Below are 288358 nucleotides of genomic sequence, written 5' to 3'. Positions count from 1 at the left end.
ACCCCACCCATCACCTTCACCTCGCCATTTACCAATGCAACGCAACCCTATGGGCATTCTCTCCTCACTCCCACTCAACAAAGCCTAACACTACAGAAAACAAATCGAGTGAGAGAGAAAGCAAGGGATCAATTTAATTTGTTTTCCCACGTGCTGTAGGAATTTAGTTCCACACCAACTGCCCCCCCCCCCCATCCCTTCACCAACCTTCACCCTCTTTCCTCCCACCCACCTCACTGGATAATCACCATAGATTACATGCCTATTTGCCAGAAGTGAATTTTCAGTGCTCCACCCAAAGCAGACCACAGCTGCATCTGCTAGGGGTTTAGATTCTGCTATGATGGATTGATTTAATTATTGCCAATGTCACATTTCATGGAATTTGGAAGGTCTTTTAAGTGCACCAATAGCCAAGCGTTGGCTGGGTCGTGATGACCATGATACCATGCGGATTATGTTAAGAAGTGGACAACCAATTCTAGTATTGTCTTTGGAAGTTCGGTATGTATCCATACTTAGCTCGAAGCATGAGTATCCTAAATATCTGAATGTTTGCTTCTGCCATTTGAATTCCGTCTAGACCTCCTGGAAGTGCGTTCAGACAAGGATAATGGGGGGAAGTGGGGTGGGAGGGTTCAATTTTAGTAATTCATTAGAATTAATGTGAGTTTTCATGATGAGGTTTATCATCAGCTTGGCTCCATGGAGTAGGTATGACATAACGTACGTTTGGAACATGCAAACCCCCAATTGCACAATAAGACTGGTGGGTGTAATTAGGTTTACCAAGTCTTCAACTTATACAAGAAACATTGACGCCAAGATATACATTTTAAATAAATTCCTCTGACAATAAAAAAAATCTACATTGCAGATATATATATATATTTTTAAATCAACCTTTCCTCCAACTTCAAATGTAAGTTTTAAAAACAATGCAAAAATCATTGGACAATTTTCAGAAAGGGTGCCAAAAAACAAGCGCAAAAAAATTCCATAAAAGTCAAAATTGCCAATTTTGCTTCAAATTAATTCCAAGGGAAAAATAAACGCAAACAAAACATCCTACTCATCATATAGTACAACAAGGGGGTGAAAACATCATGTTCCAAAAAATAAATTAATAGCACACTTCCTCATTGAAATAACATCGTGCATTCCTCCACTACAAAGGCAGTAATCAATAACACATTTTCCTAGCCTTTACGATAGTGAAACGAAATTTCCAATAAAAAAAATGTTGAGTGCTTATTTGCGTGAAGAAATGGCGTTTGTGTTACGTGGCAAAGTCGATTCGAAGAATCATGTTTAAGGAAGCACCCACAACTAAGTGACCAAAGATATTTTTTGCTGGCTTGTTTTGTAAAATACACAAAATGAATCCACCAACTATTGAATTCACTGTAACATTTTGTCCATCATCCACCCACACTCCCGAAACAAACATCTGCATTGAAACAGATATTAGCAAAACAACATGCCATTTAAGGGCTTTTTCAAAAGGTTTCCAAAGGATGCTATTCATCAGGGTTGAAGGTTTATTAAAATGCTTTAATTTACGGCTTGTTATCTGATATATTGTCAACAATGTAATAAATGAAGTGTTACAATTCAACGATTTATTTTATCAGCAGACATGTGATGATTCACAACCGTGAAATCCAATGAACTGCCATCATTTGGAGACATTCATACATATTTATCTCATTCTGTGTGGTTTTAATTATCCGTCTCCTCTGATCTGTAAATATTGCTCTGTTTTCATTAGATTCGACCAAAAGCAACATCACTTGCATGGACTGTAAATAACTGAGTCACAAATTGTGGATTTATTCTATGTAGTTTTACAATAATGAAACAATGCGTGCCGCTCCTTTGTCAGTCCAGTGAGGGCCTCCCCACACTGTGGTAATCATGGGGGATGCCGAACCACACTGAGCCACGCTGGTGAGTGTGCGGGTTCGTGAAGAGGGTGCCCAGGATTTGTTCAGATGACACGCACCGCTGATGTCGGCAGGTCGCTGGGCTCATCGAAGAAGCGTTTGCAAACTACGGCGCCACTCACCTCTCATTTCTTCAAACACTGCTTTTTGTCTTTGAGTTTCGGTGCCTTTCATGGTTGGCTTGCGTACGGTGTGAAATGAGTTCAATGTACAGACATATATATTTAGACATACCTTCCTCTGGGAGCATAATTTAACATTTTATCGTTTGTTACATGCCCCTTCTTTTACATTTACCAATTATGTTTTATACCTATCACTGGCATATAACCAGGTCAGATATGACTTGCCACTCATGTTTGCCATTTGCCCGGAAATTAAAACAGGCAAACGGGTTCAAAGTGTAGTAGATTAACCACTCTATCAATGTGCCCCCTTGTTACATATGCCAACATTAGTAGCAAATTATATCTTAACCTGTCCTGGTACCACCCCACCCTGCCCCTTTTCTTCACACAAACCAGCGTGGTGATGTATGGTCAAGTAACCTCCAAGACTAACATGGCGTGAGAATGGTTTCTTTCAGCAGTGGATTTACAAAGGGTTGCCCGTAACATATATTTTATTTTGTGCCTGTTTTTCCATGTTAAAGAGCTTAAACAGTGTTTTGTATGGCAATACTAATAATAATAGCTGTATTTAGATACATCTCAGAAGTAGTTCTGTGAGATCACCTTCTGGAGGCCTTTCTGTCACATGAGGCGATGCACTGCTGATGAGAATTCTCAACGTGAACGTCATCTCAATGATTCCCATAGCACAATTAGCATGGAAATATAAAAAAATGGGCAACAAATGTATAAATGTCAGCGCTATAATAAATATTAAACTTCATTTTCTTTGGGTCTTCACTTGTTTCACCACATCCTTGATAATTATTATTCATCTTTAAGAACTTTTTTATGGAGGCGGAAATGGTTTAAAGTTTGCGAACGTGATTGCAAAAATAAATCAAAATTTCTTTTCATATTTTTAAGTGTAATTGTATATATGCACCTTTTACATAACCCTTGGACCGCTGGTTAAAATAAGTATCTGCACACATCACACACAGGCCTTGTGACTATCGAGCACACTGCAGATATATTTCCTTCATTAACCGCTTGCCGGGGGATATTTTGAAAGCTGCCGTGCTTCCTCGTGGCAGACCTTACTTTTGTTGGGGAGCACATAGCAGCAGGGACTCTAACCACACCCATATAAAAAAGTTATTGGGAAACAGGACAATGCAAGATTATAATGACAATGTTATGCCAACAAACGTAATAAAGTTCCAAAGAACATTTGCACAATGGAACGTTGATAAAAATATGAGCATTCACGTTTTATGAATGATAATTAATTAAATAGCGCCTGGATTATAAAACGCAAAGACGTGGAAAAATAAAATGGAATATAAGCTGAAAAGCGTGCAAAGCAGCACGGACAGGTATCTTGTTTGAATTACGGCTGATAGACAAGAAAGAGGAATATCTGGATTGGAGAAAAAACGCACGTCAGAGACATATTGTCTCAAACCTATGAAAAGGACACTGCCGCTGGTCGGACAGAAAGCCAGTGGTCGAGACTAACATTGGAGTGGCAGTCAAAGGAGAGAGAGAAAAAAACGCCGAGAGGATGTTGCCACAGAAATGGAGCGATGAACGTGGCCGGTGTGCAGGTGCTGGATTGAACGATGCACGTCGGCACCACGAGAAATGGCGGTAATTTTGAGAAGGCCTTCATCAAGCAATAGGTGTAACATGACTATTGCTGCTGTTGATATTAAATGACCTTTCTAAAATCTCGAAAAACATAAGGCTATTTTCCATAAACGTCATTTGCCTTCAAATGTCGTGTTTATGTTCGACAATTTGCAACTCACGAAATTATCATCACATTGTTTTAACTTTTGAAAACTACTATGATGTACGTATGAAGTGTTGTTTCAGCTGCTTCAAAAGAACGTTCCAGTTTAATTGAGGACAAGTGAGTGGTCATCTTGAAGTTTTGGAGTAAAATGAAAAACGTTTCCAACATTCGTTGATTGTTTCTAAGAATATGGGGCGAAAATTCAAGAGATACAAAAAAATTAGTATCGGAAATAGTACCGTAGAGAAAAAAATAGCTACATTAGTCGCGTCAATAACACCTAATACAACACAGATCGAGTTTGAAACCTATAATTTACCAAAGCTGGTGAGGTTTAGTTTTCTGACAATTTTTTGAGGTCACATGTGCATATTAATTTTAAAACCATTGTGCAAAACAGTCCTTAAATTTTACATCCACTGAGAATAGTTTGTTTTAACATGTGAATACAAACATTTACAGCAACGTCTGTTTCAGCAGAAAACTTGCGGCCTTGCAATGAAGAAACTGTTCTTCATGGAAAGTCCCGTGGGCCACTATAGGCCCCTGGTGGCCTTGAGTGCGGCCCCCTGACGTGCGGCCTCCGACAATAAAGAAGTGTGAACACAACCCCTTGCCGCGGGCGGTGTGGCGTGCCTCACACTGACGATGTCTAATCGGCAAGAGTGGGTCCCCCTCTGAAAATGAGTGAGGAACACTGCAACTGGCACATCTGAGCCAAGCCAGTGCGGGGGCCCTCACGGCACAGGTGGTGCCGAGCCAGAATCAAACCGTGGTACATTGGCCTCACAAGACATCTGAAAAAGGCTCTGGAGCCAGCCAAGGCCAGGGACAGGGCTAATGATACATCATTCGTTGCGTGTGATGGTGGTCAATGCGTACACCGTGATGACATTGGTAGCAATGAATCACATATACAAATATTGACTCGTTCATTGCAATTGAAATTGATGTCAGTGGCGCACGCCTCTGCTTATGCAGTTGAAAAAAAGCAACTTTTCAACTTTATATTTGTCAGCTGGCTTGCTTCGCACGGCCCAGGAATTGTGTGGTTGTACAGCGGAAGAGAGGTACATGTCTCACCAGCAGAGTGTGGCCTTATATATACACACAACTAAATCAATAATAGATATCCAATGCAATTTATATGAATACATGAGTACATTAACCACCCCCTCTGGTCCTCACAGCTGATTGGCTCGCAAGTAACATCACACTTATCCCTCAATTTAAGACCGAAACAGGAGATTTCACCACAACTCTGGCTGTCGCTTGATGAGGCTGGTTGTAATTACCAGCGAAACGTAGTACTCGAATTCTAAATGTTGTGGGTTTACTCTTCAACACAAAGGTGTGCTGAACTAGTCACAAAATTGGCACATTTTGTTTACGTGACAAACCTTACTAATTGGCTGTGTCTGGTGGTGGAGGGTTTAACGACACATTTATATTTACGCGATCTAACCCAAATTAACCTCTAGTATAGTAATTATTGTTTTCGAAAGCCTACGTGTTAAACACACATGCTGCTGGATTGCATTAAATTATAGGCAAGGGCTTTCCACACACATGGCGAGGCCCATTCATTAGGCTACCCTAATTTATACAAAATGTAATATCGGCTGTCATAGTGGATGGTATTTGCCAGGGTAAACAAATGCTGCTGTAAAACATTAGCCCAGATTTCCCAAAGATTGATGGCTGAAAATGTAATTTCATTTTCTAATGGCAAAACAACTTCGTCGGTTTGCTTTTTATTTTAACCATAATCCACGTTGTCAGTACATAATAGATGGAGAACAAATGTTTCCGACTGCACTGAATAGACTCCATGAAGGCCAAGGTGGGCTTTTTCATGCTTTCTAAGGTGAAAAACGCATACGCATGAACTCCGTCTGTTCGTCAGGGCATGATGAATCCTGAAAGAAAAAAACATCCAATATGAACCAAAGTTTAGTATTAAGTTGTGTTGCCGTTAGAGGCTTTCCGTAATTGAAAACCGGATCGTTGATCAAATTCTAGATTTGAATCTTTCGTGACTGCAAGGATTCATACTCTTAGTTCTTTCGGTAAAGTCACGTAGGTAAAAAATACAATTAAAGTAATTTTTATTATTTTATTTTTTATTAATTTTCATTTCATTTTTTACCTACGTGACTTTACGAAAGAACTAAGAGTACGTTGATCAAATGGTTGCCTAAAACTTGGAGCCCTGAACCAGCGCCAGAAGGATCCACCTTGGCACCCCCAGACCTCCCCCCCCCCCGGCCAAGGTGTCCTCTCCTGCGTGGAGCCACAATGTGAGCCTCAATGTCTCATCACGACCGACGGAAATACTTCTCCCTTCTTACCTGATGTGATAATTACCATTGATATTGCCCATCAAATGCCGATTGCTTCCAATGCATGTTGGAAAAGCATTACATGTTCCATTACATGTATGTGATTTTTGTTCACTTGTTCCTTTATCAGACCACACAGCAGCATTTGTATAATACGCCACACTCTGCTGATGAGACTCAAAAAGTAGAAATCGGTCAAGCGTTAGATTGCTTGATCATATTCTTCTGCAAAACATAGGTGCGGAACGTGCCGATAGATTTCGATTTAAAGCTTTCGTGACTGCAGGGATTCATCTTCTTGGTTCTTTCGGTAAAGTCACGTAGAAGGGAAGTAATTAAGTAATTTATGAGAATTATTTTATCGTTTTATTTTTATTATTTTATTACTTCCCTTCTAAGTGCCGATAGATCTTTACATGTTAAAAGAGATATCATTACCCACAATTCACTATTACAACACAATACATTTTGTACCATCCCATTAATACTTCATAGTCTGTTTCATGCTCAAAGTCAAGTGTTCCATTGTCTGTGGTATTGCAGATCGTTTTATATCTTTTTTGATATTACTATGAGTGCAAATAAATAAACTTCAGCTTTAATTTCCTTTTATGCACAGATTAGGTGCCTAACTTTCTCTTTATCTATACCTTCACCACATTGCAAGCTTGCCATATGTAAAACAAATTTCTGTGCATCCCTACATTGATTAATCTTATACCCTTTAAACAAATGTTGAATTTTTGAAACCAATTTTACTCTCCACTGTGCCACACCTGACCGGCATACACAAATGGCCCATTCTGTACGCAGTGCAGAAATTACTCAGACTAATTCACGATTGCAAAGTGCAGGTGCAATTTGTAATCATTATATTTAACTTACATATAATGGGCCCTCTATTTAGAGGCACATGAAGAAAAAAATGCTGATTATTATGAATGCACGTGCATATACCACAATGCCCTCGTGTAATGTAAAGCTGAGAGGGGGTGCACAGCAATGGATATCACATCCGAAAAAGTACCGAAGAAAACGTTTTTATCGAGTAAGGCACGTCTCTTTTAAAGCAAAGCGCGATACATGCCAGGACGTTTAGAACCAATTCAAAAGCAACTGTGATTGAGTACAAATGTTTATCTCGAAACAATGCGGGTTACGCTAATTATCCAAGAGATGTATCTTCACACGTCTGTGGCACACCTACACGGAATTTGGACCACACGCAGGAGAAAAAAACCGCACATCTTTCCAACTATTTTTGTTGTCGTTGCAGCTATAGACATTTTAAGAACCCTGCCACAACACCTCTACAGGTAGTAATGAGGACTTAACCACTTACCGACCTCTGCGTCCAAAATAAACTGTTTAATGTTTGCACATGCTATTAATTTAACCCCTCCACTGTGCTTATTATGAGCCAACAATGTGCAGGTGTGCTCGCCCTGAAAACACTGCGATCGGGAGTGAAATTTGCTGACGTTTTAAATGAATGCATATGGCACCACAGGTATCAACACAAAGGCAGCATTCTATATATAATGTTAGCAGGTGCACATTTAGCACCGGTCAGTAAAAAAATACACTAAACAGAACATGGTATATAAAATGTAAAAGGATCGAAGAAAATGCAACATATATAATAATAATAAAAAACATCAGAACGCGACGGGACTGGTTACTTGACAAAACGAGTGGTGAAATTTATGTAATAATGCTGATGATGCATGAGAGGCAAACCCAGACAAAGAGTGATGCAATTGAAACTTTACATTTTATTGGGATGGGGGGAGGTAACTAAGATAACCTACCCAACTAATAATGTGTGTGTAAACTATAGAACATAATTCTTTATTGGCCAAAGAAAGTTAAAACACCAGGCCCAGGCGACTACAGCATTGTGTACAACATACTCCCAAATTCCACAAAAAACTCAAAAAAATTGTCAAAACATTTTTTTTAAAGAAAAAGAAGTAGATCGTGGTAATGGCCCTTTTTCACAGCAGATAGAGGCTGTAGAGGTTGAGTAACCCTAACTATCCCGAGAGGTAGAGTGAGATACAGAGACCAACCCTACATCTCTGGCCTCTGTTTTGAAGGCAGTGTGATTGATGAACGTGTTGAGTTATTTTTTTATTATTATTTGTGCTGGTGCACCGCTGCCAATATCACCAAATAATGTATCTCCTCTACACCACGTAGTGTGCCCCGGAAAAATGCAGCGCTGCTATGTGTCTACTCAGTTCATTTTTGTGTGACATTTGTTGCAAATGGTTGACATGCATGTGGGCTTGCATTTATTTGCTTTCTGTAGTTATTTCTAAACAAAATCCCAACTCAGGCCATTATAGCATGGCATAACAAGCACGTTTTAAATTATTAAATACTGTGGAGATAGTTAAATGATGCATTCCAAACACGTTCCAACGCTTGGCTAATAATATTTTTTGTAAATATGGCAGTAACAGTGACCTCTTACAACAGCAATGTGAAATATTAGCATTTTTTTAATATACCTGGTGCAAATAAAATAAACTTTTTTTTTAATGCATGAAATTTGGCGATACAGCCTTTGAAGTGGTGCACAAAGCACAAGTAATAAGCCTTGCTCGTCAATAGCACTGCCTCAATAGGTGACGTTTTGGGTCAGTGGCCCGTTATGAAGGAGGGCCTTTGCCCGATACGTCACCTATTATAAATGTTTCTCTTAAGTCGGTGTTATTGATGAACGTGTTCAGTATTTTATGCATGGATCCTATTATCTTCCAATGCTCAAGAGAATGACATCAAAAGGAATAATGAATGCAGTGGGGTTTTTTTTAAAGGGTTACGTCAAGCGAAGTCACATACTGGTGCGCAGCAGAGCCCGCCAGATGCCATGAGATTACGGGTCAAGTTTTTAGATAAATTCCAGACCAGTAAAAGGGGGGACTAAAACCAATTAACACTGGGCACTTACACACTTTAATTCCTGCAATTCCAATCACACTTAGGTCAGGTCTGACCCACGAAAATTAAATTCCAATGATAATACAGTTTTTTTTTAAAGCTGAATGATGAAATCTGATTTGTGAGGCTTTCCATGTTCTTCGATAAATCTTTGGGTTTGCTTGTGAATAAATAACATGTCATCCGTGCACATTTTTTTCTTCATGCGCCTCTAATGTCTTTAATCAGACCGTTCCTTTCGCCAAAATAATGTTCTGTAATTTCCCTCGCGGAACTTTGTACCGCAATTGTACAGACACTGCAGGAATTTCTTCCAAAAAGCGGCTTCCAATTTGGAATCTTTGCTCGGACAAAATAAACATGTTAAAAACCCGTAACAGTTAATAAAAAAAAGCAAACATTTTATAGCCAACATCAACGCTGCATTCAGCCTTAATTGCGGCACGGCCGTGGCATCCCAAGAGCGAAACTTTCGCTCCTTTTTCGCCTCTGCTGCAGCGTCTAGACCCCCACAACCACGTGCAGAAAGCCTCACAGAGATCGCATCACATTCCGCAGTCAATCCGCGGACCCACCCCCAGGGGTGGGAAATTCCAAACAGACCAACTCACTTCGTTTCCGTAGCTACAGCGGTGGGCTTAACGTTGTACACAGGGACAAGAACTGCATTAGCAACATAAATACCCGACCGTGAAGTGAAGCAGAGAGATATAATTTTCCACCGCTTGTTTTTAATTTTGTTTCTCGTGTGCTGCACAAGTATGCAACGAGGGAAAAATCTTAACCAAACACTTCATGCGATGATTATGCCTCCGAGGTAAAATATGCGCTTGTTTTACATACACTGTTTGCACAGCAGAAAGTGTGAGGCATGTCCGTCAAGGCAATTGACTGCCAATATGAAGGGACTTATTAAAGTCATATTATACATTAAGACAGCTTACATCTGACCCGTAGTCAGCCACTCGAAAAATCATTTCAGGCCTCGTACGAGAGCAGCACTGATTGTTAACATGACTAATGTGGTAGTTTATAGCCGATCGCAGAATAACACGGTTCCCTTCCCAGAGATGACATTTATTTGACTGTATGTAAACATTTTATCATCAACGATTGGCCGAAAGAAAAACTAGCATGTATAATCTGCAAACACGTAACTTTATAACTCAATGACTTTATTTTGAATTGAATTTTCATCGCAGCAATTTTCCAGAGCACATTGTTGCTACTCATCGCTATGGACTGCTGCCATCTGGTGGCTCTGCGGAATGCACGTTGCACACACTGAGATAAGCGATTACACTTTGTACGAGAGGACAAACATTTAAATGCGTGAAAATTAAATGTGCTGAAAACGTCGGTCAAACGAAGGGAAGAACACAAACATGAGCGTGCGTCAAAACGATTTTATGTTGTTGAAAGACAAAAGAACAAATCACTGTTATGATTTCGGGTGAGACACTCTGTTGTGTATTCATTTACAGTCGTGCATAATGAGACAAGTAAAGCCACAAAATACGTCTGAAGCACATGCCATCTTCTGCTCGAGAAAACTAAGTGCGTACCATTTAACGTCAGACACAGAACTTAAACCAAACCATATGGAATTTTTTAAGCGCAACGCTTGAAAAAAAGTTTGTAATCAACCCTTACAAGGTCGGACGCAGTGGCATGACATCATTTAGAAAACATCCAAAATTAAGAGGTCAACCTAACTTGACCTGTGCTTCGTTTCCACCCCCAAAAGCGCCCCCGCCCCTCCCCTCCCCCCACCACAACCCAGCATCCCCAGAAGTCCTTCGTGCAAAACACAATCGTCCTTGTGGTCAAAATACCAGAAAACATTGAATGACTGGCGAGGGCCTAAGGCCCTATTCACTTTATTTCAAATTCCAAATGTCTGAGGTCCCAGAGTAAACCCATATTGTGTCTCGTATTATTTCACAACAGAAACAACTGCTCGTTGCTAAACAAGTTGTGCAGATGGGTTTATACTTACCGAATTCATGTTTACGAGCAAAAAAAAAAATCAATGCAAGTATTGTTTCCTATGCAATTCGTCTCCAGTGTCCTCACACTGGCCAAAGTAACAAAAAGCGTTTTGTATGTATTTTGGCACCATCATCAATATGGTCTTAAAATTAATACCCACATGGCAGCCAAATAAAAAAAAATACGCAAGCCATTTTGAACAGCTATACAATTTGTAAAATTAATTAACGTAATATAATACATTTTGGGCTCCTGAGACATTTTAGTTGAGTTCATGCCAGTGATATATGAAATTCATCATTTTAAAAAAGCTTTAAAAACATTGCGATGTATTATTATAGAAATAGAAGTAGCACCTATGGCATTGAATATTTCATAATCATTTTAAACAAGAGATGAAAAACAACTACGTGTGTTCGTTTTGCTAACAAAAGCTTAATTACATGTACTAGGTGTGTACAACATATTCGATGCAAAATAACATCTTACTAATATACAAGAAGACATGGTACATATGACATAAACCAAAAACTATGCAAAAAATATGTTCGAAAAAATGTAACTTTACGTCATTTTACGTTTTAGTTTCCTTGCTTTAAATGTAGCCGAGACAATAATTCCCACAACCGTGGTGACAAGAAACCATTACGATGATTAGCACGCGTTTTTTTGCGTGTACCTGAGATGCTGCTGCAAAGCTATTAGGTTACCCCGAATGTCATGGCAATTACAGTACAATTCACCCAATTGCCAACAAAAAGGAGTATCAATTTTCCACAACGACAAAAAAATCAACGCAAATTAAGGCGCACGAATGCAAACCCCGTACAATTATTACCCGAGCGCGAAAAATGCACGGAATTTCTGCCTCTTCACAAATTGCACACGCAGACACTATGGTCAACAGTTGCATTCTCTGGTTATTCAACTGTGAAACTTTCAGTGAAGGAAAATGGAACCAAAAATATCATTCCCACGGTATCCATTCGGCCGATGTTATATCTGCATCAGTCAGCATTGGTGCTAAACAAAAGCCATTGCTTTTCACGTCTAAGTGTGGTCTCGTTTCAGAAATGATTCCACACACCTAGGGGAACAAAACGTTTAATCTGAAGAAATGACCACGATTTAATTTCATTATAGTTACACTTGCAATGAGCATTTAAATGCCCTGAAAATTAATCACGCATTTCCCATCTGACCAGCATGTCAACAGCAACGCATGTATACGCTAGTTATCCAATTAGAAGCTTTAAAGGCATGCGTACACACTTTTTTTGCTTGAAGAAGGCCAGCCAAAGTCAACATTTCCAAGTGAAACTAAATAATAATCGCCAATTTTACTTTGAGACTGATAGTGCAAAAATCAATAAGCTGAAAAACGACATCGCTGTATATATAAGAAGGATGGTAATTTTACATATTACTCTTTGGTTTTTTTTCAGTAAAGCCACGTAGGTGAAAACAAAATAAAATAAAACAACTAAATTAAATCACGACGTTTCGGAAGCAACACAAGCATCCGTTATCAGGTGTGACCGCTCCAGCAGTCACGAAAACTTCAAATCTAGAATTTTATATATTATTGATAGTATTTGTGAAAATGCCTCCACAAGCGATGGCTTGTATTGGCATTCATCCAGCAGTGGATTGATCATGACTGATGATGATATTGCACAAACAAATGTATACAAGATGTACAAATTTTGAGAGTTATGTAGAAAAGGCATTCAAAATGTATGCTCTATTTCATACTGTTTCAATGTAGCATTTTTTATGAAAATTATCATTCAGATATAGAATATGAAAATGCTTTGTATATTTTTCTAAAAACTTTATGACAACCCTTCATATATGAATAATCTTAAGCAACTGGGTCCACAACCAAGCAATCAACGGCAAAAACTCGGTTGCATGCAACTGAATCGCTTATATGTGGACGTCTCTGCAATCAGTCGCTCACGGCTGCTCACAGTGGACACGGGCATTTTCCCAGTGATCTGCTCAGCGATATGTCGCAATGCAGTTGATCGCGTGCTGCACATTTGCGCACTTCGATTTGCTCGTTACAATGTTGAATACCACCGTTTAAAATCCTTTGTCATGCAACTACCATTCAGTGACTGGCTTACCTTGGTCTCTATCTTGGCAATCCCATCCTTTAATTGTCATTGTTTGCTGAAAAGAGATTCGTAGCTCATCGGATTCCTCCTCTTGCAGTCTAAATTAAAGATGCCGATTCTGACTACTCACTCTGATGCAGACAAAGCGGTTTTGCAGGTGACCTAAAGAGCATTTGGTTGTAGAAATGATTGTTCATGTGTGGAAGCGGATTGATAGGTTTTGGAGGCAAATGCTAGTACTGAGCAACACTTGGTCTAAGCCAGGGGTCGGCAACCTACGGCTCCGGAGCTGCATGCGGCTCTTTACGGGCTGCTTCTTGACGATGAGTACGTATGTACTCAGATGCATTGCGGCTCTTGAAATACTGAATTTTGTACCGAATTGGAAAGAAATGGCTCTTCTTGTTATTTTGGTTGCCGACCCCTGGTCTAAGCACATAATGGGTTATGGAGTTTGTCCACCTTCCTCCTCATTCATCGTATTCACATGAATTAAATAACGGAGCAGAGGCCCATGGCAGATACATTGATACCTCACTCCACTGATGTCATGCATGGATAGGAGTCCAACCCAGGTCGCCAAAAAATGTCCGTGCAGTGCCCTAATTACTCGGCTACCACTACCACAGTAAGCCGTGTTAAATAATCTATGCTTGGCAGTTGGGAATGACATGTACGTATGTGTGTTGAACTTCTTTCGCACCATATGGAACCAACCGTGCCAATCGGAGATGTAGGTGTGATGTGCTAGTGTAGCCCACTTGGCCAAACCCACTGGAGATTGGAGGGGTTGGAACTAAACTTCCACTTAGGGGTTTGCACCAGGTACCTCTTGTCAAGGTTTTCTGTCAAAACGTCGTGCAAGTGCAACCAAGGTTGGAAGAGCTTACACAGGAAAAAAGTGAGTTCGCAACGCGAGAACATTACCTTACGTAAGCTGACCAAGTTCGCCGTGTATGCACACACACACACAAACTTCCCCATCGTCAATGCCGCATTCTTTAAAATCGTCATTCAAAGTGTTATTAATTTACTCTGAAAGCCGACGGCTCCAAGGGATATATCCACGTTGGCCACCCATCAACACGGCGTTGTGTCCTTATTTGGCTCCAAGTCGGCGAGCACATGCAATGGTGGCAAAGTGCGCTGGGAGCTTTTCTCTGTAGGAGGCAATAAAAGAAAACAAATATTAAAAGTGCATGCAATGTTTCTTGTGTGAAAAATGCCCCATCTTGCAATTAGGTCGGTTTAAAATTGCTCAAACATTCCAGTTTGCACGACTCACTATATTTTTTGCTTTCAATTTACAAAACACAACAAATGTGATTTAATTAAACTCAGCTAGCCAAATGCTCTCACACAGATTACACACATTATTAATAATATCAAGTGAATCATCAGCTCAGAGTGTAAATTACCCTTGACGAAGAACAGCTGCGTTGCTTGGCATGCAGTCGTTTGCCCAGAATTTATAAATATCTGAAGACGTCGACTTTCGTCATCTTGGCATCCCGTCGGTATCTTTGCCCCACCAGGAGAAAGTCTTGGGCTGCACACATAGTCCATGAATGGTTATTCCATAACGACACTTCAAGCAGCAAACTGCTAAGGGAGTTTTGATAATCCGAAATAAGTGTTCACAGTTGTGCTGAATGGCTCCCCGGTATATATCTTTCCTGTTATGTTGCTTGCTGTCCGGAACAACGTCCGACATTTCGCTCCCCTTGCTGGGAGCTTTTTCAGCAACTCGTTTCGACTGCTGAAGCAGCTCCCAGCATTTTGAGCAAAACGTTGGACATCATGACGAACAACGTGAGGAACAGCCCTCAATACACTGGAAAGCTACAAAGGAGTTTTAATCCATAGATGTTTTTTTTTGGGTTAGGTCGCGTAAATATTAATGTGTCGTTAAACCCGCCGCCACCCGACGCATCGAATTAGCGACGTTTGTGACGTAAACAAAACATTCCAATTGGTTACTGGTTCAGCACACCGGTGTGTTGGAGTTTTAACGCTTGGGTTTTCCGAACCTCACAAGGTGCTGCTGGCAGGGGGCCTTCTGGAGGCTTCTTTTGTGAAAGTGAGGATCGGCAATGGTGCTTGAGGTGCAGCGACTGCTGGCCAACGATGACAATGATGACCCATGACCTCTCTTGCAGGCATTGCCCAGCTTCAGGGAGGAAGAATGTAAACCCTGTGAAGGCCAAGAGCCCTGGACATGGAGGCTGCTTTCACCATGTCCCTGTAAACAATAGATCATCAAATGCAAGAAAAATATCTCCCGACCATTTGGCAGTGATAGGCTATTCATGTTCATGCTCAAAGCTCATGTCGGGTAGTGCTCTTAGCAACTCTTGACCCATCGGTGGAAGTTTTATATTCCTTAGGCAGGGGCGGGGGTAGGGAGAGGGGGTCGATACTGATCATTGACACAATGATGCCAAATTATTTTCACATTTTATTGGGCCATTTTCTCCACATTTTATCCCAATTGTACTATGGGCGTCGAGCCGTGAAGCTAAGTATATATTCAGAACGCCATCACAGCAGTGCAACAATTCATATGAGAGAACGGCCCACAGAAGCGGGTATCAAAGCGCTACCTCCGAGATCCATTGAAGCAACCTCTGGTCCACACAAGGGAGGGCAGCACTGTCCCACAGTGTATGGGTGTAATGGTCGTCACACGATACTCAAACTGACACTTCATTCTTTGAGACGGAATTTTGCCAAATTAAGTGCAGAACCACTTCAGTGCGGATGTGCTACAGAAAATACATTTTGCTGGATCTTTCATACGACCCAATACACAATGACATCACTAGCTATACTCTTTGGTTTTTTAGGTAAAGTCACGTAGGTAAAAAAATAAATAAAATAAATGAAAACAACTGTGAAAGTGAGGATCGGCAATGGTGCTTGAGGTGCAGCGACTAAATTAGTTGTTTTCATTTATTTTATTTAGCTTCCAACATTGAAATAAAATATATACACACACACAATCAGAATAGTTGCATTTCAACAAAAAGCAAAACAAAAACACAGCATAGCATTGAAGGAGCAAAAGATGATGGTATTTTTGTCATTACCTGCAAGGAGACTGGATTCGACTTTGCAGGTGAGGGAGGTGGATTCGAGAATACAATCGAAGCGTTCGACCGTCTCTCCGCGAGAGGCTGATGCGTCACCTTTTTGCATTTTGAATTTCTGGACTTGACACTGACCGACAAAACAAAACACAATAATATTCCATTGAATATTATATTAAAATTAGTGGCGTAATAATAATAATGTGGGTTATGACGCACTTTTTTCCCTCCTGTACAGTATTTTAAAGCAAAAGTTGGCTTACGGGTGCCTCTTATAATCTGCTAGGTGTGTACATGAACATATTATGACCCACCCCGAACATACGTTCGGGGTGGGTCATAATTTCCAGAGGGTCTTGCAATCCGGAGAATACCATATGTATTACTTATTACTTTATTAAGAAATACTGTTTCTATGACAACCGATGCACACGATGGAACCTTTGCAACTACTCTTACCTGCTTGCCCAGGAGAGGTACGGCCTAATAAGAAACAGTCCACTCTCCTCCTCGATGTCACACAGTGTGCGAGTCAGCTGCTCCACCGCACGCATTCTTGACGTGCTCAGCTCGGCCATCTGCTTGGACCAGTGCCCGTGTCGCTGGAAATGCAGGACATCCAACCGACAACCTCTCCCGAAATAATTCTCAGCAAAAAAAGTACAAAAAACAGGAAAGCATCTTTCACACCTGTTTTTAAAAGTAGCTGAATGAAGAAGAAACAAATACGCTCCCGACACGCATCATGCTTGTTTTCTTTATTATTGTGAATGGCCAGAGTACAGTACCTTGCTTTGCAGAGTTTCCATCCTTCCCAACAGGGCGCACACCGGCGGCGAGTCGCTGTAATTCCTCGAGACGTTGTCCCGGATCCTCTTCATGTTGACGTGCTCGACGTAGCGTTCTGCCATCATCACCAGCCTCTTCCTTTGCGCTGCCACAATCTTCTCCATCGCACTCATCGCATCCTAGTGTCGGCAATCCGCGCGAGAACAGAACGCTGCGGACTCCCTGTTTTTTTAATATTCATGGCCCCCCAGCACACACACACCTACCGGTGAAAATCGTCAGCAAGAATTATTGTCTTCTTGGTTATTTCGGTAAAGTCACGTAGAAGGGAAATAATAAAATAATAAAAATAAAACATTATAAAATAATTCTCACGTTTCGGCCACAACGCAAGCAGCAAGCAGCGTTGTGGCCGAAACGTCGTGAGAATTATTTTATTATGTTTTATTATTATTATTGTATTATTTCCCTTCTACGTGACTTTACCGAAAGAACCAAGAAGATGAATCCCTGCAGTCACGAAAGCTTTAAATCGAAATTCAAGAATTATTGGTCATGCGTTTACCTCACAATGGCCTCTTTGGACCTTCTCGTTGTAAAATCCTCGCCGTAGCTTTCGAACATTGTGCTCCATGTCGGTCCGGGTGAAGAAGACAATGGACTCGAAGATTTGAGCTGAGGTTGGGTCCTCAGGCGAGCAAGCGTTGTCTCCGAGTGCACTCTGCTCACAGTCAAACGCACACACACCACCATTAAGCACTTTCTATCCCAAAAACAAGACAATTTGGATTGATGTAGCATTGATATGGATCATTGTAGACAGTTTTACATCTAATATATATATGTGTGTGTATATTCTTAAGAGGTAGTTGGTCGAAGAGCAGAAGTAAAGAGGAAGGACTTGTGTTAGTTATGGAGACTGTCCAATATACATTTTTGACAATGACAAGCATTATTGGAATTTAAAGCAAAAATACCAAATAGCTTTGGTAATAATTGAAATATTTGTAAGGCATGGAACCAACGGTTCTCATGCATGCAATGTCTTGCTATCTGCAACAAGATGCTCTTTGGCAGCCTGCCTCCATTGGACAGCCAACCCAAATCAACCCATGCTGGCCCCAGCTAACCTGATGTCTCCAAGAACGCAAGACAGATAACTACAGTTGGCAAAAAAAAAATTACGTTTCCATGATTTGCCGAGTTATCACACCAGTTGTGTAGGCCTTTCCCAGAATGAGTTCCGAGTAAGACTTTCCAAGAAATGCGTGTGCATAAAATCACAAGGCGACGGAGCAATGAATTCAGCTCGTGTGCAGATGCTCGATGGATTATTTCGTCGCAGTGTCATGAGAGATGGAGACAGCTTGGGGAAGCATTTATCCGGTAGTGGATTGACCATGGCTGATGATGATGGCAAAACAATGTCAAGGCCGCATGCTGACTAAAAAAATACATGTTAATTTTTAAAGTTACATTTAATGTCCTGGCCGCCCATCACATTTTTTCGTGTCAAATATTTGGTGATGTATTTTCCATTTGGCCAGAATTCTGGGGTAGGGAATTTCGGCCCAGAGAATTTGGTTTGCAGTTCTAATTCACAGTGAACTTGAGTAAAAAAAGAAACGATGGATACGTGCTTCTGGGATGGACACTCGAGTTATGTAGCTCAGAGAAAGGCGGTTTAGGTGATCGGGGGAAGATGCAGGTAAGTACGTCACCCACTCCCCCCACAAGCCATCACACACCTCAAACAAATAACAGTAGGCCACATTGGTGAAATACATGTCCGATTATATACTCCTCAAACATTAAAAAAATCAACAAACTGTGATTTTCATAGAAACAATTAGAAAACAATATTTGATTGAAAATTGTATTAAATAAATGCTGAACAGAATTATCAAATCAAACACTGATTAAAGAGGAAAGGGTGAATTGGATGACAAAAGTCACCTTCTAATTTAAAGGCACTGCAGCTTCACAACAGCTAGTGTACATTCATATTCAAATACGACTGCTAATACTGTAGCACACATTGTGTTTTTCAGTTGGTTGGTTGAAGTGCTCACGTTAAAGGAATTATGATCGCAGGAAAGATTTCCGGTCCACATTAAACAATTAAGAAGACTTTGGCAGTCACAATTTACACATATTAAACCCGGATACTCTACTATTTATATAATTTCATTTTAGTTTATATAGAAAACAGCTGCAAAGATTGTTTTGTGGCTAAGTCTTTCTGACAGGCAACTTACCCTTTGCAGGGCACGTATCTGCTTCCGGAGCTCTGCGACAAGTTTCAAATTCCTCTCCCTCTCCTCGTCCAATTCCAGCTGTTTGCCCTCGAGTTTTTGTTCTCTGTGATAGGGGAAAAAAAGGTAAAAACATTTCATTTGGGCCCCAAACTTTCACAATCAAACTTAGGCTCCTGTTCCATATGTACGATTTTTTTTCTCCTTGCGATACAACTGAATCAGATCGCGCCACCTGCTATGACAAACGGCTCAGAAACACAGTCATTAACATATAAAATGAAACGAAAGTTGAAAGGTGTGCAAATAAGCAAGTGAGAGATTCATCCTTGGAATTACACTGAGAGACAGGAAGAGGAACATGTGGATTAGAGAATAAGTTTACGCAGATAAATGGCATCATTCAAAATGTTAAGAAAGGCTTGGGCAAAAAAGGATGGAGATGGCCAATGGTCAAGAATGATGATGGAGAGGCAGCCGAGCAATAGAATGTGTCCATGAGGATGTCAACCCGAGGAGAAGGAGTGATGAAATCCGCTCGTGTGTAGGCGCTTGGTGAATTACTACATTACAGGATTATGAAAATTGGTGACGGCTTGGGGAAACCTTAATCCATGGATTGATCGTGGCTGATGATCATGACGATGATCAACTCCATCGCAGTCACATCTCACAGACTTTGCACGCAACTCACAGGAAATGCACCCGCTCCTGCAAAAATCCCTCGGATGATTGTGCCTCCTCGATTCCCAGTGCAGGGTAAACCACCTTCACATTCGAGACCGGGAACTGCTTAACGGAGTTCTCATCTGAGCTATCACCAAACACCGAGGTAGATCTGAAAACTCGCTGCGTCGAGCCGAAGCTGGATATCATCTCCAGAGAGCTTGTCATTTTTAGGCCATCTTCCGTTACGTTCACAGAACCCTGCACAGACCCAGCATTTGGGAGCTCACAGTCACGATGAAAGCATGGATCTTCACAACCAAGCGTAAGGTCATGGGTGTCGTCTTCAAGCATCTTCCCTCTTTGTTGGGGTAGCGATTCCATTGCAATTGTGGCTTCATTCAGCAGACTGATAATGACTGAAATGGAGAGAAAGGTAAAGGTGAAAAATTATACGAAATAGCCTTCCGTAGTGTTTACGAGTTGTTCCTCATGATGTTTGGCACGATGGCCGACGTTTCACTCCGTATATTGGGGAGCTCTTTCAGGAACTGAATTCCTGAAGAAGCTGTCAGCACGTGTGCCAAATAATAATTACAATTTATGAAGCGCCCTTCAACAATCGTTCTCAGGGTGCTAAGCATGGAAAGGCAAAACATTTTAATATCAACCAAACACCGCAGAGGCAAAACCCCCGGTGACACGTCGAAGGGCGACACACGCGGCTGTGAAAAAAAGACCTCTTGCAGTGGTGTTCTACTCAACATTTGTTCTGTACCAACATGTTAGTGATGAGGGGGTAATTACCGCCGGTGGTTTCGTTGAGAATGGTCTGGATGGAACTGCTCATGGACTGAGCCTGAACAAACAGATCTTCAGCAGCTCCAACTGCCAAGTGCTGCACCACTTGAAGGCCAGATGCTGCCGAAGCCATTCCTGGACAAGCAGATAGCAATTTTAACACGCAAAGTTGTACGTTTATTATCAGCACTTGCGCCCCCAAAAGTCTTTCATAGGCCAAAAAAGGCGATTTTTTTTGTGTGTGTGTGTCTACGTGAATGTATATATATGTGGTTGTTTGTGTATATACATGTGTATGTATGTGGATGGGTGTGTTTGCTTTTTGTTTTCAAAAATTATTGACTGCAGCATTGCACTCGATAGCATTTCACACAATACATAATAGAGATGTTTTGGATTAGATCGCGTTAATATAAATGTGTCGTTAAACCTGCCACTACCCAACGCAGCCAATTAAGAAGGGCTTTTCAAAGTAAACAAAACATGCCATTTCGTTTCTAGTTCAGCACACCTGCATGTTGCAGAGTAAACCCACAAGCTTTACAATTCGAGTACAACGTTTCGCCCAGTAATTACAACGAGCATGATCAGGTGGACAGCCAGAGTTGTGGCGAAATCCTCCTGTTTTGGTCTTAAATAGAGGTGTTCCAGCACTCCCATTAATCACATCATGTATCTAGGCCTTAATGATCATCGTCAAACTGAAATAAGAGAAATTACCTTTTTCTGGACCAGAATAGACAATCGTCAATAACACTCCCCTCAAAGATAAAACAAAAGAGGATATAGAATCAGTGACGTCTTGATCAATGGCCCTTCTTCATAGCACAGGAACAAAATTTGTAAAATCTGTACATTTGCATGTTGGCTTAGGTGACGTTCACTGACCCCTGTTGACGAGCAACTCCACCACATTGTCCTTGAGGTTCATGGTACAGCTGTAGACGTTGAGGAACTCTTGATACACAGGCTCCACAGCAGGCACGAGTGCCTCAGTCTTTCCATGCATGCCTGCTGAGCACAGTTTGTGAAAAATGAAATAATCTCATGTGTGTGTTACTGAAAAATGAACACTGAAGACCAATGTAAGCTTAGGATATTGTTTTTTTAACCAAGTGTAACACGTATCCACTTACAGGAAGGACAGTCTTGGGCAAAGGGTGCAGTTGTTTCACCAGTCAGGGTAGAAGATGATTGCTCGTATTTAGTTCCTGCAGAGGAGCTTTTTTCTCTCATGAGGGCATCACTCTTCATGTGTGTCCATGCATTCCAGGAACACACTGCTGTCTAAAGAGGGGGGGGGGGGGTAAATTGAAGTAAAAGATCAACTGTCCAGAACTTACGCAACGTTCGCCGTGAGTAGCCCAGATAAACTTTTGAAGAAATCGCTGTTATTCTGCATATCCGCGAGCCAGATAACTTAAGCACGTGCTCGCATTGTGCGTGCTTGCAAGCCAGACAACGCGATTGCGTACTCGCATCGTCTGGCTCGCGAGCACATATAATGCGAGTACGTGCGAGCACGTGCTCACATTTTATGTTCTCGCGTTGCACGTGCTCACGTTGTAGGAGCACGTGCCCGCGTTGTGCATGCTCACGAGCCAGAAAACGGCAGTACTTGCTCGCGTTGTCTGCCTCGCGAGCCAAGCAACGCAAGCACCCCCACAGCCTCTCCGTGTGTTTGTGTCAATTCCAGTTGGCCGCCATTTTAGACAGGGGGCCCATTTCACATCACGGGCCAGTCCGAATTCCTTGCATTAGAATTCAGGCCGAGGGTAAATTTAAGCAAAATATGTCATGAGCACAATCAAAAATGTGAACGAGCAAAAGGAACATTTCATTTTACATATACATTAACGTAAAAAAAATACATTTGGCAGTATTGCAATCTTTTAGAGCTTTAACTCACATGCCCAACTGGCATGGAGACTTGAGTCACCAGGAACTTTTTTTTTAACCAACGTGATTTGTCCTTTGACTCGTGTTCTGGCCAACTCGAGTGCACTAAAGTTGACTTAGAGTTGACTGTCCGTGAAAACTAGGCATGGGTGAGCACCTGTTAAGGTATCCTATATTGCACTGTACAGGGTATCATGATAGCCATATTAGCTGAGTGAAATGTGTAAACCAGCAACACTGTATTCTCATTTGCCAGATGTGAAAAATTCAGTTTTGGCTTTTAATGGCTCAGAATTCTCTTTTCCGTATATCTTCTGTCGATGCATAAAATGCCACCTGATGAATAAAGGTAAAGTCCTGTTTATAACCTTTTTAAAATTAAAGTAAGAAAACATTAACCATCATGTCTTCTATTCCTCCTCTGAAACTGGTAGGTGGCTTATGGTATATAAAAGCATACTATTTTATATATTTTTACAAATAAACTTTTACATTGGTCCCCAACTGCAAAGCTGGCCACGGCATGGATCCCATTACCAAAAACATTTAGATGGCCTCACTGCCAAAGGACAACTCAATAGATTTTTGGTGCAAGAAAATTAGCAGACCCAAGAAACAGTGCAATATTCAACACTCAAAGAATGTTGGCAAATACTGCGACGGCGATTTTAGTTTGAGCAGCCTGGGCCTGTCCAGAATATAGCAGAGACGCATGTGCTTCGGTCGACAATTTAGCCATTGCCAAAATGGTAATGAAACATAATGACTAAAATTAAAATTGTGCTCATTCACCATATATTAAATTTAAATCACAAAAAAATACTCCGACGTGATATCCGTATAAATTCAAACCATGCACGTTCCACTTAAAAAGCAAACGTAACTACATTACTTCAATATTTTATATGAAACCATTTTTAAACATGCTTCCTGACAGCAGTTATTATAAACTTAAATGAAAAAAATTTGGCCCCTCAAGCTGAACATATTTAAACAGCCTTTACTCTTCATATGCTGGCCTAATGCAGCCACAAATATACGTTGCAGGACTGCACATCCGAGTGGAGGTGTCAATGAGCAAATGGAGCTGTCGTGGTGAAATTGGGTAGCATGCTGGACTTGTAATCCAAAGATCATCAGATTTATATGAAATGATAGGACGAGTTTCTTAAATCCTCCACGTCCGCCCACCCAGAAGTGTAGTGGATACACCATGGTTGGTTGCAGTGGGGTAATGCGTGGATACGCCCACCTCTTCCAACATATCTGATCGACGTGGAAGGGTGGCCCAAATACCCTCTAACGTTCACTCAAGCGGGGGGCCCTCCTGCCAGCAGTGGCATGAACAAGGGAATTAAAGTCAAACTTTTTTTTATTTTACCAGGTAAGGCCCAATCAGCCATATATGTCTTTTCCAGAAGCGACCTGGCCACAAATGATAGCTCAACGAAGTGGCTTATCGTGTGGAAATGTATAGCAGCAAAATACTCTAAACGCATCTTTTTAAATGTGGAGGGAAAAACCGGAGGACCCAGAGAAAAATCCACGTGACCACGAGGAAAACATGTAAACTCTGAATAAACAGGTGTCGGGATCGAACCCACAACCTCCTGTATACCAGGTGAGGTAGTTAACATCTCGCCACTGTGGCGCCCCAAGCAATTGCAGGGGCTCACACTTTTTTTTCTTTACATTTTTTCTTTATTATCAATAAGCAGCACTGTTCAGTTGGCCGTGACACGTGGTTAGGGGACCAAGGGCATATACAAATGGCAGAGTTCAGCATCTGGGCAACAAAGGAAATACCTCGCATAGTACAAACACGATTTAAAGATCTGAAACAAATTTCACAGCAAAAAAAAGGGGGGCAAAGAGGGTGGTTATTTGTGCGAGGGGAACGTTTGGATACAGTGTGCGTTTTTAACAAACTTTGGCTTCTCATAAAACACCTTATTGATCAACCAGAAAATTGTTCAGCTGAAATCTCACTTTTGGCCAAGCTCACGCCAAGGCAAGGAAAGGCATTCATATAGTTTGGCTCCAAAGTCTGCATGATTGATTTTTCTTCATACATGACAGCATTGATGAAAAAAATATTCAGAAATGAACACCAATGTTTGGAAACGATTAAAAGGCTTAGCTGCAGGGGCCAGTGCCAACAGAAGTCTCAAAGCCCCCGCCGAGAGAGACAGAGTCTCAAAGTATTTCATTACCACACTCTGCAGCTATCTGCTGTAGCAAATTCCGAAAGCGTACATGTCATCGTTCCACATTTATACATGCATAACTTAAATCGGTGTTATTGGTGCACCTGTCAAAGTATTGCATACTCGCCGCATTTGTCGACCCCCCACTGCATTAAGGCCTACCCGTGCTCTGTTGGTAATGGGGGGGGGTTGTTCAGCCAGACTTTGCGACGTTTGGTCAGTGCGGGATGGTGAAGGGTGCCGGAGGGCTCAGGACCGGTTCAGATATCACTCGCCACCGATGTTAGCCATGGCAATGAATCAAACTCAGTTCACCGGTTTCATAACGTGGTGAGTTGACCACTGCACCACCGCCCCTGGCACCAAATGCAAACTGGCACCAATTTGCTCGCGCGCTTTGAGTACATTTGGCCAATGCAGTACGTGCTTCGTTCAGTTGGAAAGCACTGCCTTGTCATCACCGTGTTTCCATGATCAGACATGTGATGGAAGGGAACAAGTTGGACTCCTGTTTACGCAGAATGTGAAAGAAATAAAAGATGGCTGACACGTGGCTGCGCGCAATGCTGCTGCTGCTTGTACCTGGCTGTTTTCTGCTGACCGTTGAAAATCCTTCTGAGCAAACTTTTGAAGCTGCACCATCTGGTTCACTTTTTCCTTGAGACTGTGCCTCTCCTGGCAAGCAGACACCTCACATCAGCACAATTAAGGCTTCCAACACAAGCCACCGCCACTTTACCAAGGCACAGCGGTACATCTTAATGGGCAGAAGCCAAAAACAGGTCATTCAATTGTTGGCAGTGTGTCTAATCATACACGGCATTTCTTTTTGACTTCATAAAATTACTGCAAGTGAAACGGTCTTCTATTTTTATATTGTAGGCATGTATTTGCGTCTGCTAAAACAAAAATTTTGCAATTTCAGGTATTTTAAAAACTGCATTTACACTTGAAATCACAACCACATGGCCAGTGAGAGTTGTATTGCTCGATTAATGTGCTATAAAAACAGAACATTTTTATTTTTCATAAAAAAATATCGCAATTTAGAAAGCATTCAAAACGTGCCTTTTCCCAGCTTGCGTTTGAGCATCGGAGTTCTTCTTTTAAAGCCTTAACTTCTCTTTGTTTGCTCTCCATCAGACCCGTAATTTCATTTTCTAATTCATGAACGCGTGCCACAGCCTTTTAAAAAAAGAGAGAGAAAATAATATTAAGCATCGCACGTGCGCCACTTATTCCTTCCTTCGTTAAAATGCCAATTTTCCATAAATTGGTTAAACTCGTCAAATGTAAAAAAAAATGTAACTCCCATCATCATGTACGTGGTATTTAAGTGTAACAGGAATGTCATCAATACATGCGAGAAAATGTCCGACTGAAAGGACCTGATGTTCACTGACAACTATTAATGGCCGTTCCCCAACGCTGAAGTGCACGATCTTGTGACCTTTGGGAAAGTGTGTAATTGAGCTCTAGTGGGAGTGCTTGGTACACTAATTGGCACATTTTACAATTGCTTTCGTTGCTTCTCGCAAGCCGTCCCAGCCTGTGCAATTTAATCACAGCACTGTAGCGGTAATGAACATCTGCAGTTGACGCGTCGGCTAACCCAAGCACCGTGGCGCTCTCGGAAAAGTACAGTAACTGGGATTCAGAATGTTCAATTAAATTCCCTCAATGGGGAACAAACCGAAAGGGCGCTACTCGTGAGTACCCAATCCTTCGGGTCGTCCGCCAACCGAGTTGCCTCCTCTGGCAGACGTTCCTCCGCAACTGGACTGGGGTTGCTCCGTTCCGATTGGCTGCCCTCTTCACTCCTTGCACCCACGGCCCCGTGGCTTGTTGGGCTGCCCGATGGCTCGCTGACGCACCTCGGGGACACCGCCGCCTCTCCCGGTCGGCCGTGGGTGCCCCCACGACGCGGAGCCACGCTGGTGGTGCTCGCCGGGCTTCCCAGAGGCGGTGATATGTCGCAAAGAGGACTCTTCGGCGATTCTGCGGGAAGCCGAGAGTCGCCGCGAGGGCTGCTCTTCTCAGATGACTTTCCGTCCGGCGTTTCCTCTTCAGGCTTTTAGCACAACACGGTTAAATAGCAAAAAAGGATTTGATTTAGATTTTTTGGGGGGGGGGGGGGGGTGGAATTTCAGTTGATGTTGGCAGCAATTTCTGGAAATACGTTGTTGAAAATGATGACCCGTGGGATTTCTTTACAATTTGTGATTTTCTCTGGTATTTTTAATGATCAAAAAAAACAATGCTCTTCTTTTTTCTTCTGTCGCCCCAGACCAGAATAGCATTAGAGCAGATATTAAGGATTTCCTTATAACACATGTATGCTGTATGCCAGATATTTCACTTTAGTGGAAAGCTCACCTAATCCATTGATTGCATTCTTTAATTGCATTGTTCATATTTTCTTAATTTAATCACACGAATAGCCGAATTTACAAAAAACATTATAGCACAGTACTGTCTTAGACATAGCTTGATAAATGGGTGTTCAGAATTTAAATATTGTTTCGTCCATATTATTATTTGTGATGAAAATGTACTGCAATTCAACACAACCACATTAAACTACCTACAAATGTAAAATATTAATCTCTAAATACGTCATTATTTTGTCCTCCCCACCCCCTTCCATCCCCCCAAGTTTATTCCAATTATTCTTTCAGCACCATGTCATGATACAAAGTATCCATTCGCATGGCAATGCATACCCCTCGCGTTACAGAATAGACCGAGGAAGTAGATACCACAGAACACAATCGTTAAGCACGCTTCCCCACACCCCTTGTAATGGAAAAATATTCACCACATGGCAGTCAAACCAATACCGGAGTTGGAACTTATCCAAATAAAGTGAAAAACCCATTTTTACGTGATTTTTTTTTGTGTGTGTGTGTGTGGTTATTGGAAACCGAGCTGAGCCCATCAACTGGAGGCTACACTTGAGAACCCGATTTAATTATAGAATAGATACGCAGACAATAACTTTTATTCATCTATCCCACTCTTCACGGACAAAAATTAAAGTATCCTTTGCAGTGACCAGTCATGGCATTATGGGAGTGAACGTCAGCAAGCGTTGAGGACAAGCAACGCTGGACCGGTTTCGACATGTACGTACTTCTTTCGCACCGTACGAAGCGTCTCATCAGCCGAGTTCAGGCTTGCTTGAAACAATGCACGATTTAATATCTTACCGGCTGTCTTAAAAGCCCTCAAAAGTTCCGTTGGCCTCGTGAAGTAAATCGGCGCACAAACGTCCCTTCCCCGGCCTCCACAAGCGCGTATTGGTTAACAATTCAGCCAACTTCAACGCAAATATTACACGGACCGGTGCACAATGCGTACGCTCTCCTGATTGTACTGCTGAACAAAAATCTAGCACTGTTCATGGCGGACTGGTGGCACCAGATAGCGCACACAATACAACACTGTACGTGTGTGAAACTAACACAAGTGTCGTGCACACGTACCACCCCGTTTTGGCAATGCATCTCTGTGCGAAGGTCTAACCCCCCCACGCTGTTTCGGGGTCATGGTGGATTATTTGACCGTACTGCAACCACGCCAGTTAGTCAAATCTGTAAATTATGTGTGTGTGTGTGTGGGGGGGGACCCCCGTAAATCATTGCAGGATAATAGCACGGGCTGGAAAATACACGTTGGAAACAAGGTACATGGCTCTCGTGCATAGTGGTGGGAGGGGGGAAATAACCCGACCAGCAGTTCCTGAAGGGCAGTTTGGTCCTATTATTTCAGATCACCATCGAGATAACGTGACCGACTTCACAGCCGCAATGATGCAGTAATGGACAACTGTGGAGCAGGTTGCAATGCAATGTTCCAGGAATTGCTGAAGGATTTTGTTGTTGTTGGATATATGCACAATGTCTCTGGGCTTTTGTTTGTGTCCTGTTTGAAACGTATACTAGTCAGTGCAGGCTACAGGTGGGTAGGGGAGCAGTGGGTTACTCTGCAGATGTACGAAGCAATAATGAATGTTGCTCCGCTGTCCAAACTGTCGGCCCCGCAGCCTATAACGCATGTTACATGCATGGTGGTCGATAAAGGGGGGACATTCTGAGCAAGGCCGTAGCCATGGAGTCAACATTGGGGGGGACCAAATCTTCCAGGGGGTCTGGGGGTCCCCCCCCCCCCAGACAAAAATATAAATTTGAAAACTAATTTTCTGCCTAAAATATAAAAAAAATTCACTAATACATAGGATGGCCTTTATGTTTATTTTTTACAATAATGGCTAATAGTGTATTGTATTACATTGCTCTGTTTTTTTATGTTTTACCTTTTCTTGTTTCATTGTATGTAATGGCAGAGATTAAGGATTAATAAAGTACAACCATAACCACAATCATATAAACAGAAATCTATTTAATAGCAATATATTGGGGGGGGACATTTTGAGCATATTTGAATATTGGGGGGGGGGGGGGATGTGGGGATGTGTTCCCCCAATATATATGATCGTTACGGCCTCGATTCTGAGTAGCTTTGTGGCAGCGTGGCTCAGTGTGGTACTGTCGTGCACATGTTATGAAATCCACGTGCACTGCACCATCGTGTGGTCAACAGCGGTACTGCTAACGTTTTGTTTGTGTGTGTAGAAAATTAATAGAAAATACGTAAAATAATTAAGTAAACTTAAATTACAATCAACAGTATTTCCGATTGTAGGTACAATGAGACATGTTGCTGTTTAATTGAACAATTTACGTATATTGATCGTATATACATACACACTTATTTTTTATTTCATCTCTCCACGGTTAAGAATACAGTAAGATACAAGTACAAGATTTCAAGAGAATGATGCAATTTTGTAAACCTCCCAAATTTTCTCCAAATCAATGCCTGCCATACCCCCTCTACTTGACGCTATTCACTAATTCCACTTCGAACTTACACAATGCACGAGCTATATAGCTTCACGTTGCAATACCATCCAGGTCAACCCAACAAACTGTCTGAATGTAAGCAATTGCAACAGCTGATGCATGCATGCCTCTCGTCTGGCCAGCAAGATCCCCCAGTGGGTGCAGTATGCCGGCACTGACCTAACTAATGCCACATGTTCCCAAACTTCCCTCTCATTACTGCTTCGCAGGAGAAGGCGCCAAGAGAACAGACAAGCAGGCCCTGTGAATTATGTGCCCGGTTATGTGCCCTTTACAATGGACGCATTATCATCGTGTTTTTTTTTGTTCTTCCACGGCATTGCGTTTAACGCAACAACAGAAAAAAAAATTTGCTGGCACTAAGGGGGCCCCGTACAAACTGGGGGTCAGGCAAATTGTTGCACGTACCGATGGCAGTGGAATGGGCTGCTCGCACTCCGCTCGTAAAGCCAAAGGGGACTCTTTCCCGGCATCATCTCGGCTTTCATAGACTTGTGGTTCTGCCAGGGGCAAGGACACGTATGAAATAAGACTCCTTGGTGAGTCCTTGTACCTTCAACGGCATTCTCCATCGTGCCCCTGTGCGTTTTTTATTAAACGCAACCAGCACCAGCACCGCCGATCACAAAACAGAGCCGGCAGAGATGGGTCTTTGCAGTCGTACAACTGTTCCTTTGTTATTGGTTTAACCCAGCACATTTAAGTATTGTTTGCTTTTTTTAAATTCACGGCTGCACACAAAACTGCAACGGAGTATATTCGCTTGCCGCTTGCAGAGAAAGGCAACAGTCTGCTGGACGAACTGTAATGGTCGAAAGAGAGAAGGACTGAAGTCACCAATTCACGTGGGATTTGAAGTTCAGAAGTCAACGTTTAGACGCATTACGGCCAAGTCAAAAGATTGCTCAAAATTCCACACTATATGCGATCCATATAATGGGCAATTTTTTTGAATACAGTACTTTCAAATGTCACCAACAATTTGACTGCACTGGAAACAAGAAACAAGATCTTTATTTGTTCTTCCCACAAGCCTTCGTTTTTTTAAACCAGACAACTGAAGTAAAAACTCCTCCCCCCCTCTTTCCCCCACACACGAAATGTGACAAAGTGCGACTTTCAAACGAGGCACGCTGCACTCATTCGCAGCTCGTTAGGGCCCCATGGTCCTGTACAACCTCAGTTAGAGGCTCTGCACAAACAGCCTCGGCAATAATGGAACGTAAACAACTGCCAGCGTGACTAATCCATTTTATTTTGCGACTGTACGGTCTGAGGGGTCGTAATTGCATTTAGTTAGACAAACACCCTCCACTCCAGCGAGCAGGGGGACACTGTTCATGCACTCCTCAATCCCTCCTTTAAAATCCACAGGCGGTTCGCATCCCCTCAACCCTGGGGTATGTGGCAATAATTTTCATCAGCTAATTCGCACAAATATTTTAAACTGCTCCTTCCTTAAAGCTGCAATAATTGCCAGTAATTGGACCTCTTGAGTACGGGGCTGATGACGCAAGGACGAGGGGTTAGTTTCGCCTCTCGTTGCTCAGACAGGCCTGCCACAAAGTACTTCTCAAAGTACACCAGATGCATGCACATGACTTTAGAGAGACGGAAGGACAACACATTTTCACATGCAGAAAAAAAAGGTCGACCACGAACAACAAAGATTCGATACTATGGGGATAAAAAAAACCACTGAGGAATGTCGTGAAGTTTACATGAAGACACGCGATCACGTTTGTATTTTTCAACATTAAGCGTACAGTAGTGCAAGCAAGACGATCCATTACAAGAAGCATTTGACAATTTACAAAAGAGATCTCGAGTTACTAACCATAACCAATACGGTACAGGTGAGCATGTGGAATCAGTAAAATTAATTACCTACATTTTTTTTTTACAGTTGATTAGCACTGCCAAAATATCTTCCCCTAACTTCCCTAAAGAGTGCGACTATGCCGTAGTAAAAATGTAGAAGTAAATTGCACTTGAACTGCATGGCTATTCATCACTTTCATCCCTATTACCAAACAGTGTGGAAGGGGGGGGGGGGTGGAGTGGTGGCGCGGTAGTTAGCGCACTCCACTACGAACCGAGCAGGCTGAATTTGATTCCCATTTGTAGCCAGCATCCGTGGAGAGTGATACCTGAACTGATCATGTTTGCCCACTCATCACCACCCCACAATAATCAGTGTGGAGAAGTATGGTCAATCAACCGACATGACCGATAGAGCATAATTTGGCCGTCATCCGGCAGTGGATGGCCAAAGTACTTGTCCATTACTCAAATGTTATAACAGTACTATTATTACATTGTGCTACACCTACTGGACATTTTCCCTCTATATCCCAGGTGAAAAATGTGTGCATTAAGCTCTCCGATGTGGCTCTGGGTTCTAACATCATGTTGGTCAGCAGGAGGTGCTCTCAGGATGGGGAGCGAAACGTCGGACATCCTGTTGAACAACGTGCGAAACAACCCCGAGAACACATCGGACAGCTGTGCAGCACAACCGCGAAAAATATACGACGCAGGACATGCGTGATCCATTTAAATGATTAAAACTAAAACACTTTAAAATGATAAGCTCAACGAAGTGGCTTGTGGTGTGGAAACGTATCGCAGCCAAATACTCTAAACGCGTGTTTCTAAATGAAGAGAGAACAACCGGAGGGTCCGGAGAAAAATCCACGTGACCACTGGGAGCTCATGCACATTCCAAATATACAGGCGTCAGGGTCGCCATCGAACCCACAACCTCCTTTATACCAGGTGAGGTCGTTAACACCTCTCCTGTAATTTCTAAATCCCCGTGCATACTTGAGGAGTTACACCTCAACAGTGCAGCTGTAGTTGTCAATCCCCCATTTCAACAGAGCACGTATTTTACCTTCAGGATGCCATTTTGCAGTTAACACTTGACCTGTGTGCGGAAATGCCCCGACTGCCTGCTGAGACAGAAACAACTGTCAGAAAATGCAAAAACCTCTGCTGTCCGTACTTAGTGCGAGCAGTTTGAACAAAACACAATCGGAGGTTTGAATTACCTGTTGGCATGGTCCAACCTTCAAAGAGGAGTGTGGCTCTTGCAAAAATGTTAACATCATACTTCTGACTTATTGATCTTACTGGTGGCTGAAGCAGTATTCACCTTGATAACAGCTTATGCAGAATGACAGGGTGCCCAGAAAGTGTTTAAACCGAGTGAAAAATACTATACTGTTATTATAGCTTATTTTGTTAAATGCTAACAAATGCAACATATTATCAACTGACGTAGGATGAATTCACTGAAGGATTTTGTATATGTTACAATAAACGTTTTTGTTTTAAATACTGTGGACTATTACAAAACACGTCTGTGTGTAGTGGCTTGCAATCCATTCACTGTCTATTGACAATTAGATCACAAACTTGCAGTTATTTTAGAACATTAGGGGGAAATATTGATTTGGTAAAAGTCCACAAGTGTGAAATGTATGAAATACATGTAGCCGTGTTGTATCTCTGAAATGGTCCGCGTTCAGGTAATAGCTCGCCACCTGGTGGATAGTACTTGAAATAACGCCTCGTTTTAAATTTGACAACGTTTAATAAATAAGATGGACACACATTTGTGAACAATAGAGGAGGAAGCATGTATAGTCTGTCAACGCGGTAATTCAATTCCAACATTACTCGTGAGATTTGGAGATCGTGCACGGAATGTACAAGATAGCACGAATATCGGTGTTCATGGCCACCTTGAATCACAAATGTCTGATGCGTAATCACATTTAATAGTAGGCTGGCCTGATTACAGTTTACACAAGAGAATATGTCATTACCGTTTAATGATGCTCTTCTGCTTGCCAATTTTTGCAAGCAAAACTCTTAAACATCATCTCACAGATGAATGCATTGTCCCTAATGACTCATCTGAAATAATTTTCTGGAAGTTCTAAAAGTGAATCGCTTCATATCCCGACAATGGGTACACTATATTAAGTCAATAGTATCAGATTTTTTTTTTTGCACCAGTAGTATTTTATTACCGTGCTTTATGCAGTATTTACGCTAAATGAGCGAATGTGAGTTTCGGCAAAATATAAGTTTTCCACATTTTGGGTAACAAAGCACCATGGTTCGAATTACATTTTCTCTATTTTCCTTAAAGCTGCTTCTGGAAAAAGACGACCCTATGTCGATCTGTGAATTGCGGTAAAGAGTTCCACACTTCTCAACGGAACATATCTAAATTTAAAATAAAATTTCTAAATAAAAATTCAAAATAAAAATGCTGTCGTATCTCCCCAAATTTGTGCTATCGGCATCATGGCACGAGGCGACGCATTCATTCCGATCTCTTGCGCAGCAGTGCGGAAGCGGATACCCCAGGAGCTAGCTGTGATATGGAAGCGGATATCCCAGGAGCTACCTCTGTGGTCTCTTCAAGTGACATCTAGTCCACTCTGTAATGAGACAGCACTTTCCCACCCACTCTGCCATAAGGGAGTATGGATTGTCACGTGAGAGTCAGACCAATGTTAACATTTTCTGAGCTGGAATTTAGCCATGTTTTATTTTATGAGGTTACTGGTGACTGGGCTGAGACAACTAACTCACTATGCTCGAGAACTCAGTTTAATTACTGGCGATAAATAAACCTGCATTCGAACCCAGGATATCAGCGGTGCACAGTGCAGAACGCTGACCTCCGAGTAACCCCGGTTACGTTGTCGAAAAGCTCATTAACTCAAGACTTCAAACGCATTTACCACCACCTAACTCAAATCCATGGATGAGAATAGGTTTTCCCCTTTTTCTGGCAACAAAACAGGTGTTAAGATGTTAAAACACCAACCTGAAACCTTTTACAAGGAATCATGTCTGCATTAACCACAATACTTGTGGTCAGAATGCAAACAAAAAACTTACTCTGATAATATATGCATTGTCTTTGAAACTGATTGGTCCACACCAGAGACAGCTTTCTTTTGAGCCTCGTCTCAAACGGTGTTAGACCAGAGGATGCCAAAAGGCCAGAAAAAAGTGGAAGACCTATTCTCATATTTTGGTACTGGCAAAGGAGGTCCCATGATGTCAAATCCATGGCTTGGTAGCATCACGCATGAAATGTGGTGGTCACAAGACGCCCATATGCAATGCACGATGGGAGCCATATCGTCCTGCTGTTTGTGAGCACACCTTTGCGTGTTGCTCTTTGCATTACCTCCAGCTGCTTGGCCTGCTCCTCTACTAACCGCATGAGGCTCTCCACTTGGGCTGTAGCCTGGCAATGGGCCTCCTCGGTCTCCTGGGCCCGTGCCGCGGCTGTGGCCACCTGTCGCTGCAGAAGAGTTCTCTGCACCTCCCAGTCCTGCTGACACGTCTCCAGCATTCTCTTCACGATCGGCACAAGAAACAAACAAAACAAAGTCCCCGAAACATCGTAAGACGAGTAGCGAACAGAAGCATCTGCTTCCAACATTTGGCATCTGAACTGGGCTGCCCTGTCGATTTTAATCCGGTTTTGCACAATGTTAATGTTACTGTTCCAAAATCACTTTTGTGGTGGAAATTAGTCACAGTCTTAACTTCTGGTATAATATTTACGATTCCTGTTCTTGGTACTGCAATTATTGCAATTCACAAAATATTTTAAAAAACACGCATTTTTTTATCGACACCATAAGCAGCTTGGTATAAAATATGTTTTATTCTTGACAATATTTGAAATATATTTCATGCTCCTCGATTTTAAAAACAGCTGAATTATTTAAGTGCAACTTATTCCGTTCGGTATTAAAAACACGACAGTACGGCACAGTACAGTGCTGTGTTGAATCATTACCTTTGTGGCAGCAGCATGGGTTCTGAAATGTTGGCTCTCCAGCGTTTTGATTTCATTCTGTTTCAAAAGTGCCTTCAAGTTCTCATCGTTCTGCTCCATACCTTTTGAAAAACACATTGTAAACGTTAATGGGGTGGCTCATATAAAAATAAATAACGCAATGCATTCCAGTTGCCTTAACATTGATTGTATTTGGCTCCATTTAATTTCACTTTTTAAAAAAGTACCAAGAAACAACGCACCCTTGTAAGCTGCCAGAAGCTTTTCAGTCAGCTGGTTAACATCACCCTTGGCCTGATTCAAGGCTTTTTCTATCCTCTTGCGCCCTCTGGTGGCATCATGGACAATAAACGTGCACTTCGGTACCGCTTTGTACAATCCACAACGTGCAATCTCTCAAAGGAAAGATATGTCACGCTTTTTTGACATTTTATATACGCTGTAAAACATTCAGTTAATATGAGGCATGCAACAACGCGTTAAATTCTACATGCATCGAATTGTGCAAGAATCGATTATATGTAGTGTAGGCAGATCATATTTTAAACTTTGTCTAGGCTATATTTTAATGTTTAAGCAAACAAAATTGTATTAAAAACAAGAAACAATACAAACTAGACCATTACAACGATCCAAAAGCATGGATGCTTCAGTAAAATTGTCACCCAGAATCAAACATGTTAATTAATTGCCAGAGCAGTGAATTGTTACAGGTCTGGTTAATACAGGGTGACCCAAAAAAAACGGGCCCCAACTCTAATAACTCTAATAGGCACGGGGCCCGTTTTTTTTGGGTCACCCTGTATGACCATACACAACTAATTGCATTTCAAACTCCTTAAAAGAACACACATTTTACAGAAGATAAGAGTTTGAGCATTGTCGAACGTTACAATTCATTAACCACTGCCATTAACCAAGCAATGCCATGCATTTTACAACTTTAACGGTCACAGCATATAGGTTAAGAAAGTGCCATCGCCCGTGTTCCAACTAAATAAACAAAGCACACCACCAAATCCCAGTAAACATGGAGCGTTTGGCCAGCGTTGGGCCCAATGGCTCAAATCACATACCAACGTCGCATGTTTCCTGGGATGCACTATCGTCCAAGCAACGTCAAAGTTCTCTGAACCGAATATACTAGGAAGAAAGCTCGACACCACACACAGCACACACGTCTCACGACATTATTTTAACGACCAGAGTTGCAAATGTGCTCACCGGAAGCTTACTAAAAAGGATCAAGCCATGCTTTCGATTTAAAGCTTTCGTGACTGCAGGGATTCATCTTCTTGGTTCTTTCGGTAAAGTCACGTAGAAGGGAAGTAATAAAATAATAAAAATAAAACATAATAAAATAATTCTCACGACGTTTCGGCCACAACGCAAGCAGCCGTCCTCAGGTGAAGACCAGGTCTTAGAGTCGCGGCATCTCTTCAGAAAGGTGAGGGACTCGATTAGCTGAGCCTTCTCATCACGGAGCTTGTTGAAGGCTCTTAAAGTTTTATGGAATCCCACCCCGTAGTGGCGGTTAGATTTCGATGTAAAGCTTTCGTGACTGCAGGGATTCATCTTCTTGGTTCTTTCGGTAAAGTCACGTAGAAGGGAAGTAATAAAATAATAAAAATAAAACATAATAACAACACAAGCAGCCGTCCTCAGGTGAAGACCAGGTGTGTCGAGGCGACAGCGTCGCTTGTGTTGTGGCCGAAACGTCGTGATAATTATTTTATTATGTTTAATTTTTATTATTTTATTACTTCCCTTCTACGTGACTTTACCGAAAGAACCAAGAAGATCATGCCATGCTTTAGAGTTCATGAAGTAATTGCAAGCAGCAGTCCATTCCGCTACATAAAACATCTACGTATATAAGTTAATTATTGTTGGGTCAAATACCAAACATTACTGCAGCACACATTCCCAACACACAGACAAGTGGTAATAGCTTGATGCTTAAGAAGGACTTGCAAGGAGGCATCCTTATTTGCCTGTACAGGAAAAATGCACACATCTGGGTCATGCAGAAAGCTATTACATCCATCAACTACGACCTCATGAATGTTTGTCATTGTCTACATCAGTAAATGCTGAAACGTTTCCACCAACAGCAAAAGTTGCTTAAAATGTAGACACACTCAGACACCATTTCTATATAGGATCGATTAGAGTGAAACATCCCGATTCTGCTGATATTAGGGTACACTATGGGGAGATCCTATTCCCTCCTGTTGTATCGTGCATGTTATGCTAATCCACACAGCGTAGCATGGGTGAATTCAGATCATAGATAATGCCAACGGATCACTTCCTTCCTGGTCAATTCAAGTCTGCTTCAATCCACAAGGAATACCATTCATGAATGTGCCACCCCTTCCAGGTGACTCTTATCGTCTATGCTTTAAGCGGCGCAGATAATAAGATGAATAATATACTCGTGGGAGATTACATCTGGATAACATTTGGTTGGGTCAAATTCCCAGGTATAAACTAGTAATATATATAACTTGCTACAATTTCTGGGTTGTGTGTTTTATCACCGATTTCTAAAATGTATTTAATACAATTAAATAAATGTGCGGATAATGGGGAGATCCGTGAATCAAAGTGCGGGGGTGGATAATCAGAAGAGTGGGTAATAGGACAGCAGTTAATAGGCGTTGTACTAAATTAATGCATGGGTGTGAAATATATTTGTAAAAGTAGGTTTACTTTTTTGTTCCTTTTGAATCAAGGATGCTCAGATAGGACATCATCTCCTTACTAAGCTCAAGCATCCTCTGGGTCGCATTCTCAGCAGAGAGCAGTGCTTCCTGAACCTGATGTAAGATCACATTGATGACAAATGTTACTTGATGGATAAAAAAATGACAGTTGTGAAAAGCCCTTCACATATACAATAAAACATTTAAAAATCCATTACATTTCGATTTAAAGCTTTCGTGACTGCAGGGATTCATCTTCTTGGTTCTTTCAGGTAAAGTAACGTAGAAGGAAAATAATAAAAATTAAACAATATAAAATAATTCTCACGACGTTTCGGCCACAACGCAAGCAGCCGTCTTCAGGTGGAGAACAGGTCTGTCGAGAAGGCAGAGTCTGAATGGCTCTGCCTTCTCGACAGACCTTCTCGACAGACCTGTTCTCCACCTGAAGACGGCTGCTTGTGTTGTGGCCGAAACATTGTGAAAATTATTTTATTATGTTTTATTTTTATTATTTTATTATTTCTCTTCTACGTGACTTTACCGAAAGAACCAAGAAGATAAATCCATTACAGTTCGCACAATGTATTGTTAATAAGCAGACAAATTATCAAGTACATTTCAAACAAGAAAATCGCGTGTACAATTATTTTCCATTTTTTAAATATTTCTAAGCATGTAGAATGATTACAAAAATGCAGGTGCAATTACATTCTCTGCAGGGACTGAAATCCCATACCTTTTCAGTGGAGTCGTCAAAGTCGAGAACATCTCTGTCAACGGTCTCTTCATAATCCGAAGGAAAACGTGAATTCTTACTGAAGAACTGTGTTTCAGTGCAGAGTAAAACACACGGCCGATGAATGACGCAACAATTCATAAACCATTTGAAAAGCGAAAATCAAACACTGACCATACTCATAATCAACGATTTTTGGGTTTAGATCGCGTTTATTTATAAATGTGTCGTAACCCTCCACCACCCGACACGGCCAATCAGTAAAAATGTGTCACGTTGACAAAGACAAATAGTTCACTGCTTTAGCCCACCGGTGTGTTGAAGCAACAACATTTACAATTTGAGTACGACGTTTCGCTGGTAATTGCAATCAGCATCATCGGGCAATTCGCCAGATTGGCCGTGTCGGGTGGTGGAGGGTTACGACACATCTATAAATAAACGCGATCTAAACCCAAAAATCGTTGATTATGAATAAGATTGGTCGCGAAAGCCTACGTGTTAAACTGACTGACCATACTGCATAGCAGTCCTGCAGCGTGACCTTCACATTTTAAACACCGGACATAACAAGTAACGATGTGATGACCTGTTTTCGTCGATCATGCAGTTTGCTCTTGGGGCCGTCCATAAATGACGTCATACAATTTTAGACGATTTTTGACCCCCCCCCCCCCCTTCGTCACACGGCGTCACAAAAAGTCAGACCCCCCACTCAAATATGACGTCACAAAGCTCTGCCCCCCCCCCCCCCAAAAAATAAAACATGCTTCAAATCGCTTTAAACTATTGTCATGTGTTGCTTAGTTAATGTGCGCTGCACTCTGATGTTGTAGGAGAAAACATTTATAAAAGTCTATTTAACTAAGTAGAACGTGTTGTCTATATTTATGCAAAGTTGCGCATTTTGATGTGACGTCACATTTCTCAAACCCTACCCCTCTCGTCACATCGTCACAAATGTCTGACCCCCCAGGTGCGTGACGTCGATTTATGGACGGCCCCCTAGTTCTCATTCCCTATGTTTAAGGAAAGGCCACAATGCCCATCGCTTAACTGATAAGAAAGAGGGGCTGGGGTGGGGGGGCTCATTAGCCTTCAGCCCCCCCCGCCACTCCTCCCACTTCCCCTCCTCCGATGCTGCATGTCTGCAGTACCGTATCATTTCATACCGCAATGATTATATATCGCAATGGAACGCAGCAAGCTAGTCATTATACTCCGACCATTGGCATCTTCGTTCTTTCGTAAAGCAGAGAAATAATAAATAATAAAATAAAACTTATTAATTTCGACGTTTCTACACAACATCAAATTTCAGTGTCGAAAGAACAGTCTGAATACCTGCTGTTGCTACAGTACTTTCCCGTCCTCGCGTATCACAAAAGAAGATTCACCTCCTGCAGCTGGGTCAGGACCTGCTCTTGTTGATCACAGGTCTCCTGAAAGCCCACGATGAATACGGTCACCTGCTGCTCGTACCTCTTCCTGTCCAGCACGTTCGACAGGAGGCCCTCCAACTGATCCTTGCAACACACACGACGCGCGCGCACGGTTGCAACCACAGTCATACTCTTTGGTTCTTTCGGTAAAGTCACGTAGGTAGACAATAAAATAAATCACGACGTTTCAGGCGCAACACAAGCGTACCGTCATCAGGTGACCATCAGGTGACGGACGCTTGTGTTGTGCCCGAAACGTCGTGATTTATTTTATTGTCTACCTACGTGACTTTACCGAAAAAACCAAAGAGTATAGATTCCTGCAGTCACGAAAGCTTCAAATCAAGATTGATATTGGTTGATTGTTAAAATCGTATTGCTTGTTGGATTGTGCAAATGTAGTGTCTCTTAATCAATCCACTGCTGGGAGAAGTCCTCCCCATGCCGTGCGGGGTTGTGTGATCGTACATCCGTCACCGCACCTCTGATTAGCACGGCTGGGAAGTACGGTGCGAAAGAAGTTCAACATACACACATACTGGCCAATGTATACATGTCAATATTTAATTAAGGAAAAGTTAAGGACATGTCGTAAGAGTGCATATGGATTGAGAGCCTTACAGATGCCAGTTATTTCGATGTTTGGTTGATCAATATTACATGCATCTTATGTGTTTTAAGTGTTGCAAATACCAGGTCCTCCAAAACTTCATGCTCGTCCTGCTTTTATACGAATCGAAAACTTGCCGGCTACTCTCTTCGTACGCCTCCACAGTCTTTAAAGGGGCATGCCACAAAATACCACAAGCAGAATTGTTAAGTCATGGGTTTCATCCACGTTCAACAAATAGTCTTGATTTAGATAGATTAATGCAATAAATACAATATGGGAAATAATCTGTATTTTTTACGTAATGTATAGATGGAATGACATGAACATGATGTATAAAACAGTGGGACATGGACATTTATCACACGTCCCCGAAAATACAACATTCGATGAATACCCTTACATTCATGAGATCTAAAAATACGCTGGCGAGGATTTGCACATCGTATACAGTCACAGACACACACACGCATATCTCATAAAATCACGGTACTGTATCTATTTTCATTGGCAACGTACCGCATCAACTCTGCACTTGATGCGTTCCAGCTCTTCCTTTGTTTCATTCCAGCTGCCTGTTCTTCTGACCATGAGTCACGCGATGGAGGACATTCTTCACCTGCGTGTCGCTCACTCTCTGCTCCTCCGTCTCCTGCCACTCTCTCGCCTGCCTCCGAAGGGGACCTCTCGAGCTGGGAGCTTCACCAAAGTAGGTCGTCTGACGCAGACGTTGCAGGCCCGTTCCTTCTCTCGTCTGCATGTTCTGAGTGTTCAGCCTCATGGGTCTGAGCTTTGCACGAGCTTGTCCACTCAGCACAGCCCCACTCTGACGGCTGTCCATCCTGAGCGTTCACGAATTTATATTTGGCGAACCTTAACGAATTGGCTGTCGGACGGTGGTGGGTTAACGACGTATTTATATGTACGCGATCCACCCCCCAAAAAAACGTTATTATGGAGAAGATTGGTCGCAAAAGCCTACGTGTTAAACGCATGTATTATTTATTATTACATCATAGCAAACTATGAAGTAAAACACTTCAACAAATTTGTTTCAATAATCAAAATAATTAATGTGAAGTAATATTTCAACTTTATACCACTGATGTGTAATTGTTCAGATAAAGGAAACAGCAAATCGGTCGCACGATTTCAACTATACAAAAACAACAACAAAAATTGCTGTCCAACTGGCTTTAGATGTCGCACAAGTACCACAGCAGGGGCACGCGTGTTGGTATGGTCAAGTGTGTATTGTTCCGAACGTGGTTTGTTGATGCAAATGTGCACTCACCCATGCGCTAAAGTTAGTGTCGCGTGTTGATGTTGCCAAGAGACGACGCCACGCGTCACTGTGTCTACTCGATCGGAAACTTTGAAACTTTGTTCAGCCATTGAGCAATTATTTATACACGGATAACCGTGACGCCTTTGAACACACACACCAAAAAAATACTTCGGACTGAACAATGTCCCTCCACGCTTCAGGGGTGTTAAAACGTATTTGAATATTTTGTGTTTCCCAAAATTATTATCCAAAATGCTGTATATAATGTTCTATTAATATATACACACAGATACATTTAGTGTAGAAGCCAAATAACCAGACAATTCATACTAGTATTTGAATAAATGTCGGTAAAATGTACAAATTAACGGCGATGTTTAACACTTTGATGATGTGGGGGCAAACAAACGTGATGTCCATTGTGAAAAATTCTGTTGCAGCATTTTAACATTATCAACACCAGATGGCGATACAGGCCGTCGATTATTTGGTCAAAAACTGTTTGTGCAGTGGAGATTTCCTTCCCTCGTTGAGTCCATCTCGACACGAACGATGTTTTCATTCTTAGTCAGCTCATTCATCATAGCCACGTCATTCATCATAGCCAGTTTCATTCATTATAGCCAGTTTCATTCATTATAGCCAGATCCATCTTCTTGGTTCTTTCGGTAAAGACGTGACTTTACCGAAAGAACCAAGAAGATGAATCCCTGCAGTCACGAAAGCTTTAAATCGAAATATAGCCAGATCATTCATTATAGCCAGTTTCATTCATTATAGCCAGTTTCATTCATTATAGCCAGTTTCATTATAGCCAGATCATTCATTATAGCCAGTTTCATTCATTATAGCCAAATCATTCATTATAGCCAGATCAATCATTATAGCCAGTTTCATTCATTATAGCCAGTTTCATTCATTATAGCCAGTTTCATTCATTATAGCCAGGTCATTCATTATAGCCCGGTCATTCATTATAGCCAGTTTCATTCATTATAGCCAGTTTCATTCATTATAGCCAGTTTCATTCATTATAGTCAGATCATTCATTATAGCCAAATCCGTTACAGAGACAATGCATATATTATCAGAGCATGTGTTTTTGTTAACATGTTCATCACAAGTACGTGTTGTTAATGCAGACAGCATTCATTGAAAAATGATTCTGTTTGGTATTTTAACATCTTAACACCTGTTTTATTGACAGAAAGGGTAAAACCTATTGTTATATGAAATAAATTCATTGAAACAAATACTGTGCAACAGACCACAGAATATGAGATACAAATTAGTTTACAAATTGACCGTGAAAAGCCATAGCTTTTAATCCATTATGGATATATATTTTTTTCTCTTCAGCAAAATAATCATTTTCATGTAACTAATGGATATTAATACCATGAACTATGTGTATGTATTCAACTAAAGGAACTGTTTAACCTCCTATGCTACAGGACTGCTGCAACTCTTATTGTGTGTTTTTCACAGATGCATCCTATTGTCCACTGTTTCATGGATAATTATATTATTTTGTGCACGTTTGTCATCCATTTGCTATACATTTAGCAGATTGTCCACTTAGGGGCCGTCCCTAAATGACGTCACGCGATTTTGGATGATTTTTGACCCCCCCCCCCCTCGTCACACGGCGTCACAAAAAGTCAGACCCCCCCTCAAATATGACGTCACAAAGCTCTGCCCCCCCTACCAAAACCATATTTCCATTTTGAAAATAAAACATGCTTCAAATCACTTTAAACTATTGTCATTGTAGTGCGTATTTAATGTGGCGCTGCACTCTGATGTTGTAGGGGAAAACATTTGTTAAAAAGTATATTTAATTAAGTAGAACGTGTTGTCTATATTTATTTAAAGTTGCGCATTTTGATGTGACGTCACATTTCTCACCCCCCCCCCCTCGTCACACATCGTCACAAATGTCTGACCCCCCCCCCCCCAGGTGCGTGACGTCATTTATGGACGGCCCCTTATTAAATCATAGATGAGAAGTCACGTGGCAAATGTATCCTATTATCTATGCAGCTAGAAGTTGTTTTCACTATTTTCAGCATATGCAGAGGAATAGAATAATTATCATTAAACGTGTGTTTTGAGGTCCCTTTAGACTCACAACGGGACAAGCCTTGCCAGCAACGTATAGACATTCCAAATGAACAACATCCCTGAGTGTGAGCATGAGTGTAGTGTGATAATAAACGTGAACATTACAACAGATTTATACACGTACAATATTTAACAACAACAAAATCAACGGCCCTGCCACCCGGAGATACTGATGCACACCGACCACCAGATAGGCAGCTTATAGCCTCACTTCTCAACTGCCTAAGCACACTTTATCTCATTTAGACACGGATATTATCGAGAATTTGAAAAACGTGCCTGATGCCCAGACACAACTTTCCAGTGATTCGCGTAAATCCCCCGTGGCCAATTGGCAAAAAGGCATGACAAGATGAAATCACGGTTGTTGAGTTTAAAACGGCGAAGGGTGCAAGCCCTGCAATGTATTCCTCACGTCACTGCCGGCGGACTGGCCTCCACGAGTGGAGCTTCCTCGAGCTGAGAGTCACGGGAACACCCACACTTTACCCCACCGCACACAAGCTGCTGATCGCTAGCGGTATACCCATTTGTACAACTGGTTGATAGAGATGGGGAAGGCGGGTGGGGGTTATTAACAAGTATAACCCGTAAAAACAAAGTTTTTCACTATAAATCCTTTATATGCGTGGCGGCTAGAGTCCTCTCGTCCTCTGGCTTGAGATGGCTGCTACATATGGGTCAGATGATTGCATTGCACCGTTAAGCAATTGGTAATTAAATATACTATTTTTGTCCTAAAAAGTGTAACATTTTGGAATTTCTTTTTTCACGAACATTAATTGTCACGCACAACGAGTCTGTGTGGAAAATGTCAGCTCGATTGGATCACGGGAAGTGGGTTAAAAAACGATCGAAATATTTGATAGGTCGTAAGCAAGCAAGTTAACTTAATATAAAGGATTTACAAATAGCCCATCGGTTCAGTTTCAGTTTTCAGTTTCATTTATTTGGTATAGCCCTGTGAGCCATTCGGCTCTTGAATCGGGTGCAACCGCAACAAACAAAAAAACAAAAACATGAACCAGAAAACATCTTAAAGTGACTATGCGCAAACAGAAAAATCCAGGAAAAAACTGCAAAGTCTTCCAGAAAAAAAGCACCGTTACACCAACGCTGTGCAAAAATCCCAGTGGGATGCAAGTCAAACAACAACAACAACTGCCTCTCCCGGAGAACGTAACGGAGACCACGTGCCGCTACTCGTTACACCGCAGAAGCATCCCTCATACAAATTTAACCGCAGTGGGCCTATTTAAATATATCAGATTGCTTCCTCAATCACGCTGCTCTAATTCCTTTCCAAGTATGACCTAACCCAACGAGACTGCATGTTCGCATGTTCCCATCACCTACGCACGGACCAGGGTTTGTAAACCAGATCAAAAGGAAGCCCTCTCCGTTCGCAGCAAACGCTGTTCAGTTAGTTCACGAGCAATGCGAGGAAGAAAAAAACAATACACCTCTTGACGGAGTGAAGGGACAGCTCTGGCAGTCAGCCGTAGACGAAATGAGAGCCGATTGCTTTTGCAGCAATAAGCAAACCATCTCATGCAGTTCCGTACATTCCAGAGGATAATGCACAAAACAGAGATGGGAGACGCATCTGGTTCCAGTTAAGAGTAGCCTTGGGAAATGGTTGGGTCCCTGATTCAGAGCCAAATATATACACAGAGCTATACTACGTATTTAATGTTGTTCAATAATCACAATGACCGCTCTACTCCTCTGCTTGTTCCGCAACACAACGCTGCAATGTTTACAATGAAAGTCGTTAATGCTAAATAGTTTTGACTGCTTTAAATGTCAGCTGTTATAAATGTCACGTTAAAAAACTTCGCGTTCAAGAAAGATATTGTGAGGTCATTTTTTGGCGAACGTCATGTTTTAATTACTAAAATATATTTTCCAGTAGCACTTACGTACGTTTATCTTTAATACATCACATCTGTATTCATTTAGACAATTAATTTAATTCGGTAAATCATTAACATCTTATTCTTCGTTTGATTTCTCACATTTAGAGGCCTTTATCAATCCACTGCTGGATGAAGGTCCCCCCCCCCCCAATCCGTGTCGGTCATATGGGTTGATTTACCATACTTCACCACGCTGGTCATTTCGGGTTGAATGAGTGCACAGGATCGGTTGCTAATATCACTCGATCTCCACTGATTTTAGCCGTGGCCGGGAATTGAAGTCAGGCGACTGTGTTTGCACCGCAGTCCACTGCGAGCCAATGCGTCACCGCTCCGCCCGTAATTCGGTGCAATTACCTTATACAACGTCTCTGCGGGAAGCCCGCTGTTCTTTCCCTGGCAGTTCGTCCTCCTCCACCTTCCAAAGGGCACCCCTGGTGCTGCTGAATATAAATCATCAGGGATGGAGAAGGCACGCGAGTTCGTGGTGTACAAAATATGCGGGGGCCGGGCCTTGTGCACGCGCATGCCACGACTAAGATGAGTGGAGAACAGTGATACCACCGTAACCGATTATGTGCACGAATCAGCCCCCAAATGTAGTCTCCCATCATGATCTCGTTATACTGTCCTTGAACACATTGTGACTTAAGGCATCACAGAAGGTGGGAAGTGACTTGATGGTTGATAAAGCACACCACACAAACAACAGACTCAAATTCCAGTTTCGAGCACGGAATGTATGCGAAAAATGTTTTTCAATTGATTCCAAAAAAAAACCTCATCCGAGTCTCAACACTCATTTTAAGGAGGTTCCTGGCCTGGGGTAGTTGGGAATTCTTTTTTACGCGTGGGAAGAGACTAGTGTCTAGAGAAAGTCGCTGCATTAGGAATAAGATCACTCGATCTCTACACAACATCGACAACCTATTTTCTGTACTGCGTCGTAAAGGTATCTAAGTGTCTTGCGTGTCGTTGTCACACATATGCTCCTTCCTCCGATAGATCCACCAACGCCGCCTTCAAAGTCCAATGGGTAATACAAACATGCACCACCACGCCAGTTGATATGCAATACAAAATACTATACACTTTGTCAACCCACTGTTGGATGAATAATTTTGTAACCATACTTCACCACTCTGGTTCACTGCCGATGAATATAACAACAATGTGCATCTGATCTGTCAACTGCTGGGTCAATGGACTCCTCACGGTACCGGCGGTTGTTAGACAATACTTCCCCATGCTGGTCAGTGCAGGCGAGTAATCCAGCAACGCAATGTAAGTCACTTCCATTTGGCACGTAGCGTAGGATAAAAAAAACTTGGGCAGGTTATTTAGTTATTATTATCATTGACCATTGCTATATTATTCCCTTTCACAAGCGAGACGAAGTAGTTCAAAGTTGTATTCTCATGACGAAATAAATCATGCAGACAATGTGTCTCGTTCGCGTATCCAATCTCCCCAAATAAAAAGAAAATGCGATTGGATCGCCCTATTTGCTGTTCTGCGTTCAAGGATACTTCCATCAACCCCCTTTCTCGCCAGCCTCGGGTCATGCACCACACGAGCAGAATCGAAGCCTCCTATTTCTGACTTAAAACTTTCATTACTGCAGGAGTTTATGTTCTTGTTTTTTTTGGTAAAGTCACGCAGATAGAAAATAAAAATAATACGAGACAATATGGGAACCTCATTTGCCAGTAAAAATATGATAATTGTTTTTTACCCTTCTATCTGGCAACAAAATTGACACCTTTTTACAAGGAGTCATGTTTGCATAGACCGCAATACCTGCAGTCATTTTGGCGTCATCTGGTCCAACCCATGTGAGACTAGGCTCTAAGGAAAGCTGTCTCGGGTGTGGACCAATCGACTTCAAGGACAGTGCACATTATCAGAGTTATGTTTTTTGTTTGTATTATGACTGCAGGTATTGCGGTCTATGCAAACATGACTCCTTGTAAAAGGTGTTAGTTTTGTTTCCAGATAGAAGGGTAAAAAACCAATTATCATATTTTTACTGGCAAATGAGGTTCCCATAGTGTAGATGCTTGCCCCGAGCTGTCATACTCTGATGGTGCATTGTCTTTGAGTTGTGCGCCTTTTGGCGTCATCTGGTCCAACCCATGTGAGACTAGGCTCTAAGGAAAGCTGTCTCGGGTGTGGACCAATCAACTTCAAGGACAGTGCACATTATCAGAGTTATGTTTTTTGTTTGTATTATGACTGCAGGTATTGCGGTCTATGCAAACATGACTCCTTGTAAAAAGGTGTCAGTTTTGTTGCCAGATAGAAGGGTAAAAAAACAATTATAATACGAGACAATTAAGGTGTCAGTTTTGTTGCCAGATAGAAGGGTAAAAAACAATTATAATACGAGACAATTTTAAAATAAATAAATACAATTTAAAATTATACAATCAAAAAACCCCCCATCACCACCACTACCAGTTCGTTATCTCATCGTAAACGTCGTCGCCATCTCCTTCCAGACTCGTGCGCATAACGGGGAAGGAGTGCGAAGACTTGCACGTTCAAATAAAACAACAATAACAAACAAAAAACTACTCTCGAGTTTCTGCTGATGGCCGGATTTGTGTTCCTCGTTGCTGTCGCGGAGTTGTTTTTGATTGCAACGGTTTCTGCTTGGCCTGGAATTCGCTTGCTCCGTCGTGGCTTTCATTTCCGCTTGTTACTCGTTTAAAAATGACATGAAATTAGAGTGTAGGCTCATGTAGCAAAAAAAAAAAACTCAAAACGTTTGTCAATAACACTGCCTTAAAATAAAATTAAAACATATATAAATCGGCGACATTTGAAGGAGGGCCATTGACCGAAACGTCGTCGATTGTGTATATTTTTTCTATTCAGGCAATGCTCTTTCCTTCTGATGACGATCGCTTATGTTGTGATGGAAACGTCGAAGTTTTTTGTTATTTTCTTTGAACCATCTAGGTGACTTTACCGAAAGACCAAAAGAATACACTGGTCAACACACTTTTTCTGGCATAAGGTATTCCAACGGTTTTAATGTAATTTTGAGGTTTTTGAGATATCAAATATTGAATTTTCAATAAAAACTGCAGAAGAAAAATATTATAAACACACTATCCTAAAAATACAGCACCATATTTTAACACTAAAGCAGTCACTGACTCGCAACAATTTGCAATCATAAGTGACAGAGTTAATTTCGGGTAAAATCAATGAAAATGGGGTATGCCGATAGCATAAAAATGAGATGTGATAGAGCATATCTGAGATCAGATTTGGAATCAGCACCCTGAAATTAGTCTAGAACAGCTGCAAAAGTCCAGGCCAGAATTTTTATTTTTTATTGTTGACCAGTGATATGAATTCCCGCAGTCACGAAATCTTTAAGTCAAGATTCAAGGCAATGCTATTGCCGACGACTGTCACAGTGATACGACTCCGCTGCTCCTGACGCGGTTAACCTGGGCTTGACCATCTCAATGTGAACATCGTAGTCGTTGCCCTGCATCCACATCAGCCGCACGAAAGAAGAAGAAGGAAATTGAAGATTCTGTTGAGGTTTTTGCGTTGTCGATTGTGCTTGTGCACCACAGCCAACGCAGCATCCCATAAATAATATGCGAAACACGTCAACTGTATATGCGCACGGACTGTAGTCTATCACGCAAGATTGTTTTACGAAGGCAATCTAGCACGCTGCGAGCCCTGTTATGTTTAGCTGTTGAGGACGTTTATTATTGCGCATATATTATTTATAGCGGAGTACTCACATATGACTTAATTTGCAATGCGTGTCCCAGTACTCAAATAAAGTAAGAACAACAAGTAAGGTGCTCAAGTCAATTCCTGAAGGAGCTCCCAGCACATGGAGCGAAACGTCGGACATCGTGCCAGCAACATACGGTACAACCCAGAAACAGATTCGAAAGCTGGAGAGCACAACTGTGCACACCTGGGCACTAGTGTGTCCACAGCCTTCACACGATTATTACAATAAAAAAAACACTGTAGAGTGTATATATTCCTCCTCTGAACAATGCTACGCCATGCCTTCGGTAAGATTAGATATCTTCTTCTTGGTTCTTTCGGTAAAGTCACGTAGAAGGGAAATAATAAAATAATAAAAATAAAACATAATAAAATTATTCTCACGACGTTTCAAGAAGATGAATCCCTGCAGTCACGCAAGCTTTAAATCGAAAATTAGATATCTTGTCAATGTATCACAATTGAATGACGATAATCTACAAAGACTTGCTACATCTAACAAGCTGCGCAGTAGACACGCACGCCACTATCGTGTGATCCGTATGAAAGCCAAATAATTTCACGAACGCGGGTGTGTTGGCTTTTACTGCTCGTGAATTCATTTAGAATGAACGTGCGTTTCGAGTAGTTGGCTGCTCTAAATTTCCACATTGTAAGCCACTTCGTTGAGCTTTCACTTGTGGCCAGGTTGCTTCAGAAAAAGAGCTCAAAAGCTCAGGGGGCCTTAATGGTAAAAAAAATGTAATAATTGTTTTTTACTTAAAATTGTGGTAATTAGATTGATGCCAACAAATTAAACCACTTATGTTTATTAATGGCAACGTTGGGGTGCTGATATTATTTTTTTTGGCAACTGAAAGGCCCCAATGGAATATTAAGGGAGCCCTATAACATGCATCCCTGATTGGGCTTTGATCGTGGGCTTGCAAGTTTGACAATTAATCCAATGCCAGGAATTCGAGAGCGTAATGGGATGAAGATGTCTGAATGCTCCGCAATGCACTCGCATTGCACTGTAACGACTGACCCTGAGCACGTGTCTCCCGTCAGCATCTCTTGACACTCTGGGCTCCGATGCACTCACCCCTGCCTCTGTGCATGACAATAGATTCAGCAGTAGATTGACCATGGCTGCCGCAGACGATTATCGATTCATAGATACCACACTGATAAATGTGGAGGAATTGTAGAAGAAACAACCTATTGTTTAAAAGCCTCGACACAAAGGGTAAAGTGATGAAACAGCGACGGGGACAAGAATTTAATTAGACAAATTAATAGTTTATAATAATTCTAAGCTCAAATGCATCAACTACACACCATGCGATTTCAAATGGCACTCGCATGCATTGAAATCGATGGAGCCTTCTGCTGGGATGAGTTCTCTGGCCAACATTGGGTGGATTCAGATTGGCCATTGAATAAACTCGAATTTCGGCGGCCTGTGCGCCTCGCCCGTCGGCCCCACGAATGTCCTTTTACCCCCCTCCCTCCCCCAAATGTGTGCAGCTACTCCTGACTCTCTTGTACATAGGATGTGTAGGCATATATAGTCACGAGATAGTAGATACTACTGACTCTATCGTATGTAGGGTGTGTAGGCATATATAGTCAGTAGATAGTAGATACTACTGACTTCTAATAATTATATTGTATATAGGATGTGTAGGCATATTTGCCTATAAAATAAATTTATTTTGGGGGGGGGGTCGATCATTTTTGTGAACCTGTTGGATCAACTTTTTACCCCACATCTGGGGGGTGGGGGAGATTACTTTCTATAACTTTTTGATTCAGGTCTTCTGAAAGGTTCTCATATAATTTAGCTGACGGACAAATGGAACGCCGGGCTTTTATAATAGACAGATGGAGTTTTTGGCATGACCTTGTTCAACACAATGGGCCTAATCTAAACTTTTGTTTCGTATACATTTACAGTCAACAAACATTAAGTGTGTTGAAGTGGTAGCACTGGCAGAGCGCGTCGACTAACATTAGCGGCAAGTGACATCAAAACCAATCCTGGCACTCACCCACCCTTCACCAAACCTGCACTGAGCAGCGTTGTGATGTATGATAAATTAATAAATAACCCCCCCCCCCCCCCCATTACTGACATGCCCTGGAGAAGAAGCCTTCGTTCACTCGTGAATTGACAGTGGCTAGGATCAAACAAAACATGTTTATCCTGTACATTCATGGATACGAAAGCGACTTTATACGTCAAAAGACGAACGGTCTGGATTTGTGTTCAAATTCAGAAATGAAATTGATGCAGTCTGGAATTGTGTTAAAATGAGAAATGGAATTGATGCAGTCTGAATGTGTGCAAATGGAAGAGATTATAACACTCAAGAGGGCTTAGCTGTGAACGTAGAGTAGACTAGAGATGGCAACCGCTAGCCTAACACGTGAGCCCTCGAACATGTGGCAATTATTATCGACGCAGCAATCGCTGTGTGCCAGGGAAGGACATATACGTCCACTGGCAGTAATTATATATTTTTTCATCGCCGGAGACGCACAAGCTTAGTTCTCGGCTCACGTCGGCTTGCAAGTAGACGTACACGTTCCAACATGTACAGCCCATTGTCAATCTACTGCTGAATGAGGGCCTCCACACACCATTATGCTGATAGTGGGTGTTATTTGAGTACTTCACATTGCTTAGTGAGGGTTGGTGAAGATAGTCAGCATGTATGTGGAAGTATGAACGTTGGAATTCTTTCGCACCGTACGTAGCAAACCGTGCTAATCGGAGGTGCGGTGGGAGGGCCAGCATACTAAACACAAAAAAACTGTTCTGAAGAAATTATTTCTCAATCTAGGTTTAAAGGTGCATAGCTCCAGTAGGGTTCTTAATAAGGGAAGCATTAAATGACAAAACTGCAATTCCCCCTCGCCCCCCCAGCCTGTAAGGGCTGTCATCTACTGTGTTCAACAATTTATTTACGATTCAAGCTCAACCCTGCTCATCTTCTGAGATCTGATGAGTCAGGGAGCATCCCACGTGATTTGGTCTCGGTCACAAGTTTAAGAACTCTGGTTTTTCCTGTATAGTCAAAACTGCAAATTCATTGAAACAATTGTCATAAATGAACTTTAAAAAAACTAAATAAATTGTTGACTTGTAAATACGGGCATAGATTCTGCCCGTTTAGTTGTATATTTTTTAAATACACAACTTTCACATGCCTGATATCACTAGTTGTTCATTGTTATACATTACCGACGGTTAGGGACAAGCTACTCATGTCTGAATAAGAATTAATCTTCTTAATGTGTACTAGGATTAACCAACACTACATCAGTGACATCATAACCTGCTCGGCACTCTATAACACAACAGCGTTCTTATACTCATAGCTTACGCTCTTTTATGTGCCATTAGTTTAATCTGTGCTGTGTGACATCACAGCGTGCTCTGTAACTACACTGCATGCTATTCTTTGTGACATCACAGCTTGCTCGGTGCTCTATGCCATGACGGCTTTCTCTGTGCTCTCTAACATGACAGCATTGTGCACTGATATCACACCTTGAACTCTTGCTCTGTGACATCACGGCATACCCTGAGAGTGACATGTCCTGCCTAAGCCCACTTACTTGTTCGAACAGTGAAACTTATGTCTAACCCGTGTGTTCCTCCTCCTGCTCTTCAGTGCAATGCCAAGCATGCTACTCTCCGTCGCTCTTCGCGCACATTTCACCCTGTTACATTTTCTTTAGCCAATGTCCACATTGATGATTAATACATTTATACCGCATTATCATGAAGCGTGCGCTCACCATTTTCCATCATATTTTCGATACCGCAATACGCGTCACGATGACATTTAACATTTGCCATGCATGTTGTACGTACGTTGAACTTCTTTCATGCCGTACGTAGCCGACCGCGCTACTAATCGTAGCCGCACAAAGTGGTAAACGATGGTGACGTGGCCCAGGGGTTTCGCGTTTGTCGCTTGTTGCAAAAGTTCGCGATCCTGGTGCATGAATCACAAATACTCGCCGTCTACTTCTCAGCGGCGTTATTTTAAAACGAGTATGCCGTGTGTGCCAGTGTCATGGTGCGCAGTTGATACATTACTCGCAAATTAACTTAATTTGGAAAGCAACGTAACAACAGAAGCCCCCGACTGACACTTGCATGCGAGCGCTGTATTCGCCATGCGCCACACAGGGACAGCTGCCAGCAGGGGCTCTCACGTCGCAGGGAGCCTGGAGATGTACTGCATGGGTTATTAAGTGGCGGTGATGGTTATGATGAAGGGTACGTATTGTTACATGGCTTTTTTTAAACTATGAACCTCACAGTCCTATACAAATATAAAGGCATGTTTTCTAACGTCGCCCATTCAACAGTTACTTGTATTACCTTTACCTCGAGTACAATTCATTGCAACAGTACAATTCATTGCAGGTCAATAAAATATTATAAAGGGACAGACAAAGTCTACGTGTTAAACGGACAGATTTCAATATACAGCATTACTTTATTAATGATCAAAAAGGTAGAGGCTATACATCGTAAAAGTTGCATTATTTATACAAAAAAATACAACCGTTGATACTGGTAAACTTTTTCAGCTTTAAAGCCAAGTTATGGCACTCTTTAACATACACAGTAAATATATATGGAACAAATATCAAAGTCTGAGATGTTAGTGAAAAGATTGTCGATACTACATTATATATGAAGATAAATAAACAATTACGTGATGGACAAACATTTAAAACGCACAATGGAAAATCTCGTGATAGTCATATGCTATGTACTATATACCAAAACAAATCATGCTACAATAAATTAATAAAACATGCCAAATAGTGTCCAGCAGTAGGTCATTTTCATTATGGTTTCAGTTTTAAATTACAAATCTTGATGGCAAATTCCGTCTCGTGAAGAGACAGGGGAACGCATTTTACTAACTCTGGTTAAACAATTGATTTGGCGATGTCAGCAACATTGTGTGTGTATTTTTTTAGGTTAACAATGTGCATATGCCACAATCACATAACGTAATACATGAGGTTGCTATTACTTCAATTTTTTTTAAAATAAGCTCATGCCTCGCTTGGTTACGTCAAGCAGTCTAGGTCATTTATTCTGAGAATGTTGGTTTTAAAGGTAAGGCATGTAACGAGTACACGTTCGTATATTTCAGGCAAAGTTCAAGATACATTAAACAATTTTTTTTTATTTCACCAGGTAAGGCCCACTGAGCTATACAGCTCTTGTTTCAGAAGCGAACTGGCCACAAATTGCAGCCAAACACTCTAAAACGCATGTTGATTCTCAAATGTGGAGGGGAAAATCAGAGCACCACGGAGAAAAAAATCCACACCACCATGGGGAGAACATACAAACTCCAAATATATAGCAGGCGTCAGGGTCGAGGATCGAACTCCACGTCCTCCTGTATACCAGGCGAGGGAGTTAACGTCTCACCACCGTGGCGCCCCCTATATAATAACTATGCCTCACATATCTATGATTAACTGCAGTCAGTTTACAACAACCCCGAGTTCTTATCGACATTTTCAAACTCAAAATGTAATTATTAGCACCACACTAGTCTTTAAGTAATTCATAGTTGTTGAGCACCTTTATTGAAGTCTTATTTTAGACAATGAAGTCATCTGTTGAATACTGCAACAATATCCACATCTGTGGGTATTGGACGTGTGTGCACATGTGTAATTAGCAAAAATTCAAAGCTTTTGGTGATGCCAGCTGAACCAGCTATTAAATGATCATTGTTGATTCGTGATCAAAACATTGACTTGAAAAATATCCAATGCTATTGTGATATTAAACATATCACTGTATTTACAACAATCTCTGCTATTGTTCCACTGCATGCGTGTTAGGCATGTTGGTAATGTCATAATAGATCGAGTTTGAAATTATTGTTCAAATTATTATGAGCAAAGGTCATACGGAAAAAATTATATTATGAGTAAAGGTCATATACATGATAAAGTGATGTTTGGCAAAAGCAACCAATTACATTTTCAAGTGCAAGAACTGCAATGAAATTGAATGGCAGTTGAACGGAATTTTTCCAGTTTTCATCAGCCACCGAAAACAATTAACTGCATTACATCATTTCACCGTGCACAACACATCTTCACGTGGACAAAAATACCACATATTTATCACAAAACAGAGACGATGCTGCTACTTCACGTGACGCAAGCACACGTCCCACTCCTTTTTTTTTGTCCACGTAAATATTTTGTCGGTGGTTGGCCGCTCGGTTGATGTCCGCGCTCTCATTGGCTCGCCCTCGCCGCGCCACCGCTCTGCATTTCGCGGACTCTGGCGAAGGCCCTGCCTCCGCGAACCGTCGCTCCCCTCCGCCGCAGCCCTCCGTTGCGGGTCCTCCCTCCGGACGCCACGCCGACCCGGGACGACTGCGTGCGCGTGACCACGGACGGGGAATTGCGCACCCTCTCGAAGAGGCTCTCGCGCCCAACCGCCCGCTCGCGGCAGGCGAACATGAGGCCGATGCCCACGTCGCTCTTCATGACACGCGACGCCCCGTCGGACGTCCCGTCGTAGCAGCGGCCGAGCGCGATTTCCTTGGCCGTGCGAGGGTCCTGGTCCGTCACCGTGTAAATGCCGTAGTTGTGGCCCAGTGGGTCGAGCGGGGCGAACATGGTGAAAGCTTGGCTCGCATTGTTGGTGGCAAGGGGAGGGTGGTTGGCCAGGTATTCCTGCAGGATGGCGTTCACGCTCTGACGCTGGCAGTCTCCCTGCGGAACGACGGTCACTAGGGTGCGGTCGATGCGGCTCTCGTCGTAGAGCATGCCCCCGCACTTGAACTCAACGCAGGCAGCCGACACGTTGGGATAGGTCATGTCCTTGACGCTGCGCACGTCACGCACGCCGTATAGCTGGCCCGTGGTGGCTGGGTGCGTGCCGCCAACGTTACTCGAGCGAATCATCACCTCCTTGGGCCCATTGATCTTCACCTTGACGTAGCAGGCACGGAACTCCTGTGGCTTGGGCCACCAAGACAAATAGTTGGCCGTCCAGGACATGAGGTCATTTTCATTAAAGGGTATCTTGTTGAACTCGTACCTGTCACCCTCCACTCTGTAGAAGCGGAAATGGCTGGCCGAGTACGGTGCCTGCTCACACTCCTTGAGATTAACAAAAGCATAAATGGGGCCATTAGTCTCGTCTGGGAGGTTGGGATCAGGCTTGGCGAGGTTGATTTTAAAAGCTGTCTTCTTTACGGCCGAATCTTCGTGGTCCGTCCGCTGGTACTGCAGCTTATCGAGGAAGGGGCGCGTCACGCCCACCAGGTTGGGGTTGAGTTTGGGCGATGATGGAGCGGCCTCTAGCTCCTCGGCACCCAGACTCGCTGTCACGTAGGCTGTGTAGGCATCTGGCTGGAGGCTGTCGCAAAAGGCAGGTAGGCAGGCTCCGTTGGGTCCAGTCACCACGCTGTCAAAGCGGCCCCATGCCCGCGGATTGCTGGCAAAGCCGGCCTTGGGCTCCATGTTTATGAGCGAAACCACAACTCCTTGAACTTGTTCGCTCTGCATGAAGCTTTCACTTCGATACGTGCGCACTTTGACGTAGCAGCGCCGCTCCTCGGGAACGTCTAGGTTAAACATTCGCCGTTCACGGATCTCAACATTTCCAATCAAGAATGTACGCTCTTCCCTCTTACTACGGCGACTCTCCGAGTACTTGAAATCAGCCTCTTCCTCCCAAAGCCCCGTCTCAGTGTTTAATGACCAAAGCTTCATTTTGTTGTGATGCTCCGGCATTTTTATTTGGTTGGAGTCGATGTAAATCTTCACTTTGCCCGAGTTGAGCGTTTCCTGCAGTTGCTCGTCTTTGAAGTCCACGGAAAACATTCCGTACGTCCTAAGGGGGAAAATGTCACCTTCCGTGTCAATGTAGTTCAGGTCGCTCGGTGCAGCAGCTGACGTTGCTATCACGCGTGGATCTAAAAATGTAACACTGGCTTTGACGAAGCCGCTGTACACCTCTCCGTTAGCCAGGTAGAAGGAGTTCGGCGGGATTTCCATCTCCGCGATGGGATCTTGGCCCTCTGCCTCCCCAAGAGGGACTATGTTAGTGACGGCTGGGTTCAGCGTGACGTGCGGCTTTTTCCGCAGCATCTTGACCTCAATGAAAACGGTGCCTCCCTTTTTGTTGAAGGGCAACACTTTAGTCGAGTCCACCAGCTTCTGCGAAGGGTCGACGAACGTCACGACCAGCCTCTCGGTCTCCTCGGGCACCGAGAAGCTGAAGGTGCCTTTGTACCCCGTGAACCCGACGCGGTTCTTGCCGATGTAGATCTGCCCGAAGCGCAGGGGCTCGTTGTTGTCGGCCGCCACCGCTCGCCCGCGCACCAACACCTTGGGCTTGACGCACTTCCCGCAGCCGCACTCGGTCACCGCCATGGTGGTGAGCTTGTAGCCCTGGCAGGCTATGTCGCGCTCCTCCATGCGCGCCACGCCGCAGCAGTGCTTGGTGGGGTCGCCGCACTCGCCAAAATCGGCGGCTCCGGCGCAAGGCTTGCTGGGGCAGGCGCCCACGTCCATGTAGAGGGAGTTTGAGTCGTTCTGGAAGCAGTCGTGTGGCAGACGGATGAGATTCGCCGTCGGCGTGGGGTTACAGGCCGGGTCCTTCGCAGCTACATCAGGAGCGGCACGTCCACACAAACGCACGGCAAAGATGTCACACGGGGCATTGAACGCAAGTGCGGTATTTTAACGAGCTGGAAATGAGCCCCTGTAGTCACATTACATTACCAGTCACGTATTGGCCATTATAATACACATTATATAGATAAAGAAATCATGCAAAACGGCACTTCTTAATTTTTTTTATCGGATCTTGCTAGGTAATATTTATTCTGTAATATTTATTCTGTAATAGAATATAATTCAACAATGATGCATCGTGCTTTTTTAATCCACCGCTGGGGGACGGTCGCCTCCCCACGCTCTGTGGGTCACATGGGGGTTATTTGATCATACTTCACCGTGCCAGTCCGTGTGGGTTGGTGGAGGCAGGGAACATTGCCATGGGGGTATAGAAGGATGGTACAACAATATATATTGGTCTGCACTGTCCTCTGCTGCTCATAATGTAGCCCCCCACAGAAGCCTATACCACCTGTTGTGCTCTGTACATATACTGTATGCCTCTGTATATGTATGTATGGATATATACTTTATTAAACATTTATTCATGCTATGCACATTGTGTTGTTCTGAATTGTTTTTTTTTGCCCCTATTTTACTGTGTATTTTGTACCTACCCCAGGGCTTTCTTGTATAAGAGACGTATTCTTTCAGTGGCAGTACAACTGGTTAAATTAAATCAAGGCAGCTACTATGGCCGGTATATGTGTACATCTGCTTCATATAGGGTGCTTCAGAAAAATATTAACACTTCCGAGAATTTGCAACAATACCACAATAAATGTGTCTCCGGGCTCTGGAGACCACCTGGAGAAGATTCCAGGCACGTGTTGACAACGATGGCGAACAAGTGGAGACTTTGACTTTTTGAAGCTATTAACATTATATTTGTTATCATGTTACAGCGTATTATTACCCGTTCTTTTTCCATCAAAAACGATAGTTCCATGTAAGTGTTAACATTTTTTTAAGCATCATATATTTACATCAATCTTACAATACACAGCCCTGTCATTACTGTCATCGGCGAAGGTGCAGCCCTGCAAATGCTTGCACAGACCACTGCTGGCAGAAGGGCCTCCGTCAGAGCGAGCTCTAGGGAGCTCCTTTATAGAGTACTTGGCCTACTCTTCCACGCTGGACAGACATCTTGGAAGAGGTGGGACTACCCACACTTTACCCTATCACATGCGGCCCGCCGCTCGTCTAATGGAGGTGTTCCCGTTCACACAGAGGCATGGGCAGAGGCACGTGCGTGGCACGGATATTGAGCGCCACAGTGGCGGAATGTTAACTCCCTCGCTTAGTACGCAGGAGGTCGTGGATTTGATCCTGACACGGACTCCTCTATATTTGGAGTTTGCATGTCGCTCTCCCTGTGGTTGCGTGGATTTTCCTCCGGAGCCTCCGGGTTTTCCCTCCACATTTAGAAATATGTGTTGAGAATATTTGGCTGCTACAAATATCCACGTGATAAGCCACTTCGTTGAGATATCACTTGTGGCCAGGTCGCTTCAGAAAAATAGCTCTATAGCTCAGTGGGCCTTCCCTGGTAAAAAAAAAAATTAGTTTAGTAAAAGAAACCTGCACTATTGTTTTAAATGCCACACCAAAAGATCAAACCGTCGACCTGTAGATTGAAAGTCCAGTGAGCTAATCATTACATCACGGCATCATTCACTCGTTAAAGTACACCTTGTTATTCATGGCAATATACACACTCTTTTTGTACTATTGCAATGCAACAAATGACCTGCTAATGTGTTTTGTGTTCTACATCGAGTAGCACAGCGTGGTAATGTAATTGCCCTCAAGAGTATATTTTCTGGGAACTCAATATTGTTTTCTACAGCCGAGAACAATTAATACGATCTCTTGGGGTGGAGGAAAACAGATTGTGGCCTCTTAAAAAAACAAAACAAACGAAAAATAACTGCTGTCAAAAGCCACAGCAGCACATTGGCAGCAAACACGGGGGCTCTTTTGTGGGGGCTTGAAAGCTTAGATTAATTAGCCGGGATGATTAAAGGGAACGAATGTTGCATGGTTGGGTGTGCATGCGCTGGCATCAGAATGAATATTCTTAATTCTAGATTTGAAGCTTTCGTGACTGCAAGGGTTCATATTCTTGGGTTTTGTTGGTAAAGTCACGTAGGTAAAAATTTAAAATTTAAATTAATAAAAGTTAAATAAAAAAAATAAAAAAAACGACGTTTTGGAGGCAACACAAGCTTCCGTCTTTATTTTATTTAACTTTTATTAATTTAAATTTTTTACCTACGTGACTTTACCAAAAAAACCCTAGAATATGAATATTCTTAATCGTGGTTCGGCTCTGGCTTGGCCTCTAACACTCAGTGCTCAGCTCAAGGCATGAGCCGCTCACTTTCTTCCAAAGACGCCATGACAGGCTCAGCCGTGGCTTGGCTCAGGTTCGGCTCGTGAAAATCCTGAGCCTGGGTGGTACGCGTGCTCAGAGCCGGCTCAAGTTAAGCGTGACTTTGAGCTGGCTCGCTCGAAGCAAGCCAAACCTGAACCGAGCCACGACTAAGAATAAGAAGGCCTAAGGTGCAAGGAGGACACTCCGTGCGTTCTCCGTGAAAAACTTACGCAGCAACGAGAGCTTGGCTGGGAAGGATTTCACAGCGCCAACCTCGCTCACAGCCTTACAGTGGTAATCGCCGGCTTGGTGGAGCCGAAGATTAGAAAGCACGAGGCTGCTATCTTGTTTGTGTCCTCCCTGCAGCATGGAGCCATTGTGGTACCTGCGGACATTAGAACACCAGCCAGCACACGCATAGTTGTACACATGCATCGCAGCATGATGCAAGCCGTTATTCTGTTTAGAGAGAGTTGTAAACGACAGCAGGAGCTTAGTCATCTTCACAAAGGTCATTTGAGATACTCTAACGGGGTTTACCGTGATGCTACAAACGACGCCGTGGGTTTTTAGATGCAGGCGATACGTGTAGGTTGTTAATTAACTATGTAATATGCAGCCCATGTATTATGACATAATAATAATGATGATAACATGTTTACCAAAAGCATGTTTTAGGCAAGAAAATTCTGGTCTGGTTTAAACTTTCTAAGTCTTACCGGAAGAGTGGCCTATTAAACAAATCATGCCGGGTTGTCTGACGTTTGAGGCAAAAGCCTTCTGTGAACACTATAGGACCCAGTCAGCATATTACAGCAAAACAGTAAAAATGTATTCTGCACTTTCACGGTGTTCTAAACAGGTATACCCACTGCAAGCAATTTGCTACATCATAAAAATTGTGGAGATATATTCAGTTTAACACGTAGGCTTTTGCGACCAATATCATCCATAATAGAGATTTTTTAGGTTAGATCGCCTAAATGCATGCCTACAAAGGACAGCGTACTTCAATAGAGATTACCGTTGGTCGGGCTATTATAATTAAAAAAACAATTGACAGGAACGACAAGTTCAAAGGGCTTGCATAATGCACATGCATAATGTACGTTGCCTCAGTAATCCCCCCCCCCCACATTGTGCAAGAGCGCAGAAGGGTGGTCAACACATCTACGCCTCGATATAAGGAACGAAACAGTAAGACTTCTCCACAAATCTGGCTGTCGCCTGATGAAGCTAGTTGTAATTACTGGCGAAATGTCGTACTCAGTTTGTAAATGTTGTGGCTTGGCTCTCCAACACACCGGTGTGCTGTACTAGTGACGAATTGGCATGTTCTGTTCACGTGACAACCCTTACTAGTTGGCTGTGTCAGGTGGTGGCGAGTTTTAACGACACATTTGTATATTTACGCGATCTAACCCAAAAAACCTCTATGATGGAGATATATTCAGTAATGAAGATAAAGTGTAAAACTACAAGGTGTTCTGTGGTTCTTTCGGTAAATTCACGTATAAAGATAAAATAATAAATTAAATTAAATACTAGCATAAAGAGTGTGCCTATGTATCTTTGTGATATCTGTCTGCTTATATGTCTGTCTATATGTTTCTGGTTCTGTGTTTTATCTCTCTCTCAAATTTAGCATTCTCAGGAAGAACGTAATCAACCAGATAGGGTGTTGACTGTTATGTTATCCGACTCTCTGTTGTATTACACTACATTTCTAAGTAAACTAGATTTGTGTTTCTATTTAATTTATACCTGATGATGATTGCTTGTGTTGCAATCGAAACGTCGTATGCTAGTATTTAATTTAATTTATTATTTTATCTTTATACGTGACTTTACCGAAAGAACCAAAGAATAATTCCTGCAGTCACGAAAGCTCCAAATTAAGTTTTTTACTACAAGGTGTCTTTAATGATATCATCCATTTTGTTATCCGAAGGCTTTCACGGCCAATGTTATGATATTATGAATCACTAATGAATAATTAAAACGTTGTGATTAGACAGCAGTTTGAAGTGCACAGCTAAAATATCTTACTATGCACTTAAGCTTTGTAAACCAAAAAGCTTGAGTGATCTTGACAGCATGTAATTCATAAAAAATCACAGTCAGGATGTTGTAGAATACCCAGGGACCCTCTAAAATTTCAATCGGACAGACATCACCGCCGCTATGTCTGACATGCGGAGGTTTAAAGGGTTTGAAAAACCCGCACGAAAATAAAAGCTACGCGTTACCGAGTGCGTGTGTTTGCAGTTGCATTACCCAAACATACGCTGAAGATGATATACACCGTTTGATAAAGGGTCCCTTTGTGAAGAGACCGCATCATAGTACCCACCAGATGTATTTGGTGGGCAGGGGGTGTCCTGCGGCTTTGCAGCAAAAGGTGACACTCTGGCCCTCAAACCGAGCTCGGCTCTCCGGGTGCTTGACAATTTGTGGCTTTTCTGCGCACGCATAAAATAGACGCGGTCAGTGTACGTTTATACAACTTTGGCCATCGAAGGTGCAAAAGAAAATCATTTATGAATCGCATAAACCAGCTTACATTGGGAGGATGTTACCTCCTGAACCATTCTAAGGTAGTGGCGTTTTTTTTCCCGTCCCAAGCCACATGTTCATCTTTATTAGTGCCCTATTTATGTTTATGATAAATAAATTATGCAGAATGTCCGCATTATAATTCAAACATCGAAAAGTAATTATTAGCTTTAATTGAATATAATGTTGCAATAATAATAATGTACAGCTCCTTATCAATCCACACCTGGATGACGACCTCCCCACATCAAGTTGGTGATAGGGGTTGTTTGACCATACGTCACCATGTTGGTCAGCGCTTGTTGATCAAGGTGGGGACTGGAACCTATTCAGATATTACTCCCCACTGACGTGGCCAGGAATCAAAATCAGGTCCCCAGGTATTAGCGCAGCTCATGAACCACTGGACAAATGTCATCCCTGCATTAATAGAACTGCTGTCAAATGTACAATAACACGGGGATGTAACATTTTACAAGCGACCAGACAGATGTTATGCTAAATGTGGGAAAACGTGAAATTGGGGAACCACTGTAATTGCGTCAATGTGAATTTTTTTGGTGACTTAAATTGTTTTAATATTGGATGTGGGAGAACTCACAAAGGTGGTTCGTAACAACGGGGTGCCACTGCATCGCATAACAATGCCATCTCTTTAGTTCCAGTGCCATAAAAGCCAATCAACGTTTGAAATTGTACGTAAAAAATTGTTACTGACCAAAAAACAGCCAACTCTGAATTGCACCCCAACAATAAGCTCTGTGAATAAGGCCCCACTACGGCCCGTAACGCGAGGCAGGTTTGTCTATTGTTGGGAGTGTACCGTGTGTCGGAAACGTGAACAAAGGTGGTTAAAAAACACGGCAGTGGCCTAGAATTACGCGTCTCTCTCTCATTCGTGTGAACTCACCGGCCAGCTGCAGGGTGGCACGCAGGATGCCTTTGCCACGAACTTTGGGCTGCACTCGAAAGACCGCCGGAGCGAAGCGGTCTCGGTGCACGCTCAGCTCCGTGTGGTTGTTGGCGCACACGCCGTGCATCTCGAACACGCCGTTGTGGTCGGTGCGAGCGAGCGCGCGCTCGGGGACGAGCTGCTGCACCGCGGAGGGTGGCGTGAGACGCATGGTAGCGCCGGCGAGCGGTGTCCCGCCGTCTGCTGCCACCCGCCCGTAGATGGTGTGGCCCTCGCAGAGGCACACGCGGCAAGACGTGTCCGGCCGCCCCTCCGGACACTGCAGCGCGCAGGCTGAATGAGAGGTCGCACATACATACGGAGACAAAGATCCCCCGTGTAGCCTTGACGGACTGTTGGGTCAAATGCTGTTGGCGAGTAGAACGATGAAGGCTGGCGTGGCACACGAGGATGTGGGTGGTCAGCACCATGCCCGGCCACCTTTGTCTCCCCAGCGATCATGTTTACACATCGCACCAGGTACCCATTTGAGGCTGAGTCGACCTAGGAAAGGCTCAGGAACAGGTTCAGATAATCGTCACCTGGTGTTGGCGGTGCGCGGGAATCAAACTGGGCTCGCTGGGTTCATAACGCATCACGCTAACCGCTACACTACCGCAAACACACACGCATTTTAATATAGCACTGCGAAGATCTTCTGATGTGTTTTTGGGTTGTACTGCGCTGTAGTCTTCAATCCATGACTTAGTCTAATAAGGTTGTTTCACTCGATTTCTTAATAATTTTGCAGACCCTCCAATGTGCTTGTAGGTAAACGCAAGGAGCTGTTTAATATATAGAAATATATACACACACACACCTTTAACGGGAGGTCCTTTGCCACGTTTGACAGCTGGCCGGGTTCGCAATAGGATACAGGTTCGAGGAGGTGGGAAGCAGCTTCGTTCCTCGACGTTCGCGCCTGGGCACGACGCGTCTGGCGCACTCGGCATGCACTCCCGCTGGCGGGTCTGCACCCCGTCCGGCCCACAGCTGACAGAGCAGCTGCTCCAGCCCGACCACTTGGTCCATCTGCTCGCCGACTCTGCCAATGACCATCCGATAATTAATTGTATTTCATGAAACTGAAGCTGGCCCTTTTCACATCAACGACCACGAGGCAAAACTACGTGACACAAAAGATGAATACGTTTGCAGCGGAGTCTGAACAAAGGGGTCGCATTTCCTTTTGGATGTTATTTGTGAAATACAATGTCTAAATATATATATAAAACGCACAGATGTAAATATGCATTTATAAATACATATACATCGGTGTGAACGCACACAAATACCCCTTTGCAAAAATAAACGTGGGCCCCATTCATGCAGAGTTTGTTTTCACACTTTTTCATAATCCTGACATCTGGAATCTCCAACAATATTTTTGTACCGCGTGTTGTTCGGTATAATAATAATACTGTCACAATAATGACTTACTTACCCAAGTAAGCTACACCTGAATCCAAGGACTCTTATTCACGAGCCACGCATTGGGTTAAAAATTAATGTCCTTTCAGCTATTTAGTGAGTGCTTATGCGTGCTATTATCTCTGGGGTTGAGCTCCACACGCGAAAAGCTCCTTCACCTGCTCACTCGCTAACAACCCGATAATACACCGCAGAGCTGTACGGCAGCACGACCACAAAAACCAACGCGGGATTATAAAGCCCTCCCGCAATGCAGCATCTAAGCGTCAGCCACGGGGACTCGGTTTACTTCGAACCCCAACAGGACATACTCTTGTACACTGACCGACTGGACAGAGGAAGCGCACGTGGTAGTTGGAACACTCGCTGCCCGGCGTCTGCTCCTTGTTGATGCACCAGAAGCCCTGCTCGGGGCTGAAGTGCACCACCTCGCCCGTGTGATCGGCGGGCACCCAGGTGGTGGTGCGCGCCTCCACGTCCAGCGGGCGTGCGCACACGCGGCCCCGGTAGTAGTAGCGGATGGCCTCCAGGCGCTCGTAGTCACCGTTCCCGCCGGGGTGGTCAACGTTGAACCACGCCGTCCATTCAGTCAGCTCTGACAAAATTTGCGGGGGGGGGTTATGAAGACAGATACACTTTCAATCGTGAGAGCGGAACGATGGATGGGCCAAAACAATATTTGTGGCCATTCCCGCGATAGATTATGCGCTGTGTTTTTTCGATGTAATATTTCTGCTTCGTCGTGCTTTTTTGTCACGTATTTTTGTGAGAGTTGCAATGTCCATTGCACTGCACCAACATATTTTGTACCATCCTTTGCAGGTGCTTTCAACGGTGTGCACTTTGCAAAAGGAAAGTTGAGAGTTCAAATCCCGATTTGAGGTTCACCCAACCCTTGATCCCTCCAGGATGGATAACATTTTAATTATTTTGTGGGGAAGTCAACAGTGGTTGTCCTCGGGAAATAATTACCCTGGCATAGGAATGTGGAATTTGTACCACTGGCTCAGGGATATAAATAGAAGAGTACCACCCCATGCTTAATTAAGTAGGAAACCACTTTTTTACCGTGCATCACAGGCAAAATAGAGCAATGACGGAGCCAGGATTTTCAAGTGGGGGGGGGGGGGCAACCCCTCCAGCAATGAAAAAGGATAGGAGCTGTTAGCAAGTAAGGACTTGTCCCTTGATTTTTATTCGACGCATGTGCGGCGATGGCGCAGCCATAGATCGAGGGTCGAATTCGAACCATGTGTGATCGACATCGCGCTCGCTGAAGGTGTTTGCCTTCAGGATAGTCGTGGACTGGATACGCAACTACGCACAATTCTGTGAGTCACTTATAACTGCTTTGCCGTTACTTATTGCCAATTATGGACTCAGACTATTGTCCTATCATCTCAGAGTCCCTGGCGCTTAATAATATGCTACAGAGTGGCAGTGGGGGTCGCAAAATGCCGATTTATTACTAATAAACTCCAATGATCCGATCGAAATTAGGGATTTCGATCGGATCATTGGGGGGACACATGCCCCCCCCCCCCCCATGGCTCTGCCAGTGAAAGAGACAATTATCTCAATGGGCACTCATCATCATCAGGCTAGAATCTATCCACGGCTAAATGAAGCCCCTCCAAAATCTTTCACCATCCTTTGCAGTCATGCGATAAGTACAGGTAGGTAACACCCATGACTCAATTACATGTTTAACTGGCGTCTCTGATTTGTAGGACTGACTATTTTTGCAGAATGTTAAAATGGGTTTCAATGAAAGCATTACTTGGTATGTGTCAGTCACCACTTTCCGTACAGAACAATAAAATGTGATCAATTGTCAATGGTGTGTGTGTGTTTAAGACAACTTTAAGGCGTGCTGTTAATGCGCTTGTGGCCATGATCCGTGGCGACATCAGTGCTGGATTAAGCTCGTGCGGGGCCTGTAGCATATGTTACAAAGGGGCCCTAAATAAAAAAAAAAACATACTTTTTCATTTTCTATACAGCCAAATAATACGAAAAATCGCTAACCTTAAACATCCAGTCATTCGTAAAAGTTGAAGTTAGTATAGTACTATAGTAATAGAGTAAGTGTAGAATCACTGAACCGGAATTGATAGCTTGAAATAATTTAGCGTGGAACCCTTAAAAGTGCGGGGCCCGTAGCAAATTCTACTCTTGCTACTAGGATAATCAGGCACTGGGCGACATGCGCTAAAATATTGCACCCAAGGACTGTGCATGAAACTCAGGTCCCTAAAAAAATATTATGAAAATAGTTTGAGCCCTTTTGTCACTCCACTGCTGGATGAAGGCAATCTCAGACAGTGTCAGTCAGTGGGTTGTTAAACCTCGTCCACCACGCTGGTGAGTGCGGATTGGTGAACTGTCGGGGAGTGTCCATGTAATTCAGGGTTAAGGTGCAGCCCCGCATTTTCTAGTTCATGCCACTGCTGGCAGAAGGGGCTCTAGAGCGCCCCTCTGGAGGATAATTTGGCCCGCTTTTCCACACCGGCCAGACGTCTGGTCAGCGTGTCCAGGACCAATTCAGATGTCCCACGCCGCTGATGTCAGCATTGGCCAGGTATGGAACTTACGTCACCGAGTTCACAGTGCGGTGCGGCTCCCAGCCCCCCAGGTGCATAAATCACCCTATAAATACCGACCTTGCGCGAAGCAGCACGTGAGGGACACAGCCAGCACTAGAGCAAGCAGGCGCCCACTGCCCATGTCGCCAGGAGGCCGCAGGCACGAGGACACGAGGACAACAGCAGCAGCAGCAGGGATCCTGACCCCGGCTAAATCCGGCAGGCGACAGGCGACGGAGATGCGCACCTTTAAATCAAGGCGCTGTCAAAACATGCATCGAGGCACAATGTCAGCAAGCATGTGCATGACGACGACGGCGATAAGCTGCGTATGTCATAGAAGGCATTGATGTGTAAATACATTTCTATTCTGTACCATCACGTAAGATAAATGTTTTGGTCTGTCGAAGCAGTACATCTGTAGACCATGGCTGTCAACGGCTGGGATGCCAAGGTGGCCACTGTTAGCACTGGTTTGTGTCCACTATTGAGCAACATTTTTGCTAAATTTGGCCGGTTTTCAATCAAATCCCTGGCAGACTTTTGGCTGATATAGTATCTTTGCGAGCTTTAGCATCCACAGGCTGCAGCTCTGCCCGTTGTTTATACACGTTTGTTTACCACCTTGGTATTAATGATTCATTTTCATATATTGTGCATATAATTTACATCATCAAGCATATATACATGATTTGAAACATTATTTCGCGAATGTAATACTTTATATTGATCATCGAATAAACACATTGTTACCATGTTCTTCATATCACAAGACACGCTTTTTTACACCGTAATTTTAAACAAAACTTGGGGGTAAGTATTATAATCTGGTGGTTGTGTGTATGTGACCAGATTTGTTAGCACAGTAGGGAGCACAGGTGGTGCATCGGCCAGTCATCTCAGTCAGTCAACCCATGGCACCTGGGTCTGTCCCGTGACCTCCTGCCAGCGGGCGTCCGACACTTCACGTGGCCTTAAAGTGCACTTAGCCTGGCACAAGCGCCGTGGTAACGTCACCGCCACCTAGTGGCGAATGGCGGTTGTTGTGGTTGACCAGATTTGTAAAACATTGACACAAATTGAAAGTGCGGCTTAATATTCCGATCATCTTATCATCTGGAGAATACGGGGTATGCCTAATAAGTATTACACAGAACAGAAAAACATGTCTTTTTTTCCCCCCACAAAGTTCGCCCAGGAAGCAGACACTACATAATCAGGCGTGTAGACTCGTTGCAAGTTAATTTGCCCGCTCGTTCAGCAATGCGTTAAATCGCTGAACATTAATGTTATTTCGTACGCGGAGTTCAACAGCTGCATATCCTTATGTAACGATGTGAAAACAGCTAGAAGGAGACAATTATATCTCGTCTCCCCAACTGACCCTGCCATGGACGTAGCTGAAGCGACCGGGCATAATCCGAGTGATCTTTAATTGCGAGTCGAGAGCGGTGTTGTGATAGTGATGGAATTTCATTAAATCAATATCTCGCAACCGGAGATGAGGTTAATTTGGGTTTTTTTTCGCTCCGCAAGAGCGAAACGGCGGTGTGAGCGACCCGCGGCCGATTCTGAAGCCGAGCTTCGCTTTGCCGAACGGTGACCTCAGCCGCTTGCTATGCGGACAGAAATGGCTCGCGGTCACAGGGACACCAGCACCACACTCTCTGCTCTGACGCTTGCGCTCATTTTGGGAATGTCCCACAATAACGGTCCGTACCGCTATATATATCTGACTCTCTTGGACGCAGCCACCAGTAACGAAAGATTGAAATGCTCGTTCTGCAGCCGTTCCCGAGTGCTCAACCCCCCCCCACCACAACATCTCGATCCCCAAACGTGCCCTGCATTTCCGAGTCAGCGATACCTGAATTGTTCTGATATCATGCATTGCTCTGTGCCGCGTGCTATGGGTGGTTAGCATACGTTCCGTTTGCGTCGGTAGAAATAGAATTAACGCAGCTTGGGTCGTTTGTGTCGATAGAAATAGAATGATCCAGGGCACATCAAATTCAGTGCGTCATGGGTACTGACCTCAGGTCTTCTCCTGGTTTAAATGAAGGATGTAACTATCTTTACATGAGATAATTAATGTAGGTATTTATAATCAAGAACAAGTTGTGAGATAAATAGCCACCCGAGTCACCCGAGTATGTTTTTTTTCATCAAGTACAAAAAAGGAAAACCATGTACAATGTAAGCGATATTAATGATGGTTCTGGAGAATAAATACTCGAGTACACACATTGTAATCAGGCAAACATATTAAGTCATAGTCGTTGGGTCTTTCGGTAAAGCCACGTAGATGGTGCAAAGAAAATAACAAAAAACTACGACGTTTCGATCACAACACAAGCGATCGTCATCAGAAGAAAATAGCAACCATCTACGTGACTTTACAAAAAAAAACCCAAAGAATGTGAATTCCTGCAGTCACGAAAGCTTTAAGTCATATTATTAAGTCCCCTATTCCAAAGAAGTTACTGCTTCAGTGAACTTGTACATAAAATAATGTTCATTGAAGATAACAGGTCTTAAAATTTATCGGTAAACCTCAGAATTTCCCAAAGAAGGGCAATCAGCTGAAAAACCAAGATCTTCTTTTCCCCCTTTTTTTTTTATGAAGCTGCGATTGTATTCAATGTTTATATTATGAGAACAGGGTTATTAACAGTGCATATTGCATCTGTATGCAGATAATGTTTTGAGATATATGGTATGCAAGTTCTTATGTTAGTCATCTGCAGCAGCCTTGACTCAACCTCAGGGTAGCATAAAGAATATATACAACATTGTATTTTAAGCACAGCTTCTGGAACGGACATTTATAGTATAATTTCTATACGAACCAACTTCCAACTCTTTAATAAGAAATCATACTGAAACAGCAGCAATTATGAAAAGTATACAATAGCAACAAAAAAAGGAAGCAATTTAAAAATGAGAACCTTGGCAGATTGTTCACATTTCTTTACGACATGAAACGGGTCCATTTGCTTGCAATTGAAAATTCGTCGACGTGTTACTCGACGACTTCAAAACAAATCCCACCATGCTCGCGTCGGTGTCAAGGCGCACTTACGCGGACGACTCGGGACGGAGGGCGGCCCCGCAACGACGACTCGCGGTCGCAGAGACTACGTAAATCGGCGAGGTCCTCGTCCTTTTAAACACGCGCCTAGCGAATCCCCGGGGGGGTGGGGGGGGGGGCTGTGTGGAATGGGGTGGAACGGAGGGGAGCGGGGCTCTCTTGTCTGTCCGTGGGGTGGGTGGGTGAGCGAGTGAGTTTGTTGTTGAGGATAGAAGCTGGGCAAGCAATTGGGAGGCCACAGTGGGAGGGGTGGGTCAGGACTTTGGGGGTTCGGGGGAGGGTGGAGAAGGGTGTCTGGGTTTGAAGGAAATTGTACGCTCAAAACAGCGTGCGGACGCGTGCTGAGAGTTTTCGTGCGAGGACGAGTCAGTGCCAGCGTGCGCGTCACGCGTCACTTTGCGCGCTTACGCATTTTCCTTAATTACGGTGCTGAAGGTTTTCTCAGAAATCACGGCAGGTTTTCTTTTTTTTTTTAAAGGAATTATTAGATGACGTTGTAACATCATTTCACGTATTTAGATTGGTCCAAATTAAATTGCTTACAGGATACACCGAGTGGTGAAACATATATATAAAAGTGGTGTTCTTTTCAAAACAGTGCATTTTGTGGAAATACACAAGTGTTATTCGGTTATAAGGGCTTAAAGCAACTGAAATCCTGCAGGATGAAAACATGGCTTGTCATCAGGGGAAACCACCCACGGTGCCATGGCAAGGGGCCCCTTTTGCACCACACACCTGCCGTTGGCTGTTGCACCCAAGCCAGGACTTCTAAATCCATCCACTTTTTAAAGCTGTTCAGCAGATGCGCAGGATACGGGCGAGACTCTTTATCGCCATCCACAAGTATGCACCGCTGCAGATACAAGCAGCAGATTAGGCTGGAGGCTTGCGCTTAAGTTACATTCCGTAACAAGCCGCTAAGGTTAAAGCACGACACGTTTGGCGACACGTGGCAAAATTAAAATTAACCCGTGGTGTTCGTTGTTGAAATTGTGTGCATTCCCGTATTGGTGACTTAAACTTCAGAAAAAAAAAACATGACAATATGCTTGATAAACCAAATATTAAATATGCTAGTAGAAAAAAACAATAGCATTGTCAATGCTTGCCAACATAAAAAAATGGCAAACATTTCCTAAGATATTATTCAAATAGGTGACATAAGTGTTAATTGCTCTATCTAAAAAAGCTCATACGTTAATTGAATATTACAATCAAACCTAATACTGTGTAATGAAAACTACTGAAATGAATTCATGAAAGTTCTATAGAATAGGGATAGCTTTAATACATGAGCATTGCGTTGACTGGATTGTCACTGTTTCATCTGTAACCAAAAAATAAACTAACATTCCACTTATATTAATGAAGAGGATTAAGAAAGTAACTCAATTAAGATTTTAAAATAAAAAAAATGAACACGACTGCATAGTGTTATGAAATGAATGCCTCAAAAAGGTCAACACTGATGTCTTACACATTTATTTTGCAATTTAGAATACCACAATTAAAGACCATTCATTCCATGACAGATTAATCTTCACAATTCAAAACATGTAACTACCAAAAAGCAGTTGCAAAATAAAATACTCCATAGCAATGAAACATCTCGAAGGAAGAGCAGTGCTGCATTTACAGTCTGTAGACCCTTGGAAACCCTAGCAGATTTAGCCATACTGCTGTCGAAATATCAAAAATAATTACTCGGATTTAAAGCACATTGCAAAATGCTGATAACACAAACGTACGGAGCCTGACACACATCTTGCATTAACAATGTCAATAATAATTGGTTGGCTAGTACTGTAAAAAAGAAGTTCAACACGTATACAAATAAATCCTAGCCTCGGTGGCTTGATAATCTTTCATGTTACGATGCATTTAATAAGAATCCTTATTTCGTGACCTTGAAATAAACCTGAAAGTTGTTTTGTTTGTTATATACTGCTACCAGCAATGACTAAAGAAGAGAGAGGACACAGCTAGTGCCAGGGTATTCAGGGAGAGTGAGGTTGTACTTCCTAGCCAAATCGGGCGGGACAAAGCGGCCGCCCAAGAAGTGGTATTTCCCACGGAAATGCAATGCGGCTCGCTTGGGTGCCGTCAGCGAGATGAGCATCTGCGGTTGAATTCCGTCCGGATTACCAGCCTCCACGTCCCAGCCTTCAGCATGAAAGATAAAACAAAGCAGACAGATTACATTGCAGAAGGACTGGGGCAAGTTTTCATTTGGCAGCCTGAATGTTTATGGAATATGTCGAATACGGATTCTATTTAAGTAAAATACAAAACTCTTGTTATTTAAAGGGTGGCCACATCGAAGGAAAACGCCACATCCATGTCCACAACTAAAGAATAAGATTTAGCACGAGGGCAGATTCAATCGGCTTTTGGCTGGACATCGAACAAAGACGGTTACCGCATCGCGCACTTTCAGATGCGCTTCTGTGGCCGTCTGGAATGTTCTTCCTTCAAATATTAGGAAGCCACTGGAGCTATAAATGTTTTAATTTAGATTAAAAACTAATGTCTTTAGAACTGATTTTTGTGTTTAGTTTGTCGTCCTTTCCCGCACCTCTGATTAGCACAGTTAGCAATGTATGGTGCGAAAGACGTTTAACATACATACAGTCACGGGCGTTTTTAAGATACTCAAACACGTGTTTATATTAGATTAGAGAGACAACTTTGAAAAGCAATGGTACCTGAAGGCACGTCAATGCTGATAATGGGCATGTTGACCTGCTTGAGCGTGGTCAGAATGGATCCAAATGGTTCGCGTACCTCCCCAGAGAAACTGAACCCAAAAATAGCATCCACCACCAAGCTGTAGGCATCATTCAGCAGCTGCACCTGCAAAATAATAAGTTCGATCACAGCCTCCACAAGCGTGTTTTTTTATGTGTAGCACGATGTCATTTGTCACGTGCGGACCAAGTCATTCAAACTAATCCTTGGGGATCGAGTCTCTATGCATGTTAAATGTGTCACACTTGTCCATGATCATGTGGAAGACCTAACTAGGCTCACAAAGCACTTACAAGTGTGCTTATTAGTGTGATGACATATTTCAGCTGGCATGTCTATTGGTGTAAACATTCATTAAAATGACAACAGCGATGACTGAAGTGTGCAAGAGTAAAGCCATGCTTGTGTTCTTTAGCCCAGCGAAATGTGGGGAGGCTTTCTGGTGTATCCATGTGAAACACCCCACCTGTGTTGGCAGGTATGAGAGAAATGGGATGTCCATCCGCTCGCATTGTGTTGTTAAAGCTTGGAAGAGAGGCTTGTTGGGACGTTTAGGATAGAAAATTGTTGGTTCATATCCCTGACACAGAGTAACACATATGCATTCTTTGAAAAACAGGGCTTATGATATGAAACAATTCTCATATGCTGTCATTTAAACAAACAAAACCTTGCTTGTTTTTTTTTTTTATAAAATGTACGATTAACAGCAATATTTTTCCGCATTTTATTATTTGCCTTGAAATAAAGTCAAGTGTGGCTTTACTCCCAGGATAATTGTTGCACCAGTGCAGTTCAAGGCCATGTTTTTTTTTATTTATAAGAGGACTAACAAAGAGATCTGATATGCTCGATAAGTGCCAGCAACGTCTGGTTTCGAAGCGGGCCTCTATAAATGACTTCTAGACTTTGGCAACGCAGCCACACATACGCCAATTACTCTGCAGCATGTGCAGTGTTCTAGGGTATCCTGCAGTGCACCCATTGATAACTCCTCATCGATGGATGTTAAAACAAAAAAAAATATGATCCCAATGCAAGGTTCTTGTGTTTTTCCTTTAAAAAATCTTAGATCATAGTTTTTAGAAGACAAGTCACTTAGGTGCCGAAAGAAACATCGAAACAACATGCTGCAGATTGCGTGAAGGATCACCAAAATAAACAGCAGCTGCTTGGCGTTGTCTTTCCTGCTACTACTCTGTATGGCTTCCATCCATTTGTCCAAGCCATCTAAACTAAGGGAAGAGTATACAGACATTTTTCACATTTCTTGGTGATGTCAAAACGCTGAATGGAAAACTAAAGTTATACTTGATATGTTTAATTTTCTAAACTTTTTGACTACCCCCTTGTGCACTCCATATCCCAATTTCCAAAAATACAATAGATGTATTTTTCTAACATCTTGAGCATGCAGCATATGGGAATACGCAACATGTATTCGCCATTATGATATTAATACACTTAATATTTTGAACGTTAAGCCACATTTTTGCATGGTAAAGTAGGTTTCTGATGAGTCCGTCTCTTATGAGTGTTGTAAATTACAATTGTTGCTCATACTGGAGATAATTCAATGATAAATAACTGTATACACGAGGAATGTCTTTCATGTTTAACTCTGGTATTTTATCCCAGTACTTTGCAAAATATATGCAATTTAATCAAATGATTCATACTTGACGTTTTTCTAAAGTAAACTGTCACATTAAATTTACATTAATCCATAATAATTGGTGCATGAAATGCATGTATACGAGGCATTTTAATTTGCTTGCCTATACCAGGTAATGGAGAATCTTATCGACACAAAGTTGGCCCAATCATTACGCGGCCTAACCCAAAAACCGACTGCTGCAAACACCTGCATTTTGTTTTAACTTCCACCAAAAGTAGCTCTTTGGGGAACAAATGTTCAGCCTATACAAATACTGCAATTGGATGATTAATATAATTGTATGCAAAGCACATTACATGTTACATCTCATGTGGACTGTCCTGAAATTCCTAGAATGGATCATTGTGCTAAACTTTGTTCAGCTGATACCAGCTTAAGAACCATTGCTACAGTCTACATTATAGACTGCCAGTACACTCACCAAACTTAATAACCAGGCTAGTCTATATTATAGACTGCCAATACACTCACTCCGATTAAGAACCAGGCTACAGCATTATTTTAATTTTTTTATTAACTTTATTTTAATTATTTTTCTATCTACGTGACTTTACTGAAAGAACCAAAGAATATGATATCAAATATTGCATTTCGCATAAAATAAAAAAAATACTTACAAAGAGCTTGAGATGTCGGGCACATACCAGCCCATCTCCACCATTATTTCCTGGACCACAGATGATGAGCAGTGTATGTTTCTTGGCTGGCAAGGTTTCCAGAGGGTATGCCTGTATGCAGCAACCATTATAGGACAACAATGTTAAACAATAAAAAAAAATACTTTAAGAAATTGGAAACAAAATCATGCAGGTGTATGTTCCAAAATTACATTAATATTGAAAATATATTTTTATTGCAGTCTTTAAACTCATTTTGGGGGGTTTGATATTCGATAACTGACAAAAATGTACATTGGTTAAAATAAAAGATCATAATATAAGGTTTAATTTCTGACGTACGTACTATACCATTCACATTAAATGCGTATGCAATGGCAAACAGCTATGAACTTGAGTGTAGACTACAGGAATCAATGTAATCATACTACAGGTGACCCCTGAATTACAACGGCTATACTTGCGACCCTCCGCTTGTACGACCTTTCTTATAATAAGACCCCCACAGTAACAACAAAAACTCTTATCTACAACAGCCTAACGACTGCTACCGAAGACGAGTCGCCTGATGGCGCTGCTTTGCTCTTCCGCCGTATGCATATGTAGAGTATATCCCGATAGTCTGCAGCTGCGCCTAGAGCAAACGCATCTCTTTCGCAACGCTCTTTACTTTTTTGTAAACTTTCTTCAACTTTTAAAAAAATGTCGCCTTTTGCGATGTCTGAGAAGAGGTAATGTGATGCACATGCAGAAAATTACTTAAGCATTTTCAAATGTGTTTGTTTTTACTTAACAAATGTTTGTAAAAGTTACGTTAAGTTGCAATAAAATATTTGTTAGGATTATCTTCATTTATTTTTGTGGTCAATTTTGGTATTTTGTTGTTGTATATTTTGGGTTTCCAGGAACGGAACCCCAATTTATAACCTTGCACCTATGGGAAACGAGGGTTCGACTTACAACGGCTCCACTCGTGACCGTCGTTCAGGACCAATGAGGTCGCAGGTGCGGGGGTCGCCTGTACATTAGAAAAAAAATTAACCCGTAAAAACTACGTTTTTCACTATAAATCCTTTACATGCGTGGCATCGGTTTTATTTTATTATTCATTTCTGTTTTTCTTGAGTAAGAGTTTCATTTTTATCACATTGGTATTTTAAATTAAATATGAATTTTTTTTCTTCCTAAAAAGTGGAAAATTTTGGGGAAAAAAATTCACGAAAATAAATTGTCACGCACAACGAGTCTGTGTGCAAAATGTCAGCTCGATTGGATAACGGGAAGTGGGTTAAAAGACGACTGAAAGATTTGCACGGTCGTAAGCGCGCAAACAAGCAAGTGAACTTAATATAAAGGATTTAAACAAAAAACTCTGGCTTGCTGGATGCCTGCCTGGTGCTGGGTGCTGACGTCACCACTAACATCTGCATAATGACGTCACTGTGCCGGGAACATAATATGACAACGTATCACAGTGTCATGTATCTGACGCATGTAAAACTAGTTCGTAGCTGATAATTGGTTTTGTACCCTTCTATCTGGCAACAAAACTGACACCTTTTTTTACAAGGAGTCATGTTTGCATAGACCACAATACCTGCAGCCATAATGCAAACAAAAAACATAACTCTGATAATGTGCACTGTCCTTGAAGTTGATTGGTCCACATCCGAGACAGCTTTCCTTAGAGCCTAGTCTCACATGGGTTGGACCAGATGACGCCAATTATCATATTTTTTACTGGCAAATGAGGTTCCAATAGTTCGTAGCTGTTACCAAGAGAAATACAGCAGTATGGAGTTGAGATAAACACGTTGTTTCTTTGTGCTTTCAACAGCAGTCTTACACACTGGCTGCATGAACCCTATTGATAAAAAGTGCACAATTATTAAATAGGAAGGAACATATGGGCCAAGCGATTCATAATTTTTGAAAGTCTGAAGAAAAACTGAAGCACATGAAGAACAATAACCGCTAAAGAGGTTAAAAAATTATTTTAATTAAAAGCAGAAATACTGTTGATAGTTAATAATGATCAATTAATTAAGACTCAACACTGGCCCAAAATTATAGTAATTTGTAGTGCACTGGAGATTTCCGGCTCGATAATGCACGTGACCAATCTGAATCAAATGAAGGTTCAGGTCCAAAAATATCTACAATCCACCCATAATCAAATATACCAATTATTACCAAACTTGTATATGTTTCCTGCATACCATGAATTTTTTTATAAAATGTATTTCAAATGCAGCTAAAATTCGAAAGTTGTAGTGTTCTGATATATCTTATACATATTCTAAAGCCACGTAGATAGAACAAATAATAAAAATAATAACAATATCACGACGTTTTGATCGCAACACAAGCAATTGTCATCAGGTGAAAAATATATCGGGAGAGCTGCTGAGTATAAATGGTGGGAGCACTGCTAAGGCAGGGAGTTATAAAGGTTTGAGATGGGTGTAGTCCAAGGGTCAGTGGGCGGGGCTAGAGATGAAATTTGCATGTAAATGTACGATCAGAGAAATCTTGACAAACGAAGCTGTGGGGGTGGCCATTGTATTGTGAGAGATTAGCATGTCAATGTAAGAAATTTGCTTGTAAATGTAAGCTACAGAGAGATCGGAAAGGAACATCGCCACATCTGCCTTATGTTCACGAACCCGGTCCGAGATATGTCGCTTAGTTTCCCCAATGTAACTGCTGCCGCACAGCTTAGCTTGTAGACACTGGGGTATTGCATGTCGAGGATCACATCCTTCACAGATGGGATCAAATCACGAATTCTATGTACTGTTTTGACTCGTACCTGGATCTTGTGTTTGCTCATGATTTTGGAAATCTTTTTGGTGACTCCCGCTATGTATGGCAAGGTGATGGTTTTGATTGGGTCCTCAGATGGTTCTTTCCCAACGGTTGGGGTGATAGCTTTACGGATTGTGTAGGCTGAATATCCATTCTTCTTGAGGGCTTGGTGTACGTGCTCCAGTTCACTGGCTAGGTGATGATGGTCAGAAATACATCGAGCTCTATGGTGTGGAGTTTTGATGAGGGAATTCTTCTGGGGTGGATGGTGGTGGGAGTCAGGTTTTAGGTAGGCATCCGTATGGGTGGCTTTCCTGTAGACAATGTCCCATTTAGCCATCAGGTCTCTTTTCGATTAAAACATCCAAGAATGGTAACTTGCCATCCTTTTCCACCTCCATGGTGAATTTGGTGGCTGCGTGTATGGAATTGATGTGGTTGAAGAATTGGTCCAGAGCTGGTAGGCCATGTGGCCAGATTACAAAGTTATTATCTACGTACCTCTCCGTGCCTCTCTCATCTCCTTCCATGTCCCCTCTCATCCTCTTCGTTCCCAATATTCACTGTCTCTTCCTCCGTCCCTCATATTCCCTGTGCCAAATCCTGTTTCAGTCCTTCTCCTTCCTTACGCCACTCCACACTGGAATACACTTCCCTTGTAGCAGTCCCCCTCCTTCCATTCCTCTCTTAAAGCGTCACCTTTTCTCTATTGCCCATTCTCTTCCTCTTCTCTCCCCTCACCACTCCACTCCTTCCCATCCCTCCCTTACCCTTTCGTGATCCCCAAGTACCCTCTATCGCTGTCACTCATGCCTCAATCAATGTACGCCCCTGTCAACTACATCATTCCAATCTGTCATTATTTTGCAAGCTATGAATGAAGGTCCCCTATAAATTAGATTAGATGTATTTACTTTTTATTTTCCCCTGTAAATTATTCCAATTGTTCATTGACATCATGTCATGAGACGAAGAGTCCGTTCATAATTTTTGCAAAGCAGCACACCCAGTACTTGAGAAAATGGTTGCGGAAGCAAACTTTTCAAGGATATCGCCCAAAACATCCTTCAAGTGGCTTTAAATTTATTTTATTTATATGCTAAGGGGAACACTTTCGCACACGTTATGAGAGGAGATTATCATATTACAGCCAAATGCTTAATCTCAGTTGGAATTTTTCCAAATTAAGTAAAAAACTATTTAGGTGTTTTGTGCTGTCATTTTTTTCACTGGAATTAGACCATCAACTGAATACACTTGAGAACCCGGTTTAATGACGGGTGGCTTCCCAGAAGATTCAAACCCAGGATCTCAGCAGTGCTGGATAGCACTCTGACCTCCGAACGATCTATTTGGCAGCCTCATGAATGTAAGTTTAAAGTGTTTTTTCATATATTTTTTAAATAAATGTGTGGCATTGACAGTCTTACGGACCCATTGGGGATATACCATCCTTAGACAATGAGTGGATACATATTTTTCCATTGAAGACTTTCTTTCCATAATAGTTGACTTTTCCCACCTTGTGACAACCTTCATACGAGCATGTATTGCAATATCACATGTAGAGTACAAAGGACATAGTTTTCCCCAATTACTTAGTTTCTGTTTCCAAAACAAATAACACTAAACCTTTCACCACCATGAAAGTTTTTTTAAACACAATTATACCTGCAACTAAATTAGAATATACATTTTCTATATAAAGACTATATGAATTAAATGTAAACGAGCGAAGGGTGTTTTTGTTTAAAATCATACGCAGCACAAACAAGTTTCACAAACTAGAGGGAACAAAAACAAAATGAAAGACGTGCATGTTCTGTTTTTTTCACGATGCGTCGACAAAACTTAGACAGATGTGTAGTCATGTGCATGAAGGATGGAGACATACAGCGCTTAGGGAAAACACATGCTTGTGCCATCATTCGGTGAAGTCCAAAAAAAACACACGTTCTACGGAAACATGGGTTTATCCTGAGAAATTAATCTGAAAATACCATGAAATATTACTGTGGACAATTAGCATATTTATAAATATATACATTCACATAATTTAATGATCAGACATATTGACAAATGATGTCAAAGAGTCATATGTAAAAAACATAACCATCACTTTCAAAAGGAAACTCAATGTCATTGTAACGGATTCCAGAAAGGAAACACGTCCACAGTTATTCATTCCCGCAGCACTCTGTTCTGTACTCAATGAATAAAAGAGTAACATTTTGTCACAGGTTGCACACTTGAAGAATGTTTTTAGCCAAAGAGAAAAGGAGCCGTGACAAAGCACATGAAGATACCACACTTCCCCATGTGTGCCCCCCCCCACTCCAACCTTAACCTCAAGTTCACCGTCATCACATAAAAAAACCCTCTGTTCTTGTTTTTATTGGCAAAAGTGCAGCTGCCTGAATGTCACTCACAGAGAACAACCAGATAAGCCATTAAAAAGGCCTGCAGAACCTTTAACTAGAACCCTACATGCCATAATGTTTAGAAACTTTCTGCAGTCACTGATATGTATGTGTTATGTATAACAAAAACAAAGATCCCCTGTATAGTATAGCCTTTAACAGCTAGTGCTGTGAGCGGCACGATTGGGCCGATGGCTAACACCATGCCCGGCCGCCTTTGTCTCCCCAGTGCTGATGTGTAAGCACCACACCAGGTACCCATTAAAGGGTGAGTCGACCTAGGGGAGGCCCAGGACTGTTTCAAATATTCTCCAGTTATTAGTCGTCATCGAACTTGAGTCACCGAGTTCTTCCAGTAGTGCACTAAGCACGATGCTTCCGGTCTCCGTAGATGAATGTTTACACATACACAAGAGGAGCTGCCAAAAAGGTTTGAGGACGTTTAAATAGATCGAACTGACTATGACCGGTAAATGTGTAATGATCCAGCAATTCAGCGGATAACATTTATTTATGTTTACAATATACATATTCAATTGTGTGCGTGAAAACCGCTGTGTTCAAATTCATATATGATGCATGTAATGACAGAAATATGTGACCCTTACAACCATTAGTGATAAAATGCACCACAATGTTGAAAAAACATCTAGATTTTTTTAAAACAAATTACTACCCAAAATTGTAACCATTTGTTGAATTACGAGGTATGAAAATCGTTACGAAACGATTGTTAAGCTTTTTTCAAGAGACATGTCTTAGTTTAAATAAAGAGGGGGAGTGAAGGGAGGGAAATTACTTGATGGCTCCTTACATGAAGTGGGAAATGTGAATGATTAATGTTAAGCTCCATGGTGTCAGTCGTCATCACCGAGTATGTGATGCATGGTGAGTGGAAAGTGGTGAGTACCTGGTGAATGCCAGTGTCTGGTGAGTGTCAATTAAGTGGTGTCTGCCAAGTGTTAGGTGGTTGTCAGGTGAGTATATATATACACAATGATGAGTGATAGGTGAGTGTCATGTGAGTGGTATGTGTCAGATAAAGGTGAGTGTCTGGCAAGTGGTGTCTGGTGAGTGGTGTCGGGTAGTAGTACATGTAAAACAGAGACAAGTAAAGAAACGTGCATTGATGTTAGTGATTGTTATAACACACAGTATTCAATCAATAGGTGTGAGTACGTTTCTGATATTCTGAATAGATTCTCACAACAGTTAAACCATCCCTCAAGATATATTGAGGATGACAACAACACATTATACACTTAAACATAAAGCTAGAAACGAGAAAAACATTCAACACACAAATACATTACCGGCCTTTCCTGGTTTGTTTTAGATGTAGGCTATTAGACAATTGTGAATTTAATATAATTATTTTAAATAAGCAAATAAACACTACAATTAGTCTATCTTACACATACAATGTAATGCAGGCATTTGTTTCAGCTTTTAGTAAATACGAGGAGCAGCTTTAGATGTGTGTGCAATCATAGGCTGCAGAGCTTTACCTGAATACTCGCTATATATGTGAACAAAACTGGAAGTGATTTTCTATTGAGCTATAGTTTCATAATGTGCATGAACACAATTCATAAACCCTGACCATATACACAAATAATATATATATATTTTAAACCTATTAGAATACTGAAAGACTCTCAGTAAACAATGATGTTTCTGATTTTCAAATAAACCCTAATATGGTGTTGGTTTCATCACAAAAATATTTCCTTGTAATGCAGCACATAAGAGACGGTCAACATCCAATAATTTCCCTCTTTCTCTAATTTACAATTGCGTCAGACTGGTTATTAGAGTATAGCCAAGTGAGAACATCTGCAAATGCGCTATTGCCTTCTTACGCAGCCATCACATTTTTTTTTCACATCTGTTTGTAGCCTGCAGATACTATTGTCTGCAAAGTATTTGGCAAAAGTTTAACTACGTCACATTTGCCACAAACACCTAACCACTAATCTGTTAATGGACTACTAGACTATCAGCTAGAACCATAGCCCGATTGGACTGACGTACTAAATATGGCACATGCCTCCCATTACATCCGCAAACACGCACAGATTTACGCACACGTATTCACGCACACACCAAAGACAAAGCACATTTAGCTACATCTATTTCAATCAAGCATGGCATTGTTGAATATCATTTTACAATAAAACCAGTGGGGTGGAGTGTTGGAGCAGTGGTCTTGCGCACTGCCATACGAACCCGGAAACCTAAGTTCGATTCCTGGCCATGGCTCGCACCAATTGCAAGGGATATGTGATCCGGTCCCAGAACCCCCTGCACCAACCTGCACTAACCAGCCTGGTAAAGTATGGTCAAACAACCAGTCTGGTAAAGTATGGTCTAATTTGGCTAACAAAGTCTAAAATGAAAAACTATAAACACTTAATTCAAACAAATGTAATGTATTAATCATTGAAAAATGGAAAGTCAGACAGACAATTACCTCCTGAATACTCAAGGTCAGTACAGAATTGGATGGCTGCCTCTCGGTTTACAAGTCCCTTATTGCTTATTTGAAAGTCAACCACTGGAGAAAAGCCATTAAAAGCATTGCAAACAGAATTAGCAGCATGGCCACTTGATACGATGTCCGGGTGGTCATGGACAAAGGAAATATTAAGTATGATTGACCTTGGCGATGGCAGTGGCACAGCTGAGACCGGCAAGCTCCATGAGCTGGTCGACGCTGAAGCGATACTCGTTGAAGAGCTCTTGATCAATGGCTTGGGCCTCCTCTTGGCTAATCATGGGGATAAAAAGGAACATGCAGAAACAAATTCTTAAATCAGTAAAACATGCACAACAAGTGAAACATTTGAAGTGTACCCTTTGTAATGGCACTTTAAACGAAGTATAACATTGTTTATTTTACGTAAAGCAATTTGTCAATCTACTGCTGGATAAAGCCCTCCCGATGCCATGGTCATCGGGGTTATTTAACCATACTTCACCATTATGGTCAATGCGAGTTGGTGAAGGGAGGAGGCAGGATTGGTTCATATATCAGTCACCACTGATGTCAGGTGCGGTTGGGAATTAAACTCTGGTTGGTGAGTAATAGCGCAGTGTGCCCAGCAATGAGCCACTGTTCCACCCCAAAACTGTGCAACTTTTAAAAAGTTATTCTCAAAAGATGTTATATATATTCAAACATTACATTTTATGCTTAAAAATTACGTAACTACATCTATTGAAATAATTTAAATGGAAAATTTATATTCGAGATTTAAGTACAAATGGAATATCTAAATGTTTTTCATAATAAAAGTGTAAGCACACTTTAAAGAGACTTAGGAGTGTCTTGTAATAATGCTGGGCTACATATTTAGAGAATGACTCATTGGAGCGGGAAGACGACTTACACAGACTGAACAAGCATAAAACGACAGCTGGCAATACCATTCGCTGAACACAAACTACGGTATGTATATCGTTAATACATTCCTACTACAGGGCAAATAATCTTTTCCGATTTGGAGATGATGCTATTTTCGGTGTTTTTTTCCGCACAAATCACTCATTTTTATCCGAGCGAGTAATCGAAGTTAAACATGAATAGGATGAAATTGCCACCATTTCTGGGTCACTCTACTTGCCTCACGAACAAAAGGCTGAATTTAGCACTTCTAAGAGACCACTTGTGGGTGACCTTAATCCATGCAGAGGCTTGAAATGTAATGTCATGGTTCTTATCCGAGAATAGGCTCGAATAGGAATAACTGTCATGTGAATAATACGATTTTGCATGGATCGATTTGGAGGCATGGATATGATTAGAGGGTAATAGGTATACAGATGTGTCACTGTACTTGAATGTTAAGGCCTTTCTATACTGTATAGGTTGTGAGGCTTATTTGACCATACCTCACCGCACTGGGTCAGTGCAGGTTGGTAAAGGCAGGCCGCATAGATGGTGGAGCATAGAAGTCTAGTATAAAAAAATTAATCTGCCCCCTGTTGCCTCCTACCTAACCCTGCAAGCCTTATGACAACCTGCTTGTGTATTGTGGCTATTCTTCCAGGTAATAACCTGCTTAGCTTCTGAAAACTGACAAAATTGGACACATTATGGATGCTTTGGAAATTGGGGAAATACCTCATTAGGTCTTAAATATTCAGCCAAACAGTAAAAGGTGCTGCTCTGTGCACATCTAATTATATAACATTGAATGCAAAACAATTCTAAAGCATACCACCAAGACATTGAATATCAAAACACTGAAAGTTGTGGAGAGGTGTTCATCCAGCAGTGGATTAACAAAGGGGGTGAAGATTTAAACTACAATATTGAAATTTTTACAATTCATACAACATTCATGATCATTTCTGATTACTGAACCCATTTGTATTGAATTCTAAGAGGCCCAATAAGAGATATTTTTTACAAAAGAGAACTATCAACAGTTATCCACAAGAGACATACATGAAAGAACACAAAGCTCCAGGTGTGTTATCTTCAAAGGTTTCTTCATCATTCACTGACAAACAGAAATCGCGAAATATACAATAAGCTTTATTTGTGAACAAGGAAGCCATTGCTCTTTTCATATAATGTGCTATACTGTTTATGACAAATTACTCACAATATGAAAATGTTATATCCTTTTCAGGAAGGGTAACGCAATCTTCATCAAGATTGTATTTAAAGTATTATTTTTATTTCATACACAACCCATCAGTAGTTATGAAAAAGCTCAAACTGTATTAGCACGACTTTATGTAATAAAATAAACACTCTCCTCATTTGTTATATTTCATTACACAATCTTTTACGATCAAATCTATCTTTATTAAAAAGGACATTTATTTTTTGGGAAACCGTCATGGTTAATATTTTAAGGTAAACGTCATTAGTTATTTCCTTACCTGATATATGTCACCTCAGGAGCCATTTCATCCTCGGTGTTATGAGAAAACTTGGACAAAAACTGTTTCATGCTGGTGCAAGGTGCACGTTTCCTATCAGCCGACGAAGATGCTCAAGTAAGACTATCTCTCAGAGAGATGCTGGCTATATCTGGCGAATGATTATCTGGCTATCCTGACGCAGCAAGAAGCAAAACCAAAAAGAACCCAACAACACCTGTGCACACTCTCACACCTCTCATAAATATCAGTGTACAATATACAGCCAATTTTGTAGCATTAACCAACGCGTGGATTACCTCGGCACCTCAAAATACACACGGAGCAGCCTATATGTTTTATGAATTCGTAGAAAAACATGAATGAATGTTTCGTGGAAAATTTCAACTGATAATCGAGTGCACAATTTTAATGCTTAAAAATGAAGCGCACCTGCTAACATTGCAAGTCATATGGTACCATCCAAGATGCAATTATGGCATGCAAAACATAAAAATTAGACGACATCCCACTTGTGATCTAAAAGGTTGCAGCCAAGGGCCCCATTGTTCGTTTCACTTTAATTAGGACTCGTTCAGTTCAAGCCACGAGCCGCAGCTTATTAGCTGCTGGAGTGCCCAGCAAAAATGCTATCCTTTACAAGCTACACTGACCCGTCACCTGGGAAACATCCATTAGGAGCAATATTCTCACACATATCAGACCTTGTCAGAGGTAAAAAAAAAATCCATTTGCTTGAACATAGTCTATGCATTTACCAAGGCAACAGGTATTTGTTGATGTTCTTGGTTCTTTCAGTAAAGTCACGTAGATAGAAAATAAAATAAAAATAACAGATAATGAAAAAATAATAATCATAAATTGAAAATAATAAAAGCAAAAAACCCACGACGTTTCGATCGCAACGCAAGCGGTCTTCATCAGGCGGAGAGAAAATGTTTTTGCTTGATAGTTATCCGATGTTCTGCCTACTTGTGGTCATACAGTATTTCAATTTCCTCACAGTAACATTGAAAATATTCTGAAATATGTAAGCAAAATTTGAATTTTTTTTAGAGAAAATTGGAAGGTTCCTCAAACCGAAGACATTTTATTCTTATAATTTTAGTTGAACTGGGTTACATTGATAGCCGCAGAAACAGCAACGTCACTGCCAATATTTACAATAATAGTACAACATAAATTGTATTAATACTAATTGAATTCATGTTTTCATGCATTTGAATTGCACACACCAATATACAAAATAAAACCCATCATCAAGACTGTTCACGATGGAGACTGAAACATAAAAACGCATCACATCCTTATAAACAGTGTTACAATAAAAATGACTAATATTATAAAAGACTAATCAGTCTACAAATTGGCCTGGTTGTATCTGTGTTATTGAAAAACAGTATTATACTGGACAACAAAATACACATTCATCAATAACACTGCTTTAAAATAAGAAAATATACTTCTAGATTTGAAGCTTTCGTGACTGCAAGGATTCATACTCTTAGGTTTTTTCGGTAAAGTCACGTAGGTCAAAATAAATAATACAAATTAAAATAATAGAAATAATAATAGAAATCAAATTCTAAATCACGACGTTTCGGAGGCAACACAAGTCTCCGTCATCAGGTGGGACCGTCACAGCGAGATTTACTGTATCAGTGATGTATCTATTATTATTTCTATTATTTTTATTATTTATTTTTACCTACGTGACTTTACCAAAAAAACCTAAGAGAACAAAATATACCATAGGTGATATTTTGGGCAATGGCTCTTCAAGGCAGTGTGATTGACGAATATGTTGAGTTTCTGGTGTTTATACTTGTGCACCAGAGCCACTGCTGAATCACCAAATAATGTGTTACACTGGGTGGTGGAATGACACTGGCTCCCATCCTCCTCACTATAGCATTAACATAAAGAGTCCTCTCCAGCCCCCTGAAAATCCAAAAAGGCAACCACTGGACCTGTGCCTGCCGATGGATTTCTGGCAAAGAAAGGAAGGCCTCATATAAATGGTTATAAAAAGCACAATCCTGACATCCTCCATTGCTTGGATTGTGTACTCATTGAGAGACCCCTTCAGGCCAACTAAATTTTAAACAAGTACCTGTTTTACCAATCTCTGGACAGATAATTTAGGCCGAAGTAGTAGTGCATGACTGGCAGACACAAAAGACGGCACTAAAGCAAACAAGAGACAGGAAACAAGTCTCCTTTAAAACAGCTTGGCAATATAGTGGCTTCAAGACTTTTAATGCAGTTTTTTTATCATTTGATTTAATGCATGCCAGGGCACTTACATGTTTGACAGACACATTAAATACTGTATATCCTCAGCTATTTTAGAATACTCATAAAATTGTACATGGTATATGGGCCACGAACTTGTTACAGAAACAAAACATACAGAAATAAACGCCGTGCCCCAGGCATAATATGAGGTGTTCTAAGTTTTGCTTTAGAAACAACAACCTAACCTTCTCCATTGGGAAACCTTTATTCAGCTCTCTGGACAAAACTTGGGCTGCCTTGTGGTGCAATTTACAAGGTAAGTGTTTGCAGTTGTACTGCTGGCAACATGTTTTATTGGAAGTATTTATTTTTGTGCAGCTGCTGCAATATAGTTTGGAAACAATTATTTTAGCAATGACAGAGTACAATTCTCACACATGGATGGGAAATGCAATTTGCCCTGGTCAAACATTTAATGGGTATGAGACCATCTATCATAAACTACATCCTAACATTATGTTTTCACTAAATGTAAGTAAATGTTCACAAACACCAATATGAATCCTTCTGAGCAATCCACTGCTGTATGAGTGAAGGCCTACCCATGCTGTGGAGGTAATGGGAGTTACTTGACTGTACTTCATTACCATGCTGGTTATTGCAAGTTATAAACATTAAAATAGATGTAGAAACGTACGAAATAACTAATATTTAAACATCTATATAAATTACAAAAGCAAATAACTGGATGAAACAGATTGTTAAAGCCCACCCGAGGATTTTTTTTAGAATAAGAAACGTATGAACTTGGGACAGGCATAAGAGCATAAATATATAATGGCCATCTGTAATGTTAAGGGCTACATAATTTAAAATAAAATATGACTCCAACATAATGGCCTATTTTAAAAGAAAAGTATGCATGAATAATTACCATATACAGCTTGCAATGTCAATTGTAAGTGTGCAAAGATACAACCAACTACTGTTGCATGTGGCAACAATTATATGTACAATTTGTATAATAACAATGTGTAGAATTCTCTATACGTATGGTTACCACGCTGAAATGTACAATTACCATATCCTACATTTTAGTTTTAATGTACATTAGTTATACTCCAAATTAAATCAAGGCAATACAAGCTTAACCTTTTATTGGCAGACTTATTAAAATATGGTAATCACTCCCATACTTTCATAAAAAAAATGTATCATGAACTTCAGTTTGCATTGTAAGACTGTAGCAACAATACATTTGAATTTTAGTTAAAAGAGTTTGTTATGAATGAGCGGAAAATATGGAAGGGGAAACAATCATTTGATTTCCAAAAATTATTAAGAAAAAATATACAGTGCATTAATATTTTGTGAAAAATCATCTTGGTAACTATAATAAATGTATTTATTTTGTGTATATAATATCCATAATTGTTTAAAGACAAAAATGTAAGTACTTTGTCGCTAACAAAATGTGGTTATTGTGTAAAAGTTAATGTTAACAATGTATATGACAAAGTATTTTAAATATTTTATGTATGGATTCTGAGCAAGCCTCTCATGTCAGTTGAGATATCCAGTAAGCCTAAAAAATGCAATATATAAAAACGCGTTTTAAACCACGTAATAAAAAATAGTGTCAATATAAATTGAGATTTATAGTGCATTTTTGCACCGTGAGCCTGAACAAAAATGTTATATTGATGAAGTGCAGCATTGTTATTAATTTGTAACAAGCTGTAGGACCATTTCATGAATTCTTTGATCTTCACTTGATGGCGTAAAATTATTTTCACCCTCATTTTCAAAGTGACATTGTGATGTATTAGCAGTGCTACAGTGATGTCATGCGCTTTGGAATAAAAAAAGGAAACATTGGTATACTGTTCGTGTCAGCTGATTCTTTGTAGTCAGGCATATAACGCATGAGTACAATTACGACATTGCAATGTTATGGTTAAACAGCTGTGCTACCACTGATATTAATGTGGGGTTGTCACAAGAGGAATGCAAGTTATAAATTCAATTATACAGTACTGCAATTAAAAATCCTTTCCTTTCAGTTGAACTCACCCTAAATACTTTATCGTTTTGTCTGGAGTCTCACGCATGGTACCCTCGTCAGCCATGCTGCGTGCTTGTTCTGTCCACCACAGGTGCTGTCTGACGCATACAGGTAACTGGACCCTGGATTTAAACATAAGAATAACAAACCACAACGGCTGTCAGTAAAAATACAGCAAACACACCAAATTTAAATTGTGTGAATGCTGTGCAGTAAAACAGCAGTATATTTAGTATATTTTTATTTTATACACACACACAACAAAATTTTCCACTACACTTTTTTACAATCCAAAATAAGCACCAGTAAAATATTTCACGATCCCTAATAATAGTCTTTGGTTGTTTCGGTAAAGTCACGTAGATAGAAAAATAATAGATCACGACGTTTCGAACGCAACACAGGCAATCGTCTTCAGGTGACTTTACCGAAAGACCCAAAGAGTATGAATAATACTGGTCGCAAAAGTCTACGTGTTAAATTAAGTGCCACTTGGTGAACTTGGGAAATCACAATAGCAACCTAATACTGTAGCATTTTAAAGTCACGTCATTTCATTGCACCTCGTCGAGTGTCTGATGGCGAGAAGGTGTGTGGAGGTCCGCCCAGCCACCAGCAAGCCGAGACTCAGAAGGCTTCGAACAGCCAGCATGTGGCGGGGCAGGCACGGCACCAGCAATCTCACACAGCCTCTACCATTGCAAAAAATACAAAAATACTTCAGATTAAATGGTGTGCACAGTGCAGCACCACTGCACATAACTGCTTGGTCTCCCATAAGTGTATTTATTAGCATTTTGGGAATTAGTACCAATGGGCTTCCTATAAAAATGTGAAATTTTAAGTAAAATGTGATGCAAATAAACATTTTGGAAAAGGATACATTTTTATGGATCTCATTAATTTAAATGCATTGTACTCAATCATATTTGCTAAAAACATCAGGTTCCTATAAATTATATATAATGTATTTCATGTACATATATGCATGTTTTATGACACAACAAATATAAATGTAATTTATTTTGAGATTGATAAGCTGCCATTTGAAACTAACAAAAGTGCATTGTTATTAAAGTGGTAAGTGCTGAATAGGATTTGCATTTATTGGGTGTTTAAAAGGCCCATATACTTATGTCATACTGATGACAATACTATATTTAAAAAATATATATATATTTTACACGTAAATTGTATATGTTATGTTTCGGCTTGAGTCTAATTGTCCACGTTCAACTCACGTTGGCTGTAAATCACAACAGTTGTGGCAAGCTTCGGGGCCACTTCCTAGAGTCGTGGAGTTCTACCATTACTAGTATGGTACATATGATAATTGGTTTTTACCCTTTTATCTGGCAACAAAACTGACACCTTTTTTACGAGGAGTCATGTTTGCATAGACCACAATACCTGCAGTCATAATGCAAACAAAAAACATAACTCTGATAATGTATGCACTGTCCTTGAAGTTGATTGGTCCACACCCGAGACAGCTTTCCTTAGAGCCTAGTCTCAAATGGTGTTGGACCAGATGACGCCAAAAGGCGCACAACTCAAAGACAATGCACCATCAGAGTATGAGAGCTCGGGGTAAGCATTTACACCATTGGTATCTCATTTGCCAGTAAAAAATATGATAATTGTTTTTTAACCCTTTTATCTGGCAACAAAACTGACACCTTTTTTACGAGGAGTCATGTTTGCATAGACCGCAATACCTGCAGTCATAATGCAAACAAAAACATAACTCTGATAATGTATGCACTGTCCTTGAAGTTGATTGGTCCACACCCGAGACAGCTTTTCTTAGAGCCTAGTCTCACATGGGTTGGACCAGATGACGCCAAAAGACGCACGATTCAAAGACAATGCACCAACAGATACATACATTATCAGAGTTATGTTTTTTGTTTGCATTCCGACTGCAGGTATTGTGGTCAATGCAAACATGACTCCTTGTAAAAAAAAAGTGTCAGTTTTGTTGCCAGATAAAAGGGTAAAAAAACAATTATCATATTTTGCTACCGGCAAATGAGGTTCCAATGGGGTAGTATGGTACATTTCATTAAAGCGTGTTTAAAAAAAAGTATTTTTTAAATATTACTTCTTTTATTTACTCTTCCCAAACAAACGCGGAGACCGCGTGAGCGACTCGATGCTGCCCTCTCGTGGAATTGAAAGCCGCAAAGATCATCAGCCACGACACCGCGACATTCACCAACAACAACAACCACCACCATCTCTATTTCTTTTACGATCAGAGGAAACAAGAAGATGCTCGGTGTAATCGCCACTTTGCTTCGTTCATCATTTATTTTTTTTAGTTTTTTTTTTATGCTTTGATTTATGTAACCCACCCCCACTCCTTTTTAAATGAAAGATTTCACAATAAATGTCACGTTCTGCTCTCCTCCCGGTTCAACGCACAAAGCGCCGTGCCCAATGCGTACTTACAAAGACAATCAACCCCCACCACCCCCCCTCTCTCGTCGCATTATCGTCCATCGACGCCTTAACGTCTATGTTTTGTTTTCAACAAGAATTACAAAGTTTAAAAGCCGCTGTTGCCTTTGCTGCATTAGCGCAACGCGCTACTGTAAATGTGTCAGACGGCAGGGGGCTTCTACGGCTTCACTCGCGGTAGCCGCGATACCATCAGCAGCAGGAGGCCTTTTGTACAATTATAACGTTATAGAGGGGTTAAAGTTAAAGTTGTACGCATGGGGGCAGTCCGTCCACTTCACAAAATGCTTTTACTTTGACGTGCAGCGTCAGATCCATTCACAACCTCAGCTTCTAAGGCCCCCACCGATCGCTTTGACGACGGCCTCCGCTGGGTGAACGTTCAATGTTGCTTGGTTAGTCGGGGGGTGGCACGAATTTACCAACGATTCAGCGTTAAACTTTCGTGTTTTTTTAATATCTACACATGTAAGGAATAGTCAATTGGCGACTGCTGTGTCTCAAACGGTGATGTTGCCCCAAACTCACCGTCTCCCGCCCGTGGATTCGCTCCACTCTGTGTGAATTGCAGTAACAACTTATCGACATTTCCACGGTGGAGTTACAGCACACCGACACCAGATGGCGAAAGACATTCGAGAAGTTACTGCCACATGAGAGTTCATATTCTTCAGCGCGTTTTAAGATGACACTTTTTAGTTTTGTTACAATTTCAGCACTGGTCTCCAGCATTACGACGCTTATGTGTGAGTGGCATGCAGTGGGGAAACCCAGAGTAGCCTTGTGGGAAAAGCCAATCAATAGGGGATAACACTCAAAAGGTTCACACAGATGACAATTAGCCCTTTGCAATGTGCGATATTTTCTAGGCACCTTGAACAAAAGTTTGATGTGAGATCCACAAACTTTTCCCGGTATGAAAGGCATTACTGTATTAATATTGAGGCTTGATTCAGATGTCAGATGTATGGCCTGATTTTTATTTAGTGGATATGCAGTTTTGTTTCCTGTCACTTGAGCTGTTTATCTGGCATCAATGACTGCGAAAAGTTGTTGCCATCAATGCATGGCTTAGGCCAATACAATGTTGGAGTTTTAAACTATCCATTCTTTCTAGATTTGAAGCTGTCGTGACTGCAAGGATTCATACTCTTTGGGTTTTTCTGTAAAGTTACGTAGGCAAGTTGTCCCCACCTGAAGAATGACGCTTGTGTTGTGCCCGAAACGTCGTGATTTTATTTAGTTGTTTTCATTTATTTTATTTGTTTTTTTTTACCTACGTGACTCCACTTTTAAACTATCGCTGCAGAAATATTTTGTATTGTTAAATATTTAAATTCTCCAATACTGTGTGAGCAAAACAAGCGATTTACAAGCTTCCTAAATAATTTAAAATATCTGTTTAGGGTGACACAAATCGAAAACACATCCGACTATGACAAAATTGAATGCAAGATGGAAAGTGCAAAAAAAGAGTGCTGACGTGCATGATTGGATTTACACTGAAAAGAGCAACACGTGGATTCGAGAACAAATGCAAGTCGGAAACATTTTCTGTTAAGAAAAGTGGACTTTGACAAGAGAACATCCACATTAGATACAGCGGCGTTGAAATTAGTGCATGTGCAGCAGCAATGGATTATTGCATAACAAGGCGGTGAGGAATGGGGACAGTTTGGGAAGAACTCCATCCATCAGTGGATAGAGCACAGCTGTTGATGTCCCATAAGTAACAACCTCATCTAACTGGTATTTTAAGACATGTAGAAACCATGCATGAAGAGTGCCATTTTTACATCTTCTAAACACATATGAAGTCAAACTGTTAACATCTGGATTGTTATTGGGTTTGTTTCAGATCATTTTAATTGAGCAGTGATTTCCAAATTTTTGTCAGGGATAATGCAGTTATAATAGTGTTTGGAGGAAAGAAATCGTATTGACAACTGTTCTACAGACCACTTTCTCTGGTCTTGCAGATAATACTTTGTAACGGCTGGTAAAGAGGTTTGTGTTGAATGAATGCCTCGATCACAATTACATATTGTACATGCAAGCATATGCACGTGCAAGTCCCATTATAAAACTAGTTGGCATTCATTATTTTATTGGAGGGTTGAGGGACAAGAGACAGGTTTTGTGATGTGCAAAGGTTAGGAAATTTTTAATCAGCAGAAAAGCATTGCAATTTCATTTCTCTGTCACATCTAACCTTCCCCATCTAAAGAATCAGAGCAGCTCCTCACTGACTTATGAAATACATTTATTCCCTTTACAGAACCTTAGTGCGGCACTGATTAAACAGGGAGAATTACTGTTTTATATACGGAGTATTAGGCATGATGCAGTATTTGAAAATAAGCATCTGATAAAATATGTAAGTACACAACAGAGCTTAAGAACAAGTGAACTGTGCAGAACGGGCATGGGGTGTTTGTTTCCCCCCTGAACTCTTAGGATATTCGATAAGTTGCTTTCATTTGACCGTTAGAGCCCTTTGGCATTCACACCGGGTTGTAATCATCCTAAACGTGGTCTGGTGTGCCTTATGTAATTTGCAGCAAGCCGTAGCTCTTAAACACTGGTTGTGAAGGTATTTGCTTAATTTTGTATTAAACTAATGCTTATTATCACATGCTTGTGTTAGGTGTTGGCTTTCTTCTAGATGTATTCCGAGTTCATCTCTATCTAGATGGCAAAATCTGACCCTTTTGCTGTGTAAATTTTTTATTTCTAAATTGCTATCTTGTAAAAAATACATGCTAGCATTTCCATGACAACTAAAGGTCGAGCTTCTGTGTGAAATGAACCTTAAGAGTTGTAGAAAATGCGTGTAGATGAGTTAGGGATACAATATATATTTCCCTGAGTAAATATATATCTATAGGAGAAACAAAAAACGTATCCATGTAATATATAAATAATCCACAGAGGTGGTTGAAGTTTAAGTGTTGATTTATAAACACAGAGCACAGAATTTTTGGTACTTTAACATACTTTATTTTTCATCAATATTTTGCATGATCATTTTACATATTTACAAAAATATACGCTCAGATAAACAACCCAAATATATTTTTTATTCCAAAGCAGCATAATGAATTATGAATCTTGAAAATGAGATTTTTTCTCAATGCGGCCATTACAACCTTTGACAGATGGAGGCGTATGAAAGCTACCAGGACAGTTTGCAGCTCCTTCAGGCTCCTCACCCGGCTGTGTGCTCTGACCAACAGTGCTTTCTGTGTGATGCCCTTCTTGGAAAAAAGAGTGCAAGTAGCCATTGTAGAAGTCACTTGCAGAGAGTTTCTTCTTCAGCACAAGTGTCCGGAAGCCAACCCAGCCATCCTATGGGAACATCACATCAGAGTTTTACACATGGGACCCAACCTGTCAAAGATATTTCATAAAGATAACATTGCTTTATATTTGTTTAAACACTTGCTGCCAACAAGTGGCTTTTTTTTCTCAGCTGCTAAAAGATTGAATGTTTCAATTGGACAAAGAGAATAATCATACCTGACACCTCACACACAGTATGTTGGAGTGCTTGCAAAAGTATAGATCTCCAGGATGTGCATTTGGCCTCTTTTGGGCTGCTGCACACATGAAGATTGGAAGGAAAAAAAACATGAACGAGGCAGGAAATATACTTTTTGTCAGCTCAGCAACCACATCAAAAACCATTAAGGTGCAATATGTACCCAATTTCCATGAGGCATTGTGAAAATCCCATTTGTTGCATAAAATTAGCTTTGATTCTGCAAAACTAAAGCCATGTAATCATGCATATATATTTGAAATGTTAATTTAAAATATATCTGAATATATAACAAGGATAATAAGCATTAACAGACATCCTGGACATATGACTATCATTACTTAAATTAGTTCTGTTTATATACAAAGCAATTTACAGCTATATGAGAACAATAAATACAAACATTTGTACAGTTTTATCACAGCTACACTTTATATATATAAATAAAACTTAAGGTCAGGATAATAACCACCATACCCATTAAGAAATACCGTTCATTGCATTTTACTTCATTTTCAACAATTACAATGCAATTGTAATGTGCACAATATTTCAGACATAACCATGAAGCATGGAGCCATGAACAGTCACTCAAAGGCCAGGCGAAATAGGTGGGGGCCTTTTCGTGCCTCTTAAAAATAGGTGAAGATTGAATTCCGCAAATGTGCAGCGTGATGGCGTTCCAGATGGTGGGGCTGTCACGGAGATTGAAGGCTAAAATCATAGTACCTTAATCTCACCATCAACCAGACAACAGATAACTAATCCTTCCCATTACTGGATTATGAACAGGTTAAATGTATTTTGCAAAACAAAACTTGTAAATATACCTAGACTTGTTGACATATCTTCAATGTCTACCATGTTCATCAGTTTTATTGTTCTGCTCATCCACTGTGTCCTGAGAGGAAGCTAAAAGAAACACTCATGCTCAATGACAGGTTTACTTGGTTAATTTTACACATAAAATATTTATACAATTAAAAACCCACACATATATTAAAATACTCATAAGACATAAAGTTTAATAAAATGCATTAAAGTTTTGTTTTGTAATGACAGAAATGTACCTGTGTCCCAATAGCACGGTACAGCCTGTCAATGTAATCTGTCGTTTGTTGGTCCCATCTCACCCAACACATGGACGTATTCACCTTCGGAGCTGTGAGTGAAATTAATTTAAATGAATCTCATGGTAATATTAACAATAAATAAAATTTATAGTATACCTTTTGTCAAAGGATGACTCCAAAACACATGTTTTTTTTTGTTAGATTGCATTGTAGAAATGTTTATGCTCAATATGAGCACAGATTGTCACAGACAACAGAAGTATTGTTCTCTATAAGGTAAAATTAGGCAAACTGTGGTCAATGTTCATAGCAAGCTTGAGGTCTCATGTATGTATGTTGAACTTCTTTCACACCGTACATAGCCAACCATGCTAATCGGAGGTACATGCAGTGATTCATAAAAGTATGAATTGGCAAGAATCAAAGACTGACTGACCCCCTTGGACAATGGGATTTACAGATTAAATTGTTGCAAGTATTTGTCAAAATGACAAGGTAAGTATTTCTGTCAGTTATATAAATACCTCCTGAAGCCACAGCCATCCCTCATGGTCTCACAATAGAACAATCCATCCAGCTCCTGCATAGGAGCTGATTTCATCTCTCCATGACCACTCTATGTACGTCCTGTCAATGTTATCTCCTTTGTCCTCCATTCCATCGTTAGTCACGACCACCGGCCATCATCTATTCTAGTGATGTGTTCTGCCCAAGGCCATGTATGTTTCTGAACCATCAATATGTTTCATAATTTGTATATATTCTCTAATCCATGTGTTTCTATTTCTCAGTTTGATAACAAGCAAGTACTTATCCATGCCTAAATGCACACTTTTAATCGTTTTGTTCCTTTTTCTTTGTCAATGTTCATGTTTCTGACCCATGTCATGGCAATTAAAATATACGGATTAAAAAGACATACAGTACTTGTTTTGAAAAGCTTAAAATATGACATTTAATGCAACACACCCAATGTTAATCCCTCTTTAGGTTGCTCTGTGCTCTTCTCAATGTATCCTGGGAGATCAGACAGTGTCTTGATGAGCTGTAATACACAACAGTACAACCATCCATTTTACATGACATACATCAACATCCACAAAATACTCTACAGCATATGATTAGCTAACCAAATATCAAGCACAAATATTATGAATGTGTAATCTGACCAGCTCTGCTCCGACACGTGACAGCATTTGCCGCAACTCCACAGCCGTGCATCTGTGTGGGACAGAATGCTTTTCCTGTAGCAAAATATTTCCTACATCAAACCTGACCAAAGAAAAACACGTACACATAATAGTAAATCTTCTTCACATACTGTGTTAAAGCGAGAGATAAGATTACTAGATATGTAAATGACACCACTGTGACACGTGTAAAATTTGAAATGAATAAAAGTAATTTTGACTCTCAAGACTGAAGGTAGCCAAGTGGTGGTTGTGACAGAACAAAGGTGTGTGCTGTTCATTTGCTCAATGTGTCACCTCTGTGGGCGGATCTTCATGACCGTGACGCCAGTGACAGTGTCTCCACGCAGCACCGTGTGAATAAGTGGTGAAGAGCCCCTCCAGCGAGGCAGCAGACTTGGGTGAACATTCAGTATTCCGCTGAAAATGTAATAATAATGACAAAAAATACAAAATCTTTAAGTTTCACAATATCCACAACTCGTTGCTACAAGTAAGGATTTTGGCCACTCATAAATTTAAAGTTTTCTTTATAAATTGTTCAGGTTATTCTAAATAATGCTAGAGTATAATAATGCCTTAAAGCTGACTGAAATCCCACGAAGACACAGATCTAGAAAGAGAGACCTAAGAATAATAATGTAGCTACTGTTGGTTGAAGGCATCCCCACATACTGGCATTCCTCTGCCCCACAAACGAATTATCTCCTATACGTGAGCTTATGTCATCACTCCATCAAAACAAGAACATCACAAATGTGAAGGATTAAATCAGCATTCATAAATTTACCAGGAGGTTGTTGTTAACATCAAAATGGTACTCACTATGGGAAAGAGGAGATGAGATCCTGACTGAGAAGACAGCCAAAAGATACAACAACACCAACATGGAACCCTACACTGGTTGGTCCACCAGGCAAAGACATTGATGGAGATGGTGGTACATATGGCCAGTCATGCACCACCAGTCCCAGCTCTGAAGCAAGGCTCCGTACCGGTATTGTTTGTTTTGGAAGGGCCACAACTTCCAATGTCTCCAACAATCCACTGTTACTGAAAACCCACAAAGCAACATAGATGAGTCACGCATCTGTAAAAATATACTGCACAATGTCCTTTAAATAAATCAAGATATATATAACCAGGCTAAGGCTCAATGCAACACATCTTTTAGGGATAACCTGAGTAAGATGCAAGTAGAAAGTCATAATTGCAGAGATACAAGCAAGATTCACCATGTAACAAAACGTATAACATTTTAAAACAGCATTGTACTCAAATGTGTGAACAACCTATATATATGAATGTTCATCTACAATCTAAGACAGCTTTTTTTGGGTTTATGCAATATACATATTGGAGGCATGTTCTCCAAGTGAAACATTTATAATTAAAAACTTACCATGCACTCTTCAAAGCTTGCAAAGATTCCAATGCAAAATTGTCAGAGCCAAAAAAAAGAACACGCCACGGTGGCTTTTTTCTAACTTCTGAATGTTTATTATCCAACACATTGGCATCATCGCTGTTTAATGCCTTAGCTGACATGTGGTAGCCCACAGCAGAATTCTGTGAACCCACACACTTTTGTATTCTATTCCTGAACTTTTCACACAGGCCCAATGATGTTGATTTTAATAAGCTGCAGCCTTTCCTTGCTGAAACAGAGACTTCTGGCCAACAGCTGCTATGCACAGAAAGTGAATGTGTTTTGTTCATCGAGTTGACAAATATGGTTGGGCTTAATCCAAATTCTCTTTTGGAAAATATTGTTCTTGAAAATAAATCTCGGCCACAGAATTCAGCAGCCACAGGGCCAGAGGGTGTTGTTGAATTGTGGACATGTTCCGTGGCATTTGAGCAGCCACATCTCTTCACCAGGTTCAAGACAGTACCACTCTTTGGTTGCTGGCTGCTTGTAGGTCCACAAGGCATGCGTCCCATGCTTCTGAGGACTGTCTGAGCCCATCTCAATTGCCAGAAGTACATTTTAAGTTTAAGGCCAGCAATTTCAGCATAAAAGTGCTTTCTTGCTATTCATGTAGTACCATCAGTGCACCACTACGCACAGTGACTACATTTCATCCCACGCACTGCGTTGTGGTTGGAGTGATCCTTGTTGTGACGGCACGTCCTGCAAGTACAAAATCGTGTTTATTTATTAAACAGTTAGTGAAGGAAAATGCGAGGCCTTTTAATCTGGAACACAGTTTCCATTTCTTCCGATTACTGGCTGCAATGTTTTTTTATTTCGATTTCCTCACAGAAAGAACTGGAAGACATTAGGTTTGCTGGGTAACCAATGGGTGAGTGCTTTTTCCCTTTGGCCATTTTGCATTAAAATAAATCATCCGTTTGAAAGTTACAAGAGCATGTCCCATTCTTCAATGAACAGTCCCAAAGGTGCAAACGTCACGAGCAGATTCTGACATTACCGAACATGGAGAAAACTACAAAAATGTATTGTCTTGATTGGTGTATTATCATTAAACTGACACCAACTGGGGACTTCTAATGTCCTGGGAAGACTCAGGACAGGTTCCTCAAAAATAAAATTCCATCGGAAATCCAGGACAGGTGGCAACTACAACTGTAAAGTGGATGTTAATGAACCCCATGACAATTCATACCTGTCAACCCATACGGTTCACCCGTATTCTTGTACAGAGAAATTTAGTTTTCAGGTCCATACGGTGTACAGCTATTTCAATACGGGCAAAACATGTTTCGTCTATTTGTTTGTGTTTCTCCCTTGTGATGGGACGTTGTAGGATGAACGTTGATATATATAAGGACACGGGGTGACCAATACGGTCTGAATTGTTCTGCAATAAGGGGTTGACAGGTATGTGACATAATTCCCAAGATGACGTAACAATCTCCACGTAATGTACATATTAATCATGTTTTTGTATCTTGTAAGGCGAAAATGTATCTGCACAATACAGTACTATATTGTAGATTTTAATTTCGTTACCGTGGAGGGCATCTCGTACAGACCATTACAGCACAGTGTACTCTAGCCGGTCAACGTGCTTAGACTTGCTCTCCTTGACTTAATATCCTTCCTAGTTCCCCCTTTGTAAACAGGGACACATGTTCCAGCATAATTCGCTCTTACCTTGGTCGAAAATAATAGGTTAAATCTCAAGCATAACCTCGAACGCCACCAGCCAATGCTGCCACGACCAACACGTGCTGTGTGCTCATAGGGGGGAGGTACAGTATCCAGCACTGTACCGTGTATCGCTCTGTCACCAAGTGCACAGCGGAGGCTTGGGACACATACACACACACACGTGTGTTGTAGGTAACACTGCTGACTTCATAACCTTTCATTAAATTCACAAACAATGCAGAACATTTCGCCCTTCCGTGAGAGGAGGCGCTCCGACCTTTGACACCCAACAACCCTCGTAACCCCTTGCCCCCCGACATCCGAGTCCCTTTGCCAGAGCTTATTTTTGTAAACGAAACAATAAATAAGTAATCAACATTAATAACGTTCACTGGTGCGGTAACTTACCTGAAAGGGATTATCGATTGCTTTTTTGGTGGGTGTCTCTCTCTACTACGCCGATTTGTGCCTCGCACGGCGCTAGGCCTCTTAAGGCGACTTTTCTTAAGGCGACTCCTCTTAAGGCGCTCACGTGTACAGCTATAAAGTTAAACAAAAGTCTGAATATTCTTGGTTCTTTCGATAAAGTCACGTAGAAGGGAAATAATAAAAGAATACAAATATAAGACAATAAAAATTCTCACAACAGCAAGAAAAAACTTTTTTCAAATTTTCTTGCTGTGGATTTCACACCTGATGATGATTGCTTGTGTTGCAGTCGAAACGTCGTGAGAACTTTTATTGTTTTATATTTGTAAATTTGAAATAACTAATTTTCTTGCTGTGGATTTCACACCTGATGATGGTTGCTTGTGCTGCAGTCGAAACGTCGTGATAATTTTCATTGTTTTATCTTTATAAATAAAAAACACATTTTTTTTCAAATTTTCTTGCTGTGGATTTCACACCTGATGATGGTTGCTTGTTTTGCAGTCGAAACGTCGTAAGAATTTAAATTTTTATTATTTCCCTTCTACGTGACTTTACCGAAAGAACCAAGAATATGAATCCCTGCAGTCACGAACGCTTTAAATCAAAATAAGTCTGAATATTTGTTTATATTGAGGGGTGGGTGGGGGGAATCCGATGGGCGAATAAAGCTCCTTTTCACAGTGATCTGAACATGCTGATGAGACACTTGAATGGTCAAAGCCGGACCGGAGTTTTGCTTGTGTCGAACAAGCCCGCATACGAGGGCGAATTGTCTCCTTAGTTACGAGTGCTGTATTATTCTCAACAACGGTAATGCGCATTTTATAACGTTTTTTTTAAATCTCACATCGCAGTACTTTATTATGTTTAATTGCACTGAAGCGGTTACTTTATTTTGTTTTACATAAATCACCAGCATTGCATCTCAATTCGCAACCTATTCATTCATGCGGGGTTATTGACATGGGGGGGTCAAGCGGGCGGTAGGTAGGGCGGTGCGAGCCCCGTGGGCCTCCCTGGTTAATACTGTTGGTGTACGAACCGGTGTGCATGCGCAGTCCGCTTCGCGGTGGAATTTTAAAGATCCAGCGATGTAATGTGAATATAGTTAGGGGCCGTCCATAAATGACGTCACGCGATTTTTGACGATTTTTGACACCCCCTCCCCTCGTCACAAAGTCAGACCCCCCCTCAAATATGACGTCACAAAGCTCTGCCCCCCCCCCCCCCACAAAAAATATATTAAACATGCTTCAAATCGCTTTAAACTATTGTCATTGTAGTGCGTATTTAATGTGCCGCTGCACTCTGATGTTGTAGGAAAAACATTTATAAAAAAGTATATTAAATTAAGTAGAACGTGTTGTCTATATGTATTTAAAGTTGCGCATTTTAATGTGACGTCACATTTCTCACCCCCCCCCCTAGGTGCGTGACGTCATTTATGGACGGTCCCTTAGGCCACTGTGTGTCGACATTTGAAAAAAAGTACGTTTACATGTAATTGGGGAAACAGCAATTCTTGCACTCGACTGAAAACGGAACAGGACCCCCTCCTGAAAGTTGTGAGACACTGGTTTATTGAATAAATACGTATAAGAGTAAAAAAATATTGCCGTACGTACTGTATTTTCAAATACAGGACTGCACCTGTTTTCGTGTCAATTTGTAATCTCATGTACTCTTTGAAGGATCTGCTTTGGTATGGTTGTCCAATTCCATTTGTAGAATGAAACCCAGAGACAATCCACAAGTATGAGAGGACATCTTCTTGGTTCTTTCGGTAAAGTCACGTAGAAGGGAAGTAATAAAATAATTAAAATAAAACATAATAAAATATTATATTATTTTAAAATAAAACATAATAAAATATTATATTATTTTATTATGTTTTATTTTTATTATTTTATTACTTCCCTTCTACGTGACTTTACCGAAAGAACCAAGAAGATGAATCCCTGCAGTCACGAAAGCTTTACATCGAAATATGAGAGGACACTTAAAAGGTCTGTAAAAGTTGGTTCACAACCCACTTTCTGTTCTGCCATCTGGCCACCTCGCAACCCATCAAGTTTGTCCTTATGAGTCACACGCATTTGGTGGTTGTATGGTTACTCAAGGAGGAAAGCACCTGCACATCGGTTATCTACAGTAATTAGTCATACAGCCTCATTAAAATGATTACCACCAGACTACATTACACATTTTGTTGCATGATGTACATTGTCCTTTGTAAACAGGGACACGTTTCGGCTTAATATGCTCTTACCTTGGTATAAAATAAGGATTAAATAAGCATAATCTCAAACACATCCGATGAGCACGGTCGGCTATGTACAATGCAAGCGATAGAAGTTCAACATACACTCAAAAAAAAGAAAGTTGCATTGATGAAATGTCATGTTATGCGCACTTTCTGGCTCTTAATATATTTCGTGTAAAGTAGCAATTGCTTTAGCACAAATGAAAACCCAAAACACCACCTGCTGTCGATATAAACTGCATGTTTTTTTATTTCCACGTGAAAATAAGAGCACAAAGAACGTTGCCATTTCGGTTTCAATACTGCAAAATGAGCACCAACAATGTAACCTACCAATACCGTGCAAGTATGTACTCTGTACCCATCGCATAAACAATAAGGTGCAAGCTCCCTGTGCAAGTACTGGTGTGTGATTGGGGTTTCTGCTGTCAACAGGTGCCCTGGTGGCGAGATGTTCACTCCCTCGTCTGGTATACAAGAGATCGTGGGTTCGATCCCAAGCCTGACGCCTGTACATGTGGAGTTTGCATGTTATCCCCCGTGGTCGTGCGGATTTTTCTCCGAGTCCAACGGTTTTCCCCTCCGCATTTAGAATCAACATGCGTTTATAGTGTTTGGCTGCTATAAATGTACACATAAGCCACTTCATTGAGCTGTCATTTGTGACCAGGTCGCTTCTGAATCACAGTCAAATAGCTCAGTGGGGCCTTACCTGGTAAAATAAAATTGGTTTATTTAGTTTAGTTAGAGACATAAGGGTTGTTGTATTCCATCACTACCTTCTCAAGAGCTGTCTGTAATGGCCACACACCCAGCAATTGCAATGCTAACCTCACACTGTACAATGACCAAAGTTGGTATAAGAGTTCAGGAAATGCTAACTTTACATATTTTGAACTTCAATTTCGAGAGCAATTTTGTTAAGCCGTGTTTAATGTATACTCTTAGGTTTTTTCAGTAAAGTCACGTACCGAAAAAACCTAAGAGTATGAATCATTGCAGTCACGAAAGCTTCAAATCCGTGTTTAATGTAAAGCATGTAAAGAGTACTGTATTCCAGTGCTATATGCTTATAACATTTTCTACAAATGAAGTTTTAATTGTATGCTGTTTGCACTGCAAATTTAAAATACAGCCCTTATAACACAACGAAATGCAGCTATGGTAACTAAAAATCGTAAGATTTTTGCACAAATATAAATCTGTGTTCAATGCAATAGGCACTATTTGAAAAAAAGGCAATGCTTTGTCAAAAGCTGTTGAAAATTGGTTCTGGTATGTGACAACTGCTCCATATAAAAAGATTAGGCATATGGTGATACATACATTCAAATACGACCGATTTTTATGCAGTTAAGTAAATAAAACCACCTTACAGACGAGAAGTAGAAATGAGTCATGACCCCATATCGTGACAATTGTTCAAATTGACGGCAGTGAATAGGCAGATAAACAAAAATATACACGTATTAAAGATTCACTATGATATGGCTACAAGTATTGCAGTAATACTGTACTTTTTATTCAATGTAAAACTGCATGACTGTAGTAAACACTTCTCAATTTCAGTTTAAATCATGTGATGTGTTTCATAAAAGGTTATATACAGTGAAAATAACTAATTCAACTTTAACCCTATTACCCATAACTCCTATTATCTGTGGCAGCAGTAGGGTTTGTGAAAACTCTTATTTGTGACCCTATTATTCCAATTATCCCAAAGATCATTGCAGAATTATTTCCTATTGTCCACGAATGTTCTTGACTAATGGAATTTGGGTGAAAAATCACTCATTATCCACGATTATCTGTAAATTTTTTCCCGTGGATAAAGGGAGTAAATTCAGAGATACTTTTGCAGATAACAAGATCCGCAATTTTTGGTTCCTCACAAGTTGAGGTCTATACAGTATTTTGAAGAAAAAAAGGTGTAATTACGTAAGCACTTGGCAATGTGTGTATAGTTACTGGAACTTTTGTTTAAGCATTTCCAAGTTCTTCTGTCTTTGCTTGTAAAGATAATGGGAATTGACGATAAATCCTGAAAATAGAAATATGAGTTAGAAATATTGAAATGTATACACATTTTGACGAACATCATTTAAAATGTACATATATTAAGTTACAAACATGATACACAATTATACAATATCCTTGCCTATTAGAGGCAAACCACGAATGCATAAATGCAGTTTGCTGTAAATGACAAAACAGGAAAAAAAACTATCAGTCTTACTGAGTGGCAATATTAGCAGCAAATAAGTGTAGAGTACGTAAGGAAACAGTGCTGATATGTTTAGTGGCTCCTGGAGATTCAGGAAAACCTCTCCCGAGTGCTCAAAATGTTCAAGGGACTGCAGGACGCAAATCACTGTAAAGAGAAAAAACACGAAGATCCAATTTAAAATTATTCACAGCACAGACAGTCCCACTTTTTTCAAGACATCTGGGCAGTGTGGAATAGTGGGCCAAATATCCTCTAGAGAGCCTGTCAAGATCTCCCTCTTTTGGAGGTCTTACTGCCAGCAGTGGCACGAGTGCGCAATTTCAGGGCTGCAGTTTTACCTCCTGTAAGGATTGAAAGGAACATTTTAAATAAAGTACAGGAAGTTTATAAAATGTGGAGCAATTCTTAATATTAGTGTATACAACATAAACAAGTTTCCTATCTATTTTCTGAGACACTGTGTGGATTTCGGCATACAGGAAAAGGGTGTTGCTCTCCAGAAGCGTTTAAGCTTTGCTGGTCAAACGGGTTTGAAGAAGTGTAGCTATCCAACACATTCCTGCGGAGGGAGCTGGTAGGAACGTTGGGTTGCTCGGTCAATGGCCAGGGTCAACGGCGGCGTGGTGTATTCCTCAAATGTGGCCCACTGTGAGGGCGGGCACAAGCCGGCGTGAGTAGGTTAAACGTTGAGTTTTATAAGGGCACCACGGGGTGACCAGCCCCTCCCCACCCAGCCCCACCTCTCCCACCCCCCACCCAGCCCCACCCTCCCCCCTCCCCACCCAGCCCCTCCCCACCCAGCCCCTCCACACCCTCCCCACCCTCCCACCCAGCCCCTCCCCACCCTCCCCACCCTCCCCACCCAGCCCCTTCCCACCCTCCCCTCTCCACCCAGCCCCACCCCTCCTATTTTTGATGCACGACGGACGGACACAATAATCCCCTGTGGGCTGGTGGAACCAGGTGGTTACTACCAGTACAATTTACTTCCCGACAAGCAGTTTAGCAGCAACTTTCAGTGCACTATTTAGCCGTTTGTTGGGAACGCAACAAAGCCTAAACACAAAACTTTACCATAATTATAAGACCAACTACTATCCTGTATTAATGGATTTAAAACGAAAACTCAGAAGATATATTTTTCAACAAGATGAGAGCCAGATACCATACCTGTGTTGCGACACATTTTTATATCTGCCATTCAGGAGTTATCGTTATACGGAAATATGCAAAACTGTACTGAATTTATTGCAAGCAATCTGTTTGCTCAAACCTTCAGCAAACAAGAGCAGCGGGCAGAGTGGAAGCCAGAAGGAGTAGCGAAGCCATGTCAGGAGCTCCCACTCCATGCTCAGGCTGGCAAGCATGTAATACGGGTACCTACGTGAAACATATCCATCGAAATGCATTACTGTACTACACTTCTTCAGAGAAGATTAATACCTACATTTCTTACGTAAATATCTTGCCATCTGAAATGGTGACATTTATACTTGAATGTGGTTTTAATTGAGTTTGGAGGGACGATCTAGTGGAGGTCGAGTGTCTACGGCGCAGCAGATGTGAATTCTGGTCGAGGGTAGAAAGCATTGATTGACGAGGTGTGGGTGGAATCGATGGCTTTGTCCAGGACATCTTAAACACAGTAACATTTGTTTGCAATGACTCAAGTTTCACTTTAGTTTTAAACCATAAACATCACTGTGAATACCAATCCGGTTCTGCATGCACACTCAACCATACACGATGTGGAATGCACACCAGCAACAAACGGCCGTCAGTCCACGAACATTGATGCATGTATTTTCGGGCTATGTGAATTGACTCTCCTGCAAGAGTTCAAGTGACGTTTTTGTTGCATTGTGGCTATAAATGTTATCATTACAGATTGGCCTCATTTTGAAGGTGGACACACTTAAGGAAGCACTGTCGATATCAAACCAAAAACCATTACTGTAGTGGAAAAGTGATGCTTTACTGTATTATATTATATACATAGCAGTGCCTAATTATGACAACATATCATATTCGCCCAATAAATATATGTGGATGTCAAGCCACACGTTGCAATAAACCAGTTCCAAATGCTACATTGTATACAATAATGTAAAGTGTACAATGTTTTCAGCACTTTTTCACCTGAATATTTCAATGGAGCTCCACAAGTAGAAAACCGCAAACACCACCACTGTGTTTTGAAGTTCCTCTTGGTTCCAGATTACGACAAACAGCAGAAGGTTCCTACTGAGCACCTAAGCCAAAGACACAAGAAATACAGTATATCGTATCCTATGACCAAATCGCCAAGAATGCACCCGATCCCGTCAGACCACAGAAGCCAAGCAACGGTTGAGTCTGGATATTGCACAAATGGGGAACCACCATCATGCACAATAAAGAGGTGTACACAGTAGGCATTGTGGGCAGCAAAGAGTGACCAACGTAGAAGTAAGAAAAATGTTTCATATAGAAGACCTGATGCAGGCAGTGATGACATAGAAACTGGTACTAGTTGGACACATATGTAGGATGGACAACAACAGGAACATCAAAAGTGTGTTGTTGAAATTGAAGGAACTGGAAAGAGAGGAAGACCTCACAGAGAATGGCTTGGCAAGATAAGAGATTGGTGCCATAAAGATGCGGACTACTTGAGAATACTGGCACAAGAAAGACGAACGTGGACATAAATGACGAAATGTGCAGTGCACACCTACGGGCTATCTCTCCATGGATCGTGATGATAATGGTGACTCCCCCCATCCTCACCAACCCGCACTGACCATGCAGTGAAGTACTGCATGGTCAAATACAAGTGCAGCCCTGAAATGTCTTGCTCACGTCATAGAAATAAAAGAAACAAATATCTGGGTCATTCAGCTACAGTACTCCAAATGCATATTGTAAGAGTATTGTGTCTCTATCTCACCTGTAATATCGTGGGGATGAGAGCACTTTTCGAGAGGCCCAGTAGCGAATTGATTACCTCCAGAAGCGACAAAGCTTGACAGTAACTCATCACTTCGCCGATTGCATAAAAAGTATCTATCATTGAGTCTGCAGAGTAAAATAGACTCCAATTAATAACGGTTATGGACATTTTTTTCAAAAGTAGTATATTCCGAGTTGTAAATAAAACAATATGTACACTGTGATTTATTTCTATCCGTACCTTCTCCAAAATGAAGCATGCGGACGGTCATGTTGACAAATACCCAAGAATGTCCGAGGAACTGCATCAGGGAGTAAATAAATAAGTAGTACTTCCTTGCTGGTTCAAAATCTGCCACAAGAAAAGGGTGGTTATGCTTTAGACTTTTGCATCATTGAGTCTAGGTTAAATTGACGTTTTAATTTATCTGGCAAACAATGGACATTTATCACATGTACAGCGTATCCATGCTGTATATGATTACTACATTTTATATTTCGAGTACTGTACCAAAAACAGTAGTATACTGTAATTCTTACACGAATAAATGATGACTCTTTTGTCGACGCTTAACACCGGTGGCCCTTTTACGCTGAATAACAATGCAATGGAATCAAAATCTAGTGTTGAACCTTTACGGATGGATTAAAACAGCAACATCAGTGTGATAGATTTTATTAAAAATCATTAAGCTTTAAAACAATGATTATACCAAGAGTAACTGTCACTTGGGTAGTGTGTGGTGTCCACCTTATGTAGTGTAATTCTGGGAACATGAAAGAGTGTGCCACTCACATGAACTGCTGACATCGAATGAAGATTCGCTGCTTCCTTGTGAATTCTTCATCCGTGGGCAAAAAAAGAGTGAAGAAAAAGCAACACGCCATAGCATTTTAATACTAGAGTAGGGAGTTGATGATTAAAAGGGTTCACTTTTATTATACGTAATACTACTAGTGTAGATAGTGCAACAATTTCAATCGTCTCTTGATAATTATATACGCATCAGTGATCTTTCTCATCTGCTTGGCATTTCGACTCATAATTTCCAGTCATCGTTAAGAAAGCTGTACACATTACCACATTACATGGGACTTGAGACGCGAGATATTGAAATGTTAAAAAGGCTTTTTAATGTGTTTTTTCATAGTTGTACGATCTGAACTCGTGTTCTGTAAAATTTAATGTCACACTGATGTCAGTGTATTTAAGGAGTATAAGTCAGGATGTATGTTTAGTGTTTACATTTCAGTCACTGATATAATTATTCTTTGGTTATTTCGGTAAAGTCACGTAGATGGGGAAAATTAAATAAAAAATACAAAATTTCATTGAAACCAAAAAATCTCACGACGTTTCGATCGCAACACAAGCGGTCGTCATCATCTCCGTGACTTTACCGAAAGAACCAAAGAATATTAATTCCTTCAGTCAACGAAAGTTTTAAGTTACTGATACAAGTGTTTGTTGATGTACGTATGTGCTCAGAATCATCAGTCGTACTTTTGTTATAGAGCACAATACTGTCTGGTTTTTTCGGTAAAGTCACGTAGATAATTTTTTTAAAAATGAAAACTAAATTAAATCACGACGTTTCGGGCGCAACACAAGCGTCCGTCATCATGATTTAATTTAGTTGTTTTCATTTTTTTACCTACGTGACTAAGAGTATGAATCCTTGCAGTCACAAAAGCTTCAAATCTAGAGCACAATACTGTCATTACCCGCTAGATGGCAGTCAAATAAGCCATGAAGTGCACACTTCGTCTATACAGTACTGCATTATCCTGCAACATAATGACATGACAGTACTCTGTTCTAGAGCACACTGCATTACTTAAGGCTAATATATCCACACTGCACTTAATAAAGTACAGACAGTAACTAGAATATCAACTCCACTCAGTAAGAACAGTATTTAAAATAAGTACAGCCGAGAACACATTCAGATATGGGATGTTCACCACCGATGCAAACACTGTCACCTGGAATTTGATGTTAGTTTAATGTTTTCTCGAAGCAGTATACAGAACTTTAAAAGCACATGGTCAAGGTGCTCTTTAATGTGAGTTGCTGCCTGAATGCCACCGTTGACTTCCGATGTATCTATTCCAGAAGGTTAAGTTGGCCCCAACTGGACTAAAATCGAGTCATTATTGCGAAGAGAATACCAAGACAATAGATCAACATCCTACATGAAAGGACCTTACGTGCTCTAGGAGTCTCACAGCAACATCATTTAAATACCAAGTAGTCGTACGTTGCTCTTGAAACATAAACAAAGACACGCTGCTTCTCCCAAGCTGAAGCAATATAAAGTTAAAACATTGGCTTAAACCTTTCGTGACTGCAGGAATTCAAATTTTTTGAGTCTTTCGGTAAAGTCACGTAGATAGGTACAAATTAATGAAAATAATAAAGATAAAATAAACAAAAAACTACGTTTCGATCACAACACAAGCGATGACGTTCGCTTGTGTTGTGATCGAAACGTCGTAGTTTTGTTTATTTTATCTTTATTAATTTGTACCTATCTACGTGACTTTACAAAGAGAACCAAAGAATATAAAGTTAAAACCATTCAGTATGCAGCAGTGAACTTGATGTCGCCTTACGGTTTACATTTTAAAGAAACCGTGCACCGTCACCCTAAACGAATAACATTTTAAACATAATTCGATGGTACTACTCAACTATACTCTGGTCTTCACAAAAATGTACCAAATACGGAACCATACAATTAAGTCAACGCATTCGGCGGAGAGTTTAGACTATACAGTAACATGCATTTAGAGAGGATCTTTACATTATCTAAGCTTCCAAAACTCAACTTTTACACTCACCTTTCTGTCCAATGCTTGCGCTCTGCCCACTCCTGTTGGCCTGAACCTAGTAGTTTTCATAGCCATTATGCTTGTTCTGAGGATATATATGTATAGCACGGTTACATTTCGTTATACATAAACGTTTCGGTGCCCGAAATGCTCACAAGTTCCCTTTAGGGAGGGAAGGGCCATGCAAGTGCCCTGTGCGTGAACTCGTTGTAAGATAACCCTGCCCCAAAGGGATGCAATGTGTGTGTGTGTCTTAATAAAACGTTAAACACTTACGTTATAAACCAGAAGTAATGCCAGCACCCGGCAGCTGTTACTGAAAAATGCAGTTTTTCTTGGCTGAAAAGGTTTTTTGTGTCTCTCGCTTTTCTGGGGGTGGGAAAGATTAACCAAATCCGGTCTTGGCAAAAAGGGGGCTGGGTTTTGTGGCCTGCGGAAGCAAAACGAAGCAGGCGAGGACGGGGGAACGTCGTGTTTTGAATGCTGCCCACCAGCAGCCAGACGTGTAAAAGAAGAATGCACCGCTTTTAAAAACAAAAACCCAATAAATCCTTCTTCAGCTTCAGTTGTGTAAATTCGCTCAAAACTTTAATTACCGTGCGAATTCGTTTTACACGCGGTTGTTCTGTGTATAGCGGCCACTTGTTTTGGTCAACTTATACAAAGTATTGGCACTGCTTTAAACTCCATGGATGTATTTTTTTTTTAAAGACAGGATGTGTGCATATATCCTGTCGCGCTGAACTACTGCGGATAAAACCGGAGTACTAAAGAAAATACCGTTATTGTTTGTGTTCCTCTGACACGAAGTTATACGTCTACAACTTGATTTGGGATGATAGACACTTGGTAAACATAACACGGTCAGGTGGGAGAAAACTACATGTAATTGAACCTTAATTATAACATGGCATATTTTTTTGTAAAGAAATGTTACTTAAGGGAAATATTGTTCCCTACATTTTTTATATTTTCAAGTGAAACCCAAGTCAGATGTTATACGTTGCGGTGGTCCCTATCATACATTTCAATTGTATACCCTTGTTGAAAATATTTTGAGAGCCTAACAGCTACACAACTTACACGTATGCCACAAATGTACTATGCAAATTGAAAAACTGAGGCATAGTCCAGTGAAAAGGAAGATAATGTTTATACATCACAATTTGCTGTAATTTACATTTTCGTTTGTGCCATTCGCTGCTTTCCCCAATTTCACCCATTCATGTTGTCTATACTGTAGCATGTTTTAATACACTTTTTTGACAAACCAGAGTAATTTTGGGAGCTTATCTTTAAATTTTAACCACATTTTCACAATCTCAAACATGTTTGGGCGCTGGTCCCCATTTGTGGTCTTTTCACATTATCGTGTGTTACACATACATTTTCGTATCATTGTACATCATTGTTATGCACCCACACACACACAATTTATTCGTATGAAGTGTGATTTATAACTACTTTAACACTTAGCTACGGCAGATAAACTGCATAATGAAGCTTTCAGAGTACAGTGTACACTTTATTTAAAGAGAAATTACATTAACAAAAGTGGTAACACTACATGAATGAATGGGGATAAAGTAAACAGACTCATAAAAGAAATACGCAGTCATAAAATCAATTCCAATCCCCTGGAATATGTGCAGTCACATAATACAACAAATCACATCACATCAGATTCTCAGTCTATCCGAATTTAGGACACTAACAAAACCACAGGAATTTAAGTGTTTAACTGCAATTATACCAATTAAAATAAAATGTAACACTCATCAGAACATGACTTTGCTGTACATTTTAAGTGTATTGTTTGTAAAAACCCACGTCATTTGCAACAAAAATCTGTTATAAAACTTTTACATTATGTTTTTTAGATGCATTTTCTACACTACATTTATTTGCAAATACACAGACATGGATAGAAAACTTGTTTTGAAACATTTATAAAGCAGATCAAAAGTAAAACTATATTTTCACAACTAATATGCATTACATATACATTGAAAGGCAATTTAGATATGCAACACAAAAGAGCTATTACAACGCAAACCAGCAAAGCCTAAGGTAATACAAAACAAAGCACAGTAAAACACTGAAAACTGGTATTCAGTGAGATAATACCACATGATTCTGGACAATACATAAGCAGTTTAAAATTGGCATACTGGTGCACAAAGGAAATGTTCACTTGAAGGTGGCATACCAGAATAATTAATGTATAATTTGACTTCTGGTTGACAGAATTAAGTCTGAAAAGAAAAAAAGGAAAACAAGTTGAATGAGTGTTCAGCATATTTGAATACTCTGTATATGCCATCAGTTGTTGGTTATATTTAAAACAATTACAATGGACTATGCAATATTAAACTTTTTGTTATGCAAACACATTTGATATAAAAATATGCCATGGAAATTATGGTCATGTTCTTACATAGTAAGAAAAATACATGAGGCATGATGATTGCAAATCCAATGTTATTGAGGTGTCCTTCAAAGCATCCCAATGATTTTTTTATCGTAACAGGTCACCTCATCGCTGGGCTTTTCTGGAGAGTTTGCAACCTGCTCCGTGTTTTGCTCGTGCTCCGAATTACTGTCTTGATCCTCTTTATTTTCCTGGTCATCTGACCTTGTCCGCTTCCCTGACTTGAGAAAAAATATATATAACATACATTTTATTTAGCTTAATTTTAAATGCGTGATCATAGTTGTAACAAGACAAGCTATGTGATTTCCTTTTTCATACCTTTGTTAGTAAAGTTTTTCCTTAAATCTTAATAGCAGATACATTCAACTGCTCGTAAAGCAGGATGGAATGCTAAGCTTACAGATCAAAATATTAACTACATATAGGGCCAGGAAAAAGTTGTTACTTATGAGCCTGGTAACGAATGTAAAAGTGTCAACTTAGCCTGATAGTTATACCAACTAATTAATTGTAACAATGTATAATTGGATTTTTTTAAATCTTAAAAGCAATTTAATTAAGATACAGCCTTCCTATGCAAGCAGTAAGAGAACATGAAATACAAGAAATAAAATCGTAATTGTTGAGTTTTTACACGACTAAGCAGCTAATTTCATTTACTGTGACCAGACTGTGAAGGCCGGTAATCAACCTTATTGGTGTCTATGTGGAAAGTGTGCTAGTTTTGTACACTGTTAATGATCAATATCGCAAGTGATGTAATTTACATAAATATAACTATAATGGTCAAAATAACTATATACATTTTAAGTTTATTAAAACTAACATCTTCAGGATTAAACACTTCAATAAAAAAAACACAATCCATTAATTTGTGCATCAATAAAAACCTAAAGCTAATCTGTATCTGGAAAGTAACATCAACTTAAAATAAAAACCTCTTCATTTGGAGACTTCTTCCGTTTTACAGCAAGCTTGTTTCCTTTATCTTTCTCCTTATCTTTGTCTTTTTCCTTCTCCTTTTCCTTCTCTTTCTCCTTCCCATGCTCATCAATGATCAACTTGCCCTCCTCATCACTGCTCTCCTCCACCTTCTCGCCCTTCTGATCCTGCTCCGTTTCAGAAGAGCCCGACTGCTCCTAATGCAAAGAATCAGTGCACAATTAAACAAAAAAACACACAAAAGCAGGAGAAAACATTTTTTAAAAGTGCATTTACATCCATGAGAGCAAAGAGCAAAACATTGTGCTTGATGTTACGTCCTCTGGCCCCCTCTGCTGTATTTAAATATTGCTTGCATTTATTCCAAGGAACTTTCATCCCAAGTAATCACTTACTTCATTTCCTCTGAACTTTACTGTGGGATTGTTTTCTATTTCCCATAGTCCTTCGTTGAATCCTTTCCTCTTCCCTGGCTTTCCAAACTTGTCCTTGTATTCTTTGTATGGAAAGATATCTTTTGCGTTGATGAAGGCACTAATGAAACATATGCAATAAGTTATTGACTTGTACACCGTGGCCAGAAATTAAATCCCTTACAGTCAGTAAGGAAGCAACTTATTTTACAATGATAGCAACACAAAAATGTATCTGTTGTACACATATATGCAGCATATATACGGTGTATTTATTTACTATGTGAATTATAATATAGAGTAGTTTACTGTATATGATTAACACAATGGTGTTTTGGCTTACGTTTCATGGGTGCCAAAGAAAAATATGGGATATTTGTTTGGCGGTTTTACGGCTCCATCGGAAAGTTCGTCGATCTGCACACACCACACAATTCAAGTGAAAATACGGTGTGTTGTTTTAAGGAGATAAAGCCACTGTGTTGTGCATGTGCAATACTTACTGAGCTGTTAATGTGCAACACTGTACGCATGTGCTGCAATGAATGCAGTCTCAAGTCACAATCTGTAAAATCAAATTGCACATTTACCAGACACTATTGCATCATTTTATATTTTGGTGGACCTTGTGCGTTTTGTTTATACACACTATTGTATCATTTTATATTTTGGTGGACCTTGTGCGTTTTGTTTATACTGTATAATGCAATCAATATAGAAATTGGGCTCCATGCATAACGCCAGTGGGAATGTATATCACCATAATTAATGTATTTTATCCAGGAAAGTATCACTGAATCTCAGCACAATATTTTCCAAAGGATCCTGCCCTATGATGATTATAGACATCAATTTTAAGGAATGTTTTGAGTACGAGGTTCATAAGCCAATAGCTGTGTTATCTCCTGATCACATTGCAGCCCAGTAGTATTGGGAGTTCCATATATCTGTGATTCGCCGTTGGATTATATGTATGCATCATGGTGAGGGAGGGAATTGGAAGTTTAACTGACAAACGGATGCACTAATTTAAAATTTGCAATATCCTGAGTAAAATAATTACCATTTTAAGCCTACATGCACACAAACATGCAAACTATATTTGAATTCATATTAATTTGAATATAGTTTCAAGTTGGCTGTTACAAAATTGATAAAGGGCTTGCGACATTTATGCAGATATAAGTTTTCCAAGATTCAGAAAGGACCCTTGGCACCAAACACGTGCGGTTTTGCATGTGCAGTATTAAGATGCTTCCTGTAATAAATGGAAACAAGTTTTGTCTGTACTTGCACTCGGGTACAAAACATGTACACAATTGAGAATAGATTTCCCCCTTTTTTATAGCAACAAAACACAATGGCCAATACACGATGTTTGTGTATACATGTATCTAATGTCATTGCAAAAATAAGTTTTCCCGCAGCGGTATTTAGAAGCAACGATACGAACACGTCGGTGCAAAAAGCCTGTAACTATTCAGATTCATGCAAATTCATCACCGCACCAGCGCACGAGGTTTGCCTTTACAGCTGTTACAGATGCCCCCCTGCCATGAGGTTTGTCCGTACCTGCTTTCAGGTATAAACGCAATTCGTGCGCATCAATTAAAATGCATGACGTTTGCCTGTAACCGAATTCAGATTTATGTAGCCGCACATAAATCATCAGCGCATGACATTTTCCGCTACGGCCACGTTATTAAAAATACGTCCCCTGGCAGTGTGTGAGCCTTTCCCCGTACATTTCACGTGCAAAAAGCATCATTGCACATCGGTTCAAAATGCACGAGCTTTGCACCGTAGCTGCAATGCATGTGCAAACGATGAATAAAATAAAAAACATCCGTGCAAAACCATCGCGTACCGAGCCGGGCCCCGGACGAAAAAGCCCGCGCCAGGCCGCGGACAACTTTTAAAGCCGATCTGCCTCGACCACCACGAGCAGCGGGCGTTTGCATGCACGCAGGCAGCAGGATGACTAACTTTACGCCCCCCTCCCCTTACCCATGCGACCATCATATTCTTAAGCTTCCCTTAACGCCACGGAGAATCGACAGACGGCGCAAAAGGACCGGAGAAGGGGGTGGTGGTGGTGGTGGTTTTGGCGGCCACAGCGCTCTTACCCTGGCAGGCCAGTGCGGGTAGCCCTTCATCTTAGCGAAAACCAAGTCACCCGGCTGAAACGTTCGGGCCATGGTTAGAGCATAGACGAAGGCTGGGGGGGGGGGGGGTTGTGCTGTTTGCGTTTGTTGTTGTTGATGTTTGTTGTTTATAATTGATTAAGAGGCATTAACAATGCGCGCCTTTACGCCGCGGAGCCTCGCTTTGGGCGAATCCAACTGCGCGCCCGACGTTGGGGGAGGGTGAGGAGAAGATGAATTTGATGGTGTTCGTGGTCGGTAACCCATTGTCACCAACAGTACAATTATATTTTAAATTTGTGAACACACGACATTTAATTTAAATAACGTAGCGCTACGTAGTTATTGTGATGTTTGGTTAATGGGCGTACGACGCAACGAGTGGTGGATTTTTTAAAAATGAATTGTTCTGACCTCGTCCCCCCCCCCCCACCGCGCACGATGAGATGCGCTCACCCGTAACGATCTGGAATGGGTTACGGCGGCCGAGAGCGGTCAAAGAGAGATTGTTTTTGAATCGAGACTTTGAAAATTAAGATTGAGAACGTGCAGGCAAACTTATTGTAAAAAACATGAATGCTTCTCAGCTTTTAGGAATTCTAAATAATAAATGTTTACTACAGCAGCAGCAGCAACAGCCATTTAGTTGTCTTATTTTTTACAGTTCAAGGCATACCTATAAAACCCTTTATGACAGCCTTCTTATTACAGACCAATTCAGATCTTATTGGTCACCCTGTGCCCTAATAAATATCAACGTTCATCCTACAACGTCCCATATCGAGGGAGAAACACAAACAAATAGATAAACACATTTTTTTTGCCCGTTTTGAAAAGGCTGTACGCCATGTGGACCTGAAAACTAAATTTTCCTGTACAACAACTATACGTGTAAAACGTATGGGTTGACAGATATGCAGTTTTTTAAATGCATTACATGTGAATATTCGTGAATTGCTACTAAAATCGTTAATGGTGGGATATATGTAAAGTAAAAAAGAAAATCGATATCCATTATCGAAAAAAATAGATTTTTTTTTTAGGTTCGACTTAAAAAAAAAGTGAATATTCAAAGGCGTTGTTTATTGTTTAGAGGAAACAATGGGTTACAAAATAGCTTAAATTCGCGCGCACCGCGGACATTGATTCCATAATTCGCGATATTTCGCGCCGGCGCCGTACGCTCATGATTACTGCAAGAATTCGCCAAAGAGATCCATAAATCCGCGGATTTTAAGATCAATGGTCTCCGCCGATATCGAGAGGTACAGCAAACTCCGTGTAATCCCCGAATTACATGAAGTTTTAGGGTTATTGGAGCCTGGGTCATTCGAGTCCCCCATGTAATAAAACGTGAGAGGGCTGTGATTCAGGAGCAACGATAAATAAAACACCCAATACGTTACTTTCCATGAGAAATCGGAAAACAAATTAATAATAATTTCATAGGAAAAATACAGTGTCACGAGGCTGTTGTTGAAGGATCAAAACATTCATATACATCGGAGGCAAAACATTAGTGTCACCGATGTATCAATGTTTTTTTTTTTGCCCATCCCAAGTTAGAGCCAATGGGGAATGAGTATGTGGAGGGGGGAGGCCATCTATGTTTGTCAGTGCCAAACATTGCTTTTTGATAGATTTAAGATGCAAATAAACGAACGTACAGAACTGGTTAAAATTCTGAAATTATTTTCAGCCTGTGTTGCTTCATAATCAATTCAGAAGTAATTAATAATTTTCCCATTTAGCTGACCATTTAATGGATTTAATTTTCATTATAGAATTAGTCATGGATGACTACATTAGAATCGACTCAAGGTTGTCGTACTTCCTACTTTCCTGCAATACAATACAGTACATATGAAAATACAAATATTTTCATCTTTGTAATTTTGTAGCAATGTTACTGAATATAATTCTCCCCTACATTCAGGATGCTAGTGTATCGTGTTAACGGTGTATATCTATACAATATTGTATTTATACAGCACTATATTAAAGTATTACATAAACGTTTTTTTACAAAAACAGTTCGAATTGGTTAAATACTGTTCATTAAAAGTTATTTCAATGTATGGTAGAATGGCGATGCTTACACAATGCACCAGGTACTCATTTGAGGCTGAGTCAACCTAGGGGAGGTGTTGGTCGTGAGCGGGAATCGAACTCAGGTTGCCAAAATTCGTAGAGCAGACCACTGACCGCTTACACTACCACACACAGTCACGGACACGTGCACACGCATTCTCCATCAATAAACAAATGGGCTTGATGATCAGTGGTGAAGAATAGTGATGGAGTGGCAGACAACGAATATAATCTGTCCCAGAAAACGTCAACCAAGAAGATGGAGCGTAGAAATCAGATCGTGCACGAGTGCGAGGTGGATTAGCACATCGCAGGATTGTGAGAGATGGTGGCAGCTTGCGGATGCATTCGTCCAGCCCAGTGGTGGCTTCATCTTGGCTGATGATAATGATTACAAGTATACAATGATGGATAATATCCAGGTATCCTGCATAACCCAACAAGCAGTCAGCTGTGTCATTGCAAACATCAGCACCGAGTTGTGATGTGGTCTCTATATGTGAAGCGAGGGTTCAACTCTCAGGGTCATTTCTTTCCGATGTCAAAGATTAAAGTCAATATCTCTATAAATTCTAACAATTCATAAAACCTAAGCTCTTTTTAAACATTACCTCCGGGGAAAGAAGATGAAATCACAGAACCCCATTCCAAGTGAGGGTAATTTCCAAACCATGTGAAAGCAATATGAGGCTATTTTATGTGTCCACTTTGTCCCTGTTGTAATACTGAAGCTGCTCTGTCATGAAGTACGGTACATTAATTGAGGAGCATCACAATTTCTTACATTTATGAAATCAATGCATAGGTATTCTGCGTAGTTATTTTCAATGCCACACTAATTTTCAGACCCTCAGCAATGCCACCATTTGTCTCCAATTACTTACAATACCCTACGTATATCTCCGTTAATAATGTGGAATTTAATGATAATTTCATCATAGTTGTTAATTACTGCAGTTAATAATTGGGTGTACAATCTCCTTTAAATATTCGTCGTTATTAAGCCGTCAATGGGCCCGTTTAGAATGCTCCTTCAGGTTTCATGATCCATCGCCCCTCGCCAGGTATCCTGGCATGGTCCCCATCATCGAGTCCGCGATCCGTGAGCATCAGGTTGAGCATGGGCAAGGTAAGCTGGAACTTACCGATGCCAGTACGAGATCGATGATAAAATGTTGAGTTACAATCCAGTACTAACCTTGTCTCGCCACGAGTGCCCTGAAAAGAGAACTCATGTTGGTTTCACAAACTTATTGGCAAAACCGTGATGTCAAATTGGCTCGTCAAATTGTGAGCACATACAATAACGTATCAAATTCTGGCCGACACAATGAAGATTGTACTGGTGGCCTCATGTAAAAAATACAATAAATTTGATGTGGTTCGCGTAAAAAAGTGGATAACATTCACACGAAGTTTGGGATTAGGGTTATTGCCACAAAGGACATAAAAGGCACTATAACGCTATGGGGTTCTATTGATTGCAGTAAAATATTATGGGAGGTGAGAGTTCGTGTTAAATAGAGCTCAGAAAAGTGAGTAATGGGGGCTTTAACGGTCTGTCAAAGAAAGTGAAAGGCTGTTGGTTGACATGTCAAATTTAGCTTTTCAGCAGATTTTTCAACGTTAGTCCTCACATTGCTCACTTGGGAAACCTACGAGTGGTGATAGTTAAAAACAGAAGGGAATCAATCCTCTTAAAGCAAGAAAAACACCCCAGCGAATAAACTCACTCTGTTGGTCACTGAACGTGTACAGCCTCTGTGTTAATCTACGACTGGATGAGGGCCTACTGAACGATGTTGGTCATGAGGGTTGTTTGACCATACTTCACCACGCCGGTCAATGCAGGTTGGTGAAGGGTGGGGGCCCATGCCATTCTAGGGAGCTCTAGAAGATAGTGCGCTAACCGCTGCACCACCACTCCCCACTGCAGTATTTCAATGAGAAACACATGATTTGATGGTACCATACTGTGTAACCAGCGGTACACAAGCACAAATAACAAAACTCAACAGATTTGTCAATAAGGGGCCGTCCATAAATAACGTCACGCAACTTTAAATAAATATAGACAACACGTTCTACTTATTTAAATAGCCTTTTTATTAAATGTTTCTCCTACAACATCAGAGTGCAGCGCCACATTAAATACGCACTACAATGACAATAGTTTAAAGCGATTTGAAGCATGTTTTATTTTCAAAATGGAAATATAGTTTTTGGGGGGGGGGGCAGAGCTTTGTGATGTCATATTTGAGGGGGGTCTGACTTTTTGTGACGCTGCGTGACGAGGGGGGGTGGGGGGGTCAAAATCGTCCAAAATTGCGTGGCGTCATTTATAGACGGCCCCTTAGAGACTGCCCTTTGCAGCGAAGGGGCCTGAATATCTCTATTCATATATGAATAACGTTTAATTGTTTTCCTTTTAAGGCCACAATGTTAATAACAAATATGTCGAGTTGAGCTATCATCTGTGGCCAGGTCGCTTCTAAAAAAGAAGCAAACATCTCAGTGGGCCTTACCTCGAAAGATAAAAACAAAATAGCATAAATATTGACTTAAAGCTTTCGTGACTGCAGGAATTCATATTTTTATGGCATAGTTTTGTATGTTTTTGTTAAGTTATTTATTTACATTTCTTATTCTTTGCACTCCTATCGTGATTTTTTTTATTGTTTGTCTTTGTAACGCTCTGACCCGCCCCCCTTTACTCGACGTCTGCAAAAAAGAGCTTCATGGCTCATCGGATTCCTCCTGCAGCACAGAATGTAGAACAGCTGTTTGCGTGGGGGGCGGGGTGGGATTCCGCGTGACGCCCCCCCCCCCCACCGTGTGCGTCACTCATCCCACCGGCCAATCAGCACGCGTCGCTCATTCCACCGGCCAATCAGCGCGCTGCCGGAAGTGGCGATTACAGCCAACGGGAGAAAATGGCGTCCGATTCAAGCGTGCGCTCCGTCGACTGCTGGCGGTGAAGAGAACAGCTGAGGGGGGTGGTGGTGAAGAAGACCGGCGCCTGTCCGTCTCCTCAACCTGACAACTTCCCTGTGCGACCTCGAGAAGAGATAATAGAGAGAAGAGAGAGAATCCGTGAGAAGAAGGTGATGGATTAAGAGGACGCCGCAACGCACACCCGGTGCTCCGCGTGGCTGTCTGTCCCCTCACCCTGTCAACTTCCCTGCGCGACCTCGAGAAGAGAGATTAGAGAGAGAGAGATAGTCCGTGAGAAGGTGATTAATTAAGAGGACGCCGCAGCGCACACCCGGTGCTCCGCGTGTTCCCGCTTAGGTTGCCGCGCTTCTTATTTGGCATCGCCCGTCACCCCCCGGGCGCTGCGGCGTCTCCCATTGCCGTGGCAACGCAAGGAAAAGGAGCTTACGCCACCGTGTTGTCGTAGTTTTGTGATTGATGAACATTTGTTTGTTTGCTTTCATTGTGTTTGTTTGATGATACTGCGTTGGCAGTGGTGCATGGTATAAGCGACGATAGCCCAAACGGTCAACGACGCCGGTGTAACACGTAGCAGGCTTTCGCGACCAATATCATCAATAATACAGGTTTGTTTTGGGTTAGATCGCGTAAATTATATCAGTGTCCTTATACCCGCCACCACCCGACACAGCCAATTAGTAAGGGTTGTCACGTAAATAGAACATGGCAATTGGTTACTAGTACAGCACACAGGTGTGTTGGAGAGCAAAGCCACAACATTTACAATCTGAGTACGACGTTTCGCCAGTAATTACAACTAGCTTCATCAGGCGACAGACAGAGCAGAGAGACGGTGGCCAGTGCTGGGGTGCATTGTTGAGTGACATTTAAAACAAATGCAATCGTTATTAATGTAACCGATACTTTTTGGCACAACTCTTGCAATCAGTTGTGTTGGTGCGGTTGCTGTCCTTTCAAACGAGACAATGTACTTATTGTAGAGTGCAGTGCTCTGGTTAACATCGTTAGCATCCGAACAGGATCCATAAACTTAACGGCTTTTCTAACGGAGACAGTGGCCCCGGCCGCGGGAATGTGGAATTTCCAAAATGACTCGGGATCGAGGCAAGAGGTGAGCATCGCGCCACTTTTATCGGAGGTTGGAGACACTCATGAGTGCCGCTGGAAACAATTTAGTACAGCTAGTGCAATGTGTTTTGTTCTGTTGCTGGTAAACATTTGAAGAATATGTAATTGTCATTAATCCACAGATATGGAGGCTGTCAGCAGTGATTTAACGCAGTCGCTGCACCCTGACAGAAGCGACCACGACGTACACGGGTATGTGCCGTTTTTTAAATCCTTTATATTAAGTTCACTTGCTTGCTTGCGCGCTTCGTTTTTTAACCCACTTCCCGTGATCCAATCGAGCTGACATTTTGCACACAGACTCGTTGTGCGTGACAATTTATTTTGGTGAAATTTTTTTCTCCAAAATTTTCCACTTTTAAGGACATTTGTTTTTACATATTTAATTTAAAATACCAATGTGATAAAAATGAAACTCTTACTCAAGAAAAACAGAAATGAATAATAAAATAAAACCGATGCCACGCATATAAAGGATTTATAGTGAAAAACTTAGTTTTTACGGGTTAATTTTTTAACAATAGTTTTTAACGACTGTATTGCAAATGCATGGAACGGTTGGTTTAGCATGATATACAGAGTTGGTTAAATTCGAGTACTGTATGTCATCAGGGATTCCTATGTGGTTTTCACACGATTGCCAGTTGTCTGCCAAAACATCACTTGGTTAACTTTACTCGTACTTTCCAACATTTCTCCAGTTCCTCTTCTCAAGTCTCCGCATCTCATCCCTGCCTCTTCCATTATTTTCGCCAACCCTTGCAGCATCTCTTAGTAACCCTTTCAATTTATTTTCACGATACCTTTGACCACCCAAAACGACCACATTGTATAAGAGCTCGTCCATAAATGACGTCATGTGATGGACGATTTTTGACCCCCCCCCCTCGTCACACGGCGTCACAAAAATTTAGACCCCCCCCCCCCTGAAATATGACGTCACAAAGCTCTGCGCCCCCCCCCCCCGCAAAAAATATAACATGCTTCAAATCGCATTTTGATGTGACGTCACATTTCTCATCCCCCCCCTCGTCACACATCGTCTCGTCACAAATGTCTGACCCCCCCCCCCTAGGTGCGTGACGTCATTTATGGACGGCCCCTAAGGAGTTACAGTATAATTGTTGTTTTTGCTATATTCCGATACAATGTCTTGAGGTAGTGAGTGACACATGCACATAAGCGCAGAATATTGATTTGGTGAGCTTAAAAGATAGGAAAATTTTCATAACCAACATAAACATCTGCAAGGGTGGTTTCCTTGCAGTTTGTCCTGACGATTGAGTCAGTTTGCCATATAGTGGCTTTAAGTAGCAGCTTTTGCAACTGCAGTGCCACACCCTGGAACATTGCCTTGGCTGGCATGTTTAATGGTGACAACCGCTGGTGGATGGTCATGGATTCAAAGTCGAACACGTGTAGGATTCTAGATGATTGAAACCAAAATTATGCTGGCTGGGTCGCCATCCCGACAAAGAAGTATCGCGTCCACAGAATATGAATACTTGAATTTGAAGAATAGGAATACCGTACTGCTATTTTGTCACTCTGAAGCCGTAATACAGCACTGTATGGTGTTTTGCAGCGTTATTTTTATTTGGAAAGTTTTCATTTCGAGACTTTTGGAACTTTTATTTGTCGTGAAACTCTATTCTGCCTTTTCAGTGTTCATTGGCATTAAGTATGCATCTAACGAGGTTTCTTATCTGGTTTTCAAATATATGTTATTTAATAAAATGTACCTTTTTTACACTACACAGTGCGTATTTGCTTTTCAGTGTTTACATATGACTACTAATTGTATCCGGTTGTTTTTAGGTTGCAGGACACTGTACATCTTTTGCAGTCTCAACTAAGGCAACTACAGGCAGATAATGCAGCTGAATATGAGACAATCACAGACGTTCGTCGGAAACTAAACCAGTCTGAGAATGAAAAGGTCGAGCTTACAAGCAAACATAATCAAGAGGTAAATGCCACTTGAATATCTGTTTTACATGTTTGATTTTGTAGGTATGGAACTATTGGAGGCTTAATTTTATTGAGATCAGCTACACACAGTGTTTTTCGAAGGAAATTACAATGTTCGGCAACCGGACCTTTGCCGTTGCCAGCCCATGTGCCAGGAACGATCTGTTACAAAGGAAATATTTGGCTATGGAGGTACAGTTATGCCATACAATGACAAACAGTAGATATGTTTTTCATGTACAATTAGGGAAAGTATTGTTAGAAATCAAAACCATAGCATGAATTCCAATTTGAAATGTTCATTATTGATATCTTGTATTGGTATCTAATTGAGGCCTCTGTTGACTTAATCTGCAGTTGATTATCAGCAGCCCTGGACAGATTGAGATAGTTGAGCCATGTCAGATAATAAATACTTGTCAACACAATTGGCCCAACAGCAAAACAAAACTAAATGTGATTATTAATTTATTTTGTTAATTAGTTTCCAATTATCGTCTATTTATTTAGGTATACACTGCACCTCCTCTCTTTTGATGTGATGTGGGGTTGCTGTGGGTGGTTCATATATTCTGAGCCAGAAAGTGTGGATAAACAAATAGCATACATGTTTTGCCAGTCGATCCTCTTTGTGTAAAGGCTTGGAAATTAGGATGAATTTGCCACCATTTTTGCTTCACCATTTTTTCCTACGCAAAATCTCGGGTAATATGAAGAATCATTGAGAGGATAATATATGTTGTGCAGATAGATTTGGGAGTGTCAATAATATGATTATAGGATGATAGGTATTTATTTAAGAAGATTTTCGATATAATTATGTTCGCGTAATGTGTACCTTAGTTTACTTTTCAAAGCACGTTCTTACGTATAACTGCGCAGTTGATTGTACCTGTGCGTATTTGTGTATGCATTTTCATATATGTAGGTCCTAATTTTGGACAGTCAGGTGATGAGGCTACGAGCTGAGCTGGAAAAGGGTGAGGCACTTCGACAGGATTTGGAATATGACCTGGCCCTGAGCAGGAAAGAAGCATGTGTGGAAAAACGCCTATTTGAGGAGAAAATCGTGCTTGCTGTTCAAACAAATGATGAGATGAAAGGTATGTTTTGCCTGTTTTGTTTCCAAAACAATGACACAGCATGCAATTATTATGTCTGCTTTTACATTTGCTGAACAAATTCCACAGAGTTAAAAAGCTGTAATATTTGTTGGCATAGCAAGACATTTGTAATAAATAACACATATTACAGTGAACTAAGTTTTAATACACAGAATTTAGATTTTTATATATATAAAGAATGTTATTTTCTTAGCAACATGTAGGGAATCAGGCATCCCATATCCACGGAGTGCCTGCTGTGCTTTTCAACTGATATTTCCTACCACAGTCGTGCAAGTGGCATAAAAAAGCACTCATTTGCCATCACACTGATAGTTTGTGCACAGCATGAGCCGTGTGAATACAACATGAGGTATTTAAGTTTTGGTGATTCAGCAAATGTAATTATTAAAAACTATAAGCCCTGTTTAAAACTACAGTGCTGTATGTACCGCAGTGACATTTATATGCATGTGTATAACATGCGTTTACAGCGTATGCCTTAGAGTTGCAGCAGAAGGTGTCTGACCTGGAGCGAGCACTGAGGATTTGCAAACAGACGGCAGAAGAAGAGCAGTGCAGGCTTCGGCTGGATTTGGACAGCCAGAAGAAATTAAACAAAGACAGTCACTCTCAGACTAAACGCATTTCCGCTGAACGTGTCCAACTAGAGCAAGTTATAAAGGTACCAAGTGTTTGAAATAATATGACTACGAAGAAGGTTGTCACTCGATTAATTGAAATGGCAGTGCTATGATCAAAGCCAACACCTCTCTCCTGTGGGTCAGGAACAGAAGGAGGTGCTGACTAAACTTCAGTCCACTCTGCATTCAGCGGAAGAAGAAAAATGCAATCAGAGTGAAGTTTTGCGTCGGCAAACTTGTGAACTTGAGTCTTTTTCTCAAAGGGAGGCCAAGATGAAAAAAGATTTAGAGGTAATTAGGAAATGTTGCTTGTATATCACTCGTGAAATGTATAACGTGGTTGTCAGTGCCTGGGAAAAAATATAACTACTTTTACGGACATATACATTGACGTTTGCTTTTACAGTTTATTTATGGAGTTTTTTTTCTGCAGATTGCCCAGCAGAGATTGAGGAGCTTGGAAGACAGCAATGAGGCAGAACGTGCTTCTCATCTGGAATCTAAGTTTAACTCAGAAATAGTGCAGGTATGTGTGGCTGTTGTTATGCAAATCAACAGCAGAGGGTGCTAAAACACCAGCGTTTTGCTTGAAATAATTGCACACAATGAACGAGTTGACTATCCATAAAACAATAAACGTGGGTGGTTTCACACGATTATACTTGAGTCTTTTATCAGGCTTTCGTTTGCTCAGTAATTCAATGTGTTCTACAAAGTACCTGTTAGACCTGTAGTTCATTTGAAAGAGGTAGTTTTTAACCTGCTAAGAATGTTACGTTATATTTTACTTTGTCTTTGGCCATTGCAGCTGCGCCTCAGGGACTTGGAGGCCTCGCTAGAGGTAGAGAGGTTGGCCAGAAGCAGTGCCGAGTCCAACTTGGAGATGATCCGAGACCAGTTCAGACAGCTGGAAATGGCCTATGAGAAGGAAAGGGCACAGGTGCAACAAACCGCTGAGCGTCTGCACCAGTAAGTGTGGTGTGTGCTCAAACCACAGCCGTGCTTAATATGAAGTCTGTGTGTGAAATTGGGATAGCTTCCCAGACATGGTGACTATTCCTTGGTGGCGTGGATTGTCTAAAATTCCACAGTCTAAAATGTCTATGGATTCTAAACTTTAAGAGTACAAATGCGTTTAGAAAACTCATGAACAACACACGTGGTATTTATTAATTTGGTAGATATACGTATTCGGGAAACATTTTTGAGGATAACCCCTGAACTGATCATAGTTTAGTTCCAAAAAATTCAAAATTCTCTGGACAAGTGGAACATCTATGTAATACTGCTTTGATTTTTGTGCCAAAATATCATCCAAGTTACTTTTTGAGACAACAGTTAATTTACTATACATGCAGATTTGAAAAGGAGTCAGCGGCCACGGTGAAGCAGATGTCCCAGGAGATGGAAGACAAGAAGAAAAATATCGCAGATCTCTCAATACAGCTGCAGACAAATGAGAAAATCTCAGCCAACTTCAACAAAGAGCTTAACTTGGTAAAGAAACCTGCAGTGTCATTATTATTACAATTATTGTTAGCTCTGAAAAGATCACGTCTGTAAATTGAACAAATATACCCGGTAACTAGTTCACAGATACGTCGTGCGTCTCCTGTGCTTAATGAAAGAAATGGTATAATATTCTGTATTGTGTTCATCTTATATAGATTTACCATAGGTGAATATGGATGTGATCAAAGGGTGAAGAGTGAAATATGTGCATGATGGATTTTCTGCCGTATAGGCCAAGAAAAGGCAGGCGTACCTGGAAGAGACGTATGGGAGACACATCCGAGATTTGGACATGTTGCTGGAGAACTTTGGAATCGGTTCCTTGACACCTGGTCTGTTGAAGTTTTAAAGACTGCTGATGTCTTGTTCTTTAAAATGTGCTTATTAAAAATGTATTTTTTTAAAATGTTAAATCAATTACATTAACCTTTGAAATTAAAGAAAATATTCAGTACATTTGGCACTAATTGGAGTGCGAGTAAAATGTGCGAAGCAAATATTGCAAATGTGATATTGTTTTAAATTGCGAGTGCAATATTCATTGCAACAAATGTGGCATCGTTAAGTAAACTGAATTATTTAGTTTCAACGACACATCAAAAGAGTAGTGCAATTATATGCAGCATTTATAAACAATGAATATGTATAATTCTAAAAATTTGTTTTATGACAATATTTAATCAAAGTTGGCAGTGCTGGGACTATTTGTCAGGGCTGAAATATTTTGGTCCCTTGTGAAATAAAAGCACAATTTACTAAATGTTAATGTAGAACAGCTGGCTGTCACAGTGCCTTGTGCACGTAAACAGCAAGTGATGTGATTTTCATCTGTGTAAAGACAGCAGGATACCCCCTGCAGCAACAAACATTGCAGAGATATCATGTCTACTGTGGGACTTAATATGTTTTGGTACGCTTGGGTAGTTTTTATTTATGTTATTTATTATTGTTATTTTTTATTATATTTTAATCAATTTCTAATCATGGTCATGAGTTATTATCACACTGCTTATCCATAATCATGAAAATCTTTAAACCCTCTGCATGTAAACATAACCAAGTGTTAATGTAAATATTTGTTTTTTGTTTTGTGGCTGAAAAACAGATGTTTATATCCTCAATAGAGGGGTGTTCTTTCCTGCCTTGGCAAGCTGCATGCTCTTACTTGCCTGAGACATCTTAGGCTTGTCATCTCTGTCTATTGCTGTAACCATTTTTATTCAATTTAATGTCTCTTGCCATGGATGTTTCATCTGTATTTTGCTTCCTCTGTTTGGTATCCCATTGGCATTCCTTTGTTAAACCACATCTTCCTGTACCTGTTCTGCATATTATTTTATGTCACTGGTTTAAGCTTTGTTTTTGTTACATTTAAATTATTAAATAGTAAATCATTCATGTAGAAAGGAATGCATGTGGAGAGTTTGAGAAATACATTTTCTTCATCTCAAGCTATTTCATCTTTTCTCTTGGATCATTTCCATGCTGACTGCATTTTTTTGGTTTATATCTGAAGCGAAAGCTTTCTACTAACTTAGCTTCACTGAAAAATACATTGATAATTAAATACCCTTGTTCCGTGTATTTTTTTGCCTGATCCTGAGATTTATGTTTTCTAACTGCTAGCTGTTTTTACTTTACATTCTTATTGCCTTTCTTTTCGCAAAATTCCACGGTATGAAAGCTGCAGGTTTCAAGGCACTAAATTAATCATGTCGTGGTGAGATACATGTTGCGGCTCCTACCATCGGTCCCCTCTCTGCTGTCTTTTTGTGTCCTCTCTCCATATCTTTTGCTTCCCTTTTTAACAGCGGCGCATACGGAGCAAGAGAAGGGCCAGGGTCCCTCGGCAGTGCTGCAGAGCCTGCGGCTCACCCTGACAGATTACCAGGGCCGCTTGCGAGAGAACTCTAACGAGGTAAGGGGGTGGGGGGGGGGGAATGGCTGCAGCGGGCGCATGACTGTAAGCAGCCCAGCAGGGGACGTACAGCCTGCGGTCATTTACCGCGAAGCGGCAGGATGCCACAGGGTGGGCACTGGGAGCAAAGGCTCCAATTGCTACGCAAACAGTTGCATTCATCAACTCGTTTTTAAGTCCCTTGCTTACAAGAGCCATTGCAGAGTAATTGCAGGTTTATGACGTAAATGAACACGCAGTTTTTATTTTTCGACCGTGTGTATTTTTTTTCAATATCGAAGTATGAAGGTAACTAGTTTCACACTGAGGCTGCAGGAATTTAGATTAGGGGAATCTCTGTGAAGAGGCAGCATTTGACTGCAGGAGGATTGGACTGTAGGATAAAAAGAATTATAAAAATGTCATCTGCACATCTACAATCAGGTGTAGCCAGCGGCACTACAGTACAGATTTGTTTATAATATGTACACTGCTGGCGCTCCTATGTGCCACAGTCTCCAAGTAAGTAGAACACTTAGAGGAATTATTTTGTAGTTTTGAAAGAAAAAAGTTACACTCTCAAATATTTCTGAGGTATATTTTATCATGCTTCGGAGTTTGCAGTTTTTATTTTTTTATTTTATTTATTTTAAGCAATTATCGTTGTGAATTTATGTTGCAGTTTTAAGGCCAACCCTGGGTTGTTAGCCAGCCCAAGAGGGGCACTGATCAGCTCGCACCATGTCCTACCACCCCCTGCCCAGGACGGGATAATTGATGTGCTTTGGGGCCCAGGCTCCGTTTCAGCACACCTAGTTAATTTCCCTTGCCCCGCGGCCCTGCGCTGTAAATCTGTTGTTGGTGCTTTAAGTAATGACCGAGCAGATGCTTGGAGAGAGGCTGAGATTTAATAAACCTGATCTTCTCTCTCTGCATGACTTCATTACGTGCTGGATTAACTGATGGAACATCTGGAAAAGGGGCCTTTATTGCCGCTTGCTCTGGCGGAGGTGACACGAGACGGCCTGCTCTGGGACAGCTCGGACTGCAGTTCCTGGCTCCGCGCCGCAAATTATCTGCGAGCAGAGAGGCCACCCTCCGGCAGTTAACGTGGTTCTTGAGCAGGAGAGCCAGAGAGTGCTGCTGCTGCCACAGACGGGAGAGACAAATGAGTGCGTCTCGGCATGTACTCAGCGAGGATAATTTGTGCTGTCGCGATGAGGGATGAGGGGGAAAGGGCGTCCATGCAGGCATCTGCAGAGATCCATACGGGGGTCCGTGTAGCCAGGGTCAGGCTGCGTTTCACCCAGAGAGTCTCATTACTGGCCAAGTGTGGGCCTCGGGAGACCACAACAGTGGGACTGAGGCCAAAAGCCAGCAGCACTGAGTGATCTGGTGGTCTAATTACGAGCACAGCATTGGAGTCCCTTCAGTTTTTAAGAAATCCTTGTAGCTTTTTGAGAGCGTAATTGGTAAAAAAAAATAGGAGCACACCACATTTACTTTGAAACAGATGTTACCGTGTTTACATGTTTGGCAACTCTTTTTTGGAGATGTTTATAGCACAGGTGGATTTGAGGTAGCGAAGCAGTATCAATTCAAGGAATATTACTTACATTTTTTCACATGTCAGATTCTTATACCATCCAGAATTCAGCTGAACTAGGTTTTAGTGTAAACCCAATCCAGGATGTGGTTTTTGTGTTAGGTCATGTGTTGGTCAGCGTATTATGTTGCAATATAATAACCTATAAGATGCACAAAAATATGCATGTAACACTTAAAAAATGTGCTCAGGTTTTAAAAGTAGGTGTAGATGATAGGACTCTGAATGCCCCTAAAGAGCCATATGCTCTACAAGACAGATGTTAACAGTGATTCTAACAGTCCTTCATATTTCAGAATAGGATTTTATGCTTGCTCTGATGCGGCACTTTGGCAGTGGCTGCTCCTCGTTTGGCAGGTGGAGTGGTGGAGCCGTCTTTGTTTGCTGTGAAAATGATGATGATGCATTTACACCAATATCAAAGCCTTTATTTCGTATTAGGGACCGTAATCCCTGGCAGTCAGTCATCCGGAATGTGGCGTGCGCAATTGCAGGAAGCGCACTAATGTTTCTGTACAGTTGCATACATACATACTTAATGAATAAAAAAGCGTTGCAATAAAAACTTGTGATCCTCATTGAAATTAAATTGATCCTTTAAGTAGTTAAATGCAAAAGTTCAGCACATTGTTTCATTTTACAGTTTAAACAATGCAGTTAGGCTGATTAAATGTCTGCTATTTAGTGAATTTTAAGCAGACATTCTTTGTTTTCAATTAATTGCAAAGTATTTTATGTCTGGTATGTGGGTAAACCATCTCGTGAGTCAATTCAAGAGCATTTTTGAACCCAAGAGGACATAATGCTGGCGAGTGTATGGTTTTGTGTGTAATAGATGAGGTGTGAGAAATGGATCACATCCTAACAGGCCTGATAGATGCTCTGCCACCATTCTTTGCACCCATGGCACCACACATTGTCATGTTGTGGCTTTGCTGTTATATTCACACAGCTTAAACATTTAACTCTAGTCTGTATAATCATGCAACAATGACAGTTTAAGAGGAGGAACATTCAACCTGATGGTAGTGTATCAATTTTCTTAATGGAAATACTAAATTTAGTGATAGCGCATTATTCTAAGCTCTAAGCTTCTAAAACATCAAAGAAAGAATATTCAGAGATGTGATGCAAATACTATGTTGCCCTGCTTGTATATATTTTGTATTGCTTAGCTTAACATTTCTATAGATTGTTACGACCTTTTTGATACACAACTGTTACAAAAATAGATGTCTCGTGAAAAAGAAACAAAAGTTTGTTTTGTATCAGGTGTGTGTACAGAATATAATTGAGCACTGTTTGGGTGATTGGCTTTATCTCAACTGTAATACAAATTTGATGACATGATTCGGTGCTTGTGGTCTTCTGTTTGCAGTTGGACAAGATGAAGCGACTCTGCGAACAGATGAGTGAAGAGTGCCAGTCCTCTAAAGAATTGGTTTGGACACGCAACAAAACACTGGAAGTAAGCCTAAATTACAGATAGCATTGGTTAGAGATCATTTTTTTAGATAGACTGTGTTAAAAATTTATACTGCCTTCACTGAGGATATTTTTTCTCTGTAAATGTTACAGGCATCAAGAAAGGTCAATGCATCACTCTCACTGCCCAATAATAATGTTTCATAATGATCATTACCCGTTCTATACTTTGTTCCACTTAGATACAGCAGTGTGCAGAGGTTGGACCTTTCAAGAAGGGTTTTAAGCACTCACAAAAAGGGGGATACTGACAAATGTTTACTCTGGTTGCGATGTGGAATTGTCCACCCTGCTTGCAGTATGAGGGACTGTTTGAGTTTCCAACCTATTCCCAGATGTACACCCCCTCCATTCTTCTGGCTAAAGATGAGCCACCTACCTCAGCCACTATCATAAAATAATCCTCTAAAACAAACATTTGCGATACCACAACAAAAAAACTATACATCAAACATTTCCTTACATGTCCCATGGTAAGTATACAAAAGCTAGATACATTTACGATGGCAAATACAATGTAGGGGAAAAAAAGATATGTCTCGTAAAGCTCTATGTAAAAAAATATAAATGAAGGAAATTATGTTTACATGCATATTTCACATGAGGTTGGTGCAGTGGTATAGTGGTTAGCAAACTGCTATGAACCCCATTGGCTTGAGATTGATTCCCAGCCATGGCTAAAATTGCTGTTGATTGACAACTGAATTGGTCCTGAGCCCCCTCTTTATCAACCCACACTCAAGAGTGTGGTGAAATATGGTCAAACGACTATCACTTCTCTCAGGAGTTGATGTACAAAGGGCTGAAATTAGTGTTTTATATTTCAAACTGCATGCACATTTTTAGAATTAAAACATCTGCAATGTGTTAGTATAGTGGTAACCCAACAACAATATTTAAATACTCACCTCAACATTTTAAAATTGTAATTGTCATTCGGCTCCATGGTGTTAAGTGCTGTCTCAAACCTATTAACTCTCCCTTTCTGGCCTCTCTATTTATGTGCTATAAAGAAGGCTCATTGCCCGAAACATCACCTATTTTATAATTTTCTTTTAAGGCAGTGTTATTAACGAATATGTAGTTTTTTCCCAAATATACTATAATTCTATAAATTAATATTAAACCAATGTACACACTATCAAATGTAAGAATGTAATGTTACTTTGAAAAGAGTTCTTAAATTATAACTGCATTCATTGCATGTCTACTTGTTAACGTCATTGGCCACTCAATTTATTTTCTCTAAAACAATCTGGTCAAAAATGTATCGAATTGGAAACTTTGTAAGATTATTTGGTTTCCATATAATTGCAAATAACTAGAACAGCAGCATTTGTACACACACCAGAGAATGGCAGAGCTCGAGTTCATGACCCATTAACCTTTTAACCATGAAATCATTCCCACGTGGAATGTTGTGGTGTTGGACCACTAAACTATAAGACAACCTAACAAAAGCATCTGCACATTGACATTGAGGTGATTAATAATTTCCCTTGACCAATATGTATGGAAAATATATCAGTCATATAGTATTGTAGTGATATTCTATATATGTGTTTATTCTCCACTTACAGTCTTGCCAATGAAAAGATAACTAAATTGTACTATGCCATGAGTATTAAATTGCTCACTGTGTGCAGGACTTACAAGCGCAGTTGCTTGCAGCGAACACTGAAGTTGTGAACCAGCGCGCCCAGGCAGATGAACTCATTGGGTCCATGGCATCTCTGCAAAGCGAAGTTCAGAGGCTGCAGGCCAGTTGGGATGCGGAGAAGGCCCACTCTGCTGATGCCTACACACAGCTCAATAAGCTGCGTCAAGCCTTTGAAGAGGACGTGCAGGTAGGAGTGAACTTAAGAGTACACGCTACTCTCTTTGACCACTAAGCCACCAAAAGGTTATCGACAAGGCCTTTCCCAAGGTCAACTCATTGAATAACCTCCACTTTTTGCAGATGCACAATCAATTTGTAATGAATTTTTAACTGTTTGCCATTGCATTTCTCACCAAAAATTACCTTTGAATGCAAGTACTCTGGTATTCAAAACTATAATACATATCATTAAGTACTATAAGGAAGCATTTCTTAACTGATGTGTTTTGTTCATCTTAAATAGATCAATATATTATTTTCTAACGATTCCATTATAAATACCATATAATTGTTATGCCGATTGTAAAGTTTTAATGCCGGTTATTTGACATCCTTTTTCTTACACCTTGTTGAAATTTAACATGGAGTATAGCTTCGATGACAATAGATGTATTTATAGTGCCGCCTAAATCAACAAAGTATGAGCATGCCACAAATGTAATTTTACAGAATTGTGTTGGCCACTTGCTTTGTATTTATATGCACTTGCATACCTTAGTAGCAGAAAATCAAAGTCAATTAGGTTAAGCTGCCTATTTTCTGAGGCCACAAGTTCAGAGCTCACGTAGAGGTTAGATAACACACTCAAAAAGCATTTGCTCTCGGATAGCAGCAGTTGCGAGCTGAAGTAATAATTTCAGGCTATGTGGCTAGGCATGTAAAGAATGAGTGTGCCGAACAGTGGGCATTTATCTGCCGTGACCCAGGGCTTCCATCACACGCTGCTCCATCCGTTTGGGTAACACATGAAGTGTGGTCGGGCTGGCTGTTTGTCCTGCTGCCAGCTCTCCACCGGTGTTCTGGGTGATGGATGCGACATAGCGTCCCACATTGCTTGCCACTGCTACATGTCTCCATTGCCATGTGCTCGTCACAGCGATGCAACAGAGGTCTTAAATGATGCTGAGAAGGATAAAAAGACCCCAAATGCCCACTTTAGAACTGAATAGCAGATTACTGTAGAGGCACAAGGCGGATAACTTAGAGAAAAAAGGGAGCAACCTAAATATGCATAATATTAGGCATATACATTTTTTATAAAACAAGTTCCTCCTAAAATAATAATATCTCAATGGGATCGTGGTGTAAAATTGAGCTCGAATTGACTATGATGTGAAAAAATGTTCACCAAATTATTTTTTATATACCCATGCCATCTATATAATATTTTAAGACTTGGAATCTTACATTGCATGGAGCTGGTTACAATCTTACAATTCTGTCATCTGCAGCATCTCAGTATAAAAAATTACTTACCGCTCCCATTACTACACTGATTAATTCTGCATTCCGCAGGGCATATATAGCATTAATTAAATAGTCTAGAATTATTGCCGCCACCAATAAATAATCAAGTGCACTAAAATTTGTTTTATTCAAGTTATAGGTGGTGAACTATTGGTATTGATTTTGTCTTTTACTGCACAATTTCGAATTGGTTCTAAAATTGTATGCATTGTATAATGGAATAAACAATACACGCCTCCCAGAGGTCGCAACCGGGTACCCGATACCCGTACCCTACCTGATACCCGGCTACCCGTACCCGGCCGGGTACGGGTAGCCGTTTGCGACCCTGGTGCGGCCGGGTACGGGTAAGCCGTGAGTCACTGGTAAGTAACCGTTTGTCACTCATTTCGGGTAGGGTACGGGTACCCATTTGCGACCCTGGTGCGGCCGGGTACGGGTAAGGAATCAAAACCCGTTTGCGACCTCTGACGCCTCATTTCCCTGCGTAGGAGAAACTGACCTTCCTGCATGGGCTCTACCAGCGGCTTGTGGCAGGATGCGTGGTGATTCACCCTCCCAAAAGCATCCTGGGACAGTTTACATGGGTTGAGCTGTGCAGCATTTTGCAGGAGAATGTGGACGCTTTAACAATGGACCTCAACCGTAACCTGGAGAAGGTGACAAAATGTGAAGTACTCTGAAGGCCCAGCACCACAATCTTTCATCTCACTGGCTTTCACACATTAAAACTACTACACTGTTAACGTTGGCAGGCTATATGTGCTGCAATCGCAATGCGAGATGATATTGATACCGATTGTTGATGTACATTTAAGCTATGACTACAGAGTTTCAGCAAAAATTGTTTAAATCCTTCATGTTATGTAAGAATAAATCTTGACTTAAAGCTTTCGTGACAGCAGTAATTCATATTCTTGGGTCTTTCGGTAAAGTCATGTAGATAGGTAAGAATGTACAAGATACTTGCACAGCCTCAGCAGCCCTTGTACAATATGTGAGTGGTGTTCCTCTCAGTGTCAAATTGTGGTGGATTTGAAATTCACGCCGGTGATGTGTGCTGCATGCGCAGCATGTGTTTTGGTGTTTTTTTTCATGGTGCTGTGCTTGGTTTACTGACATGCAAACAACCCATTGTTGGTCAATGGTGAGCTATTATGTGTTGCCATGTCTGAACGTTCATAGTGTGCATTCATGTCACTATTGAAATTAGGAATGTGTGCTTATACTTTCATGTTAAATAGTTAAACCTTGTATACATGGTATTATTTTATGAAGACTTGCATTGATGGCACGAATAAGCAAAACTTGTGTTTATATGTGCCATGGCTTTTGTATAGAATCAGAATCTTAGGCTGGAGGAATCCGATGAGCTATGAAGCTCTTTTTCACAAATATCCAGTCGGAGCGGGTCAGAAGCTTCAATGCATAAAGCTTGAAGCTACATTCTCAGACATGCTTTAAGTGCACAGTTATTCGTTTCATAAGTATACAAATTATTATCTTTAAAAGTAAATTCTTAGATGGCTAAAGTGCGTGCTATCATTAGAGATAATTGGAATCCATGCAAAACACCACTTAATATGTTTATTCATTTATTTTTTCCTTACATGATGCACAACCAAAATGTAACCTCTATTTTTACAGTGTGATCCTATGGCAGAATAGGGTCACATCCTTTTCCATATTCAACATGTTACATAAACATGACCTGTCATAAACAAATATTTATGCATATTTGGCAAGCAAGGTAGAATGTGCATAAAAATGAAAAGCACCCCACAGGCAGGAAGCTGCATAGTCATTACAGAATAGGTAAAATATAAAATGACAAATATAATTAGTCAAAACAAGATGCTATGTGTTGTACAAAACCGTTTTTTTTTCAATATATTTTTTCTTGTGAAATGCAGCAAATATGCCAACGTGTTGTGTCGTGCACAAGAAACATTTGTATTTCTTTTTTAAATAGGACAATGCCTCAGCTAAGATTTGCTATTGTCCATGCAGGTGGCCCACCTTGAGAGATTGTGCAATGGCAAAGAGGAGGCCATGAAAGAGCTAAATAAGCGGCAGGATGCCAGCGTCAATCGCTTGGTGGAAGGAATGCGGGAGAAGGAGGAGGGCTGGCACAAGGCCAAGGTGGCGCTGGAGCAGCACTACACTCGGCTGCTGGGCGAGGTGCACACGCACGCGCAGGTATTGCCACGGCTCCTGAAGGCCACTCTGATTTTTGATGGGGAAAACTGTATTTCCCAGTGTTGTTAGCCCCAAAGAAGTCTTCACGGAGGGCTTGTTGCTGTATGAAAATGGTTTTCTGGCAGATTAACTGATGGCCTCAATTACATCCGATTTCGCGAAGTTAATTTGTTGTGCACAAATAAAATCCCATATTTTCATTTCATATGGTATCTTGCAAGCGTTGCTCATGCAGAAAAGGGCCACATTTAATGTAGCAAGTTGTTATTTTTCAGTTTTAAATGATGAATGTATTATACAATAAGTACAGTGCACATATCTCATCTATGGTTTAAAGTCATGCTTTCTGTATATACACTTTTATATCTGCACAGGGATGCCTGGGTTAATTGGTAGCATTGTCTGAAAACAGGTGCCAGGTATTGGAATTGGTATCTAACTTTGCCAACAGAGATAATGAGATCACATACAGAGTACTCGGAATTAATGTCTAGGGTTCAATTCTTTGGATGTTGTGTTATGTAATTTGCACGTGTAATTAAACTTTTTTTAAGCTAACATATGTGCCGCTATTTTCTTGGGCAGTAATTGGAGATTCTTTCACGTTACCTTTATTTAAAAGGAGTTATCAATTATGTAATTTAGAGAGAGATGATGGTGTTTATGTATTACACTCAGAGTAACAAGGACACACCCAATTCTTCTTAAGTATCCTAACTCTTGTAACTGAATATAGGCTTCTTGACAGTGTTAATAAATTAAACGTCCATTTATGGTGTTTTTGAACATCTGGCTTGTGTGTTTGATCTACAGAAGAGCCAAGCATCTGCAAGTGATCTCCGTGGGAAGGTGAACGAACTGACTTGCGAGAAAGAGCGCCTGATGGCAGAGCTTGTGAGCCTGCAGGAGCAGCTTTCCCGTGGCGTGGACGAGCGGGCTGCCCTGCTTACAGCCTGTGCCCTCCTGTCGGGTGCTATCATCCCATTACGTGCCCGAGCCCAGGCTCTTGCCACCCAGCGGCTCTTCCTGGCTCAGCGGGCTGCTAAATGTGACCACTTTTGTAAACAGCTGGCTGCCCTAGGTAAGGCTTTGTCACTAGAGCTTAAAGGCGTGCAGCAGAAGTCACCAGAAACAAGATTGGATGAACTGGCGTCTGCCTCAAAGGGAAAACTTGCGTCTTCTTCAAAAAGAAAGGGTCTGCTTCGATTTCGCTTGGCTGTAGTTGTTGTGCTTGGGGCCAATCGGCTGCAACGGCTGGGTGGCTCCACCCGCAGTCTTTTCACGTGGACCGAAGGTACAGGAGATAATGGTGCCATGCTGGTCTGCACTGGAAAAGTCAAGCCCAGTGAAGGCCAGATGAGTGAGTTATTCCATATTTTTTTCAAAATATATACTTTGTTCCAAATGTGAATTTATCTCAATCATATTTTTTTCCAGAGCTCAGCCCCAGACAGCTCCAACTGAAATTTCAGAGCCAGGCTATAAATATATTCTGAGATTATGTACAATACATGTTGTTTTTGTATTGCAGGCTCCAAACAAGCGACAAAAGACAGAGTGTTCGCTGCTTTACGCTGGTTTTCCAGCCCTGAACTGCAAACAGCCATTATACATTCAATGAGTGAACTTCAGCAAGTCATCAAACAAACAGGTGAAGTGCACAGAGCCTGAATGTCTTCATGCGTGACTGAAAGAAAATATATGAGAGTTGTGGTACCATTTTGGGTTTTTGTATTAAACTTGCATGGACGGAAAGTGGGTTCAAGACCAAAAAAAAAAAGCTGCAGTCATTTTTTAATGCAGTATTTTACTGAAAAGTTTGTTTCAGTAACATTTTCTTTTTACAGAATTACATGGTGCCTCACTTGGACAGAGTATTGTCACAGCTGCACGGGCAGCCTTTGCTAATTTGTTGGACCATCTGAGCATTGAGATGGAGTGGTCTGTGGGTTCCAACGACCTGCACTGTGAGTGGAGAGAGCCTGACTCACTTGCGTGGCTACTAAACCAGAGGTTGACCAAGATTACAGCGCGTGGTCATGGTGATGAGCAGCCGACTCAGTACACCATGCAGGTACATTTCATCATAATATATGTACATATCTTCAATTGCCAGTTTTGAAATAAAACAGATCAATGCCAAAACATTTTTTGTTGTTTTAGGTGGGAGATATTCATTATTAGCAATGCTGTGAACTCAGTTTTACCATTTTATATAATTGATTTCATAACTCTGAATGTTTGATAAGTGTAGCAACTTGCATGGGTGTGACTAGCATGTGTATCTTGCAGCACTGTGTAGGCTTGGTACAAAAGCAGCTGCTGGAGTTCACGGAGAGACTGCATGCAGCTGAAGTGGAGCGGAGGGCGAACCGGCTGGAGCTTGCCCAAACCCGTGACTTGAGAAAGCACACAGATCATTCTCGCAGCCTGAAGAAGGAGCTGCAGGAGCTCAGACAAGCGGTGAGCCACGACCTGGCATTAGCTGTCACGCCCTCACGTCACCTCATGACCCATTCCGAGTTTTAACTATCTCCAAGGGAAGCCCCGCACTTATAGTGGCTCTTTCTCTTTGATGTTAGCTTAACCATTATCTCAACAATTTTCCATAATTCTGACGTGTAATGGTTTTGTCGGGCAGTAGCGGTTAATTCACCTAATTGTTTTGCACTGATAAGTACCACAAGATGCACTAGAGGGAACAGAGCTTGTAGCGTTTACTATGAAAACCAACTTCATCTTTGAAAATATGTTTTTTATTAAAAACGTTAAAATAAACACAACCGTTTTTTGCTATGCTCTTGTGTAACCAAAACAGTGTGTGTTGCCTCCAACACATGTTGGCTTCTATTGTTTTGCATGGCAGCGTGTGTATTGTTTATGTGCATGTGGTGCTCGTGTACAGTTTAAATAGTGTGTTTGTGGTTTTTTTAACGATGTTTTGCCTCGTCCCTGCTGTGTCCTGTGGTTTTGTTTCTGGATTTTTTTTTCCAGGCCTTTTTTTGCATTCTAACCTATGCTGTTGTCTGCAGACTCAAAACCTCGTCCCAGTGGAGCAGTTTAACGGAGTGTGTGAGGAGCTGAAGAGTGCACTGGCCAGGGAGCAGCTGGCTCAGCACCTCCTCAGGGATCAGGCCCACCAGCTGCAGGAGCTTGGGGATCGCCTGCAACAGCATGCCAGCCAGGACACGGAAAAGGAGCAGACTCTCGCCGAAGCCGTCAAGGTGCCGTTAAAGAGAACACATAATATGGCAGCGGTGACTTTGGTTCTGTTATTTTTGCCAACTGTAACAAAAGTCATAATGCTGCGTTTTTAATGGTACGAAGCTGACCGCGAAAGGTATGTTGTGTACGTCTATACGTATGGTTAATTTATTTTTAAACTGGTTGTGAATGTGGCAAAAATGAAGTCATAACATAAGTCACATGTGAATGCAGTTAGTTTAGAGTAAGTAGGTGGTGGAAAATTTGGAAGCATATGCCCGTGCGATGTAACTACGATATGACTGAATGCAACTTGTTTTTGAATTAGGGCTTATCGGAGGCCAAGCTGGAGGTGCGGAGAAAGGAGCATGGCGTGCAGCAGCTCAATCGTCGTTTGGCCCAAATGGAGGATGAGCGACGGCGGTTGCACGATGCCATTAAGGGCACTGAAGATGTTCTGCGCAGCAGGACCAGGTGAGCAAAGGACTGCTCCAACAGGCACCTATTGTCAACGGTTCCACAGTGACGAGCGAAATTGATTGTCTTGTGCCGCATTTTACGCAGTACAGTAGTGGTATCCTTTATGCAACCAGGAGATGAAAATAAAGGTCCGGTGAGACGTGTGATGCATTTCCTTTTTTGCAAGGGTAACTTGGGTTACATGAAGTCAGTTATTTTTCAGCAGAATAATGAAAAACATTTTACATTTAACAAATAAAATGATATTTAACAATGGTTTATATTGTCATAACGGCTGCTGAATGCAGAAAGGATTAGCTGATTTCTGTAAATCAGTATTGTAATTGTAGTATTTATTTGTCTTTCTTACCGGCAATAAAATGTGCACACTGTTTCATTTAATATATATGTATACTCATTAAAATAACTATATCTATCTTTAACCAGGAGTAAGGAAAATGTGACAAATTATATGAAATGTCTGGACCAAAGTCTTCAGCAGGTAAGGCATGATTCTTGTACTTTTTTGTCTTCTTCAGTCACATGTTTCACATGTGAACTAAATCGAATTTTTATGTTCACATTAGTATTATTATTACTACTACATATACAGTGTAGTTGGTTACTGTGTGGTGTATTTTTGCTATACGTTTGCCATTGTGTAGGCTCTCTCCCAGCAGGTAACTTGCTGACATCCGGTGGTTTTATGTAAGTCAGCATCAACACTGCTGAGCGGCTGAAAGTTTTGACCCCATGGTTGCTTGCTTTGCGGGAGTAAACAACTTCGGTTTGCACCTTGCTTCATGCAAGTGACATTTGGTCACTTGGGTTTCATCACTTTGCTAGCTTTATTGCCATTTTAAACACTCGTAACTGGCAATACAAATTGTCCAAAATATAGACCCTTTTTTTTACCAAACATTTTTTTTCATTACATGTACAGCCGTTTTGTCAAGCTACTGCTGTATGAGGGCCTCCCTGTCACAGTACGGGTTGTAGGATCTTCTTCTTGCATTAGGTATCAAAGCTCACTTTGATCACAACTTCATCCAGATCGATTTGCCTTTATCTGTTGTAAAAGACGGTCCTCAACGATGTGGATGGTTGTTCATTGGGCAGCTTCACAGTCATATCAGAGTAGCCCACAAATCAAGACGTGGCACCAGGGTGCCAAAACACTCATCGCCACACACAAGTCTGTTGAGCCTGGTCCAAAAACAGTCTGTATAGCTGGGGGTTATTTGACCATACGTCACCATGCCGGTCATTGTGGGTTGGTGAAGGTGCAGAGCAAAGATGTTGGAGTACAGTACAACAATTGCATTTGTTGCAGTGCTCTCGGTTGTCTACTGCCCAGGCCCCACAGTCTTGTGACATCCTGTTTGTGCATGGCAGTTACTCTTAAAAGCACTTCGATACACTCACCTGTATAGCATCGAAAATCTGATGAGATCAAGTACATTCTGGGTGATTTAGTCAAAGACTTTTCACATCACACTTCACTTAAAAAAATATCAACAATTGCCTTATATATTTTTTGAAAGATTTGTTTTAATCGTTTCATCATAGTGTACGTAGTAAAGCACTTGTTTAATTTAACACCGTGAAGGAACATTTTATCTGGCAATAATGTAATTGCATTTCTCTCCCTGTACACTGCACAAGCACTTCCACTATTTCAAATGGAGTGCTGTCAAGTACCAGCCTTCACATTAGCTTCCCAGCCACAGTGTCCGATTGGAGCCACCGCTCACGGCTGAATTAATTTTGGGTGAGAGAAGAGAGTCCGTCTGCCGCTATTACTTCAGGGGGCCGTAAACCCAGCGCAGATGTTACCCTGGAAAGTCATTACCTCACTGTTTAATAATTACAGGGCATCTGTGCATCATTCGCTGATGATACATAAACTTCGCACCAGAAAACAACCTCAGCACTTCTGTGAATTTGATGTTAACCCTTTAAACCATTTAAAACTGTCCACTGCAGCGGAGCCTAATGAGGTATGGTGACCAAAATATATTGAGTAGTGCTCACTTCGGATTTTCGGAACTATTAGTTGTTGCAATGAACAAACTTGGAAAGGCTTGTCACACAGTTGTAAGAGATGGAGTAATGCATTTCAGTTAATATCGTCAATATGAATAAGTTAAGATGAGGTTGTTGCATATAAATAAGAGTGGGTTTTCAGGGGGGGGGGGTGTAAAAAAATAGTTAAATCTGACAATCAAGTCGTATTATTGAAAATAATCTTAGTTGGTCAACAAGTACCAATGTGAATGTTTCAGAAGCTGACGCAGTTGAGGACTGTTTAATAGCAACATGTTTTATGTTAAGCATTGCTTGCTTACAAATATAACATGGTAAATTATTAGTAGAGCCAGGATGCTGAATTCCCACTTCCACGTATCGTAATTGCCAACTAAATGTTCAATGCACAGAGTTTATAACATACATTTAAATTATTATGTTCGTGTAATAAAAAAAACAATTGCTCCATAAATAATTTTTATATAAATAAACGTGGTGGATATGGGTTTCCCTAATGTTTTTGCACAAACAATCTGTTTTGGGAAAGACAGATGCTGTGTAGGGGAACAAATCTCAGCAGACTTGCATAACATGGTCCCAACATGTGCCTGCAGTTCACAAAACACTCTAATCCCGATTACATTCTCCTCTCTTGGGTTCACAAACATTCTCTCTGTAGTGGCATCTGAATAACTGGTATCTAGCGATCCAACTCGAATTAAAAAAAAATACTTATACGCTATCCTGCATCACCATTCCCTCAACACCTGCCAGAACATTAACCCGTGCAATATTTGGAAAGGGTGCTTCTTTAAAACACAATCATTACGATGCATTTTGTTGCAATAGTTTTATCATATAATGTGCAACAAAGGTGCAAATACTACAAAACAATCATACAAAAAAGTTGTATAGCTTTTGGAACTGGATATTAAAGACATTTTAGACAATACTGACAAAAGTACCATAATGGAAACATGCCACTTGGAGCAAAAGTTACGCAACTATTTTCAAGTACCTTTAAGATACCCATCATTGAGAATTTGGCTGGCAGTCTTGAAAACCCAATTGCAGAACATATTGCTTTCTTTGGGGGAGGGGCAGGGGGCACCCCGGGGGGGGGAGGTGGGGGGGGGTAAATTCCTGCATATGTGTTTTTGAGCTCTGTCACATGCATGTCCCTTATTCTTTAAAGTGGCACATTTAAAACAGTTAAAGAGCCATTAAGGATGATATAGCATTTTATCGAGAGGCGTGCATCAACAGGCGGGCTGTAAATTGTTTGGTTGTTGTGTTTTATTGACTGTGACATTTTATGAAGCGGCTGGAAAATCCAGCCCCCAAGAGGGGGCCCCCTTGGTAACATGTGGCAGTTTAATGCCCCATGCGACTGGCCTCGTTTTTATGATGCTGTGATTTATTCTTGTAGTGTCATTGAGTTTGTAGACAACAACGTCAAAACCACCTATCGGTGCCTGTCCAGCTCACACATTTGTTTATCAGGCGAGTTTACAAATGCATTGTGTGTGCGGTATTTATTTCTAGACTGTAAAACTAATTTACAAATAATATGCAGAGTATTTGACAAATAAGCAGGCAGCCTAAGGGAGACAGTGTTGATTATAGATCTGGAAAGTTAATCAATGGCACCTTTACTAAGTGGCAGTAATTTAACATTGAAAGACATTATGATGCAGGCTTCATATTAACTTGCCTGTTTCTAAGCTGAGGAACCAATTGCATTAATGGCAAATTGAAATAGATTTGGCGGAGAAATCCCGTTCGTTACGTCTGCTGAACGCCAGGGAAGAGCTATAGTCTTTTCTCCAAAGCCTTCCTCAAGGTCTAATGGTTGCAGTTCCCAGCTACCAATTTTAATTGAGGTCCTCCATAATCAGGCGGGATGCATTGCAAAATCGATCCCCTTTAAATTTATTCATAGATACATTTTCCATTTCCACAGCGCAAGATCGATGGTAGGTCACTTGCATGTCTCTCTGCCTGCAGTGACTTCATCCTGTCTGTGTCCCGTGGGGAGTGGTACTGGTGTACCTTTTGGTGGGGTGTAAATCAACAGCCATTTGCATACATAGATTCAGTAACTCGCAAGATCAGTGTCTTTACTTGCTGAGCATTCCAGAAACTTTTGTTTCAATCAGTATATTGCTTTGTGGCTTTGGCATTAATCTTGCTAAAATGGAGTGAATTGGCCTTTAATGTTGCCAAACTCGTGAATCCTGTGGAATAGTTATTTACAGAACTTTGCATCATTATTTCAGGTACTTCAGATTTGTGGTCCGGTAAATGTAAAACCATTATCGTTCGTATGCATTGTGTATTTATTTTGTGTCTGAAGAGAGATATTTAAAGGAAATGAATTACAGTATCGTTATGGAATTCAAAGTCTATATTATGTCAGCGTCGTATATCTAAACTGCGAAAGACATTCTTGATTAAGACTGGGAAATATTTATGTCCGGGATGTCATGATTTGTACTGTCACGTTTTACGAGCTGTAAATAATGTAGACTACAGTATAATGATGTGATGCCTCCACTTGTTTAAAAAAATAGTAACAATAAAAATGTTAAATAATATTGATGAATGTTTGCTTTTATATGTGGTTACACTAAATTTGGACACAGCACAGGCTTTCTAGAATCATTGTAGTCTGGGTTATGAGGTTTAGAACAGTCTAAATCATCTTGAGGAAATTTTATTGGGTAATTTTCAATTATCTTTACAAGGATATGTCAGCAGGAGTATTGAAACAGAGGCTCATACTATCTCACCACCATTGTCATGAACACTGGTTTGCAACAAAAATACAATTAGCCAATGTTTATGGCAATTACCTTACTGTGCGGCAGGGAGTGGAGGAAGGTGTGAGGTTATGATATAATTTATGCTGAAAACGAATGTGATGTTTTGCAAAGACTTACATATTTTAAACAAACAGTATCTTTGGACACTTGTTAATTGTCTGATTTTGGGTATCAAACAAACCTCAATTTCTAAAGCACATGTATTCTTTCACAAAGCATATAATGTTACATTTTAAACAAAGCTCTTTTAAGAGAGATTTCAATTGTTATCCACCATGATTATGTATGTTGAACTTCTTTCGCAACAGTCATAGCCAACCGTGCCAAACGGAGGTGCGGGCAAGGGCGACAACAAACTAAAAACAAAAGTAGCTCTAAATAAATAATCTAATGCAAGTGAAGAAGTGCATACTCGTCGGTGCAATCTGACCTTTGGCACTGCAGGTGAGGGAGCAGCTATCCCTGTCGTGGGCCACGGGCGAACTGGCACTGCAGCCCGCCACACTGGTCCTGGAGAAGGCCATTGCAGATGGGGCCTGCCTGGGCGTGGAGGCCGGCATCTGTCAAGTATGACATGACACCCTTGGACATAGCCGCACTGGTTACTTGTATACGTCTGACTCCATAATAGAGGTTTTTTGTTGGGTTAGATAATGTAAATATAAATGTGTCGTTAAACCTGCTACCACCTGAAACAGCCAATTAGTAAGGTTTGTCACTTAAACAAAACATGCCAATTAGTTACTCGTTCAGCACACCGGTGTGTTGGAGAGTTTACCCACAACATTTACAATTTGATTATGACGTTTCACTGGTAATTACAACCCAAACAAACCTCTAATGGCTCATATTGGTCACAAAGGCCGATGTGTGAAACATACATTTGACTGTTGGCTATTTACGTGTGCAATTATTCTTTGGCACAAGTCATAATTTTAAGTTATTTATTTGGAGATTATTGCACTGATGGTAAAAAGTTACGTGTTACAAGTTGAAATGTGTTGCCATCAGTAGGCTGAGAATCGGTCAACTAAATAACTGTTTTGCCATAGATATTCCACGAAAATATATAATTGTTCATAAAATAAACAATGGTTAATAACCTCTATCTTTCCTTCTCCAGTAACGAGTTTAAGATTGTGAGTAGACAAGTTTTTGAGTCCAGACAAGGCATCCCTGAGCACCACCTGACAGAACGAGTGTTTTTGCCTCCCTGTAGAGCGTTGTGCGAAGCGTGTCGGACGTGCTGCAGGCTGCCTGGCTCAGGATATCGGCCCTAGAAAAAGAGATCGCCTCCCACAGACAGCACATCACTATGCTCAAGGGCGAGTTGCACACCGCCTGCCTTAGGGCAGAAGGCCAGGTAAGAGTTAAAGTAACCTATGTGTAGTGAGCGGCTTTCGAGACACGTCATGTAGAAGGCTTCTTATTTATTAGGAACACACTGTGCAATACATTTATGTAATCCAGCTACACGTAGCCGACCCTATCACAACCCCATCGTCGGCGTCCAACTACGTAGCTCTTCGACTAGCGCAGCGACAGCGACGATGAGAGCCTTGCAGAAGATCGGCCAAGTGGTCGGACGGCGAAGAGAGATGACGGCGAGCAGTGACACAGCCAGGACCCAGGACCCGCAACAGCACCGAACCTCTGGTTCAGTCCCCCTTACATACACCCCAGCGCAGCCAAGCCCCGCCTCCAACCACACCCCGACTCCAGCCACGCCCCGACTCCAGCCACGCCCCCTTCCAGAACCTTCGAGCAGGTTCCCGGAGCTTCCCGACCGACTCCGCCTTTCACCTTTACCCCAGATACGCCCCCCTCATAATTAGACATTCCGTAACTTGCCCATAACTGTGATTACCTCTTCAGGCCGACAGGTGACATCCTGTTATGACATCAACCCACCCCCCCCCATGTTTAAAATATAGCCGTCCCGGTTAACAATGATAACAAAAACACACGTGAGGCAGAAAAAGTTCCGCCATAAACTGAAATAACAAACCCAACAAAATGTTTTTTTTAATAAGGCAGAACGATCGGCAATGACAAGAGAAGGACCCAAGCAGCAACTTAGGAAGGTAAGAGAAGAGGCAAAAATAGGAACAGAGAGGAAGAGGAAAAACAAAATTCCTTTCCGTATAACACGAGAACGCAACCCCCCAATTCCCCTCATACACACAACGGAATGTTCTTGTCAACGATATCTGAAACATTTAGACCAAGTCCTCGATGCCAGTCCATCCATGGGGACAATGTTCGCTTTCTTCACCGAAGATGTGGGCTCTGCCCGAAAACTCGAAGAAGGCGGTTCAACTCCCGGCTTCGCAGGCGTTGTGGGCCCAGTCACAGTCAGCGACTCCTCGCGTTCGGCGAGATCACGGGCCCCGCCGACCTTCAGGGGTTCGGAAGCTGTGGGCGGCACAATACAATCCTCCTGACGCACGCTCTCCATCGGCGTTTCCTCCGGCTCGTCGGACATAACAGACATCGGCCGTACACAATTTGGAGATGAGGTGTCAGTTCGAGGAGGAATATAAGGCTTCAACCGCGACAGATGAACAAACCAACGGTGACGGCCCACTCGTATATGCACGCACTGCGACCGCTTGACTTCGACCACTTCCACGGGACCTTGCCATGGCCGATGCAGCTTAGGGGACGTTCCCAATGGTATTTGCGGGCCATGCAAACATGCCCGATCCCCCACAACCCACTGCAACACATTGTCCCGCCGCCCCGCATTCCGTTCGTTAGCCGCCTGTGCTTTGGTGGTGTTTTATTTTGCCACTTCACGAGCTGCCGAAACACGTTCAAGGCGCAGGCAAATTAGATTTTCCATTTTTTTCAGACAAACCCAATGGAACCTCCAAAGGAGGTTCACTCTCCCTCCCGTACATGAGAAAAAAAAGCGAAAATCCCGTGGAAGTGTAAGGCGCCACCCTGTATGCGGCCAACACTCCTGGAACATGCAGATCCAAATCAGTTTGGACCGCGCTGGCTGCCTGACTGAGCATAGATGTCAAGGTCCTATGCAGCCGTTCCACCATCCCATCCGTCTGGGGGTGGACGTTCGAATCTTCCTAGTGCCTAGCACATCACAAACTTCCCGTAGCATCTTAGAGGAGAAATTCCGTCCCTGATCCGTGAGAAGCTGCTCGGGGGCACCTTTATCCAATACGTATCCATGCAAAAACGCCTTGGCAATAGAGGCTGCCGACTGGTCGGGCAGCGGCCAGGCCATAGGCCATCGTGAAAAATACTCAATGCCTACTTATAGAAACTTGTTCCTCCTCTGCGTGGCAGGAAGGAGCCCGAGTATGTAGAGCGCGACCAACTAATTAATTCGCAAACCCGAGATAGACTGCAGAGGAGGCCTCCGACTGCACTTCTCCCGCACCGCGCGTAATGGCGGCCTCCGGCCTCGTGGTCTCTGCGCCGTGCGTAATAGTGGCTGCCCCGCCCGTGGACGTTCCCGTCAGTGCGTCGTTCTCCGGCGCCTGATCTCCTCTCTCCTGCGAGGTCTGTGTGGTCCGCCCTGCCATAGTAGTCGCCGTCATGAGCTCCACCAACTGCGAGACCGTCGTCCGCAGGAGCTCCAGTTGCGCCAACACCACGTGCCAGCCCTGTTCAGGCTATTGCTGCGGAGAGGCTGCCCCCAGTCCCGCCGTCTCTTGTGCAGCCAACTCTTCCACCGCGGCTTCAATAACCGGGACCGCGGTTCCCGGTGCTGTCAGGAGGTCCTGTGTCTCGTTTTCATCATCATCGAAAGACGCCACAGGTGGGTTCTAAAATTTTATTCTGCAAATGTAGTGAGCGGCTTCCGAGACACGTCGTGTAGAAGGGTTCTTATTTATTAGGAACACACTGGGTGATACATTTATGTAACGCAACTACACGTAGCCGACCCTATCACACAACCCCATTGTCGGCATCCAACTACGCAGCTGTCAGACTAGCGCAGCGACAGCGACGATGAGAGCCTTGCAGAAGATCGATCACGTGGTCGGACGACGAAGAGAGATGACGGCTTACAGCGACGCAGCCAAGACCCACAAAAGCACCGAACCTCTGGGACCAAATCTCTGGTTCGGTCCCCCTTATATACACCCTGGCACGGCCACGCCCCGCCTCCAGCCACGCCCCGCCTCCAGCCACGCCCCCTTCCAGAACCTTCGAGCAGGTTCCCGATGCTTCCCGACTGACTCCGCCTTTCACCTTTACTCCAGATACGCCCCCCTCATAATTATACATTACGTAACTTGCCCATAACTGCGATTAACCCTTCAGGCCGACAGGTGACACCCTGTTATTACATATGTATTAAAGAGCACGAGTGCTAGAGATATAAAAGTTGCACAAGCGATAGAACTCCATGGTTCTGTGTTTCTGTTTACACAAACCCTGGGTTGCTCATGCAAGCTGGTAAACTTGAAATGATAAATTTCCTATTGTGAAGTAAAACACCGTAAATGGTAAGTAAAGGAGGGGATTATGTTTTTGATTATTCATGATAATGGCCAGCTCAGAAATACTCTGTTTCATAAAGAGCACAAGCAGTCGCTGTTATTCGCATTTGTTAATTATTGTGGTATACCAGCACGGATATTGTGCATCGTTTCTTTTTGGAGGATGCCTAATAAAAAAAACCTTTAAATTTCTGAGCATAAATATGGGCGCTTGTAATTGACATGTATATGAGTATTCAAATTTAAGTTGTATAAATGTATATGGCAAAATGTTTTTTTTTTAAATGAATAAGACTAAAAAATATCTGAAAAATAACGTGGACGCTGAATTTTTTTGCTTGAGCAGGGAGTTGAGGAGGGGATTGAGTACAGCTGAAGCTGGGACATGGCAGGCCTTCACTATGGCAGCTGGAGCTGGCTTTTATCGATAGTGGGGAGGACAAGACAAACCGCCCTGGCATGAACACAACCAGGCAAACATGCTCAATGCTTAAACGAGAATGCAGAATGTACATCAACGCCAAGAAATGTGTGTATGCATAACCTCTTTTGCACAGTACGTAGTCAACCGTGCTAATCGGGGGTGCGGGGGAAGGACAAGAAACTAAACACAAACAGCGGTTCTACAAAAATGTACACAAGGGATTGCCCTGCAAGAAAAAAAATGCCACTCCTTTAAACTTCCCTCGTGATTTAGAAATTAATTATATTGCTATGCATTTCTCAGTGGAACATTACAATTTCGTATCTTATTCTGGTGTAAAATTGTGCTGTGTAGACATTTAATTTAAGCATCTTCTGTGCGTTTTGTAAACTCTTGTTGATTCTGTAAACACGTAGACCCCAAGTGGGTCACACATTTGCAGCTGATTTGCAAATCTAATGTTCTTTAAGCTCAATACAGCTTCTGTAGATGTAAAAAAAAATCATTATTTTTCTGCCAATGTGATCCCTTGGTAATGTACATCTGTAATTGTTCCTATTTGGCCAAGGACTCATTTGTAATCTTAAACACAGTAAATTTAAAACTTAGTACTCTTTTCCTGGGTAATGTTTCCCAATCCTCTCTCCCCAGTGATCTGTTACAGCAGAATTGCCTTTGAAAAAATGTGGCCTGATGGACTTTCCCATCAATTTTGTGCAGAAATCACCATCCGCATTGTGAAAGAACTGAATTGCTAAAATTTGAATTCCTCTGTCAAATAGACAACAGTACATTGTGCAGCAAATATGTAAAGTTGAAAAAAAGCTTAGTTTTTTCCTGTATAATTAAAATTCAGAGTAAAATGCACAAATAATGAAAAAGTTTACAAAGCAGAAGTCTTGATGTTTTTTATGTTAGCCTTTGACCAATGCGGTTAAGATCTACAGCTGTAAAAACCTTGTCAATCAAGCTCATTGACATTTCCAGGAAATAATGTTTGTACCGTGGGAATAACCTAGGGTTCCCAGCATTGATTAAAGGAAATTCTGCGGCTGATGAAGTTGCAATACACGTAACCACAACTGTTCCATCTTGCCACATGATCAAAGATGGTAACTCTTCTTTAAAAAAAATATAGAAAGTGTCTCTTGTGTTCATTTTAACGGAGCTGTTTAAGATATAAAAAATGTTGTCTAATGTACTCGGAGATCATTAGGAGTTTAGCTAAGAACCATCGCTTTATCACGGACCATTGAATGTATGCTGGTTTTGTATCTTAAAAAATATTGCAGTTTACATACGCTCTGAAGAGGTACATTTGGAAGTGGGAGAGCATAATACATTGTATTTGGAAGGGAATGCAGGGGAGGTTAGCTTGTGCGCCTCTGTACCAGCCACATACTGCACGACTGCCAACATTTGTGGCTGCATTAGAATGTACAGTATAAACTCTTTGTAGCGTACATGATCAGATACTTTGCGCAACTTTCTGCTCCCTTGTGCATATGTTTGATCAGTCATTCAGCAAGATTTTAAAATCAACTTTTTAAAGCTATATAAACACGAGGTATGATACAAATTAATTACCAAACTAGACATCGAAAGCTGCAATTAATTGTACTTGGCTTTTTTTAATGTTACACATTTAGCAGACTGAAATTATTGGCATTTACATGTTTAAAATCTGCGTTAAGGTTACATATTTAAAATAAACTTACTTTGTTCCATTAATATAATGAGCCTTTTGTGGGTCAAAAGTTATTCGTAAATTTAATTTTGTTGTGCCAAAATAAACTCGTATAAATCCAGTAAAAGCTGACGACAGTGCCTCTTAGGAATTAGACTATGTTCCAAAGCAACTATGGTGCATCAAAACAATTTCCAAACATTTCACACAATAATTTCTGACATTTAGAAGACTGATTCTTATATGGTATGGATAAAACACCCTTAATGGCAGTAACAAAGAAGGAGAAAACCAATGAAACCCATTATTTGCACAACTACGGCTATATTGTTTGTTGAGGTCACATTCGTGGGGTCACTAGAATGCCCCAAAAGGCACATATGTAGTGGGCTGGTGAGGCAATGGATGAATGATGATCGTCCCTTTTCCTGATGTTGCAAATCCTGAAAATGGATACCGGTAAATATCCTCCAAAGGAGATGGTTAGGTCCTTGTCCCAAGCCGTCGTGCCCATCAGTGTCAGAAGTAGCTGACACCCCCCCTCCCCATCTTGCTCAGGAGGGTGAGCTTCCCGCTAAAAGCTAATAGGGAAAGCAGGAAAGCTGCTGACAGGGCCATTTTCGGATGAGTGCCATCCCTTGGAGAGGCAGCAGGCTTGACAGCAGGATTGAGTCCAGTGGCCGCTGAAAGCTTTCTAGTGCTCCTTGATGGGCCTGGAGATGATATGTCACTTTGGATAAAAGCCTGCTACCGAGATGTTTTCATAGCTTCTGTTTTAAAGTGCAGCTCGTGCAACATACATAATGCATCGCTGTTCACCTGTACAGGACCTGTTTGTTTGATACATTCAAAGCAAACGTGTCAGACCGCAGTCATCATACCACGCTTGTCTGTTATGTATGTTGTTCTGGAGCGAATGGACAAACGTGTTTGTTTTGCTGCCAAATGACTCAAAATGGACAGAGATTGACCTCATCCAGCAAGTTGTTTGCAACACCAGCGTGGAATGAGTCATATCAAATGAGGTGCAGTAGTTCAGTACTTTATCAAATTATCTTAGATCAATGGTAAAGGAGGTCATACAAAAGTTAACGCCATGGAGATTGTGGACTTTTGCAATTATACTATCCTATTTCTTCCGAAGGTGTAAGGTCTTAATACGACTTTACGACCTTTATTTTAACACTTGATCCTTGGCAATCCTGTTTATAACATGAAGGTGTCATCTACCATTGACACATTTTTTAAATAAAACTTTTTTCCCCAACGTCAGAAAAAAACATTCTCTCAACTCTGATTAATATAACACGAACACCTGTGTACAATGATCTTACACTATGCAAGACCACATGAGTTATAGAGCTGCTCCGGGTGACAAAAGATCTTTCCTGTCAGCTCTCACACCATCTTGCCAATTATGTTGTAGTCGCCTGCCTCCACCAGTGTCGAGGTGCCCGTAATTGGAGGGATTAGACAGCTCTGAGTGCCCGGGTGTTCAGCAGTGGAGGGGGCGTGGTAGGCCTTGACATCGAGTTACGGGCACTTCGGAGTTGGGCAGCCACGTGCGAATAGATAGGCGCAGGCTGGAAAAGAGGATGTAGTCTCGCCCTGGTTTCTCTTGTCTTCTGTGTCCCACAGTGGCAGAGGAAAGAATGAGGGTATGTCACATCTTCTGTCACACTCCCAATAGCATGGCATCTATTCGCATTTGGTCCATCATCAGCTCTTGATACAATTATCTGCCGTAATCATTGCATTTCTTTTATTACAGCACTATTTGAATGCCGTTTTAACATAATGATATAAGATGCAATTGGGTTTTATAATACACATTTAAATCAACTTGCATGTTTTCACGTATATATTGAATGAAATATGAATGTTTCAAACATGACCAAAAAACCCACGTAACTTATCTTTTACCTTAAGCAAAACGATTGCATTAAAATGTAAAATAAACGACTCGGATTGTATCCTTGTGCATAACGCGGCAAATGTTTCACTTCTTGCAAAGGTCACGGACGCATGTGTGGACGCGTGGCGGAGCGTCAGCAAGCTGGAGCGGGGATGCGCAGGAGAGGTGCCGCGTGGCTCTGACCAGGCTCACGGGGCCAGCTCGGCAGGGCATCACACTGGGCCACTGGAGGGCAGCCGTGGACTCCCCAGGGACTCCACTCCTGCAGCGGAATTGCACGTTGGCTTAAGCAGCTCCGAGCGCGACGCGTCGGAGGGTGGCCGCCCCCGTTCACGCGCTCGCTCCGACCCCACGGCCCGGAGTGTTGGCACCCGTCACAGCCAGAGGCGATCTCCGTTCAGATAGGCAGGCCCATCGATCAGTTGTCATCCAGAAGAACAATAAAGGCTTCAGAAGTAAACTTGATCATTTTCCCAAAAAATAAAATCACAAATTCTATTTTTTGTTTTTTTATTTTATTTTGGGGGTTGGCAGGGCAGAAGGATATGGTTGTTATTTTTCCCGCAACAGGTCAAATTAATAATTTACGACTGGTTTTTGATGTCTTGTGATGACAGTATATGCCTTTGTGTGTGTATTAGCAAACGAGTACACAATGTATTTGTACTCATTTAAAGTATTTTATTTATCAGCCATTCATTGGTACATTTCAAATACTGTATGTAATTTCAATTTTAAGGCTTAAGTGGTTTTACGTATTCTTTAGGCACATTTAAAAAAAAAACACGTCTGATCTGATATTTCATTTACAATGGAGTACAATGACAATGCTTATGCAGTTACTCATCCAATTAGAGTTTGCAACAATGCTGTTTGAGGATTTCACATTATATAGTGTTTTGTATGTTGATTTTATCAAAATATTATTTCAAAAATTATTTGCACTTTGCTTTTGTTTGTATTAACATTGCTAACAGAAATACTGTAATCTGATGACAGTCAATATTAGTGGAGATTTCTCTTGGTCTAAGTGAACAAATTCCCTTGGCTTTCTCTGGCCATATTTTGAAGAAACAACTCTTGGTTTTATAATATCCCTGTTGGGAACTTATCATTCATATATACATTAAACGCATAGGTGTCTTGATACAAATTTCTGCCACATTGTTTTTATCTGTGTGCTTGCATATATATTTAAGTATCTTGATTGTTGTAGAACTTAACCTGAATGTTGAGTCTTCTTGGTTCTTTCGGTAAAGTCACGTATTTCCCTTATACGTGACTTTACCGAAAGAACCAAGAAGATGAATCCCTGCAGTCACGAAAGCTTTAAATCGAAACTGAATGTTGAGGTTAAGTGCCTTAAGATGCCTACCTTCAACATTCAAGTACTAATCCGAGCGGTTAGCAAATAAACAGTGTAAGTGGCGCTGAGAGTGATAGGTGCGTGTAAAAGGAAATGTCATATTCTCCCAAGGCGATTACCCAGAACAGCGAGCCTGCAAGGACTAAATGACACCTACCCCCAAATTATCTTTAAACAACACTAAGCAAGCAATAAATGCTCGGTGAATAAAAGCCAAGCCACCCTGTATCCCTTTAACGGCTTTGCAACAGTAAACTAATCAGCAGCAGACACGGTTCATCGCACACGGCCTGACCTCATTTGCTCTGGCAGAGCCACCATAAGGAGAGACCGTACAGGCTGGGAGGCCAGCAGCTTTGCCTCTCAAAAGTTTCATGACAAGCCCAGTGGGGGAAATCGTTCAGCAGACATGGACCCCTTAATCTTTTTCATGCTGTTGGCTCAACAACCTCTGAAAATTATCAGGCAGGAATGCAGGGTGTCCGTAAAGGTATCACATCCATTGTTAAATAATTATAATCGGGCAGTACTTTTAACTGTGCGGTTAAAATGTTGGCAATATATGCTGGAGTGATTGAAAACAACACGGCAGTTATTTCAAGCAATCACACTCAATATGTTGGAAAGGACCGAGGATTTGCATCTTGGAATATGGATAGAGGGATGGAAGTCGTGGTAAAATCTTCATCAATCAAGTTTTGTGTGCATATATTTGTCAACCTAACTCAAACTGCTGGTATTTATTTAATAATAATATCTTTATGGACATGTAGTATTTCACATTTACTGCAATGGTTCAGATTGGTACTGTTTTTGTCTCTCAATCACCGATCGCGATTCAGAACGTGGAAAATGGTCTTCTTACAACTGCTTCCCATAATGACTTGCCAACGATGTGAATGCGCTGGTCAATATTTTACAATGCATAACGGACAATTAATTGCATAAGTGCACTCCATTAAAAAAAATGCTAAGTAGGAGGATCATAGCATCAAGCTGAACATTGTCAGCCTGTCTTGCTTAGGACCAAAAAAAAAGGACACATTCAGGCAGTGTGACCTAATAAAGCTCAAGGAGGGGGCGTGTTCTCAAGTGTCAGATGGCGTTCCCTTGCATTTACAGTGGATCAATGTTAAAACATTTCCTGAGTTTACATTTTTATTTGACAGTTGCACGAGCAGAGGGCCATTACCGTTTGATCCGGTTTCGCTTGGTCAACACCTTTGGCCGTGATGGATCGCTCATACGCGTTGGACGACCGGCGTTGGAGATGAAGCGAGGCACAGCATGTGGGCGAAATAAATGCCATTTTATAAATGACACTCCACGCACCGTAAGCTGCTTAAGAGAGCCGGCGATACTCTGCATTTCCTTGATCGTGGCTTTTTTTTAATGTGTCCTGGTCATCTTCCATTACTGTTGAAAATTACACTTAAGATGACGTTAGTGGAATTATAGCGTCTAACTCGTACTTAATAGGTCACCAAAGGGTTACTTAAATACATTACTTATTTAGCAGATAGTGAAATTATATTTTTAAAGCAGTTTTTTGCTTCGTAAATCTTTTATTTGAAATATACAATTAACGTTGAAATATTCCACCGCTATTTCTCGGTTATATTTTAAGTACAGTATTACATCAAACTACTTAATCATTTATTGCAATTTGTGGTGCTGGGTTTTCATTTTACAAATTGGGCATCAGGAATACGCCTCCGAATTCACTTAAAGCAAAAGTTTATCTGCCAAATGTTATCCGCAAAAAATTTCGCACAGTTGATCAGTTTTCAAAATAATTTCAGTGGAATGTTTATGAAAAAAATTAAATAAATGGTCTGTCATGCACATGAAACAAGTGATGAAAAAATAAAACTTCACAAAATTAAAGCAAAATTGACAGTCTTAGATGCAAATGTCTGAAGTTTTAACTCATTCTTGGTTGCATTTCTTTCTAAATCCCAAGTCTTGAGAATCCACACAACATACATTTCATTGCAGCTACCATTTTAACAGCAGTAATGACGATGGCGAAAAGCAAACACAATCATTGTTTGCTGACCAAATTACAGTTATTCAATATATTTTGGTTCGTTTAACAATGCACATTTTTATGTTAATGATTTCTATTTGCATAGCGGTCCTTGAGACAAATTAAGAATATCAAGATCGCACATCCTCAAAGAGCAGAGCGTTTTGGTTGTCATCCTAGAATAAATACACAAAGTGGTGCCGTGGGCGCGGTTTTGGGCTTTCGTGTTGAAATGGCACTCCTTGCCACCATTGGCCGTGGCTGGTTAAGCGGCATGTCACCGTGGGCACAAACCATGGCCAATTGGCGGAGTCGTTTGACTGGGAGCAGTCACTTAAATCAACAGGCCGCTTGTGGATTAACTGACAGCAGCCCCCTCCTGGCCGTTTGATTGGACTCCTCACTGCTCGGGTGTGTGTCAGAGCGTTGACAAAGGCAGTTTGAACAGTTTCCTCCATTTGGTTATTTTCCTATTTACATTTTTAGCATTTCCCCTTCTCTTTGCATATCACAAACTTAAACTGGTGATACAATGCAGGCACGTGTTGTTTTCCGCTGACACGCTTGCCTATTTAAATAAAAAAAACAGTACGTTGTGAACACGCGTGATTAACAATACCGATTGTAACAACGCGCAAATGCAGTTTAAAAATGGATAACGTTTTTAAAGGGGGTTGGGGATCACAATACTTAATTTAACTCGTAAAATTGCGGGGAGTTAAATAACATGCTTTGCCGCAAAAAAGATCAAGCAGGCCGAGATGATGCGGGCTGTGTCGTCATGCGTCTGACAGAACGTGCGCCCTCCCAGGTCCTTGAGTAGGCACAAGGTCATAGCACTGCCATCATGGCAGCCGCTCGGTCTTAGCCTTGGCTGCCAATGTGTCTACTCTTCAGAACAAAAAAACGTGTCAATAATTGTCCCTGAATTATGGCTCAACTTGTTTTTGCGATCCTTTAAACAAAAAAACATACTACTGTGCTGTTGCGTCACTAAAATTGTGGTCTTCCTCAGTTCCTTTTAACACGGATGTTTAAATCCACTCGCAGAGAAACCCACGATCTACAAATGGTATAAACTAGTGGTGTTCACGTTCTACGTTAGCTTATTAAGCCAGTGAAAATGTTAAAGAACAAGCTGACGATGTAAATGCAAAGACGTTTCCTATTTCTTTTTGTTCAAGCCCTTTTGCTCGATACTCTTCCAATTAGGATATCGTTAAATTCACATCGTGCAATAAAAGCCTTCAAAGTTCAAGCCACATGGTCAATCGAGTGAAAAATAGGCCATCATATGTGTGCGTGACATTTGCATACTGAAGAGAGGGAAACGCACACTCAATCATTATCGTGTTGAACGTTATGCTGGGCGAGAAGCGTATCTCGTTCCAGACTAATTGAGTCTCCAGGATCGATAGAGATGTTAATGTTTCAGAGCCTTGTCACTGACGGTTCAATAGGGGTCAGATTTCTTCTTTCACTTGTCTCTCTCTCTCTCTCGTGCTCTCACGGCGTGCCCCATTGACAAATTCAGTTACAGCCCGATGGTAAGCAGGTTTTTTTCTTTTTTTCAATTACTCCACGCGACTGACCCATTCCATGAGGACCTACACGCTTTGTTGTCCCTAAAAATGCGCAATTTTACTGTGTTTAAATCTATCGTGTATGCAATAAATACAACATATGAACACATTTATGTAATCCAATCCCCCTTGCAAAAGAGGCGATGATTTATGTATCTCAAAGGGTTTACTTCATCTGGTTAAATAAAGGAAGCAACAATAACTCATTTGGGTGGACAGCCCTTCTAGGTTATTATTTTCAAATGGCAGCTGTTCACACGACAGGCTGGTGTTCTCATACTTAGCATAGATCAGCAGGCCACCGTTATGTAACTGTAAACAAAAATATACCCTACGTTATTGGTGTAATCGAATGTACACTGGGAATGTTTATTCCTTTAAGAGAACTGCAGGATTTAAGAAAATTCACAAATTATCGTCAATAATATTTTATTTGAATCGCTTTTTCTTACTGCCATTATATCAACCCCAAAACCCTAATTTGTTAATACAGACTGAATGGACTCTGCAACAACAAAAAAACCTCACCTGAGCAGGCGGCATAAAACCACACACGCGGAATCCTGTGTTTGGTGTGCTATTCTTTTTACGTTGCACACAATCATGGCTAGCGCAAGGATGCCGTGCAGAACCAATAGTGGTAAACCATTTGAGAGGTCCTCTGTTGGATCACTTTTGGGATTACTGGATAAATTGTGTGTGTGGGGGGGGGGGGAACACTCGCACAAAATAGCCGACGTGTGAATTGCGTCGCGACGTCTGCAAGCGGGCAGACAGGATGTCCTCTCTGAAGGACGCTGCGCTAATTTGATAACGTTCCCACAACGCATTATAGAGAAAGGTGGTGGGCGGGGGGTGGGTGGGGGAAGACTGGCTGTGGTACGGGTGTTTAAAGTTTAAACTACTGAACCCTAAATTAGCATACGTGTGCGAGGAAATGCACAGTAAGTTAGTAAAAAAAATTGTTGGATGCTTGCCTGGCAGAAAATGTTAAGATAACAAAAAGAGCAGAATGTTTTACAGTATTAGTGGCCAGTGCCACAACGCGGGTGGCAAAAGCACATAGAGCAGCAGCATTTGGGAAATTTCGACAGCATTTTAGAGGTATTTTTGTACAGCTTGTTCATGGCCTTGCCTGTCCAAAAAGATTGTTTGGCAATGGCAAAGACCTGACAGCGACAAGGGAGACTGTTCTGGCCGTGTATCTGCGCGATATTGATAGAGCCAAAGGCCAACCGTGACAAAAGCGTACACCTTGGAATGCTGACACTCGGTTTTCATGCAAGATTTATACCTTTGCAGAGTCACAGAAAGCCACTCCTATCACTCACTCAGCCTCTCCACACTCTTGCAATACTCAAGGGGGTCGCTCTTATGCATTCAAGGTGGACCACACCTGTCTTGGTGTGTGATACTGCGCCAGCCTAAGAGCTAATCTAAAGCTATTCACAAATAATGCGACAATAATTTAGACACTGGACAGGAGATTAAGGTAACACTGGCTGTAAGACACTTTGTCCATGTCCTTTCATATAAATGTTACTTCTTTTATGCAGCCTCAGCACGGAGTTGTACTCCACCTATTCGGAGTGCATTGAAGTCCACTGCTTGATGAAGGCCTCCCGATACCACATCGCTCACGGAGGTTTGTTTGTTTATACTTCACCACGTTGGTCAAAGCAGGCTGCGGAAAAGAGGGTTCCAGGATCATTTCAGATATCATCACTGATGTACGTATATGTATGTTGAACTTCTTTCATACCATTAATAACCAACCGTGCTAATCGGAGCTGCAGGATATTAGGCATATCCACAGTACCCACCATTAGTGTGTAATTGTAGACCATATCAGTGAATTAACTCTAACCGTTTAATGTATTTATGCTGCATGTTGTATCATTCTTGTATTTGAAATCAAGGGTTCGATTCCACATGATACCCATCCCCTACTCCGTGTCCCTCTAATCTTCCCCCTCTATGTAATCGCTGAAGTCACAGCGACAATATGGGTCCCAAAGGTGATTACAAAATGGTCCGACTCAGAACAAAGAGAAACTAAAATTTGGAATCGTTAGCTCACAAAAGCATAAAAGTATAAAAAATAAGAATATGTTTTTCCTTTTCTGTTAAGATTTTCAAACACAAGTTACCTTTTTCAAGGAATCAAGTCTGCATTAACCATACGTACTTGTGGTGAACATGCAAACAAACTGATACTATATTTTTCATACTTTGATACTGGAAAAAAGGTCCCATGATATAAAAGATTATAGTTGTGATAAATTGTGGTGGGATTTCATTTGTTGTCATTCATCGCCTATCGATAGCTGAAAATACGAAGTTTTTAAAATATGTAGTCCGAGCCACTTCACTTGGTACATCGTTTTTTTTTTGCTTTCTTCGGTCAATATAAACACTTGCCCATTATTTTGATTGATAAAAGCAAATGGCATTATAAAAATGAATGGCATTAGGGGACACTTAGCGATTCACAATCTCCAGTGTTATCTATAAACATTCAAAACACTGTCCCGTAGCCATTACGAACATTCAACTGTAAACATATTGATTCCGTATATTGTCGCTGCGTTTACAAGTGGCGTGCATTTTCCCCAACCTGTATGTTCTGCAAGCAACCTAATGGCCTTAAAATTTTCATGGGAGCCAAACCTGGGAAGAAAGGGAATGAGGGGGGGGGGGGAGACGTCGACGGGATTGCGTGTGGGGTGGGGGGGGGTGCGGAGATGGTCGTTGTATTGTTATTGCGTTCAAAATGTCTAGTATCTGTATCGCAGTGAGTCCCAGCAGCATGAGGCTTTGGCTGTCTCGAGCAATGCCCCCCCCCCCCTCGATCGGCGGTCGATAGCTGGGTAGCGCGTGTTGCCGTGGGTGAGGCAGGGGGGGGGCTCTAGCTCCCAGCTTCTCTGCCGAGTGCGCCCGGCGGACAGGGATCAATACCACCGAATAAAAACAGGCCAGATCTGTTGACATGTCTATTCCCAGGCGCCGCTTCCCATCAGGCCAAATGGGTTTCAGGAAGCATGCCCCAGCAGAGCTGCAGAGCAGGTCGTGACAAGATTAATGTCACACACTGCCTCGCACCTCGAAAGAAAAGGGGAGAAGTGTGGTGGTAGTGGTGGTGGTGGAGGAGGAGGAGGAGGGAGAAAAAAAATGGATCCTTATAAGCAGGCGGAATCACAAATGCGCCAACTCACGTCATTTATCGATCGCATTGTTGTAATTTAAGTTCTTGCCTATAAAAGAGTGATATGCTCCGAATGTGCCAAGGGTTCTCCAACGCATTTGCGTTGGGCAAGATTAGGAATCTGGAAATGACCCCAAAAAACTACTCTAAGAATATGTAAAGTGGTTTTAACTGGTATATGGAATTTGCGTTTATTGAAGATTGTATCCTGGCAACAGAATGCTCCAATGGGATGAAGATGACCCCCCCCCCCCTCTAAAAATAGTAACACCTCACTCTCAACACATTCTGTGCGAAGTCTATTAAAGCAGAGGTGTCAAATGACAGTTCCTAATTACCTCCAACAGAACTCCTAAACTACTCGCATATATCACTTTCCCAAATGAATTCGCGCACTGCAGAATGCTCCCACTTAAAGCCAATATTTAATGCATTGCCATTTCCCCTTGAATTTCCAAAGCAATTATTAAAAATCACAATTTTTGAAAGCAAGGCATAAATAATTACTCGTAAAAACCATTTGCCGCTGTTAATATTTGCAAAGGAGCTTGACCATTAACGACACCGTAAACACGCGCACTTACCTGGTGTAAATTGCTTGCCAATGATATTAAATACGGGACTATGCTGGGAACATAGTAATTATGCCACCCTTTACTGCCAAATTATATACCTGTCTGTCTTTTTTATAGCAGCATTTTATTTTCTTATTTTTTAGCTTTGACTGAAACCAAATGTTAATATATGGCATTCATGTTGTTTTGCTACAAATAAGGCCCAACATTTTGTTGAATCATAAAACGATATGTATGAGTGATGGGGTGGTTAGCAATCAAGTTGCACTCTGAAAGCAGCAACCTTAGTTTGATTTGCAGACATGGCTAACATCAGTGGGGAGTGCTTTCTCAATTAATCCAACTTGCTTTGACCGGCGTGGTGAAGTACGGTCAAACAACACCCCCCTGGATCAGCATGGCATTTGGCGAGGCCTTCATCTAACAGTGGATCGGCTGAAATAAATGGGTTTTTTTTATTAACGACCGTAGTTTTTAGATCTTTAGATCTTAGAACTTTTGCTACAAAGTGTAATTACCCGTATAAACACTGTTTTTTTCTAATGTGTTGTATTAAATTACAAGCAAAATATATATTTTTCCAGTTCTTTATTATAAAATGTACAAGATAGCTTTAATACAAATTACGCAATTTTCAGATGTGCATATGAAGAACTCTCATCTCTTCAACCTTTTCATATCCGATGCAAAATCTGAGCGATAGACTTTGTTTACAACACACAAAGATAGCAAGGGCTCCGATACAAAAAGAGGACAAAAGGGGAACGTGACAATGACTTGCAGTACACATGTGGGATGGAATACAACTAGCAAAACACTGAATCAAGTCGTGTAAACCAGGTTTTCAATCCTAATATTATTGTCTGAAAGTTGAGACGAACAAAACACCAGCTGCATATTAACAGTTTATATTGACACGAGTGTAAATGTTCATCATGCGTGCTTCCTTAAACTTACTTTAAAAAAGACACGGCACGTTTCACTGTCATAGCCGATATAATATGAATATTCCAATTTATTATTATGAACCAAGTATTGAGAAACTTTTGACGCTATTAAAATTGTGTACAGTTTATAGATCGTTAAAATCGAAATGCTTTTGAATTTTCTGAAAATGTTTTCGATGTGACAGTTTTAGATCATTTTATTTAAGTCTTCTTCAGTTAGCTTAAGGAGTAATTCCATTAAATACCATATTTATAACTGTATCAAAACACATTGAGACACAATAGTGTATCTGACTTGCAAACGGGGGGACCTGAGTTATCAATATCTACACCCAGATTGATTTGGTAATTGCGCACAGCATTGGTAACGTTGGTTACTTGCACACACACATACACTGTTAAGCATTGCCCAAACAACATTACAAAACAGGGGGATTTACTTACTTAATTCCGAATTTGATGTGGTGCAGGAAGCAGCCTGTGGCACATTTATCTGAATGCCGGTGGAAATTATCCTGTGGGCCATTCCACGTGCGCCAATTATTAAAGACAGCCATCAACAACAACAAAACGACCGGGACGCCCACTTGACGGCTGAAAATGCAGCCCCAAAATCGTACGCAAAAGTCGGCACTAGAATTGAGAACCTGGTCGAGATAAGTCAATGCGGACCTCATAGCGAACTTTAAATGAACCCTCAAGGTAGCGTGCAGTTCAGTGCAAAAATGAACATTAACGCAGGGATACACAGTAACCACACGGGAAATCTACAGCGCATTTTATGGCAATTCATATACCAAACCGAGTAAACTGGCATATTTTGAAGCGGAAGATTAGCTATATATTAGGACATTTTGCATGCTCTAAAGTGCGATACATTACACTGTATCGTTTGAAAAAATATTTCATTGAATTGCAGCTAGCTACTGTACAGTTTCACTGTAAGAATTACAAAAAAAAATTGACAAGTCATGGCAATTTCATTTATAAACAATGTTTTGTTCTTTGTTGTTGTTGTATAATTACATTTGACGATGTTAGATTACAGATGAGCTGCGTGAAGAATTTTTTTTTTAATCAGTAAAAACAAATCATAATCATTCGTCTTGGACAAAGAATCTCGTAGAACACCATTTGTGCTTTTAGGATCGCGTCTCACCGCACTGCTCGCCGCCTGCCGCACACCTTCAAATCGCAGATATGGCTCACGTTGCGCGCTTCGAAGGACTCCTACGTCGGTGTTTGTGGCCTTCGCCGGTTACGTCGTTGACATTCCGCGGGCATTTACACACTCTCGCTTGCGAGCGATAAACGATTTTTACATTTGTGAATCCTTCCGAACGAGGAGGGAGGATGGGAACCCAGCGTGCCGCTCTCTCCCTGCGGCAAGCAAGCTCGCTCTCGAATAGCAGCCAGAGTGCCCTGGATCATTACGAGCCTCCGACTGGCTGCAAACGGTGAAAACTTCTTCCGACGCAGTCGAAGACGTGGATACTCGTTGATTGCCGGAGTATACGCAGCGTGTTGGAAAAGTGAAATACAAATTTTCGTTGAACGATGAAAATTGGGGTAGGATGCAGCGTTTAACGTGTATGAAGGTTGAAGGATTTAACAGAGAGTGAGTTGTACAAAAGGGAAATTGTTAATTTAATTTGCACTGAGCGTCAACAAACCCACTTGGCCCAAGGGAATGCAAAGGTGAAAAAGGAATTTGCAGCGAAATAGACAAAATCAAGTTTGCTTTGTTCCGTTGATTTGATCCACGCCGTATTGGTTTGATGGTACCTCATTAAGCTGCCTTCAAAGTGCTAACTCTTCTTGCCCTTTTGCATTGCTCAACTGAAGTGACCAAGTACCTTGTCACAAGTACCTTTTTTTCTGCACAAACAGACCGTACAAGATGCAAGATAAACTTTTTTTTTCTATTTCAATAGGTAGTACAGCATTTAAGCTATAAAATTAAATATAATGTACATTGCAGTAAACTGTACTTAAACATTAAACAAGTAAAGCTGTTATTTTACAGAATACAAAATGAGATTATAGAACATTTTTAGCTAAAAAAATTGCAAAAATTAAAACACTTTTAATAGTTGAAATAAAATATATTTATATGCATTTAAATTTGGAAAATGTGAATTTAATGAAACAACAAATTAAATATGTTTTTCTTATAAAAAAAAACAGCTTCATTCCCGTAGACATCTGCAGCCACAAGAAGTTTGTTGGCATGAGTTAATTTGTGGAAATATTTCATTTAAAAAAATTGAATGTAAAATATAACTGTTTGGAAAAACAGCCGGTAAACATTTTTTGGCCAATAGGCCATCATCGGGTGTACCATTTCTGTAGTTTATTTCCATAACCATTACTAAAAAAAATTACAACAAATTCTGCCTACAGGATTCCAGTGGTTTTTTAAGTTCAGTCTCTCGTCCTCCACCTTGAAAGTACATGCCGTATTGACGAAGACGAGAAGACATACCTGTGAAGACCCCCAGGGAAGCACTGCACAAACCACACGTTGGTTCGTTACAAAGGGAGTATTACGGCCTCGTCAAAAGTAACCGAAGCTACGTTTTTACTCGTTGCTACGTGGGCGTTTCTCAATAATGTTTAAAAATGCCAGGTTTTGTACCTCGGTTAAAAACCTGGTTTTGGGAAGTCGTCACTGGCGTCCGACGCAATTAGGACGATGCCGCTCAGAAAACACATGGAGCCATTTAACATTCGGTAACGTGAATTCCATAACGATATTACTCATGGTCATCTCATAAAATTGTGCCTCCTTGCTCTTCATCATTTGAAATCCCTTAAACTGTGACTGTCTATTTCAAACGGCGTGATGCTGTACAATAAATTGCAACACATTTGTCGTACGGTGGTTATCTTACAACTAAGCTATTTTTAAAGGCAGGAATCACTTTGTTATGAGCTGAGTCAATCAGCTGTAGGCAAAAACATTATCTATACACAATGTGCAAAAATGGGGTAATATAGAATATTATAAGTAAAAAAGAAAAATTAAATACTGGCACCACAACTTATATTTCACAGCAGAATACATCTCAACAGCATTCCATGTAATCAGGACAAGATAGAATGTGACCTGTGTGTAGGCATGATATAACACAAGGCCAGTTGCCTATAAGTGATGTAGGAATGATCTCCCATTAAAAACAAGACACGTTCAATGGACTGAATGGCACGTGTGGGCAGTTGTCGTGACGAATTCCGGTAACTGCATTTGCTTTGTTGAGCCACTCAGAGAGGACTCCGTGTATTCTGTCCCAATGACATGAAGTTTTGTTGGGAAATGTACAGCAAGTCACCGAGCCAACGGCTGCTTATATTGCGAAATGTAAGGTCATTGTACTTGTAAGTGCCTTAATATTTACGGTCTCGAAAAGTACCAAAACAGCAGACATACAGATTATTGTAACAATTTATCCACAAATATAACAATGATGGTGGGAATAACAATATTGAAAATTCAAATAGTGAAACTTAAGTTCTTATTTTTCTCTTTGGCCACTCCTGTGTATTTATGGATTCTATAGTTTTCAAGTAGACATGTGGTGCCCAAATGTGCAGTGCTAGCAGTTTCACTGCTATGCATGCTGACTGATGTCTGGCTCACTCCCCTGTGCGTCTGCAACAGGCTTATTTTTAAAAATTGTATTTACAGAAAGCACGGTTAAAAAATTACTCACAACAGATTTGCGTGAACATCTGTAAACTTTTCATATCAGTTCAATGTCCCTGTACCAACACATTACGGATAGCCTTTTCGGAATGGAGTCAAGACGTGTGCATTAAGTGGTGCTGCGTGGAGGAAGTGTCTGGTTTTTTGACTTGGGGTTGACGGGACGTTGTGAATGTGGTTGTGAGTGTGCTTGCGCGAAGAAGTTGGAACATCAGTAGACAGCTGGTGGCTTTTGTTCCCTGTTAATGACCCGATGCTGTGACCTTGTGTGGCGGGGTCAGGGTGACAGGAAGCCACATGTGGATCACATATGCAAGCCGCCACATCAGTCCCTTCGACAGAGACATAAACAAGTTACAGCTGGTGCCAATGAAATGTTTTTTTTAAACGAGTCTTGAGTCCGGTAAAAAAAAACGCAATGAGGTTGCAAGGCTGTGTATTTTTGGAATGGTTAAAGCGATGTCGCTAGAAATGTCTGTCCTTGCTTTTAATCGGCCATACTCAGAGGTAAGTTTCTGTGCAGGTTTGGATTCTGGCTATGGCGGTTCCTGCTCCGGACGGATGAGAACATCATGTTGCAGCCGGGCACCTTGCAGCGGTGCATCTCGCGCAGGTGAACCGTTTTGTAGTGCACCCGCAAGGTTCCCTTGTTGCTGTACAACTTGTGGCAGATGCTACAGCTGATGGGACCTCCTGACAGGGGCCTGCTCGGGGTTAGGCCGCCCTCACTATTGGCTACGCCATTGTCCAAACCCCCTTTTGTCAGCCTGTCGCCCATCGGCGGCGACGCCTTGTCCAGGGCCTCTGCGCCTTCGCTGTACTCGTCGCTGTCATCTAAATTCAACCCCTCCTCGCTGCCGATGTCCGAGCCAGGCGAGGAACCCACGCTGCCACCTGAGCGCACGCTCTGATTGGTGCTCAGGTCCAGCACCGAGCCAGGCCCGTCATCCGTCGGGGGCTTACTGTAACCATTGCTCTGCTCGACGCAGTGCGCCGCTGCCGGTGGCTCATCCCTGCCATCGGCTGAGTCCTGGCTGCCTTCGCCAGATTCTTCACGGCCGTCAGGCCTGCCTTCCAGCGGCGGCGTGGACAGCGGGCTCCCATACAGCTTGGCCAGGAGCTCCTGTCCCCTGAGGTCTCTCGTGAGCGCGGGGCTGACCATGGACTCCAGACACATGTCGTCCAGGCCTTTGGTCAGCAGCTTGCGATGCAGGTTTATGTTGGCACTGTGTCTGAAACAACGGGACGGATTAGCGAATCAAAATATTTTTTTCTTTCTACAATGAGTTTACCTGCTGGGTTACACGTGGTAAAGGGTTGGCATAGCAGTGTATCTTAAAACTCTGTTTTGTTTCACGAAATTTCTTGTTCTTGTTTAAGGATTGAATCTGTTTATTATATCGTTGAGAATTACAAGCTGCCTACTATTAAACCGACTAGAGCATTGATATCACACACACAAGAAGATAAGGCGTTTCCCATTTACGTCCCACACACTCAGGAGACATGTGCCGCTAGTGAGCACCTGTGAAGCCGACGCGTGTTGGTGTGTGCGCACACGAGCGCACACACCAACACGCGCGCCACATTAATAAAACTGATGAGAAAGCGCAACAATTTCACCGAGGAGTTAATTGGGTTTCTGCTGGCTCGACCAGAGTTCTGCCTTCCTCCTTCTAATAAACTGGACGCTTTCCCTATCGACAGCATCGAGTCGAACCCCATAACCATGCCCCATCTGCACACACTTTCCCTGCGCACCGCCCTCCTCCTCCTGCTCCTCCTGTCCCCTTGCCGGCAAACCCCCCGCCCGCCCGTGCCCTGGCTGCCTCTCTCCCTGCGCCCGGGCCATCCCCTGCGGGCCCCCCGTGCACCCAGCCGCAGAAAATTACGGGGGCCTCGGCCAAGTCCTGGTGGGAGGCTCGAGTGCACGCTTTTATTTATGCAGCGCTGTCTCGCCTCCATCCTGCTTTACAGCCACGGGGTCGATACTTCCTTTGGAATGCCGAGGGGGGCGGTGGGCGGAGTGGGGAGTTGGGATGGGGTGGGGGGCAGTGCGTGCCTCCTCGTCCGCCACCACCGCACCGCCCGCCCGCCTGTCGCAATCGCGCCTTTCGTTCTTTAGCCATTGCAATCGAATCGTGGAAAATGCAACCGGAAAATGGGTCCCGTGCACCGCGTGGACTTTCTGGCTGGAAACTCATTTGGAAATGTTTTCTCTCTTTTTTTTTTTAAAGACTATCAAAATAGCCTTGCTTTGTGAGCTGCCGCTTATTATTATTATTTTTTAAAATGTATAATTATTGTTGGAATATACGTGTGGATTCTTTTTCTCTCTCTCTCTCTCAAGCTATCCGTAATTGCAGTGTTATGCTTAGGGCACAACAATCACTGTTCACGTGATGGCCGTTGTTGTACATCAGCAGTTAAAAATGCATGAATAAAATGCGAATTGCCAATCGCGTAATACCGCTTCCGCCGCGCTCTGCGCCCTCAACATATTACGCATTGCGTCAACACCCACGTTTACTTTCACGAGCGAGGCAGGAGGGTACAAATGATCCCTTAACAAAAATGCATGCACACTTTGTTCGAACAAATAACTGGTCACCACGGATCACCAAAGTCACCGGCGTGCCTGTAAATAGGTTGGGCGAAAGTATACGGCGGAACTTTTAAATAAAAACTGAATTTGTAACTGCCGACAAAAGAAACAACTATAACATTATCCCCAACCGCAACCGTGGTCCTTCAGTGGGGAAGAGCAAAACACAAAGGAGAAAATTTAATGAGTGTTTGCCAGCTCAACAGAAGGTTCCCTCTTGGTCCACTCCTTCCTGCAAGCCAAAACGCAACTGACAGGCGTCTGGCTGTCTTCCTCTTCACCCCCAAAGCCCAGCCCCCCCCCCCCCCCCACCACAGAGGAGCCCCCCCTCCTCCTCCTCCTCCGCTAAAAAGAGAGATGCGTGTTGTGTGCGCGCGTGTGTATGGGGGTCAGCGCTACGCTGCCGCTACGAACGATTATCTGACACCGGACCTGGGCCTCCCCTAGGTCGATTCAGCCTCAAATGAGTACCTGGTGCGGTGTGTTGTAAACATCGCCACTGGGGAGACAAAGGCGGTCGGGCGTGGTTGCTGGCCACCCACCCCGTCGTGTGCCGTTCGGGCCTTCATAGGTGCTCGCTAACAGCACTTGCCCCTACAGTCTGGTACGGCTATACGGGGGATCTTTGTCTTTGTGTTTCTCTATTCCTAAATACGGCAGCATGTAGGGGACACGCACGCACGTTCCCTCTGACATTTCTTCCGTCTTCACACGCCGTGTGCGCACACACGGGCACGCGCACACATGCACACGCGTTCATAGAGATACCTCCACAATGTGACTTTTTTGTATTGTGCATGTTTTAATTTTACATTCTGCATTTAATTTACTACAAGTCTATGTTTCTGCGGTGTATCGTCGTTATTCCTGATATTGGAACATTTCGAAGCAAACATATATATGAAGCGGCTTATTTTTTCCAAAAAACGTGTTTGAAGTGTAGACGTCCCCCCCCTCCGCCCTCTCTATTATCTTTCCTCATTGACAGCAACACCGAACTGCCCATTTTAAAATAAAGTGTACACCTTTATACACGCTTTATACTTAATAACGTCTTCTATTTTATACAACTATGAATGTATGAATTACAAAAAAGAGTGTGTGACAGCTATCCATTAGGTTACAATGCACCAAATACTGTGGCATGCAGTGGAGGATGCACCTGGACAGGCAAGGGCAGGTGTACGGTTCCATAAACAATATTTCAACATCGTGGGCTCTTTAGCTACCGAATTGAGCCATGAACACAAAACTATCATTCTGTTACAAGACCGCTACATTGTGTTTTTTTGTTGGAGTTTTTTTTTTGTTACACATCAAAATACATTTACATTAGAAAAAAACAGTACATTTTAAAATGTTTTTAAAAATTTCGCCATTTTTATTTAGCATTTTAACTATCGAGCTTGTGAACGATTAACATGAACATACGACACGGCACATGCAATTTCCAATTTGGAAAAATAATAATAGTAATAATAATATATTTCGTCTGTCGTCATTCACCTACCCTAAGCAGCAGAGGTGTGGACTCGAGTCATGTGACTTGGACTCGAGTCAGACTCGAGTCATGAATTTGATGACTTCAGACTCGACTTGGACTTGCATAACAATGACTTTGTCCCACCTCTGCTAAGCAGACTAGCAAACAGGTAAAAGCCTGAGAGCCGTATTATTTATTTTTAATTACCATATCTGCCGAGCTAGAAACTGACCTGTCCCTGCTGCGTCGAGAAGGAAAGGCAGCATTGCAGCCCTCCACAGAGCAGACGTGCATCTCCTTCAGGTGGACGTTCTTGTAGTGGAGTTTTACGCTGTACGAGTTCTTGAAAATCTTTTTGCACACGTTGCACGCTTTGGGGTCATTGCTCGAGAGCCAATCGCCGTCCTCCGAGAATCTCTCCGTCATGCTGTAGTCTAAGGCCGTCATGTTCTTCTCGTACGGGGGGCAGCTCAGATCTCTGCGCATGGCTGCCGCTACGAAGCTGCTGTTGAAGAAGCCGTACGGCCCGAAGGCGTAGTACGGTTCGTAGCTACAGTCCGGGTGCTCCTCCTTGACGAACGCCGGCTCCGACTGCAGGGACTGCCTCCCCTCGTCGTCGCTCTGGCTGCCCTCGTCATGGCTCTCCTCGTCCATGCGGTCCTCCTGCGAGCTGTCGTCCTCGCATTCTTCCCTGGCGTTGCCCACGTCTCGGTCCGAGAGCTCTGGGAAGATGTCTCTCGCGAGCTCCGCGCTGCTCCTGTTGTTGTTGTCGTGCGCCAGGCCGTTTCCCCTCTCCACGCCGTTCGTTTCGGCGCGAGCGTCCGCGTCGTCCCCGTACTTCGCGTCCGCCGCCTCGCGCATGTCCCCGTAACGCTCGTCCTCGCTCTTGTTGTTGTCGTCGTCCGTTTTGGCGCTGTTCACGTCGCTGCTGACCGACCTGTTTTCGTCACTCTCGTCGTCTTCGATGTCAAACTCTTCGTCGGAGATCTCCATGGCATCCTTTTCTATCTTCACGGGCATGCTCGACTTTCGAGGCTTCTTCTTCGAGACGGGCTCCATCGGAAGCTCCCGAGGAGATGGCTGCTCGGGGATGGAAGACGACACGGAGATGGAGGAGGGGATGTGACACGGGGTGTTGGCCAGTTCGCCCGGTGTGATGAGGCTCCGGAAGAAAGGCGGCACGGGCTGCACCGTTTTAATGGTGGGGAAGACGAGAGGGCCGTGCATGCCGGCATCGAGGCCTCCGCTCGGAAAGGTCAGGGAGAGGCGATTGGGGGTAGAAAAGCTGGACTCAGACTTGGGAGTCCCCATCGAGGGCGGCGTCGAAGGGTTGCTCACGCTCCGGATGAGGTCGCGGTCGCGGTTGTTCCGGAGCATCGGCATGTGCAGCCGCGGGTTGGGGTTCGCGCTGTGCCGGTTGCGGCTTCTCAGGGAGCTGAAGACCATGTTGCAACCTTCGATGGTGCACTTGTGCTTTATCTTGAGATGGACGGCATTGTAGTGGATCTTGAGCGTGCCCTTGTCGTAAAACGTTTTGCCGCACGCGTTGCAAAACACCCGTCCCTTTTTTGACGGGGCCATGCTCTTTCGCAAGTGTCTCATTTTTGCCGAGAAAAATATGCTCTTGGGGGTCTCCGTCTTAATGATGTTGCCCATTTGCGAGGCGGCTTGCATGGGAATGAGCCGCGGCGGTGTTTCAGGCTTTGTGTCCACGTTCGTGATGCTGGACAGCGCGTTCCGGCTGGGTGTGTGGTCCCCTCTGATGATGGGCAGGTGGTCGCCTCTCAGCACAGACGGCTGCTCGGCCCTCAGCACCGACGAATGATCGCTCGTGAGGACGCCGGGTGGCTCTATCCCCCTGAGTACGGACGCCTGGTCGGGCCTGAGAACGGACACCTGCTCGGGTCTGAGCGCTGTCGCCTGCTCGGCTCTGATCAGCGACGCCTGGTCGCCTCTGTGTCCAGAGTTCTGCTCAGCGCGCAGCACCGACACCCTGCTGCCCTCGGCCTGGCCGCTCTCCGTGTGCCTCTCGGGCAGTGGCATGGGGGGCTCGCGCAGCCTCAGCGCGGCCTGGTCCAGCAGGAGGCCGTTGGGCGGGAGGCCGATGAGCGGGGCGGCCACAGGATTGATGAACTGGAATGGGAGCAGGAAGGCCAGGCTGTTGGGGATGTTCTCGAAGTGGTGGACGCTGTTGGTGGAACCGGGTGCACCGGGGCTCTCCAGGTGCGGCGTCATGCCAGGGCTGCGGGAGCGACTGCTGCCCTCGATGAACGAGCGGATGTCCGAGTCCGCCTTGCTGCTCTGCACCGGTACGGCCAGGAGCTCCTTCTCCTGGATGGCCATCAGCTCCACGATCGACTTGGTCTCGCCAAACCTCAGGAACTGCTGCAGGGTGATGATCTCCTCCTCTCTGCTCATGATTGTCCAGCGGTCGAGCACCTTCCCACTCACATCCTGCACCCAGAGCAATACAAAAGATGGTTAGCGCCTCTTACAAATGTAAAATACAACATATATGCCTGGAGATGAATAATTGTAACAGTAGCACAATTAATAAATCAATATTTGGACTTATTAAATTACTGTACGTTAGCTGCAACAGTTCATCGATCCGCAGGTTGTGTGTGGGGTAAAGTGGGGGGTAATGCCCTCTTCCAAGACATCTGGCCAGCTTGGAAGAGTAGGCCAAAATAGCTTCTACAGGGGCTTGCTAGATCTCCCTCTAGTAGAGGCCCTCTCGCAAGGCTGCGCCTTTACCGTCACCACCTACATTTTTATTCATGTAAGCAATTATATTACAGTTGGATGAGTCCTCTTTCCTTTTTTGTCGCTCCAAATGAATATGATCAATAATGTCACTTAGATCTCATGTTTTTTCGTGAGTGTGGAAATTACTATTACCTGTATGACATTAAAATGTATTATACTGGTGCATAATTTATATTAATCACTTTTCCATCATCCTTAAGCAATATCTACGATTCCCAGTGCACCGTTTTGTGGTAAAACAGGTTAATGATTATTATGATGATGACAAATTTATACCATCACAGTAACTGCTGTCTTGAAATTTAATGAGCTTTTTTTTTTTAAAGGCACATTTCATCAGCGCTACACATGCAATAATCACATTTTACGATTTACCACAATACAAAGATATTGAATTTTTATTGCAATGACATGACGCTTTTCTGAAGCCAATCATTTACAGTTGTGACAGAAACTGCCAGTATAAATTACTCAAGCTGGAATATACACACAGACGCACATACAGTCGAAAGCTGTGTTATATATGTCCAATAAATTAATAACAAGGTAGTGTTGCACATGCTTATACAAAAGTGGATCTATAATATACATTTTACAACAAGGTGAACCATAAAAAAATCTATATGTCGGTGTAGTAATTTGTTTCAATAATTTACCATAAGCTTTTAACAGACAAACCATTAGTGAAAGTGAAAGAGGAGGATGCCATAAATGGGAAAGGGAAGGGTTAAAGGAGGCTGACTTTTCAATGTCCAACTACGGTCCAAAGGGGACTTCATTCAGGGTCACCACCGGCAAAGCCCCCTCCAAGTCATGGGCCCCCACAAACCACTGAAGCAGCTGCGTCGGTACACAACAGAGCGGCAAATGAGAGTCTCCATTAATTACGCCTTTCTGTAGCTTGATAAATTGACACGTCATACTGCAATCTGGCCGCTACTTTTGTGCACCGGCAAAAAAAAAAAAAATCTGCCTTATGCGTGACGAGATTCCCCCTATAATTATTGTAGAACGGAGGGCCTCATTTGGCACCAATTATCGGCCAAGAATCCAAGGGACGCTTAGTGTGTGTGTGTCTGCCGCCAGTAAAGTCATTACAAGCGGGCCGTGATTTAATTTTTCATTATTACAATCAGCACGGAGGCTGGGTGACCTAACGCAGGTTGTCAACACAGCCTAGTTAATCTCGGCACTGAGTTGGATCACATGTGCTACCTGTGGCGGATAATGGGCACGTCTGAAAAGAGCTTGCCAGCACTTAATCATTACCTGTGGCTCGCAGAAAATGATTATGTGACTGCACGCCCTGCACACTGCGCTGCTATATTTATGGCCGCGCACGAGCGAATGTGACAGAAGCAGAGGCACGAACATGACACAGCACAGGGGAGGCAATGGGGGGGGGGGGGGGGGGGAGAGCTCCGGCAGTTTGCTTCAGGACAAGAAACACTCAGTGCAGCCATTAAAGGCCGTGTAGAGAGGCTCGTTCTGTCACCGTGGCAGCGTGCTGCTCACTTTGGAGAGAGAGGGACGTCGAGTCGAGAGAGAGAGAGAGCGAAATAGGTGCGGATAAAAAAAACCCTCCAGCTGCCACTGTTGTGTTTACAATTGAACTGATGACAAAACACTGCCCTCCGCCTCCCAACAACAACATCAGTGAGCGTAACGAGGCTCCGTTACGAATTTGACTCTACCGCAATTTTTTGGTTAAAGTGATTTAATTCCAATGCAAGCGGCAACGCATATTAATTCACAACGCCTACTATTGCGCGTCCATAAGGACGTTCTGACCGAGGAGACGGAGCGACGATTGTAGTGCGCAAGAGGCTCGGTGGTCTGTTGCATCGCCGCGTCGCGTTGGGGAGGTTTTCATCCAGCAGTGGAATGACCATGGCAGATGGCGATATTGTAACCGGCTCTCCCGTGTGCTTTTGGGTTTGTTGTACCGCGTGTTGACCGGCACGATGCCCGGCGTTTTAGCTTCACGTGCAAGGGAGCTTCCTCGGGAACTGACGGTTTCGGCATCGTAGATGCCCGGCAGCACCACGAAATAACACACAGCACACCCGTGAACACCCACGGAGCAGTAATTGCGATTGCTATTTTGTGTTCTTTGCGCACATTTGGCCACCTGGATCCGTCGATGTAACCGTGCCGTCCCCCCCCCCCCCCCCCCGACTTACGCGGAATTTATTTTCTTTCTCCCTCCTTTCTACCGTGTAAATGTGGTTGACCTTCAGGGACCAATTTATTGTACATCAGTTGGGGGGGGGGGGATCAAGACTGGATTTATTTCATAAGAGTTAATACTGGCTGCTTCATGCCTGAGCAGTCTGCTGATCCAGTAAACTGCTAAATGTAGTGTGATAAAAGCTCAGTGTGCGTGAATGTTATCCATTAGCACCTTATCATGAATGGTTCATGATTTCTTGACGTTCTCAGAGGGTGGCGACTTTGTAAAAATGTTTTATAGAGAAGTCCGAGAATCAATAGTCATCGCCGATTTACACAAGTGACGCGCTTTGGGCAATGCGAAAATACATTTACTGAAATGATTAATCCTTTATATGAACCTTCATACGGTGTTGGGGGGGGGGCTCACTTTGCTTTGTTTGTGAACACCATTTGAAATCATTTCAGCGAAGCTCCTCCAGTGTGGTTAGTAAATACTTTTGCAATTAATATTAATACGGTACAGTAATCTATCGTCTCTCGTCCGTAGACGTATTCCATTTGTTTAGTTATACATAAATATGCGTAACCATCAGTGACTCAGTGTGCGTGTATAATATATACCTACGAAGCATTGCTTTGCTTTTTATAAAGTAAATGTTGGAAGTGACTAACTTATAAAACACATCATATTCCTTTACGGTGAGCATTTGTATGAATGCAAGATAATTAAGATTGGCCCATTATATGAACTAAAACCACATGCTTAAGTGGTGATTCACAGGCATCGCGTCCATGCCCATGTGTTTTGGAAATGCACGCTCCATTGTGTACAGATGCTACCTTGTGTACCATTTAGCATGCCCAAGCCATTTTGTCTTGTTGCAACCTGCAGACTATGTGGAATGGAATTCCGCGCACTCGCTGTGTCCATTCATTACATTCACATTCGCGTTCTTCATCCGACGCAAGCTATAAGCGAAACGAAAATAAAACAATATTTCTCTCACCAAGTCTTTTAGTTTTTAAAAGAGTTCCCCAAGAACAATCGCAACCCCTCTCCAACAGTGACGCAGTTCAACTAATCCAGCAACGATGGGCAATGAAAAGATTACGCGCTAACAGCACCAACTGCAAACAACAGCGACCACAGAAAATGAACGACTTTAAAAGCGCACAAATACGCTTATAAATAATACCTGCACGTACGAACAACACCCCCCCATCTCAAACAATGTGTCCCCTTCTCCACCAGATGGCAGACATTGAGTCAGGTGAACTGCTGCCCGAGGCCTTCAGGTAAAAAAAGATGCAGGTTTCAGGACAGAGCGGCCGGTAATGAAAAACACAATGCACGTGTGGGTGCGCAAGTCACAGCGGAATTCCACAGTTGCCCAAGTTGCCAGCTGCAGCTTCAAGAGAAAGCCAATTACCAACAATCCAATAAAAAATTTTAAGGGGCATAATTTATTTTTGACCAAAAAAAACAAATAAATACTTTAATAATGCCACTGCACAACAGGATTTTTTTTTACACCGTTGGAAAATTAATGACAGAAACGTAGGCAAGCAAGGGTTGATTGTAGAGCGAGATGCACACTCTACCCTGCGTGCTACGCTTGTTCCACCAACGGCGAGACGGTGCAGCAGACGGCTTGTGCCTGCTACATTATACATTCACTGCATGGATTCCCTTGACTTAACGTCTTTTTAATCTCTGCTTCTTGCCCAGCTCATGTTGCGATGAATATGGGGACCCCTCGTTCTTATCACGCTGCATTTAAAGTGCCAATCATTCGCAGAATCGAGGGCTCGACGGGCAACGGGAACATCCATTAAAACAAATGAGCAGCAATCAAATAATGTAAACCGACATCATCTTTGCGTAGCAATTTTAGCACATTTACCACCGTGCATTGATACTTGGTGGTCACTTCCTAACTGTACGCGTACACAGATGTGTACAAAAAAAAGACCGTGAATTCTTTGGCGATATCGATAAAGCGCACCAACGTGTGTGTTTATGTTCTTTTAAAAACATTGGGACTGCTTTGTGGAATGTGAGGGGGGGGGGGGGTTGTAGGGAGTTCAAGTGAAAATAAAGTGGGAGGGTGCAACTGCAGGCAAAGCTTTGGCCACCATTCCAGATACAATTCATAGCGCTATGTAATGCCAGTCATGAGACCAGCCTTGTCATGTGATGGCAGCTTGACACGAGTCAAAACGACCCTCATGAATTACTTTAAAATGCCACCATTTAACAAAGCACCTAATTTTCTGTGCTATTTGTCGGACATGGATGTTGATGTTAGGGGGGGGACACACACACCTTCATTAGTTTTTATTGTTTTAAGGATTTACGAATGCAGCGAGAGAAAAAAATAAACACTTTACAATCACAGCATCAGAGATCATTAAAACTCTCTATTTTTTGCACGCTTTACATCTCTGACCACAACCATTTTTTCTTGGTCTCCTGCTGAAATTCAGTCGATGCTTGAGCAGTTTTGACATTTGAAACATTAATTTCTTATAATTAACTTTAAACTTATTGTAATAGCTTAAAGTGAAAATAGGATTTTTTTTCCATTTGGCTTTTATATAAAGTTTTTACAGATACAAGTTTGATCATTGTAGCCGTAAACATGTTTTAAATAAGCACAGATAGTATATATAACAAACAAAAAAATGTGTTAATGACAATCTCATTGCATATTCTATCATTCTTTAAGGAATTTAAATTTTAATGCTCATGAAATCTGCATCTTGGTTATGATTCTCGCCTTTTAATATATCTGTGATATAATGGCAAAAATCAGCTCACTCCTCTGTTGACAATACAATGGCCTATTAACTCGTATGCATCGTCTCTTTCAAATCCGAACACAGGTCGGCACGCGTAAATGGAGGGTTTAAATGATTATACACGGCATGCTGTCCTTTCAAAACCTGTGCCAGCAAACATTCACTACGCACAGGATGGATTTTTAACTGGTCTACACTTTCAAAGCAGAGCCACAAGCATTTCTCTAAGTTCCCATTTTGCCGCCGTATCAGCCACTATAGCTCTGCGTCTGCTGGGACTCGTATGCGTCGGTTTGGCTGGCTTCAGCCATAGAATCTTTATATAGAGCTCGACATTGTTTTGTGTGTATAGCATGGTAATGATTATTTCACTCTGTTGTGCTATCAACCCAGTGTGACCTAATCAGGAGTCACCAAGCCAACAAAATATCCAGGCGCTGCAGATGCCCTGTTCCCCAGTTTTTCTCGTTATTAGTGTTAAATTTAATAACGTCTTAAAAAAAACCGGCCACCCAACCGATATGACGGCATGCATTTTTAAAGCTTTGCCTGGAGTCAGCGGTGTACGCGGTGTTACCTTTTTGCCAAAAGAGCCTGGCACCGTGGCCAAATGTCAACAGCGGCACAACTTGTGCGTCTCGTGCAAGTAGTGGCTTGTCTCCCTTCATAAACTGTGCCAACTGATTCTCACGGAATACGTAGACGTCCCTCATCGCAATCCCAACATCTGGAACAATAACCATTGGACGCACTGCTCTGTGGGAATGCGGCCATGGCGCGGGGAGATCGCCCAGTACTATCTCCAGGCGTGGCAGTTGAAACAACGGGGGGCGATCCTCTTGAATTCCCCACGTCAACTCCTCCAGAAATGCAGAGCATCCTTTAAGGTATCAACTATGATTAAATAAATCCAATTGTTATTCTCATCGTTTCCAAAATTAGGCAGTCGCAGTAAAACTAAGCACACACACGCGCGCGCGTGCTTGGCACTGTGACGAGTTCATCCATCGAGTGTCTAAACCTCCAGATGTCTACCGCAACATTGGTAACACCCTTCATCGCTCTGAGCTTTGACGCAGTCCCAGGTGTTCAACCAACAACATCGCGGGTGCGATTGCAGATAATAATTATGTTATATGTGCCGATGAAGATCACTCAAGCCTTTCGGTTTACCAAACTTAACCGTCGAAGGGATACGTGGCTAACATTTCAACTACACAATTCAAACTGCTTTTCAATAGTTTACATACATATGCTTTTAATATAAAGCAAGAAAGCTTTATGGACAGCTTATATTAAAACCACTTTCAACGTACGAATAGTTTTGAAGACACCACTTAATGTACAATACTCAAATACAGTGCGAAAAATAATGATCAATTCACAAAATAGGAGCCATATTTAAATGTTTACTCGTAAAAGAGTTGTGTCGTGAAATTGAATATTGTAAATCTGTAGGTTATTATGAAGCAACAATATATAGTTCCCGTATAAAGCATCAGTTTGATCATTAAATATACAGGCATGAGCCATTTGTGCATCGATGCGTTTGCTGATTAATTCTGAATCATAGATGCACAATTATGCATCAAATGATCGATTCAATAAATTCTTATGGCTCACTATACATGCATCAAATCGTGCACGTGAGAATCGGTTATCAACAGGTTATGAGAATGATATGGGAATATTATATTTAGCCGAATGGTATGAACGACTCTGGCCAAATTAGACAGACATTTTCTTTGACAACCAATATTAATGAGATGGCAGGATCGGGAGAGGCTGCGGAAGCTTGGTCAGGCCTTCATCTAGTAGTAAATTGAATATGGCCACCGACGATGATGATGATGATGACCATGAGGACTTAATTGTCACATCTTTGGCCAAATAATATCTGTAAACATTTCAATCGTTGATGGCATGCAGCCACCACTTTTTGCTCAAACTGGGGCTTTTTCAACAAGGTGCCGTCACAGCCACGGACAGCGAAGGTTTAAAAACTCAGCCGCTACAAAGCCCCCGCGGGGTTTTTCACTTGCGGCCAATTCACTGCCAATGATGATTGGACGCCTCCAAACTTCACGACTAGCAAGTACGGTAAATTACGGGTGAGAGGGAGGGAGAGCAGGCTCAAGCCATGCACTTAAGCTGAGGAAAAGTGCACGGAACAGTGCTTTGTCAGCTAATGGCTCATCAGCCATTCGAAGGCAGAGCACCTTGGAATGTAAGGGCTGATTAATGAGAGCGGAGACGGGACCACTGGGTTCAGCATGAGGTCATCGCAAGAGATAAGTGTATCACTCTCACTGTTCTCAGGCAAGAAAACAATTTTGTCCTTTTAAAAAAAGGGGAACAAAAATTAAGGCGGCATTTGCAAGATCAGGTGATAGATTCTTTGAATGCCGCTATTGTACGCTCAAGCAAATGGACCTCATTGTCTGACTTTATATACGGACCGCATGGATATGAAATATGTGAGAAAAATAAAGTGTTAAAACAGCTGGGTAAAAAAATATGTTTCAATAGCTTTGGCTCAAAAATGTTTTTTTCAGCCAAAGTTATTGATCTGCTTGTAGAAGATCTCAAGCGATCTTTGTTTTGATTTGTTTAATAAACTGAAACATGCACGGCGGCATGCTCGACCAGCTTTTAAGAATTCAACTTCTTCACATGTGCCTTAAAAAAACACAAATTGGCTTTAGCCAACCCAATGCGCCTTTTCCCTCCAGGGCTACTGTTAGCCGAATGTTGCAAAAGGTAAGACAAGCCGGATAAGCCTCCCTGTTCTTCAACATAACCCCAGAGGATCCGCGGGACCAGGCGCTGTGAGTAAATGTGTGTGTGTGTGCGTGCGCACGGCCAGTTTGGCACCGTCGTTCCGTGTTCAACAGAAATAAAGATCGAGTGTATAACAGCAATTCCTCTCGGTACTTAAATTATATGGTGCTTGAGCCGCTGCCCAGAAAATGGCTTATCGGTACTACCTATGGTGGCAAACGCGAACAATTATTTTCTCGAAGCATTTTATCTACAGCCAACAAATGTGTAGGGTAGCAAGGTCACACCGTAGTATCTGTTTTGTGAAGAAAACGTGATTAACAGGGCACTGTATTATGTCCGAGGGAGAATTTCATGTTTGGCGAGGAGGGAGGGAGGGGGAGATCCAAATGACATACGGAAAATATATGAAATATGAAAATAAATTCCAAGTATGCGTCGAATAAAACAGTATGTACGCTAAGATTATTTCTCCACGGTGGACACTGGCAGCAGTTGCCACCCCAAGTGGTAGCGGACCAACTCCCTCGGCTCGAGGGCGATGAGTCAACGGTGGCCGAGCAAGTGCCGTCGGCAGTGGCAAGTGCCGTCGCCACACTTCGATCCCGGCGCTTGATTCCCGCAGATCGAGCGGTCTCCGTGGCACGACATTCTCTAAGCGAGAGTTTCTCTGCACCACCCACGGCGGGTCCAACGAAGCGAACGGGCCATCGGCAGCCAATGCTCCACGCAGAATGTGTACACGCGGCACTTTTAGTTTTCTCTCTCTCATTGTTGTCTGCAATCCCATCCAATAAACCTTCTCTTTTTTTAAACGTTTTAAGGAGGAGGCTGGTCGTGAAGCCTCTTGTTTATTTACCCGAAAGTTGGGTCTTTCCCATACGCACATGGCATCAACAAACGTAAATCTTTAACTGATAATTTTTTTGCTCATCATTTACCTATATTTGTGACTCGCCACACAATTGATTTCTTTTGTCAAGTTCCAAAAACAGCGATAAAACTTAGAAGAATCCGAAAGCTGTTTCATTTCTATTCCCGCTGTCACGCTGTGTTTTTGCTTGTTTTAACCAAAACACGCATACTTTATGCGGGACAGATTTAGAGCTATTCTCCCTGCAAAGCATAGCTCAGCACTTATCTGCACACGACGTGTGTAAATTACTGGTAATTCAGTAATAGGGAGGCAGAAGGTAATATTTTAACCTTGGCACAAACGCAGGGTGGCAACCCTCTTTCTGCACGCTGCAAGCTCGCAGGAATTCTCCAACGCGACGACTTCGACATCGTTTTAAGCAAACGCCGCAAAATAAAAGAGAATTGTTGAGTGCGTGAAACCGTGGCATATGTTAAGCAGTACAAAAATTATCTATTACATAAATCATTGCATGCATAAATAATAGTTCACAACAGGACACTGTACGGGGTTTGAGGGGGCAGGACTGTCGCCCGGAAAATACCTTAAGAAGTTAACCCCGCGGCTCTTAGAGGGAGCACATTGATCTTCGTATGCATCTTGTACTCTTCAATTATTTAGCTTTTAGGTCCATCAGCCGCCGTCATTAAAGCGGTCTATTTTAGGGAGCGGAGGAATTTCGATACCTGCGCAGTGAGGCCCCCCGGTCGATAAGCGCAGTGCGCCCCCCGCTCCGCTCCTAATGCGCTGCCCCGTACGATCGCTAGGCATTCGTCCGAGCCGTGCAGTCAGGGTCATTGCTGGCATCGCCAAAGGTGACACCGATGTGCCGATACATTACCTCACCCAACTTTCACGGGGCGAGATAATGTAACGAAAAATACCTTGCCTAACAATACAAAAGCTTCCCTCAGCGCGTTAACCCCTGCCACCAAAACAAGAAAACTTAAATATATATATTACAGTATGACAAAGCTGTGCGCTGAGCTCATAAATTCACAACTCAACCAGTCGTAAATAAATAGATGTGCATAAATTAATAAGAATTCCCAGTTCTGTGCCTATGAACGCAATTCTCCGGCTTGTATATCCGTCATCCCCATGCGGCAATCACGCCTTGCACCCATCCAATGTTGTACGTGCACGTACAACCCCTTTGCCAATCCACTGCTGGATGAGGACCTCCCCACATAAATACAGGTTACGCGGGTTATCCAACCGTGCTTCACCGTGCTGGTCAGCGTGGGTTGGTAAAGGCGGGAAGCATAGATTAACACAACGATGGATTTTTCTGCATTGCCCTCTGCTTAAAACATAGCCCCTGCCACATGAATGAGGAATTTCAGCAACACCTGTTTTGCTCATGCTGGTCACCCATCCAGGCACTGTCCAGGCTCAGCCCTGCGTAGCTTCAACAAATCCTGGGTGATTTGGTCATAGGCAATCTACTTGCACACACATTAAATAGAAATTATATAGAAGATTAATTGGCAAGATGAATTGAACGCAGCGGGCACGTGAATGTGAGTGCAAGCCCTTTGTACGGTGGCGTTAGTCACATGGAGTGATTAGTTCTCATGCAACATCAACAGAGCCGTGGGGTCAGGCGTGTAAGCACTACGATATTGATGTGTGTAGCTTAATATGAAGAGGACTACGGTGTAGGTTATACTGCGTATTGTTCGGCCTGATTTCCAACGAAGCACCCACCGCATAGAGCGAAACGTCGGACATGGTGCCGAGTAACATGCGGTATATCGTAAAAAGACATCACAAGGGGTACCAAGACGTATTTTACACTGTTGGGCCCTGTCGTGATGGTGGGAAAAACCGGATTATAGATTTCACACTGACATAGAGGCCTGACACAAACAATGAATGCCCTAGCATCCACGAGAGAAAGCTGAACTCATATACAAACACGTACTGTGCAGTTGTTTTAAAAGGACTGATTGTATACATTATTGAACGTTCACTGTCTTGGGTGTGCAAACATAATATCGCCAAAAACACAATGGCAAAGAAGTGCAAGTGCATGACAGGGTTACACGGGCTGGAAGCACTCTGCTAATAGTAACAGGGACACATTACAACTATTGACGTAAAGAATAGTGGAACGTTAAAATACTGCAATGTTTAAGAAACCAGTCTCGAGGTTCTATGCTTAAACAAACCCTGCAGGATAACATTGGTTTGGAAAGGCACAGGCCAATGACTACAAATGAATGTTATCCATAATGCTCCACAATCACCATATCATGAGTTTGTGCACGGTATTTAGGAAGTGTTGTAACATTGCAGTACAATCTATTGCGCATTGTGCTGAGCTACCAAAGAGCGAATTGATGAGTGATTTGAAAAATCAACATGAGGATCAAACCCAACCCACGTATAACGCTGCAGACGCATGATAATGAAACAATTATTATGCAAACTTGATTTGAAGCTTTCGTAGTTTATTTTCTTTCGACGTGACTTTACCGAAAGAACCAAAGAGTCATTCTTATGCAATGCAGCCTCATTGGAAACATTGCCTCAACATTCCTTCACCATGAGTCTCTTAAGTACCAGTAATTCGGTAAAGATAGCACACGCACAAAAAAACAAACAATTCCCCAATACTCGTCAGACAATCGACCATTGCATTAATTATTTACTGGGTTATTTCTTTATTTAAAAAAAACAACAATTTCAAATATCTCAAATTAATTTTAGTTTTGCTTTGGATGCAAACCTGCCCCATGGCACGCTTTACACTTACACGAACAGCACGTGACGTGTTTTGGCAGAGGTTTATTGTACAAGTCACCCCACCCCTTCTCCCTCCAATAAACAATAACTAAATAATAATAATCCCCTTCATAAAAGGAGTGGGGGGGGGGGGGCTATCCCCTAGCGAGCCCGGATTCCGTGGTCGGTTCCCTAATGTTGAGGGTGCATTGACGCTGGTCCTTGTCGATGGGAAAAAAAAAATCACAAATAGAGGTTTAGTTTTCTTTGACCCTTTCTGGCAATAAAAACAAGCAAACAGCAGGTGTTAAGGAGTTCAAACAACAAATAGATATTCTAGACTTGAAGCTTTCGTGACTGCAAGGATTCATACTCTTAGGTTTTTTCGGTAAAGTCACGTAGGTAAAAAATTTAATAAAAAGTTAATAAAAGTAATAATGGAAATAAAATAAAATAATAAATCAAGACGTTTCAGAGGCAACACAAGTCTCCGTCATCAGGTGGGACTGTCACAGCTAAAATTACCCCACTTGATGCAGTAATTTTAGCTGTGACTGTCCCACCTGATGACGGAGACTTGTGTTGCCTCCGAAACGTCGTGATTTATTATTTTATTTTATTTCCATTTTTACTTTTATTAACTTTTAATTTTATTTTTTACCTACGTGACTTTACCGAAAAAACCTAAGAGTAACAAATAGATAGCCGTCTCTTGGTGTAGGGCCAATCAGTTTCAAGTAAAATGCATAGATTATAAGACATTTGTGTACACGTTTTTGCCACAAGTACGTGTGGTTAATGCCGACTTGATGCCTTGCGAAAGGCAACTGTTTGGTCTTTGAACATCTTAACACAACTTCTGTTTTATTGTCAGAAAAGGGTAAAATCTCGACTTATTTATTTAATCATTTTGACACTGGCAAAAAAAATGTCCCATAAATATAACTGCTCAACGTGTTGTTCTTCCCTCCCTTTTGAAATTCCCACTGCATCCTGGGTTGTTCTTGTATGACGATCAAAAATGTTTATGTAAAAAAAATGGGCGGGAGGGGTGGGATAGGTGGAGGTTATCGGCCCCCTTTTGGAATTCAATGCCATCAATTGACACCGCTATCACTTCCGGCATGAGCCCCTTCGTTCCCATTCGTTGATCACTGACGTTTGCCTCACTACCTCTGGGTAACTCTGCCCCCCCCTCACCCTGCCCCTGCACCCGTTTATTTATTTATTTGAGAGCAACCTTGGCCAAAAAGCTTGAGAATGTGCGTCCCCGTGTTAGATTCACCACACCGCCAATGGCACAGAATTTCCACCGCAGCTCGAGATGACGCACTTCCACTCTCGATATTTCGGCATGTCGCCTGGGCACATGGGAACCACAGTCACGAGAGAACAACTTGTACAGTGACCCTCAACGACTGCGCAAAAATTCCACGTTGGCGTTTTTTGCCATTGCACATTTTTATTGGATTTTTTTATTTTTTACAAAATACAAGATCCGTATGCTGCGACGTGAATATTTAAGCAACGTGACGTTGTTCACGAATGGGAAGGAGCGGCGGCGGTTTGCTGTGGTCTCGGCTAGCATGAGTGGTGGACAGACATCCAAACCGGTGATGTCCCTCCCCCCCCCGCCCTTCAGGCAACCTCTCCATCAACACCCTTCACCAATGCACACTGTTTAACACTGCTTATCGTGGTGAAGTATGGTCAAGCAATCCCCAGGATCGATGCGATGTGTGGTGAACCTTTGTCAAGCCGGGGATTGTCAAAGCGCTGTGAGTTATTTGTAAAATATGCTTCAATTGTGGGAGAGTAACGTGGAACGCATTCTCTACGTTTGAAAATTATCAATAAAAAAACAATTATATTGATCACTTTTTGCATGCACAACAGGGTAATAAGCTTCTACGGCAAGCGGAAAAGAATTCCCCCTTGGCCAAGTGTTAAGAGGCTATAATTAACTCATATTTGATATAGGAATGAATGATTTAAGCTAATCGCATGCCATTGTGTGTTTTCACATTTCAAGGTTCAGCGTTGGAATCTCACACTTGTCATTTCAGTTTAATGTTATTGCCTGAATCTGCAGCATATGATCATTTGTATAAGTACTTGAAATAACGATGCCTCGTGAATTTAACACATCACAGCCTTTTGCTCACGCCTGTAGAGTACGTTTAACCTCGCAGTAATCGCTATTCTCTTCTTTACATTAATAGCATGGCTTGGTGGTTTGGATATCTTGTGTCCACTTAAAACGAATAGTATAGCGAATCCCAAGCCTACAATTTAAACCTTTGTTACATGGTATTTTTTGTTAAACATCCTTTTAGCTTCCGCCTTTGTCAAGATTGAGGCTCGTTTGCATGCTCCTTAACTGTTGCAAGGATTCAGTGATTCGATCATATTAATTTAAATGTTTTAATCCAAGGAGGTGGCTGGGTCACTCAGAGGTCAAAGTGCTGATCTGGCATCGGAGAATGCCAGATTTGAGAACCTGTGTTCAGATGTGGGACAGCCGCCAGTGATTAAAAAGTTGTTCTCAAACGTAGAGAGCTGATGGTCCCAGCCCGGTCACCAACGACTTCACGTAAAATTCCGTTTAGCGTTTAGAATAAAAAACGAAACGAAATATTTGGTGTGACTGTCAAGCGACGATCATTTATCTCAGGGGGTGGATCAGAAAGAACTGCCTCCTGTTGTGGATAAGGAACCACTTGAAGAGATCTCAGAAGCAGTTTTCCATGATCCCTTCTTTCACAGGACCATTTTAGAGCAATGGGGTAATGCAATGCTCCGTGAGAGTTCTGAACGGATTCTTTGTCTTAGGACACGAGGCTCACAGCACAATTGCCCTCACGTTGGTGACAACGGCAAAACTATTTCTCTATCTGAGGCCGGGTACTTCAGAGTAAAGTGAGTTTCAACTCTGGAAGTAACAGAGGTGTGTACGACACCACTGCTAATACACATAATTACCCAGGGCATTCTACACGTGTGCGTGAATTTACATCTGCAATCCCGGTTTTTAAATCTTAATTTTTTATTGCATTTTTTAGTTTATTATAATTTACCTAATTGCTACTTAATTGGTTTTATTGCATCAAATAAAACCAGTGCGATGCATTCCAACACATCAAAAGAAGTCTTTGGGTTTGTCACATGCGGTTAAGCTCATCGCGAGCAGTTGCTATAGGCGGACAGCTGCTTTTACTAGAAATGTCGAGCAGAATTTCCTGGCCATTCATTTCTACATTGATGGGGTTTTTCTTTACCTACATTTTTTTTCTTTCTGTGGGGTTATTTCCGCTGACAGAGAGAGAGAGGATTTCTGTTTGGGGACCCAACAAGTGCAAGCTTTGAGCATTTTCCTTTTCTTATGAGGTTCTTTTTTTTTTACTACCTAGGCATACACACCTATTACTGTGCACGAAAAGTATTCCTTCCTGCCTTTTCCAGCAACGGGCCCCCTTCCCTAGCCCTCCTCCCCCCTCCCCCCCCCCGAGGGGCTAATGCATGCATGGATCCAATGAGCCGAGCAGTTTAAAAACCACATAACCCAAAACACCACCTGAGCTAGGGAACTAAAAACTCTGACTGAGGACCACCTGGCACCGAGCTTTGAAGCGTCTGACAAAGCCAAGTGTTTTTCAAGCTTCGGTTAGGTTTCAAAACGGTCCTGGGAGGTGCCCCTATCCTAAGCCTTGACGGACACTTGAGCGTTAATAATGTTAATTTTTATAATTTCCAGCGATTCATCAATCCACTGCTGGATGACAGGCCTGCTCCCTCCCCACCCCACCACTCCCCTCCACCACCGTGGCGTGTCAGTCATGGGGTTCGTTTGACCTTACTTCACCACGGTGGTTGAAGCGGGTGGGGGGTAAAGGGGACGCAGCCACCCAGGACTGCCACGGATATCACTCGGGTGCTCTAGCCACGGCCGGGAATCGAACCAGGGTGGTCAGGTTCGTCGTTCAGTGCACGGACATCTGGGCCAGCACTCGTTCGAGAGCTTACTGGCAATCAAATGTTACCTTCCCAATTGCTGCACCACCGAATATTCACACCTCCCAATAGAGCCCTTTGTTTGCTTGTCAATTATAATGACAAGCTACATCGGTAAGGTTAATTTTAAGAAGTCATCGGCTATGACTCCCAATTAGCCAAAGGAAGTACTTAATTACACTACTCGAAGGGAGCACCACACTAAATCACTTTGATGGCATGTCACAATTTCTCACGTTTTTTCATAATATGTGTAAACAAGTGTATTTTAAAGCATTTACATATCTGTACCTACGCGATGCAAATACACTTTCCCTTCCACGAACACAATCGTCAAAAAATTGTGACGAGCAACAAAACGGTGACATGGAGATGTAAATATCTCACTGTAATTTCATCACTGGTCATAACTGTAACAGCATATTATAATTGTTTTGTATATGTCAAAAGGATTGTACTAGTGTGATGAATTGAATGTATTACGTACCGAAGTAACAAAACATAAATTCACATATGTTCAAGCGGGCTCTAGTGCTCCGTAAAATACAGAAGAGTGCCATCTCATGGGTGTAATAAAGCCATCCTGACAAGTATATTTAACTTTATATGATCATGAATGCAGTACAAGGTAAAGGTGCAGCCCTGCAACTGCTTGCTCACGCAACTGCTGGCGGAACGGCCACCACTTTCAATCGGGTTCTAGGGGGCCCCTGTAGAGGGTATTTTTTGGCCTACTCTTCCACGCTGGCCATCCATCTTGGGAGACGTGAAGTATATACAGTAAAGTCAATCAAGTGAGCTTAAGCGAGCCCCCCCCCCCACCCCCGAGAGGGTTTTTCAGAATAATTTTCCACGCTGACCAGACGACTTGGAAGTCATGGGAGCACACCCACACACTTCTGCCCACCACACATGACCTGCCTTTGAGACCAACTGTGATGTACCCGTTTACACTGCTGGGAAAACAGAGTGGCTGTGGAGGGGTTTAAGAAATATCCCCATTGTGTCAACTGTTGCGGCAAAGAGATTGAACCGGATGCCTCTGGTTTTTGCCAGAAGTCCAGCTTGCTGACCATTACACAGTGGCAGCGTGCCTCGTGAACATGGCAACAAAATAAAACGTACAAAAAAACTGCCGTTATCATAGCCGACTACACAGTAGCCGTGATATGAACTAATATATACGGTATACCTTCAGCACTGCAGAATGTTACTGAGCAAACGTACGACTTATTGTGTTTGCAGAGCTTGCCCAAGAGTGTTTTATTGCAGATGGCAGCTCAGATGTATAAATAAAACCGCAGTCAGGTGAGTGGGTGCAGCAGGAGGTCGGGAGTATACGGAGCACATTTATGATGTGTCTGGCTATTATTGAACAGAGCCAATAAAAAAAGAACACAGGCCTATTATAACAATAACGGCAACATTACCGACACATTTTACACCCTAATCATAAAAATACCGCATTAAAACACTGCCACTTCAGGAGACGTACGTAATAAGTGACAGGTCAAGCAAGACAAATAACAACATATTTTCTCAAGTCAAGAGCAGACGGAATGTTCACTAATATTCAGCCAAGCAGCCATATGCATGGAATGGGAATGTGTTTTAAAGCAAACTGCAATTATGAAAAAATAAACATCATGGATCGAGTATCATGAAGGAATTTGTAGTATACGATAATAGTTGAAAACAGGATTAATTTGCCTTATATGTCAGGCGACGAATGTGCAATCGTTACGGGATCTAGAGAACATTTTGGTGACGTGTGTTGTAGCATCAACACCATTGGCTCTAACCATCTCTTGTGCGGGGTTTTTTTTACAGATACATTTGCACTTAAAAATTGTAATGTGTGCATGTGTAAACACGATTGTGTGGCACAGGCAGCCAAATGCATGGCTTGCAATTGCAAGAGTCCGACTTCACATCCAGGCCGGAGGTCGGCAAAGCCCACGAGTATCAATTTGTGGGGCAGTTCACATCGGTTGCGCTCTTGCAATACTTACCTCCAGCATAGGAATGTGGAATTTCCACCACTGAAAGCAGGATATGACCACTTCCCCAAGCTGAATTGATCAGGAAACCCACTTTAATTCTCACAATTTATCAATTAAAGACTTAAGGGGATTCTAAACAGTAAAGCGGCTTTTCCCATGGATATACCTGCCAAAGAAATGTGGACTTTTAAGCACTGCCTCAGCAGGGCTCTTAACATGATATAGGCACGGCCCCACTCAAATTAGTAGGAAATTAACTTGTCCCAGTGCAAATGTTTAATTTAAGACGAAATAAAACTCTTGTTTTAAAACTATTGTTGTATATCACAAATGCTGAGCACACAAAGGCCCAAAATACCAGACGGCCAGCAAACAATGACTGAAGGTGACGTAGATAACGATTCACGCACGTTGCTTTGAGCAAGGTTTGACAAGAACTTGGGAAAAACAGATGGATGGGAGGGAATTCCCAACGTCGAACCACGTGAGTGAACACGCGCGGAAAGACTAGCGCTGCGGCCGGCCGCCGTGGAGCTCGGACGGGGTTTGCGAAGGGCGTCGGGGATGTCGCGCGGATAAACGCGCGTGCGTACCTGGAGTATGTATCCCCGGACGTAATCACGCAGTGTCCAGTCCAGGCCGTGCAGGATCTGCAGCACCTCCTCCTGCTTGAGCACGCTGAAGAGACGGTCGAGGAGGATCTTGAGGCGTATGGGCACGGCCTGCGTGCCGTACAGCATGAGGCTGCTGATGTCGAACACCACGTTGGACTGCACGATCTCCACCTGCGTCGGGTGGTAGAGGTGCTGCGTGCTCAACTTGTCCAGCGCTGCACACGCGAGCACGCCCAACAGCACCACCCACCACCGCCGCAAAGGAAAAGGCGTTCAACATTGTGAGCGAAAGGACTTGCGCGTTTTGCCGTCGAATGATTATAATGATAATAACAGCGACAATTTCGGTAGCGTCCTGCTGTGGTAAGCTATTTACAAGGGTGCTGATGTCACAGCGCTGCACGGCGTCTTATATCTGAGATCTTTCTGGCTGTTGAGGTATCGACAGATATGTGAAGAGGTCGGATAAGTGAGCATCCATAGAAAACGCTGATTACACCACGCACAAATAGGTCAATGGATAAAGTCAAGCGCGAACTACGTTACACGTGGGGAAATGCTTCACTGCACTCGAGAAGAGAGCGCATGTACGTGAGATAAGGAATGATTTGCATGCAAATAACTGTCAAGTCTGCTGTTTAACATCACAGTACAATGTCAAGTATCTGACTCACTCGACACTCTGAAGTTAGAGGCGTACGTATGATAAGATCGGATGTGTGGACACCTATAGAAATTTGCTTCACCAGCCCCGCACTGACCAGTGTGGTGACGTTCGGTCAAATAACCCCTTGACCCGCACGGCATGAGGAGGCCGTCACCTGGCAGCGGATTGACGAACGGGCCGTTTTGTGTATGGCGAAAATAACGATTAGCCGGTACACAAAAATACTGCCCTGGGTGTTGGTCGTTAATGGATCTTGGCAGATGCGTGACAGTCGGTTTACGCGATGTTGTACCGCGCTAACAAAAAAAAGGTAACCGTTTTGTTTTCCCATTGTGGATTGCGCGAGCGGTGGAATACTTCACACGTGCGAGTGACCTTTGCGTTGGGGTTTTAAAAAAACCAGGCAGATGAATAAGTGACGTAAAAAAAATGCGCTTATGTGCGTTTAGAACTTAAAATTGAACTGCTCAGATTAACGATGCTGATAATTTGCGAAGGTGAGAAAGATGATCCCTTAAAATAACGTGCAGCTCACGTGGCCCCCCCGTCGTTTATACGGAGTGCTCTTGCCAATAACATCTGGCAACCCCCAGTGGCATTTGCTTTACGAGCATTACTCTGGTGATGAGACCCAGAAGGTCGAAACCCGTCCAGAGTTTGCTGACTGACAACAAATGCTGCTGCTGGTGTGGAAAGCCAATAGGCCAATGTGGTCAAATATATTTAATAATTCCCATGCTATTTAAGGGATTTTATGCTATCTTTATTTTAAATATTCTTCATAATTTTACTTCTTCTTCACATCTACATCATCATCATCATCTTCTTCTTCTTCTCTCCTCCTCAATAACGAACTTCTGAATTCTAAAGCAAGATCATAGTTTGAGTTTGAAATTATACATCAATCCACCTGACACCCGGCTTCACGGACCAGTACAGAGGGTGTCGACGTCTCCCTACGTGCGTCAGATTTGTACCGCGTGTTGATCTGTACGATGTCCGACGTTTCACACCATATGCTGGGAGCTTCTTCTTGAAATCAAAAGCTCCCAGCATGTGGGGCGAAAACGAAAGACCTCACGCGGAACAACTTATGAAGTACGTTTTTGTAGCCAATACAATAATCCATATTTATTTTTGGGTCCAGAGCATGTAGTCGTTTTATGCCAAAATTCTTGCCATAATTCCTTCACTTCCCGACAAGATTGTCACGTTTGCACAGATATTATAAAAACTATGCAGCAGTGTAAAGGGTACTTGTATGATGTATTTAACTAGTAGCTAGCAATGCATATTGAAAAAACTAAACCTTTTTAGTTGCATTAAGCAACGTACATTATGGTATTTAATTGAATTACACGGAGCAGTCATGTTCGCAAAGTGTCACGCTGATAATGACACATTTATGTTGCCTTAATAACATAAGTCTGTCTCAATTTGACGCGTGCATCAGCAGAATGAGAACACACAACAGGTTACAAAGCGTCTTCGCAGCACCGCATCAAATGCACCGGCTTTGATTAACAAGCACATAAAGTAATTATTTGTTCAAATAAAATCAAGGCTCTAATCATGCTGTAGGTGTTTGGTTTTTTTAGTTTTTCAACTCAAAGGTGAACACTTTTATGATGTTGTATTGATCCTCTCTCAAGGTTGGTGTGCCGCAAACGCGCTGCGAGCATTTTTTTTTATTGCTAATGACTGCAACCACATTCCCGTTTTACGCAACATGCGCACTCTGCGCACGATTTAATAATGACACTAAACATGCAATATGCTAAGCAGACTCTGCCATTCTGCTAAATGCGCGCGATGTACACTCCCATTAATTTCGTCTTGTCTTTGTATCACACGAACAAATCACCAGTGCAGACTTCGACCCTAACACCTCCGGCCGTGGCTCTCCGTCCATTTAAAGAATGTCGCGTTTTTTTTCTTTTGCTCAAATGCTGGAAATCCACACGATCATCACGCCTCTTCGCCGTGCCTCCCTGACATGCGAGAGGTCTGCTCTCGGCAGACTTGCAAGTGCGAGGCCGGTGCGATGTCTGGTCTCGGCTAGAATCAAATGTTTATTCTAATTCTAACACGCGGCGTCTGAAGGCCTCGGAGGTTCCTTCTTGGAACACAACTGTTCCCAAGGCCCCCTCGCTTGCCTAGCTCTGTACACACACACACACAGATCTCCCCTGGTCTCCTTTGGCAGCTTTCCCTGACTGCGCTTGCTTCATTCGTTCCTAACCTCTTCTTGGCTTTATCTCAAGCTCTCACAGCTAACTTCACCTGTAAGGAATCTTTGGAAGCCCCAAATGTAAGCAACGTGATATGATCTTTTTTTTTGGTGGTGGTGGGGAAAAACTTTTCAACATTAGGAAAATGGGAATATGTTTTAAAAAGGGTGCTCAAGAATGTGTCACTTTGTTTAGAAATTTCAGCATGAAAAAAGAAGTTTTTAAATTTCCACACTTAGTATTTTGGCTTTCCATGAATTCGCTTCAGAACAAATACTCCTCTCATTCAGTTAGGATGTTTAAAAAAAATGATCGTACAAAGCAATTTTATTATTATTCTGAAGGTAGCTAATGAGCCAATTTACTTTGTTTAACTTGTTTTAGAAACACTTTCTGCAATTTCAACGCATAGAATATTCAACAGCTGAGGGAAAAAAAAACCCACTCCGGGCAACGTCGGAATAGTCCAAGCCAGGCAGAGGATGATGTTTTTATTTTCAATGACAACAAGGCGTTTGCACTAATTGCGAGCGACAGCCACATGCCAGGGTTTTGGGTGGATCGAGTGAGCCCGGGATGCAAACAGCTGTTGTGCGCGATCATCGCTGCATATCAAATCAAAACAGGGAGGCAGCAGATTTAAATGGTTTTAAATACTCATGAGCGGATGTGCGAACAAGCGGCGCGCAAAAAAAAATCAGGCAGGCTGTGCCGAAATATGAAACGACAGTTCTAATTACACGGCTTTAATTGCTGTAATGAAGCACATGTTTGCACGCAAATAGCAATAATGGAATAAACATTGCTGAAGTGGTCCCCCTCCCTACAAGGACTCTGCTGGGATTAAATGTGCAGTTAGATGTCAAAGAGACTGGCAATTTTTATTTACCGGGTACTTAAAATGCAACGTGCGATTGATGCGCAAGTGTGTGTATATATATAGAATGCTTTAAAAAAAAGTAAAAATTAAATTCATAAAGTAAAACAAATTCCACTCTGAAAATGTTTAATGTACACGTTTCATAAAATGCATTTCATGTCTAAATGCACCTAAAAATTTGAGAGCTTATTTTTTAATCAAAAGACAGTAAAAAAAAATAGCAAAGTGTAAAATTTGATAGAAAGTCACCGAAACAAGACACTTAAGATAACTTTATATCAACACTACCTACACACAGCAGGAGAAACATTTGATCATAAAACATTTTTTTTATAACCTTGCAGAAAAAAAGTATCATTAGTAAGGATGGGTTACTTCAATACATGAGGATTAATTTCAACTCAACCACTGGTAACTTTTTAATAGCTCAATTTAAACTTTCAAAATTGTACCACTTCAGCATGATCCACAAATCTCAGCAGTAGGTAGTAGATTCAGCAGAAACTCTTATATTCCCATCCTCTACGTAATTTTTCGGATGTAACAAAAGTCTGCTCGGCGAAGGTACATTGTTGCAGATTAAATTACACGAGAGCAAAGTGTCCGACTCGAGCAGTGCCATTTAGGATCCTTTACATTAATTATTTACACGCCAGGAAAAAATATTTGAGTGAGAAGATTTTCAAAGGACGTGAAGTGGTACAAAAGACAATATTAACATTCTGAGAACGCTAATGAAGTGATTGTTCTAATGAACATTAAGAGACATATTTTTTAGGCCACGTGAAGCACAACAACCACATATGAGAGATGGATGTGGCTTAAGGAACAACGCAGGATGTGCGGCTATGCCTTGTTAATTGTTTTGTATTTGCACTTTTAAAAAAATGTTGACAAGGAAACCAGACATTTTAAAATAACAATACAGATATATTATTGTTCAATCCCTTTAAACGGGCATTGCCTGGAAGAAAGGTATGTTAACAAGGTGAATGTTAAGGGTCACCTTGATGAATACTGCAGATAGTTTAATAATAAATTTACAAGCATTTGCTGATAGCTAATGGATGAAAGCCTCCTCGTGTCGGTCCAGTCGGCAGGGGTTGTTTGACCATACTTCATCGCGCTGGTCAGTATAAGTTGGGTGGTGGGGAAGACTAGTTGAGATGTAATTCGCCACTGATTTTAGCCGTGGCTGGGAATCAAACCAAGCTCGACGCATCAACAATTGCCCCACAGCTTCACCCCACAAACACTCCCCCCCCAACAGTCTACTAAATAATTACATGAAAAACTAAATTGCAAATATCGATGGCAAAATACTGCATATCTGAGTGAGGAGTTCTACAAGCAGCAGCTCTGCCTTAGACGATGCGATCATCCCGACGTCGTTTATCAGCGTGAATAAGAAATCGTACAGGAGCAAGATCGTCACGCATCGCTGAACAACGTTCAACTCAATGGCACCCTATACTGGGGACATGCGCGTCCCTTGTATACACGCAGATAACAGCAGGCGTGCTCTGTGCAAGACTGACTGACGATCTCAAGCAAGGTAATTTTCTTCATACATTAAAAATATATGTAAAAATCGCCTGAAACATTGGTCTAATGTGCATCTGTCCTTTTACAAGGCATTAGATCAAGAGCAATGCTTCAATAGTGCAGTGGTTAGCACGCTGCACTATGAACCTGGGCTGTCTCATTTCGATTCTCGGCCGTGGCTAACATCAGTGGTGACGGATATCCAAACGGGTCCTGGACACCCCTCAAATTCACCAGCTCGTACGGATCAGTGTGATGATCAAACAGCCATAAACGGCACGGGGTAAAATCCTGAACATCCAGCAGTGGCCTTGCCAAAGCACAGTAAACTATGTGATCGTTAGCAGTCTGTTATAGAAAACTCTATACGTCCAGAGCCACTCGTGTCATTTCGTTGTTATAGTGAAAATGGAGAGACGGGAATTCTTACCGTGGGCCACCCAGCCATGCTTGCACTGGTCGCACGTTCTGATGTGAATCTTGCCCGGCTGGAAGCACTCGCAGCTGCAGTTTACCAGTGTACAACGAATGGCCTAAGCACGCGCACGGACAAAAAGCGCACATCTTTATTACGGGAACGGGTTGGAAGGAACACGCGGCATGATGCTCATACGCCGATAGATGAAATGTGAAAAAATTCCGTACGGAGACAAATTGTCAACGTACAGTACAGTATATATATATATTTTCATCATTCCATTATTCATGTGTATGCACAGGCACAATAAAGGGTTTACGGTTTAGTTTTTTTGAAACACACGCCAAATTTAAATGAAATTTATTTTGGCAGGACAATTTCATGGAATGTATGCGTGGGTGCCAATTGGCACACTCTGAGACACTTGATTTTTTTTCAGTTATAACCTTTCCGAGAGGCTGACGTTCAAAACATTTGTTGCTCTACGACATAATCGCCCGCAGGTTTCATGCTCTTACGTCCAATGTTCGCAACGGAAAACCAGCGCACGGTGCGATGTCAAATCGTATGCGATTGAAAATACCGTAGCGATAGCATTCATATTATTTGCATTTATATCGCACCCATAATGTAATCAAACTTCCCTAGAGTGCAGTTTATTCTTTTTTTAATCCAGGGGAAACACATTTTTTTTTTTACTAAATCCTTTAAATACAAGAGTTATACATTTTCAAAGATTCGCAAGTGAAGCCCTTGGACAAACGCACGATTCAATGCACTTTGTCAAAGGTCGCTTCAAAAGCACGTGTGTAGAAATCCAAGACAATGACAAAGACCCCCCTTGCATAGCCTCAACAGACTTTTTAAGACAAGTGCTGTTCAGCGAGCACCATTCACATCGAGTATACACCAGCAGGACATCCAAGTGCATTCAGAAATGTGAGCCGGTGTCCATAACATAGGACTTTTGTAGAGCAAAATAATAATAATAAAAAGTATAGGGCAAAAATAATCCACGGGAGCACGGTCCCTCTCTAGATCTTTAAAAGGGAATGCCATGTCTGGGCACGGAGGACCCGAAAGTCTCCATTTCCCACAAGTCCCCACCGGTGCCACAGCTGTCACATAGCACGCGCGGCGACAAGCGACGTGCCGCCGAGTGACGCCCGCTCCTTCGGGGGGCAGGGGGGGGCTCCTCCCGGCAGAAGAAGCAGCAGCAGCAGCCCCCCACACCCAACCCCGTCCGCCTTGGCCGCGTGACACATGAAACGACCGCGGGGAACGACATCTCTCACTGTCATCTTCTCAAGCAGAACCGTGGCTGTCGCAACGACGACGGCGGCGGCGCCGCTTCGTACGCTGACCCCCCCCCCCCCACCACTGTGACCCCTCTCCCCTCCGCTCCCCCACAAGCCTTGCTGCCCCTCGAGTCAACAAACAAAAACTACAGGCTTCGCTTTTACTCTGTCAAACCTAATAAAACGAGCACAAAAAAACTTGCCGAATGTTCCTTATTGCCCAGTTGTTTGTTTTTTTTTGACCACGCGCCGGTTTCTCCCTGCCTCTGCATTGTAACGCGCACAACAGATTTCAGGGATGACACTCGCATTAAAGGCAAGTGGAGTGACGCCGGGCTTTGTGCCCATCACGCAGACACGCCACCCTTCCATTAGTCAACCCTGCCTCCAGCTTCCCTATGGCTATTCCCACGTGGGTTCGTACGATTGACATCTACGACTTGCTTTGACGCACTTTGCACTACTGAGAGTCGCATCGCCCCCCCCCCACCATCACCCCCGTCCCTTGCTCGCTCCTTGCTGAGAAGCACTGCATGTGTCTTAGCTGCCAGGACTCGGGTACAGGGCAGGTTTACGGAGTCCAGTGGCGCTGCGCAATCGACACGCTCCGGTGTTGCGGTTCTGACGTCGTAATTACAGGAACTATTGGGCCAGACGATGAGGGAGGAGGAGGGGGGGGGCAGCCGAAACAAAATCAAACACGCAAAAGATCATTTTGCAGGGCAGCACGCTTAAGTGCGAACAATTTCTCAAACTTATTTATGCACGCGCTGCGCGCTTGGGCGATAGGCACAAAAATGCGATGCGGAAAATACCGCGTCGCGTAAGGTGGTGGCGATCCTTGTTAAAGTACAAGAATCGCTATGATTCTTCTGCGTAAAGCTGGAGATATGAACACATTTCACACGTGGCATTCACAACGCTTGAATGAATTCAGCTTGTCTTCAAATAATATTAGAGTTATTTTAAAACATCATCACTGTTGCCTCAGTCTGTACCTGTCAAACTTTATTTGTAATCGCATCATATTGCATTATTCAATAAAGCAGTGTACATACCTGATCCCCAGCGGACTGATTTAATTATTGTATGCCATTACAAATAAATGCAATCGAGTATTTTATGGCCTGACCCATTTTACCTTGCAACATTATGAACAGTTGTTAGTAATATTACAGCAGCTATATATCATACATACAGTTACAATTCATATTACTCGAGTACAATGCTACATTTAATTGCATTTTTCTGGAAACACCACCGTCAAGGTATTACATTGCTATGTATATAAAATATGGACTTGTCTCATTGAGGAATATATATGCTTACACAACTGGCATTGATGTATACAACTAGCATATGTTTCAACAAATGCCTGCATAAATCCTCGCGCGAGTTTTTCTCTCTCTAAAGTTATGATTTTCTCCCGTAACAAAATTACTGGCCATCAAAAAAACATCGCCAAATCACTAAATTGTAAAAACATATACAAAAAAGATCCATGTTTCTTTGAAAAAAATAAATCATATTTTACAGTTATATAAAAAAAACAATTCCCAACATCTGCTCGACTGCAGACGTATCGGACACACCGCGAGTACGCGATCGAAAATGCGCGAACATTTTTCCATATTACAGAATCACAGTAATGAGACACGTGACAAGCTGCCAGACTATTTGACACAAATTGACCTGAGCTCATCCTTGGAAGTTTTTTTTTCATCTCTGGCAACGGTATCCCACCAGGGCAAATTTGCCATGGCGAGTACCCTCACTCATCTATATCTTTACTTGTGTTGCAAGAAAGCCCACAAGCCCTCCCGGTGACCACGGAGGTTTTGGAGCAGACGTAGCGCAGCGTGGCGTAGTCCGTGATCATGCAGGACTTTGCTCGCTGTCACCCTTCCCCCGATGGTCGTGAAGGGGTTCGCTCTTAAAATCGGCCACACGAGAGCGGAGCCACGGCGATGTACGCAGACACACTGAAGCCCTCCTTTAATTTCTTTAGTCGACACGCAAACATACTTTTTGGGGCAAGTGTCGTTCGCGGAGCACATATCAAGGCCGGCGTTGTGGCGCACGAGGGGGTGGGTGGCCAGCACGACGCCCGACCGCCTTTGTCTCCCCCACAGTGGCGATGTTTACACATCACACCAGGCACTCATTTGAGGCTTAGTCGACCTAGGCAAAGGCCCAGGACAGGTTCTAATAATCGTCACTGGTGTTGACCGTGAGCGAGTATCGAGATGGGGCTTGCCGGGCTTGCGGCGCAGCGCCCTAACCACTGTGCCAACGCTCCCCGGCATACATACACACATGCACAATCATAATTGGAACAAATACAAATTAAAATTGATATAAAGTATAATTTCAGCGACAGTTCAAAACGTCGCTGAAATTAAAACGCGTTCATACCGATGCTACAGATGAAATGTCAAAACATCTCCCCAATGCTCTATCAACGAGTCGATGTTTTACATCGAAAATTCACATAATTTCCACATAACTGCAAATTATATTAATTGCTTATTATGTGTCTAAGTAAAAATGAGTGCCATTATGAATAAGTGCTCTATATAATTATTTGAAATAACAGTGTTACTTTTTCCTCCATGTAAACATATTTGAAACCCTGATGCATTCATCATATGGAGCATTCCAATTTTAAGTGTTGACTGTATTTGATCTAAAATGGTAATTATTGAAATGCCTGCCACTAATTTAAAGTTTCTGTAATGCAAAACATTAGAAACTATATATGCCTATTATTACAACCAATTTACATCGTTACATATATATTTATCATTTTTATTTTACTTGATAACAGGGCCTTAAATGCACATAAAACACAAAAAACATATTAGCCATGTACGCGGTGGGTTTCAAGCCAGGCAAATAGAACTGAAAGTATCGTAAGAAACACTTGTCCATTTGCTTTCTTAATAAGACATTCGACTGTGGGTAGCAATTTGTTTGTTTCATGCTGTGGACTGCATATAAGCGAACCTAATACGTTTTGCCGAAAGATTCTGATGTGTGAGATTTTTGAAGCGTTTTGATAACTTGTTCAAACTCAAATTGAGAACAAAATGAGACAGAAATAACGGGTCCTTTTGTAGCCCTTCGTGGGCTAGTACACTGGGGGGGGGGGGGGGTCTAATGAGTGGAATCTTAGGGAAGTTAGTTACCTGTTAAAAACAAATATGCAAAAGTAAAGAATGCATTACAGTTCTCGCACATTAATTGCATTGCCTTTGAGCCGCAACAAACAGACGAGGTGAAAAGATGGTAATTTTTACGTGATAAAAATGAATGAACGTAAAACTGTTGGGCACGTTTTATTAAATATCCTTAATCAAAAGGAAACCGACCGTTCAAGACAGCGTGACATCTCCTCATGGTGAGTGCCAGCAAACGCGGTTTACTCTAGGGCTGCTACCGTGCCATCGCCACGCTGTCAAACGCCATCTCATATGCACACAGCGATTATTCATAATCAGCACGTGCTGATATACATTTGCAACCGCAATTAAGAACGTTCGCTTTTCCAGGAACGCTAATTACCGCCGAAGTAATAAACACTGCCACCGACTGTCACGCGGAGTTATATTTGCAATGCGCGTTTCAATAAAGCAAGCGCTCGAGTCAATCATCAGAGCTATTACTTAACAAGCCACATTTTATGCTGAGTAATGCAATTAATGTATATTTACATTTCAAGCATCTCAACAACTCAATTACCGACTATAAATATTGAGACAACTTCACACAGTACGTCTTCTTGCTTCATAACACTGAGCAACGGAGAGGGGGTCCCCCCCCCCGCCCCCCAGCAACGTAATTAATGACAAGAGCTGTTATCACTCCCGATCAATGTACCCATATTCATTTGTCACGAAAACAAATCTAAATGTGTACACGGGCTGTCGTATTCCGGAAGCCGCGCAAGTCACGAGCGCGCGCACGCCAGCGGACCGCACATATTGTGAAATGGGTGGCAAATCACATTCTAAAATTATCACATTCATTAGAGGCTATATAATTCACAAAGGACCGAAGACCCGATGCCCCTTGCTGTGAGTACAGTTGTAGGAATGATCTGTGCAAACTCATATGAATTTCTATGCAGCCGGTGCCCTGGGAAGCCATTGGACAGAGATTCAACTCCCATTGCAGTCTACCTAACAACCACTGCCGCATTCGAACGACAAATTAGAATCCCAATTAGTAAAAAATTCTCGACTGTGGCTTGTCTCTTCCAATATCAAAGGCCCGGCCGCCGTTCTGGGCTATTTGAAGGAATTAATTAAGCTACTTTTACATTTCCACCAAATTTCACCGCAAGGACAGGTCCCTGGCCGTGCCCGGCTTTGTGTGCTGCGTGTATCCATGCTTGTGGCAATTACTCTCATTAAGGGAAAGATGTTCAACGTAATAGGATTATTCCTAGAGTTGCCAATTAACAGCCATCCCGTCAAGGCATGTCACTCCAGCCGAGTGTGGATGAACTAAATCAGAATGCTTTGAACTGCGGAGTTTGGCTGGAACCGCTCTCCTGGGGTGCCAAGATCTGAAGAGAGAGGTGAGCAGAGACTCAAGGGAGCACAGGGGAAGCAGGGAGGGGTGGGCAAAAGGGGGAAGGCAAAGGAATGGTGAGGAGGAGGGGGGCCACTGGGCAGTGGCAATCCGAACACATGTCACTAGGCCTTTCACTCCTACGTCTGAATCTGCTCGCCCTCCTCTGCTGCCCTACCCTCCAGGGTGGCCCCGGTTTCCTTTCTGTGGCCGTCCCAGAGGACCGACAACCGTTCTGTATTTCCTCTCTCTCTCTCTCTTCTCATGTCTGCCTACACCCTGGCTCTCTCACACCTCGCACTGTTGCTAGCCATGCCTCAGTTTTCAGTGCAGGAATTGCACTGGAAGCATATCAATCAAAACCAGATGCTCTCTGGTCTGGCTGCGTTTGGCTGCAGCGTGATCTGTCCCTGCGGGCTCCCGGGCAGGATCTGTCCCGAATTCTTGCGCCGCTGCAGACTTGGAACACTCTGCGCCGCTCAGATTAGGAGAGTTAAGCCACACGGTCTTGCTGCTGCAGACCGTGTGGCTTAAGAAAGCCACCTCAACCTCAATGCAATAACGGTTATCGCCGCAAAAATTATATGAGGGTGACGAGAGGGGAGCAGTCAGGGGCACCGTGGCAGATTATAAACATTCGGCTTTATTAGGCCTCCGTCATCCCTATCCCAGCGCAAGGAATCCTAAAATGTTCTGCCTTTATTTGGCCTGCAGCCACTATATACCTTTCCCACCTGAATTCCAGATGTGCATAGTGGCCGGTCGGTCTCGCGTTTCTCTAAAAACTGCAATTTTTGCTGCAGACGACTAACTCAACGCAGCTGCTACCGCGCGCTGTGATCTACCTGACACCGGAGTGAGAGACAAATTAACAGCACACGCGGCCGATAGACAGACACAAACAGAAAAGCGAATGGCTTTGTCAGTGCCGGTGGCCTCTCTCCAGCTGTGCCCATACATAACGACCCTTTATGTGGGTTTTTTTTCCCCTCCCTCTTTTAAAAAGTTGACTCGGACTGAATGGGGATTATTGTCAAGTGTACGTGTGCAAAGAGGTGCTTCTCTTTTGCTCGAAGCAAGCGGACGTACGACGGAAACTCAAGCTGGCTTCGATTCGACGATTCAGTTACACTTCGTGAATTCCCCCCCCCCCACCCCCCCGTTCTCCATGAACAGTTTTGATAAATCGTTACAAAAGTAAACGTACGGTTTTATCACTCGCAATTATACGGAGAGATTTTTTAACTACACCAACAATAGGGAATGGCAGAACTAAACACTAAAAATGGTACATCGTCAGAAAAAAAACGATTTACAAAATTGGTAACGCAAGATGACATCTAATGCAATACTTATTGATTACATAACAATGTAGCGTTATATTTATAGATATCTAATGGCACACGTATATATATTCCGTTAAATAGTTGTCTACCACTATTTTTATCCGAAAAGAAAAAAAACATTGCTTTCGGTCTGATTGTCAACAACACAAAGTGAATGTCCGAGGGACTTTCATTGATTTAAAATGTATTTACTTGTACCCAGAACACACGCACATTTCCACTTTCTGCGTTCATTATTTTTAACAAAAGTGCTTAAATATTTACAAGATGTATATTTACATCCTAAAATTTAAATGGAATTCAATTGAGCACACCAACAGCGAATGTAGACGTTCAACTTAATAAATACTAGCGTCTCCAAGTTCATGAAAAAATGAGAATAACGATTCAAATAAAGCTTGTCTCATTCACGCTTTCGAGTACGATTAAACGAACAGCTTCATGCTCTTTCTTTTACACGCATATCTTGAGCCTCTTTACTTTTAAAAGAGCACGTAAGCGAGGCGGTTATCGCGCGTAAATCCCACCGCACGCAGAACGGGTGAGAGTCACAAGTCTCACACTTAAAAGTGAACGAAAACAACACGGGCGCGACGCTCCCGACACCAAGAGAAACCACGCACATTCTCTCCAACAACAACAACAAAAAACCAAACAAACCGAGTGTTTAACATGCAGGAAAATTAGAATAATAATAATAATGCAGGAGCTTACGCTGTTGATGATAGAAGACATCGCGGTGGCGAAGTTTGGCTAGTCCACGTGCGGCAGCTACGGTGAGAGACAGGGGGGGGGGGGGTAGGAAGAGGAGGAGGAGGAGAGGGGGTTGGGTTGGGGGGTTAGAAGCCGGCGCGGGCAATCCGCGGCCCCGCAGCTCGCCCGCGTCTCAGCGGCCACCGGGACATTGCGCGCGATGCGCTCCGTGCGCTCCCGTGCGCTCCCACGTCCCTCGCTCCGTGCGCTCTTCCCGTCTCGCTCCGTCCCTCCCTCTCTCGCGCGCGCGCGTTCGCTCACACGCACGGAATAGAGACACGGAGCCCCAGGTCGCGGCCAGCGGCGGCGGCGGCGGGCAGCAGCAGCAGCAGCAATTGCTCGCCCCGGCGAGCGAGCGAGCAAGCGAGCGAACGCCGTCGTTGTGCTCCAACGGCGGAGGCAGAGTCGAGAGGTCTTGTCGCTCTCTCCCTCTCACTCCGGCAGCAGCAGCAGCGGCAGCAGCGGCAGCAGCGGCAGCAGCCTTGGTCTCGACGACCGTCTCTCCATCTCCCCTGCACCGGATCGATAGACCATTCTTCCCAGCACTCTGGACCCTCCAGGGGCCTGATTACCCCACAAGCCATGGACTAGCCAGGGCTCTGGCCAACAGCAGTAACTTTTTTTTTTGGCTCCCCACCCCTTGCTCTGCCCCCCCCCACCCCACCCAACCCCCTCCTCTTGCAGCCACCTCCTCCCCAAAACCCACCCCCACACCTCAACCCACCACTCGACCAACCACCACTTTGACTATTTAGGCTGTGCTTTATCTCTCTCACCCCCCCCCCCCCCCCGCTTAAATCTGGCGCGCAGGTTTTATCATAACCTAGGGACGACTCCTGCTCGCAGCTAAACAATTATTTAGCTCGTCTCCGCCCCCCCCCAATCCCCTCTTGCTTGCATATTCCAGTTGTTTTTACTACACCTGCAATCACGCGCTTTTAAGCCATCCCATGTAAGTATGTTGCTAAGTGTAAAAATATTCGCGTGACAAAGTCACAATATATTGTTGAAATGTAGAACAAAACAAGACTGTTTTAAAGTCAAAATTTTTTAGGGAAGGCGAGGCATTTGTAAATATTAAACATTCTTACGTGACGTTCCTATTATTTTCCACAACCGAAAATCATCTCCTACTTGTAACGAAACAAAGGAAGGAGCCCTTTTTGAATGCGATCAAGTGTCTTTTGTCCTGTCGAAGACACGGGCCACCTTTTTTTTCGTAACGACACCTTCGACAGGACGCGTGACACAGAATAATATGTAGCAGCCTCAAAAGCTGATGATTCAGGGACTATTAATCCCACTTACGCTATCTGCGCTGGCTCGCAAACGTCAAGTTTTCTACATAATTTTTGCATCTGAATTCCCTGGCTGTCAGGATGACAAGTTCCTGGTACCCTTCACGCTCGCTGACTAGGCTGCTTCGTCTGATGAGCTCATCAGCTCTGTCCGGGAGAGCACTTATAAGCATTAGGGACAGATAAGACCTGCAGAGATGGCGACACACACACACGATGTTTGCAGGGAAGGGCCAGATTGAAATGTGCAAAAAACATATAAGCCCAAGTGCAATTGTGTTCATGAAACAAAATACGACTTATTTTCGTCGTAATTAAGCAAGAAATGCACCAGAATATAAGATAACATTAAATAGGTTTTTTTGATGTGCAATTCTTAAAAGCACAAAAAAGGGTGTTCATTAAAAAACTGTATTTAAATAATTTATGGAAATTAAAAAAGGCCAAAGTGAGCTGATGGTAGCCTTAGTTCTTTAATGAACGTGTTTTATTTAGAGCCGCGTTTCGTGTTAAAAACCGTCACCTTGTTACGAAGCCATTTCTCCTTGGAAATAATTTTAAATCAAGCCAAAAAGAACCGAGGGAGAGAGAGAGAGAGAGAGAAAGTCGGCGATATTTGATTTACTTAATAATGCAGTAAGTATCGTAAACAAGAAGACATTAAAAAACGGGCCACTATTTCGAATAACTAGAGTGTAAGTGATGAGAAAAATCATTATTGCATCAGTTTTTTTTGCACACTCCAACGAGGGTGGCAGATCAAAGAAAACAGATGCTCTAATGATGCACCCCCGATACTCGGACAAATTAGCTCGCTGGACACGAGCATCACTCAACCTCTGCAGGTGTTGATCTGACTTGTTTCTGTTTAATTACCTTAAGCGGTAAATCAACTGCCGATGGTAATGACCTAACTGCACACATGAATCCACTTTTTTTTATATACAGCACGGTGTAACGCCATCACAAAATGGAATCGTTGGAAGTTGCCAATTATGACTGTCACGATGAGACATTTATGTGTCAGACGATAGACGACAACATCCACAGCAAATGTAAAAAAACTAATTTAACCGACAAATACCTCAGAAACAAACCTCACTCCAATAGCTTCTTAACAAGGGAACCCATATTAATTCCATGTCAGCTTTGACAAAATATTTGATATTTTAAAATTAAAGCGCTAACAACTTAACGGTGCCTTTCCACGAGCATAAATATATATGTATACAAATCTAAAATACTGCATTCATGTCACTTTGTCAATCTACTGCTGGAAGAAAGCCTCCCATTGCCATGCCAGTCATATCTGGGTTGTTTGACAACGTACGTATGTTGAACTTCTTTCGCCCCGTACGTAGCCAACCGTGCTAATAGGAGGTGCGGTGACCATACTTCACCAAGCTGGTCACGTGCTTTTTTGGATGAAGTAGCGATGAGGGCAAGAGCCAGTTGAGATATCACCAACCGCTGGTGCTTTAGAAATTGGTCAGCAATCGGACTAAGATTGTCGAGTACCCATAGCGCAGTGCAGCAGCGACAAACCACTGCCGCTGCCGCTTTCGCAACAATTTCAATGTAAAAAATAAAACAAACTTTCCTTTTTCCTGGTTTTTAAGAAATTAATGAAGAGACCGCTTGTGCGGCTTCTGGTGCACAGCGCAATCAAGGAAGATAAGTTCGTTATTCCACCTGCTTTGTGGAGAGAGGATGCGGGTGCAATTACAATCCAAATATAACTTCGCGATGATGCGTCGCCGAAAAGAAAGGCCGAGAATAATTATAATGAAGACGATCATGAGAGTGCATGTCGCGTTTTTTGTGTGTTGTTAAAGGTTATAAAAAAAAATATTATGAAAAGAGATTTTGATTTAAAGCAAACGCTGCGATCTAAAAATGTGGTCCGCCGCGTGATTTACAACTGTTCAATTGATACCTCGCGCGTCAGATGCAGATGCCATCGATATTTAATTCCTCCACTGCTCTTGATGTTGCTGCTCATCACTGTTACGTGGATCAAACCAAAAACAGGATGGCATGGTCCAAACGGTGGCTTGAAACATTTACCAATCGGGCACACGTGCGTTTTGCACGTACACGCGTGTCTGTCTGTTCGCGCTTCTGATGGGGAGCGGTGGCACAGTGGTTAGTGCACCGCTCTAAAAAAAAACCGACGCCAGTGCGATTTCTGCTCACCGTGGTGAATATTTGAACCTGTCCTGGGCCTCTCCTAGGTCGACTCAGCCTTAAATGATTACTCTACCTGGTGCAGTGTGTAAATATCAGCACTGGGGAGACGAGGCAGGCAGGCATCGTGTTGGCCACTCACCCCATTACACACAATATTGACCTTCACGGGTGCTCGCTAACAGCACTTGGCACAACTGTCTGTTAAAGGCAATAGGGGAGATCATTGTCTTTGTTCTAATAAGCACATCATGTAGTTTGATTAGCAGAAAGAATGACACTATGATGGTTAAATTGGAATCTATTGAAATATATTACAGAAAAAAGGTCATGACAATACAATTTCGAAGACAAGAATTGAGGTATCGCATTCCACAAGTTAGTTGTACAACTACTGATGTCACAACACGTAAGCATGCACACATATAACTTAATCACAACGATACCCTGATTAGTTTTTCTTTAATTCTGTCAGTGCCCGCTACATCCTTACCCTGAATGTGGTATCCGCGTCATGCCAAGAGATGACATATCCATGCAGATCTCTTGTAGAGCTGTGTAACCATATTCTTAGGTGTTTTAGGTTTTTTCGGTAAAGTCACGTAGGTAAAACATTAAAATTATTAATTTTAATGTTTTACCTACGTGACTTTACATTAAAAATATTAATTTTAATGTTTTACCTACGTGACTTTACATTAACATTATTAATTTTAATGTTTTACCTACGTGACTTTACCGAAAAAAACCTAAGAATATGAATCCTTGCAGTCACGAAAGCTTCAAATCTAGAATTAAGCTGTGTAACCCTTTGTGAGAAAATTGCCAAAGAAAGCGGATATCACTGACACCGTCAATTGACCTCTCGTCTTGCACAGTAGGGCGTTCACTCAATGAATTGTAGAGGCCTTTCCATAAAAAAATATTGCACTTGCAACATTTCTAATGGAACGTTTGTGTTTCAAAACTCCATTTACACATGGAATTACATTCACTGACAGCACGCGAAACAAGCTTTTCAAGACGCACACACACACGCGGACAACATCAACAATACCCGTAATGTAATGTATGTAAACATAGATAAGCATCCATATAGACTAGCGACTCCATAACGCTGCACGCAGTTTGTATTTAATCATGCATTCTAAAGATGAGTGGATTTCAGTAAACACTCCTCTCGCGCAAGCAAAGATAATGCCCGGGCCATGTTCGACGCATCTCCATGACATTTAAATAAAAATGACACCACGAGCTAATTTGGCCGCGTTCCAGACTCCGTCTCCTTTGGCCCGAGCGAGCCATCCTCTTTTCGCCATCTCACCCCAAGGGCCCACAACATTTCCAACCCCTTCCTCAAACCCACCAACCAACCTTACTAACCCACCCTCCCCACCTCATGCCACCCCCCCTCCCTCTCCTTCCCACCCACCCAGCCACCACCTTACACACCAAACGAGCACCAACCTCTTCCACACCCCCTCCTCCCTCCCCCGACACACCCCTCCCCTATAAACCTCGCCATCACCCCCTCGCCCTCCTCTCAAGAGAGTGCAGCTGGGTTGGTCCCGCAGGCCACGCGGCTAAGCTGGTTTTGACACACTTCTCACAGCTGCAGGCGATCCGAGGCAGCGGGCGCTGTTTACGCCACCATATCGCGATGAATCTCCCAGCCAGGGGAAACTATGTTGGATCTCAGCTTTGGTAGGCCAGCAGATGTGCCACGCCTTGCCGTGTGCTCTCATTTGGACGGGCGACCAACCTTGTTAGGCATTTTTCTGTCGTTCGCTCGTTTTCAGCCAGTTAAAAAAAAAACACGAAAACCAATTAGAATTCTGTTTCCAAAAGTCCATGTAATTCTGTGTGCTCGGTCTGGAAATGAAGCCATTTGAACCCGTCAGGAAATATGGTGCTTCGCAACTTTTGGGTCGGCGTGATTAGCGTGAAAATAATTATCAATTATTTCAGGCGGAAATAATGTATGCTAATTTATTATGCATCGTGATTCTATTTGTTTATTAAACGTATGTACATGCAATTATTCTTATTTTTATCCACATTTTTTTAAATACACATCATTTTAATACACCATGCAAACTGCCCATTATATCTTTTTACGTCATACGTACAGCATGTGTGCGAGTTGCATTCGCGTTGAAATGGCTTCAAATCGTGCAGACTATCTCTAAACCTTACACCGTCCAAAGGCCCGCCTGGATATTGTTTTGGCTCAGCCGCGCAGTAGCGGCACGCAGAGAGGCATTGCTCAAAGGCTGGCCTGTGACTAATCACAAGTGTAGATCTAATCACGTGTGGCCGTGCAGTCAATCAGGGGGAACTTTCCAAGTGCTTTTTAAAAAGGCATCATGAGGCGCAGTCACCCAAACCCATAGTAGTATTGGCCAATAGCAAAGCAGCTCAGTACACACATCCCATATACACATATCCCATATACACACATCCCATATACACATATCCCAAAATCAGGCACCCAAAAAGAGGATACTGTAATTGATTTTACGAATAAAAGATTGATCAGAGGAGGCTCGTCAAGTACAGTTATTCAAAGCACGTTCCAATAAGTTTGTTCATCAAATTAGATGTCCGAGGCAAATAACTTTGGAATGTTAGATATTTCTGTGTACATTCCATTTCATTGCAGGCTGCTTTAGTTAAATTAAACCTTCAGTGAGGAATTTAAAAAAAATATGCAGCTTAAATTACATAGAAATAATGACATACGATCGCATGTAAAAGGCAGAATGCAATTGTAAAAATGAACACCTTTGAAAATGTGGATTCTCTGGCATTTGAACTGTGACTTTGCGCTCCTTACGGCGTCAATACTAGCTGGTTATTAAATAAAAAAACATTCACCACTCACTGTATTCGGGACTCCAGACCTAAAAATAAAAACACTATTTAGCGTTAATATGTTCCCAGGTACTCGTATTAATTGTTAATAGTATAGCCAATAGCAGATGCAGTTTCCCCAACTTGTCGTGCAGAAAAAAACACACTAAAAGGGATCGACCATGAAATATTAAACCAACGGTAAGGTTTTCCGTTCAATCCGCAGTAGCTGCATTTCGAAGAGCGCAAACTTTAAGAATACGAAATTAACGCACGGGCTAGCCCTAGTAAATGACTACATTGTTTTACATGCCAAAGCAAATTAGAAATTTGGCATCTGGGAAGATTAACGTGTCATTGCCTATATAACTACAATGTCAACCTAAAGATATCGTGCGCCAGACAGGAGGAGGAGGAGGTTTGGCTTTGCTGGATGGATTCCAGGCAACACAGCGGCGGCGTTAGCGCACAGCGGTGCCAGGTGGAATCCGAATGGAAATATCACCGCTACCCAAGACACCGCAACACCGGCGTCTGCCCGGTGACAGGGGCACCGTGGCGGCGACACTGACATTTTGTACGACAAGCCAAGAATCAATAGCAAGAATCATGACCACATTAGCAGCAGCACTTAGGGCCTGTCACGGGACATGACTGTCAGCTTGTTATTCCCGGCAAAAAAACACAGCGTGGTTGTCCGATATCGTCACGTCACATCAAGCCACGAGCAACCACTGCGGCGTGTGCACCGCCAATGTGCTGAAAAGCCTGCCAGGGACACAGAGTCTGAGGCAGGTCTGCTCACGCAAAGCCACGGCTGTGTGCTTCTGCATCTGTTCCCAATTATGCACTTAAGACCAAGCTTTTATCCAAGATATATATCAAAACTATATATTAAAAAGAAACATTTTTGTGTTACGTATTATGTTCAGATTAGTTATTTTGCTATTTGTTATACTTTTTAACTCAATAATATAGTGGGTGTGGTGTGTTTTTTTTTCAGTACGGTGAGCTAAATAGTTTCTGGTATTTCCTCGTATGAGGCTCAATTAGGTGTTATATTTTTTTAAAAGCCCTCAATCTACGAATTTCTCTCAATCACAAGTGTTTCGCATCACGATCCATATACTTTGAGAGGAAAAGAGAGTGTTGCAAAAGGAATACGTACGTCGCGTGAATGAATGGAAATTTTCTTATATATATAAAAACAATTTTCTTATATATATAAAAACAATTATAAATTGTGAAAATTTGTATAATTGCATGCATGCTAATAATTCACACGCAGAAAGTGAAATGGCGTTGTTGCTCAAGCGAGTGTGGGACGGCGTTCATCACCGTTGGCAGCCCCGAGGCAATGCTGGAAATTCCACGTTCGCGTGAAAAAGACCAAAGATTGACTTCTCATAAAAAGTAGTGCTCATTTTAATTGACCCCCAAAGACACGATGAGGCCGAGTCGATCAAATAAACTAGCGGCAGACAGATTTGGGGGGTGGTGATAACGTGGTGAGTTTATCGCAAGGGAATATTCCCATTTGTTGTTGTGCAGTTTCATTTTTATTCTTGTATTTATCTTAGCAACCCAGGTCTCTCGTTTGAAACCAACGGTGCGGTTTGAAAACCTTTTGAAAGAGGAGACCTGTCGTGTCGACATGCTCTCTTTCACCTGGTTGAAAATAAAGGACATGACAGACTCCACGAATCAAGCACTTATGTGTTCAAGCGAATTAACCGACAAAAACATGACCATCCAAAAACGAACGACTGGTGCTCTTAAAATAAATAACGGTGGTTTTAGAATTACTTTTATACAAAGGAGCAATGAAATGTGCGACAGAAAACGAAGGCACGAACAGGGATATTTTCTAAATGAATCAAAAGCAGGAAGGGAAAGTAACTTTCGGGCAAAGAATCTGCTTAATCTGCAAAGATTTGTATTTTATTCCATTGTTGTTGCAACTACATTGCCCGTTTTTCCCCCCTATTACACCTCAAAATTTATTGCAGGAAAGCTATCATCTATTCAAATTGCAGAATAAGAAAAACAAAATCCTAATTACGTGAAACATGGTATGCCCAAGTTCACACTTCATACCTCGCCAGGTTTCCTGACAGCTTATTGGCACACCCGCAGAAAGTCACACCTCGAGCGCGTCATCTTAGTGACGGATTACGCTAAAACGACATTCCCCACTCTGCGCCTTTCTCCTCCATTACCGGCCCCCAGAAGAGTCCGTAGCTACGCGTCTGGCCATTACAACGCCGGCTTGGGTGATGCATTATTAAGAGCAGAACACCTTTACACACCGCATTCATCTTAATTTTCCCTGACATGAAAAATTGATGAAGTGAACACGTTTTCTGCAACTTGGTGCAATACCGAGGAAGGCTTCTCTGTGCCACATTGTACCTTCGGGCAAATATGAGGTGAACTCTGCCCAAAAAAATGCCTAAAATCAAAAAGAGCGTCCGTGCAACGTATTTGTGGGAATACGTTCGCTGGCAGCAGGGAGCAGGAAAGCCACCGGAAAACCCAGAATGCATCTCTCTCTCTCACCTGGACACTATGGTGAAACCAGGCTCCTGTTTATAATGCCCGCACTTGAGAAATGTGTCTCGTTCTCAAAAAATTAAACCGCAATACGAACATGCTCTTAATTCAATGGCACTTCGTACTGCATTGAAACACACAGTATTGTAATTGCGCAGCATATGGAAGCAGGTGGGTTAAGAAAAAAATCTGCTGCTGCTAGTTTACTGTGGAACATGAGGGATGGAGAGAACTTTAACTCTCCTGTCTTAGGGCACCTGGCACGCTGTCATCAAGGGGTAAAAATAAAGGTTAATTAAGACAATTAACTCGCTCGCTCAAACGTTCATTAATTTCAGAGTGTGTTAATATGCACATTAACACGAGCTTGGCTTATTTGCCCAGGCATGTCAAAATGGAGTAGATTTATGGTCTTGTCTCTGATTTAAAAGTCATTAAAAGAAACCAGTGTCAAGACACATTGTTTTAAATGAGTTAATATGTTAAACATGCCACCATATGATATATACGGTCTGTCGAAATATAATTGAATGTGCTTCATCTTACCTATATACGCATGTAATAGATGGGGAAACACCCCTCAATTGAGTATATGAGCTACAACTTGTTTTCTATTGCATTATGAATATAAACTGGCTTATTGGTCACAGTATAACTTGGAGAGCACCACAGGAACAGCACCTTTTAAATGCCAACATTGTTTAATAGTTCATTGTTTGTATTATCATCAGCCATGGTCAATCCACTGCTGGATGAGGGCATTCACAAGCTGTCGCCACCTCTCACGATCCTGCGATATAATGACCCATATATATATTATAAATTATATATAACAACCCACCTCGCACCTGCACATGAACCGATTGCATCGCTCCATCTCCATCGGTGGTTGTCATCTCGAATGAAGAATTTAATTGAAATAAGATCAAAGCATAATCGAGACAATATATGAAATATGGAGATCAGAAAAATACTTTTTTTTTTAATCTGGAGGAAATAAACGATACGGCTATGAATTAAAAAAGACCATTTGGGGTCAAATGCTGACCCGGCCTTGACTTGAGCAGCCATAAGAGGGCAGGTACAAGAACATTAACCACCCAGCTGCTTTGAATACAGCCCACTGCACAGCTGCTTTCCAGCAATGATTTGGCAGTGGACAGACAAATGCTGTGCTTTGGCCAAAAATCATCTGTAGCTCGGAGAGAAAAAATGTCTCGATTGCAACGGCTCACCTGTACAAAACGTTTCAGACATATCTATACGAAATCATTAAGCAAATGAGCACTTTCCTGTAATTCAATCCTTAAACATTAAACCCATAAATTAAATATTTAAAGTACATTTATCAAAATTCTTGACATTCAGCCAATTTTTTGTCTCCCCTCACACATTTCCCAAGCCACTAAAAAAGCTCAAAAAGACAGGATCAAACATGTTTAAGCTATTATTATTATTGTGAGAAGTAGTGGATGATAACTCCTTTCCCCCCACCTCGCCTCGCCATAATAAAATTGTTAACATTTCAACGAAAAAGTAATTTACATGAAGATATATAAATGTGCACGTGTCGGGCAAACTTTATTGAGTTCACTGATTAGCCTCACGAACACACTACCATCGTTTAGACTGGTTTACAACAATCATTTGGATTCGTTGCGTTGGTCATGGGTGGTTGTGTGACCATACTTCACAACGCCGGTCAGGGCGGCTTGGTGAAGCGTGTGGCCAAGAGACCGGTTCGGATATCACTCGCCACCGATGTTAGCCGTGGCCAGCGATCAAACTGAAGTTGCCGGGAACGTCACGTAACACATAAATCACTGCACTAATGCTCCACCCAGCATGACATTTTTACAAAATATAAATATTTTATATATTATTCATACAATGTATTGTGTTAAATTAAAATTGGCAAAGCAGGACCATATAGCGCCAACCCAACACGACAAGAATATTATTTTTACATTATTACATTTACTTTTTAAAAACAAATTTTTGTTAATGATGTACATCTTGTGTATGTAGAAAAAAAAAACAACCACTTTCAACATGAAGCATCTTGTATTCATCTTGCAAAGTTTAACGTGCAGGAGTAAAAAGTGTTATTTCCATATTTAAAAAAAATCACAAGACACTGGACATTTTGTGAGCCTGCTGCGTGTAAAGTTTAGAATGCTGTACTCAAGCTTTTATTAATAAAATCGCTCGAGCTGAAACTGCAAAAACAAAGAAAATCTGTAATCGCAATCAGGTTAAAACTGCTTGAAATTGCCACTTTCATCCCCACGACTGCAGCAAATCCAATACCCCAGATAGTAATGGATATCACTATCGAACTGCAGTGTCTTACAGTAGCCAGAATTGACCCATCGTAATTAATGTCATGCTGGAAGGTGAAGGTGTAAACCAGCGAGCATTTGTATCATGGCACAAATTATCCATATCTCAGCGGATGAAACCATTTGATGAGGCTCTGAGTGGCTGGCGATAAGGACAAACCATCTGTGGGATTAATGCGGGAAGACGCTTTTAGTCACCAATCACGCCTCGTGCCCTTTTTAGAGCCCAGTTGCTGATAGTGAGACGGTCCCTTCTGAGAGCGAAATCAGCACTCTGTAACCAATCAATGACACTTAAAGTACACGGAAGCACAGGCGGGACTTGCCCAGTGTCAGGAGATTACAAGAATCTCAATTACGGCCCTTCACATTAGCAAGCAATAATATGCCGCTTTATAACTCATTCGTGTGCCCGCGACATTCACGAACACCCCAGGGTGGACAAATTCTTCCTGGAAGGGGGGAAAAAAAAAACCCTGTTAAGTCGTTTTTACCCCTCAATGTGTACACAGAGACCCCCACGAAGTGTCTTGGTGGCTGCTCTGTCACGTTACGCTAATAGCAGTCATTTTACCCGCCACCACCACCCCCACCACCCCTTCCCCTTGTGAGCAGTGGGAATAGTCCCTAGTCACTTAGGCCAAATAAAGACTGCAGTTGTTCAATAAGTGACCTACCGTATTGGATTCCAGGGTACAGCTCCTAAATCAAATTCGTACGTTTTGGTTAATCTATTTTGAAAAAGGTTTTTTTTTCGCGACGCAAGGCCAACGGTCGTGATAAACTACAATACGTGTGTTTTGACATTGCACGGTGCCATTGCCCGATAAAACGTTGTTTTGCCGCGCGCTACTGCCTTTTGCATGCCTTATGCAAGAAAACGAGGTAAACTCTTCGTGAGATGCACCAATTAAAATGCAATACATCGCTTACAAAAAGTTTCTGGAATCTCCACAGTCAGCACTTAATACTGTATTGCGCAAAAAAAAGTGATTTAGTTTTTTTTTACAAACTAGATAATTGTCACAAATTGCGATTCACTAATGTGATAAAACATCATTGAGTGTTGACTTAATTACGTATTTTCTTCTCGTTTTTTGTTTAGGCTTTTTTTATGCCCCATCCCAAAAATCCTCTCGTCGGAGAGTTATAATCAGTACCCCACGGTGACCCCTGCCTATACCATCGGCCCAATTGTCCATCAGCCTGGCATCAGATTAACAGGCAGAGGGTCCATTTGCGTCTTGTCAGTGACATACAGTACCCTGGGCCCTCCATCCAATCAGCTCAGCCTGACACGTATTTGCTCATCCCAAGACCCTGAAGAGCGCCACAGGGGAAAAGAAGAAAAACCTAAATTAACACTTGACATTCAATATGGCCGGGGCATTAATTGGCCAGGCTTCCTGAGAAAGCAATTTTCTATTCCCAAACTGTTCACATGTCATGCGTGCTGAACAACTCTGGCCCTTCCCTCCACACTCTCTAATGAGGGCTGACGAATTGCTGCGACGTGACAGGACTTTTTCTTTTTTTCTTTCTCCGGAGCCGCTAGCCTCAGTCAATGTGGAGGACAGAGGAGGAGGTGGTGGTGGTGGTGATGGCGGTGATGGGTGGGTGGGGGAATGTGTATTAGAATGCAGAATAAAGAAATAAATATTCAACAGACCTAAATGTTTCTATGTTTCACGAACAGACCTGTAACGGTACAATAAAACATTCTTTAGTAAGGGCCCTCAAAACACCTTTACACGTAAACCGTGCACAGCCATCTGCCTCATTCTGAGCCAGGCCTGCCGCTTCCGTGCGCATCTGTGATAACATAAGCAGCCTCAAGCAAAGTGTTGTGTCCATAAAACATCTCTTTCCTTTCCCTGTGTGAATATTACATCGCGCCCATAAATTCACGTGACGTAGCACCGATTATATAAACCTTGTTTGCAGCAAATAACATTAAAGTTAATGTAGGACATAAATTGCAATGTGCTGCATTTCTACAGGCACCTATGCGTATTCAGATAATTTATATAAACACAGCAGCTCAGCCTGTATTTCTCACACAACGTTTATAAGGTGGTTCTCGCAGACACCAGATTTATTTATTGTTCCATAACAGCTGGGCCCAAGTATACAATGCAAACAGTGTCTGCCAATGTAAAAATACAGTTTGCTTCTCTCTCTGCCCGTGGCGATAACTTTGTAAAAACAAAAACATTGCATAAAAAGAACTCCACAGTGGCACTGCTATCTTAAGCAATCTATTAAAAGTTACCAATTCGCGTGTGCACACCCAAACCAATGATCTTTTAACAGCTGTTTTATTTACATATCATTTTAATGACAGTAGTTGCTACTTACACATGCGGAAATTCAACAAATACACGTGCTACTGGCACATTTTCTCGTGTTTAATAAATCTACACACTGCTATGTGGACTGTGCTTGGAATTTGGCTTTGCCTAAACGTTTCACAGAATATGTTTTCTCATTTATATGTTCATGGCTATGACACTTGTTTTCTATTCTTATTATTATAATCAGATACTGCAAAAAATGTCTGTGTATTTAATGATCATCAGACTAAAGAAATCATTCCTGTCCGAATAAAACAGCAGCGAGATGCCGCTTGGAAAAAAAAAAACGCACTCTACCAAAGGCACGCCGCGACTTTTTGTTTCACGAGTTAAATTTCACTTGCTCCACTCATTCTCATGAAGCTGGAATTCTCGGAAGCAATGCTGGGCCACGCAGAGGTCCACGGTCATCGCCAGATTCGCTCCATTGTCCGCCTTTTCCACGGTGGGGCGGGGAATGAGGGTTATTGTTTGAAAGGAGTACACCAGTGGGCCCTGCAGACTCTCTCGCTCCCAAGGTGCCTCTGGCCCATGTGAGCATTGCAAGGCACACCATCGCCTGGCCTGTTAGTCAAGGTCCACAGCTCCTCGAAAAGCTAGAAGCATTGCCTCCATGACATTTGACACCCTCCTAACAAATGCCATGTCAGTTGGGATATGTCACCACTCCCAGCCAGTCAAGGGGATATTTGGTTGCCAGATTTGTGGGCACTGTTGGGGGACAATTTTTCAAATCGTGTAACAGAGTAAATCAAGTTGTTCCCTCCCACTCCCACTCACCCTCCCGTCTGCCCCTTTTTCCAATGTAAAAATGTACATTATTGCACATGTGGTTTTAATATCACACCACGAAAATTTCTCAGCATAATATATAAAGTATTTCATGACTAACCAAGGTGTGCTGCGATTTCCAAAATCGCCCGAAAAGCGTGGTTTTACTGATACTTGTCAGCATTGCTTTTATCACTGTTGATGATTCAAGCGACAGATGTATTAATGGTATTGACGTACTATATATGTAGGCATGTACTGGCTCAACTTTTCAGAAGCATCCAAAGTCTGCTTTGGCACCACAAGTCTTGAATCAAATTTATAGACATTTATTTTTATTTTGGAAAACCACAAGTTTAAATGCAAAGTTACAGTAACCATTGAAGACACGTTTTGCAAATTCATGCATCTGATACACTATAATAAAAACAGGGCTATTGTATATTGAAATGCTTGAATATTATACCTGGACATCAACATTGTGTACACACCATTAAATAATAATTTTCAGCGTCACGTGGGTTTACGTGATCTAAAAGGCATACACAAATTCTGGTAATTCACTGCAGTGAGGTATGTATGTATGTTGAACTTCTTTTGCACCGTACGTAGCCAACCGTGCTAATCGGAGGTGCGGGGAAGGACAACAAAACTGACTGTCCGCTTCTCTGCGGAGGCAGAGCAATGGAATGGCTGTTGTGATTTTAGTGCTTGCTCAGCAAACTGTGGTAGGTGGTGGAGTGAGCTGGGTCGCTAACCCTGCCTTTTGCCTCGACCATGGCACCACTGACCCACGTGCCCTCCCCTACCATCTTGCTCCGCTCCACCCACCCCTCAACAAAAAAAAAAATCCACGAGCCCCTCCGACACCCCACTCCGACACAGCCTTCAGCCTTCAATTACATTCCAAGCAGATCAAAGCCAGCCCAGGGATGGCTCTGGGACCCACAGCGCCAAACGGCATCGCCAAAAAGCAACGTCTGCAACTCTGGGCAGAGTTACGGCTGGTCGCCAGCGTCTGCGCTTCGACTTTGGAGAGCAGGCAGAGTTGCGACAAGGAAAAATTGCACAGGTAGACGCATAGCATGGCTGCAGAACGCCTGAGTCAGTGTTTGCAACGTTGGCTCAGTTTTAAACATCTATATTGTGCCTTAACTGGAGCGATTCAAGTCGCAGCACGTACGGCCCAAACACATCTTTTGGAGAGTACATTCTGCACGGAGTGACTTGTGGCTGCGTCAAAGTTGCACGCATAATTCTTTGCCAGGTCCAGGTACACAATGTTGACATCCAAGCGTTGATTCAATGGCTTTCTGTGTCGAATCACAGTCATTACATTTTGAGTTTTGGTCTCCTTGCACATTAATCGTTTGGATACTCAAAATGCAGTTCACGGAATAACACGACCACCCAACTTTGTCGTCCTCACTAAGAGTGGGCAGGAGTGGTAGAGCTACCTGCCCAGGTGAATAATTACCTATTGCGGTGTGCCGTGAGAGTAAACGTGTGCCCTGCACGTGGTTTGACAAAATCTAAACATATTGAAGTCGTTAATTATGTTTTACTCAAAGAGAGACTGCACAAAGTTTAACGCAGTCAATTGCAAGTTTTACACTTTTGAACTTTATGTCATTCTATAAACAATTATGACTGTCATAATTTCCTATGATCGGTTAACAATGGAAGTAAAATATGCTAAAATGTAATAGCAGTTTATGTCCCACAAATAATTCTGTTGGTTTATTTAGCATACCCCAAAGGGCTATTTACATTGGACCATCTGCTTCTGTGGTGCGTTCTGAGGGTTTGGTAATGGATGAAGAACACACACCATATATACCAATCTGTAAAAAAAACATAAAACAGGGAAAAATTAAGTTGTTAAAGCGATGTAATGTTAGCCTTTAATGCCATACAAACAATGTAATACAACATATGTGCTTGTAACTGTCAAATGTATGTTTAAGAGCGTTTAAATGAACATGATTGTAATGTAATACAGTTGAGAATAAGCGTTACGTAAATAAATATATTAAGCAAGCCTTGTGTCCTGAGGCCATTGATTTTCGCACTGTGAGACAATATAAACCTTGCCTGTTTAATAAACACTTATGAATCATATTGCACCGAGCCAAAGCTGGGCTCCAAAGTAGTCGGACACATTAAGGTGGTCATTATTTTTTTGGCACATTGGACTGATAATCATTCAAATAACAAAAAAAAAACTGATAGGTGACGACGTAGACGCTGCATTTCACACAATTCTGAAACAGATTTTACACCACCGCAAGATATCTACGTTCATACCGCTGTGGCTCCTCCTGTTTGTATTGTTTGAGAGAGAGAGAGAGAGAAAAAGATCATGTATTTAATCGACTATAATTCTCAGTTGTCGCATACCACATTTGTCATGGAATTAGGGTTGATGTCAGTAGTATACGTTAGATCACACTTCTAACGCTAATACCGTTTATTTATTTACATTACAGTGCGATGATAGACACATATACAAAACAATGATTAAGAAAAGATATTGGTGGTGTAAGTAAAGACTAGAAACAGGACATGTTCTGTCACTGACAGATTAAAAACTAAACCAGTTTAACACGCGGGCTTTCGTGACCAATGTCACCCATAAGCGGTCTTTGGGTTAGATCGTGTAAATATATAAACGTGTCGTTAAACCCGCCACCGCCCGACACGGCCAATTAGTAAGGTTTGTCACGTAAACAGAACATGCCAATTCGTTACTAGTTCAATACACCGGTGTTGTAGAGTAGACCCACAACATTTACAATTCGAGTACGATTGTACATGTTGTGGGTTTACTAATACAGCACACCGGTATGCTGAACTAGCAACGAATTGACACGTTTTGTTTACGTGACAAACCTTACTAATTGGCCGTGTCGGGTGGTGGCGGATTTAACGACACATTTTTATATTTACACGATCTAACCCGAAAACCTTTATTATGAAAAACTAAACGGTGAAATCTCACGCGACAGGCCTCCATCAGTAAAAACTTGCGATCACGAACGAACATCATTTATTGTGAAAAATCTCTGAAGGAGAAGCCATGTAAATGTAAAAACATGAGTGTGTGCTTACATTTAACAGAGCTTTGGTATGCCTAAATAATATATATGACAGTAAAGATGCATTCATCTGGATGGGTGGTAATGCGACTTGAGTCCTTGACCCACGATCAAAAAAGGAGTTAACAAATTCCCAGTCAAGATCCAACGCAGCCTATCATCTGCATCATGGGTCAGATAAAGGAGCACCATATTGTGCTCACTTAAAACGCAAGTTTCCGTAGTCAGTGCAGCAGAACCCCCTCGAAATGACCACCCCTGTTAACGACTAATCGCTTAACGACGGACCTGCATAAAGCCCAATGTGAAGTGTTTAGTGTAGTGTATAGTAGTGTAGTGTACTGTAGCGTAGTGTATAGTGTAGTGTATAATAGTATAGTGTATAGTAGTGTAATGTATAGTGTAGTGTATAGTGTATAGTAGTGTAATGTATAGTAGTGTAATGTATAGTAGTGTAGTGTATAGTAGTGTATAGTAGTGTAGTGTATAGTAGTGTAGTGTATAGTAGTGTAGTGTATAGTGGTGTAGTGTATAGTAGTGTAGTGTATAGTGTATAGTAGTGTAGTGTATAGTAGTGTAGTGTATAGTGTAGTGTATAGTAGTGTAGAGCCTGCATTAAGCCCAATGTGTTCGCTTACCGACCATTTCCCTGTTAACTACGGTACAGTAAATATTAATTAATGCATTGATTAGCCATGCTTATTTTAATATGATGTGTTTATAATGTTGTTAGTATCTTTGTGTATTAACACCCATTGTTTAAATATTATAACGTACGTTTTTGGGTGAAAGAGGGTAACTTACGATGCCATTGGAACGAATTAAGCCTTTAACATGCATTTCCTATACTCGCTTAAAGACCAAATCGTTTAATGACTGGCTTCGTGGAACCAATTGCCGTCGTTAAGAGGGGTTCGACTGTGTATGATCCATATTGTTTTTTGCGTCATGCAACGAGGTAGTTGATGTCAAGATTCTATTTTATAGTGCACTGCCTGAACAAGCTCACATCACTTTGGGTGAAACGTCGCATGTTGGTGTTACGTTTAGTCAAGAAAGTGTCAGAGTTGAATCAATACATTGGTGAGTGTAAGATATATCTTGGCAAATGTGACGATCTCGCTGGATGGTGGGAGGGTAGATGACAAGAATGTTGACATAAAACCACCACACTGCCCAATCCAAGAACGAATATGGATCACGTTGTGCTAAGTTCCGGCCTAATTTTACTATGGAGATGCCGTCATCTGTCATACAAATGTGGAATTTCCGTCACTGGCTCAGTGTCACCGTCAAAGGTAACAACGCCACCACACCTGCGTCAGCAAAGAGGCACGCGTAGTTTGACCTCGGGAAAACAAAAATGTAGAAAATGAATTGTATCAATTACGAGCAGCAGTAAAAACGTAAAAGAATGTATGAAAAACAAAACAAGGCATGCCAATGTGCGGTATACCTACATAGCAATGTATAAACAACATGCCCTGTGCGGAACCTGTGTGGCATTGGGCCAGTCGGGAGAGCTGCTGATTTTCCTTTTTGGTGAATCGCACCAAAAACCTTTGCACAGAAGAACCCACACACGCACCCCAATTCCCAGAAATGAGCCCAAGAAAGACCAACGACTTTTGTAAACGTTGTGTTTTCTGAATCATGTTTCACAACATCGTGAACAAAAAACGCTCACGCGTGCACAAAATCATCCAATCTGGCAGCCTTGCAAGTAGGACACGCATTGGATCTACAGTTTCACAACTGGAATGTGCTTGTCCAAAAGTTTACATTGGAAGAAAAAAGCCCATTTTTTATCTTCACTTGGTATACTCCCAGAAATACAGGAGAAGCAAGTATGTGAACTATAATGTCAGAATGGCACATGACAGTAACCAAAGAGACTCATCACCTTCATCGACAGCCACTGCTGAATGAAAGACTCTGCATGTCATCACCATTCCTTTACGGTCATGTGATGCCATAATCCACCTCGCTCTGACACATTAGCCAATCCCATTGTTCCATCTGCATGGTGGCCCATCCTCCCATGTGAGTTTCCCTCTTTCGTCTGCCATTCCATCACCAGTCTTGTCCACTGGAGCCGTCATCCTATTTAGCAATGTGCCCTGCCCTCAGCTCACATAGAGGGATCAAAATTCACCATTACATCGTGGCTGTGATTTATCTGTGTTCCGTGTTAAAAAATGTACTAAAATAAAAAGAGCATTGAATTTAGAAGACGTTTATCAAAATCATTTAAGCGTGTAGAAAAGGGGTAATGAAACAGCGTATTTTCAAGCGCAGCTTATAAACACTACCCTGTGTTTATCTGCATAGCACGGTGATAGTGGCCACATGCAAGCTCGTAAATACTGCATTGAAACGAGACGAATGGTCACGGAAATTAATTTTGAAACAAAGTGACCCAATACAACTACAATGTCACAATGTGTGGCACCGCTTTCGATGTCACGTATTTATCCTAACAATGCATTCAGAGACAAATATTTGATCGCATTTCATGTAATCACACCTGCCAATTATTAGCACAAACACGGGCAATGATTTTTTTTCTAAATAGGCACGCGTTATACGCTTGTGCGGACAGCGCACTGTACAATTTTTGCTGATAAGGCAGCAAGGACGAGCAAGCGTGGCGATAGACGCATTTTTATAAACAGTGTACTTTTTGACAAAGAGAGTTAATTGCAATTAGCCCCAGTTATTGCTTTCAATTGACAAAATTACCTTCAACAGCGCGCACTGCGGTCGACAAAACCCTTTTTGTCACATATTAACAAGCAAAACAATAACATTTCATAAATGAGTTTTTTTTTATACAATCAAAATACAAAGTGATGTTAAAAATCTCCTTTTTTATAACATGACCACCTTGGCTTGGTATTTAACCAAACATATGATCGAGTCTTTTAAAATACTTGTTGTAACCTTTCATTTATATTAGGAAACTGAATATTATTTGGAGTATATAATTTTTAACGGTCACATTGAACAAAAATAAGCTTCGTGATTTTCTTTACAATTGAGGCTATTCAGCGATAATGTTTCACAGTTCTAGAACGCTGCAAAAAGTTAGAAATAAAGGGCTTTTGCGAAACATACTCACTACTAAAAATGAAATAAGACTCATCTTTAGCCCATTTCTGGACATATGGGAATAAAATCTGTGCTGCAAGCTTTCACATTGCCATTAAATGCCACCACAGATCACTCGAAGGGGTTTCAGAGTTAGCTCTGTGGTATCCGCTTCTGCGGGCTGTTCTCGTACATGAAGGGGTTGCACTGCTCTGCGAGATATTTGAATGGGTTCTTCAACTCATGCCGCGACGCCGAGAGCACAATCAGGCTAAACAAATGGCGAAATATTACAATGTAGATATTAATCTCTTCCAATTCCACCATCGGAAGAAAAAAAACCCAAAACGTTTACAGACAACACTTGAAAACTTCCCGTTCGTGGGTTGAAGCAGAAGAGAGAGAAAAAAAAAAACCCCAACAACCTAACTGACTTATGAAGACAAATTTAACCCGCACATAATTTACACCGCCTTAAGAAAGCTACAATGGAGCAACAACTACCCCCAACCCCCTCCTATTTTGGAAGCCGCCAGTAAAAAGCGATTTGCTGCGAGCGCCCGATGGTAAATTTTGCTCAGATTACGAACAGCCCAGAGCAGGCCCCAGCGTGGAGCCCTCTGCCAAGGGGGCACCCGGCACACACTAACCACTGTAACAGAAACCAGAGCCCAACAGCAATAACACTTCACCGTCCGCCTCGTGCTAATCTCGCTGAAGGATAATCAGGGAGTGGGGCTGGTACGGCTGAGGACAGAATTCACCCCCACCCACCCAAACACCCCCCCCCCCCGCACTCTCTCAAAACGCATAGGGAGACCAAACTTGGCTTCCACTCGCCTCATTTTTGACACGGGTCCAAAGGAAGTTTAGATGCACGCGTGCACAGGCCATAGGAAAACTTATAATAGCTCGAGATCTCTAGAAATACGGGCGGACAAAGTGACACGAGCAGCCAAAGGATTACCCATTAATGATTTGCTTGGAGTTTGATAGATGAAAAATAAAGTTGTGTCCAAGATCCCCGTTCAAACAAACCCGACGAGAACTTGATGAAGCAGGTCCATTCTCACACCTTCTCCTTTAATAAAAGTGACATTCCACTAACATTGCCATTGTATAGGCAATATATATGATATAAAATTGAAAGATAGAATTAAAAAGGGAACTACGTTTAATAACTGAACTACAAATAGCAGACACCATACACACTCTTTCGGTGACAAACAGATAACCACGCTACGTATGCCGTGAAAAAAATGGTCCAAGGCATTTCAACTCAGAACATTTCACAACTAATATTCTGTCGCATCCATATCGACTTGGCATGCCACACACGATCGAGATTCTTCTAAAGCAACGCAAATATTCAGCATCGGACTGAACACGCGTACACAATAGTTCAGTGATCGCACACACAGTTACTTACCTGTTGTGACATTCCGGGGAGAGGAGGCTGCTCCCCTCCGCTGTCTGTGGAAAAGCCCCCTTCTCTTCCCAAGAAGACAACTGTGCTCATTGGTGGTGGCTGACACCGCCTTTTCGTTTACGCCCTCGCGGAGTTTCCCTTTGGAAATTCACTGCAATATCCCAGCAGGGAAAAAAAGTCCCCCTTCTCTTTCCTTCTCTCTCTCCCTGTCTTTATCCCCCCCCCACCTCTCCCTTTCTCTCCCTTTCTCTAGTGTTCGCTTGCTGCCTAGCCTGTAGCTCCTGTGAACGACTCCCTCAAGGCTGGACTGAAAGGTGATCCTCATCACACGCCCAGCCCGACAAGACGTTCACTTATGCAAAACAGGGCAGTCCTGGGCATGCTCAGTAGGCATGTGATTCCCAATGGACAATCGAGTGCCACTACCTGTCCTAACAGCGAAGCTCAATGAGACGCTTGTGTGTCGCATTGTCTGCCTAATGCACACACAACTCTATAGGGGAGAGTGCGATGCGGGGAGGGGTTGGGCAGGAAAATAATAATATTTTTTTCTGCTGACTGTATTGATCACGGCTATCAAATACTGCACATTAGTTTAATGTATATTATTTGTCCAGTGCCTGGTACTGTAAAAGCAGTTTCTGTGCGACAAAAATCAACTTTCAGTTGCCGCATTCGATAGATAATTCGAAAAGACCTCTTTTGCGCATCTCTTCTTTTTTTTGGCGCGCTCTGGTTTTCATATATTCACTAAAATGAGAAAAAGACAAACACAGCCATGTTCTGAACTCCCAGGGTGATCTCTTGGCCACAGGCTCGAGTGCAAGCTGGCTGAATCATTGTCTGGAAACGACACGCAAGAGCCTGCTTGAATCGATACCGCGCACAAGACATTTTCCATGTCTCGTCGCCTCCCACTCTCCACGGTTCCCTCCTGCGCAGTGCACAGAACAGTTAGCCCCAGCTCTGAGCCCCTCTTGGCTGGCCGGCTGCCTGACCCACGCTCTCACCGAGTTCAGGATGCAGAGTGAGACAATGCCCACGAGAATGTCTGTCATTTGACTCTCGTCTCTACCCGGCCAAATCCCAGTCCGCCAGTTTCCACAAATTCCATCCCGCCACTGCCTGTAACCATGAGCTGGAAGAGCCAGGACAACAGAGATGGTTTCATTTCAGTTGGCAGAAAATAAATTGTTTTTTGTGCTTTTAAAATATATATAGTTAACTTAAATGATTTTTTTACAAGCCAAGCAAGTCCTGGAAGAAAGCAGCAACGTCAAAGCCAATATAATTAACTTGAGCTCAGGCAGGGATCAATTATGGGACAAGAAAGTGATAGGCTAATCAATGAAAGATAATCAGCTACATAATCAGCATTGCTACTCATTACAACAGGAGCCGTGGATTTGTCTTGATACACCACTCAAACATCTACACATTGTGTAAAAAATGCGAATTAATATGACAGCCTAAAAAAAATGACTTTATCTTAGAAGCAAATATTTTAATTCAAGGACACCCAATTCATCTTGCAGACACGAACCCGGTGGCAACTCGAGCACCGAGGACGACCGAGACACCACATTTCTGAAACCGCAGGACACCACGATATGATATTAAACAGTTTTGTTTCTAAAGTACAAAATGGTACGATATTGCTAAAATAAAACTAAACGGACATCCACATTGCAATTTTTGTAATTTCCCTTGCCAATGGACAGCTTAATGTAATGTGAATATTTACTCCGACAATTATTATTCAAATTCTTGTATACGTGTCTGTGTCTGTATGTATAATATGGGGCAGCAATGGCGTAGTTGTTCGCACATTCTGTTATGAATCCAAGTGATATTAGATTGACTCAGGGCCACGGCTAACATAAGTGGCTTAGTGATACTACAACCGGTTGTGAGGTCTCCCTGAACGACACCAACCCGCACTGATCAATGTGGGGTGACGGTATGATCAATTCAACCTCCTTGGCTAAGACAGTGCAAAAAAGAAGCCTTCATCCAGCAGTGGACTGACAACAGGCTGTAAATAATGATACTAGTTAAATATAGATAATACGCGACATATGTAACTAAATACGATACTGCATTTGAAAATAAACTTTTAAACGAAGCAATCAATGACCGTCAAGTTGAACACATGTAATACATTCCCAAAATTGTGAGCGTGAAGAAGAAAACAGCATTAAACTAGCACTAATGTGGCAGCCCTCAGATCAATGTGGGGATCAGTCGGGTGACAGATTGCAGATGGACATGATGGAACAACTTCAGGTACAAGGGTGCCCTCTGCTCCCTCGGCAGAGTGCGCAGTGTCAAAGGCCTTGTACTCGGGGGGAGGGGGGAGGGGGGGCAAGCCACGGTTTCAACGAGTCAGCGACCCACACACACACACACACCACACACCACACAAAGGCTCAAGGCTGTCACGAGGCCACCATGGGATCAGATGGACACTTTCCAGAGCCGGCCTGGATTTCCCGCCCTCTGACCAGCCAGAGTGGCAGGTCATGCCACCCCAATGGTGCCCCTTCACCTTTCCCCCCGCTGCACGACCCACGGGCAGGACTGCTGGATGCGGCTCGACGCAACGCAGCCATCGCATCCACCAGACGACGCTCCGCTTCTCGCACGAAAGCAACAAGGGGGGGGGGGGGAGTATCCCATCTCCCTCACCGCTGACTACTTTCACTCCATCTGATTACACCACATAGACCATAAAGAGACCACAAGGTCTGCTTATGCGATTCTCTTGAGATATACGAATGAGTACTATTGAAATTGCTCAGCAGGCACTTAACAAAAAAAAAACTGGTATATCTTGCATAAAAAGTGAGCCATTAGCAGAATAGCATTGCTGGGTTCTTTGTAAAAAAAAAATACTGAAAGGTTTTCTCAAGTGGACGATGTCTCTTCCAGGCGTGATAAGTCATTATAATTGCTCAACCTTATCGCTGCATTTTTATATATTTATTGTACAGGTGCGTTAAAATACTTCGCATTATAAGGCCCATCATACTAAAAACCCAACCTTCACAGCACATTCCGCAGCGTTAATTTAACATACTGCAACATAAACCAGGACAAAACATAAAGCAGACAGCAAGTAAAGATCCCAAGAGGCTTGAATTAATGATAATACACACAGCTCTATTGACCCATCGTCTTCAAATGGAAATACATTAATATGTATTGGTGATGTACTGTATGCGACATGCTATAACGCACCGAGGAAATACATTTGTTTGCCTAACTAGAGGAGAGACGAATAAGTACGGTAACATCTGGGACATGACTGCACAGTAATAACACCGGGTTTGACAGAGGCTAGAATGACACGGTACAATTATTTCACTGCAGTCCACCTGCGTAATTCTAGAATGTCACATTAAATTCGTAACACACATCCGCACAGATGTATGATGTGCGCTAACGCACGTTTAGTGCCGTGTTAACTTCGGATGTGAAACCAGAATTCAATACCGCATGTAAAACATTCATTTTGGAAATTACAGAACAATGTAATACGGGAGGGTATAGTCCACCCCCACCCTCCCGCGTTCTCCCAGATTGCTACCGTGCCGCTAGTGCAAGACACTAGTGCAAGACATTCAGATGTGGAGGACTCTGTGATGAGTTGAAGCAGGCAGCCTGCTTCGCGACCCTGTAAGTGTGACCTCGTTTAAAGTCGGTGGGGGGCAGGAATAGCTCAGGAGGGAGACAACACAGTCAATGGCTTCATACTCTTATTTTTTTGGTAAAGTCACGTACGTAAAGTCACGTACGTGACTTTATCGAAACAACTGAGAGTATGAATCCTTGCAGTGACGAAAGCTTCAAATCTGGAGTCAATGGCTTCACTAATAATATTGCAAGGGAAGGGGGTTTTGGGGGCTAAGCCTTCAGCCGGGGAGGGGGGTGTCGAGAGGTGGGGTGGGGGCGGTAGCTGATTCTTTGTTTAAAAATAATAAATATGTGGAAGGATTCAACCACGGTAAGAAGGGGCCCCGAGCACTTAAATGAGGATGTTAATTTTCATGGGAAATTTTGTCGGAGAGTTAATGCGTCAAGGTATTTGACTTTGCACTTTCAAGTGTGTTTTTGTTTGTTTTGTTTTTACCTCCTGTAATATCGTGTGTGGGATGTTGCCGTGGTGAGACGGTTAGCAACACCACTGGACTTGCGATCCACAGGGGTCTATTCGATCTCCCGGCACGGCAGCTTAAACAATGGGGCAGGTTTATTAACCCGCACCCCCCTGCCAATTCCCTGACCTCTGTCCACCCCGTCAAGGTTAATCACTCGGCAGGTCGCGTCTGGTGGTGGGTTAAAGTGGGGATACTCCCACCTCTTGCAAGACGGTCACAGATGCGGTCACTGCATCGCGCGCACGTTCAGATGCGCTTCTGCGTCCGTCTGGAAAGCTCTTCCTTCCGATGTTAGGAAGCCACTGGGGCTATGCACTTTTAAATCATCCTGATTGAAAACGAAATTCTTTCGAACTGATTTTTGTGTTTAGTTTGTTGTCCTTCCCCCGCACATCCAATTAGCACGGTTGGCTACGTACGGTGCGAAAGAAATCCAACATACATACAAGAGGTCTGGCCAGCTTGCAAAGGTAGACCAAACGATATCTCGAGGTGCTCTGAAGCATCTCCCCCCCCCCCCCCCCGTGGAGGCCTTTGTTCCAACAGCTGCGTGAGCCGGCAATTGCAGGGATGCATCATTCAGCTGTACATATTTATAAAAGCTGTGCGTTGTACGATTGATAAAAAGTAACCAAACTTCAAAACGGAGTTCGACGTACACTGTACGAATGTATTAATCACATTAAAAACATCTAAAATAACACAAGTATGAAGTAGGCACGACATCAAATGTAGCGTGTCAAATGTAATACTGCGCTGGAGTAATTAACATTCTCCCTATTGCCCCCCCCCCCCCCAAGCATCTCGGAGCAAAGAGAGTGCCCAATGGGGTCTCAGGGATTTGTGTCACGAGTCCACATTAACCTCCAACAATGTCCATCATCCAAGCCACAACTCTGACAATACCCAGTGTCAATTATTTTTGCAATTCACTAAAGGGGCAGGATGATGTCGCCATGGTGTGGCGCTCAAAGGCACGCCCGCGTTCGGGGGGTCACCGGTTCGATCTCCTGGCGCTGTCCGCCCGGCAGTAGGAATGGGCGCGCCACAGTTAATTGATTTGCGCGTGGCGTGTGGTGGGCTAGAGTGTGGGTGACTTGCCACCTCTTCCAAGGCACCTGGCCACCATGGACGAGTGGGATAAAAGAAAATGCCTTGCAATAGGGTAAATTGCATGGCTTTGGCTTTATATAAAAAGGGCCGGAGTAGAGTGGTGGCGCAGTGCACTGCTCCATGAACCCAGTGACCTGAGCTCAATTCTCCACCGCAGGTAACGTGAGTGGCAAGTGAGATCTGAACCGGTCATGAGCACCACCACCACCGCCGCCACTGCCGCCGTGACCACCATCCGTCAATCTGCACTGCCCAGCGTGTCGAAGTATGGCCAATTTAAAACGTAGAATGGCTTGGGGTGATTCATCGTACACTGCTGGATGAAGGAGTACAAGTCATCGCGATCGCTTATGATGTCACGTTGGAAATTTATGTTCTCCGTCGAATGCCCTGCACACGAGCGGAGTTCATCGCTCCCTCTCTGTGGCTGACGTTCGCTGCGGCGTTAGACTCCACCACTGGTCGTCATCCCTTTCAAGCAACGTGCCCCCTATCCGAGCCAACTCGTTTTTCTCAACAGTCAACATTGTCTAACGTGTCCACTCCTTTTCTAGCTCGCGTGCTCCTCCGCCTGCCTCACAGAGCCGTATAGTGCATTTGCATCAAAGATAAAGGTGCAGAACCTGCAACCGCCTGCTTACGCATCTGTCAACGGAATGGCCTCCAAGAGAGGGAGCGCTAGAGATACCCTCTCGAGGGTAGTTTGGCCTACTTCTCTACGCTATAACAGAGGTTTTGGGTTAGATCGACACAGTCAATTTGTAAGGTTTGTCACGTAAAGAAAAAACAAGCCAATTCGTTCCTAGTTCAACACACCGGTGTGTTGGAGAGTAAACCCATTTAAAATTCGAGTATGACGTTTCGCCAGTAATTACCACCAGCATCATCAGGCGGGCAGCCAGAGTTGTGGAGAAATCCTCCTGCTCCGGACGTAAATTGAGGTGGTGGCGGGTTTAAACGACACATTTATATGTCTACACTATCTAACCCCAAAAACATCTATTATGGAAAAGTATTGGTCGCGAACGCCTACGTGTTAAACTTCTCTACGCTCGTTAGATGTTTCTGGAGAGGTGGGAGTACACAAACTTGAATCTGCTGGGTGGACAGAGGCCGGGGGGAATTTCTAAACTTTTACCATCGTATCGAATGCCGGGCTGGGAGATCGAACTGGTGACCTCTGGGATGGCAAGTTCAGTGCGCTAAGCATTACACCACAGCGACAGCATCCATTCCATCATATGTATAGAAATGGGAAAAAAAAACTGAGAGTAGTTCAGCATAAAGTGAATACTTGTCAGTTTGTCTTCACTGGGAGAGTACATCTGTATTAGAAACGTTAAAGGGAGAAGGATACACATTTTGCTTATTTGGATCCACAACATCTCACGAGACGACAAATCTGCCTAAATAAAAATGTCCAAACTGGATATCGACTACGTCGCAGCAGCAGATTGCAAGAGTTTAGTTTTGATCGACACACGAGTTAGGATGCCGACGTGCGATGCGTTTTCAGGGTGTACCGCGTGTTGGGCGGCATCTTGTCTGACGTTTCGCAAGGAGGCACACGGAGCGAAACCGAGTTCACGCGCTGCAGAAGCTCCCAGTGCAAAGGGGTGACACGTTGGACATTGTGCGGAACAATAAACGGTAAAACCCGAAAACACATCGGAGAGCAACACCGGCAGCCACAGAAACATATGCGCGCAGACGTTGGCAGTTTATCGTGAGGATTTTTTAAAATTGTATTTATTATCGAGTACTTTAATTCCTGGAGCACAAAACAGTAACGGTGCAGCTATCAATTATTGTGCTAATGTGAAGGTCAGAAATCTCACTATTGTGTAGGCAGCCTCCGAAGGATGTCCTCTTTGCATGGGTGATCACAAGGCCTGGCTGATCAACGGTGACCACTGGTTACCAGGCAACCTTTGCTCCCCATTCATGTATCCTTTCATCTTAGAACTGCTCTACAAATATTATTTAGGCATGCACCACAGGAACTCCAAAAACTCCAATATAGCCGATGTCACTTATAGTAAATAAAGCTCCCGTTGGTCAGAAGGTCAGAGGACCGTGTAGGAGGAAGATTGCTGAGGGGGGGAGGGGAGGGGGTGGTTGATGGTGGGGGGGGGGGGAGGGGGTGGTTGATGGTGGGGGGGGGGAGGGATGAGGGAATGGCTCGGGCAGTAGGGACGCCTGAGAAAACGAGGAGAGAAAAGCCACCCGTCGAATGTCCTTTACAGGTGTCCAGCCCCACGGACACCAGGGTTCACCTAATAACGCCACGCAGTTGAGTGACAGATTTCATATAAGCGGGACAACTTTGGGATGAAATGCAGCAAGGAGCGGAGCACATTGCATTTGGAGCCAAAATACCACGGCGAACAGGGACAGCACCTTGGAGGTTCAGACAATATTGATTCTGTGGTGAAAAGCATTCCACAGCCTAAACCATTTGAAAAAAAAGATGGGTAGTTCTATTGTAATATAGAAGATAGATATACGGCACAAAGCAAATAATTAGAATATCAGCAGGAAGATAAACATGGATAACCTTGTCTTATTGTGTGAACAGTTGTATAATCCAATGTTTCAAAGTTACAGAATGAAATCGTAATGATAGACAGCTACGGAGTAGATATATGCAGCCGCAATTGAACACGTTATTAGCTGGGTAACATTAACATACGATTCGCAAATTGTCAGATTTTGTTACGTTTTGGCGGCAGAATAACTACGGTGGGTTTCTGTAAAATTTTTTTATTAAGTTCTTGGGTCGAGCGGTGGTCACGCCACTGCACAATGATCCCGGTGACCCAAGTTCGATTCCAGGGGCTAGGGCTAACATCGGCAATAACAGAACCGGCGTTGCCCTCGCAAAGACAAAGATCTCCCGTATAACCTTAACAGACTGTTGGGGCAAGTCATGTTCACGAGCACCTATGAAGGCCAGAACGGCAAACGTGGGGGTGGGTGGCCAGCACCACGCCCGACCGCCTTTGTCTCTCTAGAGGCGATGTTTACACACCGCACTAGGTACTCATTTGAGAATGAGTTGACCTAGGGTAGGCCCAGGACCGGTTCAAATAATCGTCACTGGTGTTGACGGTGAGCGGGAATCGAACTCTGGTTGTTGAGTTCGTAGCGCAGCGCGCTAACCGCTACCCTACCGCTGCCTTCACACCTACTTACCAACCCACACTGACCAACGTGGTGAAGTATGGTAAAAAAAAATCACAATGGCATGGGGAGGCCTTGATACGTTGGTGAATTGACAATAAATGGCATTTATGTGCAGATCGCAAATTTACACTGATTTTCATTTTTAAATTACCCTTTTAATGTTTTAGTTGCATCATTTCAGGAAAAATCGTTTTTAGCACTGATTTTATTGTGATTGCTGGCATGCGCAGAGAAGAAAAAAGGGCACGAAAATTGAGATCAGGACACAGAAACATCGCAAAGTGGCACCCAACCTGCCTACAATGGCGAGAGGAGACATGGAGTTCACAAGAACAGATATTAAACTTTGGGTACCGGGTGACCGGGATGTTCAGAAAAAAGCCTGCAGGGTCCCTAACTATTTCTGTCAATCATATTGCCATCTATTCACGCTTCATTTGGATGTGTCGTCTGCGATATCCCCCACGGTCCGTGATGAAATTTGAGAGGCATATAAATGCTAGCAATGCCCCCTATAGCACACCTCGGTCCGCTCTCTCCAAATGTCATCCATCCGAGCACGGGAATCCCCAGAGGAAAGACGGTGGATGGGCAGCGACTGCTGTATTAACCTCAGCACACGGTGACTGACAGCCAGACACTCGCAGTAATAGCCTTAGTTATAGAGCAAGGGTAAAAATTGTCAGATCATCACTTTAGTTTAAATCAGATACTTTCACTTGTTTTTTTTTTTTAAGCCACCTTTCTATCCACAGCGACTGCTGTCAAAGATGTTCTACAGCGGCGGGACTTGGCTTGCTGACACAGCCATCTGACAAGTTTCCTTCAGATCTTTCTGGGATCACACAATACTGTACATCCTATCTCACCACAGCCCATATGCCATATCCATCTCTGGACCAGATGGGCCATGTCGTGACATACTGTTAACATATGGGCAACCATATGCAAGTTTATTATTAAGCGGCTATTTGATTGTGGCTACACAATTCCCGCACATACAGTTACATTGAACAGCCATTAGGGCTATGATGGCTTTTAATGGTCTGCCATCAGAAAATTACATAATTAAAATTCAAACTCTTGGTTTTAAAACAATCTATTTTACACATGATATATAAAACATAGCCAATCCAAGAATTGTTGGACAATTGCCTATGTTATGGTTTATTACTACCAGTCTTTAAAGAGAATACAGCATTCCATGGGGCAGTGACGCGCCCGAGCGGTAGCGTGATCGTTGCTTTTTTGCAGAGGTTCACGGTTCCAATCCAGTGGCCACCCTGATTAATACTGCCGGGGTGTATTCACTGTAAAAATGCACGCCAGTCTGCTTCACAGTAGGAATTAAATATCCTGCGACGACACTCGCAAGAATGGGCCGTCGTGTGCCAGTGTCATGGTCCAATCTTGCCAAATTAAAAAAATATATATCCACAAATTACTCAATTGGAATATACAGAGCCCTTCTTGCTCTCGAAACTTTACAGGACCTTCCTGAACGAGAGTCGCGACACTCAAGTTCGGCTAAACAAGTGGAATAAATAAAGTAAATCATGAACACGATACATAAAAAAAACGTTCGTAGACCAGTTATATTAATCCATGTAACACAAACTCTCCCGGATGGGAGTGGTGTCATAGTCGTTGCACATTGCACTATGAACCCGGCGGACCGAGTTCGATTCCCAGCCAAGGTTAGCATCATTAGCGAGTCTGAATGACTCCTTGCCTCCGCAGCCCTCCCTACCTCCCACTGCCCTGCCCTCTGCTCAAGCGGCCCACTTACACCAACCCTCCCTCACTGACCAGTGTGGTGCAGTGTGGTCAAACAGCCCCCCATGACACAGAGGCCCTTGGGTCTTTACACAGCAGTGGAATCACAAAGGACTACAAATGGCATGTATTATTCATGTTATTGCTATAACTCACAAAAAGGAAAACTCTACGATCCTGTAATGATCAACTTTTATCCCATACGATCAGTTTAACTTGATACACATTGATTTTTGACAAAAAAGTTCTATTTATATTCGCATATGGAGTCAATGACAAACGCGGGTATTAATATTCGAACGAAAAAGGCAAATTATTTTCCATGTACCTCTTCTCTGGGGCCATTAGAGCATACATAACCATGAGGCAACTTAAAATGTCTACTCCCTTGAGAAGCCAAGTCACCAATGTCAGTGCAACAGCAATGCTTATTTAATCACTCAGCGCAGGCTAATTTCTGCATATTACATAAAGCATTACAAACTGCATTAGTAAAAAAAAAGGGGGGCTGACGTGCTGCCTAAAGTGTTAGTGCGCGGACACCTAAGCCAGGATGGATTTTATCGCGCTGAAAACAGAAAACTATAAATTATCTTTATTAAAAGTGAACAACTTGAATAAAAAAAAAGCCACTGCGATAACTAGTAAGCTATTACATAGCTAGCATACTCGTGTAAAATTTACTCCAGAATTATGTGTATGAAAATACATTTTTCCACAATCCGTGCCAGCTGTAAAGCTTAACCATAGCATTGCTGTTAGCATGGTCTGCTGGGTAGCTCGCAATTCCAAAACATGTCACTTTTATGCAGTGTACAACATGTACATTTTTAATCCTGCACATTATTATATTAAAAGTTGCAATATGTTTGGAAAAAAAAGTGAATTCATAGCTCAAGAAAGTATAGCACTACTTTAGGCCCTCCGCAGCTATTAATGGCAGTCACGTGCTGGCAATGCCATTTATTATATTTAGCAACTTACTTTCATTTTGCAGGTGCGCTGGCTGGAAATCAGAACCCTGCTGCGAAGGCATACTGTATGAAGGAAGAGGATAGAGCAAAAAAAAAAGGAACATAGTATAGTACCTACATAAAACTGCAGCAATCACCATCTCAGCTGTTTACCGGGATGGAATGCCAACCAAAATATTTTCTTTTAAGAGAAATTTACATCCTAAATCAAAATGCACTGTTATTTACTCTTTGGGCATTCTAAAATAAACACAAGCGAAGTTACTATAAACTTCAGGTGGATAAATAGAAAATAAAGTATATTTTCAAGCATTGACTACACAGAGTCGACTTTTTTTTGTTCGAGAAAAAAAAGTCACTTGGTGCCACAGAGGAAGAAAAAGCAATGGATTTTCCCCTCCTTTCTACCCCCGCACCCCCCGCCCTTGCAAGGAGGGACGGAAAGGGGCTAAACGGGGAGCCAAGACCCTGTGACTTTTGTCCCATGGCAAGCGGTCGGTATTTCTGTCATGCAGCCTGAAAATCACTGGAGGGGAGAATTTCTCCATGACAACGGCTGAAATGATCCCCTGGAATGTGTCTTGTGGCACACTGCTGACCCGAATATGTGATCCAGATGTGTCGGCTGTCACAGGCAAAGTAAACACATCTGATGGACAACATATGACCAGAGGACTGCGTGACTGATTACAGGGTGCTGATGGCTAGGGGCTGCAAGCCAGACTGCACAGGGCCTGCAAAAGGTCCTCACTAGGGAGTAGAGGGGGCTTTGAGCAAGGAGTATAGGGGTTTCATTTCAGCCAGGCCAAAGGGTGCAGAGGGAGGTGGCAGGGTGGACGGGAGTGTGGGCGGGCGAGTGGGTGGCGCAGGGAAGGGTGGCGGAGTGGTGGGGGGGTGGGTTGCAGGGTGTTGGGGAGAGGGGGGACCTTCACCGAAAGGCACCACTTGAGCCAGCCACATTCACCTCTGGGATTAACGCTCCTGCTCTCGGCTTTGTCCGATTTCTGCAGACACCAGCAAGTCCCAGCTGGATTCCAGGGTGCACATTCCAACGGAGACCAAGCGGTGCGCTGGGATCTGCAGAACTTTAACGTCTAACATTTTTTTTCATAAAATACAAAAAAAATCTGCAGACAAGCAAAGGCAGTTTATAGTTTTTTCAGCTCTCTTTTGTTTATATAATTTATATGGCTGGGACTTTGGCAGGAGTGACTCCACAGGAGACACCAGCACTGTGCGGGGGGGGGGGGGGTGTTCTTGGCAGGTCAGTTTCTCGCTTGGTCCACGCTGCACCGTCTGCGAGTCATTGTCTGATTTTTGCACATGCCTGGTCTCCGACTGTCTCAGCGAGCCAGACCTTTTCAGCAAATGCAGAGGGGACCACGAGACCCGTAATTCCGGGCCTCCTCCTCCAGTCCGACGACAATTGCCAAGGAAAACAGCCCAGCGCACAATGGCCATGCTGTACAGGGGCTTGCCATTAAGGCTGTACCCACAGTGCCGACAGGGCCAAACTGAAACGCTTTGTCTGCAAGTGGGACTTGGCGCAATAACTTTTCTTGCAAACATATGTTCGTCTGATCTGTATATTGTCGCACTCCAGGAGAAAAAGTTCAGCTTCAGCGTGGTGTGGGGAACCTTATATAAAACAAAACCTCTGTTTATTTTTTCAGAAGTTCAAATGCACTCTTCTTACTGTACTTTTTTTAAATACCTAAATATATAATTTACTAACATTTGAACCGGGCCCTCTGTAGATTTTCTTGAAATGTTGAAAAACGCCGAAAGTAGCCGCCCGTTGCAGCGTTCGCCCCTTTAAAGCCCAAGCAGCCCACAGCATCCGTGCCCCCAGTGAGACCAACCGGTCTACCACATGACTGGCACAAATTACTGGTTATGACTGCCCATTTTTCGAGTTGCTTACACTTTGTTAAACCACTCTCCCAACTGTTATTGCAATAAATGAAATATAATCCAAAAGACTACCCACTGCTCTTGTTGTACAAAGGCCTGCGGGTTGTACAGTCACTAAAGTGCACATGTTGTTGGCGGGAGCCAACGAGATCTGGTCCAGACATACCACTCGAATTGCGTGACAGCCTTTTTTTTCAGCTCGATCGCCGTTGAAATAGCCCTTAACAAACTCACTGTACAGACAAGTCCCTTTGCTGCACTGGTGGTGTCACAGACGAAATGTAAATGAAAAACAGATGCCGTTTTTAAATGTTTTGGTCCCACGTTTCGAATAAAACTGACGAAACAAATGAACAAAACATTAAGCAGTTTTTAGCAATGAAGACTAAGCAAAGGTATTTTTTGTCTAGATAATTAATTAATTCAAAACATCCAGACAGTACAAATACATAAATAGACTTAAGGTAACGTTAGTGAAGAATGTAGGTTACTTCCAAGGATATTCAACCTGTCTTGTACGTATTCCCTCATGGTGTCCGTTCACACTCTGGCTGTCGTGTCAACCCTTCATTCAAAAGTATATAAAACACTGCTCGTAAATTATGGTTAATAAAACGAGGCCCCTACCTGTTTAATAATCATTGAAAAAAATTACAAGAAAAGACACGAGTACGGGATAAACCTTGTGCCCCTAACACACTTCTCCAAACTCGGAGACTCTTGGCTCGCCAATTGAAGAGTCCTCATCTGTCCCTTCCATCCGCTGATTGGCGACGATTGGGACAGAACAATAATTCCGCCACTAATCTCTCTTCTTTGGGTCCGTATCGCTGCTTCGTTCAGCCTCGATCATTTCTCCTTTCTCTTCGAAGATTTATTTTTTTACCATGGCACCTATCTGTCTCTCCCCCCCCCCCCGCCCGCCACCTCCTTTTTCTTTTTACACGCGTTGTGCGCAGCATCGCCAAGTACGGGATTCCTTGCTCAGGTTCATTCTCGTAATGCATCCCAACGACTGTGGTCTAAAAAACACAGTAAGCTCGGGGAAATGTTTTCTCTTAATGCGAGACGCAATATTATGGTGAGCAAATGCCCAGTCTTGGGCAGCAGGAAATAGCAACAGTCGGTCCCAGTGTGGGAAATTCGCCGAGCAGAAAAAGAAAAAAAACATTTCCACTGCTCACCGGCGAGTGAAGTCTAATCAAACGATTGTTTACATGGCTCACAATGCGAGACAAATAATAATCTTGTTAACCCACTTGTCGACTTTCAAAGCAGGCAAACAAAAATCCTTGAACGGGAATATGGGGTAACGGTGTAGGTTTCTTATCGCCATCTCAAATTCATTGCAGACAGGTTAAATCCCTGTTGAATAATTACGCACAGTAATGTAACATACTTAAAATACCATATCTAATGCCTTCATCTGTGTTGTGATGCCATTCAGAGAAAGGAACCCGTACACATTCATCTGAGGTGGCCTTACTTTCCAACATACCTCCCCTAATGTAATATGAAACTTAGATTTACAAAGTATGTGTATGCCTTTTCATTTCGAAAGGACAAACTTCCACCACTACAAAAATTGGCGCTGGTTTTCTCAGACCAATATTGTACAAAGTAAGCACACTCTACATAAATGCAGCGTGATGCTATGAGGACCTCCTTGCAGCAGTATTAGGAAACCACTGGGGCTACGCCCTTTTAAATCTAGATTGAAAACTCATTTATTTGTTCAACATAAATGTGTGGTGAACTTCTTCCGCACCGTACATATCAATTATCCCCCCCTGCCTCTGTCCACCCAGTGGTATAAGCGGACACACCACAATAAGTCCATTGGCAGGTCACGTGTGGTGGCGTAAAGTGTGGGTGCTCCCACGTCTTCCAAGACATTTGGCTCGTATTCAAAATACCCGTCTAGAACTTCCTTTCGTTGGAGGCATCCCCACCAGCAGTGAGTTGGACAAGCAATTACAAGGCAAAAACTTTATCATTACCTTTCAAATGTTTTGGGTACATTGTGCGAGGACTATCGAACAGACACTGCATGTCTAATTGTGCAATTGAGCTACTTAAATACTATAGTGGACGGTGCAATTGCCTTTGCAAGCACACTTTCTGGACACTTCAGTCACTTCCCAAGAGAGCACGTGGTCGTGCGTGCACATGGACCCTCGCTTTACCAAAGTTGCGCAGGCTCAGCTGGATGTAACGATCAACTTCAAGTAAGTGTTTACACATTGGTGAATTACTCACTATCAAGTGCAACGCTCCCATGGGTGAAAACATCGGGCAAGATGCAGACTTGCTTCATCTCAAGCGACGTAATTTTGCCCATGGGGCTGGTTCCATAGAAGAATCTCCAAGACAATTTTTGTTGTTTAATATCACTCGCAGCGTTAATCATTGTGACGGATTTAGTAAGGTAGTAAGGCAATGGGCTACCACGTGCAGAATCATAACAGACTCGCCGCATCTGTGCCCCACGATACATCCTCCATCAGCAGACTTGCAGCGTGATTCTGGCTATGCAAAGATACTATTTGTGCTGCACGTTCTACCCAAGTCGGAATGCTGTTGTTATATCTGGGGTGGAGCACTCAGTTCCTACCTCACCTATTACTTGATGCAGAGCATCACTGATTGATCCCAGTCACTCGCTCACTGGGCATCAGTTGCCTCCTTATCACTCCTCTGCCGCTGCTACCATGTTCACTGTTCCAATAAAGTTTACTCATCGATTCCTCAATCGACGTTGAGGTATCGGTGTATTCGACTGGCCGTTTAGTCTCACCCATACTGTGTTCAACCACCACGCTGCGGGTCAAAACACTTCTCTATTTGCTTATTTCGTTGCACGGCTCTACTCTAGAATTTCCCTTTCCATCGTCTTGTGTCCCCAAGTTTTCATAACGTTGCTCAATTCAAGAAATATATTAGCGCTCGTCGATTACAGCGGCGGTTTGTTTCTGACCGCTGGGCGATTTGGGCCTGTTGATCTGCACGAAGCAACTGTGACAGATTAACAAAAAATGTGTTTATATATATGTGTGTGTGTGTGTGTCAAATATTGCAAGCCACTTGCGCGGTTAGGTCTGGCAAGTGAAGGTTCTATGGAAATCAAAGTATACTCTTTAGTCTTCATCTGGATTCAATGAGCTATACCTGTTGTAATATATATATACAGATGAAGCAGAGTGCCGACGACACCATCTCTGTAAATGAATTCTGCTCTGTACCATGACCAAATGTAGAAACCGGTGTTGACGCGTATAAATTCACCGGCTTACGCAAACGAATACTACACCTAGTAAATGAAGCGAGACTTAGGCACAAGTTTTAAGTTTTGTTGCTGCTGCTGCTGCTGCGAGGTGTCACGGCATAATGCGATGTCTCATTTCTGCCGTAGAAAGTAAAACAACTCCACGGGTGTTGCCGAATCAAGGTGCAGGAGCAATGTATTTATTTATTTAACGAATCTAGTACAATTGTTGAGATTAACGATGCATTATTCGAGATGCTGTAAATGCTATGAAAGTGGTGTACGCATTGTGTTATTTGTAATTTTGCTGCTATGCAAAACGACACTGGAGTTAACATCTTGCCACGGTGGCGAGATGTTAACTCCCTCGCCTGGTATACAGGAGGTTGTGGGTTCGATCCCGACTGACGCCTGCTGTTGTATATTTGGAGTTTGCATGTTTTCCTCCGTGGTCGCGTAGATTTTTCTCTGGGTTCTCCAATGTTTCCCTCCACATTTAGAATCAACGTGCGTTTAGAGTATTTAGCTGTTATAGAACGATCATTTGTGGCCAGGTCACTTCTGAAAAAGAGCTATATAGCTCACTAGGTCTTACCTGGTAAAATAAAAAATAGTTTAGTTTCGTGTAGATACACACGCACACACCGTTTGCAAGCGCATGTTTGTTCGTGAATACATGCCATGCTTTTACTGGTTAAAAAAGTCTATAAAATGAGGCATTTTCATCCAGGCAAACGATCGTTCATGATGTGATTGAAAAGGAGACCTCAATAATAATGATAGTGACGTAGGATCCGCTGTTTGTGAAAATGTTGTTGTTATTCTCAGTTTGGAGATTTGGGATATGATGCTCGCATCATCAACGCCCATTCACAGTGAGAATCAAACTTTAAAACTCAGTGTAATGATGATGCATCTACCCATCAACTCAAAAACTCTTAAGTAAAAAACATGTATCGAATAACCCGTGTTAAAATCGATGTAATTTTATTCAAATATATTGTTCGAATAATAAATTAGTTGTGCATGTATGTACGTTGAACTTATTTCGTGCTAATCAGAGGTATGAGAAAACTTACTTACGAAGGAAAGCTAAACTGAGTTGTAAGACTCCTTTTCAGGAGGATCCTGCATTGTGTTTTTATTTTAATATGTTGTCAGTCAATAAATGAGTGTTCATTATATGTGTTTGAAGAAACTAGAGCACCTGGAGAAAACCTCATGCACGCGAGGAGGCAACGCTCTATCCCCATGCAGATGAAAACAGATGGCGATTAATTCGCTTGCTGTACTGCCTTCTCCTGGCGAGCCAGGAAGGGAAATGCACCTCGAATCACACGCGTATGGGAGTTTCACAATATCTGTGTGATCGTACCAATTATCTTCAGAACAGATTTTTGTGTTTAAAATATGTTGTCCTTCCCCCGCAACTCCGATTAGCATGGTTGGCTACGTACGGTGCAAAAGAAGTTCAACATCCATAGGTAACATACTTCCACAGTGCTGGATTATTTGCCACGTGGGTAGCCACCACTGCGATGCATGGCCCTGGCATTACTCGTGGCCACGATACTCACCCCGATGTTGAAAAATAATTGATTCTTGCATCAATTTATGACCCTGAATTTAGACGATAGATAGAATCGCCAGAGGAGCGTATCGCTACATCCCCCCCAACCTATAAACTCGAGCACTGGATGTCAGTGACACATGTGCTCACTGAGCAAATATCGTTTGTACCCCCACACTCTTGTCACTTAAGAACAAAATCACGGTGATGTATTTACAAAAAACGGCCATTGCAAGAAGCACATTGTGATGATACATTTACCAAAAAAGCTTTGATCAGCCTCCTTTTGTTTATTCGTACCCATTTCCAAATGGAGCTTTTTTTTTACCCCGTAAAAATAATTTTCAGTTAATTTTTTAAAGAAGAAACAAAATAGTTTGTATAAAGAACTAAACATTCTCACTGTTACCTGTCACAGAGCTATTGTAAACAAGCAACACGCTTTAAAAACCTGCATCCGAAACAAATATTTCAAGCTGCTGTGCTTTATTTAAATGTGTTCTCCACTTACTATTCAGCATTATAATGCTAAAAGGGGATACTCGCCTACCAGGCGCGAATTTTAGGAATCCTGAACAAAGTAAAGAGATTTGTGTTTTTTATTGTGTTGTTTACGTGCAACCATAACTGCGCACTAAAACAGCTTTCTTTATTCCCAAAGAGCTTTCATCCATCAAAAACATTTCCACTTGTTAACCAACCGCACAAAAAATCAGGCGGAAAGAGAGATGTGTCAAAATAAATATTGTAAACATCCACTCTTAAAACGCCCCTGTACCCACCGTCACGTCAGGATTTATCATCCCATTTTCTTTCTTCGGGTTTGTAAAAAAAAACATTATAAAAACATCAAGCATTAAATATTTTCTATGGCTTAAACTACCCTAGTGATGGTGGCACATGCGCGCAGAGAGAGAGAGAGAGAAAAAAAGAGTTTTAAAACAATTACTATACTGTGTGGTGGCCAGCGCATATGGAATATTTTTTTACGAGATGGATACCGGAGTTTCCCCTGTTAGCCATCCATCTTTCTGCAGAGCTGCATTATGTTATGTTGTTGCAGTAACAGAATAAATGTAAAAAACATCGTGTACACATTTTGCGCGGGGGGGACCTTCAAGACAAGGGCCACCTGCAAGGCTGGTGCTGCTGGTGGACCTTGGCCTCTCTTGTGTGAGGGCACTTGCACAGCCTTTGCCATAAACTATGCGGAAACCTAGCAATGAAATTCCGGTTTCACACCTGCGGTGAAACACTTAGCCCTTTGTTGATGGACTCTGGAGATGCTGATGGAAACTGCCGAATCCAAAAAAGCTACTTTCTCTCTTTGTCACCGCTCAGCCCGCATTGGAAGGGGAAAAACCGCACGTTCGTGCCAAACGGCTGAAAGTATCATTAGCATTACGTTTTCCAGCCTCTCCTAACTTTGCTGTGTCGTTGTTTGTTTGTGATACTCACAGAGGATGTTGTTTTCACAGAGATTCTTAATACTTTCAAGGTGTGCTTTTTTTTATTAAAATGTAACGCACAGTGCGTACAAATGGATGTACGTCTTGTCATATATATCGCAAGTGGTCAAAAAATATGCGAGAACTTTTCAGCTTCAATGTGCATCTCTCAATTCCACATCCTCCAATCTGTCCTCCCTTTCCATTCCTGCCAGACCCCCCCCCCCACACTTCTGACCCACCCATCCCTTTCCTCCCACTCAAGAAACATCTCCTCAAAGATCCCCTTTCGTGGCCCACTTTTTCAAGACCTCTTCCTTCACCCCCCCCACACTACCCCCGAATTGCCCACTCACCCCTAGTTCTCTGCCCCCCCCCCTCCGCACAGCCTCCCTCCGTTCACTTCAATGCCATTCTCTAACCCACCACTTCTTTCCACCGAAAAAAAGGTTCCCTTAACCAGTGCCTCACCAGTTTGTTTCCTCCCTTCCTCCAAACTTCAGCAGAGACTGCCCCCCCACACCATCTCCCTCCCCCTCCTTCTCTCCGAGTTTCTGCCATCTCCGGCCATGGCTGGGGACCACCTGTGCTCAGCGGGGTTGCGAGTGACCTGGGCCGGTTCGGCTCGACTTCGCACGATGACAAACCGTCTGCCCCCCCCCCTCCCCCGTGAGTGGGGGGCCGAGATGAAACGGCAACGTGGCCGGTGACTCACAAGGGGCACGGCGGCTGATAATCGTAATCAGATGTTGGCCCTGGAATGCGAGCTAGCGGTGGTGCTCAGGCTCTAGGCTACATGACACTTAAAGTTTTTTTTGTGTTTTTCTAGAAAAAAAAAACACCCAAAAATATTTTTTACACATTCTTCTTTTTTCTCCTTCTCCTTCAAATGTATCGTCGTTAATGCTTTATATATAAGCAATTTAAAATGGCGCACTTATTACAAAGTAAACGTGAATGATTATGTTCGCTGTATGCGGGTTTGCTTTGTTTCGACAAATTGTCCAGCTAAAGCCTACGTTAAATTGGGAAAAAAATTAACATCTGTGTGTGCTTATGTTTATGAAATGCAATAACCACGCATTAAGTAATTTGAATGTAAGCTAACACTCAAAATATAGATGACCTTTATAATATTACGTACATTGGCAATAAACAAAGTTTGCTTTCAAAGTTGACAACTACTTATGGAGCTTTCAAGAATGAATACATCAATTGAACAGCGTGGCATGAAAATAATAGACTCAACGTGAATTTGTGTAAACTGATTATCTTTCAGCAAACCTTTTTTCCGCTTTTAATTTTGTAAACAGCAATTATGATTTGGCCTTTGCCAAAGAATTCGATGAAACGAACACCCCGTTGCAGTGTGCCGTTGCACCCTGTCAAACAGTGCAAACCCGTGACATTTACACAGGTACTTTTCCCAAATTAAATAAAGCTCTCAACTTTCTCCGCTGTAATTGATATCACTGAGTAAATATGAATAAATATGCCAATGACATGTGCGTGACTTCTGCACGTTATACAGAAAACATTTAATGCGACAAAAGAAAAAAAAATCAAATCGACTCTCAAAGTTTACTTTCTCCGCTGCACTTGATCTCATGATATAAACGGAGGGTATTTTTTTTACGCTACGTGCGCATTGCTTCTTCTGTATACTATACGGAGTAAAAAAAAAACAGCCACAACAAATCTCACAAACATCTATTAAAGTGGACTGCATGGGCGCTTGCAGTGCGGAGCTCATGCTGTCGCTAAGGTATGCGCTGAATGTCACAGCGGAAGTTTCAATTCGACAATCATAACAAGAGCATTCGGTGTGGAGGATGGGAGGTGTCGTCGGGTGAAGGGTGAGGGTGCTTGGACCAACTGATTGCGACATACATCCGCGTTATGCAGTCTACCCGAGACTGTTTAACTTTTTTCACATTTAACTCATTTCGTAGAGAACAACTCTTTCCCCTTCCATCATTGCACAGTTGTGTCCCAACAATAACCCCCCCTGCCCCCCCCCCCCGGGTACGGTACCAAATCTACAAGTCACCAAACGACACGTGTGAACAACAACAACACCAACAAACCAGGCACCGACTCGCAAAGCTTCAATCCACAACTTGGCAACAAGTTTCCAGGAAAGAACGTGGCAACACACGTACATACCTGCATGTGTTGCACATCAGCGCAAAGGAAAAGTTGCAAGGAGCCCCTCTCTTGCTATACAGAAAAAAAATACAGAGTTCCGGAGTGGAATACGGAGTCCACCAATTGATTAAAAAGTCACAAAAGGTAGCGGCTACGAAAGTTTAACCCACTCTCGAGTTTTTGTTGTTGTACAATAAAAAAAAAATGTATCGGTGTGCAATGAAACTACGATCAGTGATGATCATCAAACAGCGCCGCAAGAGAAACCTGTTCACAGCGGTTGTCTATAGATTTATTTATAGATAGACGGCAAAAAAGTGAGCCGTTATATATTTATTTATTATAATATTTCTCCCCCGCCCTCCCCCACCCCCCCAACGATTTACCATATTCACATCGCAGGGCGCAGAAGTCGCTTGCAAGGAGGATGGAAACGCGCCGTCTTCCTCCACCCCCACCCCCCCCCCCAGCTGTCCTCCCTTCTTCTTCTTGTTGTTTTATGTTTGTTCTTCCTCTTCCACCCTTGTCCACCTCTTCTCTTCTTATCGCCTCCCTTCCAAGCTCACGGATGGCAGGAAACAAGAAAGCAACTCTGTGCTTTGGGGCGGGCGCTTTAAAAAAAAACCCAACAACTATCCAGTGACACGCTCAGGGATGATACGAACGCAACAAGCTACCACTCCAACAGAGCTTGAACAAACACAAATACTGAAACAAACTCCTAAAAATCCCGTCTAACCGAACAAAGAAAAAGTTTAACTCGTGTTCCTTTTTTTTGTCTTTTACAATCTTTTGAGTTCAATGTTAAATAGTCGATACAAATGTCTTGGTACCCTACGCCTGTCTGTCTGCGTGTCTCTCTCTCTCTCTCGGCGTCCCTCCGTGTCTCCCCACGAGATGTGCACGCAGGTCTGGCGCTGGAGCACAGCTGGGGCGATCAAGACAAGCGCGCAGATGAAGGAAGCCAGGCAGCGGTCACGCAGCAGCGACGCCGGCTCTCTCTCTCCCCCTCGTCTCTCCCAGTCTCTCTCTCTCTGTCTCTCTCTCTCAAGAGTCCCTAAGAGCTCGACAAGCTGGCGTAGCAGTAGTGGCGGCAGCGAGCCGTCTCGAACGACTGCGAGCACGCAGCAGCAGCAGCAGGAGGATGCGGAGGTAGCAGTCTCGCAGCGCGCACGGGGAGCGAGCAACGCGTTACCCAGGAAGGGCTCGTGCGAGTCGCACGGGGAACAAGGCGACGCCGCTAACGAGGGGGGCTCACCCCGCCACGATCGCTCCTGCTGGGATTAGGGACGCCGGTGGCGGCGACTTTCATCTGTTTGACCGGCTTTAACGCGGCAAAGCCCGGCTGAAGGGGGTCGCGGAGAGTCACAGCTGCGTTAAAGGCTGCGGAGGAAGGCGGTGGCGTAGAGAGGAGAAGGAATGGGGGGGGGGGTAGAGAGGTTGGTGCCGGTGGTGGTGGTGGTGGTGGGGAGGGAGAAGGGGAAGGAATAAGGAGCAAGAAGGGGGTTGGTGGTGGTGGTGGTAGTGTTGGTTATACTGTTTTGAAAGTTCAAAAAAACGTAGCATTCCGGACTCAGGAATATGTATTTCAGTGCTCTGTACCATTCGTGCTTTGTTGCGCTACGGGGCTCTACATACACACACACACTTGTATATGTGTGTCGGGATGTGTGTGTGTGTCAGTGTGTGTCTTTGTGTGGTGCGGTGTGTAAATATCGCCAGGAGGGAGACGAAGGCGGCCTGGCGTGGTGTTGGCCAGCCCACCCCCCTTCGTGTGCCGTGACAGCCTTCACAGGCGCTGCTCGCTAACAGCACTTTGCTCCAACAGTCTGTTAAAGGCTATACGGGGGATCTTTGTGTGTGTGTGTGTGTCCGTGTGTGCCCGTGTGTCCGTGTGTGCGTGTCACAGTGAGCTCACCCCCAGTAAATGTGCCACCGTCACCGCAACAAAATGAGGGCTGTCAAGCCAAGTGTGAAGGTGATTTTTTGACTCTCAAACTTAACTCGTTGCATCTCAGCCGCGTCTCTTTTCGTTGATTCATTTATATCTCGTCGCCACTCTCCGCCCTTGTTTACTGGTCACCGTGTTTGTGTGTGGCGAGTCGTTTACGAAATAGAAGCAAATGTCCTTTTCTTCGACGAGTATTATTCATACGATGACACACGCCTCTGCGATTGCGACTGCTTTGCGCGCGTCTGTTATGCATGAGCGTGCGTGCGTGTGTGTGCGTATTTATTGCCGTGTGTGTGTGTGTGTCAGTGTCCCGAAGGATACGACAGGAAGCGCCAGAAAGCCGAGCCTCAGCACCCCGCGGGCTGGTCGGCTTAGTCTCGTCGTGATGATGAGCGCGCCTGATGTTTGTCATCAGCACCGAGTTTTTTTTTTTTAAAGTTCACAAACATGGCATCTCCTCCCTCTCGCACAACGTTATATTGATACAAAAAGATGTATAATCTTGATTTGAAGCTTTCGTGACTGCAGGAATCCATATTATTTGGTCATTTCGGTAAAGTCACGTAGGTATAAAATAAAATGATTTCTTTTACATAAGAAGAATTAACCAAAAAAAACCCCCACCCACCCGTGCCTTCTCTTGAGCGAGAAGTTCCACGCTTAAACCACGGGTTGACCCCGTCGCTGTCGCCCCACGTGCGTGTTTATCACTCGTGGTTATGAATGAACAAAACTTGCCCCGCGTGTTACCAGCGTAGACGGAGCACACCCAAACGAGAGAGCCAGTGAGAGAGAGAGTGCGGGGAGTTCCTCCGCGTCTCCCAAAGAGACGTCAGGTGGAGGGGGGGGGCTCATCTATGCCACACGTTGGAGGTAATTCCACGTTTCCATGCCAGCGCCGTGTATCCACCCAGAGGCCAAACCGCTGTTGATCGATTTTCACCATTTTATTTATCGAACTCGGCAGGGATTATTGGTCCAGTCGATCAGATTGACCCTTGGCAGGGATTTCAAACGTAAGACTGTCACAGCACCACCGGGGCACGATACGCACCGCGCAAGCTCGAGAAGAGGACGTCACATTCGTGTTTTTCCACCGTGCGACGAGGAGGACGAAGTAATGCAGCGGCGCGGTGCCGGGTGTTGTTGACGATGGTGATACGATGACTGTAGTGATGGCTAAGGCTTCGGTGTTCACTTTCTCCACCAATGTTTGCGTTTCGATTTAAAGCTTTCGTGAATACAGGGATTCATCTTCTTGGTTCTTTCGGTAAAGTCACGTAGAAGGGAAATAATACAATAATAAAAAGTAAAATATAATAAAAATAATTCTCACGACGTTTCGGCCACAACGCAAGCATCCGTCCTCAGGTGAAGAACAGGTCTGTCGGGAAGACAGTGTCAGACAGACCTGTTCTTCACCTGAGGACGGCTGCTTGCGTTGTGGCCGAAACGTCGAGATAATTATTTTATATGTTTTATTTTTATTATTTTATTATTTCCCTTCTACGTGACTTTACCAAAAGAACCAAGAAAATGTTTGCGTTGTCTTTTTTTTTCTTCAAACGACATTTTTTGTCGTGTGTGTGTGGCCACCCCGTCGCCCTGTTGGGGCTCCGCGGTGGCGAGATGTTAACGACCTCGCCTGACATGCAGGAGGTTCGTGGGTTCAATCCCGATCCCAGTTTGCATGGTTTTTCTCTCTCCCCGTGGGCTCGTGGATTTGTCTCTGGGTTCTCCGGGGTTTCCCTTCCAAATTTAGAATCGGCGTGCATTCAGAGTATCCGACCGCTATACATTTCCACGCGATAAGCCACTTCGTTGAGCGATCATTTGTGGCCAGGTCGCTTCTGACAAAGAGCCCTATAGCTCAGCGGTGGGCCTCACCTGGTAAAATACCAAAACATAGTTTAGTCATAGTGCTCAGAGCGTGCGCGCCGCCTCGGGACAAGACCGCATCGTGGTTCTCCTTGGGAGTCGGACAGGGCCAGGGTGCGGCGGGCAACTCCCACCTCTTCCCTCCCTTCACCAATCCCTCTCCTCCCGCCCTCTGTGTCCTCCTCTAAAACTTTCTCAGCACTCAACTTCTCCCCCCCTCCCTCCACCACCAACTACTCTCCCTGCTCCCACTCGTTCCACTGCGTCCCATTCCTCCCACTCGTTCCATCCTCCCCCACCCCAACTTCTTTCGTGTACCCCACGAGCGCGGTGCCGTTGTTTGTGTCAGTGGCATGGACGTGTGTCATGCGAATATTCCCGTAAATTTGCCACGGGGCGATGGGCGGAGGAGGAGCGAGCGGGTGACCGCCCCCCGCCCCCCGCTCCCCGCGAGATTGTGAAGTCTTCGTGAGTTTCCGAGTAGTGCGTGAGTCTCCGTGCGAGCGCTGCGTCTTCTCACGAGCCCCTTTTGTTGAAAGGGTCATCTCGGTGTTCACCGCGTCGCAGACAGAGCGGCGACGCGTCACTTGTAGGAAGAAGAAGAAGAAAACCCCCACAAGTACGTGCTGATTTCCCCAGCACCCCCCCCCCTCCCCAACAACAAAAAAATGGATGGCAAAAAGCAACGCACGCACTTATAGAGTACAGACAAAGATACCCCAGGTAAGCCTTTTGACGTGATGTTGGGGCACGTGCTGTGAGGGGGGGGGGGGGGGGGTTGGTGGCCAGCGTCACGCCGGGCCGCCTTTGTCTCCTCGCAGACGCACACGCTCATCCGCACACGTTCAGCAATGTCCATCGCCATGCAACCAACACTCCCGTTGAGCGCGGGTATCCGTGACTTGCACGAACCTTGAACGCCGGATTGGGTGACTGGGCCACAGGTTCCCCCCCCCCTCGACCAACCAACGCTGATTGACTCAGCTGCTTTGAGAACCCGACTACCGATTTTTAATGCCAATGTATTATATCCATTCACTTCGGGGAAACGAACAATACCCTCATGGGACCTCCTTTGCAAGTACCAAAATATGAGAATAGGGTTTCCCCTTTTTTTCTGGCAACAAAACAGGTGTTACGATGTTAAAACACCAAACTGAAACCTTTTACAAGGAATCATGTCTGCATTAACCACAATACTTGTGGTCAGAATGCAAAAAACATACTCTGATAATATATGCATTGTCTTTGAAACTGATTGGTCCACACCAGAGACAGCTTTCTTTTGAGCCTCGTCTCAAAACGGTGTTAGACCAGAGGACGCCGAAACAACAATACCTATTTAATAGTACAGTACAGTACTATCAGTTAACGGCACCTGTTCAGTAATGGTATCAATGTCTGTGTTTTTTGCGGTTTGGTTATTGTGAATAAAAGCAGCTTAATTCTGGAATGATCATGATCACCACTTTAAACGCGCATGCTTTTAATTAGAACGATTACAACGTAATGGTCGTTATTACAATTCACCGCGCATTGTTGATGATGTTGTTGTTGCACGTGCTGTGCCTCGTTTTATAATTTTATATCGATTGAGTACAAGTGGTTAAATATGATGTCGTTCGTCAAAACAACGTTGAGGTGCAATATCAGAATCTGAAATTAATCGGTGATGCCGTGTTGGCAGAAACGTTAACACAAAAAACAACACCACCCCCCAAAATGTACAACATTAAAAATATAGACACAATAAAATGTACCCAAGAAAAATATATACACAATAAAATTACCACAATACCGTATATTATAGTTTGGGGGGCAGTGTTGTTGACGAGGGTGTTGAATATCATCCTTATAGTATGCATCATTTTTTTGTTTTGATGATACAGATTTTCTACGTTTTGTGTCTATGCTGATATGTGCGCGGCTGTTGTATAGGAGGATTGTCTCTGAGTGTACTCCCAACCCGGGTTGTGAATAAAGGGATTTGAGTGACTCACTGAATAATGTACTGTTTTTGACAATAGCGGACTGCAAAACAATGTTGTGCGAAGAAGCACACCGGTTCACATGTGTGCACTTGCATCTGACGCTGAATATTTGAAATGAGAGATACGTGTTAAATGCAAACAAAAGCTTCAAAGAAATATCACAGAATGTATTTTTCGACGAATAATGAAAACGAAACTGTGGCGGTTGTAAGCAACGCTCAGACCCCCTCAAATAAATGGGACCGCTGCATGGTGAAGGAGGCTGTGGAACATCAGTCAGCTGCAGGAACGAGATCACACAGACACACACTTGAGGCTCACGGTCAACTGTGCTTAAACGCATAAAAACACCAATTTGCAGAACAAGGAAAGGCCTTTTAGAGACATCAATCTCACTCTGCCGTGGGTGTGATAAACTGGATCCACGTGTTTAAGATTCTTCCTGCAAGTAGTAACACTGAAATTATTATCTAAATTGCCAAACAACATTGTCACCATTCGTTATATTGACCTCATCCGATTTAACAATTTTTTCCATGTAACTGTTGGTTTGTGATCCAAAAAACGTTTGCATGTTACCATGGCTTTCGCTTTCATCCTTTGCTGCGGCAACAGTAAATGGTTCCACGTCACAAGCAACGAGGCACACGTACATGTGATAATACAGCACACTGCAGATATGGCAGTCCAATAACACACCCAGGGGGGAAATAAGACGACAAGCAATATTGTTGATGTTAATTTAAAAAGTAGCATTCGTTTTTTTTTTTCTTGAGCTCGCAATTCAATGCTGGCCAATTTGCTCTGTGACTTCAGAGAGAAAAGTTGGGAACGTAAAGTTGCACTCACCCAAAATGCTCGGTGGCAAAGCTTTGATTCTAATTTCGCCATGATCATGTGACAAGGTCAAGATCGCAGGTCACATGCTTGGAAGTTTGTAGTCACTGAAACTTTTCTCTTGGCTGGCATTTTCACCCGGCTTAACGTAGGACACTTTTTTTTGCATACAAAAGTTACGGCCCTTTCCCACTCATCCACCCTCTAGCATTTCCTCTCTAATTTGCACAGTTTTTAGTGCTTTAATTGGTAAAGCCATTCGCTCGCCGCAGTGTCTTTTGATTGCCACGATCATTTCGTTTAAATACACTACAGATGTCTGGATGCAACATCTGTCGCAACTTTCTCGGGCAGCAGCAGTTTAGAGCCAGCAGGCATCTGTTTGGAATTCATTATTCACCATCACCTAGGCCTGAAATCGACCTCAGCAGAGAAACAGTGGCCTCATTAAAATTAACAGTGATGCTTAATATAATTTATACCTTCTTGTGCAGCAAAAAAACTGTTTTGTAGAAATAATTCCACGTTTTGCTTAGGTAGTAGTTTAAACAATTGACGTCCACATTATAAATGCAATGGCACGATCGGTATTTGCTATTTTTTACCGCCCGTTCTTAAATATTTTAACAATTTTCAAATCGTTATAACAAAGTCAACAGATGGCATCTTGTCTGTGCTTATGATGGTGGTTTGGAGTTTATATTCCCTCTCAAAGTTGTAATCGCCGAGCCATACATTTTGACTTCTTGTATCTAAATCCACGTTTTGGATGATGGTTGGGGGGATTTTTTCCCACCAGCAATTCGCCTGAACAGTTCATTGCTTTTGTTTTGTAGCGTTTGATTGCTGTGCAGTACTGCGACTCAGTCTGTTGCTGGAGCTTCAGGGGAAACCCTACATTTAAAGTCTTTGATTCGAGTCAAACTAAACTCCCAAAGGAGCTAATTTTGATAGCCCAGATAAAACAACACACCACAGATGGCTATAATGACGTTCTTGGAGATGAGGAGCCGTGCAAAGAGCACTCTTTGACACACAAGATTTGTCTTTAGCCAGAGCAATTGTGAGTTAACGCAGACAAAATACTTTCAAATGTGCAAATTCTTTTATCTTTTCTTTGTGATGTTTGCGTTTATGCCTTATTAGAATCACGTTGGCGGTTTCCGCCGTTCTCGGGATTTGGTGACAGCAGCAAAAAGGGTGAGAGCCGAACTGAAGGTCGCACAAATTGGCAAGTGAACAAAGGTTGCCCATTTGCCAAATGTGTGACAGAACCCAAGATGATGTATGGCAGGGAGATGTGTATAAATGTGTCAGACACGGATTCAGTGTGTAGTGAGATCAACAGCCTGAGCGCTTGAGGGATGCCCTTGTTGTCCTAAAATATTTAGACATGTTACACGAAAACCCAAACATTTCAATTATGAATGATTTCAATAAAACATTAAACGTATTTGTATTTTTGCCTTAAAATGTCACGTGTACTCATGATTATTTCTCGAGAATAATGGCACAGCATTAAATCCCTCATTACTGCGAAGGGTGTTGGAATGAAATTTCGTGGAAGTTTTCATCATGACTTAATCGAACCACAAAGGAAATTCCTCATTTACATAATTGGCTGGATAGAAAATATAATAAATCATGCATTACGCCCTCCCTAATGTAAAAGCAGCTTTACGTACGTATGTTGACCTTCTTTCGCACCGCACCGCATGGAGCCAACTGCGTCAATCTCACCTCTGAATTGTGTCATTGCATCACTGTCATCATCGTCGTCGTCGTCTGCTGCTGCATATGCAAACATAGTTGTTTTTTTGTAGAATTAAAATGTGCATTTTAATTGTGTTTCACGATCTGGTACTCTATTTTTATTTGCATGCACTATTCTCCATGGTGAAGGAGGTTTTACGTTCATGCCCACCTCACAGCCCCAGCTCTGTGACAGCCTAGAAAAGAGGTTTCCAAATTTACAACCTGCTCCTTGCTCACCCTTGCAGTTGAACATATATCCTGATCAAATGTATTATATTATGCAACAACATAGTTCCCTAATGTCTATTTAAGTTTGCTATATGGTGTATGATTAAAACACAGCTGCTGGGAATTGTATTAGCATAAATATTATTTTCAAATCCCATTTACTCTACATATTTAAAGGCTTGGATAAAAAGTTTGGCTCCCCTTGTGATTAAACAGTTTAATAAAAGCAGGCCCCCGGTGTGAAGGATTGTGTTCCTTGCATGTGATAGCTATCGCATATGTTTCTGTTTTGTAACATTTAAATTCCACTTAGTAAAGAAACATCACTGTTGAGAAAACAATTCTATTTTTAACCGGTGAACATTTTAAAAACGTATATGAATGACTCAAATCCACCGTACATTTAAATAACCACATCACCTCGAATGCGCCCGTTGGAGTGACATTTCGAAAGCTAGGCAGGGCTAACACGTACTTGGGTTGGGGGGGGGACCAGCATGCATAAACAGGTGTTATAGGCTGCCGTGGGGCTACGTTTTTTTTTAACTAGAGGGGCAGTGCAGCAAAATACAATTGTTGTACTGTATTATGCTTACCCGTCTGTGTTTGCCACCTTCCTGCCGCCTACGCCAACCAGGGCGCTGAAGTTGAAGCATGGTGAAATAACCACCGTCACTCACACGGTGTGACGAGACCCTCACCCAGCAGTGGATTGACGAAAGGGCATTTGACGGGCACAAAAGTTGCTAAGCAGGAGCGTACTGCTTTTTCATTTATTTTGCCCGTCTTTTTGACAGTGGGATACTTGAAGGCGTATGACAACTCTCGCGTTATGGCCTTCAACCTGATATCGTTGGCGGTGTGTGTTTGCAGACACACAAAGGGGAGTCGGCCGCAGCCTCCCATTGCCAAGAGGGACAATTACTTTGGCAATTTGGTTGTGTTTAGGAGACACTGAAACATTTTGGACTTAAAAGCGCATAACAGCGGAAGAAAATCACAGTCCCTGGAAGGTGCAATCCATCTTTGTTTCCAAAAGGAACATTCAGGTCACTCGAATGCAACGTTTTGGTTAAACAATATTCACTGCCGCCACTGCAACTGACTCAATCTATTTTGGTCAAACACGAGGTCCGCCGAGGCCATGACACAACCTCCCGTTCATTTGTAATCCCTCCTAAAGGTTTCCGTCCCATGTCTTTACTTTATTTCCTCCTCTGCTGTCTCTTCTGACCAGCGTCTGAAAGAGGGTGGGGGCGGGGGAAGGACAATTCAGACAGAAATTAGAATCAAAATCCTGCGATATCAGTAATTGTGATTCCGTCGGTGTACAAGGTTGTGCGAAAGGTTACGCAACCCGCTTAATCACATTTGTGCTCCAGATACATTCTGAGCTCCAATAACCACCAAGCAGATTGAAGTGATAATGATGATGATGATGATAATATAATAACATGCAATTTTAACTTCTAGTTATATTTACGAAACATTACCGAAAACAGTTAAAGGAAAACAATCGATAAAGCGTTGCGTGTTTTGATTGATTTTTGTTTATTTTTTGGTAAATTGTTGCAATTTTCCTCCTCTCGCCCGACACTGCGCGAGCAACGATCACGTGTAGCGAATATTGTTCCCTTCTGACGTTCCTGCGTGTCGGAGGCACAATGTGCAAATGGGGTCATTATAGTTTTAACTGGCTGAATTATTGATGGGGGGGATGGGTCAAAGGAAGAAGAGACCTTCAGACTGTTTAAGATCATTAACCCTTCCTCTATTGAATTTCCCTAGAAATGCTGCTTTTATAAAAAAAAAATATACACTTACCGTGTTTACTCCAATTATCGGACGTCTACTTAAATGGGTTCAAGTTATTTAAACATTTAGCAGCATCCCGTGTCCGTGAATTGTGTAAGTGAGACACCGTGGCATCGAAGCGACATTGCTGTGATTTATAGTTGTTTCACCATGCATATACACGTGCAAGGTGATCTCCACATTGCTGAGTCAACACTCATACAGAACAGGATGGTCTTCATTCAGGACATGCCAACATTTCACTGGCAACCAAAAAAAATTGCGGTAAACCAACATTTCCGCCGAGAAACTGAATTACTGCACGAGAGAAACAGCGGCTAGAAGCATTTTGCGCATTGATGAATAGTTGTAAATATTGGCCAAAGTAAATTTTCTCTTTGCTAAAAATGTTGCGTACGTTAAAATATGCATTGCTGCTTAAACTCTGGCGACTGAAAATTAAAAGTTACGTGCTTTAAAAAACAGTAAAATCCTTCTCACGATACATTTAAAAAATATATATTTGTGTTTAAGTGCTCTTATTTATGCACTTTGGCATACATCCACAAAAGATGCACATTGCATCTTTGGAATGACGATGATTGAAGTCAACCTGACCGGATAACTAAACGTGGAACACTCGCATCGAAGTCTTCGTCGCCATCGTTACTTTTAACCCCGTCTCAAGCGATTTCACACACAGAGAAATGAAATCAACAGCCGATGAAAGAAACTGATTACGTAAACCATCTAAGTGCAGTGACAGCAAATTCGAGCTTAAGGAAGATTTTACAGTGCTACATTATGTGCAATGAGGTTGTTTTTTTTTTACCCCAGCATCTGCTCTCTTCTGCACACATGCAAGTGGAATGGCATGGAAGGATGTCACGTGTTGACAGCCGTCCTACCAGACAATATGCACAACAAACGAGTGGCTAAAAAGCACTCACTGTGCTCCTCACATACCAACAACTACTTGGGCGGCCTATCAGCTGTAAACTGCTGATGATGACGTCTTGTGTGTAATCAGCACCCCCCCCCCACCCCCCACAGAGAATCCCCTTGGGAGTGTTAAAGTACAATCTATACCATCAACGCTGCAGTGAGAGAAAACGAGGACCCATGTTCCTAAGGAAAATAAAAAAAAGTGCTGAGCTGAACCCACATTTTTTTCGACGAATAGACCCACCACCTTCAAAAGCACTGTCGTCCATTTTTTTTGAGACCCGTTGGATGACGGTTTGCAGATAGACAATCACTGGCTGATTCCCCTCAAAGAAACAAGTCACTCACGATTATGTAATTGTTTTCCCCATTGATTGTATCCCCGGTTGTACTTTCAAGCATCATTTCGTGAGATAAAGAATCCATGCAGAGATCAAGAGTAACCCCAACATGTCGATGGAAGCAGACATTTCAGAACTTCTTCCGAGATCCTTTCAAGTGCTCTTTTATCCATACTCTGAGGCAGCACTTGCCGTCCACCCTGCTACAGAGTATAACAGTCAAAGCGATGCTTTTAATACTCAGGGCTGGAAATTGGCCAAAGTAAAAAAAGTCTAGTTTATATGAGGAGTGTTTTTGTGCAGTCATTGGTGACTGACCTGAGACCATACAATTACTCTATCCGAGAACCCGGTTTTAATCATGGGCGGCTGCCCACATTCAGGTTCAAAAATCTGACCTCAGAGGCACGATTCTGAATTTTTAAATTGACCACTTTTTCGCGATGCCATGATGATTTTGATATTTATTTCACCACATATAAATTCCGTTGGTAACAGTGTTGCAATACCATGCTAGTAATAGGGAATGATAAGTGTGTACACTAACATAAATTTGAACTGAATTGTTGTGAATCCTCTGCTGGATGTAGGCCTCGCCATTCTGAGTCAGTCGTGGAGGTTGTGTGACCATATTCCAACACGCGTGTCCATGTGAGTTGAAGTGGAGGGTGGAGGAAGGCGGGCAGGACCGATTTGGATATTACTCACCATTTACGTTAGCTGTGGTCGGAAATCAAGCTCGTGTCGCTATCTTCAGAGCGGAGTAAACTATCCATTGCATCACCTCTCTTGCCCCAAGCAACATTCAAAACAACACAAACTAAAATGACTGGCCAAACATCCCAAGCAGGTCCTGCCTAAAAAAAAAAGCCAAACGAGTCTTGAGACTCACAAAAGGCTTTCCTCGATGAATAGCATAATTAGTCTTTGGTTCTTTCGGTAAAGTCACGTATAAAGATAAAAGAATAAATAAAAAAATTGCATAACTATGCTATTTTTTTATTTTTTATAATAAATGTATTATAATAAATGACAAAATTATAATAAATAAATAAATCGCTTACCTATTCGATTTATTTATTATTTTATCTTTATACGTGACTTTACCGAAAGAACCAAAGAGTAATTCCTGCAGTCACGAAAGCTCCAAATTAAGAATAGCATAATTATGACTATTTAGCATTATTATGAATGAGCACGTGCGGCAGAAGCCCTGTGGAAAAGTAAATAGGAATTGGTCGGGAGTGGCAGCTCCGTGGCACACAGTGGAATACGGGGCAATCAGTCGGCGCACAGCAAGATTGATGGCGGCAGGGTCGGAGGGCATTTGCGGGAAATTATCTGTCAGTCGCTTCCACGCTGGTGTCGCCAAGAATTTAGGCTCATGCTGAGAAGGTGCGACGATTGACCAGGACGCGAAAGCAGAAGCAGCTTGACTCGAGGCCTCAAATGGACTACGTGTGGACTAAATGTTTTGCCGATGTTCTTGGAAATTTAGATTGCATGGTTATCGTCGTTGATTTTGTATCCGATATTTGTACGTTACGTTTGCCGTCCCGAAAGTAAAGGTTTTATTATCGCTCTTCGTCACACCACCCTTAGTTATTCTTCATTATGCCTCGTACCGTTCCAAAATACCAAGATGCTAATTTTTCAATAATCTACATTCGTGAACGAAACTTTGCGCAACAATTTCAGCTATTTTAATAACACACTAATTTGAAAAGTATGAAACAAAAAAATCACAGCATTTGTAAATCATTTAAACCGTGCTCATAATGGCATAACTTTTTAAAGATGATAGTGCAATACTGTACTTGTATGTCGAGCAGCATTTTTGCATTCCCAAGGTCGTTAAGTTGCTCGTGCAAACATCTGTTTATGCCTTGACCTTTACCAGTGTGACCTTGAAATTGGACCTACTTCTAACGAAAATATTTTGCCTGAATCAAAAACGAAATTGATTAATGGACCTACTTTTTTTTGGTTGTTGCTGTGGCTTGGTCACCATGTCTGGGTATTTCAAACCGGGCTAAGCACCAACTCAGTCTAGTTTAAGCACACAGTTGAGTCTACTCTGTATTTTGTCCATTACCTGTCCACCACGTGTTTTCCAGTGATGGAGAATTAATGATTACGACACTTGTATTGAAGTCGTTTCCATTTAGAGACACCTGGTCGGGAGATTCAGAAAGTACGTAGCGCACTGTCCAGATTGCCTGAACTGGACTTTTTGTACTCCACTTAGACGCCAAATTCTCTTGCTTGGTGTTCAGCGCTGCAATGCCAAACTAAACAAAGTAAACCTGACTTTCCAACTCAGGCATACTTTTACACCCGTAATTAGTAGGCCAACTCCTGTGCTAAAAACTATAACATTTGCTCACTGTTTTATAGACGTGCAAGACAACGGAAACCATAAAAACAATTGCCTGGCTCCCAAAACAGATACAATATAGGTGAAGATGTGGATTAAAATGTGTTATAACTGCAAAATGCTTCGAGCTACAAAGCTGACCGCTGACACGTGTTTCCCCATTCATGGGTCTTATTAAAATTCTCCAGCTGCACTTTCGGAGCCCAGAGCTTGACTCAAAACATGTTTGCCCAAGTCCAATGATGTGGTCCAAACAGAGTAGATCTCTTCTTCTAAAGGCACTGATGTTGCATACAAATTTGATTCAAATCCGTCCAATGATATAGTTTTGCCAAATCGATGCTTGCAGAAAGAACCCTCTTTTAGAAGCTTCCACCCTGCAATAAAGAAAAAAATACTCTCTTAACAATTGTAAAAAAAGTCAAAGTAATTTTCTGTTCAAATAAACATTGAGGCGATACTCATCTCTCATTTACAGCCCTGAACTAGTGGTGGAAGTCTTCCATTCCTATGACGGGGGTGAGCTGGTCCATTGGACAAGCCCTGTTGACTTCCCTGAAAGCTGCAACTCATTTTGTCCACCCTGGATGGGATGATGAGCAAAAATTCAGCCCCTAACCGGGATTTAAACTCGCAACCTTCCGATTGCAAGCCGACCCACTTCAACCACCAGGCCACCTCATAACAATGCAATGCACATTAATCAGCTTGTGTTTTGCCGTCAAAAACCGTTATCTTTTAATTGGAGTCCATGAGGCCCCTCCACCGATCACGCCCCAAGAAATGTACGGAGGAGCGATCGTTTAAAGACACCCACATGTACGGTTGATGCCCATGTGGTGTGTGGCCTCCTGCAGCATTCAGAGGAAGCACATGGAAAGTATGGCAGTAAAAGTCCCGGGCATTTTGCTTTAACATTCATGTGCTGAGAACACTGTCATGTGTAAGTGCTGATGCTGGTAGCTTGTTCGGACTGCCTGCTGTGCCAAGTGCTGATGCAGACGTGCGTGCGTTAGCAGCTGGTCCAGGAACCCATGCCCCCCTCTTATCCCCTGGACCCCTCCCCTTGCCAACCCAAGAAGCGAGCCACCAATACACTGTGCGAGCCTCTCTTCACCCCCCTCGGGGAAGGCCCCTACACAGATCTACCCCGCAGCTCATGCCCCCCCCCCCCCCCGAGGCTACCAATGATGGATGGGGGTCAGGGCAGCAGGTAGGCCAGAGCAGAGGGGGGTCGGGGCCACAACAGCTGGTATTAATAGCACAGATCCCACTGACTCCTGTAAATCTTTTGAGGACATTGTTAACAAAGGAGGTTCAGAAAAAGTCACGGCAAGTTCCATTTTTTTTTTTTTGCTGTATCAGCAACACAGTTATGATAGTGGCGTGACTACATTGCAGAATTACACCACCCATTTTATAAAGGAGGTTAATTATTATTTGGTTAAGATTTAATGCCACTTTTTAAAGTTACAAACATATGAATAATGTAAGATTATATTACAGTTCCAACAATATAATTCAAATTATAACATATAATGCATTTTTTTGAAAGAACAAATAATAGTGGTTTATATATTTTTACTGTTTTATTTATTTATTACAGAATAAAATTAATAACTTAAATGCAGCGACACACATCATTATTTCGGCAGCATTATCTAATTAGACATGCAGTTGAGCAAAATCGTAAAAACATTTGAAATTCCCCAGTTCCATTTCTGGTCGGTATCTTCTTAAATGCAAACCATTTTTAAAAGTAGTTTTGGCCTTTCAGCCCTGCATAATAACAGCACAATATCAACGCACAGATGTCGCACATTGCACATCTCAGCATTTCCTTGACAGCGGAAATATCAAAAGCCAAAGTGGTTCCTTCCTCAAATGAACACTGGGACGGCGATCATTTCCCTCATCTCAGCCTCGATCCAGAAATGGAAATTCCACATTCCTATGAATGGGGGGGGGGGGGGGGGGGGTAACACTTTCCATTGGAAAACTACTGTCGACTTTCCCATAACGTTGTACTCTTTTTGTTAAACCCGGATAGATGATAGACTGAATCAACCCCCAAACAGAATTTGAACTCACAACCAATTCGGAATATGATATCCAGTTAATTAGTAATACTACTACTACTATGCGTATTTATCTCGGAAAGCCTCAATGCATCTCACGAGTCTTTTTCAGCAGGGCCCCTGAAATTTTTTAGCAAAAGGGGGTAATGCATATTGAACTTCTTTCGCACCATACGTAGCAAACCGTGCGAATCGGATTACTATGTAAATTCCAAACGAGTAATTTGCGCATATTTTTTCTTCATAATTGGTACATTTGGATTGAGTTAAATCAGTGTGATAACATTCAAAATTTTCCCATTTAGTATCTGTACTTTGTCCAGCTTAAGATACAGGAGTGTATTTATTTCGTAACACATTTCCACACTGGTACAGGTGACCAGCAAAGAACGCAACACACTCTTTAATGACAATCAACGGGCACAGTTTTTTTTTTCTGAGCCCAGCCTGAGTTATGATAGTGATTGCGGGAAAGCAAAGTTTAACTGTAATTTATGAGCGTGGATTTAGTGCTGAATCTGTCACGTATGCTGTAATCACTGAGAAGCTTAACCTCCTGGCTCCATTAACTTCCCTTCTTCCCGTTCAGTTGCTGAGCGTGGCCGAGGCGGCGCTAGTAAGGAGGCGCCCGTGCGTCCTTTGCTCGCCATACATCACTGCCAGCCCACAGGCCCGGGCCTCTTCATCACGAGTGGATGGTGGAGTCGGCTGAGCCAGCTGCGAGCGTGGCGGTCACCCCTGGCCCACCAACCCAAGCGCAATTCCCTTGCGCGCTCGCCACTGGTGGCCCATTAGTTCGTTTGAATTGCGCCTTCGCAAACAAACAAATAAGTGATAACGTAACGAGCGGTCATTTGTCTTGTGATGCTGGTCGCTCGCTGAAAAAAGAAGCCCAAGACGTCACGGTTTAAACTTGATTTGGAGCTTTCGTGACTGCGGGAATTACTCTTTGGTTCTTTCGGTAAAGTCACATAGAAAGAAAAATAAATTAAATAATTGCATACGACGTTTCGATTGCAACACAAGCAACCGTCATAAGGTACGAATGAATGAGAAAACAAACCGAGTAAACTTAAAAATATAATGCAATACAGCACAGAGAGTCGGCTAACGTAACGGTTTGCTGTGCTGTGAAACAAAACAATAAAAATACTCACGTTTGAGCGTTGTGATATGACGTGAAAGATGATCGTATGAATCGGAATGCGATAGTGCTGTGTGATCTGATAAGTGTCTAAGTGAGCATTGGGTAACAAGGAAAGATGCTATTCTTGCGTATGGCAATATGTACTCTTTGGTTCTTTCGATTAAGTAACTTAGATGAATTTTTTTTGAAAATAACTAAATTCATTTGATTCTTTTTATTATTATTTTTCATCTACGTGACTTTACCGAAAGAACCAAAGAGTATTGATCCTTGCAGTCACGAAAACTTCAAATCTAGAATATGCCAACATGGTTCAGGAGCTGAATTCCCACGTTTGAGGTCTGTTAGCCACGACGAGAAAACTTCGATAGAGCGTTCGTGTAGTTTGCTATTCCTCTGCTCAATGAGTGCAGAGTACAGCTATTTACTACTGTGTATGTATATGTATTTAGTCAGGTCCTGTAATTTTCATATCAGGGCTCTACGAAACATTTGACCACTATTGAGTTGTGACAAAGCCAACACGGTGGAGTGTGGAATAGTATCGACAAGGCTCCATTATTGCAACTCACTACTCTATGAGACGTCTGGCAAGCTGCAGTGTTTACAACAACATTCTTTGGCACGTTTCGTGAGAGGTATTGCAAGATCCGACCATGTCCGCCCATTGCTCACTGAGCTGCATTGGCTTTCGGTTATAAGGTCGCACTCATTACACACAAACTCTTTGGTTCTTTCGGTAAAGTCACGTAGGTATAAAATTTAAACAAGTTAAATCACGACGTTTCGATCGCAACACAAGCAATCGTCATCAGGTGGGAAAACCACAGCAGTCACGAAAATTTCAAATCGAGATTGCACACAAAGTTCTTGCCACAAATGAACCACAATACCTTTCGGATCTCGTCAAGGAGCATAAATCATCACGCATCTTCTCATTGGCTTTTGGCTAACCATCAAACTGCATCGCGCACTTTCAGATGTACTTCTGCGGCCGTCTGGAAAGCTCTTCCTCCCGACATTAGGAAGCCACTGGAGCGATGCACTTAAAATTACATTAAAAACTAATGTCTTTAGAAGTGCCTTTTGTGTTTATTTTATTGTCCTTCCCTCGCACCTCTAATTAGCACGGTTGGCTACGTAGGGCGCGAAAGAAGTTCAACATACATACAGAGATACCTATATGGTCTATAGGTTTGTGTTGCATTACCACAATTGCAATGTGGCTTGTCTTTAATGTTCCATTCATGAAGGAGGTGTGGACATCGATAAATAATCGCTCGTGAAAGTCACAATGGTTAGGAGGGTGAGCAGGATGAAAATGTTGTTGCAAATTGATCCGCAATGATAATTCACCGAAGACAAACATCCATCTGAACGGTTTGTAATCACATGGTGCACGGTCATAACCAAATTAAATTATATTCCCACTGGTTTGTCCACAGCAATTTTATTCGAAAACAAGAAGAGCCGCCAACAACAACAACATTCGATTTTCAGTGAAAACTAGCCCGCCGCTTCCGTGTTTCTATACGCCGCATGCATTTCATTTAAAAGAGTCATTCGAAATCGTGATCGGCCACTTCATCTGTCTCGGGCATGCGACACAACAAGCCCGTGTCCGTTATAATCTCCGCTAATTTATTCTCCCCGCTCCACCGCCGCCGTCTCCAAAATTAACGCCGACTCTGCCCGAGCGATGAAAACTTCTTCCCTCGCGGACACATTTTTTTTTCTTTCGGGGTGCTGCCAGGATTCCCACAGCAAGCGAGCGCGAGATTACGCCACACTGAGCAAGATGGATGGCTGTCATTATGCGAGGCAGGTAGATCTTTGGGGGGGGGGGGTGGGTGGGTGGGTGGTGGTGGGGGGTGGGAAGAAGCGAGGAGTTGTGGGATGGATAGCTCGGGCACCCCCCCCACCAACACCGAGGGCCGAGCGAAACCTCCCCGGCACGCACGGTCGTCCGCCCGGGCTCCCGCCTCTCATTTGCCGAAGCGTGCGGCCGCGCCTGTCCCTCCCTCTAGACACGCGCGCTCTCATTAGCTCCCCTCCCGCCATATGTTCCGCACTCAATTTGTAACGGAGATAAGTGATGGCAGCCTCGCTAAATATTACATTAGGCGCTGTTTTGGCACGAACTGCGTCACTGATATCGGGTAAATAAGGTGTAATTACTGTCCTTGTCTTTCATCCCGGGAGCAAAGTCAAGGGCTGAACTTCACCGAGCTCGTTCCTGGCGGCCTGTGGGATTCACCGTCTCGACGCTAGTTTGTACCATATGCCCTATTAACAACCTGTTTAGATTGCTTACATTTGATCGGATCGTTTACTGTGCTGTGTTTACCGGTCACGTGGAGAAAAAAAAATGATCACGAGTGCATCTTGTTTGCCTAATCTACATAATAGGACGTTCTGAACACACTTTTTTTTTAAAACAGTACTCTCAGACGTATAGAAATGTGTCCCTGCGCGTACACTTCGTCGCAAATTGAGCAACGTACAACGCACATTTCTACGTTGCATTTCAATGCGCCGTTGCATTACGCTGAAACGTGTTGACGCATTGGTTAGTGCGGTGCGCCGTGAACCGCGTGACCTGAGATCAATTCCTGGCCACGGCTGACACATCAGTGGCCAATGAGACTTGAAACCGGGCCCTGAATAGCCGCCCCATCACCAATTCGCATTGACCAGCGAGTTAAAGTGTTTTGGAAAACAACCCTCGTGATTTAGACGGGCCGGGGAGGCCTTCATCCAGCAGATGATTAACAAAAGGGATATATATCCATTGTTATTTGTTTTATTGTTATACACGTTGACCTGCTCGTGGTGTGTGTGTGTGTGTTATTTTTTGCTGCGATGGAAATATCTTAAATGAATGTTGTGCCTCGCGCATTGTTTCACACCGACGGTCTATGAGTGCCATTAGAAATCATCGTGTGTGTTTGTGTTTTACAACAATGGCAATAAAATATCATGGCGTGGCCGAAATGGTGGCGAAAGTGCCGGCGTGCGTCTCCGTTTGTGTGCGGATTTTGAGGTGCGCTCGAGAGCGATGCATTCCTGAGACCATTCCTCTTGAACGGAGACAAGGGGGCTTCTCTCTCTCGCTCTCGCTCGCTCTGCGCACTCTGTGAAAAGTGTGTCGATGTGGCAATGCATCACGCATAACGCCCCGCACTCGCTGCGCTAATGCCTCTTTATTTCCCGTGTAATAGGCTCATCGTAAGCACTCTCCCGTCTCGGATAGCATCGGAGTCGTCTTTAAACACAAACAACTCGGCGATGGGCTTTTATCTTGTACAGCTGTTTGTCTCGTGACATTATTGCTACTACTACTACAAGATGCAGCAATGGATCGTGTTTCTGTCGAGGGTTGTGCTCCAGAAACTGCCAACACAAAGCAGAAAGGATATTAATTGACCAGCTCCGTAAATTGTCTTCAACAACACGAGCACTTGAATAACACAATAGAAGTTAGTTGTGTACAATGAAGAGTTTAAACATTCTAGCCCATGACAATGGCAGGCAGTTTCTTAAATGTAAAACTACTGCATGTTCATTTTAACAGAGAATGTTCGAAAACAGTAATTTTCCCTTTAATACATTATTCCATTTTTATTGAATCACACTCATGCCTCGACAGAGGTGACTTGATATCCGTTTGAGCCTGGGAAGGGAAGTAATGCTGTTTTGTGTTCCTCACGATAGAACACGTTACTTGATTTCAATCACTCCTGGGAACTAGTTAGTGTAACCTCGACATCTTCCAAATCCATCCCCTATATCTCACCCAACTTCGGTTATATGAATCTTACACAAACATTCATTTCATACGTATGCTTCCATGACTCACGTTACGATGCAAAATTAATTATTTTGGGTTGGCTCGTGTAGGTGTACCTATATTTCTCATTGACATTATAATATAACCCCCCCCCCCCTAAAAAAATCAGAATGAATGATATCCACATTTGTGGGTGTGTCATTATTCCTCATTTGGGCCCTTAGTCTGTGCCTTGTCGCTCAACTTCGTTAGTCCTCATCTGTCCCTGGAATCTCGCCAAAAGTTATTTTTTCCTGTAACAATTTGACATTTAATGTATATACAAATAAGGTTGTTGTGCGTATGTGTGTGTGTTATACTGGGCGAGTAGATTTTGTCAACCAAAATACTGTCGCAAATGCTCAGTCTTACCGGTGAGCGTTTGTGACAGCTTAGGGCTCACTGACAAATGTTACCGAACACGCAGAGCGCTGTCCTGTGCACGTGGCGTACGCTGGCTCCGTCCAGCGCATCCAATTTGATTAACAATGGCGCAAAAAAGATCGCCTTGATATTTTGAAAATGTCAGGGAAACAAGAATTAGAATACAGTACGCATACTGTGTAGAAACACCGCTCTCAAATTAAACCTGAGCCCTCTTGCAAATCTGGATTCACGACGCACTCTCGGATCAGGTCCCTCTCCTCACTGTTAGCGATTTAATGGCTTGTACCTGTGCGGCAGCACCCTTGCAGAGTTAATGAGCATCTCATATGTAAGTCATTGGTTTTGCGAGGGGGGGGGGGTGGGCGCGGGGGCAGGGATTCCTGTACGGTTTTTGAATTTAATTGAGCCGGACACGTGGAGTTCAATGCAAATTGCACCCCGTGTGAGCAAGAGAAACTTTTCAGTGCCACCAGCATTACTTATTAATTTCCCTCCGTGTGGCGGTCTTAATCCAGAAGCGAGTTACATCAGCGCGCGCTGCGCATGTTCACGTGGGCGCAGAACTCCGTCAATGGAATGGCAAGTCCGTGCAGCGAACAGGCGTTACGGGCTCACGCAACGACGTCTCACCACGCACAACGCAAATGCGCGACACCTGTAAAAAAAACAGTTTGCGGCGACGATATTCGGGGTGTGCGTAATTTATGCCAACTTTCCTTCTCATTAATGTGAGGATGATTTTTGAACAAGACTCGGGCAATGCCAGTGTTTCTAAGTTGATGAAAATCCTCACGAGTGGCCGCTGTGTAGGTGCTGGGTTAACGTCACCGAGGTGGGTTGGGGTTGGAGGGGGAGGGCGAGGTGGGTGGGGGGTGGGGGCAAAGGGAAAGGGTGAAGGTGAAGACAGACATTGCGTTGAGTGCGTGAAAAACTATCAATAATTCAATTAACTTTCCAAGCCACACCAGATGTGGGGGATTTTTCACCACTCCGCCTCCCAGTGGCATTAACCCAGCACCTATGGCAGCGGAGTGAGTGTTAAGGTTAGAGATGAGGTTATCACTGCCGGCTGGTTACCATCATCCTGCTACTCGCAACGTGTCATATTCTGAAACCGCCCCTGACTTTCCTCCCTATCCTCTCTAGGGCCCCATATCATGTATTGTACATGTAAAATTACAAGGTCATGCCACTCAGCGAGCAACTCTCCCCAGAATTTTTGATGGAGAGATTTTTTTTCGTGGGAGTTTTACATTTTTGTCGTCTTTAGAGTGAACATTGTTGTTTTAAGACTTGTACGTTTGAGAAGCTACCACGATATAATTCCGATGTTTATTTACTTGTAGATACGATGGTATTAAACTTTTGTTTTAAATCAGCATATACGTTATTGCAACCGTAGCTGGTTATTTCATAGCGTTACGTACATGTCAAAACATTTTTTAGATATTTTACTATGGAGACAATTAACACATTCTATATAAATTAACACGTGTAAATCATTTTGAAAACGAGAATACATTATATTGCAATACGACATGCAACCTACGGGTCATTTTGGCATATGGTGATGTCGGGAATGCACAACAATTTAACCTTTCTGAGATTCCTATAAACCGTATGTGCACCACACAGGTACAGTGACCTTTGGTCCACTTGAAGCGTTTAAAAGAAATATCACTTTAAAACAATGAAATATATATATGTAGACACAAGCGTGGATTTGCTTGCACATTGGAAGGCTGTTGAATCCCAAGACGGGCTTTCGCGGGGAGACGCGGTGAATGTTGGTAAACATTTGTTTATGAATGGGAATTTATGTAAATGCGTGTACAGGGTGCCGCGCGCACACACACACACGCGCGCTTGCATGTCAGCCACGGCGCGCGGCACGCAACCAGAGCACCGCGCTTGGCTTTCGTGAGCAATTCACAGTTTCCAGGAAACTGTAATAAGTCAAGTCACACGAGGACGGTAATTAGTGAGCCGCAGAAGCAGCAAACAAATGAGCGCTAAGTGGTGACAAGAAAAATAAAACAATTAACAAATTAAGCGAAGAATAAATTAAACACGGAAATGATGCGTGGGAAAAGGCCATGCTAAAACGAGTTAGTAGTTAAAAGGTTTCTTCTTCAGCCCATTGCATTTGCTTATGATGTGTATCATACAAATACATCATTTAGAAAGAAAGGATAATTGTATTTTTTACAGTTGTGTTTATAAACAATAAATATTTAAATACGGTGTAATCTCACGTATACGATATGCGTGAGGATTGAAGGACATATTTTACGCTTGGAACTGCATTGCCCTTTGTAATCATTAAACTCAAAATTGGCTAAATGTCACCAATTATTTTTCTCAACAGTCTTTTTAAGATAATCAGTGAATTCCAGTTGAAGTACAATGTTCAATTAAATGAGGTAGCCCTTGCCATGGGATTTTAAACTTTGCGTGTCAAACAATAGACCCCCGGTATAATGACCGTGCAGCAGGTGATAATTTGGTTGTGGGTCTTAATGAGTGTGCCATATAACACAGTCTACTGCACAGCATTTATTTCAAATTTCAATGCACATTGCTTATAGCTTTTTTTGTTGTTGCCAGAGTTCGAAATACCAAACTGCTGTTAAGATTCACAAAATTAGTGGCTTCCCACAATTTCACTGTAGGCAGACGCATTATGTGGTGCATTTGGGAGTTATTTCCTGAGGTGGGACAGGTGGCATGCGATTGTGTGACTCAGTGTGACGTACGGAAGCTGCCTTTTGCCGGGCCCAGGTGTGTATGGGGGGGGGGGCGGCAACTAGCTCAGCTCTGACCGCAGGCAAATGATGATAATGAGATGAATCTCATGCACAGCATCTCCATATTAATGAAGCTCCGCTTGTCCATGCACAGCCCTGGGCTAGCAAGATATTCACCCCTTGGGAGCCGGCAGATTCCTGCTCCAAGCTCTCTACATGCCCATCCAGTAGCCACCCAAACCCTAATTTGCCATCAAACCGATATCTTCCCCTCCCCTCCACACACACACACACAAAAATTATTCCCGTTGCATGCCCCCGGCGTCCAAAAAGTGTTGGCTGACATGTGCCAGTCGCCACGGACCCGTAATTGGCTGCCTGACAGCAGCGCTCTCGTGTCGAGATGGGGACTTGGGAGCAGCCCGCGAGCGCATCCACCAACGCACGCTCGCGCGCGCACTAAATTACACTCGCACGGCCCCGTCAGTGCGCGAGCCTCGAAATTAACTGTAATCGCAACAGATGCGGCGGCAGACCCACGCGCCGATAAATGAGCCCCCGGACGATACAGGCGGCCCGTGACGGCCCAATCTGAGAAAACACGGTGAAAATCTGCTTACTAATAATTTATCACATCGCCCTCCAGCTGGAACGAGTTAATCACCGGCCCCGCTAACGAGGCCATGGCTGCGACGGGCAAAGCGAGGGCCTCTCCTGTGATGGCACCGCAGATGGTGGCTTGATGTCTTCTTCATGCGTCTCTGACGGATTGCTGTGGCGGGGAGCACACGTGTCCATGTGCGGCCCTCGCGCAAGTGCGGCGCACCTCGGACAAAAAAAAGAAAAGGTATACAAGTGAACGGAGGACATCTGCGACCCAGTATGGGGAGACGTGCCGTCTTCCGCGCGAAGCAAAAACAATAATCCCTGCGACGCTGCGCTGGCACAACGAGATGAGCGACAGCGCAGCAGAAAGCAGATTTACCGAGGTGCGCAAAGTCGTTAAAAAACGTTTAATGTCTCGACCAATTACTTTCATACGAAAGGTAAAAAAAAGAGAGGAGCAGCTTCTGCTCATTAAGTAGGGGGTAAAAACAGCGATGCCTAAAAACAAACTGCATTTTTTGGGGGGGGGGGAGAAGAAACCAAAAAACCCACAATGAAATCCAAAGTTTTCCGACCGTAGCCATTTTTTTTCCATCAGGCAAGTCACAAGACACATAACGCTGTCAAGTAGAATGAGGCAAGGCACAAGGACTGTGGAATGAGACAGTTGGTGGTTTGGCCAACTCCCCCTTTACCCTTTGTCGAGTGTGAGGAATCAGACGCGAGCTTGGCAAGTGCTCGTTTGAAAAAATACTTGCGCCACCGTGACTACAGCGCTACGCCGGTGCGATGCTTTTCAGATGGTCCCCGGTGAGTTGCGCTGCTTTGTCTGCTCTAAAAACTGACTGCGGTGCAGCGATGAACGGCTCACTATTCCAATCCCACGACTGTTAAGAGGAGGGCAAGCCTCGTGCTCAAGATGCTGGGAGAGGAATGAGCCCCGCTTTTAATGCGAGAGGCCGTTTGGCTGTGCAGAGGCATTTTCGGTCGACACATGGGGGGGTTTATGCCTCCTCTATAAAAATACGATAAGTATTATTTTTACGCCGTTGCCAAGGTGGGGCATACAAATTCTAGTCGGTGTGTCTTCTCTTCATGAATATAACTTAAAAACGAATAGATTCAGTAACTGTTTCGGTTGCTGTGCAATGGTGTGAGGATTTAGACTGTTGTTATGGGGCTTTTTACCAACACGGTTGCAGTGTCAAAATTTACACACGAGCGTGTTTGGAATTGTGGACATTAATTAATGTGGATGCTTAACAGGTGATCTTGACACTACAGAAGTTTGTACAAGAAAAATAAAATGCAGAGGCTCCTGTGAAATCCGTGCAGCAAACGGAATACGGAAATTGGCCGGAACATTTTATCCAATTAAACCATCACATCATATACAAATCTGTCATATCTGCATTCCCTCTCATTTAAGTGGCCTCAGCCACCGCGGCTTAAAAAGTAGATAATGTGACTCGAAGGCTCTACTCCTGAATGTCAGCTACGGCACAGAAACAGATTTATAGTCTTACACAGCCACAGACCTCGAGACAAATGGAAGGTGTGCCAAAATATGTCATCATAATTTAAAGGCCATTATAGGTGGCTATAGCAGAATGTCACATTAAATACATGTCAACTGTTGTTGGCCTGAACATTTGAATATGTGTGGCAATTCTTTGAAATAATAATTGCATTGGCCTACTTAAGGGCATAATATTTTCCAGTGCTGGTTTTCACTGCACTCTTCAGAAATGTGTGGCCACAGGAGAAATGACACGTTCTACACAGGTGCCAAATTATCGTTTTTTAACTATATATATCTCTTTTTACGTGTTTAGTCTCTGGACATGCAAAGCACATTTATCCTCACAACCATCTACCATTTTCCCCAACCCACTGCACCTCCAATCCCTATCACCCATTCGAATAACCTCCATAGATACAGCATTTAGGAGATGAGTCCACACTATAAACACGGGGTTAATTATGCAACGTTACAAAAAAAAATCTGGCACTTGAATCTCCAGCTGACATAGCTGTGGCCTCAGAGACACCGGGGGTCACGCAGCAAAGGTCAACCGCAGCTGATCAAAGTAGGAGGTGAGCGGAGGGTATTAATGTATTCACAACAGATGGATTTGAAACTTCTTGGGGAAAAATAATTTGCAATACTTCAATAATACATGCTTGTATATCAAAGAAGGCACTTTTCTGAAGCTAACTAGAGTCACTCGCAGCAGCACACTTGCGATCTACACTGATGTTAAGTAATCCGGCACTTGTAATTAGAACACTTCCAATTAATAAGTTCATTTCGGCAGACAGAAACAATGTGCTTTTTAACTAAAGCACATCTTTTTTTGTTCAAATATATTCAGTTCACTTATTGTATATCTCAAACATCGTACACGGATAACTAATACCCAATTAGGCGTTGCTTATACTGAAGCATTTTACAGCAAGTTGCCTTCGCTCCAACGCTGTTCACCTCGTGTCCGCACACAATAACCGGCACAAAATTACTCGGTGTGCATTTATTCCTCCATCGCGGTTTTTGCAATTTTATTCACCAGTGACTTCGTTTGTGCTTGAGCTCGGACCTAATGTAGTTAATGGAGAACCGGGGGTATTTGAATGCCGGACGGGCATATGAAGACCGACACACGTCTGTCACCGGCTCAGATGGTGGTCCCAAAAACATTGTCAGCTCTCATTAGGCAGACGGGAGGCGGGCATCGACCGATTTCGGTTTGAGTGCGCCACCAATCCGGTCCCAAACGCGTGGAAAAATTAGCGAGGAATCCGCGCTATCAAGGGCAGCAGATGTTGATGATTAGCAAGTTGTTATTTCATTTAAAGCGTAAACACTTCTGACGACAGTAATTTTCTCGGTGTGGGGTAAATTGCTGCTTTGTTTAACATTTATCACACACACACACACCGCAGCAGCCATTTGAATCCTTGGCGGCTCTGTGGGTCCCCCGTGCACATTGCAATGTTCTTCCGCCGAAATGTGCCCCAAGCAAAATTCTGCTTCTTGCGGCAGGGAGGCAAGGTATTAACCGCTGATCTGGAGAACAGAACAAACAGCTGATTTTTTCTCTCTCTCTCGCCGGCCCCCACCCCACACAATGCCCAGCTCTCAACACTCTTTCCCTTTCTCTCTCATTCTCCCCTCTCCCTTCGTCTCAACAAAAAATCGGTACCCTACCATGGCCAATGGAGGGTGTGGGTGGGGGGGAAATACAACGCACATAACGCATTCTACTTTGTTTAACACGTAGGCTTTCGCGACCAGTATTATTCATAATAAAGGTTTTCAGGTTAGATCGCGACACATTTGTAGTAACTCGATATAACCAAAAAAATCTTGATTATGCATTCTACTTTCTCAACTACCACAGTGGCATGCCGGTGGTGTTTCTCGTTGAATAATATATTTGGAGCGCGTCCCGATATAATATTGTTCGTTGTTAAAATGCAACCGTAAAGCTCGATGTGCACCAAGGCAAATGGAAATATTTTTTCCCACTTATATATATTTTTTCTTTTACTTTTATTAATTTAAATTAAAAAAATTTACCTACGTGACTTTACCGAGAAAAAAAACCTAAGAATATATACGTTTGGTGTTTGATTTTAATTATAATTATCAAACTACATTCTGATGTACAAGGGAGTAAACATGTACAAAGATTGATGTGTATTAAATTCCTACTTTTATGCTTTCAGCGCTGATGTCGGTGTTTAAAAACATCTTTGATTATTTTAATCAATCCAACCCTCTGCCATTGCGCGTTTACATCCCGCTTTGATGGTGTCACATTGCCAACACAACTGGCCGGATCCGATCGCACTTTTGAGCTTTAGGGCCCAGCGTTTCACAATGGAAAGTGACCTCGCATGCAGATTTTACCGCAGTCTTACATCTAATCAAGCTTGTATTTCACGTAACACTGTGAAAAATATAGTGGCTTTGACAAAAAAAAATCTCACACATAGGGAGTGATTTAACAAATTTGAAGCATTAGTGCTCGGGGCTTTTTGAACATAATTAGGCCACTTTGGAGCAGATTTTTGATTTTCTTTAAGCATGACGGCCCACTTCAATGAGAGCACCTGTGGAGAAGCGCTACCCAATGGGCTGCTACCCCCAGAGCAACGTGAACGTGGGCCATCTGCGCTCACACGACCACCTGTAAAATCTCCCAAAGCTAATAAGCTCACTCCAAGCACCGCGCAAACCCCCATTGTGTGTCAGAATTGGTTACAGTGCACTGACGGCACATTACCGCTTCCGACTCGGACTTGGAATAACAGGGGTGGTTTGTAGATAGAAAGTACCATCAATGTTTTAAGCAGCTGATAAAATATACAGCGGTGTTATAGAGTGTGGAATCCAGCTAACGGAGCACCAAAGCTAACTATTGGCCCTCAGGGTCAAAACCCCAGGCAGCCCTCATTTTTATTTATACGCCTCATCTGCTTAGCATTTCAGCACCGCAATTTGCAGGGAGACAGGATTCGTGGTGTTAATTGGCCAGCAACTTTAACACTCTCAGGGACCTAAAAATAACGAACAAATACCAGTAATGGCATTAAAACACAAACAATAAACAGCATGAGCTGTGGAAGTGCCTTATATATTTTAAAATGTCAGCTGTGTCCACAATATCATTATGCCATATTATTACTGCTTTTATGTGTAAATATATAATATGCGTGTGTGTGTGTGTGTGATGATGACCAAGATTGCATTTGAAGTGCTCAGAGTTGTTTTCTGTTATTCTGTAAAAGCGGATTTAAAAAAATACTCATCGCTCTTTCTATGTTTTGCTCTGGAAAGCATTGCTTAGCGCGTGAGCACCAATGGGCTGACGGTGGAGAATGTGCATTGATAACGACACGACAAAATACAATTGCGGAAAACACGGAGCCCTATGCTGTATAGAGAAAGAGCTTGGGACGCGATGGTGGTACGCTGCCTGTCACGGTGGTAATAGAGACAGCGGAACGAGTCAGAAATAATCTCCCATGCTTCAAACACTCTGGCAAGCCGGGTTTGCAGTAAGCAATGTTGAATGATCCATCTCCCTTTAACGGGAGGTCAAAGAGCCTTCCCTACATCTCGTGACCCTGACAGCAAACAGCCTCTCAATGCACTTGCTTTCTCTGAACATCATTTCTGTTGCCTTTTTTTCTCTTTCTCCTCTGCCTTTTTTAGTGGACAACTTCAATGTAAAAAAAAACGATACGCAATAAAGATCCATCAAAACTACGCAGCTGTGTTTGCAGGTTAGAGACAGCACCTCCGCATGCAAGAGCAAGTAGCGCTTGCCTTAACAGCACACGCGCAATTAAATTTCGTGAGTATATTTAACAGTGAACGTTTGTCTACATTATTAAGCCCCCCCCCCCCATATGATACCATACATAATGTACACCATGAACAAATTGATATGCGGCATTATATATTTTTAATTGGAATTATTTGGTTTGGAACACTTTGTGAAAGGGCCTCAGTATACCGTGGCAATATCTTTCTCTCCCTCCGTTTTTTTTTGTTTTAATGTACCAGCAACAAACAATATGAATATATAACGACCCATTAATCGGAACAGCAGGACGGACATAAAAAGCTCAGTAGCATCAGCACGCTGCACATTATTAATCTGGAGGTTGGTGCTGGGTGTTTATATAATAATTTTTTTAACTCTCCCTTTAAATGTCACCTTTGTGGCAGTTTTGTTGTTCTGCCAGACATGGGGACGGTCAAACGGCCACGCACATCCCAGCTGTCCCGATCGACACACACACACGATCTTTTATTTGTGCGTGCGTGAGTATGGGTGCGCGCGCGTCCGCTGGCGCGCGCTTACGTGTGCGCGCGCGTGTTAAAACACAGACACACAAGCGCACACGTAGAACAGTGTTGATGTCCCTATTGGCAGAGCACTGATTAGATCTCATTTGCATATTGATGTCTTACTAGAGTGAAATTATCATAATGCTGGATGCCGTTTCGCTCTTTTTCCCTTTCAAAGTTTTATTTGAGGACTCGCCGTGGTGGTATTTTAGGAAATATGTCGGCACCAGATTGGGGGAAACACCGTTTTCCCAGAAATATGTAAATATTTGGATTGCAGAGACCACATAAGGCACGTACATTTATGGCAGGTAATTTTCACAACACCCCCAAGAAATCTCTGCATTATTGTTTACATTTGTCTGAGACGTTTCCATATTCATACTTTTTGACGGTATTGGAACAAATATATATTACAATCATCAAAATGAAAACTAAATATCAGTATTTGACGTTAATAGTTAATTTTCAAATTGTAGAAATGGTAATCGGTCGAGAAGTTTAATAGTGCACATTCCTACACCAACATTAGTTATTTATTGTCCAATTAATCAATTAGAGCAATATATACAGTTATTGGTTTCTAAAAGATGCGTCTTCAAACTCAACTCGGTCATGATGCCGATGCCACTTATTTGATCCATGGTGTGCCTTGAGAATGATTTACAATGACACGCCGTAGGTTGCTGAGCTTTCTCACTGGAACTTTTTTCGAATCAAGTTCAGAAAGAGTGAGTGAGGCTATCTGGCTCGTCAAAGCCACCTTTCATAATCAACGTTTTTGGGTTTAGATCGCGTTATTTATAAATGTGTCGTAACCCTCCACCACCCGACACGGCCAATCAGTAAAAAAGTGTCACGTTGACAAAAGACAAATAGTTCACTGCTTTAGCCCACCGGTGTGTTGAAGCGTGAAACCACAACATTTACAATTTGAGTACGACGTTTCGCTGGTAATTGCATCCAGCATCATCTGGCAATTTGTCTTTTGTCAATGTGACACTTTTTTTACTGATTGGCCGTGTCGGGTGGTGGAGGGTTACGACACATTTATAAATAACGCGATCTAAACCCAAAAACGTTGATTATGAATAACATTGGTCGCGAAAGCCTCCCACGTGTTAAAGCCACCTTTGTCTGATAACTGTTCTAGCGCCATGCATGTGCACTCTCCGATTAGCACGGTTGGCTACATATGGCACGAAAGAAGTTGAACATGCAATGGATTCAGACACACATTATACCTGTTCTCTACACCTGCTATCCTTCTCCTTTCGATAACTGTTATCCCTTTCAACAGCTGTTGCCTACGCCCTTCTAAAATTCATTGCAAACCCCTTCATTCAAAATGTGTTGATATGGGAGTTCCTGTGGATACATCAAGCTGTGGCGATGCACATTATTTTCACACCCTTGCTGATCTGATATTGCTCAGAAATTATATGTATACCCCAGACATGTGGAGAGAAAAATGGAATTAGGAGTACAGCTGGCTGCCACAGCCATCTCTCGCACCGCTACTCACCGTGCCGTTCCCGTCACCAACCAGTCAATTAATCTAATGGCAGAACTGTGAAAAATCTTTAACAACTTTTACAGAGCACATTAAAATGCATTACATCTTTACAAATCATATGGAAATTGAACGATGTAATTAAAAACGGCGTCTTTTCTCTTTGGTTTAAAATGATCGATGGATATATTGGAAATATGCATTTGAGAATGTTTGTACATATTTACAAACAAAATATCTGCGTTAACTTTAATTAATAAATAAAATGATTCTATTCATGTAGAAAAGTGTACAACAGCATTCATTCTGACTAAACTTCTGTCTTTTTTGTAATGCAAAAATACTTGTCCAATTTAGCAAGATTCGCCAAAATGAAATATGATATACCCTTTATAAACACATTATTACAGGCACTGTTGAAATATAGAATAATATATTCTATTTGCACAGAGGGATTTCCATTTGCAGCTTAATTTTCATTTAGACTTTCCAAACACAATCACAGGGCAAAGCAAATTCATATTTTTAATCACGTCTGAAGGGTGTTTTGCACTTTTTAATGATTTCAAAAATATTTCTGCATTGACTCATTTTTACAGAGTAATTCAGTGAATGCACAGAATACACATTATGCTCTTTGACCTAAGCTGTTCTTAGGGAAAGGATTCAGCAAATGTTTGTTCAAGACAAACTAATGCACGCTATATCGAGCCAACGAGTAACAATAAAAATGACTGCACATTAGCCAAAATCATTCGATGCATTTGGTCATCTTTTCAACAAATTCTGAGCACTGTGACTCACCCCGCTGTACCCTCAAGGAAAACCTACAAAGAAATTTTTAACTTGAACCAGACTAATTCTTGGGCCCACGGTGGTAAGAGAATTTATTTGATGCCGCACAAGTCTGAATGCTCGGGGTTTGAGAAGACAACATCAAAGGCAAAGACGTTGGCGGCGGAATTGCAGATTCAAGGTCACGTATGACAAAAGTTTCCTGCTGAATATTTTGCTGATGGTTAGCTCACCTTTCTGGGATATTTAAATATGTCATTAGATTATTGCGGGTTTTAACAAATTCTGCTGGATGTCACATGTGTTTTACTTGACGAACAGAAGGGCCGACGCTTGATGGGCTTCCCCTGGGCTGTTTTGATCTGCCTTTACTCTGTTCCTGCGGTATATTAGGTCCCTCTCTGTCACGCTCAGATCTGCCTCGGCTTTACGGGTCCCTAATGAGCTAATTAAGGCCGAAGCAGCCTGCCAGTGTGAGAACAGGACCTGCCCGAGCTAATTACTGCATTAGGCGAGCCGAGCGCGCCGAGCTGAGCGCACCGCGTGTGCTGTGGGCCGGATGTCTGCGGACCGGTTCCCCGGGGAGCTGGGGGGCGGACAGCGCAAGCCGCAAAGTCTCTTTCTGCTGGGAGACAGGCTTTGTGCTGCATATCCTCGCCTCTAAGCCACCCTTGCAGACCCATGTGTCCCCCCCCCCCTTGCCCTCATCAAGCTCCCTCTCGAAGCGCAAGCGTGCACACTCGGGCACGCGCACGCGCGCACGCACGCGCACACGCACGCACGCGCGCACACGTACGCGCGGCCTGCCTAGCATACCTCTTGAGCATCGCGCCACATTACGGCACACGAAGAAAATGCTAAAACGGCCCTTTCTTTACAATGCAAAAAAAATTTCTCCGATTTAATTGGTGTAACTTCACTTGAGAGGAAAAGATCGTACTTTTCGAGTGAGAGTGGTCAATGCTTCACTTTTTTTTTCTTTGTATGCTTTTAAAATATATATATCGTTGATTGGAGAAATACTTTTAATGATGCAATTTCAGTTGGATAATTTCACACAATGTATTAGCGATATAATTTTTATTATTATATGGTAGCATGCATATGTAAAACGTGGAGCTCCTCGTGAAATTGCCCTTCCAAAATGATCATCGAAAATTATTTCAGGAGTCACTGCGCTGGTAAGCAACAAGCAAACACCATGGGAACCTCATTTGCCAGTAAAAATATGATAATTGTATTTTTTTACCCTTCTATCTAGCAACAAAACTGACACCTTTTTACAAGGAGTCATGTTTGCATAGATCGCAATACCTGCAGTCATAATACAAACAAAAGACATAACTCTGACAATGTGCATTCAAGGACAGTGCACATTGTCAGAGTTATGTCTTTTGTTTGTATTATGACTGCACGTATTGCGGTCTATGCAAACATGACTCCTTGTAGAAAGGTGTCAGTTTTGTTGCCAGATAGAAGGGTAAAACAAACTATTAACAAGCAAACAATCGAGCTCTCATCGTTGTCTTTTC

General features: G+C 42.5%; 8 protein-coding genes across 30 annotated transcripts; 1 reads left to right on the top strand and 7 right to left on the bottom strand.

The window, feature by feature from the left end:
• Positions 1–10933: 10933 nt before the first annotated feature.
• LOC133346346 (uncharacterized) lies at positions 10934–40751 on the bottom strand. The gene is made up of 23 exons (XM_061557841.1): positions 40578–40751; positions 39181–39267; positions 38449–38555; positions 35976–36061; positions 35734–35834; positions 35113–35283; positions 32791–32848; positions 30303–30394; positions 26687–27040; positions 26038–26154; positions 25552–25644; positions 22000–22150; positions 21752–21877; positions 20870–20998; positions 20091–20481; positions 19400–19502; positions 17707–17862; positions 17141–17320; positions 16812–16954; positions 16353–16482; positions 15294–15505; positions 14682–14812; positions 10934–14423 (listed from the first exon to the last, which is right to left on the bottom strand). Exons 1-23 carry the CDS (start codon positions 40749–40751, stop codon positions 14344–14346), a joined length of 3372 nt encoding a protein of 1123 aa, XP_061413825.1. The 3' UTR covers positions 10934–14343.
• A 14049-nt stretch (positions 40752–54800) lies between these two features.
• On the bottom strand, positions 54801–72140 carry CILP (cartilage intermediate layer protein). The gene is made up of 8 exons (XM_061558291.1): positions 72000–72140; positions 68996–69179; positions 66658–66927; positions 65722–65946; positions 64860–65195; positions 63747–63855; positions 61624–61778; positions 54801–59000 (listed from the first exon to the last, which is right to left on the bottom strand). The coding sequence occupies exons 2-8, from the start codon at positions 69057–69059 to the stop codon at positions 56617–56619; spliced, it is 3543 nt and encodes a 1180-aa protein (XP_061414275.1). The 5' UTR covers positions 69060–69179; positions 72000–72140; the 3' UTR covers positions 54801–56616.
• Positions 72141–73477: 1337 nt separating this feature from the next.
• On the bottom strand, positions 73478–94564 carry NAXE (NAD(P)HX epimerase). 2 transcript variants are annotated; one of them, XM_061558289.1, is made up of 8 exons: positions 94473–94564; positions 92045–92173; positions 91490–91603; positions 84944–85052; positions 77055–77165; positions 75226–75339; positions 74717–74864; positions 73478–74174 (listed from the first exon to the last, which is right to left on the bottom strand). In XM_061558289.1, exons 2-8 carry the CDS (start codon positions 92131–92133, stop codon positions 73972–73974), a joined length of 888 nt encoding a protein of 295 aa, XP_061414273.1. In that variant the 5' UTR covers positions 92134–92173; positions 94473–94564; the 3' UTR covers positions 73478–73971. The 2 variants fall into 2 exon arrangements, with proteins under 2 accessions (XP_061414273.1, XP_061414274.1); XM_061558290.1 differs by lacking the exon at positions 94473–94564 and adding an exon at positions 94291–94318.
• Positions 94565–96931: 2367 nt separating this feature from the next.
• On the bottom strand, positions 96932–103360 carry MTFMT (mitochondrial methionyl-tRNA formyltransferase). 5 transcript variants are annotated; one of them, XM_061558285.1, is made up of 10 exons: positions 103275–103360; positions 101151–101882; positions 100574–100801; positions 100046–100168; positions 99728–99830; positions 99528–99603; positions 98556–98647; positions 98316–98397; positions 97464–97543; positions 96932–97292 (listed from the first exon to the last, which is right to left on the bottom strand). In XM_061558285.1, the coding sequence occupies exons 2-10, from the start codon at positions 101735–101737 to the stop codon at positions 97047–97049; spliced, it is 1617 nt and encodes a 538-aa protein (XP_061414269.1). In that variant the 5' UTR covers positions 101738–101882; positions 103275–103360; the 3' UTR covers positions 96932–97046. The 5 variants fall into 5 exon arrangements, 4 of the variants coding, with proteins under 4 accessions (XP_061414269.1, XP_061414272.1, XP_061414268.1 ...); XM_061558288.1 differs by lacking the exon at positions 103275–103360 and adding an exon at positions 102870–103249 and having other exon boundaries at positions 100744–100801; XM_061558284.1 differs by lacking the exon at positions 103275–103360 and adding an exon at positions 102870–103246.
• A 2425-nt stretch (positions 103361–105785) lies between these two features.
• Positions 105786–114018, bottom strand: LOC133346600 (very-long-chain (3R)-3-hydroxyacyl-CoA dehydratase-like). Its single transcript, XM_061558283.1, has 9 exons — positions 113831–114018; positions 113564–113639; positions 111516–111561; positions 110961–111071; positions 110718–110845; positions 109928–110040; positions 109062–109168; positions 107798–107932; positions 105786–107602 (listed from the first exon to the last, which is right to left on the bottom strand). Exons 2-9 carry the CDS (start codon positions 113627–113629, stop codon positions 107526–107528), a joined length of 783 nt encoding a protein of 260 aa, XP_061414267.1. The 5' UTR covers positions 113630–113639; positions 113831–114018; the 3' UTR covers positions 105786–107525.
• Positions 114019–114688: 670 nt separating this feature from the next.
• On the bottom strand, positions 114689–119704 carry LOC133346598 (hepatoma-derived growth factor-related protein 3-like). 2 transcript variants are annotated; one of them, XM_061558281.1, is made up of 6 exons: positions 119470–119704; positions 117687–117760; positions 117326–117464; positions 116927–117127; positions 116090–116206; positions 114689–115809 (listed from the first exon to the last, which is right to left on the bottom strand). In XM_061558281.1, the coding sequence occupies exons 1-6, from the start codon at positions 119539–119541 to the stop codon at positions 115804–115806; spliced, it is 609 nt and encodes a 202-aa protein (XP_061414265.1). In that variant the 5' UTR covers positions 119542–119704; the 3' UTR covers positions 114689–115803. The 2 variants fall into 2 exon arrangements, with proteins under 2 accessions (XP_061414265.1, XP_061414266.1); XM_061558282.1 differs by lacking the exon at positions 119470–119704 and adding an exon at positions 117847–117891.
• A 4807-nt stretch (positions 119705–124511) lies between these two features.
• On the top strand, positions 124512–162078 carry CCDC171 (coiled-coil domain containing 171). 7 transcript variants are annotated; one of them, XR_009755577.1, is made up of 26 exons: positions 124512–124682; positions 125784–125853; positions 127480–127630; positions 128561–128735; positions 129230–129420; positions 129524–129670; positions 129813–129905; positions 130188–130348; positions 130738–130876; positions 131124–131223; positions 132703–132809; positions 135773–135862; positions 137526–137726; positions 139498–139665; positions 141017–141205; positions 142019–142565; positions 142737–142856; positions 143053–143279; positions 143498–143668; positions 144238–144429; positions 144738–144883; positions 145316–145370; positions 150166–150288; positions 150941–151084; positions 154540–154722; positions 158319–158434. XR_009755577.1 is itself a non-coding variant. In XM_061558280.1 (26 exons), the coding sequence occupies exons 2-25, from the start codon at positions 125786–125788 to the stop codon at positions 157958–157960; spliced, it is 3723 nt and encodes a 1240-aa protein (XP_061414264.1). In that variant the 5' UTR covers positions 124512–124682; positions 125784–125785; the 3' UTR covers positions 157961–157962; positions 158319–158491. The 7 variants fall into 7 exon arrangements, 5 of the variants coding, with proteins under 5 accessions (XP_061414264.1, XP_061414262.1, XP_061414260.1 ...); XR_009755576.1 differs by having other exon boundaries at positions 154540–157962; positions 158319–158430; XM_061558280.1 differs by lacking the exon at positions 154540–154722 and adding an exon at positions 157943–157962 and having other exon boundaries at positions 158319–158491.
• A 5483-nt stretch (positions 162079–167561) lies between these two features.
• Positions 167562–254212, bottom strand: LOC133346595 (zinc finger protein basonuclin-2-like). Of its 11 annotated transcripts, XM_061558268.1 has the most exons (7): positions 226898–226943; positions 226361–226434; positions 210194–210250; positions 202273–202375; positions 196499–196734; positions 175951–178172; positions 167562–172862 (listed from the first exon to the last, which is right to left on the bottom strand). In XM_061558268.1, the coding sequence occupies exons 3-7, from the start codon at positions 210212–210214 to the stop codon at positions 172118–172120; spliced, it is 3327 nt and encodes a 1108-aa protein (XP_061414252.1). In that variant the 5' UTR covers positions 210215–210250; positions 226361–226434; positions 226898–226943; the 3' UTR covers positions 167562–172117. The 11 variants fall into 11 exon arrangements, with proteins under 11 accessions (XP_061414252.1, XP_061414249.1, XP_061414256.1 ...); XM_061558265.1 differs by lacking the exons at positions 226361–226434; positions 226898–226943 and adding an exon at positions 254148–254212; XM_061558272.1 differs by lacking the exons at positions 226361–226434; positions 226898–226943 and adding an exon at positions 254148–254212 and having other exon boundaries at positions 196499–196690.
• Positions 254213–288358: the final 34146 nt, after the last annotated feature.

This window comes from Lethenteron reissneri, chromosome 24 (genome assembly GCF_015708825.2).
Source record: "Lethenteron reissneri isolate LAM-NWPU_2019-01 chromosome 24, ASM1570882v1, whole genome shotgun sequence".
Lineage (NCBI taxonomy): Eukaryota > Metazoa > Chordata > Hyperoartia > Petromyzontiformes > Petromyzontidae > Lethenteron > Lethenteron reissneri.
Note: the sequence above shows the minus strand (reverse complement) of the source record. Positions and strands in the feature narration are given on the sequence as shown.

Excerpts from the sequence above, each read along its gene's own strand:
- LOC133346346 (XM_061557841.1), bottom strand. The coding sequence starts at position 40,751 with ATGACTGTGGTTGCAACCGTGCGCGCGCGTCGTGTGTGTTGCAAGGAT. Across the intron at positions 20,999-21,751 it reads GGAGTTGCTCGTCAACAGGG|GAATGGCTTCGGCAGCATCT; the intron begins GTCAGTGAACGT and ends CTGCTTGTCCAG. Across the intron at positions 16,955-17,140 it reads TGGAAACTCTGCAAAGCAAG|CGACACGGGCACTGGTCCAA; the intron begins GTACTGTACTCT and ends CTGCATTTCCAG.
- CILP (XM_061558291.1), bottom strand. The coding sequence starts at position 69,059 with ATGGGCAGTGGGCGCCTGCTTGCTCTAGTGCTGGCTGTGTCCCTCACG. Across the intron at positions 61,779-63,746 it reads CTGCCCACCAAATACATCTG|GTACCACAATGGCTCCATGC; the intron begins GTGGGTACTATG and ends TAATGTCCGCAG. Across the intron at positions 59,001-61,623 it reads AGCCAAGCTCTCGTTGCTGC|CTGCGAAGGACCCGGCCTGT; the intron begins GTAAGTTTTTCA and ends CTCCTGATGTAG.
- NAXE (XM_061558289.1), bottom strand. The coding sequence starts at position 92,133 with ATGCTGGCTGTTCGAAGCCTTCTGAGTCTCGGCTTGCTGGTGGCTGGG. Across the intron at positions 77,166-84,943 it reads GTGCCACTGCCATCGCCAAG|GCATACCCTCTGGAAACCTT; the intron begins GTCAATCATACT and ends TGCTGCATACAG. Across the intron at positions 75,340-77,054 it reads CCCGACATCTCAAGCTCTTT|GGATATGAACCAACAATTTT; the intron begins GTAAGTATTTTT and ends ACTCTGTGTCAG.
- MTFMT (XM_061558285.1), bottom strand. The coding sequence starts at position 101,737 with ATGTACTTCTGGCAATTGAGATGGGCTCAGACAGTCCTCAGAAGCATG. Across the intron at positions 100,802-101,150 it reads CAAGCTTTGAAGAGTGCATG|TAACAGTGGATTGTTGGAGA; the intron begins GTAAGTTTTTAA and ends GTGGGTTTTCAG. Across the intron at positions 97,544-98,315 it reads AGATATGTCAACAAGTCTAG|CAGCCCAAAAGAGGCCAAAT; the intron begins GTATATTTACAA and ends TCATGTGTGCAG.
- LOC133346600 (XM_061558283.1), bottom strand. The coding sequence starts at position 113,629 with ATGGCTATGAAAACTACTAGGTTCAGGCCAACAGGAGTGGGCAGAGCG. Across the intron at positions 110,846-110,960 it reads CATGCTTCATTTTGGAGAAG|ACTCAATGATAGATACTTTT; the intron begins GTACGGATAGAA and ends TTTACTCTGCAG. Across the intron at positions 107,603-107,797 it reads GCTGCTAATATTGCCACTCA|GATTTATCGTCAATTCCCAT; the intron begins GTAAGACTGATA and ends TTCTATTTTCAG.
- LOC133346598 (XM_061558281.1), bottom strand. The coding sequence starts at position 119,541 with ATGGCCCGAACGTTTCAGCCGGGTGACTTGGTTTTCGCTAAGATGAAG. Across the intron at positions 117,761-119,469 it reads ACCCGCACTGGCCTGCCAGG|ATCGACGAACTTTCCGATGG; the intron begins GTAAGAGCGCTG and ends TGGTGTGTGCAG. Across the intron at positions 117,128-117,325 it reads TAAAGTTCAGAGGAAATGAA|GAGCAGTCGGGCTCTTCTGA; the intron begins GTAAGTGATTAC and ends TCTTTGCATTAG.
- CCDC171 (XM_061558276.1), top strand. The coding sequence starts at position 125,786 with ATGGAGGCTGTCAGCAGTGATTTAACGCAGTCGCTGCACCCTGACAGA. Across the intron at positions 127,631-128,560 it reads CAAGCAAACATAATCAAGAG|GTCCTAATTTTGGACAGTCA; the intron begins GTAAATGCCACT and ends TCATATATGTAG. Across the intron at positions 130,877-131,123 it reads TCAACAAAGAGCTTAACTTG|GCCAAGAAAAGGCAGGCGTA; the intron begins GTAAAGAAACCT and ends TCTGCCGTATAG.
- LOC133346595 (XM_061558265.1), bottom strand. The coding sequence starts at position 210,214 with ATGTCTTCTATCATCAACAGC. Across the intron at positions 196,735-202,272 it reads GCATGGCTGGGTGGCCCACG|CGCTGGACAAGTTGAGCACG; the intron begins GTAAGAATTCCC and ends TCGCGTGTGCAG. Across the intron at positions 172,863-175,950 it reads TCTCGACGCAGCAGGGACAG|ACACAGTGCCAACATAAACC; the intron begins GTCAGTTTCTAG and ends CCGTTGTTTCAG.